The sequence below is a fragment of the Lepidochelys kempii genome, chromosome 1 (assembly GCF_965140285.1).
Source record: "Lepidochelys kempii isolate rLepKem1 chromosome 1, rLepKem1.hap1, whole genome shotgun sequence".
Lineage (NCBI taxonomy): Eukaryota > Metazoa > Chordata > Testudines > Cheloniidae > Lepidochelys > Lepidochelys kempii.
Window position 1 is genome coordinate 213,256,508 of NC_136380.1, and position 288,358 is coordinate 213,544,865.

The 288,358-nt window shown below is 46.1% G+C and overlaps 2 protein-coding genes across 6 annotated transcripts; one reads left to right on the forward strand and one right to left on the reverse strand.

Annotated features, from left to right (window-relative positions):
* The first annotated feature begins 25,598 nt into the window (after positions 1-25,598).
* LOC140898625 (transient receptor potential cation channel subfamily V member 6) lies at positions 25,599-113,493 on the forward strand. Of its 3 annotated transcripts, none has more exons than XM_073312712.2 (15): positions 25,599-25,949; positions 71,959-72,056; positions 72,303-72,425; positions 73,896-74,036; positions 87,367-87,465; positions 88,304-88,479; positions 89,143-89,289; positions 90,721-90,933; positions 91,844-91,930; positions 92,012-92,088; positions 92,254-92,419; positions 93,536-93,602; positions 94,605-94,873; positions 95,299-95,405; positions 101,754-113,493. In XM_073312712.2, exons 1-15 carry the CDS (start codon positions 25,822-25,824, stop codon positions 102,052-102,054), a joined length of 2,199 nt encoding a protein of 732 aa, XP_073168813.2. In that variant the 5' UTR covers positions 25,599-25,821; the 3' UTR covers positions 102,055-113,493. The 3 variants fall into 3 exon arrangements, with proteins under 3 accessions (XP_073168813.2, XP_073168829.2, XP_073168820.1); XM_073312728.2 differs by lacking the exon at positions 101,754-113,493 and adding an exon at positions 99,336-99,958; XM_073312719.2 differs by lacking the exon at positions 73,896-74,036.
* LOC140898617 (ephrin type-B receptor 5) lies at positions 104,357-243,233 on the reverse strand. Of its 3 annotated transcripts, XM_073312682.2 has the most exons (17): positions 241,818-243,224; positions 203,957-204,184; positions 189,639-189,703; positions 188,103-188,799; positions 137,197-137,352; positions 134,268-134,606; positions 117,302-117,426; positions 115,860-116,022; positions 114,816-114,930; positions 111,865-111,920; positions 111,631-111,750; positions 110,065-110,312; positions 108,803-109,018; positions 107,513-107,662; positions 107,174-107,367; positions 105,709-105,864; positions 104,357-104,917 (listed from the first exon to the last, which is right to left on the reverse strand). In XM_073312682.2, the coding sequence occupies exons 2-17, from the start codon at positions 204,051-204,053 to the stop codon at positions 104,809-104,811; spliced, it is 3,006 nt and encodes a 1,001-aa protein (XP_073168783.1). In that variant the 5' UTR covers positions 204,054-204,184; positions 241,818-243,224; the 3' UTR covers positions 104,357-104,808. The 3 variants fall into 3 exon arrangements, with proteins under 3 accessions (XP_073168783.1, XP_073168791.1, XP_073168800.1); XM_073312690.2 differs by lacking the exon at positions 134,268-134,606 and having other exon boundaries at positions 241,818-243,223; XM_073312699.1 differs by lacking the exons at positions 104,357-104,917; positions 105,709-105,864; positions 107,174-107,367; ... (2 more) ...; positions 110,065-110,312; positions 111,631-111,750 and having other exon boundaries at positions 111,830-113,730; positions 241,818-243,233.
* Between the last annotated feature and the right edge of the window lie 45,125 nt (positions 243,234-288,358).

Below are 288,358 nucleotides of genomic sequence, written 5' to 3' on the forward strand. Positions count from 1 at the left end.
AGGCAAGGTTTACACTGAGTCTGCCTTACTGTACCTGGGCATAAGCAGAGATCATCTGTCTGAGGTGCTGTCAAGTCAGCATTTCACCAGCATTTAGTTGAACTTATAAAATGTTAAAGGCAAAGAAAGAAAACAACACAGGAGCAAAGGGGCTGAGTGCAGAGAGTTTATTTGCTCTGCATTTCTCTGCATAAACTCAGTGACTCCAATGGGTGTAGTGTGGAAAATATCCTTGGGTAGCTGGAGGATGCTGAGATGGAAAAGTACTCTCTGATCTGTCCCTAGACACTGGGGAGTGGCCAGAAGGAGGTGGGGGAGGAAGTGGATGGAGAATGTGAATGTGGAAAAATACTTGACTTCGCTACGTTCCAAATGGAAGCAGTGGTCTGTGCCTGGCCCAGATGGCGTAGGGCATTCCCCATGTTTTCCAGAGTGGTCCAGATCAATCCATGTTTAATTACTCAACTAAATATGCCAAGTCCAAACACTAGCATAGTGGACAAACCCTGCCCTTCTCTACCATGACCAGAAAGTGCATTCTTCTAGCCATCCCACTCTGGACAGGCAACTGGTTTTTGGCACACCCGCTCCATGAAGGCTTGCTACTTTCTGCTACACAGTAGGGATTTAGAAGTGAGGCTGGGTGGGTCAATGGATCTAGTGCTGAGCAGATTCATAGATTATAAGGCCAGAACAGACCACTGACATCATCTAGTTTGACCTCCTATATAACATGGGCCATAGGACTTCCCTGAATTAATTCCTGTTTGAACTTGGGGATACCATTTAGGAAAACCCAATCTTGATTTAAAAATCTCCAGTGATGAAGAATCCACCACAACCCTTGGTAAATTGTCCCCATGTTTAATCACCCTCTCTTTTAAAAATGTATGCTTTATTTCGAGTCTGAATTTGTCTAGCTTCAACTTCCAGCCATTGGATTGTGTTATACCTGTCTCTGCTAGTGTGAAGAGCCCTCCATTATTAAATTTCTATTTCCCATGTAGGCACTTATACACTATAATAAAGTCACCCCATAATCTTCTCTTTGATAAACTAAATAGATTTTGATCCTGAAGGCTATCACTAGAAGGCATATTTTCCAATCATTCTCATAGCTCTTCTCTGAACCTTCTCCAATTTTTCAAAATCCTTCTCGAATTGTGGGCATCAGAACTGGACACAGTATTCCAGTGGTGGTCATACCAGTGTCAAATACAGAGGTAAAATAACCTTTCTACTCTTACTCGAGATTCCCTGTTTATGCATCCCAGGATCACATTAGCCCTTTTGGTCACCACATTGCACTAAGAGCTCATGTTCAGCTGATTATCCACCATGACTCCCTAGGCTTTTTCAGGTTCACCAGTCATTCCTAATGCATGGAGGGCCCACAAAGCTAGATGCTATTTCAGCCCTGTAGCTGTTACACTGCCTCTGCTTGCCTTATGGGAGAGATTCTTCCCGCCAGCCCTTAGCAATTCCCCTCATCACTGTTCAGAATCTTTAACTAGAGCTGGATGCATTTTTTCATGCAAATAGGGTTTTTTGCTGAAAAATGCTTATTTTGGGTGACGGAAACTATTCATGAATTTGGGTCGATTTTGGCAAATAGTTTTGGTCAAAAAATGTTCAAAGGGTTCCAACTTTTCATTTTGGAAAGATTTTTTTTTATTTTGAATTTCCTGAAATTTTACCCAAAAAATTAAATTACATTAAAAACCTCAAGACCAGAGAGAAACATTTTGTTTAACCTGAAATGAAATTTTTGTGACTTTTCATTTCACTGAGAAATTCAAAAACTTTTCATTTTAGTTTGATCCGATATGGGGTTTTTTCCAGTTCACCCACCAAACAAAAAAAATCAGTTGTTTTCCCAGCTCTAGTTTCAACATCTTACTATCACTTCTCAAACTAAATCCTTTAGGCAAAATGTTATTAGTTTAGTCTCAGCCCAAAGGGGAATTCCAAAGGGAAGGCTTTTTTATTTATTTATTTTTTAAATTCGAGTTAAACAGGTTAATCCACTGTTGTGTAATACAAGGATGAAAAATATACACTTTGCCCATTTTAAATATGCAGTTGGATTTACCATGCCTCTTTTACTTTAATATACAATGAAGTGTGCAGGTATATTTTATCCTAATCGATGCGTAATTATCGTCTAATTAGCTAGGATATCTATAGGATGGTGTCTACACTCCAGTCACAATCTCATTGAGAACTTCTTTCTTTGTCTCATGGTAACGTCAGTGTTTTGTTATTGTGTGTCTGCATCTAAAGGCAGAAGGACATAATTCCTTGGGAAGCCTGTATCAAGGAGGTGGATTTTGCACTTGGATATGAACACAGTGGAAAAAAAGAGCTAAATGCTTTGCAGAGTGAGAGAGAGAGAAAGAGAGAGGAAAGACAAAGAGATGAGAATTGTATGGACAGATAGATCCATTTAGAATTTTTTAGATTTTAAACTCTCTGAGGCAATGACTGTCTCTTTCTATGTGTTTGCACAGTGCCTCGCACAATGAAGCCCTGAACCTGATCAGGCACTATTGTAATACAAATTATTATTAATAATACTAATAATAATTTTCACAGCCAGGATCCTGCCTTTGTCATTCCCCTAACCCCAGCACTCAAGGATTTAAATATATGTCTCTCTTCAGTGACACAGTTCTTGTGGAGTACAGCCATTTTGGTGAGTTCTCCTAGACAATCAGCCTAACTCTGAGGTAGCTCTGTGTGTCACAGTCAGCACTATTTAATTTTCAAGGATTTAATTATTAATTCATTTCCATTTAATTATTTTTAACATTGAAAATTTAAACAAACCTGTGCATGAAAAAGCTGTTTTCAAATAGTGCTTGCTAATGGTCTCAGCTACAACTGTTGTAATCTGACACAGACACAGTGCTAGGGCTAGACTGTGCCTTTAAGGGAGTGTCTACGCTTGCAGCGGTATGTAGAGTAGACACTGCATGCACAGCTCACATGGGTATAAACAGCAATGTAGACAGTGAGGCTTTTCTTCGGTGAGTGGACTACAGAAGCCTACAGTAAAGAGCATGCCTGGCTGTCTACATGCCCAAGGAATGCCTCCCCTGTCTACACTGCTGTTTTTATCAATGTAGTATCCTGCTGTGAGAGCCTTTCCCCACTGCCAGAGAGGCTTTCACAGCCGTGTGTAACTACTCACAACAGGGTGAATGTAGCCTGCTTTTCACTGCAACGTGTAGCCCCATGTACCCTACACACCGCAGCCAATGCAGACAAGGCCTAAGGCACAGCCTTTAGTGCGCAAACCATGGCTTGCCTCTCCCCATGACCCTGTGCACTCACTATCTGGAGCCCATTCTATAGAAATCCCAGGCATCCAGCATTTGGCAGCAAAGCAGTGTTCTAGGGCACTGCTTTCAGATATTGGCATCATGGCCCAGAGAACAAAGAAAGGAAGCCGTCTCCTAAGCCACTACTGCAACCTCATGGTGGCTGCAGCACACCATGCCTGCTGCATCCTTCTCTATGGGAGACAGTGAGGAGGAATGGCCTTGGTCTCTGCTGAGAAGTGATAACAGGGCAGCAGGGTGGTGCTCCAGCTTCCAAAAAGCAAAATATTACTATTGTAATGAAGGTGGTAGAGAACAAGAGGTGGAGTGAGAGAAAGGAGAAAATCAGCCCAACAGACAGAAAAGCGGAGAGAGAAGGAAGGAAAACAAAAGGGGAGAACAGAGAGCAAGACAACTGGTGGAGGGAAGGAACTGAAGAAAAAGAGGAAAGAAAACAATCATGAGCAGACATGGATTGGGGAGTATTAGTATCTTTTAACCCTATCATTTCTGCAGTGGTTTTCTTGCATTTTCCCTGGCAGGAGTCCTGTACATTTGTCAGTTATGGTGGAATAGCTCAGGTGATGGGACTCCAGTCAAATTAGTCTGTACAATTATCTGTAGGCATGGAACTGGCTTAATGGGGCATTTATTTTAAAAGAGAAATGATAAAACTATGAAAGATGGCCTCTTATTCCCTAAATTTCAAGCTGTGCCTTAGCTGTTTTCCTGGTGTCATCTGTTGTTGGTGGTGAGACACAGAATTTCACATGCAGAGACAGCAGGTGCAATGGTAATACTAATGTCTTGCAATTTTACCAATTTGGTTTGGAGGGGCCATCTTAAGAGTGAGCAGGTAGTTCAGTCTCCCGCCTCCCTACTGAGATTGACAACAAGGAGGCCAGTAATGCGAGCTGTGATGGATTTATTTTCATGTGTACATCTGCCCACTTAGGAATTGGACTGAGAACCGCATAGTCCATTGATATAGTCATCGGATGAGAACAACTCTCAGACAGAACAGATTGAGGGTCAGAGTAGAGCCAGTCCAGTCAGTAATCAACCCTGAGTCGCCCTTGCCCTTCTGAGCTTTCCTAAGAAGTCTGGTGTTCTGAAAGCATCCAGTATAATACCTGAGCTACTTGCAAACTTATTCAAGTGAACATAAAAAGATCACCGTATCAGTCTGTCTCTCTTTCTCTCTTTCACCTATTCATGGTCTTATTTCTGTCACATCATCCCTGATTTCTCCCTCACCTTCCTTTGTTTGTGATCATCACTCAACAAGTTATGTCGTATTTCAGGGCTGGATCCTGCAGACACATGCAGTACCACTGGGCATAGTACTTACCACTATGCCGAGTCGTAAGCACTATACCAGTAGCAAAGTATCTGCAGGATCAGGATTTTCGTATGAGTCACAATTTCCCTGCACTTTGTGTCGTTCTTTACACCAGTAGAAACAGGGGTTAATAAGCTACCAAATCTAAATGGCAGTGTTTTATACTCACTGTGTACTGGTGTAAATAATGGCAAAAAGTGTAGGGCAGAGAATCAGGCCCGCTGTCTTTTCCTGGACTATTAGCTCATGTATGCAATTTCACACATAATATATTAATAATAATATTTTATTGTTATATTAACCTCCTCTCAGATTTTATCCTGGGATTGTACCTTCTCCGGATATTCAGTTTTTAACCCTGGATGAAACTGATGTAATCCTCCACAGACACAGTACAGACACAGTTAATTTCAGATTTGTTCCTATATATTTCCTGACATAGTATTAGAATCATAGGGTTAGAAGGGACCACAAGGGTCATCTAGTCTACCCCCCTGCCAAGATGCATGATTTGTTGTGTTTAAACCATCCAAGACAGATGGCTTTGCAGTCTCCTTTTGAAAACCACCAGTGAAGAAGCTTCCACAATCTCCCTAAGCAGTCTGTTCCATTGTCCTACTGCACTTACAGTTAGGAAGTTTTCCCTGAGATTTAATCTAAATTAGTTTGTTAGGGACTAACTATTGTTATTATTAGCTGGCTTTCAGCCAGATCTAGCTGCTCCATTGTATAACAGCTCCCTGATTTACTTAATAAGTGGCTAAATTACAGCTGATGGTTTCAATAGCTGCCCGTGGGGGATTATGTTGTTCTGTTAGTTTGCAATTAAACTTTATTTTGTAGCACACTTTCATGGTGTACAGAGTTAAACAGTTCACTAACAGCCACAGAACTTCAATAAGGCAGAAAATATGAGTCCTGTAAAAATGATAACGGAGAAGTAGAGTCAAAAATACATACATTAAATAAATAAAACAAATAAACCACTCCAAAGTCAGGAGATCTGCAATTGCCATTGCAATGTCAGTTTTGAAGGGATGTAATGGCTGGAGGGAGAGAGAAAATTTTATTGTAATTTCTGGTTTTACTACTTGGCGAGAGGTTGGAGTCTATGATGAAAATAGACAGATAGACTGACTGTCAGGTTTTTTATAAAACTTCAAAAGAAATGCTCCACTTTATACACGCTCCAGTGGAAATATATATTTCAAACACATGTTTGTCACACTTCATAACACTTTGCTAGTACAAGGGAACCTGATAATGACAAGAAACAATGTGAAATTGCCTAGTCTCCTTCGTCCAGATGTGTGACACACACAAACTCAGCAAGCAGTATAAATAGTGCATCGGATTCAGGCACCACATCTTCATCTATGAACCTTAAATAATCTCTCACCATCTACATTTCTGCTGCCATTTTTTCTCTCAGCTTCACAGTCATGCTGTCCTGCAAACCAGGGATGTCATTTCCCTTTCTTCATCTGAAAATGCCCTCTCTCTCCTCCCACCTCATCTAGTAATCCTTTCTTTGTGTCTGCTTTCATTAATAATCCCCTCACATCTCTTGTCTGGAACTTGTTCTATGTCTTCGATGTGTCGACTGTAAACTCTTCTGGGAGGGCAACACTGCTTTATCTATATTTGTAAAGTGCTGTGCAAATTTACCGTGCCACACACATCATTTCCAATAATAATCAACATAACAGAGAAATTTCAGGTCAAAACTTTTGCTGTAAATTAGGAGGAGGCAAAAATAGGGTATAGGTCACTGAGGTTATGGACTCATAACAGTTCACACTTTGTTCTTATATAGTGCCTTTTATCTTAAGTTCTCCAGCTACCTGAGCTAGTAAAACCTAACAAATGAACAAATAATGCAACACATCATTTATTTGACTTATAGTTGAAACTGTCTCGAGGATTATGAAGTTAGGGAAGAGAAAAAAAGTGAGAGGTTATGGAGGTATGGAAGGAAAAATGATAGTGCTGGGGTCATAAACATAATGAATCTATCTGCTGCAGACACACAGCTGGAGGAGGCCCAGGCTGCCCTGAGCCACCCCAATCATACCAGATGGCCCAAGCCCCGGGCCGGCCCCAGCTCCTGAATGGGAAACAAGCCATGCTGCGCCTGCCCTCCCGAGACGCCTGACGGGAAAAGCAAAAGCTCTTCCAGAAGCATGCTGAACATTTTATATGCACCATGCAGGTTCTGGGTCTGCTGAGGGGGCGGTATCCGCTAATCAGTTTCCTGGGCTCATCAGTAATCTCTCTTGAGCCCAGGGAGATTACCAATGAAGCCAGGAAGCTGAATAGAAGATACCATCTCCTCAGTCACCCCAGAACTTGCATGGCGCATAATAATAAGCAAAATCTTCCTCTGGCAGAAGCCCAGCACTCACAAACTGTCAAAACCTGAGTCCAGCAGCGGCAGCTGCACCAAGGGAGGCTTAGCTTTTCCTGATCTAGTATAGCTGCTGCCTATACACAAGAGTCTGGCTGTTTATACAGTACAGATAAAATTGGATTTTATGCCTCAGTGAGTTTACAGTTACACTGACTTAATCTAAAATAATTTAAAACCGAGTTAAACCAGATTATGTATGTACTGTACGGGTTGCATAGGTTTAACTAAATTCATTTAAATCAATCTTGTTAAAACTGGTGCATCTTTTCTGGTACAGACAAAGCGTCTCTCTATGTCTTTGTTCCCAGCTGGAAGTAATGTAGCCTGCAAATCATTTTCACATCTTCCAGCTAGATATGCTGTATGCTTCTGGCAGGATTCCAGTGATGGTGATACTAGTATTTGGCATGTCTACAGTCTCTGCCAGGTAAAGAGTCCAGAACACTTGAATGAACTGAGCCTCACAATTCATCTATAAGGTAGGTGGCGGTTATTATCCCCATTGTACAGATGAGAAAAGTGAGGCACAGATCATAGAATCATAGAATAACAGAGTTGGAAGGGACCTCTGGAGGCCATCTAGTCCAACCCCCTGCCCAGAGCAGGACCAATCCCAACTAAATCATCCCAGCCAGGGTTTTGTCAAGCCTGACCTTAAAAACTTCTAAGGAAGGGGATTCCACCACCTCCCTAGGTAACACATTCCAGTGTTTCACCACCCTCCTAGTGAAAAAGTTTTTCCTAATATCCAACCTAAACTTCCCCCACTGCAACTTGAGACCATTACTCCTTGTCCTGTCATCTGCTATCACTGAGAATAGTCTAGATCCATCCTCTTTGGATCCACCTTTAAGGTAGTTAAAAGTAGCTATCAAATCCCCCCGCATTCTTCTCTTCCATAGACTAAACAATCCCAGTTCCCTCAGCCTCTCCTCATAAGTCATATGTTCCAGACCCCTAATCATTTTTGTTGCCCTTCGCTGGACTCTCTCCAATTTCTCCACATCCTTCTTGTAGTGTGGGGCCCAAAACTGGACACAGTACTCCAGATGAGGCCTCACCAATGTCAAATAGAGGGGAACGATCATGTCCCTCGATCTGCTGGCAATGCCCCTACTTATACACCCCAAAATGCCATTGGCCTTCTTGGCAACAAGGGCACACTGTTGACTCATATCCAGCTTCTCGTCCACTGTAACCCCTAGGTCCTTTTCCGCAGAACTGCTGCCTAGCCATTCGGTCCCTAGTCTGCAGCGGTGTATGGCATTCTTCTGTCCTAAGTGCAGGACTCTGCACTTGTCCTTGTCGAACCTCATCAGATTTCTTTTGGCCCAATCCTCCAATTTGTCTAGGTCCCTCTGTATCCTATCCCTACCCTCCAGCATATCTACCACTCCCCCCAGTTTAGTGTCATCCGCAAACTTGCTGAGGGTGCAAGCCACACCATCCTCCAGATCATTAATGAAAATATTGAACAAAACCAGCCCCAGGACCGACCCTTGGGGCACTCCGCTAGATACCGGCTGCCAACTAGACAAGGAGCCATTTATCACTACCCGTTGAGCCCAACAATCTAGCCAACTTTCTACCCACCTTATAGTGCATCCATCCAGCCCATACTTCTTCAACTTGCTGACAAGAATACTGTGGGAGACCGTGTCAAAAGCTTTGCTAAAGTCGGAGAATAACATGTCCACTGCTTTCCCTTCATCCACAGAACCAGTTATCTCATCATAGAAGGCAATTGGATTAGTCAGGCATGACTTTCCCTTGGTGAATCCATGCTGACTGTTCCTGATCACTTTCCTCTCGTCTAAGTACTTCAGAATTGATTCCTTGATGACATGCTCCATGATTTTTCTGGGGACTGAGGTGAGGCTGACTGGCCTGTAGTTCCCAGGATCCTCCTTCTTCCCTTTTTTTTAAAGATGGGCACTACATTAGCCTTTTTCCAGTCGTCCGGGACTTCCCCTGATCGCCATGAGTTTTCAAAGATAATGGCCAATGGCTCTGCAATCACATCCACCAATTCCTTTAGCCCTCTCGGATGCAACGCATCCGGCCCCATGGACTTGTGCACGTCCAGTTTTTCTAAATAGTCCCGAACCACTTCTTCCTTCACATAGGGCTGGCCACCTCCTCCCCATGCTGTGCTGCGCAGTGCAGTAGTCTGGGAGCTGACCTTGTTCGTGAAGACAGAGGCAAAAAAAGCATTGAGTACATTAGCTTTTTCTACATCCTCTGTCACTAGGTTGCCTCCCTCATTCAGTAAGGGGCCCACACTTTCCTTGGCTTTCTTCTTATTGCCAACATACCTGAAGAAACCCTTTTTGTTACTCTTAACATCCCTCGCTAGCTGCAACTCCAGGTGTGATTTAGCCTTCCTGATTTCATTCCTACATGCCCGAACAATATTTATATACTCCTCCCTGGTCATTTGTCCAATCTTCCACTTCTTGCAAGCCTCTTTTTTGTGTTTAAGATCAGCAAGGATTTCACTGTTAAGCCAAGCTGGTCGCCTGCCATATTTACTATTCTTTCTACACATCGGTTTGTCCCTGTAACCTCAATAAGGATTCTTTAGAATACAGCCAGCTCTCCTGGACTCCTTTCCCCTTCATGTTATTCTCCCAGGGGATCTTGCCCATCAGTTCCCTGAGGGAGTCAAAGTCTGCTTTTCTGAAGTCCAGGGTCTGTATTCTGCTGCTTTCCTTTCTTCCTTGTGTCAGGATCCTGAACTCGACCATCTCATGGTCACTGCCTCACAGGTTCCCATCCACTTTTGCGTCCCCTACTAATTCTTCCCGGTTTGTGAGCAGCAGGTCAAGAAAAGCTCCGCCCCTAGTTGGTTCCTCCAGTACTTGCACCAGGAAATTGTCCCCTACAGTTTCCAAAAACTTCCTGGATTGTCTGTGCACCGCTGTATTGCTCTCCCAGCAGATATCAGGATGATTGAAGTCGCCCATGAGAACCAGGGCGTGCGATCTAGTAGCTTCTGCGACTTGCCGGAAGAAAGCCTCGTCCACCTCATCTCCCTGTTCCGGTGGTCTATAGCAGACTCCCACCACGACATCACCCTTGTTGCTCACACTTCTAAACTTAATCCAGAGACTCTCAGGTTTTTCTGCAGTTTCATACTTGAGCTCTGAGCAGACATACTGCTCCCTTACATACAGTGCAACTCCCCCACCTTTTCTGGCCTCCCTGTCCTTCCTGAACAGTTTATATTCATCCATGACAGTACTCCAGTCATGCGAGTTATCCCACCAAGTCTCCGTTATTCCAGTCACATCATAATTCCCTGACTTTGCCAGGACCTCCAGTTCTCCCTGCTTGATAATTTAGGGCAAATGTTTTAAAAAGTGCCCACTAGTCTCTGTAAAGTTGGGCACCAAGATTAGTAGACACTTGGAAATTTAAACTTAAGCAACTTGTCCAAAGATGCAGAGCAAGTCAATGTCAGAGCTAAATATAGAAATGAGTTCCCTAGGTCACAGCTACCTGATGTAACTATGAGGCTGCCTTACCTCTCGTGATCCATTGGCTCTAACAGAATGACACGCAGCTCCCCGTGGACAGGACTTGATAGCAGTTTGTATCTTGCTTTTGGGGTGGCATGATTACAATAGACTTTCTTATTCACTCCCTGCTTCTTTACCTGACCTTATGGAGTTATCCTGGTCACATACGCTCCTTACAACTGCCGTGTGTTGCCATGGACACTGAACACAACTCTGAGCAGCTTGTTTGAGAGCTCACCCCTTGCTGCAGTCAATTATACCAGTGAACATCATTCCAAGCAGCATCTTGAAGTCAATTAAAGTACGTGGAATATGGACATCATTCCTCAGTAGGCAGCTCCTGGGCAGAATTCAGCTCCTCCATCCACAGCAGTGTCATGCTCTTGGCAGTTTCTCTAATGCTTGACCCAAGAGTGAGCAAGGTGAAGGTGAGTGATGCTAATTCACACTTCTTCCCAGAGGGAGGGCCAAATCCTGATTGGCGCTGAGAACTTGCAGCTCCGTTGGAAGTCAGCAAGAGAGGAAGGTGCTCAGTGTCTCTCAGGATTTGGCCTGGGGTGTCAGCTATTATAGTAAGTCTGCTGTATGCTCTCCTATCAGCTGGGGGGAGGGATAGCTCAGTGGTTTGAGCATTGGCCTGCTAAACCTAGGGTTGTGAGTTCAATCCTTGGGGCCATTTAGGGATCTGGGCTCAGAATTGGTCCTGCTTTGAGCAGGGGGTTGGACTAGATGACCTCCTGAGGTCCCTTCCAACCCTGATAGTCTGTGATTCTATTCACTCCCAGAGTAAATTGTTCCTGTCTGGTGACCCCAAGCTTATCCAGACTGGCAAATGGCTTTAATTTGGGTCTGTGCAGACAATGAAACTAGTCTACAGTGTCATGGGCTAACATGCCCTCTATGAACTTCAGTATTTTTTGTGCAACAGCATCTTTGACACAGCACAGAGACTTAGCATCAATCCCAGGAGCTGGAGGTGAAGTTACTGTAACAATAATTTGCTCTGACAGCGTATAGCTCCTTTTAACCCATAGCACTTCACAGGAGGGGAAACTGCGGCACTATCAAGGGAAGGACTTGCCCAAGGTCATGCAGCAAGTGGGTGCCAGAATCTGTATTAGAAGTTAGTCCAGGTTTCCCTCGCCCACCAGACCCCAGGGCCCCCATGTTTACTGAGCACTGTTTGTTGTCTGGAGAAGCTTCTGATTCAGCCTCAGGCAGTTCATTATCCATTTGTTGATAAAAGCTATTTACTGTGGTCTCATTTTGGTGCTGCTTCTTTGTGTTTGTTGCTTGGGAACTCATGTCACACAACGTGTGACTAAGTGATGCTTTAGTCATATCACCTCTCTGTGTCTCCATTTCCCCATCTGAAAAATACAGAGAACAATGCTTACTTACCTGTGAGCTATACAAACAGAAGTGCTAGGTATTTAATAATACCAATGCATTATTAAAATCATTAAAATTATTATTAAAAATCATGTGTATAGTGCCAAACAATAATACAGTGCTTTACTAATACAGAGTAAGACATGTTCTGTGCCTCAACAAGTTTACAATCTAAGAGAGACAAGAGCAGAGATTAACAGGTCAGCCTGGACATTCCAATAACATGGGTTGTTTTTTGGTTTGGGTTTGGGGTTTTTTTTCATTTAATGTAATATGCTATAAATAGCACCTTTCATTCCAAAGTATCCCAAACCCCTTATGCTCCTGTCATCTTCAAAGTACAGTGCAAACACTAACTAGTCCACACAAGAGCACTGTGACCTGAAGCTGATCTAGATAACAATTCAATGTCCACACAGAACTTCAAGGTGTCACTTCACTTCACTGCATCCTCTCGCACCAAAAGCCCAGGCCCCAACCATGTGTGATAAAGGAGAATTGCTTGTAGCGGTATAAGGTTTACAATATGCAGCTAAGCAGTTCTGATTCTACCCAATAGAAGGCAGTGGTGAGACACCAGCTAGTTCAATAGTGTAACACTATTCTCATTTTACAGTTGAGGAAAATAGAATATGGAAAAGTTAAGACGCTTGTCTAAGGACACACAATGAGTCCAGTGGCTGAACCAGGCTGGGAATCCAGGATTTCCTGACTCCCCATCCATTTCTCATTTATCATTAACCCAGTTAAGGATTTATTAATGAGTTTAATGTTGACTACATTCCCTTATATAAAAGGTGCTGAGTCCTGCAATTCCCACTGAGTGGCAGGTGGTGAGCACCTCTTAGGATCAGGCCTGAAAAGTTGTTTTCAATCTCCAAGCTAGGCAGATATGTGATGGCTAAGCCTGGTAGTGTGTGTGTATGTATACATATATATGCTAGTGTAGGATAGCAACTGAGTACTGTGAATGCCAAAGAGAGGAGGGGTGACAGAAAAGGGAGATAAATCAATGGTGTGGGTTAGAGGACAGAGGAGATAAGAATAGGAATCAGGGAAGAAGCAATAGGGGTAGATTTTGCTTATGGGTCACAAATGTTTACCATGGCTCTTGTGATTCTGCATGATGGCTAGCTGCTTGTGATCCCTATTCCTTCTGCACTCAGCAGTACTTTTATTAAAGATGCTGTAAGGTAAGTCATATTGGATTCCTTAAATACCTAGGACTTTTCACATCAAAGTGCTTAAGTGGCCTTCTGCCTCTGGTGTGATGCTGGAGCTACTCAGAATTCTGCCTGTAGGTCAGGGCCTGGATTCTGTACCCTCCAATGCACTGCATGTGACTCTCTTCTCTAAAGCCTGATTATTCAGGCTTTTGGGGGATGGAAGTGGGGTTCAATTCCAGCCTAGGGAATTATCCATTTCTGGTGAACACTATAGTGCTCTGCTTCCCATTCCATACATACAGATTACTGCATGGGTGGTTCATATGATTATGTTCAGCAGCTGCTGTTTTCAGTGGATGGGATGGGAGGTTTATTTTTTGTAAGAAAGTGTAACAGGGTACACGACCTGCCCCTCTTCCTGGGGCCCACTTGCTGCCCCCAATAAGGCTCAGAGAGGCTTCAGGGTTGTGCAACACCTGTGTCTTTATTTACCTGCAGTTATCCCACCACCAGTGTTTATCTATTTACAAGCTTTACAGGATTATTCAATCTCTTTTACAGGCAGAGTCAGCCTTCAACTAGGAGGCCTCCAGTTCCCTCCCTGACCCACCAACTTCTCCCTGGCTGCCCCCCTGGCTTCTGGCTCCCTCCCCAGCCTTTATAGCCCTTGGCTTGTCAGGCCAGCAGGTGTAGCCAATCCTCAGGCCAGCATCAGGCTTTTTCGATCAGCCCCAATCTGTTTCCCCTGATTGGAGCTGACTGGGCAGGGGCTAATTAGGTGCTTTTGCACCAGCACCCTGCTACATACCTCCCCCCTTAAGCCGATGCCAGGCCTGATCTTCTCGGCCCCGCTTTCCTCGGCCTGGGGTTTTACTCTGGGGGTGCCCTCCCTGCCCAGTGGGATGGTCCCTGGACTCCACCCAGTGTTTTCCCCAGGAATTGAAATGGGGGGGTGGGGTTCAAATTTACAGGGGCCGATGAGGGGTGAGACCATGAGGGTGAAGGGAGGCTGTATGGCACCATAGTAAAAACTGAAAAATGTTTCATGACCATTTTATTAGATTTTAAAATCATCACACAAATTAAAGTTGGCTACTCAAGCCTTCTATGAAACACTACATCTACATCCTTCTTGGTTTCTTGTTATAATTTTGCACAACTCTGTTAATGAATTTCTTGAATGCAATGCATTCATCTTTGGTGGCTTCTCGTGTGTCCGGTACTTCCATTCCTTCAATTGATATGCTCATTAGTTCATTCACATGATCAGGCAGAAGGCGACTTCTTTCAAAACACAAAATTTTATTCAATGATGAAAAAGAATGTTCAACTGTAGCCGTTGTGACTGGGAGTAGCAAAAGATGAATTTCTACTTCTTTCAGCCCAGGAAACATAGCACAAAGATTGGGTTGAGCCACTAGTGATAAAAAAAGAAGTTGAAGTCAAATCTTCATTCATTTGTCATATGATATTCCACTCTCTGTTCAAATTCTCTATTCTGTCCTGAGCACATGGCAGCCACATTGCTGGTAGAGCCTCACTCCACTCAACTGTCAGTGTTTTATAAGACAGGGATCTGTAAAAGCTACGTAGAGGTTGAGTAGAATCAAGAAGTCGCTATTGTAGATTTTTAAGAATCAAGTCTGTGTACTTTTTCAGTTGTCTTAACAAACACTTCTTGTCCTCTTCACTTAAGGATTCAATATAAATGCCTTCATTAGTCAACTTCTGGACTGAAGTCTTTGCTTCTTCCAGTACTTTTTCAATGAATAGCTCTCTGATTGATCCAAATGTAGCTTCTATTGCTGAACAAAGATCTACTACTGTTGTAGCAGATGCCTGGATGGCATTGTTTAATGACCCAAGTGGTTTCAACAGTAGACTTACAAGAGAGAGAATGGCAATAGTCTTCTCTGAAATTAGTAACAAAAGTAGTCCACCAGCCTCACTACTTAGATCCGTCCTATCTTGGCAGATACTTTTCAAAGCCAGTAATAATGGCTGGAGTAATTTTAAGACAACAGCCAAGGATTGCTCATGAGAAAGCTAGAGGTATTTCCCATGTTGGACTAATTTGAACTTCAGTCCCAGTGTATCTTCTATATTTTCCAAGATATTCAATCTTTTTAGACTCTTGCTGAAAAAAGAAAATAATGAAGACATTAAATGTATAGCTTTTTAAATGTCTTTTGAAGAGTCTGCAGCTCGTACTAGCGCTAGTTGGAGTAGATGTCCTCTGCAGTGTGTATAGGAGAGACTAGGGTTACACTTTTCTCTGAGCAAAGCTTTTGCTCCACCATGTCTTCCAGAGAAGTTTGCAGCTCCATCCAATGCACAAGCAGCCATCTGTTTGGGGTCCAACTGACAAGCATTTAACTCTTGGAAGATATGGGTTGTCACAGATGCAGCCAATCTGTCTTCTATAACTTGAGCATCTAGAAATGCATGTACTAGCCTACCACTGACATCAAGATAATGTACAAAGAGACTTAATACTTGATGACCATTTGCACTGGTGCATTCATCAGCCATGTATGCAAATTTTCTGAATGCGGTGAGAGTTTCTTCACTTTTTCAACTGGTGAGTCTTTCACTGTTGCACCACATGCATCTAGCCAGTCAGTTGAGTTTCTTGCAGAAAGATAGTGGCGGGGGGAGGGTGAAGGGAAATCCCTGTGGGATTTTGGCATGCCCCACCCACAAAAGGTGCATTGGGTAGGGGGTGGGCCTGCCCACAAGTCCACCTCCGCCCAGAGGTCATCACACCAGTCGCAGCCTTAGGCAGGTCACCCCAGACGCTCTCTTTCCTTCTCTGGTGGGGGAGACGGATCAGAGCCAACTGCCCTGAGCCTGCCCCCTGCCTCCGGTTCAGGCCCTCTGCCTCTTGGAGTTTGGGCCTCCCTCTTTTGGGTTTCTACCTTCTGATATTTCTTTAGCTTCTCTACCTCTATCACTGGGATTCCCTCCCCGGGTGGTCCTGTCCTGGGACATTTGTTCCTTCATCGGTCCCTCCAGTAGGGTCCCGATCCTGGCTGTGTTGTCTAGGGTTTGTATCTTTTTCCCCTTGAGGTTGTGGAGACTCCCCTTTCCCAGGGTCCACCCCCATAGGGGACTGGCCCCCTCCCTCTAGGTCCTTCTCTCCCGCTTTCTCTGTTGGTCTCCTCCCTGTGCCCTCTTTCTCTTTTGAGGAAGGGTTCCAATCCAACCCCAGGACCACGGGGTAGGGCAACCCCTCTATTACCCCCACCCGCTTCCAGGCGAATCTTCCCTGCACCTCCAGGGGTATCTGGGCCATGGGACAATACTCCCCATCCCTGTGGATGCACTCCACCAGCATCCTTTCTCCAGGGATAAGCCAATGCGGCTTCACCAAGCAGCGCTGTATGAGGAGCGGGCTGAGGCCGTATCCACTAGACCCCTCTGGGGCTTTCTCCCCACCCGCACGGGGATGGTGGCTATTCCACGCCTCTTCCTCTGGTCCTCCAACCTTGGTCCAACCACAGAATTCAGCAACCCCACAGTTCATCACTGGGCAGTCATGGCTCTCTTGCCCCGCTGTCCAGTGCCAGCACACAAGCTGCCCCGGGCGGCTAGGGGTTCCCTTGTGCTCCTCCCATCGCTTGCCTACCGGCTTCCCAGTAGGGTGCTCATGGGGTTTCTTGCCTCCCTCTGCATCTCGCAGGGTCCAATGCTCCCTCGGGGGGAAGTTTGCCTCTGCATACTCCTCTGTCTTTTTGACGGCGGCTTCTACAATGCCAGGCTGATGTCGCCGCACCCAGACCTGCATGCTATCGGGGAGGCACTGCACAAATTGTTTGAGGATCACCTGATCCATTATCTGCTCCACTGTTTGGGCGGCAGGCCTCAACCACCGCGTCACCCAGTCCGTCAATCTCTGGGTGAAGGCCCAGGGCCACATGCCCCCCGGGCTGCCTGAAACTTTTGCCAGTATTTCTCTGATGAAAGCCCCAGGTGGTCCAAGATCGCTGCCTTCACTGTGTCATAGTCCCTAGCCTGGGCATCTGTCAGGGCCATATACCCTGCCTGTGCCTCTCCAGCAAGATATGGGGCTAGCCACACAGCCCAGGTTGTCCTGTCCCATCCCGTGCCCAGGGCCATCCACTCAAAGGTACCCAAAAAGGCATCGGCTCACCTGCCAGGGCCATCTTACAGATGCTGAGGGCAGGGGCCAGGGGCCATCTCCCCCTGCAGGACTCATCAGTTTCTGCAGGACTGCCGCTGCACTGTTGCCTGTTCCTTGATGAAGTCCTGCAAAGTCCATTGCTGCTCAGCCTGCCAAGCCAGTAAAACTGGCCTCTCCAGCTGGTGGGACTGCTGAAAGGACTGCAGTGTCTTCTGCATCTCCTCATGTTGCTCTGTGAGCCACTGCAGAGTGCCCTCCAAACTGTGTCTCTGGCAAAGGATCCCGGACAAGCCCCCACGTGTAACAGGGTCCACAACCCGCCCCTCTTCCTAAGGCCCACTTGCTGCCCCCAATAAGGCTCAGAGAGGCTTTCAGGGTTGTGCAACACCCATGTCTTTATTTACCTGCAGTTATCCCACCACCAGTGTTTATCTATTTACAAGCTTTACAGGATTATTCAACCTCTTTTACAGGCAGAGTCAGCCTTCAGCTAGGAGGCCTCCAGTTCCTTCCCCCAACTGACTGACTTCACCTTGGCTGCCCACCCAGGCTCCCTCCCAGCCTTTATAGCCCTTGGCTTGTCAGGCCAGCAGGTGTAGCCAACCCTCAGGCCAGCATCAGGCCTTTTCCATCAGCCCCAATCTGTTTCCCCTGATTGGAGCTGACTGGGCAGGGGCTAATTAGGTGCTTTTGCACCAGCACCCTGCAACAGAAGGCTAAAAACTGAAACCATAAAAATTGTGTTGAACAAATCACACAAAACAACTGAGAAGGAAAAATATTGTAAATTTATGTAAGGCAATGAAATCACACCTGATAAACACAATTACAGTGGAAAAATATCATCTGGGTCTGAACAGGACATACCTTACTTATTCCTATAACAAACAACATGGGGACAGAGAGGTCACCGTCACCTGTACTCACATGGCAGATGTGTAGTCATGTTACTTAATACAGTACTGGAAGGAGCAAAGACACCTACAGTGATGAGGGCCATATAAGAGCCTATATAGAAAAGAACCAAAAATATTCAGATTTCCCTCCTCATCCTACCTCACCACAGGGTGTTCAGTTTCTAATGAGTTTCTCTCTGTACTCCTCATGCACTTAGCATAGTGTGGTTGCTGTGGGATATCCAATACCCAATAAGAACATAATTAAGTATTACGATATTGATAGTTACTATAGATATGCTGCCAAGATTTCAAAATTGGGTGGCTAAAGTTGGGTGCTTAAGACCAAATTAAGGCATCTAAATAACTGATTTTAAAAGCTGCTGAGCACCTATAAGCTCACTCATTTTACCCATTTGTGAAAATCTTGGCTTGTAGAAAGATAATATAGGTAGGTAGGGCAGACAGATATCACAGTATCATAGCAGATACACAGATGCTATGGTATGTAGACATGGACAGATGCATATATATATACAAAAAAAAATAGTACTGATAGAGTAGATAGAATACTGCACTGCAGATGAAACTTCAAATAATATCCATTGATTTTATTTTAAATTTCATTAAATGTTGCTATTCATAATTAGACTGATTTTATATCTATATCTATATTTATGTTTATCTATTTATCTATCTATCTAGCTATAGATCTAGATATAGATCTTAATTTGGTCTATAAACTTACTAACAGATGGTTTATGTGCAGAGTGCGCACTTGTTTCCTTTTCAACATTCATATTTAATTTTTACGAGTACAAAACCACAAGGACATCAACTCTATGATCTGACCAAATTCCAGTTTGAGGAATTGACTTCTGCCAACTTGCAATTTCTCAGTCTGCATTGTGGTCAGGAACAAGATTATGTACAATCCGTGTCACAGAATGAAAGTCCTTTCTCTCCTGGCCATGTCTTCATGGGAAAAAGGAAACTCATGTTCTTAACTCAAGTTAGTGAACACACAATAAAATCCCTGAATACAAGGCTGTTTTTGTTTTCACATGAGTTAGTAGGTCGAGTTAAAGACCAGGCTTCCCCCTAAGTCTTTCACTTGACCTGTTAACTCATCTGAAAAGTAAGTACTTGAGTTAAGAACACACAATTTTTCCTGGTGAAAATCCATTTTGAAGCACTTGGAGGAGAGGAAGTTGATCAGGAACAGTCAACATGGATTCACCAAGGGCAAGTCATGCATGACCAACCTGATTGCCTTCTATGATGAGATAACTGACTGTGGATATGGGGAAAGTGGTGGAGGTGATGTACCTTGATTTTAGGAAAGCTTTTGATATGGTCTCCCACAGTATTCTTGCCATCAAGTTAAAAAAATATGAATTGGATGAACAGACTACAAGGTGGATAGAAAGCTGGCTAGATCGTTGGGCTCAGTGGGTAGCGATCAATGGCTCAATGTCTAGTTGGCAGCCGGTATCAAGTGTCCTGCCCCAGGGATCTGTCCTGGGGCTGGTTTTGTTCAACATCTTCATTAATGATCTGGATGATGTGATGGTTTGCACCCTCAGAAAGTTCGCAAATGATACTAAGCTGCGGGGAGAGGTAGATATGCTGGAGGGTAGGGATAGTGTCCGGAGTAACCTAGACAAATTGGAGGATTGGGCTAAAAGAAATCTGATGCGGTTCAATAAGGACAAGTGCATAGTCTTGCATTTAGGACAGAAGAATCCCATGCAATGCCACAGGATGGGGGCCAATGGGCTAAGCCGATTGAGGGAAGTGATTATTCCCCTCTATTCAGCACTGGTGAGGCCACATCTCGAGTATTGCATCCAGTTTTGTGCCCCCCACCACAGAAAGGATGTGGACAAATTGGAGAGAGTCCAGCCAAGGGCAATTAAAATTATTAGGGGGCTGGGGCACATGACTTATGAAGAGAGGTGAGGGAAGTGGGCTTATTTAGTCTGCAGAAGAGAAGAGTGTGTGGGGTGGGGGTGGGGGTGCGGATGTGATAGCAGCCTTCAACTACCTGAAGGGGGTTCCAAAGAGGATGGAGCTAGGCTGTTCTCAGTGGTGGCAGATGACAGAACAAGGAACAATGGTTTCAAGTTATAGTGAGATAGGTCTAGGCTGGATATTAGGAAAAACTATTTCACTAGGAGGGTGGTGAAGTACTGGAATGAGTTACCTAGAGAGGTGGTGGAATCCCCAACCTTAGAGGTTTTTAAGGCCCAGCTTGACAAAGCCCTGGCTGGGTTGATTTAGTTGGTGTTGGTCCTGCTTTGAGCAGGGGGTTAGAGTATATGACCTCCTGAGGCCTCTTCCAACCCTAATCTTCTATGATTCTATGAAAACAAAGCCTCAGTGACTCCAGATCAAAACTGCACTGTTTCCAAATCAAAACCTGATTTTCTAACCATCAGCATTACAAACTCAATCTAGGATATGAAAATCCATGTGTGTTCTTTTTGTGACTTGTATAATAATACCTAACACTTTAAGTACTTCCTGTCTTCAAAGTACTGTTCAAACATTAGTTACAGCATCTACCATTACAAAGGCAACAGTTATAAAACACAGTGATATCTGAGATTATTACCTTTACCCCCGGGAATTAGAATTGGAGATTGGTAATTGGTAGTCAAGACTGGCAAATAAGAACTCCTTAATGGTTTGTACTCTAGTTAATTCTCACCACAATGTTGCAAAATTGTTAAGAATCATTGTCCACATTTTACAGATGGGCAAACCAAGACATGGAGAGGTTAAGCAACTTGCCCAAGGAAAAACAGTCCTTTGTGGCAGAGTCACGATTAATATTATTAATATTTAACACCTGAATATATCAGCTCAGAAAGCCTGGGTCTTTGCATTTCAAGTAAAGAAACAGTCCCTGCCTGAAAGAATTAATAATCCACACCAAGAAGATTATAATCCAGCCTACAGCCTCAGCTCCGTTTTGTAAGTAAACTAAGCACAAATTGGTCTTGGAAGTAGGATTCCCACAGGATTAAAACTCTGGACAAGCAATCCCCATCTCTGATTTGTACCAGAAGGTTATGTCATGTGTCATATATGCTTCTTGGAACTGCAAAACTGAGCCAGAAAACTTGCCTGATTGTTGGTGTGCCATGGTCAGCAGTAGAGCTGGGTGGAGAAAAGTAATTTAAACTATTTTGTGTAGGATTTTAATATTTCAAAATTTTTTAAATTCTCCACGACAGGCAGGGAGCAACCCTCTGAGGGCCATTGGAAACTTCTTGGTCAGTACCTCTGAGATAGGCCAGATAAGAGGTGGAGGAGGGTGACAGTGTCTGTGAGTGTATGTGTGTGTGTGTTGTATGCCCCCTGCTGGCATGGATCAGCCCTGCTCCTCTCTGGACCCCTGGGGCAGTCCACATGGAAGACATCCTTAGAACCATAGATCCAGAAGCCTCGGCTCCCCAGCCGGCAGCTGAGTGGGCGAGCTGATTGGAAAACCGACAGATTTTGAAACCCATCTGGCAGGCAGGGTTGCAGCTTCCATCAGCACTTCAGCAAAATCACCATATCTCCAGGAACTGTTTTGGTTTTCCAAAAGAAACAAAGTTGTATTGGAATTTCCTGGCCAGGTTAGTTTTAGGTGGGATAGGGTAAATCACTTCAGCTGCATATGCTATCAGAGAAGGGCTGAACTGCAAGATCCTGAGTGTCCTCAAGTCCCTCAGGAGTCCATGATTGCAAGGTGCTCCTCATCTCAGAGAACCAGGCCTTAAGTGATGGCACGTCCAAGGGCTTCTCGGTGCTGTTTTGGCTAACTGCTAAGCTGTTAAGTGGGGTCCTGCTGGTGCTACTTTGAATTAACTGCTGTAGATTGTGCAGAACTGTGATGAAGGCAAATTAAATCTGCAGCTATTTGATTTTCGGAGTGGGGTAGGGGCCCAGTTGCTTCAGTGGCAGAAATGCAAGCAGGGCCAGAAATAGGATATTAGTGAATGAATTAGCGCATCCAGTACGTCTTATGGAGGTCTGAATAACTGCCACTTGGCTGCCACTCTCGGGACTGAACCAGAGACCCCCAGACCTATTATAAAAACAACAAACACAGTCTGTTACAGCTTGATCTATGGATCCATAATTAATAGGTAAAGGGGAAGGCACTATAATAACTCATATTCTCATGGATCAGCACAGAGGGTGACCTGTAAAACACACTCACCAATGGGTTACACCAGTGCAAGATTATACCTGTTCCGGGGCTCTGTCTGGTCAGACTTTAAACTTCTCGTGTTGCGTGGTTTCCACCACTCTCCTTGGGAGAGACTAGTCTCAGCTCGGGCCATTAGAACAGCTGACATTTCACTAGTATCTTTTCCCGGGTGCTTCTGGAAAGCATAGAAGCTGTCTTTAAATGCAAAATAATGAGGATCACAATTGTGAGCATATTGTTTTAAACCCACAAAAAGGTTCATGGGTGGTTAATTTCTATTTAACCTTAACTCGCTCACCCACATCACGCACAGCAGGAGTCGGTGGGGCAGCTGTGGACTGAAGTACTTTTCCGATCATAATCCCACTCAGATGTTTGCACAAGTGCAACTCTAACTTCCTGATTGGCCCTGGCACGGGGAGAGAAAGTGGTTTATGACCCCAGCCACCCATGCTCTGATTGTTTCTGTAAAAAGAAAACAGGAGTCGGCTCCTAATTGCCAGCTACAGCGAGATAGATTTTATTCTGGGTTCACAGGGTTTATGCTCACAGAGTTCAGCAGACTGGCTGCACCTTGGGGCCAGGTTCAGGCAGGGGTGCCAAACCTGCAGAGGTAGCAGGGTGCAGCAGTGCTCGTATGATCATTACTGTTCATGCCTCAGTGCCGTGTGCTTCCCTAATAACAATTTTAAAATTAGGCTGTCTCCCCCTTTGTCATGGTGCTGGCTAGGGCACATTGCAGGTTCCCCACTCTCTGTTTAGTAGAAACATCCACTGACCTAATCCCCATACCATAGACCAGGTCCGGACATGTGCCGTTTTCTCTCCCCACACCTGCATGGGCTGAAATCCAGGTCCAGTTGGCAAGGCAGAACAGTCTGGGACAGGTGGGCAAGAGGGATGAAGCAATATAATGATCCTTGGGCTTTGAGGCCAGGGATCCTGATCGGGGTGAGATTTTCCAAGTCATAAAAATGTGCCACCTGTGGGGACAGTTTTGTTGGTGTGAGCATGGAAGGGTCTTGCAATTGATGGGAAGTGAAACTGAAGCCCCTCCTCCCTTCCCCACTCCTCACCATCCCCAGTACCCTACACATTTTACTATACATGCGGGGGGAGGAGTGGTTCCAGGACTCATTGAAAGGGGGTTCATTTGCAGGCCTCCTGGTGGGAAAGGAGAGGATAGCAGCATTGGCAGGCCTGGAGGGAGCTGGTCTTTGGGATGTGCATGTGCTACTCCTGGGGGAATTCTGTGCCAAAAATTAAAAATTCTGAACACAGTATTTTAAAATTTTGCAAAATTCTGCATATTTTGCTTGTCAAAATAGCACAATATAATCACTCCAGTTTGAATTATTTTGGTAATTTATTTCAAAATACCTGTCTACAAGTATGTCAACAATACTGACAACAACAACAAAATTCTCCCAAGAGTAGAGAGTTAAAGAAACCCCTATGACAACCCACTTCCAGTTGGGAGGTGTTGGAGCGGGCTGCGTGGGACCCCCAGAGCCCAGACGCCCACACTCTCCTCCCCTCAGAGCCCAGCCATGGGGCACCCCCCAGCCCAGACACCTGCACCCCCAGAGCCTTTACTCCCCCGAGCTTCTTTACTGTCCAGCTGGGGGATGTGTTGCAGTGTGGCCCTGCCCTTCTTCACCCTTTGCCAGAGCTTGGTCTCCCAGGACCTCTCCTATCTCCAAGAGAATGAGGATTAAGCCAAGCAGCCAAAGCTTTACGAGCCTTCATCCCCAGCGGGCTAGGCACTCTGCTCACTGCAAATCTGGCTTCTGCAGAGTCCAGTGGCCCCTAGTGGCACCCAGCAGCTCTGCAGCCTCAATTCTGTGGGGAAACATGGACTTCTGCACAAATTCTGCATTGTGCAGTTGTGCAGAATTCCCCCAGGAGTAATGTAGTGAGCCAGGCTGTTTTCTGCAAAGCTTGGCAAATAACTAATTTTTCAGTTTACTGGCAGTTCCAAAAAATTGAAAAAAAAATCAGTTCTGGTAGAACCAAACCCTAACATTTTGAAAAAAATTGGCAAATTGAAATGGTTTTATTTGGGGCATTTTTCCAGGCACTAGATTTGCAAATGGCCAGATGAGGCACCCCTGCCATAACTTTTAGTCCAGAGGTTAGGGCATGCATCCGTGGCATGGGTGATTCAAGTTCTATTTGGCAACAAAAATGATTAGGGGTCTAGAACACATGACTTATGAGGAGAGGCTGAGGGAACTGGGATTGTTTAGTCTGCAGAAGAGAAGAATGAGGGGGGATTTAATAGCTGCTTTCAACTACCTGAAAGGGGGTTCCAAAGAGGATGGCTCTAGACTGTTCTCAATGGTAGCAGATGACAGAACGAGGAGTAATGGTCTCAAGTTGCAGTGGGGGAGGTTTAGATTGGATATTAGGAAAAACTTTTTCACTAGGAGGGTGGTGAAACACTGGAATGCGTTACCTAGGGAGGAGGTAGAATCTCCTTCCTTAGAGGTTTTTAAGGTCAGGCTTGACAAAGCCCTGGCTGGGATGATTTAACTGGGAATTGGTCCTGCTTCGAGCAGGGGGTTGGACTAGATGACCTTCTGGGGTCCCTTCCAACCCTGATATTCTATGATTCTATCTCCCCACTTCCTCCAGCAGGTGAGTGCTCTAACCACGGGGCTATGCAATCATTCTCACACACTTTCCCTAGGCCAATAACTACCCATTGTCTTTCATAGTGCTAATTCATAGTCATTCATAATGATAATGACTAGTCATTGGGACAAAAAGAGAGTGTGAGAATGACTGTATAGCCCATGTTAGGACACACACACGGGAGGCCCACATTCAATTCCTTGTGCCAATAAATATTTAATTATTTATACAAAGTGAAACAGCTTCAATAGCAGAAATTGAAAGATGCCTCCCTCCACCCCTAAACACACCTCAGAGTAGCCCATGGCCCAGTGGTCAGAGTGCTCTTTTGAAAATCGGGATTCTCTACAGAAGAATTCTCTACATCCTTTGCTTGTTCTTAAAAAAATTCTTATCAGCTTTAAAATATCCAGTGGAAGTTCTGTGTAGCTTAGAAGTGAGATTGCTCAATAGACATGTGGGAGTGTGAGTGGCTTCCAAACAAAGCTGTGTCTCTTTAAATCAGAAGGTAACTTAGTAGAGAGGGGTGTGTTCTCGCTCTCAGCAACTCCCCGGCAGGTAGTATCTGTTTCTGAGACACAGCCAGGTGCCTGCCTCAACTAAATGTTGTAACCATCCACCTCTCTCCCAAACTGACATTTTCTGAAGGAGCATCCATCTCCCACTCAGATCATCCTGCCCTCCTGGAATGAAGAAGTAGAGAGTCATTCACAAAGAAACATCACAGGAAGAAGGGGATAGAACAGCAGGTCTGAGTTCAGCTGACGAGGAGAACACAGGACAATGGGGATGTTCCTGCCTGGGGATCATGGGCTGCTCCTTGGGCTCTGGAACTCTCTGTTGCACAGATTTCAGACTGAAAAATCCTGGACCAGACGCCTGGATGAAATCAGTTTGCTGCAGCAGAAAAGGTTAGTCCCAGCCTGGCAGCTCCCTCCTACTTCTTCTTCAATCCCTTCTCTCTCATGTCGTTTCTCCTGGGGCTCTTCCTGCAACAGGTAAATGGAGAGTGGGCTCTGAGTAGTTGCTTATGTCCTGGCTACCTCCCCTGCAGACAGGTGATCCTGTCATTTTACATTCCCAAGGCAACTGTGCAAAACACTGTAACTAGATCCCCAAGGGAAAAGCTACTTGTAGTTTTCACCTGCTTTCTGCACCTGGCTGGGATGAAAAACATAATCTCTGTCTCCAGCCAGCAGAGAAGCACTTCTGTCTTTTCTGGAGGAAAGAGGCACTTTTTCCTGTGTTTCTGGCTTTAGGACAACTATGCCTCTTGAGCTGCTACAGACACCAGCCAACAAATTTTAAATAAATCTACCACACCCAGGTGCACCCTGATCTTAGAAGTGGGACTGGTCCAGTCAGGGAGGAAAAGAAGAGTTTGATGGGGATCCTGTGCCAGCTGTGATGTTCTGTGGCAGGGGTGGGCAAACTTTTTGGCCTAAGGGCCGCATCGGGTTTCGGAAATTGTATGGAGGGTCGGCTGGGAAGGCTATGCCTCCCCAAACAGCCAGGCATGGCCTGGCCCCTCCCCCATATCCCTTCCCCTTGCTTCTCACCCCTTGACAGCCCCCTCCCTCAGGAATCCTCCCCCATCCAACCCCCCCCTGTTCCCTGACAGCCCCCCTGGTACCTCTGCCCTATCCACTAATACTGTTATAATAAATCAATGGGATACCATCTGCTGTAATGATGCACTCAGTTTTGGTTATCTTATATAAAAAAGGAGATAGAAAATGAGGGGGCTCTGAGATGGGTGACAAAAATTATTTAAAGGCATAAAGAGACTTGGTAAAGACTGAAAAGATCAAAATTGTTGAGTGTAGAGATGAGAGGTGTAAAAGGAGATGTGAAAGCGGTTTACAACACAATGAATGGGATAGAGCAGGTAAATTTGATAGTCCTGTTTATCCTTTCTCATAATACAAGAACAAAGAGATGTTCAATAAAATTGAAAAGCAATACATTTAAAACTGATTAACGGAAGTAGTTTTTTGAGCAATACATAATAAACTAGTGGAACTTGTTGCCGCTAGGTGTGACTGAGACAAAGAGTGTGGCATGATCCAAAAAAAGAATTAGACACGTCCATGAATAATGAGAACAAGAGGTATAAATAATGTGCAAGAGGTATAAACCCTCATGCTTTACATAATAAGCCAACCACTAAGTCCAGATCCTCTAATGTGTTTAGGCACCTAACTCCATGAAATAGCTTTGAAGATCTGGGCATAGTTGCCTGAGATTCAAAAGATACCTGTCCTAAGGACATGTTCATACTGAATGGGCCTCTTCCACCTTCCTTTGAAGAATGTGGTATTGGCTACAGCCAATGACAGAATACTGGACTGGGTGCACCACTGTTGTGATCCAGTATGGCGATGGCTAGGTTACTGTAGTTTCATACAGTAAGACAACTATAGTGCCATTCAGTGTGGCTTAGAGAAGTGAGTGCAGGCCTAAGAGTCAGGTAATCCTGACTTCTTATCCTGGATTTACCTACCTTAGTTTCCCCATCTGTACACTGGGGATAATAATATTTATCCACCTCCCTGCCAGAGGTATTGGGAGGAAAGGAAAATTAATTAATTAATGTTTGCAAAGAGCTTTGAATAAATAAAGTGCAGTAAAAGGTGCTGAGTATTATCATACAGTAAATCTGAAATATTTATAAATATGAGTTGGATGCCTTTCCAATTGTATTATTTCATTCCATTACAATCTGTACATCATGCACACATTCTTGATACACGAACAGCCACATGCCTGCAGTGGGATGTATGTACCTCATATTGTGTCAGCCCTGAGTGGTGATCTGGAAATCAAAAAGGTGACTCAGTGCCTAGGGGAATTGGAATTTCATGTAGAACTGTCTGGCGCGTTCTTCTGAATGATCATATAGATTGGTAGCTGCGGAATGCAGTATGGTGCACTCAGCCATGTTGCTGGCCTGTTAACATAGCAGTGATGATTGTGAACCACTCAGATGTGATTGATGTTTAAGAGTTGTGTTTTAAGATATCTTTATCTTTATCTCAGGTTTTATTATACAACTCAACCAGCCTAGAGCCATTTTATTTTTACGGGCTAAATTCTAACCTCAGTGACACTATCCAACCTCAAAAAGAAAAGGAGTACTTGTGGCACCTTAGAGACTAAGCTCTGATGAAGTGAGCTGTAGCTCACGAAAGCTTATGCTCAAATAAATTTGTTAGTTTCTAAGGTGCCACAAGTATTCCTGTTCTTTTTGCGAATACAGACTAACATGGCTGCTACTCTGAAACATATCCAACCTCAGTGAGATTATATGGGTGTAAATGAGTCTAAAACTTGGCCCTGTGGCCCAAAGTCACCCCTGGTGTAAAGTCACTTCAGCTGAATAAGAACAGGGATGAATTAGGTGCTGTGGAGCTCCTTTTCAGAGGTATTGACTGCTCCTGGCTCCCATTGACTTTAAGTGGTGTTGACAAAAGTCAGTAATTTGGCAAATCATCAGGCCCTATGGGTTTATCTCTTACCAGAACAGCAATCTGATGGGTCATGCAGGATCATAGAATCATAGAATCATAGAATATCAGGGTTGGAAGGGACCCCAGAAGGTCATCTAGTCCAACCCCCTGCTCAAAGCAGGACCAATTCCCAGTTAAATCATCCCAGCCAGGGCTTTGTCAAGCCTGACCTTAAAAACCTCTAAGGAAGGAGATTCTACCACCTCCCTAGGTAACGCATTCCAGTGTTTCACCACCCTCTTAGTGAAAAAGTTTTTCCTAATATCCAATCTAAACCTCCCCCACTGCAACTTGAGACCATTACTCCTCGTTCTGTCATCTGCTACCATTGAGAACAGTCTAGAGCCATCCTCTTTGGAACCCCCTTTCAGGTAGTTGAAAGCAGCTATCAAATCCCCCCTCATTCTTCTCTTCTGCAGGCTAAACAATCCCAGCTCCCTCAGCCTCTCCTCATAACTCATGTGTTCCAGTCCCCTAATCATTTTTGTTGCCCTTCGCTGGACTCTCTCCAATTTATCCACATCCTTCTTGAAGTGTGGGGCCCAAAACTGGACACAGTACTCCAGATGAGGCCTCACCAATGTCGAATAGAGGGGAACGATCACGTCCCTCGATTTGCTCGCTATGCCCCTACTTATACATCCCAAAATGCCATTGGCCTTCTTGGCAACAAGGGCACACTGCTGACTCATATCCAGCTTCTCGTCCACTGTCACCCCTAGGTCCTTTTCTGCAGAACTGCTGCCTAGCCATTCGGTCCCTAGTCTGTAGCTGTGCATTGGGTTCTTCCGTCCTAAGTGCAGGACCCTGCACTTATCCTTATTGAACCTCATCAGATTCCTTTTGGCCCAATCTTCCAATTGGTCTAGGTCCTTCTGTATCCTATCCCTCCCCTCCAGCGTATCTACCACTCCTCCCAGTTTAGTATCATCCGCAAATTTGCTGAGAGTGCAATCCACACCATCCTCCAGATCATTTATGAAGATATTGAATAAAACCGGCCCCAGGACCGACCCTTGGGGCACTCCACTTGATACCGGCTGCCAACTAGACATGGAGCCATTGATCACTACCCGTTGAGCCCGACAATTTAGCCAGCTTTCCACCCACCTTATAGTGCATTCATCCAGCCCATACTTCCTTAACTTGCTGACAAGAATACTATGGGAGACCGTGTCAAAAGCTTTGCTAAAGTCAAGAAACAATACATCCACTGCTTTCCCTTCATCCACAGAACCAGTAATCTCATCATAAAAGGCGATTAGATTAGTCAGGCATGACCTTCCCTTGGTGAATCCATGCTGGCTGTTCCTGATCACTTTCCTCTCATGCAAGTGCTTCAGGATTGATTCTTTGAGGACCTGCTCCATGATTTTTCCAGGGACTGAGGTGAGGCTGACTGGCCTGTAGTTCCCAGGATCTTCCTTCTTCCCTTTTTTAAAGATTGGCACTACATTAGCCTTTTTCCAGTCATCCGGGACTTCCCCGGTTCGCCACGAGTTTTCAAAGATAATGGCCAGTGGCTCTGCAATCACAGCCGCCAATTCCTTCAGCACTCTCGGATGCAACTCGTCCGGCCCCATGGACTTGTGCACGTCCAGCTTTTCTAAATAGTCCCTAACCACCTCTATCTCCACAGAGGGCTGGCCATCTCTTCCGCATTTTGTGATGCCCAGCGCAGCAGTCTGGGAGCTGACCTTGTTAGTGAAAACAGAGGCAAAAAAAGCATTGAGTACATTAGCTTTTTCCACATCCTCTGTCACTAGGTTGCCTCCCTCATTCAGTAAGGGGCCCACACATTCCTTGGCTTTCTTCTTGTTGCCAACATACCTGAAGAAACCCTTCTTGTTACTCTTGACATCTCTGGCTAGCTGCAGCTCCAGGTGTGATTTGGCCCTCCTGATAACATTCCTACATGCCCGAGCAATATTTTTATACTCTTCCCTGGTCATATGTCCAACCTTCCACTTCTTGTAAGCTTCTTTTTTATGTTTAAGATCCGCTAGGATTTCACCATTAAGCCAAGTTGGTCGCCTGCCATATTTACTATTCTTTCGACTCATCGGGATGGTTTGTCCCTGTAACCTCAACAGGGATTCCTTGAAATACAGCCAGCTCTCCTGGACTCCTTTCCCCTTCAAGTTAGTCCCCCAGGGGATCCTGGCCATCCGTTCCCTGAGGGAGTCGAAGTCTGCTTTCCTGAAGTCCAGGGTCCGTATCCTGCTGCTTACCTTTGTTCCCTGCGTCAGGATCCTGAACTCAACCAACTCATGGTCACTGCCTCCCAGATTCCCATCCACTTTTGCTTCCCCCACTAATTCTACCCGGTTTGTGAGCAGCAGGTCAAGAAAAGCACCCCCCCTAGTTGGCTCCTCTAGCACTTGCGCCAGGAAATTGTCCCCTACGCTTTCCAAAAACTTCCTGGATTGTCTATGCACCGCTGTATTGCTCTCCCAGCAGATATCAGGAAAATTAAAGTCACCCATGAGAATCAGGGCATGCGATCTAGTAGCTTCCGTGAGCTGCCGGAAGAAAGCCTCATCCACCTCATCCCCCTGGTCCGGTGGTCTATAGCAGACTCCCACCACTACATCACTCTTGTTGCACACACTTCTATATAAATCTTTTCACTTAGTGAAATATTTCTGGTAAAACTTTGCAGTAACATCTCACCAGTATTGCTCTGGAAGAGGCCTGTGCCTCATGCTGATGTTAGGCTGGGGCCCTTAAAGAAGAACAAACTCTTCAATGGCCTTAAGCCAACTGCAACACTGTTTTGGGTTGTTGTTTTTTTAAGTCAGCAGTTACCATAAAGACATTTTGTACCTTCAGCTGTTCTTTTTGTTAGTAAGAATAATCTGATTAGATATGTCAAGCTGGATCTCAAACGCATTTACTACACTCTATTAGGGCATCACTATACAGGTGCTTATAAAAGACCCTGTCTGTTGGGGCAAAATTCTATGTTTTAAAGAAATCATAGACACTAGATATGAAAATATCTTTTATCTCATATAGTTAAAGCTAAGATTTTGTCACAGATATTTTTAGTAAAAGTCAGGGACAGGTCACAGGCAATGAAGAAAAATTCACAGAAGCCGTGACCTGTCTGTGACTTTTACAAAAAATATCTGTGACAAAATGGGTGTCTGCAGGTCCCCACACTGGCTGCTCTGGGGCAGCTGCACGTCAGCTAGGAGCTGCAGGGGCCCCCACTGCAGGTTGGGTATCGGAGCTTGAGGGTTCCCTGCCACCTACAGCTGGAAGCTGCAGGCCCAAGCCACCTGCAGCAGCTTACAGCTCAAGGGGTTCCCCCACCGCCCATGATGGCCAGGAGCTGTGGGGTGCTTCTGCCCCCTGTGGCAGCCGGGAGCTCAGGGGTTCCCCTGCCATCTGCGGCATTGGGAGCTCCAGGGTTCCCCATCACCCGCAGCTCCAGGGGCCCCCACCACTCACTGCAGTTGGGAGCTCAGGGGTTCCCCTGCCGCCCACGGCATTTGGGAGCTGCAGGATGCCACCACCACCTGAGGCTGCTTGGAGCTCTGGGGGCCGCCAGAGGTGGTGGGGGTGCCCAGGAGCTCCCTGCCCCTGTGGATGGCAGGGGACCCTGCAGCTCCTGACCACCGCAGGCTGAAGTCATGGCGGTTGCTGGAACTCACCAATTCTGTGACTTCCACGATCTCCGTGACTAAATTGTAGCCTTACATATAGACCATCAACCTGCCAATACGGAAGTGTTCTTAGCAGTACACGTCTCAAAGCATTCAGCATATGGGATGGTTAATACTGAGATCTATTAGGCTGTGGAATGGTCTTCCAAGTGGAGTTGTGGAAGGCCTTTCTCTTAAGTCCTTTTAAATTGGACTGTATAATATACTGCCAGGGCCGGCTACAGGCACCAGCTTTCCAAGCAGGTACTTGAGGCAGCATTCAGAATGGGGAGGCAGTCTGTGTCCCGCGGTGGCAATTCGGCGGCAGCTCCGCCTCTCTTGCGGCGGCGGCAATTCAGCGGCGACTGCTTGGGGCGGCAAAATTGGTAGAGCCGCCCCTGTACACTGCCATCCAGCTGTACTGTATTATAAGGAATAACCCTGAACTGGTCTGGTGAGGAAAGAACAAGATGTACCTTAATGGGAACTTTCCATCTCTGCATAATTTTTATGATGAAGATAATGGGTTGTTAGTGCTATTTTTGTAATGTTCCTTTTTATACTTCCCCCCCATTGAAATTATTTTCAAATAGGATGGATCTGAAGTAATAAACAAAGGTCATGCTGGTTTTAAGCTATATATGCAACTACTCTGAGGATTGTACTGATTTCTACCAGATCCCATGTTGAAGGATCTCTGCTAATGATGAGTAAATACCTAAAAAGTTCTGCTTGCTTAGGAGAACAACCCCAAAGTTTGAATGTTTGGCTTAACCTTCTTGGGGCTGCAAACCAGATGGAGAAATTTCAGGAGAGAACATCCTTGCCCTCAAGAATTCAAGAGAGGCAGCGCTGTCTAGTACTTAGTGTAGGACACTGAGAGCCAGGAAACCGGGGTTCTTTTTTCACTCTGTCACTGACTGTCTGTGAGACCTTCAGCTCATCCTTTCACTTCTCCATGCCTCAGTTTCCCAATTTGTATAATAGCAATAATAGTAGCCCCTTTTTGTAAAGTGCTTTGAGATCCTCAGCTGAAAGGAGCTATAGGAATATGTAATTTGTCACTTCCCACTTCATGTCAAACTAAAACCACCTTGATAACAGTTTGTTTTAGGTTGGCTTTAACATTTAGGCCTGGTCTACACACAGAAATTGCACCAATTTAACTTTGCTGTTTTCTAAATTGATTTAGCTAAATTGGTGCAATTTGAAAAGGAGTACTTGTGGCACCTTAGAGACTAACCAATTTATTTGAGCATAAGCTTTTGTGAGCTACAGTTCACTTCATCGGATGCATACTGTGGAAAGTATAGAAGATCTTTTTATACAGACAAAGCATGAAAAAATGGTGCAATTTCTGTGTGGAGAGAAGCTCTTACAGTACCAGCTAGGATCCAGAAGCATGGAAGCAGCCACAGTGAAAATACAGAACTAATATGGGGGAATGTATCAGCCTTTACAGTCCACTTAAAAATTAAGTAGCACATAATGTCTTCTCCAAGAACATTTGAATAGGACAGGAAAAGTAGTTATGGAAAGTACTTGGGTAGTAGTTACTGTCAAGTCTCCTGCATCTTTGTATGTGCATAGCACCTGTCATCCAAGGATCTCAGAGCACTTTATAAACACTAACAAATTAAACTTCACAACACCTCTATGAGCAGCATATCATTATTTCCATTTTACAGATGAAAAAACTGAGCCACAGCAGGACTAACTTGGGCAGTCTGAGTAGGAATCCTAGGGCCTGGGATTCCCTTTTAATATGTATTCCCTTTTGACAACAACAATGATCCAACCTTCAAAATACAGATTGGGGGAAGTGGAAAGGCCGTGTGAAATGGGGACAATATTGGACATGCAAGGAGGGGCACAGTAGATGATTCATAGATTACAAGGCCAGAAGGGAATCTAGATTGTATAACACAGGCTATAGAACTTCTCCCAAATGATTCCTAGAGCTTAGTTTTTAGAAGAAAACATCCAATGTTGATTTAAAAGTTGTCAGTGATGGAGAATCCCCCAGACCCATGGTAAGTTGTTCTAATGGTTAATTACTCTTGCTTTTAGTAAATTGCACTTTACTTCCAGTCTGAATTTGTCTAGTTTCAACTTCCAGGCATTGGATCACGTTATACCTGTCTATGCTTGATTGAAAAGCCCATTATAAATATTTATTCCCCATATAGATACTTACAGACTGCAATCAAGTCACCCCTTAAACTTCTGTTTGTTAAGCTAAATAGATTGAGCTCTTTGAGTTTTATAAGGCAAGTTTTCTAATCCCTTAATCATTCTTGTGGCTCATCTCTGAACCCTCTCCAATTTATCAACATCCTTCTTGAACTATGGGCACCAGAACTGTACACATTATTCCAGTAGCCGATGTACCAGTGCCAAATACAGAGGTAAAATAACCTTTCTACTCCTACTCAAGATTCCCGTTTATGCAACCCAAGATTGTATTAGCTCTTTTGGCCACAGCGACACACTGTGAGCTCATGTTCAGCTGATTATCCACCCCGCCCCCAAATCTTTTCCAGAGTCGCTGCTTTCTAGGATAGAGTCCCCCATTCCGTAATTATGGCCTACATTCTTTGTTCCTAGATGTATACATTTATTTGTATTAAAACATGTATTGTTTGTTTCAGAGTAGCAGCCGTGTTAGTCTGTAGCCGCAAAAAGAAAAGGAGGACTTGTGGCACCTTAGAGACTAACCAATTTATGTATTTATTGCATTTAGTTTACCAAGTGGTCCAGATTGCTCTGAATCAGTGGCCTGTCCTCTTCATTATTTACCACTCCCCCAATTTTTGTGTCATCTGCAACCTTTATTGGGGATGATCTTATGTTTTCTTCCAGATCATTGATAAAAATGTTAAATAACGTTGGGCCAAGAACAGATCCATGTGGGACTCCGTTGGAAACACACCTGCTTAATGACAATTCCCAGTTTACAGTTACGTTTTGAGACCTATAAGTTAGCTAGCTTTTCGTGTGTTTAACGTGTGCCATGTTAGTTTGATATCATTCTAGTTTTTTAATCAGAAGGTCATGAAGTACCAAGTCAAATGCCTTACAGAAGTCTAAGTATATTACATCAACACTATTACCTTTATCAACCAAACCTGTAATCTTATTTAAAAAATCAAGTTAGTTTGACAGGAACTATTTTCCATAAACCCTTGTTGACTGGCATTACAGTAGAACCTCAGCGTTATGAATATCAGAATTATGACTGACTGGTCAACCACGCACCTCATTTGGAACAAGAAGTATGCAATCAGACAGCAGTGACAGAAAAAAAAAAGAAAAAAAAAGAAAAAAAAAAGAAAAAAAAAAGAAAAGAAAAGCAAATACTGTGTTAAATGTAAACTACTAAAATATAGGGAAAGTTTAAAAAAGATTTGACAAGGTAAGGAAACTGTTTCTGTTCCATTTAAATTAAAATGGTTAAAAGCAGCATTTTTCTTTTGCATAGTAAAGTTTCAAAGCTGTATTAAATCAATGTTCACTTGTAAACTTTTGAAAGAATAACCATAACATTTTATTCAGAGTTATGAATAACCTCCGTTCCCGAGGTGTTTGTAACTCTGAAGTTCAACTGTAATTACATTGTGGCACCTTAGAGACTAACCAATTTATTTGAGCATGAGCTTTAGCTCACGAAAGCTCATGCTCAAATAAATTGGTTAGTCTCTAAGGTGCCACAAGTACTCCTTTTCTTTTTGCGAATACAGACTAACACGGCTGTTACTCTGAAACCTGTAATTACATTGCCCTCCTTTAACTCTTTCTTATTGAGTCCCATGTCAGCAACTGCATTACCTTGCCCAGTATTAATGTCAGGCTGACAGGCCTATAATTAACTAGGTCATCCCTGTTACCCTTTTTAAAAATTGGCACAACATTAGCTTTCTTTCAGTCTGCTGGAACTTACCCAGTGCTCCAAGACTTATTGAAAATGAATGTTAACAGCCAGTGAGTTCCTCATCCAGATTTTTTAAAACTCTTGTATGCAGTTATCTGGACCTGCTGATTTTAAAATGTCTAACACTTTAGGAGGAGATGGTATGATGGGATAATATGATTTTGGCAATTGATTGATCTTTAAATATTCATGGTAAATAGGCCCAATGGCATGTGATGGGATGTTAGATGGGGTGGGATCTGAGTTACTACAGAGAATTCTTTCCTGGGTGTCTGGCTGGTGAATCTTGCCCATATGCTCAGGGTTCAGCTGATCACCATATTTGGGGTCGGGAAGGAATTTTCCTCCAGGGCAGATTGGAAGAGGCCCTGGAGGTTTTTTGCCTTCCTCTGGAGCATGGGGCACGGGTCACTTGCTGGAGGATTCTCTGCTCCTTGAAGTCTTTAAGCCACGATTTGAGGACTTCAATAGCTCAGACATAGGTGAGGTTTTTCACAGGAGTGGGTGGGTGAGATTCTGTGGCCTGCGTTGTGCAGGAGGTCGGACCAGATGACCATAAAGGTCCCTTCTGACCTTACTATCTATGAATCTGTGAACATTAGTAGTTTCTGTGTAACATCCTCCAGAGATACCAGTGGAATGGAAAGAGTGTTATCATCACCATAAAATGAAATTATATCATCTGTTTTTCCCCAAGTACAGAATAGAAATATTTATTGAACATTTCTCTCTCTTCTGCATTATTATTGATAATTCTACCATTTCTATCTAGCAATGGACCAATACCATTGTCAGGATTGTTTTTGTTCCTAATATATTTTAAAAAACTCCTTATTGATATCCTTAGCTCTTGGCCATAGATTTCTCCTTGAGCCACTTTGTTTCCCTCATCAGTTTCCTACAATTCCTAACTTCTGATTTATATTCATTACTATGCGCTTATATAGCTGCCTTAAATCAGCATGGCCTTCTTCACTCAGTTGTGGGATTGTGGCTTTTGGGCATCTAGTAAGGTGTTCTTAAATGATTCCACATTATTACATTTTTCTGATTAAATTCTTCCTCACAACTGATTTAGCTCATAATTATTTTCAGCTTTGTGGAACTGGCCCTATTAAAATACCAAGTATATATATTATTGGTCTGGACTTTATTCTGCTTGTGCATTGCAAATGTATAAACACCTTAGATGGTAACAAAATTTCCTGCAAGGGGATATAGGAGTTCAGAGCAAGGGGCTGACCTGGGAGTGGTGAATCTCCCAGCCTTGCTACTGAATTACTTCATGACCTTGGTCAGGCCACTTAATCTTGCTGATTCAGTTTTCCCATTGGAAACACTGGAATGCGTTATCTAGGGAGGTGGTAGAATCTCCTTCCTTAGAAGTTTTTAAGGTCAGGCTTGACAAAGCTCTGGCTGGGATGATTTAATTGGGGATTGGTCCTGCTATACTTACCTACATGCCTCCAGCTTCCATCCAGGACACACCACACGATCCATTGTCTACAGCCAAGCTCTAAGATACAACCACATTTGCTCCAATCCCTCAGACAGAGACAAACACCTACAAGATCTCTATCAAGCATTCTTAAAACTACAATACCCACCTGCTGAAGTGAAGAAACAGATTGACAGAGCCAGAAGAGTACCCAGAAGTCACCTGCTAAAGGACAAGCCCAACAAAGAAAATAACAGAACGCCACTTGCTGTCACCTTCAGCCCCCAACTAAAACGTCTCCAGCGCATCATCAAAGATTTACAACCTATCCTGAAAAATGATCCCTCACTCTCACAGATCTTGGGAGACAGACCAGTCCTCACTGATAGACTGCTGCCCCACCTGAAGCAAATACTCACCAGTAACCACACACCACACAACAAAAACACTAACCCAAGAACCTATCCTTGCAACAAAGCCCAATGCCAACTCTGTCCACATATTTATTCAAGTGACACCATCATAAGTCCTAATCATAGAATCATAGAATATCAGGGTTGGAAGGGACCTCAGGAGGTCATCTAGTCCAACCCCCTGCTCAAAGCAGGACCAATCCCCAATTAAATCATCCCAGCCAGGGCTTTGTCAAGCCTGACCTTAAAAACTTCTACAGAAGGAGATTCTACCACCTCCCTAGGTAACGCATTCCAGTGTTTCACCACCCTCCTAGTGAAAAAGATTTTCCTAACATCCAACCTAAACCTCCCCCACTGCAACTTGAGACCATTACTCCTTGTCCTGTCCTCTTCTACCACTGAGAATAGTCTAGAACCATCCTCTTTGGAACCACCTCTCAGGTAGTTGAAAGCAGCTATCAAATCCCCCCTCATTCTTCTCTTCTCCAGACTAAACAATCCCAGTTCCCTCAGCCTCTCCTCATAAGTCATGTGTTCCAGTCCCCTAATCATTTTTGTTGCCCTTTGCTGGACTCTCTCCAATTTATCCACATCCTTCTTGAAGTGTGGGGCCCAAAACTGGACACAGTACTCCAGATGAGGCCTCACCAATGTCGAATAGAGGGGAACGATCATGTCCCTCGATCTGCTGGCTATGCCCCTACTTATACATCCCAAAATGCCATTGGCCTTCTTGGCAATGTGGAAGTATAACATTGTATAAGTATAACGTTGTATAAGGAGACATGCTGGATACATTGTATATGAGAGGGCATGCCAAAACATGTTACAAAGTATCTGAGGGAGCACACGTAGGGACAGTTAGCTTTTGAATGGAGAAGCAATCAAGATAGAGCCAGCACGTCTAAGAAGCAGGCATCAGAATGGAAGGTGTGAAGGGCAATTAGTTAAGTTAACAGGAAGCAGTTCAAGGAGATTGTTAAGGGTGGCAGGTAATTGAAGATACATGACTGGTCTCAGGGATCTCGAAGGGTGGTGACTAAAATCTTTTTCTTCTTTTGTCTGTAACTTCTCTGTAACTTGTTCTCCAAAAAACTGTATAAATTAAAAGACACAAGCCCCACTCAGGTGACTCACTTCTAAATGTATTAGCAGAGCAGCTTTGCTAATAAAACAGAGTGGTCTGATAAATTGTGAGTCTGAGTCAAACTTTGACAATTTGGAGGTTCCACCGAGATGGCAAGCGGCTTCACTGAGGCTGTGTGATCCCTGACTGCCTTGCAGGATGATCATGGCAGCTGGCGCCTGGACGCTTAGTCCAAGCGATCCTCCACAAGACAGAAGGTACACAGCAGCAGCGCAGTCTACGCCATTGAACTTGTTGGTTCCCACTCTGTTCGGGTAGGGGTCTTTGGATCCAGCTTCTGGAATCAGACGTCTCAGGTAATTATTATTTTTGTGCTTTTACCGGTTTGAGGACTGTCTTGTCTTTGTGTCTATCTGTCTTCCTCGTGGTGTGTGTGTGAATCTGGGAGCCATCTCTGTCCGGAGACTGGCTGACCAAGGGGTCCCCGTCCCCATGGTCTGAATAAGTGGAATCTGCACAGCTGCAGCCGCACCACGCCTTGGGTGTACCCCTGGTGTGAAAGCAAGGGCAGTTGAGGCAGTAGCCTGTGGGCTCCTTTCTGTGTGTTGCACCGGGTACCGCTCTGCTGAGCCCGAATTTCCTTCTTGTGTGAGTGCTGTGTGAAGTCCTCCTGGATGGGTAATCAGAAGTCTAAGGTAGAACAGTTCCCTAAGGGAACTCCAGCTTATTTTATGTATTTTAGGAGGGGTCCAGACTCTTGTAGGTTTCTTGAAAAATGGTCCAAATTAGCTCTAGAGAACCCCAAATTACAGTGGCCACTGTTAGGTTCTTGGGACAAGGATCAAGTGGACGCTTTAAAAAGCAAACTCGTCCTCCCAAAAACCAAATTGGGGAGAGGAGAAGTAGACTGCTTCATGCAGTGGTGGGAGAAGAGGCAAATAGTAGATGGACTGAGTCAAAACTCACCTCTCTTAAAAATTCTATCAAAAAACTAACAGTTCAATTGGATGCAGTCTCTCCCACCACTAGTCCGAGCGCTCCCCTTTGCCCAGTCCTGTGCAATGATCCGGATCAAACCCGACCCCCACCATACTCCTGCGCAAATAAGAAATCAGAAAAGGAAAAATCTTCAGTGACTACAGATAATGAAAGTGAAGAAGATACCCTCATTGGCCTCGCAGCTCTGCAAAATATTATGAAGAAGAAATCCAAAGCAGACTGCAAATATTCTCTTGACATCTCTTCTTGGAAAGGAGAACCTGATGGGAGGTTAATGAGAGACTCTAATCAAACTGTTGTGGCACCCTTATGAGTCCTTAGGATGAGAGAAAGTGAGTCCATATGGGATTATAAGCCCTAGACTCGTAAGGAACTTTTATCTATAGTTAAAAGTTTTCCCAAACCACAGGAAAACTCTGTCAAATTTGCTGAGGAGTTTCTGTTAATCTGTGAAATCTATGAACCCTCTGAGACAGATCTCCTCCAACTGTGTAAATTGTTAGCTCCTGCCAGTTATTATGAAAAATGGTTGGCTGCCGCAGACTGGCCAGTTGAGGCACGCCACTCAACCATAAAAAGTGCTGGCCCAGATTCGGCATACAGAGACCGGTGTATGGCTCTTTGGAAGCGCCTGCATCAAGCCATTCCCAAAGTGTGGTCTCCTAAAACAAACTGAACAGCAATACGTTGCTGTAAGCAAGGGCAAGGAGAAAGCCCAGGAGACTATAGGTCCCGGCTAACTGATATTTTCCTAAAACATTCAGGAATACAAGAGCCCGATGTAAATGGGCAGGGGGCCTTGGCACATGCATTTGTTGATGGTCTTCTCCCTGGCACAGGCAGCATGTTAAAACGAATAAGTGTGGGATGGGAGACTGAAACCATGGACAAATTGCTGGCAGTAGCAGAGCATTGCCACCGCACTTTAAAAGGAAAGGAGGAATAGTCCTCCCAAAAGTTAATGGCTCTGCAGATACAGCATTATTCAGGACTAAGCAGACCACACCGGGGACAGGGACGGGGTTGCGGAAGGGGGCGGGGGGCTGGATTAACTGGGGTTTGTAACTACTGTAAACAGCCTGGACACTGGAAAAAAGAGTGTCCAAGACGACCTAATAATTGTATGGAAAATTAAGTGAACCTCCCGCTGGTTCCTCCAGCTGATCCCCAACCCTATTTTTCACCCCAACAATGACGGGATGCTGGGGAACCTCACAAAGTTTTAGCTTCCTTATTACCTCTGTCCCCTACTGGAGAATGTGTCCTGACTGTAAATGATCTCTCTCTCCCTTTCCTTGTTGATATTGGAGCTTCTCTTTCTACAATCCGCACCACTGACTTGCCTGAGGTTCCCCAGATCTGGAAAATCTGTGTCTGCTGTTGGCATTACAGGGATCCCTACCTGTTTTCCCCTCTCAAAACCTTTGTCTGTTCAGGTCGGTCCCCTCTCTGAGGAGCATGCATTCCTCCTCTCTGATTCCACCCCTGCAAATCTTCTGGGACAGGATTTGCTATGCAAACTTGGCTGTTTTATTTACTGCTCCCCAGATGGTGTCTATCTGCAAATCCCTCAGTCTTCCTTATGTGATTCTGTAGCCTCCCTGCTGTCTGAAACTTCCCTCTCCACTCCGGTCCCTTGCTGTCCCTTAACTCCGTCCCTAGAGCACCTAATCTCTCAGGTTCCTTCCTCCCTATGGCCATCTCACCCATCTGAAGTGGACCGATTAAATACTGACCCAGTTCGGATTACTGTAGACAATTCCAAACCTCTGCCTCGCCTGTCTCAGTATACTTTGAATCCTGAGGCAGAGGCTGGGATTGCTCCAGTTATATCTGCATTAAAAGAACAAGGAATTACTGTCCCTTGTTCCAGCCCCTGTAACACCCCTATCCTCCCAGTTCAAAAGGCTGATGGCAAATCGTGGCGATTTGTTCAAGACCTTCGAGCTATTAACCGTATTGTCATACCTTCTTTTCCAGTGGTTCCTAACCCTGCTACAATACTAGCGTCTATTCCTCCAAATGCAACCCACTTTACTGTTGTAGATTTGTGCTCCGCTTTCTTCTCTGTCCCAGTTCACTCTGAATCCCAGTATCTCTTTGCCTTCTCCTACAAGGGTCAGCAATATACATGGACTACCCTTCCCCAGGGGTATACAGAGAGTCCATCCTATTTTTCTCAAGCCCTAGCCAGGGATCTCGCTGATCTAGTTTTCCCATCAGGATCCACACTGATCCAATATGTGGACGATTTACTCCTGTGCTCCCCCTCTCTGTCTGCCTCAGAAACTGATTCACTAACACTTCTCACAGCTTTAGCAAACAAGGGTCATAAGGCTTCTCACACAAAATTGCAGCTCTGCCAAACCTCTGTCACATACCTAGGCTTCCTTCTCTCCCAGGGCTCCCGTACACTCTCTCCAGCCCGGGTACAAGCCATCCTTAGCTTTCCCCAGCCTTGCTCTCCACGCCAGGTCAGAAAATTCTTAGGCATGACAGGGTTCTGTAGGCAATGGATTCCCCAATATGCTTCTCTGGCTAAACCACTCCAAGAACTCACTCGATCCTCTGTACCTAACCCCATGCCATGGCCACTTGAAGCAAATGCTGCTTTCATTTGCAGCTTTTCATCTGCTTCAGAAATCGCCCGGTGGCTTATTTTTCTGCAACTTTGGACCCTGTAGCCCAGGGTTTACCCCCTTGCCTACGTGCTGTAGCTGCTGCAGCGTGCCTGGTCGAGATGTCTGAGTCCCTTGTCCTCCGCTCTCCTCTCACTCTCATGGTTCCCCATTCTGTGGAAACTCTCCTTCTGCAACGCAACACTGCTCACCTCTCCTCTGCTCGCCTCACTAGGTATGAACTTTTGCTGCTTTCAGCCTCACATATCACTATTAAGCGCTGCTCCTGGTTAAACCCTGCTACTCACCTTCCTTTACCTAGTGATGGTGAACCCCATGACTGCCTTACAACTGTCTCCGCTATCACTGTCCCACGCCCCGACCTTTCAGACGTACCTCTCCCTAACTCTGACCTGGTATTATTCACTGATGGGTCCTGTTATAGAAATGACCAAGGCCACCTTCTTGCAGGGTACGCTGTGGTCTCTCTCTCTGAGACCATAGAAGCTGCGCCCTTACCCTCTGTGACCTCTGCCCAGGTGGCCGAACTGATTGCTCTAACCCGTGCCTGCTTTCTAGCCGAGGAGCTCTCTGCCACTATTTTTACTGATTCTCGGTATGCCTTTGGGGTTGTGCATGACTTTGGCACCCTCTGGCAGGCTCAAGGTTTTCTTACCTCTACTGGTACCCCTATCAAGAATGGCCCCTACATTGCCGCCCTCCTGTATGCAGTTTTACTACCATCTGCCTTGGCAATTGTTAAGTGTACTGGCCACTCAGCGGCAGACACCGAGGTGGCAAAAGGTAATGCACTTGCTGATGCTGATGCAAAACATGCTACCACTATAAAACCTTCACCAGAAGCGTTTCTTGGTCCCCTCTCTGTCTCTGTAACGCCACCATCCCTGTCTCATCTCGCTCAGCTCCAGGATTCTGCCCCAGAAACAGAGAAAGACTGCTGAAGTGCTTTGGGTTGCTCTTTGCATTCTGATTCCCTTTGGCGATCGCCCACCGGTACCTTTGTAGCCCCCCTCTCACTCTACCTGTCTCTAGCCACCCTGCTACATGGTGTTTCACATGTCAGCAAGGAGGGGATGGTCTCTGCTATGAGTAAGGCGGGGTGGTGGGCTCCCCATTTCAGCTCCTTTGCAACCCGCCACTGTGCCGCTTGTGTTACTTGTCAAAGCCACAATGTAGGCAAATCTGTAAAAGTAACACAAGGGTTCCGGGGTTTGCCTCAAGCACCTTTCCTACACTGGCAACTTGATTTTGTACAAATGCCAAAGTGTCAGAAATATGAATTCATTTTAGTTATAATATGTCTGTTTTCGGGTTGGATTGAAGCCTTTCCCTGTCGCAAAGCTGATTCATTGTCCGTTGCAAAATGTCTGTTAAACCACATTATCCCTACCAAGAGAATTCCTGCCACTTTGTCTAGTGACCAGGGAACACATTTTACTGGAAAAATTGTTCAACATCTAAACCAGGTATTACATGTCACCCACCTGTTGCACTGCCCTTACCATCCACAGAGTGCAGGGGCAGTTGAAAGGCAAAATAAAAATAAAAATAAGCTTAAAAATAAGCTGGCAAAAATCTGTAGTTCCACAGGGTTAAACTGGCCAGCTGCTTTACCACTGGTCCTTACGGAAATTCGGTCATCCCCATACCAGAGACACAAATTGAGTCCATTTGAAATCATCATGGGATGCCCTATGCGAACAATGGCTACTATTACCCCAGCCCCAGACCTAAACCTAACTCACAGCACGCTCCTCCAGTACTGCAAAGGGTTAATGCAAGCTGTGAGCTCCTTCCATTCGCAGGTGCGAGCAGCTTGGCCGATGGAACCCACCTCTGCTGCCTGTCACACTCTGAGCCTGGTGATTGGGTCTACCTGCGGCACCACCTTCGGAAGCACGCCTTGGAACCCCGGTGGAAGGGTCCATACCAGGTACTGCTCACCACCCAGACAGCAGTGAAATTATCCAGCATCACTGCATGGATCCACGCCTCACAGTGTAAGCCAGTGCCACCTCAAGGGGACCAAGCACCTCTGCAAGACCACGCAGAACCAGCTTCAACCCCAGAAGACAAAGAGGAACAGCCTGCAATACCTTACAATCTGCGCTCTCATAAGGGTTGCCAGAAGCAGAGCGTAAGCAAACAGCAGGACCCAACAAACAAGAAGCAGTAGTGAGCCTAGCACCTGCTGCCTGGTGGACGTAAAACTGTGACTGCGGTTCCCTCGAAAGGGGTTGTCGGAACCAGAAAGGGTCCTGCTTCCAACATGTGTCCTTTGAGAAGCTTAATTCTCAGCTACTGAGTCCTGAGGGTCTGGGGAATCCAGAGTGACAGTGACAATTCTTTCATCCAACAACAGGTGCAGATAGTCCAGATCCTGAATATTTCTAATTGCTGGGTCTGCAGCCACATCCCAGCTCACTCACAAGCTAGTATCCCCACCATGGCAATCCCTTTGAATTCCTCAGAGCTTGCTGGAGAACCCTATCCACTTAAAAAGACATGGAAGGAAAATGACACTTGGGGGCTGGGAAAAACATATGTTCCTAAACTTATAAGTGTGGTAAAGGAAAGGGCCACTGGTGCTGGGTGTGTAATGGGACAGGGCTGAATCTAGGGAGGAGCAGCTGTCTCCAATACATCGTGTCCCATGGTGTATGGGACTATTCAAACAAGGTTGGAGAATGGCGAACCGGGTATGGAAAGATAAACTTCCTCTCAACCTGGGATCAAACCAAAGATTCAATCTCTTGCTCCCCCTACAGCCTCCCTGAGAAAAACAGCACCATCTACAAATGTCATGTGAATGCTACCTCTTCTCCCAGTGAAAATCATCCTGTGCCCTTTGGGGGATACTATTCCTCCTTCGTAAATTCTTACATGTCAAAGGGTTGCAGTCAACCCTTCCCAGCTTTAATGGGACATCATTGGGTTTGTGGGGAAAATGCTTACACTGTGTTACCAGCAAATTGGTCAGGTATCTGTTATCCTGCTCAGCTTTTCCCACAATTCTGGGTGCTTCAATCCCTCCCACGAAATCACCTCTGTAATTTCAGGTGAAAAAGGAGGGACTTGCCAGGTGCTAAATGGTATGTGGATAACATAAACCCCCTAACTTGGGAAGAAGCTGTTGGCATTTCTTTAGTCCCAGTAGGGGGGGTAATCCACCATGCAAAAAGGCTTTTAAGGTTACAAGCGGTGGTTGAGATCATGGCCAATGAAACAGAAGAGAGCTTAAAAGCTCTAGCCAAAGAAGCAGGAGCGGTCCGACAAGTGGCCCTCCAAAACCGTCGGGCATTAGATATAATACCGGCAGCCAAAGGAGAGACCTGTGCTCTAATTGGAACAGAATGCTGTGTATACATACCTGATAATACTAATGAGGTAATAAATCATGCTAGCCATCTGGAGCAAATTGCATACCTTCCCCACGAAGAACCAAGTTCCTTGTGGAAATGGATAAGTAACTTATTCAATTTCTCTAGTCTGGGAAACTGGTTGTTTCAAGGAATCCTAACTATCCTATTTGGAATTCTAATAATCTTTGTGTGTTTTCAATTGATTTCTTGTTGTATCCAAAACTGCACAAGACACACCATCCATCAGGTTACCCCAACCAGAGTACTTATCTAATGTTGTTAAATGTCACCAGTGAAAGTAATGAAAAAGAACGATTGATGTATGAAATCCAGTAAATCATTGGTCATGGGCGTAGCCTTGACCAAAAGGGGGATTGTGGAAGTATAACATTGTATAAGTATAACGTTGTATAAGGGGACATGCTGGATACATTGTATACGAGAGGGCATGCCAAAACATGTTACAAAGTATCTGAGGGAGCACATGTAGGGACAGTTAGCTTTTGAATGGAGAAGCAATTAAGATAGAGCCAGCACGTCTAAAAAGCAGGCATCAGAATGGAAGGTGTGAAGGGCAATTAGTTAAGTTAACAGGAAGCTGTTCAAGGAGATTAAGGGTGGCAGGTAATTGAAGATACGTGACTGGTCTCAGGGATCTCGAAGGGTGGTGACTAAAATCTTTTTCTTCTTTTGTCTGTAACTTCTCTGTAACTTGTTCTCCAAAAAACTGTATAAATTAAAAGACACAAGCCCCACTCGGGGGGCTCACTTCTAAATGTATTAGCAGAGCAGCTTTGCTAATAAAACAGAGTGGTCTGATAAATTGTGAGTCTGAGTCAAACTTTGACAGCAATAAGGGCACACTGTTGACTCATATCCAGCTTCTCGTCCACTGTCACCCCTAGATCCTTTTCCGTGAAGAGGCTAGTGGGATGGAATTCGGCACAGTAATCTCTTTGCTTATGCTGTGTTGCCAGCTTTTGTGACTTTATTGTGCATCTTGTAATACTTGGCATTTTTCTTGAAGTTTCAGCTGCTGAAGTCATATAAATGCATTGAGAATCTCAGCTTTCATTTAGAAACAAAAGAAAAGCTTGAAAATATGAACTGAGTGCACCCTAATGGTTTAAAAACCAGAAAGTAAATAAAAATAACCCCACATGTATTGTTTTAAAGCCAATCTCCTGATTTTTCAGAGGCATACTATTGATTTCTGAATGGTTGAGGCTTACAACTGCGGCTCCGTTCCGCAGGTGAGGGGTTCGAGAAAGCAACATTAAGACACCACAAAGTGCATGCTACTTTGTTATTCAGGAGCCAGTAAGGTGAAGTAAGAGCTTGTCTACGTGGGAAATTGACCAGAATAGCTACTGCAGAATAAGCTATTTGAATTTCACAGGAGCTAATCTGGTCCATTGCCCATTAAACAAAACTTATGTTGTGTGGGGGTATTGTACTCTGGTATCCTTGCTGTTGTGCCAACTGAATTACAACAGCTCATTCAGAGCGAACCCCTGAAAGTCAGTTGAGAAGGGTTAGCATCGCAAGAAGTGATGTGTGCTGGCCGGACACAGCCATGCTGAAATGAACGTAGGGCATTCTTAGCTTGTGCAGGATATGCCAGCAACTGTATGCTTGCATCATAGATCGTGGCAGAGAATCCATATGGCCTTTACAGTGCCATTTCACAAAGAACTGTTCCTTATTGTAAATGATGCCCATGCTATGTTGCCTCATGCAGTCCTTCAGATTATGAAATCAGCTAGTGCTGTTGCATCCATACAAGCCATAAGGGAACTCTTTCCCCATTTGGCACTACCATAACAGTTACAGATAGTGATCTGCTCTTCCTGTAGCAGAAATTTGAAAAAATTCTCTAAATTACCTTGGATGCAACATATCTGTTCTGCACCTCATTGTGGGTTATGCCAAAACTTGAGTCATTTTTAACCTATTGCTTTCTGGTGTGTTTGCTGAGCAGCACCTTAGTGACAGGGTAGCACGAGTATGAAACTTGACACAAATGAACCTAGGGCCTGGCACAAGGTGCTGTATTGTGGGGGTGGTGCCAATGGTAAGGAACAAAGCAACAAACACCCACCCATCTGCTGCTATCATGCTGGGATCACATTGTTGTGACTCTGAGTCACTCACAGATATAAAAATGAAAGGAGGGAACTGCTCCAGGGAAAATGTTAAACTGAGCTGTTTCACCCAGGGCTTTTCAAACAGCTGAACCAACCAGAGAGCTCATAAGAAGAACCAGTTCTGATGAAAATCCATGGACCTGTTTCAAAGTAATCTAAGAAGGGCTTACATGCATTTTCCAGTACAATTGCTAATCTCAATTCTGGGAATTCGGCACATGGTCTGAAGGAAAGAGCAATTAGGGTGGTTTCCTAGCAGTGCAGTTTAGTGCAACAAGCACAGAGTGGGGATTCAAGAATTCCTAAATTCGAATCCCAGCTCTTCCACTGACTCACTCACTGTGTGGCCTTGGGTGTGTCATGGCACCATTTATGGTGGAATTATGGTTCTGGCAAACCCAAATTCATCAGTTTCCCCATCTGTAAAAGGGGTATGATATTTACTTTGCGAGGACTAAGCAACTAAAGTTTGTTGAGCACTTTGAACCTGTTAAGCACCATCTATGGTGGTATTATGGTTCTGGCAAACCCAAATGAACATGCCTGAATCCATGTGAACCTGAGTCTTGTCTGGGCTTGCAATGAAATCTGAATGTAGGAAAAACAAGTTCACTCCAACCTGAAGATCCTTGTATATTGGAAGCTGTGCATCAGTTCTGCTGAAAATACTTTAAACCCAGTCGAAGCAGAACCTGGAAGAATTCACACAACCCTAGTATGAACAGCTCTCACTGACCATGACTCATATAGGGCAGGGCAGAATGCTGCCTGTGAACTAGGGTTACACCTGAGATAAACAGAGAAGCAGGTGGAACAGATTTGTTATGAGCACTGGAGCTCGGTGCCACAGTTCTCCTGCCAGAGAACCCTGGACTTCAGGAAACCAGACTGGGACTCCCTCCGGGAACTGATGGGCAGGGTCCCCTGGGAGAACAACATGAGGGGAAAGGAGTCCAGGAGAGCTGGCTGTATTCTAAAGAATCCTTATTGAGGTTACAGGGACAAACCATCCCGATGTGTCGAAAGAATAGTAAATATGGCAGGCAACCAGCTTGGCTTCACAGTGAAATCCCTGCTGATCTTAAACACAAAAAAGAAGCTTGTAAGAAGTGGAAGATTGGACAAATGGCCAAGGAAGAGTATAAAGATTTTGCTCGGGCATGCAGGAGTGAAATCAGGAAGACCAAATCACACCTGGAACTGCAGCTAGCAAGAGATGTTAACAGTAACAAGAAGGGTTTTTTCAGGTATGTTAGCAACAAGAAGAAAGTCAAGGAAAGGGTGGGCCCCTTACTGAATGAGGGAGGCAACCTAGTGACAGAGGATGTGGAAAAAGCTAATGTACTCAATGCTTTTTTTGCCTCTGTCTTCACGAACAAGGTCAGCTCCCAGACTACTGCACTGGGCAGCACAGCATGGGGAGGAGGTGACCAGCCCTCTGTGGAGAAAGAAGTGGGTCGGGACTATTTAGAAAAGCTGGATGAGCACAAGTCCATGGGGCTGGATGCGCTGCATCCGAGAGTGCTAAAGGAGTTGGCGGATGTGATTGCAGAGCCATTGTCCATTATATTTGAAAACTCATGGCAATCGGGGGAAGTCCCGGACGACTGGAAAAAGGCTAATGTAGTGCCCATCTGTAAAAAAGGGAAGAAGGAGGATCCTGGGAATTACAGGCCAGTCAGCCTCACCTCAGTCCTTGGAAAAATCATGGAGCAGGTCCTCAAGTAATCAATTCTGAAGCACTTAGAGGAGAGGAAAGTGATCAGGAACAGTCAGCATGGATTCACCAAGGGCAAGTCATGCCTGACTAATCTAATTGCCTTCTATGCCAAAATAACTGGCTCTGCGGATGAGGGGAAAGCGGTGGACGTGTTGTTCCTTAACTTTAGCAAACTTCTGACACGGTCTCCCACAGTATTCTTAACAGCAAGTTAAAGAAGTATGGGCTGGATGAATGGACTATAAGGTGGATAGAAAGTTGGCTAGATTGTTGGGCTCAACGGGTAGTGAACAACGGCTCCATGTCTAGTTGGCAGCCGGTATCAAGTGGAGTGCCCCAAGGGTCGGTCCTGGGGCTGGTTTTGTTCAATCTCTTCATAAACGATCTGGAGGATGGTGTGGATTGCACCCTCAGTAAGTTTGCAGATGACACTAAACTGGGAAGAGAGGTAGATACGCTGGAGGGTAGGGATAGGATACAGAGGGCCCTATACAAATTAGAGGATTGGTCCAAAAGAAATCTGATGAGGTTAAACAAGGACAAGTCCTGCACTTAGGATGGAAGAATCCTATGCACCGCTACAGACTAGGGACTGAATGGCTCGGCAGCAGTTCTGCAGAAAAGGACGTAGGGGTTACAGTGGAAGAGAAGCTGGATATGAGTCAACAGTGTGCCCTTGTTGCCAAGAAGGCCAATGGCATTTTGGGATGTATAAGTAGGGGCATTGCCAGCAGATCGAGGGACGTGGTCGTTCCCCTCTGTTCGACATTGGTGAGGCCTCATCTGGAGTACTGTGTCCAGTTTTGGGCCCCACACTACAAGAAGGATGTGGAAAAATTGGGAAGAGTCCAGCGGAGGGCAACAAAAATGATTAGGGGACTGGAACACATGACTTATGAGGAGAGGCTGAGGGAACTGGGATTGTTTAGTCTGCGGAAGAGAAGAATGAGGGGGGATTTGATAGCTGCTTTCAACTACCTGAAAGGGGGTTCCAAAGAGGATGGCTCTAGACTGTTCTCAGTGGTAGCTGATGACAGAACAAGGAGTAGTGGTCTCAAGTTGCAGTGGGGGAGGTTTAGGTTGGATATTAGGAAAAACTTTTTCACTAGGAGGGTGGTGAAGCACTGGAATGTGTTACCTAGGGAGGTGGTGGAATCTCCTTCCTTAGATATTTTTAAGGTCAGGCTTGACAAAGCCCTGGCTGGGATGATTTAGTTGGGGATTGGTCCTGCTTTGAGCAGGGGGTTGGACTAGATGACCTCCTGAGGTCCCTTCGAACCCTGATAGTCTATGATTCTATGATTCTATGAATGTAAGCACATGTAGCAAAATTTCTGAGAAAGAGAAGACAAAGGCTTGTAACCTGATTGTTACCATAGATGCTATATCATCGGCACAGTGAGAGTGTTGGCTACAGCTTTTCTTAGGAAGATAAGGTTGCATGATATGTGTTGTGTCTCCCTGGCACTGACATACTACAATGCTCATGGATTACAGTAGGGACTGACAGTGGTTCACGAGAGATGACTGAGCTCTCGAGAGGGACGGTGAATAGGATACCTATCCTTTCAACATTAGGCCCCATTTCCAGCCTGGATCCAGATTGGGGGTAGGGCAGGACTGGATAACTCAGTAAAAAATGAAATTCTAGGACAATATATCCACTGTTGCTGGATGATGGCTAAAGAGGGAGTGGATGGTTTAGGGGAATGGGATATAGAGCCTTTCAGCTTTAAGGAACTGGTTCCATTATGGCCACCAGTTTGGGGGATTAGGTTTCTCAGAAGATTAGGGAATGGGATACAGACTCTTTCCCCTCTAGGGTTCTGTTTCAAATCCACCCACAGGATCCAGCATTCAACAGAAGTGGACCCAGAGGCACTGTTGGGTTTACTATGATGAAGTTCCACATATTCCCTTCCATAACTCCTTAGTTCAGGCCAGGACATAGGGAGACCTTCTGTGGTGATGCTAGGCAATACAGGCTGCATTAATCAACCTGGGAGGTATAGAGCCAGAAAGAATAACAGGTTCTGTCTGGGTTCAGCAGACTCAGTAGAGAATTGCCTTTATGAGCATTACAGTGGAATACTGTCCCTTCCCTACACTGGCACCCTGGCGTGCTCTCCCCTTTCTCACTGGGTATGTGCTAGTAACATTCCTCAGGCTGTAATGCCAGATGGTTTCCTGTTCGGCTGGCTGCTTTGGGGCGTGATAATGTTTATTAATTATATGTTGTAGGTTGTTTTGCTTATACTCCTGCTCCTGTAATTATTGATATGGCTCTCACTGGACTGAAGGTCATACGTTCAACCACTTCCCAATAAGGTGGCACCCAGAGGCCTCCACGTAGTGGGTATCTACACATTAGGGACATAGGACTGGAAGGGACCTCCTGGATCATAGATTCCAGCCTCCTGCTATTGCTGGTAACCCAGTCATGTTATCCCATTCATAAATGTATCAAGCTCTATCTTAAAACTACCTGGGTTGTTTGACTCCACTACACCTTTTAGGCGGCTGTTCCAGAATGTCACTCCTGTGACAGTTAGAAACCTTCTAATTTCCAGCACAAATTTACTCCTGGTCAGTTTATACCCAGTTGTTCCTGTGCCAACATTGCCCTTAAATGACTCTTTACCCTTCCTGATGTTTACCCCGATGAATTTATAGAGAACAATGAGATCCCCTCCCAGCCTTTGTTTTCCTCGGCTAAACTGGCGAAGCTCGTCCTGTCTCCTCTCATGCAGGGGCAGCGAGTTGTATGGGTCTGTGGTGCCCAGGCTCCAGCAATATTCAAGGCCCGGGGGCCCAGCTCCACCAATGTTTAGGGCCAGGTCTCTCCCCTGGCCCTGCCTGCCGCACCCCTGTACCTCCCCCGAGTGCCCCCTGGCTCCCACTTGCTGCCCCCGCGCACCTCCCTGAGGCCCCAGAGCATCCATGCCTCTCCCCCTGCAGCTCCATGCTGCCTGTGCTCTGCTGGCTCCCAGCATCAGCTGCCACCGCAGGGTCCTAGCACCCCACATCCACTGGTGGCAGGGCAGACTGACCCTGAGCCTGCCCTTCCCCCTCAGACCCTTTCATTTTCCACCGGGACCCTCCACCAGCACAGAAGCCCCCCTCCCACCCGCAGTCACCGCTCCTGCCCCACACTAGACAAGGGGCAGCCCCATCCCTCACCCCCCAGTGAGGCTACAGTGAGGGGCAGCAGGAGGGGAGGAGGCGCACATGTGATGGCAGCCCCCCGTCCCCCCGGCACCCACCACAGGAGCGGCAAGGGAGCTTCCTGGGCCTGAGAGGGGCCCTAGGAGCATGTGCAGTGACAATGGTGCGGGGTGAGTGTGCTGCTGGGGGTGGGAGAGGGGGCCCCTCCCCTGGAGCTTGCTGCTGCCTGCAGGGAGAGAGCTGAGGGGAGTCCTCTCTGGCCCCAGCTCCGGGGCAGTCTGCCTGCACCCCAAACTCATTCCCAGCCCTGCCCCACCCCAGAGCCCACACCCCCAGCCAGAGCCCTCACCCCCGCACCCCGATCCTCTTCTCCAGCCCTGAGCCCCTCCCAAACCCCTCATCCCCAGCCAGAGCCCTCATCCCCCACACCCTAACCCTCTGCCCCAGCCCTGAGCCCCCTCCTGCATTATGAACCCGTTGTCCCCAGCTCCACCCCACAGCCCTCACCCCAAACCCCCTCATCCCCAGCCACATCCCAAACCCCTCATCCCCAGCCCCACCCCACAACCCTCACCCCTGCAGCCCCTCCCTCTGCACCCCCTCCCACCCCAAACTCCCTCCCAGTGCCTGCACCCCCCCACCCCCTCCTGCACACACACCCCTGCACCAGCCTGCACCCAAACTTCGTCCCAGAGCCTGCACCCCCACCCCCTTCCCACACACCCTCTCCTGCCCCCAAACTACCTCCCAGAGCCTTAGGCAGGTGTGGGCGGGATCTGGGCACCACCAAAATTTCTATAAACCTGCCACCCCTCCTCTCATGAGATACAACCTCTATTCCCTTGATTATCCTGATCGCTCTTCTCTGCACCTCTTCCAGTTTGAATTAATCTTTCCTGAACATGGGGGACCAGAACTGCACACAGTAGTCCAGATGAGGTCTTATCACTGGCTTGTACAATGACTAAGGCTACAATTTAGTCATGGAGGTCGCAGAAGTCACAGAATCCGTGACTTCCAGTGACCCCTGGGATTTCAGCGTGCAGCAGTCGTGAGCTTCAGGGTCCCCCACTAACCATGGGGGCAGGGATCTTCTAGGCACCCCCACCGCCTCTGGTGGCCCCCAGAGCTCCAAGCTGCCACAGGTGGTGGTGGTACCCCATAGTTTCCAGCTGCCGCAGGCGGTGGGGAATCCCCAAGCTCCTAGCAGCGACGGATGGTGGGGGCCCCCGGAGCTGTGGGAGGCAGGGAAACCCTGCAGCTGCTCCCGACTGCTATGGGTGTCAGGGGTACCTCCAAGCTCCCAACTACAGCAGGTGGTTGGGGCCCCTGGAGCTGCAGGTGGTGGGGAATCTCGCAGCTCCCAACCGCTATGGGGGACAGGGGATCCTGGAGCTCCGACACCCAACCCGTGGCGGGGGCCCCCGGAGCGCCTAGCTGCCAAGCAGCTGCCCCGCCACAGGCAGTGTGGGGACTTGCAGATCCCCATTTTATCACCGATAGTTTTAACAAAAGTCACAGACGGTTCACAGCTTCCATGAATTTTTCTTTATTGCCCATGACCCGTCCCTGACTTTTACTAAAAATATCCATGACAAAATCTTAGCCTTAAAAATTGCATTAATACTGTAAATAAATCAAATAGATGTCAGATTAAGTAAATGGTTCCTCCAAGCTGCTTGACCAATGCCCTCGAAGTGTCCTGCGCATTAGCCATTTGAAACCTCCTCCCTTTGTACAGGCTTTGTATGTGTAGGTGTCAGTGTGTGATACTGCCTTCTGGTGATAGGCTCTCAGAGAAGGTAAGTAACCTCCTAATTAGTCTGAGCTAATGAAGCTCTCTTTTAGGTAAAGGCCTGTGCCTTTGGAACTAAAGACCTGGAGTGTTAGTTCAGCGGTATGTGAGAGGGTGTGATATCTTTGTCTCTGTTGCCTGCAGAGCAGCATGGATTCATTGTAGTGGGTGCTACCTGTTCAAGAAACTGCCAGTCAGTGTAAAGTGGTAACCAGTTCGAAAAATCAGTACTTTTATTGTTGTTTTTATTATGTGTGGGGAGAACATGCTTTGAGGGGTACCTGCTGATGTTTAGATAGTGGCTGGGGAAGACATTAGAGCAGTAACCGCATATGCAGCTCTCTATGTGTTATGTGGACTGCATCCAACTATATATATACTACCTGTATGGCCCTGAGTATGTCACATAGGCCACAGCTGTGTGTTGATTGGGCCACAAGCAGACACACAGGCCGTGGGTTGAGAACCACTGCATTAGAGGAACATTGAGTGTATGAGGTCAACTCAACATGAAGATCTTTTCTTAGGCACTGGAATCTGAAACAATTTTCTCATCTCTCTGTTTCATGTGGACTGAACCTACTGATTAAGTTTGCCTTGTCATATCTGTTTCCCTTGGCTCTGACAATTAGAATCATAGAATATCAGGGTTGGAAGGGACCTCAGGTCATCTAGTCCAACCCCCAGCTCAAAGCAGGGCCAATCCCCAATTTTTGCCCCAGATCCCTAAATGGCCCCCTCAAGGATTGAAGTTACAACCCTGGGTTTAGCAGGCCAATGCTCAAACCACTGAGCTATCCCTCCCTCTACCGCCAAAGTCCTCTCCTTCGAACTGGAATCGAACCAGCGACCTAAGGATGTACTGAAGGAGGATATCACTCATGCCCTAAAGGCAGGGTGAGACCCAGGGACTGGTAAACTGGTTCAATAAAGCTAAATACTCATCCTTTCACCCTCTCTTAATCCCTTGCAGATTTCTAGGCTTGAATGCAGGTTTACCCTTCTTTAAACTTCTAAGATGTTTGGTAACTTTTCTTCCATGGTTTCTTAGATCACTGCCTGTCTAGGCATGTCCTGATTCTTAGGATTGTAAAGCCAGGGAGAGGAAAAAATGTGTTTGTAATATTTTCAGTTTTGCAATCCCAAGCATTCAAAAATCTTGAGCAGACCTGGTTGAAATTTTTCCACTGGAAAATGCCGTTTCCTTGAAATGCAAACTTTCTGTTTTTGGAAATGCATTCATTTCAACATTTATTTTACATTTTACATTTTAAAAATTGAAATAACATGTTAATCAACACATTTTGATTTGTTTGAACCTAAACAATCTGAGTGACCCAAAATGAAACAATTTGGAACAATTGGAAATAGCAAAATTTTCCACAAAACAGAAATTCTGGTTCCTACAGATCTCTAAGCATGAATTGGGACTCCAAAAAACATGCAATTAGCTTAAAAATCATAAGCCTTTTAATATTCAGGATTTTTAGCTTTGCCTCCTAGTGTTCTGGCCTTAAGGTTTCACATTTTCAACTTTTTCTTCACAACCATAAGAGCTAGAAATTACATTTTTTAAATGAAAGCTGAGATTCTGACCTAGTCACATGAATCCAGGAGCTTTAATAACAGTACCAACTATCACGAGAGTTGGTAACACTGTATTTCATCAAGGACTGATAGCTAAAAGTGTTGGCTATATTTTACGAGAGCTTTGTGGGGATACGGTGAGAGAGTGTTGGTTTTTCACACACAGAAGCTCTTGTGTTCCCCTCCAGTTGCAAGCTTGTAAGATTCAACCTTCACAAAATTAGCACCTAGGTCTCCAGAGATGAAAAGCATAACCCCAATGATGATCTCACCTTCCTTCATCCCATTAAGTGGCTGAGTATGTGGTCAGACTGTGCTGGTTTGTGTTTCCTTGTTTGGGGGTAGTTAGCAGTTTGTTTTCCATACACAAAGAGCAAAATGTCCACTTTCGCTTTAGAGCTAGATTAGATCAAGGAAGAAAATGACAAGAATAGACAAAAGCAAAGTCCCATGAGAGAGCACTCTGTAGTCTGTAGGTATGTCTACCTAGACATCTGCAGCTGGCCCATGCCAGCTGACTTAGGCTATGTAGCTGTTTCATTTCTGTGTAGACTTCCAGGCTCATGCTGCAGCCTGAGCTCTGGGACTCTCTCACCTTGCAGAGTCCTAGGGCCCAGGCTCCAGCCCGAGCATGGAAGTCTACATGGCAATGAAACAACCTCTTAGCCGGAGCCTCATGAGCCCGAATTGGCTGGAAGGGGCCAGCCACTGGTGTCTAGTTGCTGTGTAGACATACCCTGGGTGTTCACTGCAGAGTTAGTCCAGGATATTATTTGGGTGTTGCCCCTAACTCCTCTCCCGCCCACACATAAGAACCCTCTCAGCCGAGTATGGTGCAGCTTTGGACTAGCTGGGAAGGCCTGGAGCTATAGGCTAAAATCTGAGTGAGGCTTTTACTTGGCTGGTAACCTCCCCACTTTGCAGTGTGAAGATACAGGCTTAAACCACCTGAGTTCTGATAGTTCTCCAGTGCCTTCCCACAATTCCTCTCATGTGCCCAGAAGGACAGACACATGCTCTCACAGTTCACTGGGAAAGAATTATAGAGCAGCTCAGCTTGCTGCAGCTCTAAGAGCAGTGGGGTGTGTCCCCAAAGGTCTTAGCAACCCACATGAAGAGTGCAGCACTAGTGAGATCACAGTAGGTAGCTGTCTCTGCAGTCATATGGTGTCTGGTTTCAGAGTAACAGCCGTGTTAGTCTGTATTCGCAAAAAGAAAAGGAGTACTTGTGGCACCTTAGAGACTAACCAATTTATTTGAGCATGAGCTTTCGTGAGCTACAGCTCACTTCATCGGATGCATACCGTGGAAACTGCAGCAGACTTTATATACACACAGAGAATATGAAACAATGAGGAGGTATTGTTTCATATTCTCTGTGTGTATATAAAGTCTGCTGCAGTTTCCACGGTATGCATCCGATGAAGTGAGCTGTAGCTCACGAAAGCTCATGCTCAAATAAATTGGTTAGTCTCTAAGGTGCCACAAGTACTCCTTTTCTTATATCAAGGCTGTGGGTCCTCTCAGGATGAAAAGCAGTCTCTGAATCCTCTTCCAGCAGGGGTGCCATGTTGCAGCGCTGCCAGGACTGCAGCAGGGGAATAGCTTTTGAGCTGTTGGCCTCCTGTTCGTGTAACCAGCTTAGTGTGGAGTGCTTCTAACTTCCTCCATGTGTGCTGTGTAAATAAACCACAGATCAGATTTAAAGAGTAGGTGTGTGTCACCAAAACCACAGACTTGCCTGGGGGAAACTACCTGCCCTTTGAAATGCCGTCTGCCTGGAATCTGTCACTCCTGGCTCCAGGAAGGGGAGGAAGGGGTTGTTGCTGTTTTTATTACAAAGATGATGAAAAATAGGATAAATTTTTGAGAAGGTCAATGAAAATGATTAATAGTCTGGAGGGACTGATTTGTGAAGAGAGATTGGAAACCTGACTATGTATTGTTTGACTAAACATTGGCTCCAGGGGGAATGATAGGCATCTACAAGGATCCGATGTGTATAAACACCATAAAGAAGGGGGAGGAACTAAACAAGATCAAACTGAGCAAAGGGAAATCCAGGCTGCATAACAGGGAAACATTTCCCTTAAGTGAAAAGAAAAGGAGTACTTGTGGCACCCCTTAAGTGAGGTCTATTAGCATGTGGAATAGTCTCCCCAAAGGAAAGGATGAAAGACTCCTTGCTGGGATATGTCTGGTGTGACTCTTTCAGCCCTTTTATGGACACTTTTTCAAACAACTGTCTGTTGTCATACAGCAGTCTAATCCAAAGGGCAGGTACTAAGCCCAGTTCTGATTTCAGCTACACCAGAGTGATTCTTAAGTAACTCCACTGAAACCAATGGCAGGTTTCAGAGTAGCAGCCGTGTTAGTCTGTATTCGCAAAAAGAAAAGGAGTACTTGTGGCACTTTAGAGAGGTGCTCAAATAAATTGGTTAGTCTCTAAGGTGCCACAAGTACTCCTTTTTCTTTTTACTGAAACCAATGAAGCTACTCCTGATTTATGCCAACGTAAGTGAGAAAAGACTAGGGCCCATACATTGCAAATTGACTGTAAAAGTAACATTTTGAAGTTCAATTTATTACTCTCAGTGATTCCAGATCAAATCTGGAGCACTTACAAGTAAAAATATAGTGTTTTCTAATTGGTAGCCCTTGCAAACTTGACCTGGGCTCTGCCCTCAGGGTCAAGCTGGGATCTTTCCTGCTTGGCCATCATTAAAGCTTGACTTCAGATCCATTCCCCAGGTGAGTAGTGTACTGGCTGGCAGTCAGAATATTCCTCTTTATACTTCTGAACTGAGCAAGACTTTCAGATCAGAAAAACCTCACATCAGACGGTTCCCAGTTGAGCCCTGTAGTTTTTCAGCCTTTTCTCACACCATTCAGACCTTTGCTGCCACTCTGTGGCCATTACAATCACTGCAGTAGAATGGATTTTTTTATTTCCTTTCTGCATCTGTGTGCCTCTATTGATCCCAAGCTGTTGAGCTGAAATCACAGAATGAAGCAGCAAGTGGGAGCATAGTGCCCATATTTTAAAAAGGGAAGAAAGAGAACTCAGGGAACTACAGTCTCACTTCAGTCCCTGGCAAAATCATGGAGCAGGTCCTCAAGAAATTCATTTTGAAGCACTTGGAGGAGAGGAATCAGAGTAGCAGCTGTGTTAGTCTGTATTCGCAAAAAGAAAAGGAGTACTTGTGGCACCTTAGAGACTAACCAATTTATTTGAGCATAAGCTTTCGTGAGCTACAGCTCACTTCATCAGCTGCATACAGTGGAAAATACAGTGAGGAGATTTATATACACACAGACCATGAAAACGTGGGTGTTTATCATACATATTGTAAGGAGAGTGATCACTTAAGATGAGTATTACCAGCAGGAGAGTGGGGTGGAGGGAGACAAAACCTTTTGAAGTGATAATCAAGGTGGGCCATTTCCAGCACATTTCCAGGAGTTAACAAGAACGTCAACCTCCCCCCCACCCCCCCACCCCCATCCACCCTCCCCTCCCCTCCACAGTTCCTCAGACGTTCTTGTTAACTCCTGGAAATGTGCTGGAAATGGCCCACCTCGATTATCACTTCAAAAGGTTTTGTCTCCCCCCCACCCCACTCTCCTGCTGGTAATAGCTCATCTTAAGTGATCACTCTCCTTACAGTATGTATGATAAACACCCATTTGTTCATGGTCTGTGTGTATATAAATCTCCTCACTGTATTTTCCACTTTATGCATCCGATGAAGTGAGCTGTAGCTCACGAAAGCTTATGCTCAAATAAATTGGTTAGTCTCTAAGGTGCCACAAATACTCCTTTTCTTTTTGGAGGAGAGGAAGGTGATCAGGATTCACCAACATGGATTCACCAAGGGAAGTCATGCCTGACCAACCTGATTGTCTTTTATGATGAGATAACTTGCTCTGTGGATATGGGGAAAGTGGTGGATGTGATATATCTTGACTTTAACAAAGCTTTTGATATAGTCTCCCACAGTATTCTTGCTAGCAAGTTAAAAAAGTATGGATTGGATAAATGGACTATAAGGTGGGTAGAAAGCTGGCTAGATTGTTGAGCTCAATGAGTAGTGATCAATAGCTCAATGTCTAGTTGGCAGCCGGTATCAAGTGGAATTTTTGTTCAACATCTTTATTAATGATCTGGATGATGGGATGAATTGCACCCTCAGCAAGTTCACAGATGGCACTAAGCTGGGGAGAGAGGTAGATATGCTGGAGGGTAGGGATAGGGTCCAGACTGACCTAGACAAATTGGAGGATTGGAACAAAAGAAATCTGATGAGGTTCAACAAGGACAAGTGCAGATTCCTGAACTTAGGAAGGAAGAATCCTATGCACTGCTACAGGCTGGAGACCAACTGGCTAAGCAGCAGTTGTGCCGAAAAGGACCTGGGGACTACAGTGGATGAGAAGCTGGATATGAGTCAGCAATGTGCCCTTGTTGCCAAGAAGGCCAATGACATATTGGGCTGTATTAGTAGGAGCATTGCCAGCAGATCGAGGGAAGTTATTATTCCTCTCTATCCAGCACTGGTGAGGCCATACCTGGAGTATTGTGTCCAGTTTTGGTCCCCCGACTACAGAAGATATGCAGACAAATTGGAGAGAGTTCAGCAGAAAATGATTAGGGTGCTGGGGCATATGAGTTACAAGGAGAGGCTGAGGGAACTGGAGTTATTTAGTCTGCAGAAGAGAAGAGTGAGGGGGGTTTAATAGCAGCCTTCAACTACCTGAAGGGGGGTTCCAAAGAGGATGGAGCTAGGTTGTTCTCAGTGGTGGCAGTTGACAGAACAAGAAGCAATTGTCTCAAGTTGCAGTGTAGGAGGTCTAGGTTGGATAATAGGAAACACTATTTCAATATGAGGGTGGTGAGGAACTGGAATGGGTTACCTAGGGAGGTGGTGGAATCTCCACCCTTAGAGGTTTTTAAGGCCCAGTTTGACAAAGCCCTGGCTGGGATGATTTAGTTGGTGTTGGTCCTGCTTTGAGCAGGGGGTTGGACTAGATGACCTCCTGAGGTCTCTTCCAACCCTAACATTCTATGATTCTGTGGAGGTGCACTGAGTTCCACATTTGAGGAACATCTGTCCCAGTGCCGAGCCATGCTAAGTGTGTCTCAGCTTGGAGCACTAGTCGTTGCAGATTTTGCCTGTGTTAAAAAAAATCTGAACATTTTTCCTGGCCCAGATCAAATTTACCCAGCACTGCCCCTCAAATAAACTTCACCTCCAAACTTGAACCCTGAACCTTTATGTAGAGATTTGGATAAATTTAGGTAGTAATAGAATTTTCGTTCATTTAATTTCTGCAGCTGTCTCTGTGCTTTCCAGTTAGAGACACTAAAATGCCAGCCAGAAAGCAAGATCAGATTCTTGACCTGCTACTCACAAACCGGGTAGAATTAGTGAGGGAAGCAAAAGTGGATGGGAATCTGGGAGGCAGTGACCATGAGTTGGTTGAGTTCAGGATCCTGACGCAGGGAAGAAAGGTAAGCAACAGGATACGGACCCTGGACTTCAGGAAAGCAGACTTCGACTCCCTCAGGGAACGGATGGCCAGGATCCCCTGGGGGACTAACTTGAAGGGGAAAGGAGTCCAGGAGAGCTGGCTGTATTTCAAGGAATCCCTGTTGAGGTTACAGGGACAAACCATCCCGATGAGTCGAAAGAATAGTAAATATGGCAGGCGACCAGCTTGGCTTAATGGTGAAATCCTAGCGGATCTTAAACATAAAAAAGAAGCTTACAAGAAGTGGAAGGTTGGACATATGACCAGGGAAGAGTATAAAAATATTGCTCGGGCATGTAGGAATGATATCAGGAGGGCCAAATCGCACCTGGAGCTGCAGCTAGCCAGAGATGTCAAGAGTAACAAGAAGGGTTTCTTCAGGTATGTTGGCAACAAGAAGAAAGCCAAGGAAAGTGTGGGCCCCTTACTGAATGAGGGAGGCAACCTAGTGACAGAGGATGTGGAAAAAGCTAATGTACTCAATGCTTTTTTTGCCTCTGTTTTCACTAACAAGGTCAGCTCCCAGACTGCTGCGCTGGGCATCACAAAATGGGGAAGAGATGGCCAGCCCTCTGTGGAGATAGAGGTGGTTAGGGACTATTTAGAAAAGCTGGACGTGCACAAGTCCATGGGGCCGGACGAGTTGCATCCGAGAGTGCTGAAGGAATTGGCGGCTGTGATTGCAGAGCCATTAGCCATTATCTTTGAAAACTCGTGGCGAACGGGGGAAGTCCCGGATGACTGGAAAAAGGCTAATGTAGTGCCAATCTTTAAAAAAGGGAAGAAGGAGGATCCTGAGAACTACAGGCCAGTCAGCCTCACTTCAGTCCCTGGAAAAATCATGGAGCAGGTCCTCAAAGAATCAATCCTGAAGCACTTGCATGAGAGGAAAGTGATCAGGAACAGCCAGCATGGATTCACCAAGGGAAGGTCATGCCTGACTAATCTAATCGCCTTTTATGATGAGATTACTGGTTCTGTGGATGAAGGGAAAGCAGTGGATGTATTGTTTCTTGACTTTAGCAAAGCTTTTGACACGGTCTCCCACAGTATTCTTGTCAGCAAGTTAAGGAAGTATGGGCTGGATGAATGCACTATAAGGTGGGTAGAAAGCTGGCTAGATTGTCGGGCTCAACGGGTAGTGATCAATGGCTCCATGTCTAGTTGGCAGCCGGTATCAAGTGGAGTGCCCCAAGGGTCGGTCCTGGGGCCGGTTTTATTCAATATCTTCATAAATGATCTGGAGGATGGTGTGGATTGCACTCTCAGCAAATTTGCGGATGATACTAAACTGGGAGGAGTGGTAGATATGCTGGAGGGGAGGGATAGGATACAGAAGGACCTAGACAAATTGGAGGATTGGGCCAAAAGAAATCTGATGAGGTTCAATAAGGATAAGTGCAGGGTCCTGCACTTAGGATGGAAGAACCCAATGCACAGCTACAGACTAGGGACCGAATGGCTAGGCAGCAGTTCTGCAGAAAAGGACCTAGGGGTGACAGTGGACGAGAAGCTGGATATGAGTCAGCAGTGTGCCCTTGTTGCCAAGAAGGCCAATGGCATTTTGGGATGTATAAGTAGGGGCATAGCGAGCAGATCGAGGGACGTGATCGTTCCCCTCTATTCGACATTGGTGAGGCCTCATCTGGAGTACTGTGTCCAGTTTTGGGCCCCACACTTCAAGAAGGATGTGGATAAATTGGAGAGAGTCCAGCAAAGGGCAACAAAAATGATTAGGGGACTGGAACACATGAGTTATGAGGAGAGGCTGAGGGAGCTGGGATTGTTTAGCCTGCAGAAGAGAAGAATGAGGGGGGATTTGATAGCTGCTTTCAACTACCTGAAAGGGGGTTCCAAAGAGGATGGCTCTAGACTGTTCTCAATGGTAGCAGATGACAGAACGAGGAGTAATGGTCTCAAGTTGCAGTGGAGGAGGTTTAGATTGGATATTAGGAAAAACTTTTTCACTAAGAGGGTGGTGAAACATTGGAATGCGTTACCTAGGGAGGTGGTAGAATCTCCTTCCTTAGAGGTTTTTAAGGTCAGGCTTGACAAAGCCCTGGCTGGGATGATTTAACTGGGAATTGGTCCTGCTTTGAGCAGGGGGTTGGACTAGATGACCTTCTGGGGTCCCTTCGAACCCTGATATTCTATGATTCTATGATTCTATGATTCTATGATCAGTGACTTTGGAGGGAATATCCCATTTGCTTTGTCAGTGTAGCACAGACTTTGTCAACAACCTTTAACCTGGCACCATGCATTGTGATGCCATTGCTGTAAGGTCAGTATTGCCTCATTGCTACAGGCAGGGAACTAAAAGGCACCTCCCCTTTGAACCAAGTCATTAGGAACCATCCCAGAGACACTATGAATCCCAGTGGAAAAGGCAACTAATACAAAAATGAAGACTGACAGAGCCCCAAACCTCAACTTCACAACCCTCAACACCAAAACACTAATTTTGATGCATTGGTCGAGGCCCTGAGCTACCCGCTCCCACAACTGCTTGCTGCAAAACTTGGATCATCTACATCCTTTCAGAAACCACCTTGTTCTTTTCTGACAAAACTGGAAACGTATAACAGACAAGTGGGCACTAGAAATCCTCTCCAATGCTTATTCAATCCACTTTTCTTTCCCTCCCCATACCTCTTCTCAGTGACCCTTCTCCCGAACACCTGTTACATCAGGAGATCAAGCATCTCCTAAAGCTGGGTGCTATAGAAGCAGTTCCCAATCAACACAGAGGGAAGGGTTTCTATTCCAAATACTTCCTGATATTGAAAAAGAACAGCAAATGGAGACCCATTCTGAATCTGAGATCACTCAACAGATACGTAAAGACACAAGGATTCAAGTTGGTTGTTAGCCCCAGTAATTCCATCACTGGACCACGAAGGCTTGTTCTCAGCCCTTGACCTACAAAATGCTTATTTTCCTATCGTGATCCAACCATTCCACAGGAGTTTTCTAAGATTCACCATTTTCAATACAAGGTACTTCCATCTGGCCTATCATCTGCACCCAGAGTGTTCTTGAAGATCCTTTTGTGGTAGCAGCTCATCTTGCAAACTAGGAATTATATTTCCATATCTAGATGACTGTCTACTCAAGTCACTATCCTTTGACGCCCTGTCAGCCATGCAAAAAAACTATGGCTGTATTCATGTGGCTGGGACTGCAACTAAATGAATTGACTACTGCCAGTACATCTAGAATTCATAGGTGCCTATTTAGATGCAGTAAAGGCCAATGTCTTCCTCCCCTTACGCAGGTTCAACACCTTAACTAACTTAATCTACACAATCCAGGCCAGCCCCCAGACCTCAGCCAGAAATTGCCTTCAGCTACTGGGACATATGGCTGCAAGCACCTTTGTAATAAGTCATACAAGACTCAACATGCATTGCCTTCGAGCATGTCTCAATACGGTTTATGCACCAAATACGGACAGATGGAGCAAACTGCTGTTGATGTCCTTGACAGTCAAAAATTCTCTCAAATACTGGAAAGATCTGCAGAATGTCTGAACAGTGGTTCCCTTCACTCAATCACCTCCAACTTTCATACTGACAACAGATGCATCTCTGGTGGGCTGTTAATCAAGACAACCATATGATTGCTTTCTATAAATATATCAGAGGGATAAATACCAGAGAGGGAGAGGAATTATTTAAGCTCAGTACCAATGTGGACACAAGAACAAATGGATATAAACTGGCCACTAGGAAATTTAGACTAGAAATTAGACGAAGGTTTTTAACCATCAGAGGAGTGAACTTTTGGAATAGCCTTCCAAGGGAAGCAGTGGGGGCAAAAGATCTATCTGGCTTTAAGATTAAACTCGATAAGTTTATGGAGGAGATGGTATGATGGGATAACATGGTTTTGGTAATTAAATATTTATGGTAAATAGGCCCAATGGCCTGTGATGGGCTAGTAGATGGGGTAAGATCCGAGTTACCCAGGAAAGAATTTTCTGCAGTATCTGGCTGATGAATCTGGCCCATATGCTCAGGGTTTAGCTGATCGCCGTATTTGGGGTCGGGAAGGAATTTTCCTCCAGGGCAGATTGGAAGAGGCCCTGGATGTTTTTTGCCTTCCTCTGTAGCATGGGGCACGGGTCACTTGCTGGAGGATTCTCTGCTCCTTGAAGTCTTTAAACTATGATTTGAGGATTTCAGTAGCACAGATATAGGTGTGAGGTTTTTTTGTAGGAGTGGTGGGTGAAATTCTGTGGCCTGCGTTGTGCAGGAGGTCAGACTAGATGATCATAATGGTCCCTTCTGACCTAAATATTTATGAATCTATGTTGGGGCATGTCTCAGCTGGGAAATGTCTCCTCTCTGAGCTGAGTCAATAGAAGCAGCACTGGTGTGCTTTGGCTGGGAGATGTCTTCTTCCCTTGAACCACTCATTCAGAGGCATGCTGAGCATGTTGGCTGGGAGCTGATCTTTGCAGATCTCCCCATGTGCTCAGAAAGAAATCTGAACATTTGTTGCTTCTTGAACTGGATAACTAGTCAAGGCCTCTGTTATCATGAATGAGTCCCCTATTGAGCCAGTTGAGTGTAATTTGGCTCTGATTCATTATTAAGCCCCTCTCTACGAAGCAGCAGATTTCTATGCTGGCAATTCTTCAGTTGTCATTGTTTTATTTCGTATAGCTCCTTCTACAGCGCTTATCATCATAGTATCTGAGTTCCGTCCAGTAGTGCATTAAGAAACATGACTAACATTGTCATGTATTTGTTTTCTCATCCACTCCGCTGGAGGGAAGTGTATGCAGTGGAGTGTCTTGTTTTTGAATTCAATTTTTATTGTATATATATATATATATATATATATATATATATATATATATATATATATATATATATATATATATATATATATATACACACACACACACACACGTTGATATTGTTGTTGGTGGAGAAGGCAGGTCAAAGAAACTTGTCTTGCACTTACAATGTAAGATGGTGAGGTTTACGATGGTCCATAGTTCCTGTAGGAACCTCAAAGTTCAAAGCCCTAGACCTCATTGTATGTCTGAGAGGCCCTTAGGGCCAAGAGTGAAGGTATCTCAACTAGTGGGGTCGAGAAAGTCTGTTCTGGAGAAGCTCCATGATTTCTCGGCACTTGTTTAGAAGAAGTTGGATCATTCCAGATATTCTGCTAGCAGGCTGATTTAGATACATACATTGTTATTGTAACATACATATGTTGCTACAGGAAGCATAATGGCTATGAGGGTGCATGAGAATTTTGTACAGGTATTTAATAGGTATACAAGCCAAGAAACAAAAGGAATTTTTTAGGGAGGCCTGCAGAGGTATAAATAGAGAACAGGAAAATAAGAAAAGAGAGAAAATTAAGTCTGGATACCAGGAAATATTTCTTAATATTAATAATAAAATATTTCTTAACAAGGGCTCTATTAGTCTCCCCAAGGGAAGTGGTGGAAGCCTCCAGGCCCCCAAATCTTGCCTGGAAAAACAGAAATTTCACCTTTCAAATGGGGTGTACAAACTATGTACTTGGCACGCTTGGCCATGCAGAAAAGAAGAGGGACCTGGAGTGCACAATACCTGCAAATATCTGAGATGTAAATGCCCAAGAGGTTGTGGAATTATTTAAGATAGTGACTAGGACTAATGGGGTGGCATTGAACAAAGGGGAAATGTTCCGGTTGAATATTGGCAGGCATTCTGGATAGGGTTTTGGGCACCTTTCGCTGGAGCACTGAGCTGGGCTTGTTTGTTAGGATCAGCTGTGTGTAACCCACAGGATCCATTCATTTCTCATAGTGAAGGGCGGAAAATATGATGGACCCTGCCCCAAAAAGGGTGGCAGATGGAACAGGATCCACATGTATGTGTGGAAAGGCTTCATTTCCACCTGTACTGAGCAGCAGGGTCCGGGTTTGTGCAGGAAAACAGACATGGCTCTGGGTGTTTATGGCATCTGCAGGGCAACTTGGTGGGTGTTACAGCCTCACTATCTTATCTGTCTTTTTTACTATGGAAGAGATTGTGTTACTCACAGAACTGAGTGCCTGATGGCACTAGCTAGAGTGGTATATAGAGCAGGCACATACGGAGCAACCTTCCCCCTTCCTCCAGTGCACCTGAATTCTGACCTGCATTCCCCTGCTGCTCCAGGCTCGGGTTTCTCCACACAGCTCTACTGAGGCAGGTCCAGAGAGAGATGCAGCCCCCTTTCCTGCCCCCCACCCCCTTCGTCCCATGACCCCTGTCAAGGTTCCTCCCCCACTCTGAACTCTAGGGTACAGATGTGGGGACCTGCATGAAAACCTCCTAAGCTTACTTTTACCAGCTTCGGTTAAAACTTCCCCAAGGTACGAACTATTTTACCTTTTGCCCTTGGACTTTATCGCTGCCACCACCAAACATCTAACAAGTATATAATTGGGAAAGAGCCCGTTTGGAAACATCTTTCTCCCCAAAATCCTCCCAACCCTTACACCCCCTTTCCTGGGGAAGGCTTGATAAAAATCCTCACTAATTTCCATAGATGAACACAGACCCAAACCCTTGGATCTTAAGAGCAATGAAAAAACAATCAGACTCTTAAAAGAAGAATTTTAACAGAAGAAAAAGTAAAAGAATCACCTCTGTAAAATCAGGATGGTAAATACCTTACAGGGCAATCAGATTCAAAACACAGAGAAAAGGAGTACTTGCGGCACCTTAGAGACTAACCAATTTATTTGAGCATAGAGAATCCCTCTAGGCAAACCCTTAAGTTACAAAAAGACACAAAAACAGGAATCTACATTCCATTCAGCACAGCTTATTTTCTCAGCCATTTAAAGGAATCAGAATCTAACGCATATCTAGCTAGATTACTTACTAAGTTCTAAGACTCCATTCCTTTTCTGTCCCCGGCAAAAGCATCACACAGACACAGAGAGAGGCTTTGTTTCTCCCTCCCCCCAGCTTTTGAAAGTATCTTGTCTCCTCATTGGTCATTTTGGTCAGGTGCCGGCGAGGTTATCCTAGCTTCGTAACCCTTTACAGGTGAGAGGGTTTTTCCTGTGGCCAGGAGGGATTTTAAAGGTGTTTACCCTTCCCTTTATATCTATGACAACCCTCCCCACACCTGTTGAAGCACCTCTGTCCTGAATTGCAGCACCCTCTGTTGTTTCAGTCTTGCTCTGCACTGCAGCTCTGCCGGTGACCTCACTCTTGCCCCACTATTCTAGGCCTGGGCATGTCTTAGTACACCATGCTGCATTATGTGCTGCTAGAGGTGCTTTACATTTACATCATCTTTTTCAGAAACATGGGAGTGCATCTAATCCGTATATTTGCTTGGGCTATCACATTATTTTACTGTAAACTGCTGACTGACTTTGGCAGACTAAACGGGCTGGGTGAGTCCCTGTGCTATGTTATGTATGTGACCCAAGTGCCCCACCTTGGCAATGGATGGGGGTACACAGTTACAAGTCTGTACCCAAGGATTTGCCTAGACATGCCCAGACAGGCATGTTTTGCCTGTGATCAGCCTGATATTTCACTGAAGAGGGCCGTGTGCATAGGTGCTGGCTTCCTTCAGGCCTGGGGGGTGCTCAACCTCCCCGCTCCACCCCAAGCCCCAACCCTGTCCCACATCTTCCCGCCCCCTCCTCCCAGCATGCTCGTCCCCACTCCAGCTGATCGCAGCAGGCGGGAGACGCTGGGAGGGAGTGGGAGGCGCTGATCAGCGGGGCAGGAGGCTTTGGTGGGAGGCGTTGGTGAGAGCTGGTTAAACAGCCACTAATTTTTTTCTGTGGCTGCCTATGCCCATGTGTGGTCTCTGCTGAAAGTTAAGAACTCACTGGTCATCATAGTTATTGCGGGATGGATGGATGGAAAAATTTTAAGAGTTATGTAACATGTAGAACATTGTGCTCCAAAGCTGCTGGAGGTGAAACTGGTCATCTGGGGCAAGGTGGTTCTCATGGCTAACTCACTCAAGAGTGGGAACAGCTGACAATCTATCGACCCAGCCCAGCCAAGTGTTTACACTCTGACAAGATGCAGGCTGGGCCTTTACAGAGCACAAGAAGCCCAAGACAAAGGTCTTCACTGGGGGTTAGTATTAGGGCAAACTGAAGGTAACAAAATGCCCTGATTATGAAAAGAGACAAAAGGTCTGGAACTGTCTAATAGGAGAAAGAAGGGCCCAAGGTAGTATCCATTAGGGAGGCAATACTCTGTCAGCGTCTCATGAAAAATGTATCCCAGCACTTTAGACCTGATACTTGAAGTGCTATATGGACTGACCGTTGGGAGAGAAATACCACGTTAGACAGGAGAGGAACTTGTTAGTAAATATAAGCTGTAGATTATGTTTCACATTTTTCTTTTATCTGTAGCTATATATTTCTAATCCTTATACTTGCTTCTATTTGAATCTTTACCTTAAGCTTTGTTAAATAAACTTTAACTTCTCTTTGATTTTACTATAGACACTAGTAAGTGCTGTGTGCTAAGGAGAGTGTTGTAACTGAGGTCAAACTAGTGAGCTGGTGGGCACTGCTTCCAAGGGGGCAGTGAATCTATGTGCACTGAGGGTATCCAGAGGTGAAGGGACTGAGTGCTTGAGTGTAATGAAGTGAGGTGTACAGACAGGTTAGCAGGATACATGCCCCGGGGCCAAAGCAGAACTCTGGGGGCTAACTACCTCCAGAAATTTAGCAACAGGTTCTCTCTGCTCTGCCTCAAGGACTCACTCAGGAAGCCTAAAGGCTGGGGAGTGCAAATTGCTAGCCTGCAGAGGGAAAGAGTGGGGCGATCAGAGTCCAGGGTAGGGCACTCATGTTGCCAGCAGCCAGTCGTTTTGGGTGAATTTCCCTCGGTGGGCCCAAACAAGTCTCCCTTGACCCATAAGCAGGCAGCAGCAATTCACCTATACCAATGGGTAACCTCAAAAGTGTCACAATGTGCCACATGACCTTGTAGCTTATGGGCACACATCCATTTTTTCTTTGAAAATTATATTAATTTGAAGCTCTGGTGGCAGCTTATAAGGGGTTGGAGAAAATTCAATGTCATGCTGTCTGATTGGCTCACAACTAGGAGCAGGGCAGATGTCAGAAAACAAGGCAGACACCCTAAACTGATGGTGTTGCTATAATTATATCTCACCAAGCCAGTAACAAATATGAAATCCTGGACCACTATCCCAGTCTTTCCATGGAGTCACAGACTGTCCCCTTATACTCCCCAGTCTATCTTGCCACCCAGGCAAGCTGGACTATGTGAAAAATAGTCACACAAGAAATCACACCACATTCAGGTTGCTCCTAGTCCCAAGAAACCAGTCACTTACCCAAGATCTTACACCAATGACAAAAAGATGAGAACGTTAGCTAACTCTCTTCTTTGACAAGAATCACTGATCCAATGTATACTGGTCTAGAATCACAAAATCTGCTGGTGAATCTGAAATGGAAATACAGCATTTTACAATCATTCAAAGAATGTATTGAAATGTTACACTCATGTTCAGATATGACAATGCTGTGGGTTGGCAGTGGGAAATTAGTGGGAATTTGACTTGTTACTTTGCAATTTCTTACTATTTGCAATTTCTACTCAAGATTTATAAATATTGTAGAAATAACTTGGAATCATAAATTACCAATGGAGCCAGAAATTCTGTTCCCTATGTGACATTTTTACTAGGACTACAAAGGCTTTTTAAAAAAGGACTATAGTTCCCTGGGTTATGCAGAAATTGACCTTATAGAAAGTGGATTACTCATGCATGTGCCTGTCTAGCTTTCTTAGACATTTCTAAGCTATCATCTTGATAATAAAATATTGCATCCCCGTTTTTTGAATGCTTTGCTGATATGGAAGAAAGTGTTTACGATGAGCATCTTATTTGTTATAAGGTTCTAATCTGGTGATTTTTCTTGTTGCAGGATCTGGGAGTCCTCCTTGCTCCAGGCTGCCAAGGAAAATGATGTCCAAACCATCCAGAAACTGCTCACCTGCCATACTTGTGATATTCATCAAAGAGGTAGGGTACTCCATATGGTGTCCATGACTAGGATAGCTGCAAGGAGAGGACACCTTGGGACTGAGAGTCTGGAGGATGGCAAAGCTTCTCAAGCAGTAGAAAAGGGTGATCTTGGCAGGTCGGAGTGAAAACACTCTTTGCGTGAGGGTAGGGAGTCCTCAGGATTGAGTGTATTACTCTCTAAGATTCATCTCACCAGGCTGGCAAAGGAACTTATGACACATATACATGACTCTCTCTCTCCAGGTGCCTTGGGGGAGACAGCTCTTCATGTGGCTGCCTTGTATGATAGTGTGGAGGCTGCACAGATGCTGATGGATGCAGCTCCAGAACTTGTCAATGAAGCAATGACATCAGAATTCTATGCAGGTAAGAATGCCAAGATGAATAGACATGGGCTGAGACTGCCGGAATGGCTGGGAGATATGGCATAGTCGCTGAGATTCTGTTAGCTTTGTGTCCAGATCCCAAGGTGCCCTTTATAAAATGGTCTGTTTCAGGGAATCATGTTTTACTGCCACTTACCTTCATTTTCAACTACCCATGGGTGCTGTTGTGTTCCCAACAGATCTCCAGGAAATGAAACCTATACATATTCCTTTAAAAGAGGGTGCATTTAGAGGGTCATTTTATCCTTGGAGGATATCCTATTCCCAACTACCACCCCAAAATCTGAGATCCAATAATTATATCTGGACTCCTAGCTAAGCACAGTCAACTTTTGAGTGGAAAACCTCCAAGGAAAGATCTAAGTGCTGGAAGAAGTAGTATTGATTCAGTAGGTGATGCTTTTCCATCTAAGTTATTCCTGAACCTAGTGTCCCAGTGTGGTGCTAGAGGGAGATATGCTCTAGGGAGTGGTGTGATTGATTCCCTAGAGGTTGGTCACCTCTCTGAGTCAGTACTGTCCCAAATGCCTCACATGTTGTCAGGAGGATGCAGTGCTGCTGGAGCGGCCATCTTCCAGATGAGACATAAAATCTAGGCCCTCCAGGGTAGGGTTATTAATTTCAGGGTTTGTAAATTACATTCTACCTCCATTAATTCCCTCTGCATTTTCACTTGGATATGGATTTTTTCTTTAGGGTCTACCGACTGTATTGTCACTGTGCATTGTTAAAGAGTTGCCTCCTTCTACCCCAGAACCAGCTGCAAGGGAGGAAAGAATATGGTCTAGTGGCTCGAGTAGGGGATGGGAAGTCAGGAGACCTGAATTCTAGCCACCATCCTGTTACTGACCAAGTCACTTAATTTCTCTGCATTTAGTTTCAGGCTAGATATTCCAGGCTCTTGCACACGGGTTAATGTGAGGTTTAATTGATAAACATTTGTGAAGTGCTCTGAGATCCTCAGCTGGAAAGTGTTACAGAAGTGTAAAATATGAGCAGGAGCATAAGTGGAATTAATGAGGCACTAAACCACTTCACTGAAAAGTGGTGAGAGAGAAGTTGCAAGTGTAAGTCATTTAACAGCAATTAATTTCACAGTTGCAAGTCCTACCTTAGGGCTAAGACACAATAAAGGCGGTATTAGTGAAAACACTGGGCAAAATTCTGCTGGGGTTAATCCACTGAAGTCACTGGGATAGCCAGTGTAACAGAGATAAGAGTTTGGGCTGCAATTTTCCAGGGACATTAACCACTCACATGCAACTGGAATTCCATGGGAGCTGGGCAGGTGACTTCCTTAAGGTCCTTTGAACACCCCAGACTTTGCCCATTGGATTTTTCAGTTATTTACTAATAAAGTGGCCTTGGTTACACAGTTGATCTCTGAAGTGCCTCTGCTCCCTGTGGTGCAATGTTGGCATTACAAAAGGGGTGTGATTGTGTGTTGCAGGGGAGACTGCTCTCCATATCGCTGTGGTGAATAAGAACTTCAGACTTGTGAAGGCGATGCTTGAGAAGGGGGCTGATGTCAACAACCCACAGGCCACTGGCTACGTCTTCAGACTCAGCAGCCACAATCTCATTTACTTTGGTAGGGCTCCATCTGCAGGCCTTGACTGCCACCAGACTCTTCTTCTCTGACACACTATGAGTTCTGTGGCCTCTCTGGATCTGGTATGGTCTGCTCCCTTTCTGTCCCTCTCTCTGTCAACAGGGCCCCATGTGCTCTGGGAATTCCTGTCTATGCAACTGCTATGCAATGCAGACCTTGCTACAGAATTGTGCTCTAGAAGTTCAGCTTTCATTTTCTAAAAAATGTTAAATCTCTAGCCTTTATGTAGACCACTTGCCCTAACATGACCTGAATGAAACCAATGGAGTAATGTCTGCCTGAGTCTGTAGCCAGCCTATCGTAATAGCTCTGTGATGAGCCTACTTATCCATTCTTTTCATTTGGGTGATAACTCTGAAGCCTAACGAGAATTATTATGCCATTGTTTCACTCCTAGACCAGGGATAGTTAAAACTGAAGTTTTATAAACTTTAGTATAAAAAAACCAAACAAATACACCTTGCACAAGCCCCATTACTGCTCAGCACACCTATCTATGTCTCTGCAACCAGAAAGAAAAGGAGTACTTGTGGCACCTTAGAGACTAACAAATTTATTTTAGCATAAGCTTTCATGAGCTAAAGCACTAACACGGCTGCTACTCTGAACTCTGCAACCAGAGTATCCCCTTTGACCCCCCTGAGCAGACTTTCAGTCCTTAAAGGGATAGGGCACAGGAGAATATAAGCCTGATATTGCCTTATGAGTGCTACTCTCCCTCCTCATAAATGTAATGTCATCCCAACATTTCTATTTAAAAAATATATCATACAGTCCATCCATTTGACTTATTAGCAGTCATCCAAGTTCCACAAGTTTGTAACAGTCATTCTCAAGTTAGTCTTTGAGTATCTTCCTCTGTAACAAGCTCTGGTACTGACAGTGAAATCTTCTGCAAGTCTCTTTAGTTTATTTTACATTCAGCAGAAAGTTTCTGTGGCAATTTTAGTTCCATTAGCCAACTGAATAGTTAGTTCTGAACACCTCAAATTCCCAAAGATATTCATATCTTATGGAATAACAGTTCCTATACAATCAGTGCTATAACCATGTCATGCCAAGTTACTGGGCATATGGCAAGCTAGTTAGAAACCATATCTCTCACCGTGCCTCAGTGGGTCACAGCTGAGGATGCCAGATTCAGGACAAGCTGCTGAGAAATGGGGCAGACTCTCCCCAAAATGGTGGTTATTCTACCAAGCTAGTAACAAAAGTAAACTTCTGTCTCACCACATTGGTTAACACGAAGTCAAAGATGCAGTCTCCTTAGGCATCCCAGCCCTTATTTCACCCCCAGACACTAGACTTTGTGATGAGTGGCTATTGAAAACCAATTTAATCAAACCAAGGTTTCTTCTGATATCAAGAGACCATCCACTTAGCCAGGTAGATATATAATTCAGATCTTAGCCAATAATCACACTGCTGCCAATCCATTAGTAACTGAAATTTAAAGGTTTATTTATAAGAGAAAATAAATAGAAGAGAGTTAAAGTGGTTATGGAAATCATGTACATATAAGAGATTGAAAAGTTCTTATATCAGATTTGAAGCAGTGATGGAATAAACTGCTAGTTTGCAAATTTCTCTCTGGAACTTACCACAGCAGCTTGGGGGTCATGAGTCCTTGATTAGAGCTTCCTTGTTATTTTAGGCCCAAGATGGAGTCCAGAGTCACACGAGCAAGTCACATGCCCTTACATGCTTTGAAGACTCACAGGAGCAGCCTTTACCCATATTCTGGCTAAAGCATCCACAGGAAGACTCACTGGGTGGGGACAAGCTTCTTCTGTGGCCCATTGTGAGTGTTAGATGTTCTTTAATGGGCCATCAACTTGAATAGTTCATTCACAATGTGCTGGCCAGACTGGATGTAAATTACCTTGGGGATGTTATCCCAGGAGCAAACACATTTGGGATATAGATCTATATAGCCTATATTCTTAACTTCAAATACTGTGATGATACACGGATACAAACAAGCTAATCATACTTAGCAAATCATAACGTTTTCATTAACATTGTACATGATTTACTTTGTACACGATTTGTTGCAATTGTCTAACAATGGCAATATTCATTATATAAATGGTCATGTTTCTATCATACAGCATCACAATACTAAATTAACATAATTATAAACTATCCAGAGCTATCAAATACTTCATTTCCCAATATTACATCAGCCTTGGAGAGAATGTAAGATTAGGTCCAGGAATAGGCGCTTGGTATGGCATGTGACAAACAAGTGGATAAATCCATGATGCATTCACTAGTCCAAAAGTTGGATTTAGACACTTATAAGTAGGTGTTCCTAATCGTTCATATGTCAGTGGGACTCTTCTCTCGCTGGTCAGGTGACTTCACATGTTAGTGGATTGTCTGGTGATCTGTCCTCTTGTGCAGTGCTTGTTTCAGGTTCCATGGTCTCATTTTGGCATTCATGTTTCTCTACAGCAGCTGTGAATGTCATATCACCCCACTCAGCTGCTTTCAAGTTTACAGAATCAACTACATCCTCATTTCCCAGGAATTGAGGGTCTGTACTATGGGCAGTATCTGGAACCATCACGTAATGTGGTTCATCTTCACCCTCACTGCTGTCCTTTTGTTATCTCTTATTGCACTAGCTTGCCTTGTTTTCTGTGTCTTATCATAGAATATCAGGGTTGGAAGGGACCTCAGGAGGTCATCTAGTCCAACCGCCTGCTCAAAGCAGGACCAATTCCAGGCCTAGATCCCTAAATGGCCCCCTCAGGGATTGAACTCATAACCCTGGGTTTAGCAGGCCAATGCTCAAACCACTGAGCTATCCCTCCCCGCCTGCGGTGGGTTAGAGGATGGAATTATATCCCTAAGTAAGAAGTCACAGGAAAGTAAAAGATTGCAGTGAAGAGCTCTAACATATCCTTTTACATCTTCTGCTTTTACTTCATAGACTGAACTATCCCCTTTCCTTTGAAGTACTACATGAATCTTATCTTCCCACTAGGATCTTAATTTGCCTTTTCCTCCTTTCTCTGAAAGGTTCCTGACAAGTACTCTGCCACTTGGTAAGAGAGCAGCACCATGCACTTGTGGAACTCTTGGATTTGACTAATAAGTCAAATGGATGGACTGTATGTTAGACGTTTTAATATAAATGTTGGGACAACATCACATTTACAATGTGTTGTCTTGTGGTTTCGTAAGAAGGAGGCACAGTCTGGATGTAGAAGTAAGGCTTTATTAGAACTAAAACAGAAGTACATAAAACAAAGGGAAGCCATGTGCTCCTAGCTGTGTAGCTGGTGAAGCTGACTCTGGAGTGCCTCCAGCCAGTTCTCACTGGCCCCAATCCAGTTCCCGTTAACATGTGCTCTGCTCTTAAAGGCCCAGTACATGCTCCTAACATTTGAGGGGGGAGTGTAGCACGCACAAACGAATGTCAGAATTAGATTTACCTTTGCCCTTTAAGAAGCTCTTTCGCGGCAGCAAGCACTGGGAGGGAGGGGGGAAAAGCGGGCACATGGCGTGCTCATGGAGGAGGCGGAGTGGAGGCAGAGCTGGAGCGGGGGCAGGAAGCTGTCAGTGGGTGCAGAGCACCTACCAATTTTTCCCCATGGGTGCTCCAGTCCCAGAGCACCCACGGAGTTGGTGCCTATGCACCCACCTATAACGAACCCCCTGGGTCCAAGCCATTTGGCTATTATAGCTAGGTGTTTGTTGTAGCAAAAGAGAGGGAGGGCAGAGCTCCTCCAGCCCCGGGGCCACAGCGTTCGCAATGTCACAGAGCTCCTCACCACCCCAATGTGCCCCCTACCTCCCCTTCACCTGGACCACCTTGGCGAGCCCTCTTCACCCAGAACCTCTCCCCACTGAACCCCAACCAGCTGTACCTGGACCCCCACCCCACTAAGTTCTCCTGGATCCCCCCTGCTGAGTCCCCTACACTCAGACTGCACCAATGAGCCCCACTACTTTTGCCTAGACCCCTTTCAGAATCCCATTGCCCCTGCACCCAGAACCCCCGAACCAGACTCTGTGCATTCAGATCCTGCCCCCACCCAGACACCTCGCTCAGCTGCCCACACCCAGATTGCACCACACAGAACCCTCTCATCCTACACCTGGATCCCCCCACACTTGGATCCTGCTGGGCTGAGCCTGCCTGCCCACACCTGGTGCACCTAGCATGGAGGGGCAGGGCCCCAGGGTGTTTCTGGGGCAGGCCCGGCCCTTGCATTGTGTCAGGGTTGGGTGCAGCCTCACCACAGAGTCCATGTCCTGGGGAGGGCTGCAGGGTGATTTCCCACCTCCATGCAGCCAGTGGCCTGTGCTCCCCACTGCCATGCTGGAGGCTCCACATTTATTTATTGACAAATAAAATTTGCAGAATTTTAAAATATTGTGTGCAGAATTTTTATTTTTTTTGGCTCAGAATTCCCTCAGGAGCAGCAACTGCAGGCTGCTCCTGGTAAATCAGATGCAGTATCAGCTTTATCTCTGCTTTTCCTATACCACATCCTGACTCTGCCAGATTGCCTGCAACAACACATCTTCTTCTCTGGGCTTGCTTCATGTCTGCATGACTGCTCATACCATTATCAGTTCTTTTGTCACAGTCCTGGACAGGTTTCAGAGTAACAGCCGTGTTAGTCTGTGTTTGCAAAAAGAAAAGGAGTACTTGTGGCACCTTAGAGACTGTGCTGGAAATGGCCCAACTTAATGATCACTTTAGATAAGCTATTACCAGCAGGAGAGTGAGTTTGTATGGGGGTGGGGGAGGTGAGAAAACCTGGATTTGTGCTGGAAATGGCCCACCTTGATTATCACGCACATTGTAGGGAGAGTGGTCACTTTGGATAAGCTATTACCAGCAGGAGAGTGAGTTTGTATGTGTGGTTTTTTGGAGGGGGGTGAGGGAGTGAGAGAACCTGGATTTGTGCTAGAAATGACCCACCTTGATTATCATACACATTGTAAAGAGAGTGGTCACTTTGGATGGGCTATTACCAGCAGGAGAGTGAGTTTGTGTGTGTGTGTGGGGGGGGGGGGGCGGAGGGTGAGAAAACCTGGATTTGTGCTGGAAATGGCCCAACTTGATGATCACTTTAGATAAGCTATTACCAGCAGGACAGTGGGGTGGGAGGGGGTATTGTTTCATGGTCTCTGTGTGTATATAATGTCTACTGCAGTTTCCACGGTATGCATCTGATGAAGTGAGCTGTAGCTCACGAAAGCTCATGCTCAAATAAATTGGTTAGTCTCTAAGGTGCCACAAGTCCTGGACAGCCTGCTTTAATATGTTAATTTCAGCTATCACATCTTAGATTGCATCAATACTAGCCTTTAGTTCCCTTACCTCATTGATCAGTATGGGAGACTCCTTTTCCTTTGGGAGGAAGTGTTGCTTTACTCTCTGATCAGTGCTCTGTGTATAGGACGACCGAACAGAATTATATGCAACTGCCGTAGCACATACGCCTCCATTCCCCAGCTTCTGCTCTCTCTCTATCTGATCATTTACAAAAGTGTGCAGCTTCTCAAACAAGGTCTCATCTGCAACCTGATTATCTTTTAAATAAAGTTGAATCACAGTCTGAATATTGTCATTCTGCAGTCCTGTCAGGACTGTATGGAGGAACATGTTTTGTACAAAGACAAGGTCATTTCTTAGGTCAGAGTCAGCTTCTTGTCAGGCTGGCAAACATTATGTCTCAAATCAAGGGCTCAGACTAGGAAATCCAGAGGTGTCTGTTTTGGCTCTTGTGTTGCTCTTGAGAGCTGCAGGTAAAGTTCAATGGCACATTTTCTTGATTATAGGTTTCAGAGTAACAGCCGTGTTAGTCTGTCTTCACAGTTAAGATGCATCCGATGAAGTGAGCTGTAGCTCACGAAAGCTCATGCTCAAATAAATTGGTTAGTCTCAAAGGTGCCACAAGTACTCCTTTTCTTTTTTCTTGATTATAGGATCTTAAGATACCCCTCAGTTTTGGCAGGCTCAGATTAGTTTTTCTCTCCAAGTAGCCCCTGAAGCTCCGTGCTGGGCAAAGAGCCCCGATCACATATTTTCTGCCTCAGTGTACCCCGTTTGAGTCCCACTTTCAATTGATTGGCTTAACCTGTCCTTTTGGTGGAAATTCCCAATCTTCTCTGTAGGTTTAAAGTCTTTCTTTAAAATTGCTTTTGTTTTCTGTGGTAGGCTGACAGATTTGACAACAGGGGGCTGGTTTTAATTTTTTTCATCATTTCATTCTATTTTAATTTTTCACTTTACCGTTTCTGAATGGTCTTTCATCAGTTTTTCCCATTTGCTTCTCCATTGCTGTGAGGTGTAAAATCTTATCTTTTAATGACAGCAGTGCAGACACTTCCTGATCTTCCAACTCATCCTGCTCATGTAAATTGCTTCTTCTATATTTGACTAAAGCAAAATGACATTTAGCTGCAGTTTCACTCTGACTTGACCCAGAAATACCCAGAGAGTCACAAACTTCTCTTAAAACTTCATCCTTTAGCAGGTATTAAAGGGCTCCTATGTCCATGTGAAGGTCCTCTAACTCCCCCCGCCAGAGTACTTACAAACCATTAAATCTCCCCTAGCAGCTATTCCTGGAACAGTCTACAAAAGATTCAGGTTCAGGTTTGTCTCTTAGGGTAGGTTTGCATAGCCAAAAAAAAAAAAAAAAAAGGAAAAGGAAAAGAAAAAAAACTGCAGCAGCAAGTCTCAGAGCCCAGGCCAATTGACTCTGCCTCATGGAGCTTGAGGTGCAGGGCTAAAAATAGTAGTGTAGAAGTTCAGGCTTAGGCTGGAAGGGGGAGGGTCTCAGAGCCCAGGCTCCAGCCCTAGCCCAAACAGCTACACCAAGGGTCCCCAGACTTTTCATGGCAGTGCCCTCCCTTACCCCTGTCCACACCCCCCTTCCCAAGAGCCGGGCCGCGGCTAGGGGTGTGTGTGGACAGGGTAAGGGGGCTGCGGCTGGGGCCGCAACAGCTGGGGGCAGGTTTGGGTCTGGGTCCAGGAGTCCCAAGACTGGCCAATCAACTCCCAGAAAATGGAAGTCACTCCCTGGTTCAAGTACAGCTGCTTGGCACTTAATACTTCCATTTTATTCTGACCGCTGAGTGAACCTTCTGCTGTATTTGTTATGGCCACCAACATGAAGAAGTCCTTGCTAGTTGGTCACAGGTGCACAGCCAGATTTTGGTGAATCTCTGGTGCAGTGGTTCTCAACCTATTTATCTTTGTGGCCCACAAAATATTTCCTGGGCCATAGGTTGAGAACTACAGTGCCCCACACTTAAGCCCACCCGCAAACTATTATGCCTAGTGTCCTCTGCCCAGAGACCCCTCCACAGAGTGGGACCAAGAGCAGAGAGCGGGGTGCGGGGCCCTGGCACAATTTGGAAACCCCATTTTCTCAAAACCAGCAGATACTTTTGGAATATCTTTTATGATCGCCACCTTGGAGTAAACCACACACCTGATTGCCTCTGCCACCACTTTACCCTCAGTTGACTTTGCAATGCTGAACTGGTTAGCAATCGGCCTGTAGCATTGTGGGGTAGCCAGCTTCCAGACAATTACGGCAACCCACTTCTGGATTGGTATTGGCCGCCCCCATATGTGTGTCCTGATGCTGGAGGGTCGGAGCAAGCTGCTCACAAAGCTCCAGAAACATAACTTTCTTCATGCAAAAGTTCTGGACCCACTACTGGTTGTCCCAGATCCACATGACCATGTGGTCCCACCAGTCTCTGCTTGTGGCCCAGTCTGTACTTGTGGATCCAGAAGTGCCAGTCTACACAGGTGGCATCAGTGGCTATCCTGAGAGTTGTAAGCAGCATCAGCTAGTTCAAGTCCTCAATGTCTGTGTCCTCTTCCTCCTCCGACTCCTCCTCCAGATGCCTTTGGTGGGTCAGGAAATGCTGCTCGAATGTCCACCAGCATCTCATTGAAGCTCTGCCCATTTAGTGAAACAGGAGTGAAAACACAAGCAAGAGAAGCTCTTCAAATGGTGACTCCGCCATGATGCTGTCTCTGGTTGCCCAGAACATGCAGACCCAAAATACGGCTCAGCAAGATGTTGGGAACTTGGTGGGCTGTGACAGCTTCTTGTAACATGCAAGATGGACAGTCAAGTTTTCCCACACTGCACTATAATCTAGGGGCTAGAGTGGCCACAGCTGGGAGGGTTGGGGAGAGCACCAGGCAGCCTGGGATAGATGGTTTGACTCGGGTGCTGCAGTGTGGATGCTGGATCTCCAGATTTGGGGCCCAGATCCACAAATTGTAAATCTGTGGTCACCAATGTGTGTGGATGCTCAAGCCCTGGGCTTGCAAACCCAGGGTGTGCGGATTCGAGTCCCACTAACTGTGGGCTTACATGGCAGAGTAGACATACCCTGGGAACACTCACAGCTCTGCTGTTGCCATGCAACCAGAGCTATCCCCTTTAATGCCTTCAGCAGACTTTCAGTCCTTAAAGAGTCAAGGCACAGGTAAATGTAACCCTGATGTGCCCTTATGGGTGCTACACCATCATTTGTAAATGCTTCACATTGGACCATTTTAGCAGAAACATCCAACTAATGTGTTAATCCCAAATTGCCTCCTACTCCTTCCCAGGTGGTCAGATCCCCAGTTGCTTCCTACCCAGCTGTTAAAACCTCCAGCTTCCCCCAGCACCCTCTCCTATATAGTTACACAATACAAAATTCTGCAATACACTGAAAGTAATAAAAAGTAAGGGCACCATGACATGAATGAAGTTTCATGTCAAAGGGGCAGAGTATGTGCACATCCCTCTTATTGAGTAGTATTTTACTTCACAGATGGCCCTATTGATTTCAGTGGAGCTACACGTGGAGCAAGATACTATTCAGTGTGTGTAAGGAATTCACAGACTGGGTCCCCAAAATAATCCAAAGGGCTCGGTGCTCATGGCATTATTTTTTCAATGAACATGTCCATTTAAAAACAACATGATCTGATGCTGCCACAGAATTTCCCTTTTGCTGAACAATAGGCCTGCAAAAACCTGAGGGCCTTGCCACAGAGTACTTGGGTTTGTCTGTCAGCCATCTTTCTGTCTCTCTTATTCATCTCTCTTTCTTCCATCCATTCATATCTCTTTCTCTTTCTGGCTAGCATCTATGCCATCTCATCTTAATGCCATAGATCATCTCATTAATGATCTGGAGGTTGGCGTGGATTGCACCCTCAGCAAGTTTGCAGATGACACTAAACTGGGAGGAGTGGTAGAAATGCTGGAAGGTAGGGATAGGATACCTAGGGACCTAGACAAATTAGAGGATTGGGCCAAAAGAAATCTGATGAGGTTCAACAAGGACAAGTACAGAGTCCTGCACTTAGGACGGAAGAACCCCATGCACCGCTACAGACTAGGGACCAAGAGGCTAGGCAGCAGTTCTGCAGGAAAGGACCTAGGGGTTAAAGTGGACGAGACGCTGGATATGAGTCAACAGTGTGCCCTTGTTGCCAAGAAGGCTAACGGCATTTTGGGCTGTATAAGTAGGAGCATTACCAGCAAGTCAAGGGACGTGATCATTCCCCTCTATTGGGCATTGGTGAGGCCTCGTCTGGAGTACTGTGTCCAGTTTTGGGCCCCACACTACAAGAAGGATGTGGAAAAATTTGACACAGTCCAGCGAAAGGCAACAAAAATGATTAGGGGACTGGAACATATGATTTAGGAGGAGAGGCTGACGGAACTGGGATTATTTAGTCTGCAGAAGAGAAGAATGAGGGGGGATTTGATAGCTGCTTTCAACTACCTGAAAGGACATTCCAAAGAGGATGGATCTAGACTGTTCTCAGTGGTAGCTGATGACAGAACGAGGAGTAATGGTCTCAAGTTGCAGTGGGGGAGGTTTAGGTTGGATATTAGGAAAAACTTTTTCACTAGGAGGGTGGTGAAGCACTGGAATGCGTTACCTAGGGAAGTGGTGGAATCTCCTTCCTTAGAGGTTTTTAAGGTCAGGCTTGAGAAAGTCCTGGCTGGGATGATTTAGTTGAATATTTGTCCTGCTTTGAGCAGGGGGTTGGACTAGATGACCACCTGAGGTCCCTTCCAACCCTGCTATTCTATGATTCTATGATCATATGATCTCATCTCATCCCATCCTCCTTGAAGCATGTGCCCAGTAGACAGAGGAATTGTTAAAGAGACTCCATAGGGGATAACTAAGAATAAAGGGGTGAAATTTAGCAATGAGAAAATGTAGGCTGAATACCAGGAAACATTTCTGAAAAGCAAAAATATTTCCCCTGTGAGATTAGCAGAAGCCTCAAAGCAGGAGTCACTTAAAACTAAAAGGATAACATCTCAGATAATAAGAAAAAAACTGGAGCAGAATAGCATTCCGTATATTTGGTACTAAGTGGGGCTATCTCTTAACAGGAGACTGGTCTGTTTCTTGAGCAGAATGCTGGGAACATTTCTGTTTCTGGCTGGGCTTGGGGACATGGGGTATAGATAAGATGTGACCTAATAGTCCTGGGACCTTACAATTCTGGCTAACCTACAGGAAAGGAGTGGCTCCTTTATTTCAGAAACTTTGTGCTGTTCAATGGAACTTCCCAGGCAGGAAATTCCCTGCAGCATAGATGGAATGTTAAGGCTACAGGATTGTAGCAGGCCTTTTCCATATCCAAATCCTATGATCCACTTCAGGAGTATTCTTGTATTTAAAGATTGATTTTTCCTTTGAGATTTTGCTGGGCCAGAGCCTCAGGTGACATAAATTAGAGTAGCACAACCATTCTATGATACTCATTTCTGACTGTAATTAAACTGTATCTAGCAGAGAAATTTACTTTTTTTTTTTTTTTAAATGAGCTTTCATTAATTTTCACTTAGAGTAGTTTGAAACACTCTGGAGAGGAGTATGTGACTGTGGGTTGAGGAGGTTGGCTCAGGGTTCTGCTTTCCCCATGCAGTTTTACTCCTGATTAAATCAAAATCCACACCCACTGAAACTTGGCGTCTTTGAGCTTTTAGCCCCAAAGGGTTTTTAATATTCTCTTGTATATCTGCCTGGCTATTGTTTAATTACAGAGTGGGGAAAGCAAGAGCACTTCAAAAATAAAGGTAATAATCTCCCCATGCGATTGCTTTTAAAAAAACAGAGATAGATTTAGATAGAAACTTTTCAAACAAAATGTATCAGGTATGATTCTGCTCTCATTCATATGCGTGTAAATTGGAAGAAGCTCCACTTAGGTCAGAGTATTTTAGTTCTTGCTTTAGATAGGGCAACTTTTGCTCTTTCTGGGTGAAATTCAACCTTGTGAATAGGGCCAGTATAAGACTGGTGTACTCCTTACATTCCACTTAGGCCATGTCTACACTAGCACTTCTGTCGGCAAAACTTTTGTCACTTAGGGGTGTGAAAAAACACCCTGTGTGACATAAGTTTTGCTGGTATAAGAACTCGTGTGCACAGCGCTGTGTCAGTGGGGGGATGCTTTCCCACCGACATAACTATTGCCACTTGTTGAGCTGATTTTATTACTCTCTCCTGTTGGCATGCCGTTGCTACATGAGCGCTCTTACAATGGCACAGCTGTATTGGTACAGCTGTGCTTCTGTAAGCTTGTAAGTGTAGGCATGGCCTTACACTCTATTTTGCAGGCTTAACTGAGACTGAAGTAGTGCATGGGCACTGTGCTGTTTCTCTGCACAGAAGTGCATTTCACCTTCTGTTCACATTAAGTTTATACTTCCCCTTTTGACCTATTTTATTCTGTTCACTCATGGACTCATAGAATCATGGAAATGCAGGGCCGGAGGGGATCTTGATCAGGACCAAGTAAATCTCGAGCATCCTTGACAGTTGTTTGTCCAACCTGTTATTAAAAATGTCCAGTGATGGGGATTCCACATACTCCCTTGGAAGCCTGTTCCAAAGCTTAACTACTTTTATAGTTAGAAAGTTTTTCCTAATATTTAACATAAAACTCCCTTGCTGCAAATTAAGCCAATTACTTCTTGTCCTATCTTCAGTGGACCTGGAGATATAACAGCCCTTAACACATTTGGAGACTATTATCAGGTCCCACCTCAGTCTTCTTTTCCCCAAAACTAATCGTGCCAAGTTTTTCTAACTTTTCCTCATAGGTCAGGTTTTCTAAACCTCTGATAATTTTTGTGGCTCTCCTCTGGACTCTCCAATTTGTTCACATCTTTCCTAACACATGGTGCCCAAAAATGGACACAGGACTCCAGCTGAGGCCTTTCCGGTGCTGAGTAGAGTGGGACAATCACCTCCCATATCTTATCCACGACACTTCTGTTAATACACCCCAGAATGATATTAGCCGTTGTCACAACTGCATCACACTGTGGACTCATATTCTGCTGTCATCCTAAGCAATTTCTCTTCCTCCATGGTGTTTTCCACTTCAGACCCTTATAAACAGTTATTATGTCCTCTCTTTGTTTTCCTTTAACTCCACTGTACAGCTCCTATTTAACTATTGTAATCTTTCTTCATAAGCAATCTCTCCATTCCCTTAAAGGTGTGCTGAAAACATTGTCTGTGACCATTTTGTTTCTGTAGTATGCATGAAGCGGGAGGCCTGAGAGAGTTTGTTTTAACTCAGGGTTAGATGCGGCTCGCGCTGACTCACTGCTATACGGCCTCCTCTAAATCCCAGCTCTTCAGCTGCCAGCTCATGCAAGATGTCCCTACGTGTCTTCTCAGGTGTGAGCAAACCAGCCCTCCTCCGCCCACTCCACTGCCTTCCCATTCATTGTGGGATCCAGCTCCAACTGGATCCAGTTCCAAATTGTCCTCCTGAGTTTTAAAACTCTTCGTGGATTTTCCCCACTCAGTGTTGCAGAGCTAGTTTCTCTACCCAACCCCAGACCCTCCCTGCTCCCTCTAGCTGTGTGACATAAGCCTTCCCTTTCCCTCTTCTCATTGTTTTAGTTTCACTTTGTTGGTTCAGGACCCTTCTCCTCTGTGGCTTCCTTCTCCTCTGTGGCTTCTTCCATGTGGAACAGCCTCCCTGGATCTCTTTGCCTCATTCATTATCCCGCTCTTTTAAAAATCCTGTCAGCAAACACGTCTCCTTTGCCTTGCTTAGGCAGTACCTCCTGATTTCTGTGCTCCCCTCCCTGTTGGGTACCTCTGCAAAGCATTTGGAATACAGTTTACATGGGTTTTTTACATAAAGATGTGTGTGTGTGTGTGTGTGTATAAGGGATGTGTTTAGTGGTCTGGGTTTTTTGCCCTCTTTTCGTCTCCTCTCTTTAACTCCATATTATGTATTCCCTTGTCTCCATTCCTTTCTCTTCAGGGGAGCACATCTTATCCTTCGCAGCCTGTGTAGGAAGTGAGGAGATCGTCCGGTTGCTCATCAAACATGGAGCCAACATCAGAGCACAAGACTCCTTGGGTAAGAGCTCTTCAGTGGCTTCTTTCAAGGTGCTGTGCGAATGGTGTGGTACCAAATGATGGTACCTTTGTGGGACTGTGTCTGAAGTTGGTCAACTCACTTTAAGAAAGGTTCTGGTGAGACTGAGAAGGTCCAGTGAAGGGCAACAAAGGGACATAGCAATATGGTATCGTAATGTACTCAGCAGCAAGCAGTCCCTCCCATAAGAGCATAGTCCAGGCTTTAGGGAGACCCTGTGTGGTGACAGTAGGCTGCAAAGGCTGTGTCTGAGAGCCAGAAAGAGAGAGAAAGCCACAGGGTCCATCTGTGTGCATCAGTCTCATTAAAAAATCCCCTTTGTGTTCATTACAGCTGAGACCTGTCTCTCCTCTGCAGTGAGACACACCACGGGCAGGATTTACATAGGAAATGAGATGGCCAGAACTAGTGTTTCAAAATTATGAAAGATGCTAACTTGAATCCCAGGGAAAAACATCCCAGTTGGTGAGGTGGTAATATCAGAGCTGGCTAGCTGGAACAATGGTCTGTTCCAGGATGACTAGTTCTATACTGGAACCTTAAATAGACTTTTGCCTAGATAAAATACGACACCAGCTGTCTTTTATTATTCAGTTTTCTGTGGATTGAAGGACTTTAGATGCGGGCTACTTTTCCTTAATTGTCAAGTGGGGCTGTTCATACTGTGCAGAGCCACACAGAATACTAATGGAAAACCCTCTTGTACAGAGGCTGAGCAAGGTCTGTATATTGACTGTCTGAGAGTCTGTCAAGATTGGGAGGTGATTTGTGTTTCCCATTTTACCAGTTATCTCATCCCTCTGTCTCTCTCTCCACACAGGGAACACTGTTCTCCACATCCTGGTTCTCCAACCCAACAAGATTTTTGCCTGCCAGATGTACAACTTCCTTCTCTCCTATGACAAGAGCGAAAGGGAGCTGGGAGCCCTGGACTTAATCCCTAACAACAAGGGGCTCACTCCATTCAAGCTAGCTGGGGTTGAGGGCAACACTGTGGTGAGTTTGTGTGCAGCACTTGGCTTTCATAGTTGCTGATGTTGCTGAGGCATGTCTCCGTCTGAAGGATCCCAAAGCACTTTCCAGATATCACTCCAAAATGCAGCTGCCTCTGGGGTGGCACACAGCAACTGCTCTGTGTCAGTAACACTACAGGGGAGTGTTGCTGGAGGGGAGCTGTAATATTCTCCACTGACAGTTCAGGGGAAAATGCTGGAAGACCAGCTCAGTGCTGATTGAGAGAGAAGAGCACCACCTCCTGCCTCATCAGCACCATAGTACCAGGCTGAGGTGGAGACTTAGAAAAGGAAACATCACCTACCGAGTCACCTGCACCATGGCATTTAACACTGTGCTGGGGCTTAGGGTCAGTACTAACTTAGAAAGGAGAGCACCCCCTACTGAACCAGTAATACCTATAGCACATAGGTCTTCCATCCGAGTTTTGACCCATCCCACATTTGCTTGGCTTGAGAATTAATAAGATCACAGTCCAACCCCCTCTCTGCAAGGTTTCTGTAGACAAGTGTTTTCGGAGCTGAGTTGGAAGTAGGGGTGCAGGTGATTTCAATGTCCTGGGATACTGGTGCTGGTGGTGATGGGTGGTTTGGGCAAATGTGTACAGCCTTCCATGAGCCCAGCTCTGCCCTTCTTGCCAATCAGATGTTCCAGCACCTTATGCAGAACAGAAAGCACATCCAGTGGACCTTCGGCCCCCTGGTCTCTACCCTGTATGACCTCACAGAGATCGACTCCTGGGGAGATGACCAATCTCTCTTGGAACTCATTGTCACCACCAAGAAAAGAGAGGTATGTTGGTGTGACAAACTGGGGGGTCTGTTTGTATCACTTCTGAGTTGTGGATGACTTTATGAAATTGTATTTTGAAATTACTATGTCCTGGAAAAAAGCCTATATGGATGTGGATCCCCCAAGAGTTAGCAGGGTTGTGGCATTTTTCTCTGCCAGGCCAGATCATGGTGAATGATCAGAACTCAAAATAAAACACCTTGGGACAATAGGTTTGCACACCCTGAGAGAGGTGGCTTCCTCCTTGTGTCTGAAGGGAGGGGGTTTGGGAGTAATGGAGGATTACCAGAAGGCAGAACAAAAGAAGCAGGTGACCCCAGCAGGAGTCTATAAAGGGACACCACAAGAGGAACAGGGAAAGAGACAGCCATTTTGCAGCAAAGAAAGATTAGGGAGGCTGCTGAAAGGGTAGGACACACAAGGGCCTGGAGGACCCTGCCTGCCTACCTGCCAGAACACAGATGATCCCTCAGGGACTCCCAAAGGGAGGGTGAGCTAGGGAGGGGCATTGTGTTTAGGATGTTTTATTGTGTGGTATGATCTGTACTGTCCTGTGCTTCATCTACTAAGTAAAGAGCATCAATTTGGTAGATTGAACAAAGTGTGCATGTGTTGATTGCTTCGTAATTACTGCATGCCCCTGAAGGAGTTAAACTGTAAACCAGATGTTCACACCTGATGGGTAGAGTCCAGGGAGAGGGGTGTGTTTGAGTACTGCGGAGTCAGAAGGATCAGCTCTGGATCCAGAACCGCTAGGAGGAGGGTGCCAGATAGAAGATCTGCACCCTGTGAATGTGCCTAGGGACCCTGAAACTGGAGTAGTGGCTGGACTCCATTCAGGTTCCAGGAGACCCAGAGTGTATAGACCAGGAAGGGGCACCCACTGGGATCTGTTGGCAAGTCAAGTTCTTGATCTGTAACCTCCCTTATAACAAGAAATTATTACAATATTCTAGAGTAATGGTCTGAAGCATTACAGCTTTCTGTAGAGACACTGCAGGGTATGGGACTATGACTGTAGTATATTACAGTATTGCCATGTGGGCATCAACCTGTCATAAGAAGAGCCTGTCATTTCTAACAGGACTGAGGTCTTTGTCTCCTCTCTTCTTCTCCTACCTTGCTCTCTTCTTTGTTATTGGCATGGCAAGGTATCCAGGTGTTTCCAGAGTGAATGCACTCTGGATGGGTATAGTGGCATTAATAGACCAGGTGGGACAAATTCTGACCCGTTCCTGCAGCCTGTCTCTGCCCATGTCCTTTGAGTCATTGCTCTGTGTTTGGCAGACAAAACGGGACAGACAAGTATTCCAGTCAGATTTGATTTAAGATATTGTGATTGTTTTCATGAACTTGGGGTGATTTGCCAGTTTGCTCTTTGGGGACAGAGAGGTGCCCTGCAATGAATGAAGTCTGGTGTTTGTCTCTCAGGCCCGTCGGATCCTGGACCTAACCCCTGTGAACGAGCTGGTGAGCCTGAAGTGGAATAAATATGGGCGTCCCTATTTCTGCATCTTGGCCTTGTTCTATGTGCTGTACATGATTTGCTTCACCATGTGCTGTGTCTACCGACCTCTAAAACGTCGACAGAGCAACAAAACACACGAAAGGGACAATACCATCTACGTCCAGAAACTGCTGCAGGTACATTGTGTACACCATTAATATCCCACAAATCTTCCCAGCTTTTTAGCCCAAAGGTCCCAAAGCACTTTACAGGCTATGTAGGCAAATGAATACCTGCAGCCATCTGCTCCCTGCAGCACAGCACCCCCAAGCAGCACGCTGGGAAGTTGGGCTCAGTACTGACTCAGAGGGGAGAGCACCTCCTATAGCACCCTTCTTATTATAATAATGCATCCTGTTTCTGGTGGTAGTGCCTAAGGGCAGCCAAGAGTGGGGCCCCCATTGTGTTGGGCAATGTACCCAAAGAGCTTACAGCCTGAAGAGACCAGACAGATGCAGGGTGGGGAAAAGGGTAGAACCCACAAGCAGAGTGAACTAGGTGGTGATGTCAAACAGTGTGTTGGTCCACTGTTTGGGGTGGGGGGATGGGTTTACTTAGGAGAGGATTAGCTACATGGAAAGGGAAGGGGAGTAAATGGGACAGAGCAGGGGAGGGGAAGGGAGGTGGACAGATGTGGGCTGGAGCTCAGTTAAAGAGACTCACTTGTTTCCCGGGGCCGATTCTTCAGGAGCGCTGGGCACCCAACTCCAGCAGAACTTAATGGGTACTGCAGGTGCTTAGCAGCTCTCAACATCAGTCCCACAGTGTCTTCAGTTGGGCACCCAAAACCTAAGGGACCCAAAAGAGGAGGCTTTGTTGGTCCAGGTGACTGTGCAGTCATCCAGTGCCAGAGCTGGGGGTAGAAACCCATGTTTCCTGATTCGCGCTGTCATGCTTGATCTTCTAGCCTAACTGCCTCTTCCGGAGACTATGGCATGAGCAATCCTGAAAGGAGAATCCTGTTTTGCTCAAACCTAGATGGGGCCTAAGAGTCCTCTCCTGGCCATGCACAGTTTGACTGAGGGGGGGCTCCTTCTCTCCTTTCAGGAATCTTATGTGACTCCCGAGGACAATCTGAGGCTGGTAGGGGAGCTGATCACGGTGATAGGAGCCATAGTAATATTGATCCTTGAGGTAAGGGAAATCAATAATATTTAATGTTCTGTGCATATGTGAACTTATTGAGCCCCAATTTGAACAGCGTATTCTTTTTAGATTCCAGATATCTTCAGAGTTGGAGTCACCAAGTACTTTGGACAAACTATTCTGGGAGGACCTTTCCACATCATCATGTGAGGTTCCCCCTCTCCTTATTTCATACAGATTTCTTTCTGGTGTGGATGGAGGTTGGAGGAATTACAGAGAGTTAGTCGTTAGGAGAGACTTGAGTGTTCGAGGTGGGAGTGTGGAGTGGAAATGTGATTCTGATCCTCCTGGCTCTGCCTTATCCTCTATAGCATCACCTATGCCTGTATGATCCTGGTGACCATGGTGATGCGTCTCACCAGCACCACTGGAGAGGTGATCCCCATGTCCTTTGCCCTGGTGCTGGGCTGGTGCAATGTCATGTACTTCGCACGAGGCTTTCAGATGCTGGGACCCTTCACCATCATGATACAGAAGGTAAGAACAACACAGCCCACTGCCTGACTGAAAGAGGGAGAGAGACTGTAATAAAGATATCAGCAAAGATGGATCCTGAGCAGCAGTTATCCAGCCATGCCATGCATCAGCATGTGCCTATGGTCATATCTTGGTCCTTCCATCAGAATGGAAACACTTTCCCAGGAGTTTCTGGCGTAGGATTCGAGTTGCTGGAGCCAGACGAGAACCCCTTTGGCCTTTATCTAGCAGGCTGTTTTAAGTGAGGTTCGTCTTTTATGTACTGAGGTAGGCCACAGACAGGACAGTGAAGGGTACAGTGGACATTAGAGACATAGAAGTCACTAAACTGGCTCAGAACATTAGTCAGTTCAGATTGGTTTCTCATCTCTGTCATACTGGTGGAACAGGCTGTAGGGTCCTCTAGTTCAATGGATGACACTGCTGGAAAAAATACTGAGCCAAGCAATTTAGTAATATTAAATATATAGATAGATTTAATTGGACTGATAGCCGTGCCTACAGTAGTATCACTGCAGCTGGGTAATCTTATCCAGACAAATTATATCTCAGTCCTTGTGCTTTAGCTGAGCAGCAGCTGGGTGGCCAAGAAGAAATCCCTGTTTTCAGTGTTTTATGGTGGACCAAGTGTATTATGGTGGTGTTCCGACTTCCCTCTGAAATATCAAGTATGAGCCATTCTGCAGCCCGGCTACTAAACGACTAGTACTACTCAAACATTTCGATAGCACTCCCATCCATAGAGCTCAGAGCACTTTCACAAAGTGAGTGTGTATCATTAGCATACAGTATTACATATCTGGAGAAACTGAGGCAAGAGAGGTTAAGTAAATTTCCCCAGCTCACACAGTAACTCCTTTGGATTAGAAATTAGATCTGCTGACTTCCAGTGTCCTGCTTTGGCTACTGGACCATGCTGTCTCCTGACTAGAAGGACTAGTGGTCTGATCCAATCTGACATGAGATACAAGACTGGATGGACCATTGCTCTGATTTGCTATGGTGGGAGGTGAGAGACCAGGATACATGGACCAGTTAGACAACAAAGCCTCAGTTTCAGGGCTGTCATTGTGAGAGAGTGGGGTCTCATGGCAGCTGCTTTTGTTTCATCTGCAGATGATATTTGGAGATCTCATGCGCTTCTGCTGGCTCATGGCAGTGGTGATACTTGGCTTTGCATCAGGTAGGTATGATGCTATACACAGTGTCTATTAATGTACAGCAAGGTGCCACAAGCCCAGTTACAAGACAGCAGGGTCACAATGGACACCCTGAGGGGCACCAGGTCTTGCAAATCCATCCACAGAATACTGGGTTTTATGGAACAGTTGTCTGGAAAGAGGGCACTCAATCCTCCAGCTCCTTCATAGCTTATATTAGAATACAATTCAAAGCTCCCAGGACTGCCCATGCTGCTGGGCTTTAAGTTGCCTGTTCCATTTTCTCCCTTCCCTTTCCCCCTGCTCCTTGCTATTCACAGTCCATGCCTTCTCCTCTTCCTGCCTTTTCCTCCCCATATCTGAGGTTTCTTCCTACGAAATTGCCCCACCCTTCTGCCAGTCTCTCTTCTCATTCACGAACTGATACATCTGCCTAGGAAGTTATTGATTCAGCCCTGAAGAGGACAGGCTGCTTGGGAGATCTCAGCAACCTGGACATGGGGAAATGTTAGGGGCTGGTGGGACTTGACCCAGTTCTGAAAAAATGTCAATATTCCACAAAGAGGAGGAGCCCACCTCTCTACTCCAGAGGGGATGGGGTGGTACTTAGTTAGTCACTCTCCCTTCAGAATTCACAGTGTTTTGTGATCAATGTAGGGCACGGTTGCCTTTTGACACAAAATAATCTCAGCCTGATGCTGCTATGTTTTTTTTATGCCTACTGGTGTCATGATGAGGGCTCTGGATACCACGTGAAGTGAGGACATAATGTTGTCCTGTTATGATTAAACAAAATGAGTCCCAAATAGCGCTCAGGACTCTTTAAGTGTCCTATGAGCTCTGTGACACAGGAAGGCCTCCCTGGAAACTGGGGCTGTCTGACTGCAGCTGGGATGCATGGCTGCCCTGGGCTAAAATCTAACTCTATACTATTTTTTCAGGCAGATGGTAGGATGGTGCAGGGCAGAGCAGAGAAAACACAGAGGCTTCCTCACTCATTTTCCCTCCTTTCCTCTCTATGCCAGCCTTTTACGTCATCTTCCAGACTGAAAACCCCGATGAGCTGGGCCACTTCTATAACTACCCCATAGCTCTCTTCAGCACCTTTGAGCTCTTCCTCACCATCATCGATGGGCCCGCCAACTATGAAGTGGACCTGCCCTTCATGTACGGCATCACCTACTCTGCCTTCGCTGTCATTGCCACCCTCCTCATGCTCAACTTGCTCATTGCAATGATGGGTGACACCCACTGGCGCGTGGCCCATGAGCGGGACGAGCTTTGGAGAGCGCAGGTGAGGGTGCTGCTCAGCCACATGTGAAGGGGCCTTAATACATAGACTCACTCTGAGCCTAGGACAGGGCAGGGTCAGGAGCTCCTATTAGGGTATGTGTATAACCCAGGAGTGATGACCGCAGAGCCTTGTGGGTTCGTCCAGTGTGGGGAGGGTTGAGTTCTTGGCAGTAGAAGGCATGTGTGTTTTTGGAGGAGGAGATCAATGAATGAAAAAACATGGAAGAGGAATGTATTTCAGCCCAGGGCAGAGGAGGGCTGAAATGGGGCCCATTGTGTAGGCACGTGTGTGGTATATCTCTCATATGTGTCTATGAGAAGTATAGATGCCATCTATGCCCCCATGATTTCCTGCTGCTTGTCCTACCCACTTCCCCGTCTCTGCACCCCTTGTTGTCTTGCCAACACCTTTTTTGTGTTTTGAAGGTTGTTGCCACTACTGTCATGCTGGAGCGGAAACTCCCACAATGCCTCTGGCCTCGCTCTGGGATATGTGGGCTGGAGTATGGCTTGGGGGACCACTGGTACCTCAGGTGAGTTCTGTGGGGCTTGCCCACATGTTGACTAAACAGAGTTGATTCTCTTGTGCAAACCTGTCAGAGAGAAAGAAGGCGTTAATCCAACCTGTTCTGGCAGTGCAGCCCCCTGTGAAAGGGAGCCATTTCAGGTGGCAATAGCCTGGGCTCTGCAACCTGAGGATGGGCAAGATCCATGGGAGAATTATAGGAATCAGAGATGGAAAAGGCTGTGAGCTCACACCTAGTCCAGCTCCCACCCACCCAATGCAGTCTATCTTCCATTGTTGTGCAGTTCAGCTTATAAATGACTCAAGTAATAAAAGCTGGACAGTGAGGCCTCACCAATGTCGAATAGAGGGGAATGAGCTGTTAGGCAGTGCTGTCTCACTGTTGAGCAGTGCTTCCAGATATGCAGCCTTAAATGTCCCCCCCAGATCCCATCCCTTCCACGAGGAAAGGAGCTCATTGTCCTCTGCACGCATGCATGTACCAGTTTGTACTATGAGTGAGGGGGAAGGAGCGTGGACTCAGGGTTCCCTGACAACTTTTGAAGCTTAAAAACTACCAAACCAACTGTCTTCAATGTTAACTTAATGTTTAGATCTCTCTGGGAAGAGAGTTCAGCAGTTCAAATGAGAAACATTTTAAATGTGCAAGTTTCCACGTGTACACAGTTAAGAAGTTGCCTACGGTGCATATCTAAGCTGGCACCTGGTTTTCTAGTGGGTGTGTCTGATTCAATTTTCAAACAGTCTTGACATATTTTTAATTAACAAAAAGTAGTTTTCTAATCAAGTAAATATTGGGCAGGTTTGATACAGTTTCTACTGGGCGTTGGATACTGTTTGGAAACAGTCATAACCTTTTGTTAATTAAAATTAATATTTCTCCAAACAAGTAAAGACACTAGTTCTCAGTGCAGACTTCATCCAGGCCAAGTTTCAAGCCACTGCTATTTTTGCTGCAGCTCTCCAAAGGAAATAATGTGTGGGGCTTTTTTAAAGGGGGGAGGAAGGGAAACAAGTTTTTTTTGTTTGTTTTTTTTCCCCATCCTGGCTGAATTTGAAAACAGCTGAAGGGATTTTGTTTTAACTTTTCAAAACAAAAGCAAAACCAAAACAACAACAAAAACACATCCACACAGAGCCTAAGCTTGGAAAACCTGGATTTGTGCTGGAAATGGCCCACCTTGATTATCATACACATTGTAAGGACAGTGATCATTTTAGATAAGCTATTACCAGCAGGAGAGTGGGGTGGGGGGAGAGCAAACCTTTTGTAGAGATAAACACCCATTTTTTCATGGTTTGTGTGTATAAAAACATCTTCTGTATTTTCCACAGTATGCATCCGATGAAGTGAGCTGTAGCTCATGAAAGCTTATGCTCAGATAAATTGGTTAGTCTCTAAGGTGCCACAAGTCCTCCTTTTCTTTTTAAGCTTGGAAAATTACAGCAGCCCTGAAGGTGAATTGTTTTGGAAAGTTATGAGCATGTGAAAACAGCGGATTATAATGGCAACTGTTTTGCAACTTTCAGTATTACAGAAGCTATTATGCACCCATTATAATTAAGGTTCTTTTGATAAGACAACATTAAGTTGAAGGTTCTGCTCAGAAAATTAACTATGTAAAAACTGCCTTTATCACTCAGCATATCTGACTCTGGTATCTATCAGATTTGCTGACTTATGGCTAAAATAAGTTTTCATTGCTTTTTACTCCTGGTTGTTTGCAGAACCAACACAGTTCAGAGAGAGGGAATTGGAACCTATTCCTTCTGGTGCAGCATTAACAGAATTGTTCATTAAGTGTCAATCTGTTACATCTGTGCAAACGTACTGATTACAATAGGGTTGCACAGATGACACAAGAGATAAAGCATGGAGGCATGTGGGTTGCCCAGGTAGAACTGAGAGCTTAATATGACCTGCAGAGCCTTTATTTCAGGTGATGATGTGTGTGAGATGGAAAGAGCCCATCTTGACTCTCAGGGCCAGACTGAAAAATGTATTTAGGTGCCTAAAGATGCAGGTAGTGGCTTAGTGGGATTTTCAAAAGAGTCTAGGTGCCTTGAAATGATGCACTTGAAAATCTCACTAGGTCATTACCTGCATCTTTAGATACCTTGAAAAATCTGGTCATTAGATTCTAGGCTAAGAGAGACTGTCAGAAACAAATGGCCTTTTACTGGTAAACTGAGTGCATTTGATCAGGAGTCTCTGAGGCCCATGATGCCATAGAGTCACTGTCAGAATAGACCTGCTCTGTGAAGCTGAATAGCAAGGGGGTTCCAGTTGCTGACTTTGGGCTTACTCCAAACTGCACTACACAAGTGCCTGAAACCATAGTGGCTGCCAGTATAGGAGCAGTATCTGTAGTTAGATTAGTTAGGGAATGGTTCACACTGGGCATCCATCTTCATTTCTTCAAGGAATAAGCTAATCAGCAGTTAGGAAAGTCAGGAAGAAATCCCCCCTCATAATATTGTATAGCTCAATCAGGAGCTGTTTGAGATAGGATCCAGCATCAGCAACTGCTAGAAAAGAAATGTGCAATAACTGAGCCACTGGGCTTTTCCAGTACACTTAAGTATAGCACCCTCCTCTCTGCACTTCATGCAGCAGAGCATAAGGGGGAGTAATTTCTCCCTACTGTCCAAGACTTGCAGGGGCATGGCCTGCAGCAATGGGCACAGAGATTTCACATCAGTTCCATACAGCAATTAAAGCAACACTGAAGCGGAACAGCCTCATGCTCAGAGCACTGTGACCCCCTGAGTGCTGGAGCATAGTGTAAAATCTTGGGGGGAGGTGCTGGGCTGGAACATGAAGGATTATGCTGCATGACTGTAGGTGTTACTCTGCCGGGCTATCCATCAATGACAGTCCACCAGTTCCTAGAGTGCTGTATGATCAAGAGAAATTGACCATGCCGGATACCTACTGCACACATCTGTGTGCATGACTCAGTGCTCCCTTCCCTCAAGGTCCCTGTTGGTATTCCCCTACCAGGGAAGGGCCAGTTCCTTCCAGACCCAAAACCTAGCTATAAGTTTAGCTCCATTTGTGTGCACAAGGATAACTTTTTGTGAAGCATTTAATCCCATTGAGATCCCATAACTGTATATACAGTAGATAATGATGGTACCGACAGAGACTAAGGGTGTGTCTTCACATCACAGTTAGCTTGAGTTATAACTCGTTACTAGAGCTGTCGATTAATCGCAGTTAACTCATGTGACTAACTAAAAAAAATCACGATTAATCGCAGTTTTAATTGCACTGTTAAACAATAGAATATCAATTGAAATTTATTAAATATTTTGGATTTTTTCTACATTTTCATGTATATTCTGTGTTGTAATTGAAATCAAAGTGTATATTATTTTTTATTATAAATATCTGCACTGTAAAAATGATAAACAAAAAAATAATATTTTTCAATTCACCTCATACAAGTACTGTAGTGCAATCTCTTTGTCACAAAACTGCAATTTACAAATGTAGATTTTTTTGTTACATACCTGCACTCAAAAACAAAACAATGTAAAACTTCAGAGCCTGCAAGTCCATTCAGCCCTACTTCTTGTTCAGCCAGTTGCTAAGACAAACAAGTTTGTTTACCTTTCCAGGATATAATGCTGCCCGCTTCTTATTTACAATGTCACCAGAAAGTGAGAACAGGAATTTGCATGGCACTTTTGTAGGTATTTACATGCCAGATAAGCAAAACATTTGTATACCCCTTCATGCTTTGGCCACCATTCCAGAGGACATGCTTCCATGCTGATGATGATCATTAAAAAAAGTATGCGTTAATTACATTTGTGACTGAACTCCTTGGAGGAGAATTGTATGTCCCCTGCTCTATTTTACATGCATTCTGCCATATATTTCATGTTATAGCAGTCTCGGATGATGACCCAGCACGTTGTTCATTTTTAGAACACTTTCACTGCAGATCTGAGAAAACGCAAACGTACCAATGTGAGATTTCTAAAGAAAGCTACAGCACTTGACCCAAGGTTTAAGAATCTGAAGAACCTTCCAAAATCTGAGAGGGACGAGGTGTGGAGCATGCTTTCAGAATTCTTAAAAGAGCAACACTCCATTGCGGAAACTACAGAACCCAAACCACCAAAAAAGAAAATCAACCTTCTGCTGGTGGCGTCTGACTCAAATGATGAAAATGAACATGCGTCGGTCTGCACTGCTTTGGATTGTTATCGAGCAGAACCTCTCATTAGCATGGACGCGTGTCCCCTGGAATGATGGTTGAAGTGTGAAGGGACAGATGAATCTTTAGTGCATCTGGCACGTGAATATCTTGCGATGCTGGCTACAACAGTGCCATGAGAATGCCTGTTCTCACTTTCAGGTGGCATTGCAAACAAGAAGCAGGCAGCATTATCTCCTGCAAATGTAAACAAACTTGTATGTCTGAGTGATTGGCTGACCAAGAAGTAGGACTGAGTGGACTTGCAGGCTCTAAAATTTTACATTGTTTTATTTTCAGTGCAGTTTTTTTTGTACGTAATTCTACATTTGTAAGTTAAACTTTAATGATAAAGAGATTTCACTACACTACTTGTATTAGCTGAATTGAAAAATACAATTTTTTTGTTTTTTTACAGAGCAAATACTTGTAGTCAAAAATAAATATAAAGTGAGCAGTGTACGCTTTGTATTCTGTGTTGTTACTGAAATCAATATATTTGAAAATGTAGAAAACATCCAAAAATATTTAAATGGTATTCTGTTATTGTTTAACAGTGTGATTAATCACGATTAATTTTTTAAATCACTTGAGAGCTCTATTGGTTACCCTTAACTTCCCTCCTGTCCACAAACAAAAATCTCTAGCTCAAATTAAGCAGTGCTGGTTGGGTTGGGTTGAAGGTCGAGTGATCTTGAGCTAGTGATGCAGTGAGGATGTAACAGCTTGAGTGACAACTCATCAGCAGCTACTCCAATCACTCCGCTAACCCAGTCACTCCAGGCTGCTGATTAAATCAATAACTCCAGCATAACTAAAAACCGTAACAGTGAGGGTAACTCCATACCCATCCCTCAGTTATTGCTAGACTCCTTGGTACTCCTCTTCATCTCCCTCCATGCCCCAGAGCCTTTTTTGCAGCTCAGTAGGGCTCATGGTGTGGGATTCAAGGAGCTACAGCCGCTCCTTTATTTCCTGAGATTCCTGAACACTGGAGATATCTGTGTGAAGGGACAGACAGGCTCTCTGTGACCCTGCATCAGCCAGAGGGTTAATGGGCTAGGAAGAAGGGATGCTCCTAGCAAAATGTAGGCAGACACTAACTGATCCCTTGCCCTCCAGCCCTAATGCAGAGCTGCCATAGTGCACTAGCGTTGCCCCTAGGCTGCAGGCCATGCCATTTGCCCACTCCCAGCTGGGTTTTTAGGAGAGAGAACGTCTGCACTCTGCACTGCTCAGATTGCCACCACCTTCCTTCCCCTCCAGGAACAGATACAAAAGCCTAGCACCAGTGGCTCCTTGCCTTGGAAAGCTTGTGGGAAAGGCCTTGCCTTTGAGGTAAACAAACTGTTGCTTGGGTGAGACAGTGGATGCACACTGACTCAATATCTATGTCGGCAGAGAGACCAGAGGGGGAGGGCACTTGCTGCCTGCTCTGGTTTTCGGCAGCAGGACCCAGGAATTGCCAGACTGGCGCAGATCCAGCTAATCTAGTATCCTGTCTCTGACAGGACCCAGTAACACGAACCTCGGAGGCAGGCGTAAGGAACCCCAGCATGGGTAATTATGAAATAGTTGGTCCTTAGGGGAAGTTCCTTCCTTGAGCCAGCCTGCTGGAATTTGGCTTGTTCTCCAAAGCAGAAGGGTTTTATAACCCTCATAGTATTTTATCCTTGCTAATGGAACTGTGGCTGTTTTCATTACTCACAGAAATGCAGAATGCTTTCCTGAATCCTTCTCAGGTCTTTGCCCCAATGAGATCTTGTGCAAATGAATTCCACAGGTGACTTATGCATTGTGTACTAAAAGCACCAGATGGAGGGAGGTCAGGCAATAATTTGCTTTCCATTCTGCTCTTGCAGCGGCTGCTATTGCAGGGGAGGTGGAGCATGGAGAGTTACCTCTCTGTGTCAGTTCCCACTGCTAGGTGAGAGATCATCATGTAACACGAAAGTAAGATTTTTCCCCTGACTGCAGTGGCTCAGGCCTGTAGTGTAGTGTAGTTCTTTTGGAGAGAGGGAGACATTGCATTGGTAGGAGAGGCCTAGTTGGTTTGGCTTCTGCTTTGGCTTGGGGCTGAAAAGTGTGAGATGTAGGTATTCCTAGCACACTGGTCTTGACTGACTTTGTTCTCATCCTGCCTACAGGGTGGAAGACCGATGCGAAGGCAGGCAGCACAAGATGCACCGCTACATGGAAGCATTTAAGTCCCAGATCACAGAAGACTTTGACAAGTACTCACAGAAGAAACAGGAGCTGGAGGATGAGAAGGACATGGAGGCTCCGTACAGGAAGAAGACTCCTTGCAGCACTCCAGCTGTGTCGCCAAGCCTGTCCCGGAGGAGCTCCAGTCATGGCTGGGACATCCTGAGGCACAGCACCCTAGGCCAGCTGTACGGCCATGTCAACCTTGCCATGGAGAAGGAAGAGGAGGTCTACCATGTCTGAGTGACAGCTCATCTGCCTCCTTGCAGTGAGTGATCCCTCTCTCCTGCCAGTGGTAAAGGCCACGTTCCGGCATGGACACCTTGCAGTAGTGAATGTCCTATTGCCTGCACTCCCGTGTGGACGGCTCACTCCACAGCAGCTCTCTGTGGGGCTAAATGGAGTGCCTGGAGCGTGTGAGGACATGGGGCTGGTCACCCATTGCAGGAATGTAAACACTCACTAACTTCTTCCCCACCAACCCATTCAAGAGGAAAAATGTCCGATTCCTCACACAGATGGCAGTACTGCTAAAGTATATTCACTAGTGCAAACATGTAGCAGTGCCCTCAGGTGGAGGCATGTGGAAGGTGCGTCTGCTACCATGGCAGTGGTAGCGACTGGAGCGTCTCCTTAGCATCCCATGGTGATGTCTGTGTTTTTGGCACTGAAGGTGCGAGTTTGGTCTCAGACGGTGTAGATTTGGCTGGCAAGCATAGCGGGTGTAAATCTGGATCAGGTTGTGCTCTGAATTCCCCGACACTTTGGCAAGCAACAGAGAGCTTTTCTAGGCATGGGCTTGCTGACGGGTTCCAGCGCTGATGCTTCTTTATCCTCTGACTGTCTTTGTGCTGCTGTGACTCTCTTGTCCCCCAACCCTACCCCCCAGCTCAAAGGGCCCCTGGATTATTTTTGTATTTAGTTTTATTTACATTTGAATCAGGAGTTTTCTCTCTCGCTCCCTCTGTTAAAGATAAATTAATATATTTTACTATTTCAGTGCATTGAAGGGTCTGAACTGTGAATTTTACTTGGAGTAATGTAGACCTCCTCCTTTAAAAGAAATCTCCTCCAGTCCCTTTCTGAGTCCAGCTGTCAGTCTGTTACCTTTAAAGAAATGGATTCCTGCCCTCCTCTCAGCTGCTTAGCTGACCACAGGACTTCAGCCCACGCAGGGTTAATGTCTACAACAGCCCTGCCTTTCAAACTCCACCCCCAGGCCTGGGTGTTGGGAAGTGGTTTGCTATAGAATGGTAGGCTGTACTCCAGGGGGCTAGCAGAGGGGTATGGATGGGTCAGGACATCTCATCCTGCAGAGGCACCAGAGAAGACTTGTTGGTACAAGGCCCCTGAGGTGTTCTGCTCACCCATGCCTCAGTGCTTCTATAAAGCCCTGAAATCTGGGCTCAGCTTCACCCTTTAATATAGATCTGTACAGAGGCACCCACATGTCTTCTCTTGGCTCCCAAAGGCCCTGCCCCTTACCCAGGGTGAAGATGTGTCAGCAGGCAAGTACTAGCCTATCAGAAGGAGACACACAACTTGCCTCCTGTAGACTTCGTCATGCTAGAGTGACTTTGTTTTACTGCCAGATAATGGATTTTATGGTGAGTTCCAGAGTATGCATTCCCTGGGAGCTCTCCCTGCTGTTTAAAGATCAGAGATATGATTGGTTGGGACTGGTTACTTCCTCTGGTTGTAGGCCATGGCTGATTGATCTTGGTTGGTCCCTTCTTGATGGGGGATTATGAAAGGTGCTAAATGTGTATGTCGATCCATGGTGATCAAATGGCCTGCATGGAGTTCAATTTCCTCCCACTAAAATCCTCCACACACTCCCCTTCTCTGGTCTGTGTTTATTTCATTTTCGCCTCTGCTCTGGGGGGCCAACTGGAGTCAGCGAAGAAAGAACCTTCTGCTCCAAGAGGTCACTCTGTCACCTTCCCCAATGTCCATAATGGCGTGGGAAGCGAATCAGAAGCCCCTGCGCCTCTTGGGTGCAAAGTGGTGTGGAATCAGAACCTAGGTCTCTCCTTCCCAACAGGGACTGGAATGGAACCAGAACCATCTATCAGCGGGAGTCTAAAGGCTCTGATCTCCTCCCTTCCTCTGTGATCCCTAGAACCAGAATCCTCTGCTCCCCCTTGAATGGCCAGAGCCCAGCAGCGGGGATCCAGGAATCTCTGCTCAGCCACCCTTCCCAACTCGGGAAATGGAGCAGTGTGGATCCAGGGACCACCTGATTCCCTTCCCCACCCCAGGCACCAGTGAATATGTTCCCCTCCCATCCGCTGGGACCATGGTGCAGACTCAAGGCCCCACTGTTGCCTGCCACGAAGCGGTGTGGAGCTCTGACCTCACTGTTGCCTTCCCAGCCCTTCCCTGGAACAGGAAAGCACAGCAGTAACCAGGTCACTCACCCCATCTTCTGTTACATAATGTATCCCCACTTGGTGCTCCAGCTCCCCATCAAGCCGAGGATGGCAGGTGGCTGGCCTGCCCAATCCCCATAGTACCTGAGAAAGAACCTCACACACCTGGACTATTTTCTTTTAGAAAAAAAATGTAACTTTCCTCTGCCTTTATTTTGCCTGGTTCAGGGTGAAAAATGTCTGTGTGGCTTTGATAGGCTCCCAGCTGCAGACACAGTCCAATGACAGCTTTGTAATGTTTTTGATCCCATCTGCTGGCAGAGAAGAGGCAGCAGGTGTGTCTGATCTGTCCAAATTATCTTCCAGCTCCTCCCCACATTACAGTAGCTCCCTCTTCCCCCAGTCCTTCCCCAATGTACAAGATCACCCACATCTGAATGGCACAAGTTCTGTAGCATTGCAGTCAAATCACTGCAAGGGTTTGGTTTGGTGGCATGGGACATTTAATGCCCACTCTCTCTCTCTGCACAAAGTCTCCAGGGAGCTCCTCGCTTGCTCCCATTGATAGTGAAAATCCCTCTGAATTCCCTTCCTGGAGTTTGGAGGTGGGAGAATGGTCTAAACCTCAGACCTCCACTGGTTCGAGCTGGTTCAAGTGAACTCTCATGAGCTGGATGCTGTTGAGAATCTTCTTCTGGTGACCAACCAGGGTGATCCCAATGCGCTGGATATCTCTGTGAGAGAAAGGGTGCATGGTAAAGATGGGGCTCCTGTTCTGAACTGTCCCAACCCACTTCCTCAGTGTCACTTCCCTTTCTCTGGCTCTGTCTTTGTCTTCACTGTTACCCACTTTTAACCCAATTTGTGGCATGGTTGGCACTAAACATGGTTTATGTCACAGCCAGCATGGTTAGTACCGATGGTGCTGCCACAGGTCTAGCCTGGCAGGTAGTTGTCTCCCAAACAGCACAGTATTTCTGCTTTGTAGATAGACACCCTCTGACTGTGCCGTGTGCCTGGTCTGGCTGGTCCTCCTCCTTCCCAGCTCTCAGTGTGGATGGAGATCCCAGAGTGCACTGTCCCATGAGCTGCTGGTGTCGCTCTGTGTTCCTGCCCTCCTGCTGGGGTACTATGGGACAGCAGCAGCCCAGGTTTTCCCAGAATGCACTGATGCAAATTCAGTTGTGCAGTGGTGTGGCGGCTGATGCACAAACATGTCCCACACATAATCCTGGTGTGGAAAAAGTGGCTGTGTGGGCACAACTCCCTTGTGTGTGTTTTACTCGGGTCAGATGAGTGTCAGAGCTGGTTACAAATACGCAGTTGTACTTCGAGGGTAGAAAGGGCCTAAAAGGATGTTAGATGGCAGTTGCCCTGCTGTGAACTGCCCCTCCATTACCTCTGTGTGTATCCTTTGAAGAGTCCCTACTCCTTATCTCCTAGCTCCTCTTCCACTCTGGAAGTTTCTCCTTAGGCGGAAGCCCTCAGCACCCAGCATCCTCTGCTCCATCCCAACTTTACTTACTCCAGTGTCATACGTGAGATGACATCGAAGGTGGTCAGTCCGGCCTGGTCAAAATTCTCCTTGTAGCGGCCCATCTTGATGGCATCCAGCCATTCATGGGAACTGGTGAGTGAGGGGAAGTCTGGGGGTGAGTTGCTCAGCAGGGGCTGGGATGGTCTGCAAAAGAAGAGGGAACTTAAGTGCTAAAAGTTCACATGACCAATGCTTACCAGCCAATTACAATACTGAGTCCAGAGGAGAGCAGAAAGGAAGGGGGACAACACCAGAGCAGCAAGGAATAAGGATAGACACTGATATCCCTTCACCATGCCCCAGCATCTCCACAAGTTCCTGCCTGGTGCCCAGGCTCTCTCTTACAAGCATCTTCCATTTCCCTTAAAAGCACCCAACCCAACTCACCCTGCTAAACAGGTGACAGTCCCGCCCTAATCGCGCTCCATCATGAATCCCTCTGGACAAGCATCCCCAGTTGTCCCAGACTCTCCGGCACTTGCTGGATCTTGCCTTACTGTTTGGGTGAAGACCCCTTGGAGCTGGGGTGGCTTTCCAAAACTGGGGAGATGGGGCTGGTGAAGTCACTCCCTATGTCTCCCCAGTTGTGGACGAGCTCTCCCTCTCTGAGCTACTCCCCTTAGAACAGCCCTTTAGCAGTTATCTCACACATATAGAGTGGCTCTTTTAGGCTCCAACACTTTCCCTCATCAAAGGGAACAGGAGTAAGCAGCAGCCAAAGGCTAAAGAAACCACGGTATATAAATGAGATTTTCTGCTTTTCCTGCCTTTTGAATCTGTCCCAAGGCTAAAAGTCTCTTTCTATATTGGTGTTTAATAAACTGAGCACAAGCACGCACTCCTCCCCTCCCCCAGCCTTGCACTGTGCTGTGCTGGGCCGAGGTTTAAAACCCACGGGAAAATCCCTCCAGGCCAGCAGGACGTGTTTCCGTCATCCACTCTGGAGCCATCTAATCCTGGCTGCATCTATCCCCAGAGACATCCCCTCTGCTGACCTCCTGCATCTGGTTCCAACAGGCTGGGAAATGCAGATGGGAAAATATCGTATGCGAGACACATTTCTAATTCCAGATTTAAGTAAAGATTTCCTTTTCTCCACAGTCTGGGTCCTCCTTCCTCTGCTCACCCCTAATCCCCGATGTACCCACCACAGGTATTCCCCTCCCTTCATCTGCAAGGTCCCCCATTTCATGCTCACCCCTAACACTGGCTGCCCTGCTGCAGAGATTCCTCTCCCCTTATACTTAGCCCCCACACTCCCATCACCAAGATCACCCCTAATCCCATTTGTAAAGTGCACTAGGCACTGGTTCCATCTTCACACACACACACACATGCCCTTTTTAATTCATAATTGATCCCAGTCTCAGATCTCCCCTGCTTCTTCTGCTCATGGTCCTAGCCTAGCACCCCAGCCACACCTCACCTGCTTTCTGCCCATGGCCCATCTCACCTGCTGCTCCCTGTGCCGGTGGCTTTAAGCACGGATGGCTTGCGGATCATCTTGTCTAGAGCACTGACTATCTGCTCGAATTTGGGCCTCTGAACCCGCTCCTTCTGCCAGCAGTCAAGCATGAGAAGGTGCAAGACAGTGGGGCAGTCTGGGGGTGGTGGCAGGCGATAGTCCTGGTCAATAGCATTAATTACCTGCAGCAAAGGAAGAAACATGCCACGATAAGACCTGGGAAACACTGGCTTCAGCCACTGAGATGTATCTGGGCCTGTTCCACCTTCAGGAGGGACATCAGTGAGAGCAGAGAGACACATACATTCCTGCCCAACCAGAACTTACATCCTGATTAGACATGTCCCAGTAAGGCCTCTCGCCATACGACATCACCTCCCACATGACGATGCCATAGCTCCAGACATCGCTGGAGGATGTGAACTTGCGGTACTGGATGGCTTCAGGAGCAGTCCAGCGGATGGGGATCTTGCCACCCTGAAGAGCAGAGGGAGAGGAGGAGAAAGCAGAGCGCTTGTGAGGCCTGGAGAATCCAAGGAACAGACTTCATTGAATGGCTGAGCCCAGATCCCAGCACCCAGCCCATCCCAGAGAATGTGGCGCCAGGACAGAACAATGATATTTTGTTGGTTGTTTTGGGGTTAAATTAGTCATGCTCAGATCCCCACCTTGTCCCATGGTATGGATGAGAGCAGAATCCAACCTGTGATTGCTGAAAATCCAATTGTCTAATGAAGTTTAACCCTTATGGTTGGATTTTTCACTGGCGTCGAAGGTGCTCAAATCCTATTGAACATCAATAGGAGTCAGGCACTTGAAGTCCTTAGATTCCTTTGAAAATCCCAGCGTCCAACACCAGAGACAAATGTACTTGATCAGCTTTTCATCCCTTTCTCTTCTGGCCTGACTCTCCCCAACTGACAAAATATTCAAAGCCACTCAGCTGCTGGCTCTTGCTCAAAGCACATTAATCTGATCCCCATCTCACCACCCAACTAGTGGATCCTCCTCTGAGCCCTGCACAGAGGATGATGGCTCCAGTCCCTCTCTCTTGCAGGGAGCCCAGGGCGGGTCTGAGCTCTACATATATAATGGCTGGTTTAGGTATTGCTCATAGGTGCTGTACAAGGTTTTTTGGCAAGTGTTTTGGGTATAGCACTTACCCCATGCACCCCAGAGGCAGGAGAGGAGTTCAGTGCTCAGCCTCTCTGCTGAGCTGGCCAGCACACTGCAGCTGATGGGGTTTGGAATGTGCACCCTTACCCCACATGGCAATGTTCTGAGCTCACCAGCTCATTTTGTACAGCTGATTACATGGCTGCAGTTGTCAGTCACTATCTGACTGGGGCTAGGTTAAAACTGATGACCTCAAGGTGAAAGGTTCTACACCCCATTCCCAATCCCTCCAGTCTTTTCAATCTGAGGCTGAGCTGGAAGTGGTGCACTTGGGGTGGAAGATGCTGTACCCCATTCCTGGTATCTTGTCCCCGAGATACTGCCTGTTCTATAGGTAAGAGGAGCACACACAAGATTTGTATAAAGAATTAACAGTGAGTGGAGGACAGGCCTGTGCAGGGCAGTCACAGTATAAGCCCAGTTTCCCCACCAGTAACTCACCAGGGCCCCAGTATAGGTGGGGTTTGAGGCATCATCTTCCAGGAAGCGGGACAAACCAAAGTCAGACACCTTGCACACCAGGTTGCTGTTGACCAGGATGTTACGGGCAGCCAAGTCACGGTGGACATAGTTCATGTCCGAGAGGTAACGCATGCCAGCTGCGATCCCCCGCTGCATCCCCACCAGCTGCAGCATGCTAAACTGTCCTTCTCGTTGCTGCAGACAGAAGAGACACACCCAGAAGATTCAGGCCTCAGTGGACACAGGCATTACAGCCAGCAGAGAAAAGCAACAATGAGGGATTGGAGCAGGAGGGATTATGAAGTTAGTTAAAAGAACTAAATATGTCTATGTTCAGCCAAATTTAGGAAAGACAGAACCACCTACAGGGACCATACAAGTGTAAACACCAAGGAAGGAGAGGGGAGTTTAAGGCAATAGATCGCAAACAGTTTCATACTGGAGACCCACTTCTGAAGATACATCTAATCTTGGGGACATTTTCTCTTCTAGCCTCCAACTCCTGATCCTCCATCATCTCTGTAGCAGCTAGATGACCAGGCTACAGGAAAAAAGAGCGACCTGCAGCCCTCTCTGCTCTGATCTTTCAGGTCTCTAATTCGGTTCTATGTGCTGTATAAGCTTCCAATTGTAGTATCACCTGCAAATCTGTCTGTGGTTAAATTATCATCAAACACCTGGTAAAGAAAGAGGTGAAGCAGCTCACAAGGAGCAGAGAAATCCATCTTCAGTTCTATTTTAATTTAGTTGATCAAAAAACCTCTGAAAACTCTAAGAGGCTATAATTAGCACGAAGCTTTACTTCTTGAAGGCAGAAGAGCCACTATTTGGTCAACAGGAAGCTCCACGGACCACCTAAAAATGCCCTATAATGCACAGCTTGAAAACCACATCCCTAAGGAGGCCTCGGGGGATAGGATTAATAGTAACTGCAGGACAGGAAGCAGAGTGGGGCATTTTAGCCTGGATATCAGGAAATATTTCTCATCAGTGAGTTTGTATTGGACGGTGGAACAGTCTACCCATCTCCCACTGGGTGACCTGGCCAGTGATGGAAGATTCTCGACACATTGGGCCCAGAGAGATCCATTCAGTGTCTCATCATTATCTCCATCACACCTCCAGGGAATTGGCCTTGAGATATGACAGATATAGAGAAGAAGAGGATGGAGAGATTAAATGATGGAGCTGACAGTGACAAAGAGGTGCGGGTGCATGGAGCAGAGTCCAGCTTGGGATACCCTGAGAAAGGAATCCAGTGAGCCGTTCTCCATGAACTCTGTGACGATCATGACGGGTCGGCTCTTGGTGACCACACCCTCCAGGCGGATGACATTGGGATGCTCAAACTGCCCCATGATGCTGGCCTCACTCAGAAATTCCCGCCGCTGCTCATCTGTGTAACCTGACTTCAGAGTCTTGATGGCCACTGTGTACTCCCGCTTCCCCGGGGGTTTCAGGCGCCCAAAACACACCTCTCCAAACTCTCCTGCCAAGGGAGGAAGAAAACACAGCTAGCATGAGATGGGGAAACATGAGATCCTAGTGAGGGATAGACTGGAAAACAGTCTACTGTTAAGATCCCAGGGACCAACAAGGACCAGGGTAGTGGTTAGAATCATAGCATATCAGGGTTGGAAGGGACCTCAGGAGGTCATCTAGTCCAATCCCCTACTCAAAGCAGTACCTAATCCCCAACTAAATCATCCCAGTCAGGGCTTTCTCAAGCCTGACCTTAAAAACCTCTAAGGAAGGAGATTATACCACCTCCCAAGGTAACCTATTCCAGTGCTTCACCACCCTCCTAGTGAAAAAGTTTTTGCCTACTATTCAACCTAAACCTCCCCCACTGCAACTTGAGACCATTACTCCTTGTTCTATTATCTGCTACCACTGAGCACAGTCTAGATCTATCTTCTTTGGAACCCTCTGTCAGGTAGTTGAAAGCAGCTATCAAATCCCACCTTATTCTTCTCTTCTGCAAACTAAATAATCCCAGTTTCCTCAGCCTCTCCTCATAAATCATGTGCTCCAGCCCCCTAATCATTTTTGTCGCCCTCCGCTGGACTCTTTCCAATTTTTCCACATCCTTCTTGTAGTGTGGGGCCCAAAACTGGACACAGTACTCCAGATGAGGCCTCACCAATGCCCAATAGAGGGAAATAATCATGTCCCTCGATCTGATGGCAATGTTCCTACTTATAAAGCCCAAAATGCCATTAGCCTTCTTGGCAACAAGGGCACATTGTTGACCCATATCCAGCTTCTCGTCCACTGTAACCCCTAGGTCCTTTTCTGCAGAACTGCTGCCTAGCCACTCGGTCCCTAGTCTGTAGCAGTGCATGGGATTCTTCCGTCCTAAGTGCAGGACTCTGCACTTGTCCTTGTTGAACTGCATCAGATTTCTTTTGGCTGAACCCTCTAATTTGTCTAGGTCCCTCTGTATCCTATCCCTATCACTCCTCCCAGTTTAGTGTTAGGGTTCAGGTTAGCATAAAATTCATGGTCAAAGCTCCAATTTGAACGAGGATGTGTTTTAAGGTTTGAAACAGAACAGGGGGTCAACCAAGGATTTGGGGGTGGCCTTTTCAATGCTGCTTTAGACGCAGCTTTGGACCAAGCTAGGGATTAAAGTTAAGGTGCATTCTGGTCAGGATGCAGGCTAGCTGCACTGATATTGTTCCAGGAAGTAGGGTAGGGGTTAATTCTCAATGGAGGCTAGCAGTGATGTGGGTCAGGATTGAGTCACACCAGGAGTTGCAAAGCTATCGGCCATAAAGAGGGGTTTGCCATTCTCCCTGCATTACCTGATCCAATGACCTCCTCAATCTTGACAAAAGACACATCAATCTCCTTGGCAAATTCCCGAATAGCCTCATTGGGGTCCTCGTAGGTCGAAGGGTCAATGTAATACTTCACCCCAAGCCCTACGAGGAAGAAGAGATAGCCCAACCATGATCACAGCCAAGCCCCAGGGAGGAACAGACATGAGTGAGCCCTGAAGAGACTCTCCCTGCCACCTATCCCTGGTGAACACTTACCCCGCGTGCTGATGTACTGCTGCAGACGGTCTGTATATGGGGTCTCTCGCCTCTTACTGTGGGACACAAAGAAAAGGGGAAATCAAAGCAGGCAGGAAAGGGTCTCCCAGGCTTCCCAGTGTGAGGTCAGAATCAAAGAAGCACAGAAGTCAAGGATGGAATAGACTTATTAAGGTCCCCACCATCTGCTGGTGGTCAATGCAGGGTTGATCCCTACAGCATATCTACCCTTGCTGTATCCAGTCAAGTTTCAAACATGCAAAAGGTTGGGACCTCCATCAGTCCCTCTGGGAAACTATTCCATAGCCGAATACAATTATCTGGGAAGGTTTTCCCAATATGCTTGGCTAAACTTTTTAAATTTCATTCCATCACTACAGGTTATTCTTCTTAGTACCACCCTAAATAATTCCTTTCCTTCTGTGTTTTTTATACTCATCAACTATGTTGTTCTCCCCTTATGTTGTTCTTACCACAGCCACACAGATTTAGTTCTTTTCAATTCTCCCCATAAGTCAGCCCCTCCGTATCATTTCTGTTGCTCTTGTCTGAACTGTGACCACCTTGACACATCTTTCTGGTAGTGTGATACCCCAAACTGAACACAGAGATCATACAGACAGGGCCTCCCTGTTCCACGATATGATGCCTTTGTGCATACAGCTCAAAATCGCAATAGTCTGTATTTCTGTCATATCATATTGCAAAGACGTATGTAATTTCCAGCCTCCGTTGTCTCTTTGCAAGCTTCTTCCTCCCATTCATTATGTATGTCTCAGGTCATTCTCCAGCCATTCTAGATAAACTTTCCAAGTTGAATCTTGTTTTCTTATTTTTCTGCCCATATTTCTAATCTCTCTTTATTTTTATATGACTTTATAATACTTCTCTGTACTCACAGGTATTCACAGCTCCTTCTAATTTAGTATCATCTGTGTATTTCATTTATATGACCAACTTCTTCTTGATCAGATTAAATAAGACCAGGCCCCAAACCAAGCCCTGTGGCATCTCAACACACAGATACCCAGCAACTCAATGCTTTTCTGCTTATCATCATCCTCTGGTTACAGTTTTTCAGCCAGTTTTCAATCCATATGACTGTTTCTATCCAATCCAACTGGAATTTGAGATACGATTTCACAAAACACAGGGTTTAATTGCTTTATTAGTGTCCAGAGTTCAACATATCTACAACTACCATCCACTAATTCTGTAATTCTAAAAAATAACAACCATCAGGCTCGTGCGGCACCCTGCATTATTCATAAACAATGCTTTTTTCTCAGGACTCTGTTAAACCTTCACAACTTTAGTGAGCGATTTTTCTCTCAAGATCTGCTCAGTTATTTTATCATGGACAGAAACTGGCATTACAGGGTAATGATTGCCAGCATCGTTCCCCAATGTTTATTGTTTTGAAGGTCAGCACTACATTTGCATTCTCCGCCAAGTCCTCTGATACCTCTCCTGGTTCCCATAATTTTCAAAAATAAGTTTATCTGCAGAATTCCCTTTAAACCCTGCATTGCAAATTGACAAGACAATATGTGTTAATGTTTCCAAGTGTAATATATATTTATAATGTATTTAAATTTTCTAAATATAAACCTAATCATTTTAATAGCTATTTTGTAAGGTTTTCCTTATTTACTAAATGTCCAAACTTATTTTTCTTATTGAAAGCAGATTTAAAATAAAAAGGAGTAGGATATCTCAGCCATTTCGGTGTCATCATTAATTTCATCCATTCTCTCATTGGTAAGTGGGCCTTCTTTGTCTATGGTATTTCTTCTCCCACAGACGTATTTACAGAATCCTTTTAGTCCCCTCCTCATCCCCAGCTTTGGCTAGTATTAATTCATTCTGCTTTTTGTAAAAAAAAAATATATGCTTTATTGAGTTGTGCACATATCATCACATATTTCCAACCGTAACAGGAAATTATAGTTTTAACAGTCCAAAGTTACAACAGGAGACTGTAACAGAAATATAACAACATTTGTATTTTTTCATTCTTTCCTCCCCAGAAAAAAATAACAAAAGAAAAAAATGTACATGAAAAAGGAAAACAAATATTAAAAAGGGAAAGAGGAGAACAAAAAACAAACCCTAGATTTTGCTCCATATACATGAGAGGAAAGGCTAAAAGGTTCCTTTTTGCAGAATGCAGGGGGGTAGGGTGGAGCAGAGACACAGAGAACACATATAGACGGTCTAAGGCTTCAGAGATGGGGTGAGTTTGAGGATGGGGATGTTGATTGGTTCTTGTTTTTATCTTTCAAAAGGACCCCATCATTCATTGTCAGACCCCAGGGGGGGTTCTTGTTTTTCTGTTGTGCTTTGGTTTATGCTACTCTTCTCTTTTCCCTGCAAATTGTTTATTTGACTTCTCTTTTTCTACAGTGCTTTCTTTAAACCTACCTTATTATCTTTGAATCAGTCCTTCCTGGAGCCACGTGGGCTGCACTCCTTGTATTCTTGTTTTTCAGACGAGCTATAATTCCTAGGATCTTAATTAGAGGGTATTTTCAGACTCCCCAGGCACCTTCTACATCAGCAGATTTTAATACTTCCTCCCATCAGTTTTTATTCACTAGATTTCTTCATTCCCTAGAGTTTGTTGGCCTAAAATTTTAATCTACAAGTCCATTCTTTACTGTGCTGCAGGCAAACACCTTGTGGTCACTAGTTTTAAGCTTCCCTTTTGTTTTCACTTGAGGCCCATCCAATTCCCAGTGACATCAATGGGAATATTTCCAATGGATTTGGTCCTCAATTAGGAGCAGTGGGGTAGGATCCCCCTTAGGGAGATGCAGAGCAAGATGGGAGCTCATGGGGGTTTGGATGAATGTACAGTGGAACTGGGTTTCCAGAGGGATGGGTTTAGGTAGGGGGGGCTCCACTGGCTGGGATGCAGGTGCTGGGCATGAGGAGGGGAAGGAATTCACCTCTTGAAGATGATGGCAAGGATGGCAATGGCAGCAATTACCAAGAAGGCCAGACCACCGAGTGCTGAGCCCACGATAAGTGGCAGCCGGTCCTGAACCACTTCCGAGCGTTCGCCTGGCAAGGGAGAGACACACACATACAGAGGACAAGGGCTGTCATAGTCTCCTACCAGTTCAGCCAGACTCCACCCAGAGAACTATTCCAGCCTCCCCTAGATCCCGCAGTCAAACCCTGATACCACAACACCCTCCAATTAACTCTTCCATTACCCCCTTCAATCTCTCTGTCTCCAATGCCTCCCTTCCTCCCCCTGGAAATCCCACAGCCCTTCCTATCCCCTTCTGCCTCCCCTGCTCCCCGCTTGCCTGGATCCACTGACTCCTGAGCAGCCACCTGAGTGTAATCCATCTGGCACCTTGGTTCCCGGGGCCAACCTCTCCCCTTCCTTCAGCTCACAGGAGAGATGTATGAAAAGGTCGCCCTGACCCAGCCCCTTTGATCCACGCCCAGAGCTGTCACAGGTGATACACAGCTCCCTCCATGAATGGAGGCTGAACCTGCCAAAAAGCAGGTTTTGTCTGGATGCTCTGGGGCCTGATTTCCACCAGACCATTGCAGAGCACTGAACTGTGACCGGTCTGAACTGCGATCCCCTGTGCAATGCGGTACTGGGCTCCCCTACAGCTGCTAACACACTCCAGTCCTGATGGGCATTTGCACAAGAGTGCAAGGGACTGAGGATGTAGATGTCCCAAAAGCCTGAGTAACAGGTATGCTCGAGATTGCACACAGGTGCATTAAGTTTGTGTGAGTGATCATATGGGTTTGTGATCTTTTGCAAACATGCACCTGTGAAGGCCTGTGTGGGTCTTCAAGCATGAAAAAGAGTTGGATACAAGTGTATTATGTGAATAGGAGTGCAAGGGCGAGGGGGTTTGGGAGCATGAGCTAGTGGGCATGTATACAGGCATGTGTGAGCATGAGAGGTGTGGGTGTGTGCGTGCAGGTACCAGTTCGAGAGTGCATGCAAGTGCATCACTCACCTCCCACCAGGGTCTGGAAATACATCTTGCCACTATATGGCCCGTAACCCACAGCTGTCCTGGCTCGCACCTGGAAGGCATAGATCTTGCCTGGGCTCAGGTTTGAGATGGTGGCCATGTTGGTCTCACTGGTTATGGTGAATGAGTTATCCTCATCTTCTGCCTGCAAGCCAATGCCAATCAGAGGAGATGACAAATGTGAGACCCCAGCTACAGATGAAACTCTTCAGCAAATAATCCTAGGTTCCCTGTACAATGCCCCTCGATCCTGCCCTGCAGGCCCTCCCCCCCAGTAGTCCAGTCCTAGGCTCCCCACCCAGCTCTGCCAATGCCCCTCATTCCTGACCTTAAAGGAAGTGAGTAGTAAGGGAAAAGGAAAAGTGTGATTTGGTCAAGAGTGAGGAAGATGAGTGTAAGGAGCTAGGACATGGACGGGTGGTGTATCTTCCGATGGGGCCCTGGTGCGATGCTATTCATCTCAATAATCTCCCAACTTGTCCTGGAACATTACCTCCTATGCTCACCAAACTCAGCCACTCCCTTTCCAGAATCCACTGCAACAGCAGATATAGTGCTCCATAGGACAACCTGCTGGAATTGGCACTACCATTTACAAGACACCCTTACAACCAGAGGAAGGACCTGTACTGAACAACTGTGCAATGTGTTCCAGTGGAAGAGCAGAGATGAGGCTTGAACTCTCCTCCAGACATCTTGCCCTGCAACCATCAACCTCCAGTTAGGAGTCATGACTGATGTGGGTGGAAAACAACTATTGTGTCCCATCTGCCAGCCTATAATGGATCGACATGCTGCCTAATGAATGGCAGGTGTGAGTTCGCACCATCCCATATTCCAAACTCCTGTAGCACACACCCAAGCAGAACAGGACCCAGTGCCAACCGAGTCTGAGTGGCAATGGACAGTTCCTAGCATTAATCCGCAAAGGGTTTTTTACAGGTACAGAGAGATTTCTATCCACCCTTGGCTGGAGATGCCAGTATGTCCCATGGGATTTCCCTCTGTGAGGGCATAATGGGAGTGTTCCTGCTGAAAATGAGCCCATCCCCTCAAAGATGTATCATTTCTGGAACTCCAGTTCCTTTTATCATCTTTGCATCTGGCATCCCTAAACTCTTTCGAAAGATCTAATCTAATCCCAGGGATGAACTCAGCTAGAGTTCTCCCCTCTACTGGTCCACACCATTTGGTTCTATCAGTCTGGGAAATACAAAAGAGAAAATATTGGATGAAAAATACATTTGCAATCCCAGTTTTTGCCACAGATTCCCCTTTCTTCGCACTGGAAGTACCCTTCTTCCCCTTGCTCACCTCAGTTCTCAGCTGTATTCCCAATCTAGAGAGATTTCCCTTTCCCTTCTCCATGTTCCCCCACTAATGCACACAGTAGGGCAGTTTCTTTTCCATTGCCCTCCACTCACCTTGTCGAAATAGCGTAACAGGTAGTCCAGGATGACTCCATTGGGCTGGTCTGGCTGTGGCCAGGACAATGTGATGCTGTTGGCGGTGCGACTCACCTGATGCATCATAGGAACTGCAGAGGGGACTAGAAACAAGATAGAAAGGAGGAGGAAGAGATTGTAAGGGGAAAAGCTTGTTCAGAAGATATAATTTAATTTGAGGTGACAGTGTGGGCTTCAGCCTCTCCTTACTTTTCTCTGGAGTCTCATTACGAAGGATCCCACAGTTCTTTACAAATATACCGAAAGACATCCAGGGGCAATTTAATTTCACTGAAATTAGTCACCTCTCGGGTAGTGTAGTGAGGCAGAGTGGTCTCCCATGGACCCAGAGGAGGAGGGACCACTCACTGAGCCCTGGTGGATGGAGCCAGGAAGTATAAAAGGAGGGTCTGGGAGCTCAGTTGGGCTGCAACCGCCGAAGGAACCAGACGCCTCCAGCCTGCTCCCGAGCAGGGAGACTGCCGTGGGCCCCTGCAGAGCTGAGGAGTGGCCAGAGCTGACTCTTGTTGTCCTGCCATGACTAAGGGCTTGGGCTATCCTAACTGTGTTTGCGACTCTGCCCTGACGGCAGGCCAGAGCCCCAGGCTGTATGTGGCCCTGCTAATTCCCCAACAGTGGGCGACACACAGGGACGTCATGAGGCGAAGTGGCTTCCCACAGACCCAGAGGGGGGACCACCACCAACCTACTACAGAAATATGGCAGTCTGTTAAAAGCGCACAGCAACCATGTGCAACACATTAAGACAAGAAGTGAAGAAGAATCCCTTATCCCAGGGAATTTAGGTCAGCAGAACGAAATGCCCCAAAATGGACTTTGGCCAGGACACTGGCGTTAAAACCCCAACTTTTATATAAGAGGATATAGGCTCTTCAATGATCAAAGTGTTCAGTGCCACTGATGCTACCTTCTCCACAGCTCTGAGCCCCACCACAATGCCAGAGTAGTAATTTAGACTCCTACAATACCTTTCATCAGTAGATTGCAAAGGAGTTTTCAAAAAAATTAATTAAGCCTCCTCCTACTCTCCTATGGTGTAGGTCAGTTTTATTTGCTGTACTGCACTGATGGGGCAACTGAGGCAAGGGATTGAATGACTTGCCCAAGGCAAAGAGTGAGAGTAACTAAGCCAGAAGCAGAAGTGCCTCTAGATTACACTCCCTTAACAACAGTCATATCAGATGAATCACTGGAGATGAAGGATGTGACCCAAAGAACACCTGGTCCAGCTCTTTTCTAACCTTCTCTAGAAAGCAGCAGGCTGTATGTGTCAGGATGGAGGTGAGGAAAGTCACATCCCCTGCCACTAGAGCCAGTGAATGAAGCCAGGAAATCTCAGTCAGTCATGAGGGAGTGATAAAGTGCAACATGGATTATTCAGTGAGCAGGGGGAAGGAAGAGTAGTGCAGTGAATAAGAAACAAGACTTGGAGTCAGGAGACCTTTGCTCTGCTGTTGGTGCAGTATGTTGCCTTGGGCAAGTCAATTAGCATCTCTGTGCCTCTGCCACCACAATTATAAAGTGGGGATGATGCTAGGCCTATTGCTCTCCCTAGGAGCACGGCTTCCCTGGGGCCTGTGTGACATCACAAGCTCCTTGGAGGTAAATTTGAAAGATTTCTGCAACTGCATATGCACATAAATCAGAGCTAGGTGGTATGGAGAACAGGCTTGGATAGTTGGAGCAACTGGGAAGAAGATATGGGGCCTTTCACCTCTAGGTCACCAGTTGCAAGCCAGGAGCTGAGGGAGTTTGATGAGTCTGGGGGCTTGGGGACAGGGTTGGAGCCTTTCCTAGGTCACTGGTTCCAATGCCGCCCTAGGTCAGTAAAGAATGAAAGTTGCTCTCATTTGGGTCTCAGGCCAGTGTCTTCTGGGACAGGTGCCCAAATGGCAAAACCTCTGCTATCCCTGAAACTAATCAGCCCCTTTGTTGGCAATCCTGGCGCAGAGGCCCAGGACTGAATGGACCTTTCAACATGAACTCTGCTTTGGCCCCTCCAGCTCAGGGCAGGAGGCATGCTGTCAGGGGTGATCCCAGCACTGCACTCACTCTGGGGATAAATACAGAGCCTCTGTCTCTTTGGGGTGGGACAGTCTGGTACATTACTAACTCTGTGTCACCAACTCTTGTTATCTGATCGTGAGTCTTCTCTTAAATCCTCAGCTCTGGGAGGTGATGTGATGATGTGAGAATCTCAGCATTCATTTATTTTAAACAGCAAGTGATTACTTCTCAGGGTTGGAGAGACATGCTTGAAAACATGACCCCTAAAAGCTCACAAGCCAGAAGGCAAATAAGAGAAACCCCATTTTCATTATTTTTAAAAAATCTCATGATTTATTAAGATTTATTAAGGCCCTGGTTCTCATGGGAGACTTTAATCACCCTGATATCTGCTGGGAGAGCAATACAGCGGTGCACAGACAATCCAAGAAGTTTTTGGAAAGTGTAGGGGACAATTTCCTGGTGCAAGTGCTGGAGGAACCAAATAGGGGCAGAGCTCTTCTTGACCCGCTGCTCACAAACCGGGAAGAATTAGTAGGGGAAGCAAAAGTGGATGGGAACCTGGGAGGCAGTGACCATGAGATGGTCAAGTTCAGGATCCTGACACTAGGAAGAAAGGAGAGCAGCAGAATATGGACCCTGGACTTCAGAAAAGCAGACTTTGACTCCCTCAGGGAACTGATGGGCAGGATCCCCTGGGAGAATAACATGAGGGGGAAAGGAGTCCAGGAGAGCTGGCTGTATTTTAAAGAATCCTTACTGTGGTTACAGGGACAAACCATCCTGATGTGTTGAAAGAATAGTAAATATGGCAGACGACCAGCTTGGCTTAACAGTGAAATCCTTGGTGATCTTAAACACAAAAAAGCAGCTTACAAGAAGTGGAAGATTGGACAAATAACCAGGGAGGAGTATAAAAAATATTGCTCAGGCATGCAGGAGTGAAATTAGGAAGGCCAAATCACACTTGGAGTTGCAGCTAGCAAGGGATGTTAAGAGGAACAAGAAGGGTTTCTTCAGGTATGTTAGCAACAAGAAGGTGGTCAAGGAAAGTGTGGGCCCCTTACTGAATGAGGGAGGCAACCTAGTGACAGAGGATGTGGAAAAAGCTATTTCAAAAATAATACACCAAAAAAATGAGACTGATTTGTCTGACCATCATATTCCCTTGCTTTTAACTGCATCACCGAGATATAGGCCCCGTTCAAATACACCAAGTGAACATGTGTACTGACGTGCTGAACACCAGGCACACACTTAAGCATGCTGCTGAACTGAGGACGTACTAAATAGCTCCTCTAGAAATTACCTCTTTAAGCAGAGAAGCAAGAGCATGGAGGTGAGTAGGCACTGATTCGTAGAGCTGGCTTGAAATGAAAATTTATTCCCATAAAAATTATGCTTTTTTTAACCTTTTTTCATCCTGAACTAGATGAACAGTAATAATAATAATAATTAATAAACAGCTTTTTTATGAGAAGGAATTTCCAGGAAACATCCATTTCAGGAGAACCAAAATGGGATGTGTTGAGGTGCCAGCTGCCTGCCTGGAAGGCTCCTGTCAATTTTACTTTCTCCCTGGGGTTGGAAAGTGAAATTGACAAGAGTTCCCCGGGCAGGCAAGGCAACATCATTTTGAATTTCTCAACAGAAAATTCAAATTTTCTGGCAAAACTGAAATTTCCTCATGGAAAATTTTGTTTTTGCAAAAATGCCATTTTCTGTTGGCAGGTGATTCTGACAGAAAATTCCCAACAAACACTTCTGATCAGCCAGCCCCCGAATGTGTGAACACCTGGGATGGGTGGAGAGAAAAGCAGGGAGATCTGGCAAAGAAGCAAAGCCACAGAATGGCTCTTCTTCCTTCCCACCTGCAAGAAAGATAAAAGAATTGTTTTTCATATCCAACGAGATAAAATTAGTCAGGAAGAAGCAAATCAAAGGAGTTTAACCAGCTCAGGCAAGTAGGAACCAGTTCAAATAATGTAAGTGAAAGCAGAATGTGAGCCAAGCGTTACAATAAAATATTTTACATCTCTCCTGTTCCTTTCATTCTCAGAATGATAGCACTTTCCTTTTAAACACAGGTTTGTACACAAAGGAGTTGCTTCATCTGCAGTGAAATGCGGGTATCTGGGAAAGAACTAAACAACTGTTTAACAGTGCACACCACCACCATGCAAGACTTCAGGACACAACTGAAGAACATTGTACCCAGACATGGCTGCAAGGAGAATTTTAGGGAGGTAGAACGTAATTGCTTTGGTTGGAATTTGACCAAGAACACCCCACTGCTGCAAAAAGTGCGATAGGACTTTTAAAACTATTTGTAATGTTTCTGTTAATGCTTGTGAAAAGCAGCAGGGTTGATAACTGGCCCTATGATGGCACATACTGCATGGGCAGCCAAAAGTGCACTCTCCACCCCCCCACCCCCCACTGCCTCTAAGGGCCAGGTTTCAGGCCCATTCCCTTGTTTTTTATTACTAATTTTGTATAAGTGTCCTGAAATAATCATGGTACTAGATATGGATCTTCACCTTTCCATCCTGGACCTCCATATGCTTTCCATTCCTAACCCCCAATCACCATCAGACTATAATCCCCCGATATACCCAGCTCACCTCAAAGAGGACACCATAGGCCTCCCAAAATAAACAATATTTACCAGCATTTTAGATTGAATGTACATACATTTTAACATTTACATACACCAGTGTATTTTATATGCCCATTTCCATTATGTTTCATAATGAAGCTGAGCAGCTACATTTTAAGGCAAAGAAGTATGAAAGAGTAAAATAGTTTTAATGAAAATAACAATAAAGTAACTCAAATTAGCATGACTTTCACCAGTGAATTCCAAATTTAATAAACAAAATTTCAGGGACAAAGCTTGTAAAATACCTGCAAAGGAGACATAAAAGAATCATAGGTATACAGGACTGGAAGGGACCTCAACAGGTCATCTAGTCCAGCCCCCTGGGCTGAGGCAAACCCTAGGCCATCCTTGACAGGTGTTTGTCCAACTTGTTCTTAAAACCTTCCAGTGATGGGGACTCCACAACACAACCTCTCTTAGAAACCTATTTCAGATCTTAGCTACCCTTATAGTTAGAAAGTTTTTCCTAATTTTTATCTTAAATCTCTTTTGTTGCAGATTAAGCCCATTACTTCTTGTCCTACCTTCCAAGGACATGGAGAACAATTGATCGCTGTCCTCTTTATAACAGCCCTTAACATATATGAAGATTGTCATCAGGTCCCCCCTCAGTCTTCTTTTCTCAGGATGCCCAGTTTTTTTAACCTTTCCTCAAGGGTCAGGTTTTCTAAACCTTTTATCATTTTTGTTGCTCTTCTCTGGACTTTCACCTATTTGTGCAAATCTTTCTTAAAGTATGGTGTTCAGAACTAGACATAGTACTCCAGCTGAGGCCTGGCCAGTGCTAAATAGAGCAGGAAAATTACCTCCCATGTCTCACAAAGTACACTTCTGTTAATAGACTCCAGAATTATATTTGCCTTTTTTGCAGCCGCATCACATTGTTGACTCATATTCAGTTGTAATCCACTATAAACCCTAGACCCTTGACAGCAGTACTACCACCTAGCCAATTATTCCCTATTTTGTAGCTGTGCATTTGATTTTTCTTTCTAAATGTGGTATTTTCCATGTCTTTATTGAATTTCATCTTGTTGGCTTCAGACTAATTTTCTAATTTGTCAAAGTCATTTTGAATTCTCATCCTGCCCTCCAAAGTGATAGCAACCGTTCCCAGCTTGGTTTCATCTGCAGATTCTATAAGCATACTCTCCATTCCATTATCCAAACCATTAATGAAAATATTGAAAAGTACTGGACCCAGATCATACCCCTGCGGAACCCCACTAGATACGCCCTCCCAGTTTGAGAGCGAACAATTGATAACTACACTTTGAGTACGGTCTTTCAAATAGTTGCTCTCCCACCTTATAGTATTTTCATCTAGACCACATTTGCTTATGAGAATGCTTATGAGAATGTCATGAGGGACAAAAAGAAAAGGAGTACTTGTGGCACCTTAGAGACTAACAAATTTATTTGAGCATAAGCTTTTGTGAGCTATAGCTCCACTTCATCGGATGTCCAATGAAGTGAGCTGTAGCTCACGAAAGCTTATGCTCAAATACATTTGTAAGTCTCTAAGGTGCCACAAGTACTCCTTTTCTTTTTGCAAATACAGACTAACACAGCTGCTACTCTGAAACCTGTCATGAGGGACAGTGTCAAAAGCCTTAATAAAATCACGATATATCACATTTACTGCTTCCCCTTTGCCACTAGACCAGTAACCCTGTCAAAGATGGAAATTCAAGTAAAAGTATTTAGCTTTCTGTTCTCTCCACTTCTTAAGGTGAAGTTAAGGTCACAGGTATGTATCAGTAGAATGAGTGCAGAGCTCCCATCAGGAATTATTTAGTTAAATAACCCCCCCCCCCAATGTTAGAAAACCAGGGACTGCAGAGTTTAAGGCTGTACTTTTTAAATAAGGACCCTACTCCACACCACACTAATTCTGCCTCCACAGGAAAGCCAGTCTACAATCTTCCCTTTTTTGTTTGTGGACTATCAAAAATGTGCACCCCAGAACATTGGTTTTATAATTTATTTCATGCATACATGTCTCCAAAACTAAGTGTGATGGTTTGTCACTGATCTAACTTTTGCTCTTTTCACATGAGGTTTATATATGGAGACATGATATCTCTGTGTCTAATAACACTTGCTTAATTGGCTGCCACCTGAAATCACAGGTGCCTATAACATATCATGAGATCAGGCCCTTTATGAAGAGTGGGAAATGATTGCCTTCAGTATGCTACTTGTCTAATCAGGTATATGGAAAATTCTTGTACATGTACCATATCTGGCAGTAAAGGAAGCCATGAGACAGCACAACCACTACATATGAAAGACTGAGGCATTCTGTTTTTTGTGGTCATTGGTAAGTGAAGCTCTTTGTTATGGATGGAGAAGATAATAAGTTTTTTTTAATGTTTTTATGGCATCACAATGGATCAGAGTTAAGGTAGCTTGGATGCCTTGTCTGAGAAAAACAACATTCACTGGCTTTCCTATAATGGACAGATTTTTGTTTTGTTTTATTTTTAACTCTACTATTCCTGAACAGTAATACCCACTCAAACCACTGACATGTGCCTCCAACCTTACCTTGTTTTTGCTATGTTTTTTGTGGATGAGAATGTCCTTAGTTTTAAAGATAGTTAAAGCAAGGAATTGGGGAATGAAAGAAGCTGGGGACAAAGATGGTGCTTCCTCCTTTGCTCCTGACTCCCTGAGGTCTGCAGCAGTGGAGAATCACTAATGCTCCCAAGAGCCTTAGGAAGAGAACCTACAGACCTTAGGAAGTGCACTGTAATACACTCCACCTGGATCAACACGTGACTTTCCAGGTGATACTCATGAGACTAGTCAGGAGTCACACCATCCCTACAGACTTTATGACCCTTGTCGGGGTCCCTCTACCTCACCACACCTCACTGCACACATGGGCCTTATGCTTGTGGCTTGGGAATGGTATGTGAGGAAGCAGGGCTGCAGGGGCATAAAAAGAGAGTGGACTTTTGGTGGGAGATACACAAGAAGTACGGGGTGCGGGGGAGGTCATTTGTAAATGGACTTTCAAGGCATTCATATAAATGAACTACTGACACTGATGGGATCTCATGCAGCATTAAATTTTACCAAGTTAAACTGAAGATATGAAAAAAAGTTTTAAGAAAAGAGATTTCTCAATTACCAGTATTGTTTGTGAACCAATGTTGCCCACCAACAAGCTTGATAAAGACACCTCCACCACAATGGAAAGGCAGTTAGTCATGGTCAAAATCTTGTCCACTTTATTTTGCATACGAGACACTCCAGGAAAGTGTGGAACCACTAACCTGACACATTGCTCAAATAACTCTACCCAAAAGAGGCCTGGCCTAGAGTTTTCATAGCAACCAGGAAAGACGGAAGCAACAAAGACTCGTGCCTATGTACAATGAACTTCAACTAACATCAACAAAAAATCTCCAAGAAGCAAAGAAGACTCTTCAATTAACAAGCTCTTCCTGATAGGCCATCTGCAAAGGATGAACAACAGTGTTTTCCTGAAGAAACAGCGCACAACAGCTGGAACAGCCAAGACACTGAGATGTGTTTGTGGGGGCCAGATCAACATGCAAACAGCATCATTTAGGGATAGCACGTCTTTATCCTTACATTAGTATCTGTATTTGGAGCCAGTATTCTAATTTGGTGGAGACAATTAATAATATGAACTATAATTAATAATTGCTCTAGACATAAATCAATTCCCCAGGGAAGTTTGTTGGGCCTGAAAAAAAGCTGCCATAGGAGAGAGGCCAAGATTTTCCAGTTCTATTAGTGACTCTGGGTACTTTGACTTTTTGGTGCCCAACTTGAGACACCTTAAATGGTGTCCTGATTTTCAGGAAGCGCTGCACATCCATCCTCTGGAAAATCAGGACCTTTGAAAGTGTCTCAAGGTGGGCACACAAAAATTGAGGCATCCAAGTTTTGTAGTCACTTTTGAAGATTGTGGACTAGCTCTATGGATTTGACTGATAAGTAATTCCTTTGCTGTTCATCAGTATTTTGTTAACACCAATCCACAAAAAAGGGGATTCCCTTATAACAAGCATAAGGACTCACATAAATTAAGAGTAAAATAGCCACATTTTCCAAGAGATGCCTCTGATTTTGTGTGCCCAACTTTTGCCAACTTAGCCCTGATTTTTAGATTTTTTTGCTGACCCCTCTCGGTTCTCAGAGTTGTCAGTGGTTAGCATGCCAGAAGGCCAAGCCCAAAGTGCCTCAAATTGGGCAACCAAAAATGGAGGTGTCTAAAACCTAACACTTTTGAAAATGTTGGCTTTCGTCTGTTTACTGTCCACCCATGAATGTAGTTTCCCAAGACCCACAGATAAGATTTACTAAAACTGAGTATGGTAGTGTTAGGAAAACTGCATTCTGAGTAACACAGATGTTGAAAATTGATACACTAAGCTGAAATATTCTGTACTAGTAATCACATTTATTGACAGTTAATAAATCTAGTTACCATTAGAGTTTCTCTTGTTGTGACTGGGAAATGACATGAAGGTCAAAGTATTCACATAAATTGGTAAGTGATGAGATGAACAGACATTATTAAATCAATTAAGACGCTGTTTAATTGGTTAGTAATGTTAACTATTTGTTAGGTTCTCAGGATACTAAACTCTCTCACAGGTGAGCGGTAAATCTAGCATGTATTGATGATTTGCCTATAAGTTAAGTTTTGAATTTCATGAAAATGAAAGAACCAGACAAGGCTATGAACATGTAGAACTAGGACACCTTCCTGGACTTCTTTCTGCTCCTCCCACTCCCACCCAGTCCACCCCTCTCACTTCCCTCTTCGGTCAGACTCAGCCCTCCAATGAGGAGCTGTTATTGCTGTCACACCAAAACTCAGGTGGATTCAAATTCATTCTCTCCTTCAAACTCTTCTCTTTCTTCAGCCCTCTGAAATTCTCTGTGGTCTATCACATCTGATAACTCCCTCCCCTCCCAGATCTATGACTTTCCCACACTCAGCAGTTTCTTCTCCTCTGATATAATGTCACTGGAGATATGACATGCATGTTGAAGCCACCTTTGAACTTCTTTCCTTTGAAGTCCTCTCCATCTCTGACTCCTTCAGTTATAGGGACTATGCACCCTGTGCAGGCCTCTACATTGATGCTCTCCTTCTTCTCTCCACAGCAGCTTCCAGCAGCACCAACTGCCTTGAGAAAACCACTTCTTTCTTGACTCTCTTCCCTCTTCTATATTTTGGTCCTATCTCCCCAAATGAATTCCTTATATTATTGCCATTGTCAACAAGTCTTTTTCCTCTAGTACTTTCTACAAATCTATCACTGTCAAACTCTCTTTTGTCCTTGACTTACATTCCCAGCAATCCCATCACTAAATTTCCCTCTCCCAGCAAAATGCATGAGGAACCTGTTTTTTCTCCAAGTACCTTTCACACATCCTTATCCTGAACAGATTTCAGCCTGGACACAGCACAGAAATGACTTTCCTCTGTGCATTTAACCAGTTCCTCTGTTTGTTGGCCTGCAGGCCTTCACTGCAGGCTTCAACATTGTTCTGTCCATCTCCCTGAGTCACTTCCCTAGCTATTCAGGGGTCTCAGATCCTGTCAGGATGTTGCACTTTAAGTTCTTTGGATGGACAGCAATTTAGAAAGGCAAAATATTTATTTATTATTACTACTCTACTGTTCTGTGTCTGCCTATCAAATAACACCCCTTTTTGTCCCTAGCTGTCATTCCACTTTTGTGCAGAAACTTCTCCTTGGGTACCACTAGGTTCCATTCTCTGCTATTTTCCATCTACTTCTACCCTCCTGAGCAGTGTATCTTTGCCCTTATCCAAAGTGCTCTGTAATCTGAAATGTGAAATATGGCACATTCTTTTTCTGTTCAGCCTGCAGAGACAACACAGCTCAGAGAGAGGGAACTGGAGCATATTCCATCTTGTGCATCATCCACAGAATCTTTTACTAACTTCCAGTCAGTTATACCTCTTTAAACCCTCTGAAGACAACTGAGACCTGGTCTATACCAAAAATTTAGGTCTATCTAGCAATATTCTCAGGGCTGTGAAAAATTTTGCACCTGTGCAATGTAGTGAGGTTGAGCTAATCCCCATTGTAGACACAGTTAAGTCCAAGGGAGAAATCTTCTATTGGCCTAGCTACCGCCTCTCAAGGCAGTAGCTTGTTACTACACCAACAGAAAAATGCCTTCCGTTGATGTAGGAAGCGTACACTACAGTGCTGCAGTAGCACTGTAGCTGTGCTGTTCGTGCTGTAGTGTAGATGTACCCTAAGCTGAGACAACTCTCACTGAGGGAAAAATTTGCCTTGCAGAATCTTTATTACTGGTGATGATGTGTGAGAAGAAAACAACCCAGCTTGATTCTCAGAGCCCAGGCTGAACTTTCAGAGTTAACAATTAGGAAACAAAATTTACTTCCAAAATGAGCTCTTTTGATCTGCAATCAATGAGAGACAATGAATATGGAGCCCTGCGATTCATGTGTCCAGTCAATTTTCATAGCAGAACTGCACTTCATCTGTCAGCTATATGCTGATTATACTAATCTGTAAATGTAGTCTTCTGACAGCCTGTAATACACTCTCTGTCTCCATGTTCCCTTTCTGTTTTGACTAAGAAAATTTGTAGTTTTTGTCTCACCTTCTACCAGCTAAGTCAGATGTGCTTCTCCTGGGCAAGAAGAACATCCTCTAGTACATTTCCCGGCTAAACCCAGAACTTCCATTTGATTTCACAGTCAGTAACTTTGGCATCATTCTTTACTCTAAAGTCTTCTCCTCCTCCTCATACAGCCCATCAGCCTGAAAATCTGCTGAATGACCCCCTGCAGCATTGCCCTTGAATCTCACTGCCTCTGCTCAGCCTCTGCTGAAACCCTCACCCAGCCCTTCAGATTCTCTTGCTATGATTACTGCAGCTCCCTTGTCTCTGGCTGGCATCCCCAAGTCCCATTGCTCTGACTCTAGCATGGGCAGAATGATGCTGCTGCCTATTTTCTCACAGCTACGAGGAAGCCTGACCACATCACCTCTGTCTTCAGACTGCTTCATTAGCTCTCTTTTGTTTCAGGATTCAGTTTAAAAATACCCCAAAACACTCTCCTTGCTTTTAAAACACTCCATGGACTTGCTCCAGCCAATCTCTTTATCCCTTTCCCCACTTTCTAGCAACACAGGAAATGCCAGTCTAGATCAGCGCAGTGGTCCATCTAGTCCAGAATCCTGTCTCTGACAATGACCAGTAGCAGAGGCTTCAGAGGAAGGGGCAGGAAACCCCCTAATGGACAATTTTGGAATAACCATAGGGAAGTTTCTTTCTGACCGCTTTCAGATGGAGATAGTTATGCCCTGAAGCATAAGGATAGACATTGTAACTTCAAATGGTATAATCTATATAAATAAATAATCCTTTTTTAAATCCTATGAAGCTCTTGGCCTCAATAACATATTGTGGCAGTAGGTTCCACAGGTTTTTTGCTTGCCATGTGGCAGCCTCCCATCCTTCCCACTATACAACCGCACCACTATTCATAGAAGATCCTTCTCCTCTGCAGCTTCTGTTTTCTGGAATGGCCTCCACCTCTTTATCTATCCATCTTAAAACCTCAAACCTCAGCTGAACATGACTTTTCTATCTTGCCTTACCTTTGAATATTTTCCTCCCTCTCCTAGTTATCCCAGCAAGCATGCCATTTTACTCTCCAAACTGTTTTGGGATAGCAGCTTGCTGGAAAAGATCAAGTCAAATTATACTGCAAGGATGTAAGTGTGAAGAGTTTTCCTGTGTCAGTCCCTTGTGCCCTACCTTAAATGAAACCCCTTCCAGAGATGGGACATCATCACTGGATGCCATGGAAATGACTGATGTAGCGATCATCGGATCCCTTCTCTAACTGTGGAGCAGGAGACAGTGAGCCACTAGGTGTAGCCAAACTCTTAAAGCGGCAGTCATCTTGGAAACAGAGAACAAGGGAATGGGAAATACGGCTAAATGGGGTCGGTCGGTCCTGGGGCCGGTTTTATTCAATATCTTCATAAATGATCTGGAGGATGGTGTGGATTGCACTCTCAGCAAATTTGCGGATGATACTAAACTGGGAGGAGTGGTAGATACGCTGGAGGGGAGGGATAGGATACAGAAGGACCTAGACCAATTGGAAGATTGGGCCAAAAGGAATCTGATGAGGTTCAATAAGGATAAGTGCAGGGTCCTGCACTTAGGACGGAAGAACCCAATGCACAGCTACAGACTAGGGACCGAATGGCTAGGCGGAAAAGGACCTAGGGGTGACAGTGGACGAGAAGCTGGATATGAGTCAGCAGTGTGCCCTTGTTGCCAAGAAGGCCAATGGCATTTTGGGATGTATAAGTAGGGGCACAGCGAGCAGATCGAGGGACGTGATCGTTCCCCTCTATTCGACATTGGTGAGGCCTCATCTGGAGTACTGTGTCCAGTTTTGGGCCCCACACTTCAAGAAGGATGTGGATAAATTGGAGAGAGTCCAGCGAAGGGCAACAAAAATGATTAGGGGACTGGAACACATGAGTTATGAGGAGAGGCTGAGGGAGCTGGGATTGTTTAGCCTGCAGAAGAGAAGAATGAGGGGGGATTTGATAGCTGCTTTCAACTACCTGAAAGGGGGTTCCAAAGAGGATGGCTCTAGACTGTTCTCAATGGTAGCAGATGACAGAACGAGGAGTAATGGTCTCAAGTTGCAGTGGGGGAGGTTTAGATTGGATATTAGGAAAAACTTTTTCACTAAGAGGGTGGTGAAACACTGGAATGCGTTACCTAGGGAGGTGGTAGAATCTCCTTCCTTAGAGGTTTTTAAGGTCAGGCTTGACAAAGCCCTGGCTGGGATGATTTAACTGGGAATTGGTCCTGCTTTGAGCAGGGGGTTGGACTAGATGACCTTCTGGGGTCCCTTCCAACCCTGATATTCTATGATTCTATGATTCTATGAAATGGAGGAGAATAAAGGAGAGAAATTGTTCCAAGAACAGAATATTGTCCTCAGGTTTTCTTGGGCATGTGGAAGAGGGAAGAGTGGATGTGAAGAATATATGCACCCAGCCATAGAGGGGAGTGAGAGAACCTGTGGTTAGTGCAGGGCCAAAGGGGAGATATAAAGGTTGCTGGGGCTGAAGATTCTTTGTCTGGCTACCCTTAATTCAATGGAGAGGAGATAAGTGTTACACCCTTTCATTCAGAAATTCTGTCCCCCAACTTCTCGCTCCTCATCTCTCCATGTCCTCTCATCCATTCCATCCAACCCGCTTCCCTGTCTCTCTTGGAGTGGAAGAGCTGAGAGTCCATCTGTGTGTGTAACAATAAAAAAAGAAAATCTAAGCTAAAGTGAAAAGCTGCCAAGGGGGCTGAAGGGAGGGGTCAGGAGTGAGACAGGCCACGTGACAGAGGAACAGAGGCCTCGTTAGCTTGAGCTGTCACTATGAATTGAGGGCAGCTCATCTCAAGCTCATTGCTAATGATCTTGGGGAAGAGTAGAGGTAAAAAAGGACCCAACCACAATAACCATCCAGTGCACACTGCAGCTCTGGAGAGGAGCCTGTCTGGACAGCTGCTCCCCTGAGACCATTCTGGAGCATGAGAGACCAGCCCCCACAAGCCAAGAGGAAAAGGGGGGCTGCAGAACAGGACAAACAAGTCAGGCATGAGCAAAGGAAAAGAGGAGACTTGGTGATTCAAAGACAGAGCCAGAAGGAAGATATTACACTAGATTCCACCACTGCTGACTCACACAAATGAGGCAGGGGTGGGAAATGGCGGAGAGCAGGGGAAATCATTTGGGAGGTTAATGTGCCACCTGCCCTCCCCCGGCAGAGTTCAGAGACACCACCTGGAACCACCCTTCCCACAGGAGTCATCTCTCCCTGTGTCTGGGGCCAGAGGCACAAAATACCCAAGCAGCCACTTGTGGCACCACTCTTTGAGGGGCCAGGTATCCCACATAACCTCTGCTAATCGCTGCTTCCCTGGTAACGGGAGCGATGGGGCAGAAAATCCCCCACCAGATGCCTAACACCCTCCAGCACCTCAGAAAGCAATTTGTGCCCTAGATTTTTTCCTTTCAAACACCTGGAATCCCCCCAAGTCATATAAGTGACCCGGCCACATGTTCATGATCCAGCCACAGCTCACCTGCAGCCTCCTCTCTGCTCGCGGGGAGCATTATCCACCTCTCCCTGTCCTCACAGCAAGACACTCTGCAGAACCCATACATTAAAGCAGGAATAGACCTATTAGCACAGTTCACGTCTGGTCCCCAGCCAGGGCAGAATAGTTCCCTATAGTATGTTCTCTTGGGCTTTGTCCAGGCCTAATTTTACATGATTTAGGCAATAGGGCTTCCACCACTTCTCTGGGGAGTCTAATTAGTAGAGTCTAATTAGGAGTTTAATAGAGCTCAATGGTAGCAAACAGCTCCTGATATTCAATTTAAATTGTTCCTCCTTTTGCTCCATTTCATCCCATTACTCCTGATTATACCCCACCCCGAGCCCACCCGAGAACAATTCCTCTCTCTCTAGCTATGTACACCCTTGTAGAGAGTTGCCATGTCCCCACCCAATTCTAGCTGTCACTTAGCAGAGCCAAATATGTGCATTCAGTTCTCTCAGGCTACCTTTGTTAGTCAGGTTTCAGAGTCCCTCCACTCTCAGCCAAGTACAGCCCTTCTGCAACAATCCAGGATTCTCCTGATTTTATTGCCATCTCCCCTCCATATACTAGCTTCCTCTATTCTGTCCATCACTCTGATAGGCTTTGCAACCCTTCACTCACCACCTCCAGGGCTGCCCAGACAACCAACTGGTCTCTCAGGGTACTTCTAAACTGCATTGTAAACCTGAGTCGGTGGGACCCAGTTTGTGAACTTGGTGTTTCCCAAGCCCATGCTTGAGAGTCTGAATTACAGTGTAAACCTGGGTTTTCAACTGCTGGAGCTGGGTTGCACAGCCATACTAATATGTCCATACTGCACTACACAGATCTTCTCACTCATGTCTAAGGCTTGACTGCATCCACATTGCAATATGACATTCTTTGGATCCAAGTCTCAGCAGGACTTGGGCAATTAGTTCTAGTCATGATGCTTCCAAGATCACACCCCTTTCATTATTATTATAACAGACATTTAGATGGCAGTCATCAGTGTAATATCTGGGCAAATACCATTTCCCATCCACAGGGAAATAACATCCCAGGATCATTCTTTAGCACCATGGCACTGAAGGTTAGAAAAAAGGAAACTTTGGCCAGGAGAAGAATCCATGACAGTTTTTGTAAAATGGGGTGTTAACCTCTTTTTCTGAGTCTTGACTAAATTTCAGCTCGGGTCATTGCATTCTTTCACCCTGGCATTCCCACAGCAGTTGGCATTGATGTGTTTTTCTTTTTTGTCTACTGACCTGAACAGTTGTGCATCCTAGAGGTAGATGCACTTCAGTGGTGGATACAGCCATTCATATATACTATATTTTATCATGCTGTGCCCAGCTGTCATCTTTTTCTCTTTCGAGACAGACACTAAGACACAGACGGGCACAGTTGGTGAATTCCCAGTGATGTTTGTTAAGGAGTCATGAAATATGAACTGAAATGGAATCCAGAGAGAGGGAAGGGGACAGGAGAGGAGCTGAAGAGATGCAGGAGGAGAAGTAAAGACAAACAGGAGATTCACTCTTTTTTGAAAGAGGGCAAAGGTAAAGAAGGAAACTGAAGAGTGACTTAAGGGAAGAAAGATGAACTAGAGAGAGGAAGGGGGGGTCGAAGGGAAAACGAAGAAGAGCAGGAGATAGAGGGGATGATGAAAAGGCGAAGAAATGCTAAATCTTCTGCAGCAGCTTAAAACTCGCAGGGCCCCTGACAAACGATGACAGTGGCTCCTGCATCACACAATGAAGCAGCTGCTCCTCTGAACAATGGAGATACTTCGCTCACTGCTGTTCCCTCTGGGCCATCTCCTGCCTCTGACACTTCCTTGTTTCTTCTTGCCCATTCACACTGGCAGCTAAACTCAGCTTCTCCACCAAGAGGGGAAGGGAAAAAAGGGAGCAGCAGAGAGAGGGGCACACAGGAACCATTCAGAAGTGGCAGATCAAGAGGAAGTACAGCACACAGCCAAACAAGTCAAAGCCATGCCTGCTACAAGGCATGGAATGTAAAGGAAGGAATGAGAGAAAGCAGTAGGAGGGATGAGAGTCAGATGAACAGGCCTCCTCACCTGACTGACTGGTGCTGACGTTGATGGCTGCATATTGGGGTGCCTCTGGGCTCAGCTCGGTCACCAGGTTGACAGCCTGGATCTCGAATGTGTACTGCACACGGGCCAGCAGGTTGGAGACCTGCACACGACTCTCTGTTAGCCCCACCTGGCGTGGCTCAAACTGAATGCTGTCCCCACAGCGCACGCAGGGCCCTGGAGACCCCGTCGGGCACACCTTGCAGATGATATTAAAGAAGACATCCTTGCGGCCACCCAGGTCCTTGGGTAAGCGCCAGGTCAGGAGCACATTGGAGCCAATGATCTCGTAGCTAACATCCCGGGGGGCGGAGGGAGTGCCTACAAGAGAGGAAAATGAGATATTAAAAACCTACAAAAGAATGACAGAGAGAAAGAAAGAAAAGGAAAGAGAAAAAGAGGACAAGTTCCTTATTTCTCATTCCTCTGCAAAAAATGTTTCAGCTGTTTCCTAGAAGGAGGCTAGGGACAAATACATTGTTTTGTCCCTATTCAAATGTTCTTTTTCTTATAAGAGCTCTAGCACCCCCATGCTTTGGAGCAAGGACTTGAAATTTAGCAAGGTGGTGGCTTTTTGTCAGGGATGAGCCTTGTGTTGTTCTCATAAAAAGCCATCCAATTTATGAGCCTTTTTAAAATCTCAGTACGCACATGTTCAGTAGAGACTTGTTACAGTCTGGTAGCTAAATTCTCTGAACATTCTGTCTGCATTAAGCATGCTATAGCAAAGTGCTGCAAGGGCTCCATGTGTCCCCTTTTGTTTTTCTGTTTTCCCCAATTATCAATAGGGTTCTGGACACTGATGCCTAGAACATTCCCTGAAATTTTGAAATTGCTCCTACTTGGCATTCACAAGTTATCACTTTACAGATGAACAGACAAACAGAGAACTGCCTGCAAGATGAGTGTAGGCCTTCATAAACTGGCCAATGTTCATATACTATTTTTTCCAAAGGACCCCTGTCTCATTCAGTGCACAGGATGGACATCCACTGGATATGAATCCGGGTGGTGAATTGAAGGAATCTGTTGTCTGTAGGACTGTTGCCTCATTTGTTGCAAAAGCTGGAAGGTGTGCAATGAATGATGCAAGGGACTGCAAGAAGAGAAAGGATCATCTCATGTTTAAAACAGGTGAATGCTTCCCTGGAAAACTGAATTCTAACCCTGCCTCTGCCACAGAGTTCCTGTGTGATGCTGGGCAAGTCACTTAAGCCAAATTTTTCACAGGTGGTCACTAATTGTGTGTTCCTAATTTTTTGGGTGCCCAACTTGAGACCCAGGGATCTGATTTGGAGAAGTGCTGAGCGCTCACAGCTGCCCTAAGTACAAAGAAAATAGGTTATACTTACAGGATGGGGGACTCTCTCCTGGGAAGTAGTAATTCTGAGATTTGGGGGTCATGGTGGATAATCAGCTGAACACGAGCTCTCAGTGTAATGCTGTTGCCAAGAGGGCTAATGCAAACTTGGCATGCATAAACAGGCCAATCTCAAGTAGGAGCAGAGAGGTTATATTACCTCTGTATTTGGCACTTGTGTGACCACTACTGGAATACTGAGTCCAGTTCTGGTGTCCACAATTCACGAAGGATGTTGATAAATTGGAGAGGGTTCAAAGAAAAGCCACGAGAACGATTAAAGGATTAGAAAACATTTATTATAGTGATAGACTCAAGGAGCTCAATCTATTTAGATTAACACAGAGAAGGTTAAGGGGTGACTTGATTTCAGGCTATAAGTACCCATATGGGGAACAAATATTTAATAATGAGATGTTCAGTCTAGCAGAGAAAGGTATAACACATCCAATAGCTGGAAGTTGAAGCTAGACAAATTCAGAATGCAAAGGAAGGAATGGAATGCATAAATACTGGAAAGAATGCATGAGTTTTTAACAGCAAGAGTAATTAATCATTGGACCAATTTACCAAAGATCATGGTGGATTCTTCATCACTGACCATTTAAAAATCAATGTTGGATGTTTTTCTAAATGATATGTCCTAGGAATTATTTTTGGGGGAAGTTCTATGTCCTGAGTTATACAGGAAGTCAGACTAGATGATCACAATGGACCCCACTGGCCTTGGAATCTATGAACTGAAGACAATGGGAGTTGTGCTTCAACACATAAAGTGCTATATCATACTAAGTACTCTGAAAAATCAGGTCCTAGATATCTCAAATTGGGAAACCAAATTTAATGGACACTTTTGACCTTAATCTCTCTGTGCCTCCGCCCCTTATCTGTAAAATGGGGATAATACTCCCTCTCCTCACAGGGGTGTTATGAAGACAAATTCATGAATGTTTGTGAAGCACTTGGACTATAGAGATAAGCACCATAGAAAGCCCATGAGGAAATTAATATTTCTTTCTTCCAAGGAGGGTTTCAGTAGTGTGTAGTCTGGTGCTACTCATTGTACAACGAGGATAAAACAACATATGAAGTAACTGCTCATTCAGTGAGCACTGTCATCCTGTGCAATTAATGAGGCAGGGGTCCTTACAGAAAAATACTATGTGATCATGTAATTAAAGACTGTATCATAATGCATACACACAAGGAGGCCGAATTAAGGTTGCCTGGGCAAACTGAATTCTGACATTTCCTAATTTCTGAGAGCCTGATTTTGCAACATAAATGTTCTTTTAATGCAGGTTTTTGTATCTACTATATTGAGAATTGTATATAATATATGGGATTAATGAAATGTCTTCAATACATTTGGTGGGTAGACATACCCTGTAGTGGATTAGAAGTGGTGCCCCCCAGATTCCTGCAGGGGAAAAGAGTGAAGAGAAATTATTCTCTCTTTCTCAGGGGCTCTTAGAGGCGATGACTCAGAGACTCCCCAGAATCATTGGCCATCCCTCTTCCTCCCCTCACATACTCTACCCAAACACTTACCAGTGCAGGGGGTGTCAGACGTGTCCGAAGCAGAGCGGTAGTATCGGCTTTGGCAGGCACATTCACTGGAGCCTGGCACTGGAGCGTGGCTGTGGGTGGGGCAGAGTCTGCAGGGGGCATCTCCCACATATGCTTTAAAGGAACCAGTGGGACAGGCTAGGGGAAAGAAAACAGTGACAGATGAGAAAGGGGAACCAATTACTTCAGATCCCAGAAGGAACACATTCTCCTTCAGGCTGAGACCACACTGTTGCTGGGAGAATCCTGTATTGACTGGCTGTGCAGTTTCAGTCACCACACCGCTGGACAGACATTGCCTCCTTTGAGCTGGGATATGTGCCATTTCTCATCCCCATTAGTGACTGAGACTGCCATTAAAGTTGAAGTGGAGGTAGCAGGCCTCCCATCTCAATGTGATTTCTTAACCCTCTCTTGAAATCTCCAATCTGGAAAGGACTAGGAGCTTCAAGGTGGATTCATTTGTGGATGGTTCAGAGAAAGGGTTTTATTATCTAAATAGATTTGACTTCGGAGCATTAGCAATGGAGATGGCTAAGAGAGTAACACTGAAACTAGCATGGAAGTCTACCACATAGGAACACAAGCTGAGTGAAGAGTGCAATACAGCAAAACCAACTCCCTAATATGACAGCAGGCTCTGGGATACCACCTGGCAATGCAGGTCTCATGTGGCGAGTCACCCACATGTCAGATGCTACAGCCCTATTTCTGCTGACTCATGCTAGCAGGTGGGTCTTTCTAGGTCCAGTTCAGAATAAAACGGGTTCGAGTTTCCCTCTGAGGCAAAGGAACATCCAATGAACAGCTGAGCTCAGGAGAAAGCTTAGTCTGAGGTTTCTGTTTGGTTGTTGTTATTTAAGTTCACAATCAAGTAAATTCCCAGGAAGGAGGTAAGCTTGGACCAGACATAACGCATGTACCTTATGTTAGGAGCAGAGTGAGAATGCTGTCTTATTCCACTATAATAAAGAATATCCCCGATGGGTTGCATGAGCAAAATAACTCAAAGGGGGAGGAAAGCAGGACCAGGAGAAATAAAATGTGATAGATGGAGGGGGAGTTGGGCGGGGGGGAGGAGGAGAGTAGACACACAGCTGTACCTATCAAAAAGTGTAAAACATGCACTGGAAGGAAGATCAGGAACAGTCAGCATGGATTCACCAAGGGCAAGTATTTGTTACAGACTCTTGATTCAGCAGCCGCATCGTCAGCCACAGTTAGAGACATGGGGGCCAGGAATGGGCAGAAAGGATGGGCTGGAGGCAGACTAGGAAAAGAGTACATTGTGATACTCTCCCAGAGCTAGGGTGACCAGGTGTCCAGTTTTCGACCAGAACACGTGGTCGAAAGGGGATCCTGGCGGGCCATTCACTGTCCAGTTGGCAGCGCCGCACAGCAGGGCTGGAGGCTCCCTGCTAGCCTCCGTGCCGCGCGGCTCCCGGGGAGCAGCTGGCATGTCCCCTCTCCAGCTCCTATGCGTAGGGGCAGCCAGGGAGGCTCCACTAGCTGCCCCTGCCCTGCAGCTCCCATTGGCCAGGAGCTGCTTGAGGTAAGCACCACCCGGGGCCTGCACCCCTGGACCTCTTCCCCCCCACGCCCCACCCCCCTGCCCTAGCCCTGATCGCCCTCCGAACTTCTCGATCCCAGCTCAGAGCATCCTCCTGCACCCCAAACCCCTCATCCTCAGCCCCGCACCCCCAGACAGAGCCCTCAACCCCTCCTGTACCCCAGCCCCCTGAGCCAGGCAGGTGAAAATGAGTGAGTGAGTGAGGTTGGGGAGAGCGAGCGACAGAGGGATTGGGGGATGGAGTGGGGAGGGGGGGCACTAGGAGAAGGGCCAGGGCATGGGTGGGGCCTTGGAAGAGGGGCAGGGCAGGGGGTGTTCAGTTTTGTGCAAATAGAAAGTTGGCAACCCTACCCAAAGCTCCACTTACTCATGATACAAAATCAGATGCCACTCACAATACATTGTGCAGATCTTCAGACTATGATTGTCACTCTCCTTTGTGTGCACTTTGAGCAGCAGTCCACTAGTTAACAAGGCTGCATTTAAATGTGTGTGTGTGCAGGCTGCAGACATTAATATCCCTTTATAATGAAAAAGGGCAGTCCATACCTCTCAGAACCATTTCTTCAGGATGCCAGCAGGCTCTGATTGACATCACTGCATTGGTTACGCATGATTTATGCTTGCAACGTTATCTTCACAACCGTAAAGGCTAGACTTTTTTTTTAAATGAAAGCTTACAGATTCTGGCACACAATATGGCAGCCACTCCAGAGAAAAGGACCCTCTTACTAAACCACCTCAATTTGCCACTTGGAAAAGAGGCCCCTGATTTGTGTGTAATCAGTAACTACTGTTTGCTCTCAGGTGTGTTTGGAAAGGGCCAGAGAAGGTCCAGAAGCAGCAGCAATCCTCTCTCCAGACCATGTTTGTACAGCAACAAACAGAGTTTAAAAGAGGCTGAAGGGGAATGCTATGAGGAGCAGCAGGTGAAGTGAAATGGAAAGAGCCCCTTTTTTAGCCTAGGTGGAAAGCTCTGTTTGGTCTCCTGGAATTCCTGGGGGCGAGATCATCTAACTGTAGGATTTACTATAGCACTCGTGGCCACAGAATATAAGCGCTTCCCAGCAATGACCGAACTTAGCAATTTTTACCCTTGGAGCTCAAAACTCTTTAGAAAGGTGAGCTAACTACAATCATTCCTGCTTTACAAATGTGGGAAGTGAAGCACCAAAGGTAAGTGACTTGACTAATGTCACACAGCAGATTAGTGTCTGAGCTCCTGACTCCTAGGCCGGTGCTCTACCCACTGAACTAAGCTGTGTCCTATCGACAAGCAATATAGGTTCTTGCCTTGCAAACACAGACTCTGGGGAGTGTGTTTGTGTGTCATTTTGAAGATTTTGTACCTACTTTGTAGATAATAAATTCAAGGGTACACTACTCAGAGATCCTGACAATATTGGTTACTTGTGCCCTTCACTATTAAGCCAAATCCCAGGGAAAAGGGAACATTTTCACATGAAACAGGTTTGTTACATCCTTCTTTTGTATTGTCTTGCTTAACATATGAGCAGGGTGATGGCTGATGCAATCTGCCGTGGCCTTGGTCACTGAATACATTACACACATGCAGGCCCCCTCCCCACCTGCAATCTCTTCTCAAACCAGGGGCAAACTAAAATGTCAAGTCACAGGCAAACTCCCCTTGGCAGTGACAACCACTCTGTCTGCCAGGTGCAGGAGAGAAACTAGAAGGGAGGGGTCTTTGCCTCTAGGCAGCGTCTGATTTCAGAACTGATCAGTGAAGCGGAGGTGAAATGATGAGGGACACTGTCCCCTCTGGGTGAGGCACCTGGGAAACAGGTTTGAAGCAGAAATAGTGAAGGCCACAAAAAAAAAAAAAAAAAAGAACCTGTGTGGACAGAGACCCAACCATTCATTTCAGCCCCAAGGACAGAGGCAGCAATTCAAGAGCTATGGAGCTGACAGAGAAAGGAATCCTGAGCACCACCGGGAGAGGGCTCTAGCTTATTTTTTAATTATTCAGTGGGACAAAATAATCATTACATTGTCCTGCATGAAACTAGGGGCTCATGCTGGGATTTCCAGGAGGTATGGGGGCAGAGCCAGCTGGAAGGGGATCACACTGGCTGGATACCTCCATTTCTATCCCTCTGGGATTCCTACTCTCCTATTGCCAGTCAAGAGGAAAAATAGCAACATGAAATCATACTGCAGGCAAAGCCGATTTGTGGAGATTAAATGTGATTCACAGATGTTCAAACCTCCCCCACCTTCCTAATGAAAAGATAATTGGAGAAAAATCACCATGACCTAAAATTTCTAGGTACTTACATTTTTCATTTTCAACCTTAGTCAAAGGGGCTGGATTGAGAGCACTAGAGACAAATGGCCTCTTTGTATCCAAAGAGCAGGTTCACCGTGGGCAGGGGGAGCAGCAGGCCAATCCCTGCCTCCCCGCCCACACTGCCCACAACCCCTGCCCACCTGCTCTTGGAGAGTCTCCCTTCAGGAGGGAAGGGAGGGAGTCCATGCTCCAGTAAAGCTGGTCATGGAGATGGTTATTTGTGATATGGACATCTATCTCTCTATGACACTGACTGAGAACTACCAACTCATTTCACACAGAAGCCCTCAGATGGGAACAATGTTTGATCACTGCCCACCTAAATGGGTTTTCACAAGCATTTCCCCTCCCCCATCTCTCTGTAAAGAGGATGGCAAGGGTTAACTCTGAGAGAGCTAGAAGACAAATTCGACTGGCATCTGAATATTTAAAAGCCATCTTCTTCTGCTCCAGCAATCACAGTGAGCCCAGGGGCTGCCATTCCACACACACAGCCCAGCCCTGCCTGTTTCAATGGCCCACTGCAGGATCCCACATCTCCCCCCTTCACAGCTTGATCAGATCTTACATGTCTCATGCTACCCTAAGAATAAGATTAATTCTCTTTTCCCCGTGGAGGAATAACCAAGGGTCCATGCTCTCTTCCCCTGCGTTGTGACCCTGAGCAGTTTCTGTTAGTGAACACTACTCACCTGGGACAGTCATGGAGGAAATCCCAGTCTGATTCCGCCCCCCTGCCCCGCCCATACCTGCACACGTGCATTTAGTCTGACTCCAGTGCAAGTTCAACCAGCCATAGAAAATACCTACCTGTACCAGCCTGATCAGCTGCATGGTCCCAACACCCTGGAAGAAAGCATGCGTGGGGCCCTTGTCAATTCCTGGTACTCAATGCCAGCACAGAGGGCTGGAGCCGCAGTGCCTCGGGGAGGCACAGAGTGCTGCCTCTTCCCATTAAGTCAAGGGCAGCACTAGAGAAGAAGGCACAGTCAGGAAAGGCACAACTGATTCCCTTTCTGTCGGCCTCGGTCTGCTCATGTCTCTTGGCATGGTGTCAGAATGCCAGTACGGCTCAGCTGGGCACTGCTCAGGCTTGGAGACACTGACCCATTTTCCCGGGTCCTCCTCCCTTCCCCCCTTGTGCCTGCTTATCTTTCGGAACGAGTTCCGATGGGGAGGCTGGAGCACCCCGCCACTGACTTGTATCAGTGACAAGTTTGGAGAATGGCGAGTCCGGTGGGAGAGGGTCTGCAGAAAGCAGGGAAGGGACAGAACCAGAACAAAAGGAGACAGGCTCAGGGGAGGGAAGGAGAGAGAAAAAAACGAAACACAGGAAGACAGGAACAGAGAGAAAGCCAATGATACAAAGCAAGACAAACAGAGCAAGGGGGAGAGAGTGCAGGGAGAGACAGACCAACAAAGGCAGAGCCAGGCTTTGGGCACCAGCAGTGGTGATTCTCAGACAAGAGGATACATATAGCACTCTTTGCTCAGATGCAGCTTGGATGTCGGCTGCCCTGGGAGTTGGGTGGTGTGTGTGCTGCAAGAACAGGGAACGTTTCCCCAGGCTTTCCCAGGGAAGGGGAACTCTGCATCTGCTTGGGGAAAATCCACATGCTTCTTCCCCTTTGAAAGCAGGTGTCTTGGGCTGGTACCCAGGTCCAATGCAACAGACGGGCCTAGGTGAGACGGTAAGCATCCACTACAGGCTGGGATGGAGTGTGGACAAGGTGCCAAGCCTCCAGTGGTACTTGGGGTGTGAATTAGATGGGATGCCAGTGGAGAAAACAGGGAGAAAGGAATGAGAGTAGCACATCTGGGAAATCGCTGCCACTCCAGGATGCCAGATGGATGGGGAGGGTGGCTCAAGTCCCTCGCGCACATGCACACACTTCCCCCGCCATCCTTTCAACATCACAAATAGCACAGGAGGTTTGGACGACAGAGCATGGAACGGGGAAGGGAGGGGAGATTACTGGATGGGATTTAATGGTTTTAATCAGAACTTTCTCTCCATCCTCCAATCCGCTTCCTGCCCACTATGATATTATAGAGGAAGAGCACGGCGGGATTGGAGGGAGACCCCCAAGATTGCATGTGGGTGAGGGGAGCCCAGAGAGCACGGAAGAGGGAATCAGATTGTACAATATTCACGGGACAAAAAAAACAAACACAAGGTCCTCTGTGAATGAGAATATACAGCAGGGTAGCAAAGATATAGACCAGCCCCAGCCCTCACTCAATCCTCCTAATATCTCAGGTGCACAGACACAGTTTAGTGGAACTTCAAAGAGACACTCGGAGGAACGATAAATACATACAATTATCAACAATAGCAATACATATAATTAGTTTTAAAAAATACATCTTAGGGTTGTATTAAGCCAGAAGATAGATAATACCCACAACTTCAGTGCTCAGTACCCATCAGGAAAAATGATACTTATTAATAATAAACAGTAATAAAAGAACTATAACTATTATTAATACTTAGAAGCTGCCCAAAAACTGGTAATAAAATGAGATAAAGATATGATCACTTTATTAAATGTTTCTATTTGTTGATAGTTCAAAATCTTACCAGTATTTTCAAAAATCAAAAAACTTTGACCAGCTAGTGCTAGTCAAAAATGTGAAAAAACAAACAAAACAAAAACTGCCAACAATTGTGAACGTTTCATTACATTTTTGAAAGGTTTGGGGTTTTTTTCCTCTCAAAAATAAAAAAGGCAGAAAAAGTTCAGCTGGTTCTAATAAGAACCTACTATGTCAACAGCACTTCCCTTCTGAAGGACTGAAAGCAATATATGACATTAAGTACACATTAGAATCTTATTAATTAGCATTATTAATATAGCACCAAAAATGCCCCAGCCCCTTTACAACACAAACAAAAGAGAAGATACAGTGCTGTGTCAAAGAACTTATAAATCAGCTTAGACACAGTGAGAGTAACAGACTATAACAGGAAGGGGATGGAGTGGGCAAGAGCTAAGGTTACAGTAATAGGTTATGGTACATCCTGATGTAGGGTGACCATACATCCTGTTTTGGCCAGGACAGTCCCCTTTTTAAGCCCTGTCCCTGATGTCCTGACTTTTTTTGGCAAAACTGGGCATTTGTCCTGTTTTGCCAAAAAAGTGGGGTGCACCCTCCCTGGGGGGGGGCGCAGATGAACATTTGGGAGGGGATGAGCAGTGATTTTTGGACAGGGGGGATAGGAGCCTGGATGATGTGTCTCCGCTATGCCCTGCCCCTCTAATCAGGAAGCAATGTGGTGTCATGTGCTCACTCTGCAGCCCAATCAGTGGGCAGCGCAGTCAGGACCCTAATTCAAACTCTTCTCCAGTTGGGCCATGGAGCCGTGTGACTTGTGGGCCCTGGGCCCTACTGGACAACCCAACTGGTAAGTGACCAGCCAGGTCCCGCAGCATTTGCTTGTGCCAGGGCACCAAGCATAGCACTGCCTCCCCACAGGCCCCCCCCTCCCCCGAGCGGTCCCTGCAGCCCCCACCCCGACCTCGTGTCCTCCCCATCCACTGTCCTTCAGAGCCGGTCCCCAAAACCCTCTACAGCCCCGCCCCAACAGGCTTCTTTCCTTCTCCAGTCTGCCTCCAGTAGCTTGCTTCTGCCACATCCCAGCAGGGACACCATTTAGGGAGGGCATCTCCCCCCTCAAGTTTTGTACCACTGTCTGGGACCAACTCCCCCGCTCCCAGGTCCTCCATCACTTCCTGCTTTCCCCCCTCCCCGAATCTGAAATGGCAGTCCTGAATCACGGCCTTACCCCACTTCCCTAGGGCTGCTCTCTGGAGTCTCCTTGGTCCCTCCCACTACCTGGAACTTCCTTCCTGCACCTCTGCTATCCCAGTCCCCAAAGGGACTTCACGCTGCCAGAATGGATCATAGTCCAATAACTTTACCTCCTGGCTACAAGTCCAAAAGTACTCACACCCACACACTCACACCCTGCTTTGCTGCCCAGATCCTAGCTCATACCCATTCCTCCTCCCTCTTTCCCCCATTTCTGTTACTTGGCTCTACTGGGGGCATGGAGGAGTGTTTGCGGGGGCATAAGGGATGAGCGGTGTCACCAGGCAGCTTGGGTCAGCCCTACACATCCCATTTTCAGTTTAGGGAAATATGGTCACCCTATCCTGATGGCTCCTTTCAGTTTAAACATACACAGTTAACAAGGTTACTCTGTTCTTGGGGGGTGTTGTGGAAGAAGTGGACTTTAGAAAGGATTTATTTGCATGACAAGAGAGAGGGTGGTGGCTTGGCAAAAAGTTTTTGGGAGGGTGTTCCCAACACTGGGACACAGGTGGGGCCGAAGGATGTCTAGTGTCAAGGTTCGCATTGGTGGTGTAGTGGAAGGACTGGGATGAGCAGTGTAGAAGGCAAGGTCTGGGAAGCACTAGCTGCACACTACTGAGCACGACCTTCAATGAGAGAACAGGACATTTAAACTAGATACTCTGGGAATGGTGGGTTGATTCAATGAGGGGGATAATATGGTCTGAACCACCAGCCCCACTGCTATAGAGATGTGGTAGGAGGCACTACACACCCCTAAATGCCTTCTGTGCAGAGATATGGTGAGGTCATAATTAAACTGATTAACGGGGGAAATATAAAGGGGTCGGTATGTAGATAAGATGGTGGGAAGGGCCTGATAATTGATGAACAGGGGGAAGGAAAAATAAGGGGACAGTCAATGAAACTGAAAGGCAATGAATGTGAAGCTTACAAGAAGTGGAAGATTGGACAAATGAGCAGGGAGGAGTATAAAAATATTGCTCAGGCATGCAGGAGCTAAATCAGGAAGGTCAAATCGCACTTGGAGACGCAGCGAGCAAGGGATGAAAGAGTAACAAGAAGGGTTTCTTCAGGTATGTTAGCAACAAGAAGGTGGTCAAGGAAAGTGTGGGCCCTTATTGAATGAGGAGGCAACCTAGTGAAGGGGGTTGTGGAAAAAGCTAATGTACTCAATGATCTTTTTGCCTTTTTGTCTTCACAAACAAGGTCAGCTCCCAGACTACTGCACTGGGCAACACTGTATGGGGAGGAAGTGACCAGCCCTCTGTGGAGAAAGAAGTGAATGAGTGGTCTGTGGATGAGGGGAAAGCAGTGGACGTGTTATTCCTGGACTTTAGCAAACCTTTTGACATGGTCTCCCACAGTATTCTTGCCAACAAGTTGAAGTATGGGCTGGATGAATGGACTATAAGGTGGATAGAAAGCTGGCTAGATCATCAGGCTCAACGGGGAGTGATCAATGGCTCCATGTCTAGTTGGTAGCAGGTGTCAAGCGGAGGGCTCCAAGGATCGGTCCTGGGGCTGGTTTTGTTCTATATCTTCATTAATGATCTGGAGGATGGCGTGGATTGCACCCTCAGCAAGTCTGCAGATGACACTAAACTGGGAGGAATGGTAGATACGCTGGAAGATAGGGATAGGATACAGAGGGACCTAGACAAATTAGAGGATTGGGCCAAAAGAAATCTGATGAGGTTCAACAAGGACAACTGCAGAGTCCTGAACTTAGGACAAAAGAATCCCATGCATCGCTACAGACTAGGGACTGAGTGGCTAGGCAGCAGTTCTGCAGAAAAGGACCTAGGGGTTACAGTGGACGAGAAGCTGGATAGAGTCAACAGTGTGCCCTTTTTGCCAATAAGGCTAATGGCATTTTGGGATGTATAAGGGGCATTACCAGCAGAACGACGGATGTGATCGTTCCCCTCTATTCGACATTGGTGAGGCCTCATCTGGAGTACTGTGTCCAGTTTTGGGCCCCACCCTACAAGAAGGATGTGGAAAAATTGGAAACAGTCCAGCGAAAGGCAACAAAAATGATTAGGGGGCTGGAGCACATGATTTATGGGGAGAGGCTGAGGGAACTGGGATTTTTAATCTGCAGAAGAGAAGAATGAGGGGGGATTTGATAGCTGCTTTCAACTACCTGAAAGGGAATTCCAAAGAGGATGGATCTAGACTGTTCTCAGTGGTAGCAGATGACAGAACAAGGAGTAATGGTCTCAAGTTGCAATGGGGGAGGTTTAGGTTGGATATTAAGAAAAACTTTTTCACAAGGAGGGTGGTGAAGCACTGGAATGCATTACCTAGGGAGCTGGTGGAATCTCCTTCCTTAGAAGTTTTTAAGATCAGGCTTGACAAAGCCCTGGCTGGGATAATTTAGTTGGGGATTGGTCCTGCTTTGAGTGGGAGATTGGACTAGATGACCTCCTGAGGTCCCTTCCAACCCTGATATTCTATGATTCTATGATTAGCAGCAGCATTTTGAACAAAATGTAGCAGAAAGGGATTTGAGTATAGGGAAGATGTCAGAAAAGGAAGTTGCAATAATCAAGTGTGAGATCAAACTGACGGTCAACACTTCTGTGATATACTGGGATGACTTTGGCCACTGCTGAAAAGCAGCAACTTTTGGGGTGAAAGGCACCAGCTGTTTAATAGCACACAGAAATGTTCCACAATAGTTTTGCTACCTTAGCTAATCCCATGGTGGGACACCAATTCTGTATTATTTATTAAATATTAACTGTGTGCATGGTACTGTACAGTCAGAAGATACAGGCCCAGATCCACAAAGGGACTTAGGTGTTGCAGCACCCAACTTTTAGGCATTTAGAACATGAGTGGCCATACTGGGTCAGACCAAAGGTCCATCTATCCCAGTACCCTGTCTTCCGACAGTGGCCAATGTCAGGTGCCCCAGAGGAAATGAACAGAACAGGCAATCATCAAGTGATCCATCCCCTGTCAACCATTCCCAGCTTCTGGCAAACAGATGCTAGGGACACCATCCCTGCCCATCCTGGCTAATAGGAACAGCACTGGAAAGCCACAGGAACAACACTGGGATCTGCAAAGCCTGAGTTAGGCACCTCAGTACCTATACAATGAATGGGGAGAGGCAAGTGCCTTAGAATGCTATCCACAAGAGCCAGCACACTGGGCAGGAGCTGCCTACATTAGTCAATGGGGGATGCTGACTAGTGGGGGGTATCCTAAGCCCTGCCCCTCTCAGGGAGATAGGTACCTAAGTCACAGGCTGCAGGGAGGTGTCTAGCTCTGCTAGCAAGCCACAAATCAAGGGAAGATAGGTGCTCCTCTGCCTAGCTTATGTGCAGGACACAATCCAGTAGGTATGCTCAGGTATTGCCTAACAGCCTTGGGAGGAGAATCATAGAATATCAGGGTTGGAAGGGACCTCAGGAAGTCATCTAGTTCAACCCCTGCTCAAAGCAGGACCAATCCCCAACTAAATCATCCCAGCCAGGGCTTTGTCAAGCCTGATCTTAAAAACTTCTAAGGAAGGAGATTCCACCAGCTCCCTAGGTAACGCATTCCAGTGTGTCACCATCCTCCTACTGAAAAAGTTTTTCCTAATATCCAACCAAAACCTCCCCCACTGCAACTTGAAACCATTACTCCTCGTTCTGTCATTTGCTACCAGTAAGAACATCTAGATCCATCCTCTTTGGAACCCCCTTTCAGGTAGTTGAAAGCAGCTATCAAATCCCACCTCATTCTTCTCTTCTGCAGACTAAACAATCCCAGTTCCCTCAGCCTCTCCTCATAAGTCATGTGTTCCAGTCCCCTAATCATTTTTGTTGTCCTCCGCTGGACTCTTTCCAATGTTTTCACATCCTTCTTGTAGTGTGGGGCCCAAAACTGGACACAGTACTCCAGATGAGGCCTCACCAATGTCAAATAGAGGGGAATGATCACGTTCCTCCACCTGCTGGCAATGCCCCTACCTATACATCCCAAAATGCCATTGGCCTTCTTGGCAACAAGGACACACTGCTGACTCATATCCAGCTTCTCGTCCACTGTCACCCCTAGGTCCTTCTCTGCAGAACTGCTGCTTAGTCATTCGGTCCCTAGTCTGTAGCGGTGCATTGGATTCTTCCATCCTAAGTTCAGGACTCTGCACTTGTCCTTGTTGAACCTCATCAGATTTCTTTTGGCCCAATCCTCCAATTTGTCCAAGGCCCTCTGTATCCTATCCCTACCTTCCAGCGTATCTACCTCTCCTCCCAGTTTAGTATCATCTGCGAACTTGCTGAGGGTGCAATCCACGCCATCCTCCAGATCATTAATGAAGATATTGAACAAAACCAGCCCGAGCACCGCCCCTTGGGGCACTCCGCTTGATACCGGCTACCAGCTAGACATGGAGCCGTTGATCACTCCCCGTTGAGCCTGATGATTTAGCCAGCTTTCTATCCACCTTATAGTCCATTCCTCCAACCCATATTTCTTTAACTTGCTGGCAAGAATACTGTGGGAGACAGTATCAAAAGCTTTGCTAAAGTCCAGGAATAACACGTCCACTGCTTTCCCCTCATCCACAGAGCCAGTTATCTCATCATAGAAGGCTATTAGATTAGTCAGGCATGACTTGTCTTTGGTCCATGCTGACTGTTCCTGATCACTTTCCTCTCCTCTAAGTGCTTCAGAATTGATTTCTTGAGGACCTGCTCTATGATTTTTCCAGGGACTGAGGTGAGGCTGTCTGGCTTGTAATTCCCCGGATCCTCCTTCTTCCCTTTTTAAAAGATGGGCACTACATTAGCCTTTTTCCAGTCATCCAGGACCTTCCCCAGTCGCCATGAGTTTTCAAAGATAATGGCCAATGGCTCTGCAATCACATCCGCCAAGCCCTTTAGCACTCTCGGATGCAGCGCATCCGGCCCCATGGACTTGTGCTGGTCCAGCTTTTCTAAATAATCCCGAACCACTTCTTTCTCCACAGAGGGCTGGTCACCTTCTCCCCATGCTGTGTTGCCCAGTGCAGTAGTCTGGGAGCTGACCTTGTTTGTGAAGACAGAGGCAAAAAAAGCAATGAGTACATTAGCTTTCTCCACAACCCCCTTCACTAGGATGCCTCCCTCATTAAGTAAGGGGCCCACACCTTCCTTGATTTTCTTCTTGTTGCTAACATACCTGAAGAAACCCTTCTTGTTACTCTTAACATCCCTTGCTAGCTGCAGCTCCAACTGTGATTTGGCCTTCCTGATTTTGCTCCTGCATGCCTGAGCCATATTTTTATACCCCCCCCCCCCCGCTCATTTGTCCAATCTTTCACTTCTTGTAAGCTTCTTTTTTGTGTTTAAGATCAGCAAAGATTTCACCGTTAAGCCAAGCTGGTCTCCTGCCATATTTACTATTCTTTCTACAAATCGGGATGGTTTGTCCCTCTAACCTCAATAAGGATTCTTTAAAATACAGCCAGCTCTCCGGGACTCCTTTCCCCTTCATAAAAAGAAAAGGAGTACTTGTGGCACCTTAGAGACTAACCAATTTATTTGAGCATAAGCTTTCGTGAGCTACAGCTCACTTCCTCAGATGCATATCGTGGAAACTGCAGCAGGCTTTATATATACACAGAGAATATGAAACAATACCTCCTCCCACCCCACTCTCCTGCTGGTAATAGCTTATCTAAAGTGATCATCAGGTGGGCCATTTCCAGCACAAATCCAGGTTTTCTCACCCTCCACCCCCCCACACAAATTCACTCTCCTGCTGGTGATAGCCCATCCAAAGTGACAACTCTTTACACAATGTGCATGACAATCAAGTTGGGCTATTTCCTGCACAAATCCAGGTTTTCTCACATCCCCCCCACCCCCATACACACACAAACTCACTCTCCTGCTGGTAATAGCTCATCCAAACTGACCACTCTTCAAGTTTAAATCCAAGTTAAACCAGAACATCTGGGGGGGGGGGTAGGAAAAAACAAGAGGAAACAGGCTACCTTGCATAATGACTTAGCCACTCCCAGTCTCTATTTAAGCCTAAATTAATAGTATCCAATTTGCAAATGAATTCCAATTCAGCAGTTTCTCGCTGGAGTCTGGATTTGAAGTTTTTTGTTTTAAGATAGCGACCTTCATGTCTGTGATTGCGTGACCAGAGAGATTGAAGTGTTCTCCGACTGGTTTATGAATGTTATAATTCTTGACATCTGATTTGTGTCCATTTATTCTTTTACGTAGAGACTGTCCAGTTTGACCAATGTACATGGCAGAGGGGCATTGCTGGCACATGATGGCATATATCACATTGGTGGATGTGCAGGTGAACGAGCCTCTGATAGTGTGGCTGATGTTATTAGGCCCTGTGATGGTGTCCCCTGAATAGATATGTGGGCACAATTGGCAACGGGCTTTGTTGCAAGGATAAGTTCCTGGGTTAGTGGTTCTGTTGTGTGGTATGTGGTTGTTGGTGAGTATTTGCTTCAGGTTGCGGGGCTGTCTGTAGGCAAGGACTGGCCTGTCTCCCAAGATTTGTGAGAGTGTTGGGTCATCCTTTAGGATAGGCTGTAGATCCTTAATAATGCGTTGGAGGGGTTTTAATTGGGGGCTGAAGGTGACGGCTAGTGGCGTTCTGTTATTTTCTTTGTTAGGCCTGTCCTGTAGTAGGTAACTTCTGGGAACTCTTCTGGCTCTATCAATCTGTTTCTTTACTTCTGCAGGTGGGTATTGTAGTTGTAAGAAAGCTTGACAGAGATCTTGTAGGTGTTTGTCTCTGTCTGAGGGGTTGGAGCAAATGCGGTTGTATCGCAGAGCTTGGCTGTAGACGATGGATCGTGTGGCGTGGTCAGGGTGAAAGCTGGAGGCATGCAGGTAGGAATAGCGGTCAGTAGGTTTCCGGTATAGGGTGGTGTTTATGTGACCATTGTTTATTAGCACTGTAGTGTCCAGGAAGTGGATCTCTTCTGTGGACTGGACCAGGCTAAGGTTGGTGGTGGGATGGAAATTGTTGAAATCATGGTGGAATTCCTCAAGGGCTTCTTTTCCATGGGTCCAGATGATGAAGATGTCATCAATATAGCGCAAGTAGAGTAGGGGCTTTAGGGGACGAGAGCTGAGGAAGCGTTGTTCTAAATCAGCCATAAAAATGTTGGCATACTGTGGGGCCATGCGGGTACCCATAGCAGTGCCGCTGATCTGAAGGTATACATTGTCCCCAAATGTGAAGTAGTTATGGGTAAGGACAAAGTCACAAAGTTCAGCTACCAGGTTAGCCGTGACAGTATCGGGGATAGTGTTCTTGACGGCTTGTAGTCCATCTTTGTGTGGAATGTTGGTGTAGAGGGCTTCTACATCCATAGTGGCCAGGATGGTGTGATCAGGAAGATCACCGATGGATTGAAGTTTCCTCAGGAAGTCAGTGGTGTCTCGAAGGTAGCTGGGAGTGCTGGTAGCGTAGGGCCTGAGGAGGGAGTCTACATAGCCAGACAATCCTGCTGTCAGGGTGCCAATGCCTGAGATGATGGGGCGCCCAGGATTTCCAGGTTTATGGATCTTGGGTAGTAGATAGAATATCCCAGGTCGGGGTTCCAGGGGTGTGTCTGTGCGGATTTGATCTTGTGCTTCTTCAGGAAGTTTCTTGAGCAAATGCTGTAGTTGCTTTTGGTAACTCTCAGTGGGATCAGAGGGTAATGGCTTGTAGAAACTCGTGTTGGAGAGCTGCCGAGCAGCCTCTTGTTCATATTCTGACCTATTCATGATGACAACAGCACCTCCTTTATCAGCCTTTTTGATTATGATGTCAGAGTTGTTTCTGATGCTGTGGATGGCATTGTGTTCCGCATGGCTGAGGTTATGGGGCAAGTGATGCTGCTTTTCCACAATTTCAGCCCGTGCACGTCGGCGGAAGCACTCTATGTAGAAGTCCAGTCTGCTGTTTCGACCTTCAGGAGGAGTCCACCTAGAATCACTCTTTCTGTAGTGTTGGTAGGGAGAACTCTGTGGATTAGTATGCTGTTCAGAGGTATTTTGGAAATATTCCTTGAGTCGGAGACGTCGAAAATAGGATTCTAGGTCACCACAGAACTGTATCATGTTCGTGGGGGTGGAGGGGCAGAAGGAGAGGCCCCGAGATAGAACAGCTGCTTCTGCTGGGCTGAAAGTATAGTTGGATAGGTTAACAATATTGCTGGGTGGGTTGAGGGAACCATTGCTGTGGCCCCTTGTAGCATGTAGTAGTTTAGAAAGTTTAGTGTCCTTTTTCTTTTGTAGAGAAGCAAAGTGTGTGTTGTAAATGGCTTGTCTAGTTTTAATAAAATCCAGCCATGAGGAAACCTGCATGCCTCCAGCTTTCACCCTGACCACACCACACGATCCATCGTCTACAGCCAAGCTCTGCGATACAACCGCATTTGCTCCAACCCCTCAGACAGAGACAAACACCTACAAGATCTCTGTCAAGCTTTCTTATAACTACAATACCCACCTGCAGAAGTAAAGAAACAGATTGATAGAGCCAGAAGAGTTCCCAGAAGTTACCTACTACAGGACAGGCCTAACAAAGAAAATAACAGAACGCCACTAGCCGTCACCTTCAGCCCCCAATTAAAACCCCTCCAACGCATTATTAAGGATCTACAGCCTATCCTAAAGGATGACCCAACACTCTCACAAATCTTGGGAGACAGGCCAGTCCTTGCCTACAGACAGCCCCGCAACCTGAAGCAAATACTCACCAACAACCACATACCACACAACAGAACCACTAACCCAGGAACTTATCCTTGCAACAAAGCCCGTTGCCAATTGTGCCCACATATCTATTCAGGGGACACCATCACAGGGCCTAATAACATCAGCCACACTATCAGAGGCTCGTTCACCTGCACATCCACCAATGTGATATATGCCATCATGTGCCAGCAATGCCCCTCTGCCATGTACATTGGTCAAACTGGACAGTCTCTACGTAAAAGAATAAATGGACACAAATCAGATGTCAAGAATTATAACATTCATAAACCAGTCGGAGAACACTTCAATCTCTCTGGTCACGCAATCACAGACATGAAGGTCGCTATCTTAAAACAAAAAAACTTCAAATCCAGACTCCAGTGAGAAACTGCTGAATTGGAATTCATTTGCAAATTGGATACTATTAATTTAGGCTTAAATAGAGACTGGGAGTGGCTAAGTCATTATGCAAGGTAGCCTGTTTCCTCTTGTTTTTTCCTACCCCCCCCCCCCCAGATGTTCTGGTTTAACTTGGATTTAAACTTGAAGAGTGGTCAGTTTGGATGAGCTATTACCAGCAGGAGAGTGAGTTTGTGTGTGTATGGGGGTGGGGGGGATGTGAGAAAACCTGGATTTGTGCAGGAAATAGCCCAACTTGATTGTCATGCACATTGTGTAAAGAGTTGTCACTTTGGATGGGCTATCACCAGCAGGAGAGTGAATTTGTGTGGGGGGGTGGAGGGTGAGAAAACCTGGATTTGTGCTGGAAATGGCCCACCTGATGATCACTTTAGATAAGCTATTACCAGCAGGACAGTGGGGTGGGAGGAGGTATTGTTTCATATTCTCTGTGTATATATAAAGCCTGCTGCAGTTTCCACGATATGCATCTGAGGAAGTGAGCTGTAGCTCACGAAAGCTTATGCTCAAATAAATTGGTTAGTCTCTAAGGTGCCACAAGTACTCCTTTTCTTTTTGCGAATACAGACTAACACGGCTGCTACTCTGAAACCTTTCCCCTTCATGTTATTCTCCCAGGGGATCCTGCCCATCAGTTCCCTGAGGGAGTCAAAGTCTGCTTTTCTGAAGTCCAGGGTCCGTATTCTGCTGCTCTCCTTTCTTCCTTGTGTCAGGATCCTGAACTCGACCATCTCATGGTCACTGCCTCCCAGGTTCCCCTCCACTTTTGCTTCCCCTACTAATTCTTCCCGGTTTGTGAGCAGCAGGTCAAGAAGAGCTCTGCTCCTAGTTGGTTCCTCCAGCACTTGCACCAGGAAATTGTCCCCTACACTTTCCAAAAACTTCCTGGATTGTCTGTGCACTGCTGTATTGCTCTCCCTGCAGATATCCGGGTGATTGAAGTCTCCCATGAGAACCACGGCCCGTGATCTAGTAATTTCCTTTAGTTGCCAGAAGAAAGCCTCGTCCACCTCATCCCCCTGGTCCGGTGGTTTATAGCAGACTCCCACCACGATATCACCCTTGTTGCTCACACTTCTAAACTTAATCCAAAAAGAAAAGGAGTACTTGTGGCACCTTAGAGACTAACCAATTTATTTGAGCATAAGCTTTCATGAGCTACAGATCACTTCATCGGATGTCTTAGTCTTAGTCTCTAAGGTGCCACAAGTACTCCTTTTCTTTTTGCGAATACAGACTAACATGGCTGTTACTCTGAAACTTAATTCAGAGACTCTCAGGTTTTTCTGCAGTTTCATACCGGAGCTCTGAGCAGTCATACTGCTCTCTTACATACAGTGCAACTCCCCCACTTTTTCTGCCCTGCCTGTCCTTCCTGAACAGTTTATATCCATCTGTGACAGCACTCCAGTCATGTGAGTTATCCCACCAAGACTCTGTTATTCCAATCACATCATAATTCCTTGACTGTGACAGGACTTCCAGTTCTCCCTGCTTGTTTCCCAGGCTTCTTGCATTTGTGTATAGGCACTTGAGATAACTCACGGATCGTCCCTCTTTCTCAGTATGGGGCAGAAGCCCTCCCCTCTCACACTCTCCTGCTCGTGCTTCCTCCCGGTATCCCACTTTCCCACTTACCTAAGGGCTCTGGTCTCCTTCCCCCGGTAAACCTAGTTTAAAGGCCTCCTCACTAGGTTAGCCAGTCTGCTTGCGAAGATGCTCTTCCTTCTCTTTGTTAGGTGGAGCCCATCTCCACCTAATACTCCTCATTCTTGGAACACCATCCCACAGTCAAAGAATCCAAAGCCTTCTCTCCGACACCACCTGCGTAACCATTCGTTGACTTCCACGATTTGACGTTCTCTACCCGGGCCTTTTCCTTCCACCCCTCCCTCATGTATAAAGACTAGTCAAGGGATTAGAGCATTCACCAGTTCAAGTCCCCACCTGACTGATAAAAAGGGGTTTGAACAGGGATCTACCATCTCTAGGGTGACCAGACAGCAAATGTGAAAAATCGGGACAGGGGGTTGGTGGTAATAGGAGCCTATATAAGAAAAAGACCCCAAAATTGGGACTGTCCCTCTAAAATCGGGACATCTGGTCACTCTAACCATCTCTCAGGTGAGTGCTCTAACCACTGGATTATAGAGTCACTCTTACTTTTTCTCTAGCCCAATTAATATTTAATTAAAGTGGAACAACTTCAACAGGAGAGATTGAGGTAGCCCATAGGAGAATATCCAAGAGTCCAATGGTTAGAGCATTCCTTCAAAACCCTTCTCATCAAGTAGGAGGGGACCTGAACCAGGGATTTCCCACATCCTGGGTGAGTACCCTAATTACAGGCCTAAAGGTTATAAGTGGGGGCGGCTCTTTCTCCCCCTGGGACCAGTGTATGGAATTAGGAGGCCTATAAACACACCTACCAGATTGGGCCCTGTGTGTGAGTTAGGTGAAGAAATACCTCTCTCTCCCCTCTTCATGGATCGCTCTGAGGATTAGGTGGAGAGAGGCAGCTGGAGACTTATAGAAAGGCAGGTGTATGCATTCTCAGAGGCAGAGACATAGGCTTCTAGGGAACATTTACAATGAAAACTAAGGTGCTGAGTGAGTTTAGGCATTTACAGGGTTAGAGGCAGCCAAGCAGAAGTTTTATGGATTGCAGTGGTCCGTAAAAACAGGATTTAGGTCCCTAAATCTGGAGATTAGGAGTCTAAATACTTTTGTGGATCCAGGCTATAGTCCCTGCCACAAGGTGGTTACAAATTAAAGTGAAGCACAGGAGAACAAGGAGAACAATGGATAAGACAGAGTCTGTTTGACAATATCCTTTGGGGAAGGAAGCTACCAGAGGTTCCATTGGGATAGTGATTGGGGTGTGCTAAAGACCCCCAGGATCCAATTTGGATTAATGTTTTTAATGAAATAAATACTACTGGGAACTGTGTGACTATGGAAGATTTTGACTTCCCAAATATAGATTAGAGGATAAGTGCTACTAATAATAGTAGGGCCCAGATTTTCCTGGATGTGATAGCTCATAGATAAGGCTATAGAATCCGTGACTTCCAAAGCCCCCTGGCAGCTTGAAACTTCAGGGTCCCACAGCCTCCCACAGTAGCAGGGAGCTGTGAGGTACCCCGCCGCCTGAGGCAGCAGTGCCCCCAAGCTCCCAACCACCATGGACAGGGGGGCACCCTGCAGGTCCCCGGCTGCCATGTACAGCATGGGGGACCCCAGCAGCTCCCCACAGCTGCCGGTGGCAGGGGGATCCCCACAGCAACACAGCCGCTGGTGGGAGCATGGGAGAACCCTTAGCTAGCTGGCCGCTGCCATGGTCACAGGGGGATTTCCGTAGTGGCAGGCAGGGGGACCCTGCAGCTCCCAGCCACAGGTGGTGGGGGGGGGGAGCGGGGGTTGGAGATCCCAGCCACCAGGCATCTGCCCAGCTCCTTCCCATTTTATCATGGATATTTTTAGTAAAAGTCAGGGACAGATCACAGGCTTCTATGAATTTTTCTTTATTGCCCGTGACCTGTCCCTGACTTTTACTAAAAATATCCATGACAAAATCTTAGCCTTACTCATAGACTTCTTCACCAAATAGTTGCTGAACCTACAAGAGGGGATGCCATTTTAGACTTGGTATTGGTGAGTACTGAGGACCTCATAGAAGAACTGGTTGTAGGGGAAAACCTTGGTTTGAGTGATCATGAGCTAATTCTGTTTAAACTAACTGGAAGGGCAAACAAAAATACAGGGAGTCCTCAGATTTACGACGCCCAACTTACGTTGGATGCCACTTACGACGCTTTTCAATTGACTGCCCGTTTTGCCCCTACAATGCTTGTTTCACACTTACAACTCTCGATTTGCATAAAGGTCACTTGAAATCACTTCCTGGTTGTGTTATACTGGTATGTAGCTGGAAGGGTTCTCTTCTGATTGGCTTTGAGGCAGTAGGGTAGCTTGTTGCTGGGTAGGGTTGCTGCTTGTTTTTGATTGGCTCCCGGCCCCGGGCTCATACGATCACAAAGCTTGAACAGTGATTGGCTGAGGCTTAGCATGTGTGCTGTTCTTCCTGGCTTTCTGAGCCTGTGTTGCCGACATTCTGAGAAGCATATGAGTTTATATGTCTATTTGAATGCTTTTTACAAAATACAGTGTACAGTAAATACACTGGTGTCGCAACATTAGTCATCTATAATTCATTTAGTACAAAATCTGGGTTATTGTGGTGAAAATAGTGTATCAAGCCTTGGTTCAGGAACCAATCCCTCCTTCATACCATTGATTCCTATGGGAAAAGCGGTTTCGACTTACAACATTTCGACTTACAATGCAATTCTAAGGAATGAACTGTGTCATAAATCTGAGGACTCCCTGTAGGTCTGCAACTACGGTCCCTGATTTCATAAGGGCAAACTTTAAAAATTAAAGGAGTTAATTAGGGAAGTCGACTGGACTTAAGAACTCAAGGATCTGGATGTGAAGAAACCTTGGACTTATTTTAAGTGAAAGTTGCAGAAAGTATCTGAAGCCTGAATCCCAAGCAAGGAAAATATTTATAGGGAAGAGTTGCAGACCAAGCTGGATGAGCAAGCATCTCAAACAGTTTATTGAGAGACAGAAAGCCTACAAGGAGTGGAAGATGGAATGGATCAGCAAGGAAAGCTACCTCTTGGAGGTCAGAAAGTATAGGGAAAAAATGAAAACTGTCCAAAGCCAAGCAGAGTTGGACCTGCAAAGGGAATTAAAACCAACAGTAAAAAGTTCTATAGCAATATTAGAAAAAAGAAAACAAGGAAAGAAGAAGTGGGACCACTAAACACTAAAGATGGGGTGGAGATTAAAGTTAATCTAGGCATGGCCCAACATCTAAACAAATACTTTGCCTCAGTTTTTAATAAGGGTAATGAGGAGTTTAAGGGTAGTGGCAGCATGGCTCATATAAATGAGGATATGGAAATAGAAATTACCACATGCAAGGTAGAAGTCAATCTCAAACAGCTTAATGGGACCAAATTGGGGGGGTCAGATAATCTCCATCCAAGAATATTAAAGGAATTGGCACATAAAATTGCACGCCCAATAGCAAGGATTTTTAATGAATCATAAACTTGGGGGTCACACCCATGACAGAATTGCCTAAATAATACCTATTTTTAAGAAAGGGAGGGAAAATCATCTGGGAAACTATGGGCCTGGTAGTTTGACCTCAATTGTATGCAAGGTCTTTGAACAAATTTTGAAAGAGAAAGTAACTAAGGACACAGAGGTATATGAAAATTGGGATAAAATACAACAGGTTTTACTAAAGGTAGATCCTGCCAGAGCAACCTGATCTCTTTGTTTGAGAAGATAACTGATTTTTTAGACAAAGGAAATGCAGTAGAACTAATCTACCTGCATTTCAGGAAGGCATTTGATACAGTTCCACATGGGAAATTATTAGTTAAATTGAAGGTGGGGATTAATATGAGAATTGAAAGGTGGATAAGGAACTGGTCAAAGTGGAGACTACAATGGGTCATACTGAAAGGTGAACTGTCAGGCTGGAGAAAGGTTACTAGTGGAGTTCCTCAGGAATTAGTCTTTGGATCAATCTTATTTACCATTTTTATTACTGACCTTGGCACAAAAAGTGAGTATGCGCTAATAAAATCTGTGGATAACACAAAGTTGGGAGGTATCACCAATATGGAGGAGGAATATCATACAAGAAGATCCGGACAACCTTGCAAACCGGAACAATAGAAATGGGACTAAATGTAATAGTGCAAAATACTTTGTATTTAGGGACTAACAAGAAGAATTTTTGCTGTAAACTGGGGAGGTATCAGTTAGAATTGACAGAGGTGGAGAAAGATCTGGGTATATTGGTTGATCACAAGATGACTATGTGTCACCAATGTGACACAGCTGTGAAAAAGGCTAATGCAATCTGAGGATGCATCAGGCAACGTATTTCCAGCAGAGACAGGCAAGTGTTAGTACAAGACACTGGGGAGACCTCATCTGGAATATTGTGTGCAATTCTGGATTCCCATGTTTAAGAAAGATGAACTCAAACTGGAAGAGGTGCAGAGAAGGGCTACTAGGATGATCCCAGAAACGGAAAATTTTATTTGCAAGAGGAGACTAAAGGAGCTTGACTTATTTATCCTAACAAAATGAAGGCTGAGGGGAGATATGATTGCTCTTTATAAATACATCAGAGGGATAAATACCAGGGAGCGAGAGGAGTTATTTAAGATACGCACCAGCGTTGACACAAGAACAAATGGATATAAACTAGCCATCAACAAGTTTAGGCTTGAAATTAGATGAAGGTTTCTAACCATCAGAGGACTGAAGTTCTGGAACAGTCTTCCAAGGGGAGAAGTGGGGGCAAAAAACCTAACTAGCTTCAAGACTGAGCTTGATAAGTTTATGGAGGGGAGGGTATGACAGCACTCCCTACAGTGGCATATAGCCAATCTGTGATTGCTAGTAGCAGATATCCCCAATGACAGGTGATGGGACACTAGACGGGGAGGGCTCTGGGCTCCGAAAGAGAATTCTTTCTCAGGTGTCTGGCTGTTGGGTCTTGCCAAAATGCTCAGGGTCCAACTGATCACCATATTTAGGATCAGAAAGGATTTTTCCTTTGGGGCAGATTAGGAGAGACCCTGTGGGGGCGGGGGGGTGTCACCATCTTCTGTAGCATGGGGCATGGGGTAACTTGCAGCTTTACATTAATGTAAATGGTGGATTCTCTGTAACTTTAATCCACAATTTGAGGACTTCAGTAACTCAGCCAGAGGTTAGGAGTCTATTACAGGAGTGGGTGGGTGAGGTTCTGTGGTCTGTGATGTGCAGGAGGTCAGACTAGATCAAGCGTTCTCAAACTTCATTGTACCACAACCCCCTTCTGACAACAAAAATTACTACACAATCCCAGAAGGGGGGATTGAAGTCTGAGCCTGCCCGAGCCTCTCCACCCAGGGCAGAGGGGCCAAAGCCCAAGGGCTTCAACCCCAGGCAGGGGGCCTGTAACCTGAGCCCCGCTGCCCAGGGCTGAAGCCCTGAGGCTTCTACTTTGGCCCCAGGCGGTGGGGCTCAGGCTTTGGCCCTGGGTCCTAGCAAGTCTAAGTCAGCCCCAGTAACCCCATTAAAACGGGGTTGCGACCCACTTTGGAGTCCCAACCCACAGTTTGAGAACCGCTGGACTAGGTGATCATTATGGTCCCTTCTTGCCTTAAAGTCTATGAGTCTGATAATATACACTAATATGGTTGCTTTGATGTTCTTCTTGTTTTGGGGAGGAGGCTGTTGTTTGCAGTGTCTCACAAAGTAAGAACACCACACACTGAATCCTCAACACCATTTCCTACTTGTTGCTCAGTGGCCTCCCATTCAAGTACTGACTCAACCCAAACCAGGCTTGTGTGAACTGATGAGACCACAGCACAATGTGCTATGGCTCCAGGCTATGTGAAACAGGCAGAAACAAAGGAAAGAAAAATAAAGGAAAGAGTGCATTGGCAAGAATCACTAGATCTGCAGTGAATGTTTTACATGTTTTATTAAAATGTTCTGGACACAGATTCCCTGTCTTCACTCCATATTTATATCTGTTTCTTCTGTCATGAAATGAGGCATGCAGCCGCTTTGATAAATGATTGAAAGGTCATCCAGTGAAACTGCAGCTTCCGTTAGATCCTCTGCAAATGTTTGTATAACTTTGTATTTGTGATACTTCCACCCACCTCCCAGAATAATCGTCCTGGTGAGTCACTACAGATCTCACTCTGCCTTCACGGTAGAAAGAAAAAAATGTTTTAAATGCTAACTATCAGATTTCTAAACAAATCCCTTCAATCATATCAAAAAGCCCCCAAAAATGCATTAAAAAAGTTTGTTAAGGCATGGTATTATTGCTTTCTTACAGTCTGGCATTTCCCCACAATGGGCAGATGGAGTTCTATGTATGTCCCACAAAAGCAATTCACCTTTGGGAAGAGAGAAAGCAGGAGACATTTTAGCCTCTCAAATAATTATTAGGGAGTGGAAGATAAAAGAGCCACAGAACTAGAACAAAAGGCCTTTTCAACCAGTGCTATGGCTTTACTAGATTCCATGTAGTCCCAGATGTACCTTGATCCAGACTACTCTAAACAACCCCCCCTCCCTCCTTAGTATTTACTCCCATTAAAGAATTTGCAGATAGTTATCAGATTCCCCCTTAATCATCCCTTTGCCGAGCGACTCATTTAAATTCTGGTGTATCCCTGCACTACTACTCTGCTCAGCCCCTGGGAAGATGCCAATGGTTCATAAGCAGATTTCCTCAGTTCATAGAAATTGGTATATTTTGGATGACTTCTCCTTTCTGATAACATGCTCAGACCAACTGCTGGAGCCATAGTCCAGAAGTGTGGGAAATGGAGTCTTTTTAATATCACTTCAAGCCAGAGGCCAAAATTGGGGAAAGAGCAGCACTTGGACTGATTTACCTGTAGCAAATGAGACCACATAAAGGGATGAATGTGCCAGATTTCCAGCCCTGGAGAAGGCAGCTTGTTTAGAACAGGCACCCTGGGCACCAGAATAGTGGTGCACATTTCCACCTCTTGTGTTTACTCCAATATATGCTTCATATCAGTGCTAGAGGAACTGCCTCTAGAGACAGTCTCATGGCCCATTCGATCCTTTCTGCTAATGCTGCCTAAAGAATGACCTATGAGAAAATAACAAGACTGCAGCAAATCAAACCAACCCACCAATCCAAACACACTCTACCCCTAGTGTCTCTCTATCCTCCTGGATGGAACACCCTACTGCTGATGTGCTGAGATCATAGTCTCCCATGCTGACCATCTTGTCTCTTTGGGAATGTCAACACTGGAGCTGGAGGTATAATTTCCAGCTCATGTAGACATACCTGTGCTAGCTCTAATCGAGCTAGTACACTAAAAATAGAAATACAGCATGGGCTGGCTGCTCCCAGAACACAACTAAAGTCTAGGATGGGATCATACTCAGATCAGCTACCTGCTTGCACTGCCCTAGCTACACTTCTATTTTTAGCCCACTAGCTCAATCAGAGCTAGTACAGGTATGTGTAGCCGCTGGAAATTACACCTCTAGCTCCAGTGTAGACATACTCCTGGTTTCCAATTACTCCCAGTCTGCCTGTACCCATCTGTTGTTTTTTGTATTGCACTCTGTAAGCTTCTTGGGGCAGAAAAAGTATTTTTGGTTCTGTGTTTGTACAGTACCTAGCACAATGGGATCCTGGTCCATGATTGGGGCTTCTAGGTGCTACAGTACTACTATGCATAATAATACTCAAGGCTTGAGAAGGGAGCTGAGTTCTCACGCTCCATTCAGTGGATGGGCCCTCTGCTGATACTGCCAACAAAAGGGCCAACTAGTGCTAGTTGGCAACAGCGTGGCTTGATATAAATAACTGATTTTAATCATGATTTAAATCAGCAAGCAGAAAACCTTGATTCACATAATCAATTGTAATCTTATTTTGTATTTATATTGTTAGTTATTTTCCCAAAGAACTTCTGATTCTCATTGGCTGGTCACCATTAAAACATGTTGATTAGCAACTAAATATAGCATTCACGCTAAAATTGGTACTTCTTTTTGCTAACTAGGAGGATAAACTATCAGTGCACGTTTATTTATGCAATTATTTAGCTTAACATACATTTATTCAGATTCTTATTGTTTGCATTTTTGTATTGTTAGAAAATGGTGAATGATTAATTTCTTATTTACTAAATGATGATTAACTTTTTTGTCTTGATTTGTGCCAAATGGCATTTGAATGGAAATTAGAGTTCAACTAAAAATGCAGAAAAACAGCATTTTAACTTTTTTTTTAATTAATGACATAAAACTGCCTCAAAGGTGTTGGATACATAGGGGGAAAAATAAGTTTATCAAAACATGTTTTGCATCTAAAACTAACTGATTTATTAAACAAAGAAAATATTAATTTTTGTAAGTGAATTGAAAGATTGTCTCTGGTCACCATGGGCCAGATTTTCAAAGGTATTTAGATGCCTAAAGATTCAAAGAGAACCTGGTGGGATTTTTGAAGGACCTAAGCAGGTTAGGATGGGTGCCTAACTACCTTTACCTCACCCACTTTCTCTTGATTAAAATCAATGGATGTTGAAAACAAGGAGAGTTTGGTGCCTACATTGCTGAGGTGCATTTGAAAAATCCCACTAAGTACCTATCTGAATCATAGAATATCAGGGTTGGAAGGGACCTCAGGAGGTCATCTAGTCCAACCCCCTGCTCAAAGCAGGACCAGTCCCCAAATGGTCTCCTCAAGGATTGAACTCATACGCCTGGGTTTAGCAGACCAATACTCAAACCACTGAGCTATCCTTCCCCTGCATCTTTAGATACCTAAATACCTTTGAAAATCTGGTCCCATGTTCTTCAAGTTTTCATAATAAATAGATCTTATTCTCACCTTGCTTTTTATTCATAGACTGGAAGAAGAAAATAAGGTTTCCTACTTTTATTCAACTCCCAAGCGGTTTCTCAGCTATGAATGAACTAGTCCAAATGAAGAAAACATTTTTTCTGCACCTGCCAGCTAAACTTAAACCAAAACTAATTAAGGCAAAAGCTTTTCTGCACAACAGAAACTGAAAGTACTTACATTTCAAAAAAATGTCAATACCAGCATTCGCTTCATTTTAAAGACTGAAAATAATACCGACACTTACACAATGGAGTACATGATATTATAACATTGACAAAGCTTGCAGATGTTAAAGATCTTTCCCCGATTCTGAATTCAATTAAAAAAGAAGCCCCTTTTAATGCATTAAAACTTGAGGAAGGCTCCTTGAACCTGCATACTAATTTTATTTATTTATTTAAATTATTTTTATAGATTGCAGTGAGTTTTGGCCATATCACAGGTTGCAAGTGTCACATTTAATGTTAAATAAGTTTATTTTTAGAAAGAGAAAGGTATTTAATTTAAATTAAAACAATCTGATTTTTGTTTTCTTTTGAAATCTTCATGTTTTATCCACCATGGGGGGCAAAGACATGTTTTGTGATATGAGCACCTACCCCACTTGGAACTGGACTGAAATCATCCAACTCATTCTGCACACAGACTCAGTGAACAGTCATAAGCCGTGTTGCCAACCTCAGTGGCCTCTGCTACAGGCAGCCCCACAATCAGTATTGGGTTGACAGTGGTGCCAGCAGTGCCATGGAGCCAGGCCCATGCTCAGAAGGGGCCCTGGCCTGCTCCACTTGCAGTGTACCCCGAGACCCCGTCAGCCCGCTGGCTCCTCCCACCCACCACTTGCTCCTCTTGGCCGTCCATCCATCCGAGAGCTCCTCTTTGCCCCCTGGCCCCACCCACTGGCTCCTCTCTGCTCCCTGGCCGGACCCCAGTGCACCTCTGGCTCCAGGCAGTCTCTGCTTCCCACCACCTATGGGGCCCCACCTGTCTCTCCGGAGCTGAGTCACCTGGGACTGATGCAGAATCTTGGCCAGTCTCGTCCATTTGGAGCAGCAGGGACAGCGGAAGGGGGTAGGGGTGGCTTGGCTGGGCCCCTCCAGGCTGATTGCGCCACTCCCGAGGGCCTGGAGCGATTTCCCGCCCCAGGACCAGCCCTGGCTGCACTGCTGGCTCAGCCCGGCAGACACAGTCACCTCACAGTAGGGCCAATGAATGCGGCCGGGAGGCAGGGCAGGGGGAGCAGGTCTCTGGGAGGTCAGGGGTGCGTGTGCTGGGCTATGAGGGGATGTGGAAGATCTCTGTGTGTTAGGGCACTAGGGAGTGGGGGTTCTGTGTGGGGTGCTGAGCAGTTGTGGTGGGGCTGTGGGCAGGGGGGTGCTGGGCAGGAGTGGTGTTGTGTAGGATGCTGTGCATTTGGGAGGTTGGGCCTAGGTGGAGAGGGGGGGCTTGTGCATAGTGGGTCCGGGTGGGGGTGGCCTCTGGCCATAGGCAGTTGTGGGGGCGGGGTGTTGCAAAGGTGCCGACTTTCTGATTTCCCCAGGGGCCCCAGGCCCTGCCTCCACTCCACCCTTTCCCCCAAAGCCCCACCTCAGCCCCGCCTCTTTCCACCCCCTCTCCACCCCTGCCCTGTCTCTTCCTGCCCCTGCTCCTCCCTCCCAGCGCCTATTGCCCATCGCTGAACAGCTGTTCAGCAGCAGGCGGGAGGCGCTGGGGGCGAGGGGGAGGAGCTGATTGGCAGGGCTACCAGTGGGTGCTCAGCACAGACTATTTTTTTTCCAGCCCCGGAGCACTCACTGAGTCCGTAGCTATGGGGTGTTGGATGTTGGGGGGGGGAGGGCTTTGTGGGGTGGCATGGGCCTGCCTCTGAGGGAAAGGGGCATACTGGCAGCAGAAGACCGGGTGGGCCACTGTGCACCTGGCAACTGCCGGTTTGTAAATAGTGCCCTTGCACTGGGCTGGGGGGATTGGGGCCACCCCTGCCATGCACCATTGCCCTTGGCTGGCCCCTCGCTCTAGGGACTGACCTCCCCACACCATGTTCCATTGCCTCCTTGGGGAACCACAAATATGTTTGGCGCCAGGCCCACAAAAAGTTAATCAGGGGAGAAGGGTCAGCCTTCACCTGATTTTGAGACCTAAGAAGGTCAAATCCCCTCTGACTGTCTGCCTTCTCCAATCCCAGGGCCAGCCTTAGGGGAAATGTATTTTGGCAACCCTGGCCTCCATGGGCATGGTGCCCCCCATTGTCCCTGGCCTCCGTGGGTGCCCCTGATTGCCCCTGTCCCAGGTGGCCCACTCCTAACGGCCCTGTCCACTCCCCTGCCTCCTGAGGAAAAACAGCCAATCACAACAGCTACAGGAGGCAGGCTGCACTTTCTCTTCCTCCCCAGGAGCCACAGAAGTTTTTGAATAGGGGAGAGGAAGCCACCAACACCATCCTCACAGGAGGGGAGGGAGGAGGAGGCAGCTAAAAAGCCAAGCAGCTCACGGTGGCTCTTCTCCCACAGCTTATCTTCTGAGCAATGGATTGGTGCTCTCTGCTCCTCCCTCTCCCTTCCCATCTCTCTGTCCCTGCAACACCAGTCCTGGGAAAGGAGAGAAGAGCCCTAAAGCTGCAGGAGAAGCAGATGTGTGGCTGTGGGTGTAGAGCTAATGTGGGGCTGGGGCAGATGTGGGAGCTAGGGGCACAAAATTCATTGATGTAGGGCCAAGGGGGTGCAGCATAAGCAACATGGGGCTGAGGGACAAGTAGATGTGGGACCCATAATTAATTAATTTGCAGGGGGCAGGGAGAAACTGGAAGCTCCATCAACTTTATACAGATGTTTGTACTTTGGTCTCAGGTTTTCTAGCAAGAGTTCCTTCATCAGGGGCCAAAATACCCTAACTTACTTTCTTTGTGAGAGCTGGCAACACTATTTTAAAAACCAGAAAACAGCCCCCAAATATGAGTTAGGGTACAATTTTCAAAAGTGCCTAAGTGACTTTGGAGTCTAAATTCCATTTTCAAAAATGACATTGGTACTTCAGAGCCTAGCTCCTTTTGCTTTTCAATGAGAATAAGGCTCTTAAACTACTTAAGTGCTTTCAAAACCTTTACCCTTAATCTTTTTTTTTTAAATCTCATAATTTTTGTGGATCTGACTCAACTATCTACGTGAGATTGTGGTCTGGTTGACTCCTGACTAAGGATGGCTGGAGACCATCAGCGGGGTTCCCCCAGGATCTGTACTAGGAACTGTGCTGTTCCACATATTCATTAATAATCTGGAAAAGGGGGGAACAGTGAAGTAGAAAAGTTTGCAGATGATACAAAATTATTCAAGATAGTTAAGTCCAAAGCTGACTTCAAAGAGTTACAAAGGGATCTCACTAAAATGAGTGACTGGCCAACATAATAGGAGATGAAACGCAACATTGATAAGTGCAAAGTAATACACATTGGAAAAAATAATCCCACCTACACATGTATATAAGGATCGGTTCTAAATTATCTGTTACCACTCATGAAAGAGATCTTGGAGTCACTGTGGACAGTTCTCTGAAAACTTCAGTTCAATGTGCAACAGAGGTCAAAAAGGTAACAGAATGTTAGGAACTATTAGAAAATGGATAGAAAATAAGACAGAAAAATATCATAATGCTCCTATATAAATCCATAGTCAGTTGGTCCAGTTTTGGTCGCTCCATCTCAAAAAGGATATAGAGGAGCTAGAAAAGGTTCAGAGAAAGGCAACAAAAATGATCCAGAGTATGGAATAGCTTCCATACGAGGAGACACTAAAAAGTTTAGAGCTGTTCAGCTTAGAAAAGAGACAATTAAGGGGGGATATGACAGAGGTGTATAAAATCATGAATGGTGTGGAGAAAGTGAATAGAGGAGTGTTATTTACTCTTTCCCACAATTCAAAAACCAGGTGTCATCCAACAAAATTAATACATAGGAGGTTTAATACAAACAAGAGGAAATACTTTTTCACACAATGCACAATTAACCTGTGGAACTTGTTGCCAGGGGATGCTGTGATGGACAAAAGTATAACTGGGTTTAAAATGGAACTAGATAACTTCATGAGGATAGGTCCATCAATTGCTGTTAGTCAACATGATCAGGGACATAACCCCATGCTCGGGGTGACCTCTGTAAACCTCTGGCAGAAGCTGGGAAGGGTAGACGGGATGGATCTCTCCAACTTCCTTGTTCTGTACACTCCCCCTGAAGCTCTGGTACTGGCCACTATTAGAGACAGGATACTGGGCTAGATGTATCATTGGTCTGACCCAGTATGGCTAGCCTCATGTTCTTATGTTGGTAAGATGGGGAGGGTGGGGGATGACTGGGGAGGGGATCAAGCAGAAGAAGGGATTTGGGAAGGTCTTCTGTTTGGCATCCAGATTCACTATTTGGATTTCTTTGTAGATCCTAGCTGCTCATAGATGCTTGGGTTGAAGCTATGGGAAAGAGCATTTCACACTGGTAAACTCTCCCTATTTTATCAAAAGCCTTCTGACATTTGGTGTTTTTCTTAATGCCCCAGCCACACGAGAGTCTCAGCTTTCATGTATATTTTTAGCCATCATAGTTGTAGATAAAAGTTTGAAAAATGTGACTCAAGATGCACCTCAAGAGTTAAGACTCAGAAACCAGAAGACAGATAAAATAGACCCCAAATACATTTTTTTAAAAAACTCATGTTTTTTGAGACCTGACTCGTGATTTCTGAATGCATGGGGGTGGCAATACTGGTTTCCTCCCCAACGAGAATAACAGAAATGTGAGACTGGAAGGAACCTCAAGAGGTCATCTAGTCCATCCCCCCAGACTGAGACAAGATTAAGGATACCTAGACCAGCCCTGACAGGAGTTTGTCTAACCTGCCCTTAAAAACCTCCAATGAAAGGGATTCTACTATCTCCCCAAACAATCTGTTCCAGTGCCGTAACTCTCATTATTGTTAGACGTTTTTTTCCTAATATCTAACCTGAATCTCCCTTGCTGCAAACTACCTTGGGTACATACAGAGAACACTTGCTCACCTATCTATATATAGCAACCTTTTACATATTTGAAAAATATTCTGGCCTTCTTCAGCCTTCTCTTCTCTAAACTAAATTATGCCCGATTTTTTCTGCATTTCCTCACAAATCAGGTTTTCTAAACCTTGTATCATTTTTTGGTTCTCCTGTGGACCCTCTCCAATTTACCTACACCTTTCCTATAATGTGATGCCCAAAACTGAACACAATACCCCACTTGAGGTCTCACCAGTGCCAAGTAGAGCGGAATAATTATCTCCCATGTCTTACATACGACAGTCCTGTTAATACACCCCGGAACTACATTTGCCCTTTTTGCAGCAGCATCACACTGTTGACTCATATTTAGGCTTGGCAGAATTCAAATTTTTATTTTTGTATAATTTCTATGGATAATATCAATGTTCATTTTAAGCATTTTTTCTATTTTTATCAATTTAAATTTTCACAGCTGCAGGAAATTATGCGTGAGTGTGCCAGACAATAACTATTCAATGACATTAGACACTGACATTCAAAAAATTAAGGTTTTTTAACCATTAAAATACAAATCCCCCACTGAAATGATATCCCTGCATTACAATATGTTTTATACACATTAAAGTGGAACTCTAACAAGTTCTCAAGCATCATTTTTCTTACTTCGCCTGTCTATAAATTTTTATTATTATCCATGTAGTATTGTATTCATTGGTTTGTGTATGCACAATGAAATCGATGTTTATCAACACTTACCAATAAAAATTTAATCCTTCTATGCCTACTCATATTCATCTGATTTTTCCCTCCCAAGGGTAGTACTTTGCACTTGTCTTTATTGAAATTCATCTTGTTGAGTTCAGACCAATTATCCAATTTGTCAGTCATTTTGAATTCTAATCCTCTCCTCCAAAGTACCTGCAACCCTTCATAGCTTTGTGTCATCTATAAATTTAATAAGTGTACTCTCTACTCCTTAATGAAAAATTGGAATAGTACCGGAACCAGGACAGACCCCAGTGGAAACCCACTAGATACATCATTCCATTTTGACATCAAACCATTGATTTTTGAGTATGATTTTTCCACCAGTTGTGCACCTATTTTGTAGTGGTTTAATCTAGACCAGATTTATCTCGTTTGCTCATGAGAATGTCACATGGAACTGTAAAAAGAAAAGGAGGACTTGTGGCACCTTAGAGACTAACCAATTTATTTGAGCATGAGCTTTCGTGAGCTACAGCTCACTTCAACTGTGTCAACTGTGTCAACGCCTTCCTAAAATCTTCTGGGATCTATTTGTCCCACCTAGTTTAAAACCCTTCTTGTTAGGTTGGCAAATTAGTATCCTAAGATGCTCTTTCTCATCTTCCTCAGGCAGACCCCATCCATGTCCGGCAATCCACCTTTACAGAACACCATTCTACTGTACTCATCTCACCATCCCACTACATACCATCCCACTGTGCTCCTGTGCTTGGCTACTCCTTCAGTTTCCCTATTCTGGTCTCCTTTGCCCCTACCTTTATTTGCCTCAACCCTCAGAGAGAAACTTATACACTTTTTTCCTCCTGGCTTGGAGCTAAAAGGACCCATCTATTCTGCCTGGCAGGGTGAGTCAGCAGAATAGTTCTGTATTTGTGTCCCAGAACCTGAAAGGTTATCACACTTTCTCTCTCTCCATAGGATGTACCTATAGTCACAAAAGGCACTTCACTGAGAACTCCCCCTCTTCTACAGCTCTGAAACAGTCTTCCCTTTGGTCTACAAGGGCCCAGGTGTGTTAACGGATCTAGAGCATTGTGCAAAATTTTCTCTATTTTTCAGTCATTCAGGTAGTGATTTGAGAAATAGAAAGAAGAGGGTAGTAAGAAGTGGTATAGTGATTGGGTAGATGTTGTTTTTGTTGGCAAGTACAGTAGTATGGTGCTTTATCTGAGTAGTCTAACATAAAAGAATATTTACATATTTGTGTTTGATTAATTCTAAAATCATTTTTGTGTATTTAACTTGTGTATACATTCCAGGAATAAGAATTATTGATTATACCAAAAATAACTAATAAAAAATTAAGTTAATATGATGGTGGTGTTGTCTAATGGTCAGATTAGGGAACTGTAAATGAAATCTCCAACATTCTCTTTAAGGATATGACATCGATATGTGATAGATACACAGACAGAGTTTTTAAAAGGAATGTGAATATTTATCCAGAAAATAAATATTTTAAATAATCATGCAATGAATGACATAATATTTAGATGATTCCTGACTTAGGGCAATGATGCTATATTAATAACATGTTCTGTGATGTTAGTCCTAGCATAGTGGCTGGAGGGTCAGAGTACAAATAAGACAGCCATTTAGTGTTCCATGAATTACAGACGTTAGAAACAGAAAATGCCTATTAGATCATCCAATCCATTTCCCTGTGAAAAATGGATTTTCCCAGGACAAAATTGTTCTCTACAACTCTTTGTCTAGGTTTTGTCCAGTCTAGTTTTAAAAGCCTCTAGCAAAGGGCTTCCACCCCTTTCCTTGGAAGACAGTTCCACAGCTGCCTACATCTCACTGTCAGGAATCTTTTCCTGATATTCAGGTTGTTTTTCCCTTTCTTTATTTTATCCCATTATTGGTAGTTACCGCCCATGCACCATACTAAATATTCCTCTTCCTGCTTTGTGTTTAGACCCTTTAAATATTTGCATGCTGTTAGTTAGTGGTGAGGGGGCAGGGTGTTTCCCCCAATTGCTTAGCACACACACAGAGATCGCAAACACACAGGTAGATGCTGCCATTTCCGTTACTTTTCTAAAAATGCTCAAGAAATGGTAGTTTGCCAATGATAATAGCCATGTTGTCCCCTATGATAATGTTTGAAACATTAGAAAAGCTTTCAATGATTGCAGTGTGTATGGTTTGGGCTGGTTTTGCACACCCCCTCAAGCTGTGCATTAATGATGCTTTGTTAAAGCAACCAGCCATAGGCAAAAAGATCCCCAGATGCTGGAGGCTGGCTGACCATTTTAAGCATTATTTCACTACTGCCTCCAACTTTCACAGCAGCCACAAGAAAATGGCCCAGCCTATAATTCAACTAGTTTGAGATAGTGCCACAAGACTAAACAAGTCACACTGTATCTAAAATGGTAATGGGGGGAGTTTGCGTCTTCTTTATAAATCAATCATAATATCTGGAACTGAATGAAACGAGAGGGCTGAGTGTATTAACCCAGAATATGATTATTCCTGGCTCACCAAGAACACAGCACCCGCAGACTATACTGAGCATTTTAAATAGTCAAATTTTAAACAAAAGAAGAAAAACTACAAAACACCACCAATAAGGCTGTCATACTGCTCAAAGGGAAAGAAGAAAAACACTTTTGGCCCTTTATAAATCAATGTCTTGCTCTCATCTGGAATAAATACTGTGTACCATTCTGGTCATCCCATCCCCCAAAAGATATCGTAACTGCAAAAGGGTCCAGACACAGTTGGCAAAAATTATTAGATGCCTATTAGATAGATTTCTGTATGGGGAAATTGAAAATATTAGATCCATGTAGTATTGAGAATAGGCATATAAGATGGGACCTGACAAAGGAATACAAAATAATGAATGGGACAGCAAAGGTGAACTGGGCAATTCTATTTACTGTCTCCTAATATAAGAACAAGGGGAAGTTCAATGAAATTGAAAAGTAACACATTTAAAACTGAAAACAAGAAAAGAAATACTTTTACAGGATGCATAATTAACCTGTGAAACTCCTTGCTACAAGATCTCACTGAAAGAAAGAACTTAGATTCAAAAAAGGAGTAGACAGTTCATGGAAAATATTAATATCCACAGTTACACTGGATAAAATAAAAAATATGTAAGAGACAGAAAGCGAAGTCCTGGCTCCATTAAAGCCAGTGGGAATTTTGCAATAGATTTCAATAGAGCCCTCATGATTCACAGTGTAAGTTAATCATTAACTAATATTGTCAGAAAGAAACTACAGGCCAGGTATTCGGTGGTGATGAGTCTTGCACATTCATTGGAAGCATCTTGGGCTGGCCACTGGCCCACCATACCTTCCATCTCTTCTATATTGGCTCCTTTCTGAAACCCACCTTTTCCCCCCCTGTCTGCAGGCCAGTAAAGCTCATGTCCCCAGAACATCTCCAATACATCGTTTACATTGTGTTTCAAAACTGAAATGACAGGGAGGAGCTGGAATTCTCCTGGTGTCAACTAGCAGTGAATATATGCTAGTTAGTTTAGGCACAAGAGCCTTACTGACCTATAGGAAAGAGGCAGGAGGGAGAAGGGAAAAGGGACATTTTAAAAATAATTTTCCTTTCTGCAGCTTCAGCCTCATTTTCATTACTTTTTGTGCAGTGAGTTTCTTGTAGGTTTTAGTGTTTTACTGCTTCAGCTGAAGGGAGCAAGAAGCGGAGATGGCATCATCGTTTCTGTGAAACAGCTTGAAGATTCTGAGCGAAGGAGAGAGTGTCTCAGCAGATGGATTATAGTAGCCAATCCGGAGTAGAGGGATTTGCATAGTCACTCTACAGTTAAGAAATAGCTGCACAGCCATCATGCAAATCAGACTCCCACAACCCGAGTGCAGGGAATTCCTTAACTGGGGGAAAGTGTACAGTTCTGCTTCAGTAAGTACACAGCATCCCAGCACTTTTGACTGGTGGAGACAATCCTATTTCCACATAACATATGGTAAAATGCTTCACTGTAAATGAGCAGGCTCAGTGCCTGTTTTGATAGTTGATTTCAAACTCATTCTCCTCCTCCCAATGGAACGTAGCTGAGACGACAGCAACAATACTTTTTGTGCCAGGGGGTTCCCTACATATCAGTATTGATCAAGCCTATATTTCCATTCTTCTGCTGGCTGTATTATAAAGAAGCCTTATTGAGGGCGCAGGAACAAACCATCCCAAAGTGCAGAAAGAATAGCAAATATGGCAGGCGACCAACTTGGCTTAACATCTTCGGTGAGCTTAAACCTAAAAATGGAAGCTTACACGAAGTGGAAATTTGGACAGATGACTGGGGAGGAGTATAAAAATATTGCTTGAGCATGCAGGGGTGTAATCAGGAAGGCCAAGGCACAACTGGAGTTGCAGCTAGCAAGGGATGTGAAGGCTTTCTACAGGTATGTCAGCAACAAGAAGATGATCAGGGAAAGTGTGAGACCCTAATTGAAAGAGGGAGGCAACATAGTGACAGATGATGTGGAAAAAGCTGATGTACTCAATGCTTTTTTTGCCTCCATCTTAGAATCAAAGAATATCAGGGTTGGAAGGGACCTCAGGAGGCATCTAGTCCAACCCCCTGCTCAAAGCAGGACCAATCCCCAACTAAATCATCCTCAGACAATAAATCATCCTCAGACAAGGTTAGCTCCCAGACTGCTGCACTGGACAACACAGTATGGGGAGGAGCTGACCAGCCCTCTGTGGAGAAAGAAGTGGTTCGGGACTATTTAGAAAAGCTCGATGAGCACAAGTCCATGGGGCCGGATGTGCTGCATCTGAGAGTGCTAAAGGAGTTGGCGGATGTGATTGCAGAGCCATTGGCTATTATCTTTGAAAATTTGTCATGATCCGGGGAGGTCCCAGACAATTGGAAAAAGGCAAATATAGTGCTCATCTTTAAAAAAGGGAAGAAAGAGAACCGGGGGAACTACAGATCAGTCAGCCTCACTTCAGTCCCTGGCAAAATCATGGAGCAGGTCCTCAAGGAATCCATTTTGAAGCCCTTGGAGGAGAGGAAGGTGATCAGGAACAGTCCACACGGATTCATCAAGGGCAAGTCATGCCTGACCAATCTGATTGCCTTCTATGATGAGATAACTGGCTCTGTGGAAATGGGGAAAGCAGTGGACGTCATATATCTTGACTTTAGCAAAGCTTTTGATACAGTCTCCCACAGTATTCTTGCCAGCAAGTTAAAAAGGTATGGATTGGATGAATGGACTATAAATTGGATAGAAAGCTGGCTAGATTGTCAGGCTAAACGGGTAGGGATCAACAGCTCGATGTCTAGTTGGCAGCCGGTATCAAGCAGAGTGCCCCAGGGGTCGGTCCTGGGGCCGCTGTTGTTCAACATCTTTATCAATGAACTGGATGATGGGATTAATTGCACCCTCAGCAAGTTCACAGATGACACTAAACTGGGGGGAGGTAGATATGCTGGATGGTAGAGATCGGGTCCAGAGTGACCTGGACAAATTGGAGGATTGGGCCACAGGAAATCTGATGAGATTCAAGAAGGACAAGTGCAGAGTCCTGCACTTAGGACAGAAGAATCCCATGCACCGCTGCAGGCTGGGGACCGAATGGCTAAGCAGCAGTTCTGCAGAAAAGGACCTGGGGATTACAGTGGACAAGAATCTGGATATGAGCCACCAGTATGCCCTCGTTGACAAGAAGGCCAATGGCATATTGGGCTGTATTAGTAGGAGCATTACCAGCAGATTGAGGGAAGTGATTATTCCCCTCTATTTGGCATTGGTGAGGCCTCATCTGGAGTACTGTGTCCAGTTTTGGGTCCCCCACTACAGAAGGGATGTGGACAAATTGCAGAGAGTCCAGTGGAGGGCAATGAAAATGATTAGGGGGCTGGGGCACATGACTTATGAGGAGAGGCTGAGGGAACTTGGGTTATTTAGTCTGCAGAAGAGAAGAGTGAGGGGGGATTTGATAGCTGCTTTCAACTACCTGAAAGGGGGTTCCAAAGAGGATGGCTCTAGACTGTTCTCAATGGTAGCAGATGACAGAACGAGGAGTAATGGTCTCAAGTTGCAGTGGGGGAGGTTTAGATTGGATATTAGGAAAAACTTTTTCACTAAGAGGGTGGTGAAACACTGGAATGCGTTACCTAGGGAGGTGGTAGAATCTCCTTCCTTAGAGGTTTTTAAGGTCAGGCTTGACAAAGCCCTGGCTGGGATGATTTAACTGGGAATTGGTCCTGCTTTGAGCAGGGGGTTGGACTAGATGACCTTCTGGGGTCCCTTCCAACCCTGATATTCTATGATTCTATGATTCTATGATTTGATAGCAACCTTCAACTACCTGAAGGGGGGTTCCAAAAAGGATGGAGCTAGGCTGTTCTCAGTGGTGGCAGATGACAGAAAAAGGAGCAGTGAAGAGAATATCCCACTTCTATCATGCGAAGAACCCAGTGGTCTGATGTTATATGGGATCATGCACGGTAGAAGTGGGATAGATGGTTCAAAAAATGGGGGGAAGGATCCATGATCATGGCTGGTACGCCGTCCTTGGGCGTCTCTTCAAAAATCCTTGTTTGGGTCCCAACGATGGCTTGGTCAGGCCCTGCCCTTGGCCTGACGGAGGGTTGGAAGGCCTATGCCTGGAATTCCTGCCCCTACAGTATTCGTATTGCCTCTGCTGCTGTACCGGATGAGGCTTGAAAGGTGTGTAGCAGGTGTGTGAATCCCCAGAGATTTCATCATTGCCCTGGAATTCTTAAGGCCGCGAAGCCTTGAATCTATCTGATCTGAAAACAGCCCCGCACCCTCAAAGGAAAGGGTCTGATGAACTTCGGGGGAAGGGATAGCTCAGTGGTTTGAGCATTGGCCTGCTAAACCCAGGGTTGTGAGTTCAATCCTTGAGGGGGCTATTTAGGGATCTGAGGCAAAAATTGGGGATTGGTCCTGCTTTGAGCAGTGGGTTGGACTAGACTCCCCTAAAGATCCAATGACTGCTGGTGATTGCTGCTCTTTTTAAAAAAAAAAAACAGTTGTTAGCCCCTCTATAGGTGGGAGGGATAGCTCAGTGGTTTGAGTATTGGCCTGCTAAACCCAGTGTTGTGAGTTCAATCCTCGAGTGGGCCATTTAGGGATCAGGGTAAAAATTGGGGATTGGTCCTGCTTTGAGCAGTGGGTTGGACTAGATGACCTCCTGAGGGCCCTTCCAACCCTGATATTCTATGATTCCGGGGGAAACCCGGATGCTTAGAGCCAAGCTGTTCTCCTCATGACCACCCCTGAGGCAATGGTACATGCTGTGGAGTCGGCCGAGTGGAGTGAGGGATGTCCTGGCAACTGCCTTACCCTCCTCAAACAGAGTGGAGAACTCAGCCTTTGACTCAGTGGTGAGTAACTCCTTATATTTTGACATGGAGTTCCACGAGCTAAAACTGGTTAGCTATCCTCAGCTGTAGATCCCCTGCAGCATAAATTTTCCTGCCGAAGGGGCCCATCTGTTTGGCCTCTTTGGCCTTGGGAGCCAGTGCCTGTTGTCCCTGAGGCTCCTTCTCATTCACCGCAGAGACTACCAGGGAGCAAGAGTGTGGGTGGGAGAACAAGAATTCATAACCGTTAGAGGGGATACAATATTTTCTTTCCACACCTCTGGCGGTGGGTGGAATGGAGCCTGGAGTCTGCCATAGAGCATTATAATTGTTGCTAATAGTCTTAATCACTAGCAACGCCACCCTGGAAGGACCCTCCAGAGTAAGAATGTCCACTACCGGGTCTTTTGACTCAATGACTTCCTCCACCTGTAGGCCCATATTACGGGCGATGCAGCGGAGTAGGTTCTGGTGAACCCTGTGGTTGATGGGTGGAGGACCTGAAGCGGACACTCCTATCATTGCCTCTTCAGGCAAAGACAAAGAGGAGGCCAGTGGTGGCACAGGGTTGTCATGGCCCACCATGTGCTCAGGTTGGTCCTGGGTAGCATTGGTGTCAAGTGGTGCAACGTGGTCCAATGGGACCTGGGATGTGGGTGGACCTGGGCCCTCTGTAGTATGTGGGGGTGGTCTGGATAGAGCCGCCTCTGTCTTACGAGGGGCAGTTCTGTCTGTAGGTGACCCTGCCTGGTGATGCCCTGACATAACGAACCTAGAAACCCTGGAGGAGTACCCTGGGCCTGATGGTAAGCCTAGGGGGTCCAGAAGGGCCATTGTGCAGCGGGTGGCCACTGTGGTTGCCAGGACGAAGGAGCGTGCCTCCCGCACTTGTCCGGCCTGTGCCTACTGCGCCGTGAATAGTAGGAGCCGGTCCCAGAGTCCGAGGATCCTGAGGGCGATGACCACAGCGGTGCCAAGGATCCCTGCGCCGGTGGTCGGTGCCAAGAAAAGGAAGTCCGGGATTGGTACCGCGACAACCGTGTAGATGATCAGTGTCGGTTTTCCCATGACTTAGATCGGTGCTGCAAGTCCAGTGCCGGGGAACAGCTCCTGTGGTCCGGTACCGTATCCCGGTGCCTGGTGATAGAGGGTGATCGAGACCATTGCTGACTCCTCAGTGCCGGAGACCCCAAGCATGTGAAGTAGACTGGGAACAGTGCAGTGAATGGTGCTGGTCGGATGAGAAAGAGGATCTCATCACTGCCAGTTTGCCTCTAGATGGCACCCGTCTAAGCGGTGCCAGAGGCTTCTCTCTAACAGTAAGGGGGTGAGGCGCAGTACTTTCTATCAGCTACCTTGAAGCCTTGAAAGTATCTGAAGCGGAGGGGGGTTCCAACTCCTCCACCAAGCAGTGCCCCGCCGGAGAGGCGCTGGGTTCTGGACTCAATGGTGCTGACTGGGTCGCCAGAGTTGATGACATGCCTTGGAGCCCAAGGAGGGGTGAGGGGAGAACAACCCACTCACCAAAGCTATAGTACTAAACAATAAACCAAAAATAAAACAAAAGAAAAGCTGTGAAGAAGAACTAAAAATGGCTAAGGGAAGACTTGCAGGCAATCAAGCTAACGCAGTTCCAACACCGCCACGGCCGGTAAGAAGGAACTGAAGGAGGGTCAGGTTGGTATGGTCATATATTGGGCGCCACTCCAGGGGCTCCCTGGCCGACCCAACGGGTGCTGCTAAGGGAAAAAGTTTCTGACAACCGGGCACACTGCATGCGCACACCTGATTGGAATCGACATGAACAATCACTCGAAGAAGAACAGAGCTTTCCTTTCCTTTCCTTTCCTTTCCCCAAAACCCAGTCAAGAACAGCCCAACACTATCATGTTCCAGGGTAAATGTTGTAATTAGGGCTGTCAAGCGACTAAAAAAAATAATAATAATAATTGCGATAAACAATAGAATACCATTTATTTTAAATATTTTTTGATGTTTACTACATTTTCAAATATATTAATTTCAATTACAACACAGAATACAAAGTGTACAGTGCTCATTTTATATTTTTATTACAAATATTTGCACTGTAAAAAACAAAACAATTGTATTTTTCCATTTCCCTCATACAAGTACTGTAGTGCAATCTCTTTACCATGAAAGTTGAACTTACAAATGTAGAATTATGTACAAAAAAACCTGATTCAAAAATAAAACAATGTAAAACTTTAGAGCCTACAAGTCCACTCAGTTCTACTTCTTGGTCAGCCAATCACTCAGACAAACAAGGTTGGTTACAATTTGCAGGAGATAATACTGCCTTCTTCTTGTTTACAATGTCACCTGAAAGTGAGAACAGGTGTTTGGATGGCACTGTTGTAGTTGGCATTGCAAGATAGTAGCATGCCAGATGTACTAAAGATTCATATGTCCCTTCATGCTTCAACCGCCATTCCAGAGGATATGCTTCCATGCTGATGATGGGTTCTGTTTGATAACGATCCAAAGCAGAGTGGACTGATGCATATTCATTTTCATCATTGAGTCAGATGCCACCAGCAGAAGGTTGATTTTCTTTTTTGGTGGTTTGGGTTCTGTAGTTTCCGCATCAGAGCGTTGCTCTTTTAAGACTTCTAAAAGCATGCTCCACACCTCGTCCCTCTCAGATTTTGGACGGCACATCAGATTCTTAAACCTTGGGTCGAGTGCTGTAGCTATTTTTAAATTCTCCTTCTTTGCGTTTTGTCAAATCTGTTGTGAAAGTGTTCTTAAAATGAACATGTGCTGAGTCATCATCCAAGACTGCTATAACATGAAATATATGCAAAATGCGGGTAAAACAGAGCAGGAGACATACAATTCTCCCCACAAGGAGTACAGTCACAAATTTAATTGATGCATTAGTTTTTTAACAAGCATCATCAGCATGGATGCATGTCCTCTGGAATGGTGGCTGAAGCATGAAGGGGCATACAAATGTTTAGCATATCTGGCATGTAAATACCTTGCAACGCCGGCTACAAACGTGCCATGAGAACGCCTATTCTCATTTTCAGGTGACATTGTAAAGAAGTAAGCAGCAGTATCTCCCGTCATTGTAAACAAACTGGTTTGTCTTAGCGATTGGCAGAAAAAGAAGTAGGACTGCACAAACTTGTAGGCTCTGAAGTTTTTACACTGTTTTGTTTTTGAGTGCAGTTATGTAACCAAAAAAATCTGCATTTGTAAGTTACACTTTTACGATAAAGAGATTGCACTACAGTACTTGTATGAGGTGAACTGAAAAATACTATTTCTTTTATCACTTTTACAGTGTATATTTTTTATTTCAAATATATGAAGTGAGTTCTGTGCACTTTGTGTTGTGTTGTAATTGAAATCAATATTGAAAATGTAGAAAAACATCCAAAATATTTAATAAATTTCAATTGGTATTCTATTGTTATAAGTGCAATTAATCATGATTAATTTTTTGAGTTAATCACGTGCATTAACTGTGATTAATTGACAGCCCTAGTTGTAACGAAATTTCAGTCCACAATTTCTACAGTGGCATTGAAAGGCCAGCTCTGCACCATCTGTCAGAGCCAGGCATTTCTAGATCTGTCATGAAATGTTGGAAGCAGATTATCAGGATGTCAGTTATGAACTACAATCAATGAGATTACTCATGGAGTAAGGTACTACTCCATGTAAATTCAGCAGAATTGGGCTCTTTATTACCACTGTTATTATGCAAGGGGTGATAGCCTCCCTGTGGTTGACATTGGAACCAACTGTCCATTATTAGCTCAATTTTTGGACCTCCGTAAAATCCTCAAAAAAGTTCTTTTCCACTGCAGGTATTGGACAGGTGATGTTTGGCCAGAGAAAAAATTGGAGACCAAATTTGGGGTAAACTACACAAACTCTTTCAGAGATGCTTAACATCAGGTTGAGTAAATTCTTAGAATGCTTTTTTGCCACATCATCTTTCCAAAGCTGGTTGGCCTAGAAACTTCAAGTATGGTTTATGCAAAAGTTCTTGATCATAACTGTCACATAAGTCTATTTTCGAAGAACTGGGGCACATATTCTCGAAATTAAACAACTTGAAATAAAGAGATTTAGGAATGCCCGATCCCAATGAACTTCCCAGAGTCCCCCTACCACCACCCTTATGAAGCATGCCAAGGGTCTGACAGACTTTATGTATATGTCTACACTGCAAAGGAAAACCTGTGGCACCAAGTCTCAGAGCCCAGGACAACTGACTTGGGCCTACTGGATTCAGGCTGCAGGGCTAAAAATAGTAGTGTAGATGTTCCCACTAGACTGGGGCTTAGGATCTGAAACCTGGAGTGGGGAGTGGGTCTCAGAGCCTGGGCTCCAACTTGAGGAGGGCCATCTACACTTATTTTCAGCCCCACAAGCCCAAGTCAATTAACCTAGGTTCTGAGACTCAGCACTGTGGGTTTTTCTTTGCAGTCCAGACATACCTAAAAAGTACATTAGACCTTGCTGGACCAGCAATACAATAATAGACCTACATACAGTGCAGCCTAGTGTACTGAGCACCATGCACACCCGAGTTATATTCTTGCATAGTTGGATGGGCTCAAGCCATAAAATTCAGGTCCAGATTCTGAACCTACATTCAGGCTCTTCAGATCTAGGGTTTTCATTCAGCCTATTTGAAAGAAAGGGGCCATTTCTGACATCCAGATATGGGTTCAGATTTTTAACACTCAAAGTTCAGATCCTGACCCTTTCTAATTCCCAGTTTTTGTCACACCATGTGACCGTAATAATACATTTCCCTTATAGCTCCTCCATAACATCCTTTCCTGTGAGATAGTTATCCTCATTGTACAAGTAGGAAACCTTTGAATGGGGGACGGAGAGAGAGAGACCCTGTGAAAACAATGTCTGCACACCATGCATCTTTACCACTAACATTGTCATGTATTTTAATAATTGGAGTGGCAGGTTCTAAGACCCTGCATATTAATGCAGAGATATTTTGCTGACTCATCACAGCCAGACCAGTGGGTCTGATTGATCTCTAACCCAGGATGTAAAAGGGGTTGATGGTCTCACTGGGAAGGGAACTAAGAGCAGGGATAAAAGGATCTCACGGGGAAAGCCTTAAGACCAATTAAATTGAGAAAGAAGCTTAGATTGTGATTTGTATTTTGTTTTGCTATTTAAGTGAACAATAAAGGCAAACTCCAGGAAGGGGGCAGGTTTGGACCATATTCAAACTGAGTACCTCCTGCCTGGAACAGGATGGGGAATCTACCTGTTCACACTATGACTGTATGCACCTGCCCACTCACAACATCTGAGCAACCTATTCAAAGAGTATCACCAGCACACGGCCTCTTACGCTCCATAATGATAGAAATCCCCACCCCCATTTCATGTAAAGTCTCTATCACGTCACGTTAGCCGAGATACTCTTTACACATATGTTAGCTTTACATGGAGTGACCACATAGCCATGTGGCGGCAATAACTATTCTGGTTCATTTGTTGTTTTGGAGTGTGGGGGGAGCAGGTTAAGTGTAACCTGGCTTTCAGAAATGCTACCTTAACTAAGTTTTTTGTCTGATAAATAACAAACAAATCTCAATACTCATTGCATGCATCATTATATCCCTTGCAGTTATAAATCATTTTTAATCAAAGAGAATGCAATATATAAAGCTAATGCATCTTTATTAAAAGATTATTAGATTGATAACAAATTGTTGCTAATACTAGGAGATACTTTATTCATTTTTTAAATCTAGTCCATCCCAATGAAGCATTACACCTGATTCAGCAGAATTGAATACAAATTACACATATATTTGTAAAAATATTCTTCTAGCTTCTTTTTTACAATATTAATGTTACCACATGCAGTTGTAAACAAGTGACCAGTCACTTTAAAGCCACTTTTTTCCTGACCTGTGTGGACCCAGGTTCAGAGTACAGTGATGGACTTGAGCCAAGTATTTGTTCCAGCAAGGGCTAACTGGTTAATGTATAACTGCAAAAGTGGATAGGACAAGGTTTGGGAGGAAAACTATTTCCATTTAGGAAGACACAAATACAAAGACACAGAACTAGGTCAGGCCACACCAATAATAGAGTAAAAACAGTCTCAGCCTAGAGCCCACAAGTTTTTGTGGTACAAAGTTCTTCCATTATCCTTGATCTTTGAGAAATACTATAGATGTATAAATACTATAAATAATACAACTGAAGACTTCCCCTCAGGAAACTCATTCTCTCCATCTCTGAAACATCCACTCAGGGCGGCTCTATTTTTTCCCTCTATATTTGCCAGACCCTGCACCCACTGAAGTCAATGGCAAAGCTTCTGTTGCTTTCAATGGGGCAGGTTCAATCTCTGAAGGAATAAAAGGAAGTAAAAGTCAGTTGGTCTTTTCTAGGGCAGCCATCAAGTAGACAAGTTTATCTTTTCTATTTAAGAGGAGAAATAGGACTCACTTTGGTGCAAAGTGCATACCAAAAGTGCAGGAAAACTTGAAGAAAACAATACAGCATCAAGAAAACTATATGAAATTCAAAACTCCAATCAGAAATATGACAAAGGATGACAGTGATAGAAACCTCCACCAGTGTAGAAAAGTATGGCCAAAATGCAGACACTATGTCTTAGACAACTTTCCCAAATGAGATTATGGAAGTAGTCTGGTTGTCTTCAAAGGAAAGCAAGGGAAGAGAAAATGCGTAACCATAAACTAGGGAAAAGGGCAAAAGTGCAGACAAAATAAGCAAGTCTTCTGCTTTCAATATGCTTCAAGGAGATTAAAAACAGAAAATATTTTAACTCTACCTTATCTTTAAAGAAAGCACATACTTGCTTATTAGAAACTCTGTTAATTTTGAAATGAGTTCAAACTGTGAAGCTATCATTAACACTATTACTGTCACTATTAGCCTTCAGAAATGTGTATGAGCATGTTTTAAGAGTATTGTACAAGGTACCTATTTGTCTTGATGCTATCGCCCAGGGAAATGTTTAATTGAAAGCTAAATGAAGGTATGCGTGTTTTATTTAATGTACTCCTTCAGGACTGGTTTGGTACATCATTAGTGTACACATTCAAATTGAACTGCAATAGACAGGGCAGCGGAGCTTTCACAGGACCTGTCACTTCAGGTGTTTAAGCAACGAGAAGTAAAAGCCAGATTTACTTGAACTTAAATGGAAGTGATTGTTAACAAAGACCTGTGGAGGGGAATAATTTGGGAAATCTTAGGAGACTTCATAATTGCTTAAGATAAAGCATGTAGGAATGGAGGAGGAAAGCTCTTAAAAAAGGAAGCTGGAAGTAAAACCTAAAGGGGTTGTGCATAATTTAGGAAACCCTTAATCCTTTGCATGTAGTTTTTTTAGATAAATACAAATAATTTGTTTGATAAACTACATCAGCCAAATCATTCCATTTCAAGAAAATCACATGCTTTTCCAGCAAAGCCGGTAGCATTTGAACTCCCTATTAAGTCCAAGCACTCTGGCTTAAGAAATGCATGTCTCATTTGAATATATGGGTCAAGATATTCAAAAGTGGGTGCCTAAAATTGGGCTTCTAAGTCCATAGTCTACCTAAATAAGTGGTTTGATGTTCAAAAAGGGAGAGCACCCAACAGTTTCAATGAGACTGTTGGGTGCTGACTACTTTTGAAAATCAGGACCCTTGCTAGTTACCTAAATATGGTTTTAGGAGTCAAACTTTGGTCACCCGTTTTTGAAAACCATCGTATAGCCTTTACATAAAATGTCTATCTAAAGCATGTTTTCACATTTTTTTTAAAAAGGTAAAAAAATTCCCAGGATGGGGGGCTGACCTTTAAGATACATTTAATGTTGTAAATAAATTCCAGTTTAATTAGTGAACTTAGAACACTGATGCATCTGAAGAAGTGGTTTTTTTACCCACGAAAGCTTATGTCCAAATAAATCTGTTAGTCTTTAAGGTGCCACCAAACTCCTTGTTGTTTTTATCAGAACATTGTAATTACTTGAAAACCACAAAATACTTGGAAGCCTAGAAATTCAAAGTGAGGGCTCCACAAAATCTTAGCTCTGACTATGTAATAGGTCTCATCTTTTAGCTAATCCCTAATAATTGCCTTACACTTAACAAGCATACCTCATACACACTTCCAGTATTGCCTTTTCAGCTACCATGATGTAAAAACAGAAAAGATATTGAAGAAGAGCTAGTGGGATACCCTCAGTACTGGAGTAACTTGATTTTAATTCTGATTCATATTGGAAGTACCATATCACCTAGAAATGTATCACCCATTATGGTATATATACAGTACAGATCTAGAAGCCAGCTTCACATCACTGCTTATGTCTTCACTGCAGAGTTAACCCAGGCTCTCACATGGATTTTAGTCCAACTCACAAAACCATCCACACACAAAAACCTCTGAGCCGGGTTTGGAGGTGCTTTGAATCAGAGTTAGCTGGCCTGGCTGTGGGTATAGATTAGAGCCCGAGTTCTGCTTTAACTCAAGCTAACCCACCCACTTTGCAGTGTAGATGGAGGCTACCTAACTCAGATCCTGACAGTCCTCCAATGCTTCCCCCCCCCCCCATACCCTATTCTGGGAGCGAGACACTGTAGAAACTCAGAACAAAAAAAGATAGTCCCTGTCTCCAGAAGCTTGCTAAGAACCTACTCCTTTCTCCTGCACCAGAAGTCACCTACCAGTTTATATACACAGAGATGTTTAAACCCCATAATCCAGGCAGCCTGCTCCATTTCTACACAGCATTTGAACATCAATGCCATCTGGGAGTTCCTTCTCTCAGCCTGTTGCCAGCTGGCCAGAGGCTGACACTAAGGTTCTGGTGGATATCTGGTGTGAGGTCACTAAACAGCATGATTTGAGGAGATGTACCCAAAATCAACATATCTACAAGAACATCTCCAAGAACCTGGCAGAGGAGAGGATTTACTGGATGGGAATTCAGTACAGGTGAAGAATCAAAAACCTGAAAGGTGCATGCCACAAGGCAAAAGATGCCAATGATAGCAACACACTGGAGTGCACTGTCAGGTAGATGGACTTTTGAGATTGGACAGTTATTCTTACTGCTCAACTGGGGACAGAGGGACTGGAGGAACCAGGCCAGACCTTCCTGCACTTCAGTTATTGCTGATGGTGAAAAAGACAGACATTTTAACACTTTAGCTTGAAGTTAGCAGGTCTAATCAAGCTGAATGTGTTAAACTTTGTCTACATTGGTGTTAAGTGGAGATTTCAATAGAGTTTAGCTAGCTTGACTGAGTTAACTGCGTTGCAAAAAGCACCAGTTTTCCAAGTCGAGACAAGCCCTGAGTCAGCCAGAAAGCCTTCCAGCAAAAACAGGAAAGATGGGACTTGGCACTTGTTTCTAAGGTGAAAAACAAGTAGGAGAAATAGGCCTCCACTTTTCCATCCATTTTAAAACAACATGAAACAAATAAAAAGTCACAGAGCAATTTTTTTTCCTTTGCAGATCACCTGCACTATGAATTTCCCAACTGTCAAACTTTGTTTTTGATTTTTCAATTTAACTTTATTACATTTATGACAATATTTTGATAAGGTTGTGACTTAATTGATATGCATCTAAAATCTTAACTGCACCCTCGATCAATTCACATAATGCATGTACAAGGTGATATAAATAAGGTTCTTTAAAAACCTCATGCCGTTTTTCACTGGGCATTGACCACAGGAATCTTAATCCCAATGTCCTGGCCAATTTCTTATTTGGGTAGATTACATTCTGACTGTGTACAATTGCCCCTGCAGTTGAAACTAAATAATACATTACTCTTATTTCTCGCATTGACCTAAACTGCTGTGTTGTGTTGCTATGTGCTGAGGTGGCTGCCTGTCAGTGCTGGATGGAGCATAGTAGGAATCTACATTGTATATAAACCACTTAAGAAGCAGTTTAGTCTAAGGGACTGAGCACAGGGTTAAGAGTCAGGAAATCTTAAACTCAGTGTGGAATGTGGATGCTCAGGACTGCCCAGGTTTAGGCCCAATCTGAGTCTTGTGTGAACTGAGGATGAAGTAGGGGTTGAGTCCAATTCCTAGTGGGCGGCTGATCTTTTCACACCAATCATCATCATTGCTGGCACTATATGCTGGCAGCCTCAACAGAAGACAGAGCATCCCTGAATGGGCCATGGAGGCTCAACCCCCCCCCCCCCTCTTTGGCCCTAGAAGCGCCAGGTCAGGTCAGCCTAAGTCAGGGCTGAGACTCACTGATTGTGAAGAGGTTGCTGTTATGCCTGCTCTGGGGTGGGGAGAGGATTTGCTCTCCAGGGGTCTCATTCTGGCACCTTTCAACAACTGCTCTCTGTGGCTTATAAACCCAACAGGAAAAGGTATAGGTAGTGTGGGGGAAGGAGGTAGTCTCTCACCTTTGCAGGCTCCTTCGTCGTTAGCAGGTTGGTAGCCAGGCCTGCAGGTGCAACTCCCAATGGCCACCATCCACTCGCCTTCCCCATTGCAGTGCAGCCTGACACCAGAGGACCCTGCCGTACTTGCCTCCTCTGCGTCTGCCACACAGGTCCCCACTGCCTCCACCAGCGAGGTCCTCTCCCCACCGGCAAAGGTCTCAGGGAAGGAGGCAAACCCCCTCACCACAGCTGGGCACTTGTAGAAGAAGACTTGTACAGCCACCAGTGACATGCAGGCCCCTGAGTCCTGGAAAGCCAGGTAGAAGCCACGCTGGGTGAGTGGCCCAAAGCTGCGCACCTTGACATTCATCTTCACCACCTTCCCAGTGCTGTCCACCTGTGAGAAGCTTTCGTCAGCTGCAATGGTATCCACCTTGGTCCAGGGCCCCTCGCGCCATTCAGGCAGATCCTGCGTAGCCATGTCAGTTTCTGCCTGGTAGTAATAGAGGGTGAAGGTCTCCTTGCAGGAAGAAGCCACGGTCCGCATGCTGGCACAGTCACGCACAGAGAAGCGGAGACGGACGTGGACTCGGTGGGCCCCACACCGCTCTATGAAGTGAGTGCGCAGCCAGTTATTTTGGCCTGGCTCAGCCACATTGCAGACCTCAAAGGTTCGGATCAGGAGCTTCTTGTCGTCTAGGACACTCACCTCGTCCCACTGTAACGAATGTGCAGCAGAGAGAGAGGTGGAGAAGTTGTTAGAGGGGTTTCAAACATGCGGCAAATCTGGGATATAATGATCACTGGTCTCTGGATCACAGGGACCAGGACTCAATACCTCTACAAGAGGCTCCTTCTATCTGAGCTTTCTACTTGCCTCTTGGGCAAACAGTGCTGGGGCCCCACACTGGGACTTGGGCTGATGCCTGATGCTAAAAGCACTCAGAGCAAGGACTGCTGCACTGTTAGAGGGGCTTCCCTGCAGTGGAGGTGTTAAACAAAGTTCAGTTCAACCCTCTGTTGGGCAGGGAGTACCTCAGGCCGGCACTGCTGGAGAATACTAGGGGGAAATGGGATACTGCTGTGCAATGTTAGCATTCTAAATGCCATGGCGACAACTCTGTTTGCCCTCGCCTTTCCCATCTTAAGACAGAGAAGACACACACAAAAGAGAGACAGAGTCAGCGCAAAACAGACAGAGCATCCGTTGGAGAAGGAGTTAAACACAGCCCCCTTGCACCCAGCTCTGACTCAGCTGGGCTGTCCCTGTGGAAGCTGAAGATTTCATAAGTACTTCTGAACAGGGAAAAACACCAAGAGAGCTGGAAATGAACCTAAGATTGTAGCTCTAGTATCCCACTCTCTCAGTTACATGCTTCTAATGCCTTTGCCTGTGTGGTCCAGTATCTGAGTCAGCACAATGTAAAGCACTTTGGATACTCCATATGCAAGAAAACCGGAAAAGAAACCTATTCTGCTCCAACCCCACCTTCCCCGATGGCTGTGTAAGCCCTCCCACAGTTGGTGGAGGAAGAAAGAGGGTCAGGGAGCACTTACCCCATCAGGAGGGTGGGTGGTCCAGCCGATTTCCGAGGTCTCTCCTGTTGTATCCAGAAGTATTTCTGTTTTTTAAAAAAAAAATTATATATATAGTCTTTTGTGCTTTTCCAAGCATCAGCTGCTCAAACTCGATATGTTCCCTACAAGACTCCTTCCTGCATCTCATCCCCTGGAGGGAATATACTGTGTTCCCAGCCCCACATACCCCACTCGCAGAGAGATCTGTGTTCTGAGATAATGCCTGGCCTCATCCAGGAGTCAGAATTCGGTTCCCAGCTTTCCCCTACGATCTAGGGAAAGGTCTACAATTCAGTGACTCAGTGGATGATCTCTGGGATTCAGCTTGATCCAGTGGTTAAGGCACCAGATGCAAAGGCTGTGTTTTAATCCCAGCTCCACCAATTGCCACTGTTAAATGATTTTGGCCAAGTCTCTTACAACCTATTGACTTTCCCAGGAGTCCAGTATACTTGGCACCTCCAAGGATCAAGCCCTATCCAAGCAACCATTCTACATTTCTTTCCTAAGAAATTTTAGCCCTGGTGGAAGATGCCAAACTTCATTACCCTTGGAGATTAAAGTCCTCTATTTAGGTCCAAAGCAGTACAGCACTGGCTACAGTAGCATAAGCTACACACACAAATATCCCACATCAATGCACCTCGTTTCTGAGACCAGTAAGAAAGGAGAAGGGTGGAAGGTCATTGTATGGTATTTACACATGCTGGTATTTTTTGCGAGTCAACAGCACTCTGAAGGCCTGGAATTTAAAATTCCGTTTGCTTGTTTGTTACTGTTTCTCTTTAAACCTCTGGGGGAGGTTTAAATTGGATATTAGGAAAAACTTTTTCACTAAGAGGGTGGTGAAACACTGGAATGCGTTACCTAGGGAGGTGGTAGAATCTCCTTCCTTAGAGGTTTTTAAGGTCAGGCTTGACAAAGCCCTGGCTGGGATGATTTAACTGGGAATTGGTCCTGCTTTGAGCAGGGGGTTGGACTAGATGACCTTCTGGGGTCCCTTCCAACCCTGATATTCTATGATTCTATGATTCTATGATTCTTTCATTTTGTTTTCTATAAAAATTAGGAAATACCATTTAAAACAACTTTGTGAAAAGAATATTAAAGGTGAGCATGTCCCAAGGCTTTATAGAGGGGGGGAGCCCAAGGAGGACACAACAACAGTATCAAGTGAGTGCAGGGATTTCTCCCTTTGTATGCTTTTAGGGATGCACATCACACCAAAGGAGGCAGGGTGGAAGCAGGGCCACATCTCTCCTCCATGAGGCACAATCCTTCCCTAAGCCACCTCTGAGGTGCTGCAACTCTGCACCACACCATAGTCATCAGTGCCTGAATGGCACAATCTGGCACTGGGGTGGCACTTTGACATCTCTTTGCTTCACCAGCATGTTCCCGGGGCATGGCTTCATTCTGATGGAACAGCCAATGGGTTTATTTTTTGATGAACAAAGAACATTTTCTAAATCAGGTTTGAGTCATTCCCTCTGCTTAAGTGTACCCAAACGCAGAGCATGAAAATCTGAGAAGAAAGAAAGCCTGGGCCCCGGGCTGCTGGCAGGCAGTATATTCCCCAGATGGCTTCTCTCCAGCGACCCAGGTAATCTTTATCGAGCGCATGGATATTTCACGGACTAACGGATACATGCAGCCTGGAGCTGACAGGGCTCTCCCTCCAATGGTGAATATTTAAAAAAGACAAGATGCATCAGAAACAGACAAGACTGTGCATGCACGGCACATGTGGGGAACATGGCCCTCCAATGACATAACTCCAATGCAAAGGTATGCAACAAGAGTGCAGGACATTTACAAGCACAGCACTGTTTCCCCTCCTCTTCCCCACTCTCAATGGCTGCATGTCCTGGATCAGATCAATGGTCCCATCTAATCCTGCGTCCCTGCCACATTTAGTCAGACTAGTGGCCTACCTCATCCAGGATCCTGCCTTCCACCAACACAGATCACACCACTGCTCTGTTTAGTCCAGTACCCCATCATGGAGGGAAAGTAGATCCTGCTAGGAATCCAGCCTCCCGCCATGTTAGATCAGGCCAACAATCTATCTAGTGCAATATCCTACCTAATGTAGTATCCATACCAGATCACATCACTTGATCCTTTTAGTCCTGTACCCCATCTCTGGCAGGGGACACCACCGAATATTTTAGCAGAAGACAAAAGTTCCTCATACAACATTCCAGTCAACTGAGCAACATTCTATACTGCGTTAACATCCCTCCTTGATCCATGAAGCAATCTTAAGTCTTATAAGATTTGACAATCTTGTTATCCTTACTGTTATTTTAGTGCTCACACACAAAAAATTATTGATCATAAAACTGTCCACTCTCCCTTCCTCCTCCCCCCAAATCCAGCTACAGTATCGATCTCCATGACTTTCCATAGCAGTGAATTCCACTGGTTAATGATATTCTGCCTAAAATGCATTCCCTTGACTATTCGTTCATTCTAACTTGACTACTCATTCATTTCATAGTCACCCCTTGTTCTCAAATTATGGGGCAAGATAAAAAGGAAAGGGGATAAAGAGGAATTTCCATTCTCTCCTTCTCTATTCTGAATATATTGACTCAAACTAAGAACTGTTCAGATTGGGAAGATTTTTAAAGGATTACTTCAAATTTACCAAAGATTTTGGCCAGGAATTTCCTTACATTTTTACAAAACATTTAAGAATTGCTTAGTGACAGGATTCCCTGCGGAGCTCACAGGAACGGTCCATGTTGCTCATCAATCTGTTTCACCCCCTCTCCATATGGCTTCCTATGTCTCCCAGATAGGAGCTTCCATCGCCTCCCCCCTTTCATTAAGGTCCCTGATTCTCCCATCATCATGTAGGGAGGGGCATGTAAAGTGGATTTAGTAGATTTATTTGGGAAACGGTAAAAATGCTGCTAGGTGGACCTTATTTCCTCTCAATACCTCATGTTGCTCATTCCCTCCTATACTCTCCTCTTGTCTCTGCTCTTTGCACACTCCCTCCAGCAATGCCCCTCTGCCATATACATGGGACAAATGAGACAGTCTCTACGCAATCTCCCTGGACACTTAATAACAGCCTTAAAACTGGCAATTCTTCAACAAAAAAAATTTCAAAAACACAGACTTCAGTGAGAAACTGCAGAACTGGAATTAATTTGCAAACTTGACACCATCAAATTAGGCCTGGGAATGGCTGGGTCACTACAAAAAAATAATTTTCCTCTGTTGATATTCACCCCTTCTTGTCTACTGTTGGAAATGGGCCACATCCACCCTAATTGAACTGGTCTCGTTAGCACTGACCCCCCTCCCCCCCCACTCGGTAAGGCAACTCCCACCTTTTCATGTGCTGTGTATTTATACCTTCCTACTGTATTTTCCACTCCATGCATCTGATGAAGTGGGTTATAGGCCACGAAAGCTTATGCCCAAATAAATCTGTTAGTCTCTAAGGTGCCACAAGGACTCCTCATTGGTTTTTACTCCCTCCTACACAGTTCCCTGCCCCCCCACCTCGATCTTTCCCCCTCTCACTCTCCCAAAACTAGCCCCATCCCTTGCCCATCATGGCTTCCTGTAGACCCCTCCCACAAAACCCCAAATTAGAAAATAATTATACCCACAAACCCCAAAATTCTGGTCAAAGGCTCCAATCCTTGCCAAGCCAACATATTAAAACAAATGGGGAGTTCCTAGACCTAGTCACTTTGGAGTCATGACAAGCCAAATAAGGAAACTAAAATGTAAGAAACTACATTCACACCACATTATGGTCACCCAGCAAATGGATCAGAATTCAGGATATAACAGTGTGAAACATGTGCCACCTTAAAACTGCCTCTCTCAAAACATTCTCAAGTAATCTACATATCATAGAGTTGTTTCAGCAGCCTTTGATACACCTGTGTTGCATCTTTTAATATTATTTTCATTATGAAATGCTACATTTAATTTCATTTTCTTCATTATCCAGCATATCTTTTGAGAGCTGCTGAGTAGCTAAAACTCCCATTGCCTTCTGGAAACCCACAGCCCTCAGGATTCAACACTTACACATTTTACATGTTGAGCTCTCTTCTCTTCAGGATAGCAATTTTAATAATTCTCTCAGCAGGAATATACTACACATTCAACAGGATTTTTTAGTTCCCCTCATACAGACAGATACACCTCTGAGCAGTAATTTATTACTGTAGGATCTTGTAATCTGTTGCCTCACAGAAATAAGTTTATAGAACAGCATTAACACTGTGCAATTTTATGATTTCTTGTTTGCAACGTCTCATAACAGGGGAACTAATTTGTATTTTTCAGGTGACCTATATTCAAACTGTCATAATAAAGTTAAAATATTGATTTTTCTGGCTATTGGCTGTCTCTTTTTTTTACATATTTTTTTTTATTTAGGTGGCAATAAGAAATATTATGGTAAAAAATACACAGATACCACAGTCCAGCTTTAACCAGTTTAGAAATACGTCCAGTTCTGGAAAATAGTGTGGCGCAGTGAAATAAGACAGATTGGAGTGTTGTCCTAATAGTAGTAGCTATTTTTTAAAAGAATGACTAAATAAAACAAGCAAAACAAATAAGAAAAGCCAAACAATGGTTATTAGCCAAGATGGTCAGGGATGCAACCCCATGCTCGGAGCGGCCCTAAACCGCTGACTGCCACACTGGGCATGGAAGATGGGATGAATCACTCCATAATTGCCCTGTTTTATACACTACCCCTGAGGCTCTGGTACCGGCCACTGTCAGAGACAGGATTATGGGCAAGATGGACCATGGTCTGACCCAGTATGGCAGCTCTTATGAACACAGTTCAAAAACGTACCCACCAATAGCAATTTTCATATAAGTTCAGTATCAAATACAGCAGCAGACTTTACTCTTAATAAAAATTACTTCTTTACAGTCTGCAGTCCCAAAATAACAAAGTACAGGGCAATGTTATAGAAGAGACCATATCATATAAGAGAGGGGGTTCTAAATTCATCCAAATGAGACTTGGGAGGTTGGATTTCTTGTTGGACATGCCTTCCTTAAAATGCTGCAAATTTTTTCTTTAATGAGTGAGAATCTCTGTACCCATATTCTACTTATGTTACTGATATGAAAGTTACTGGGACAGATTTAACATATATTTAGCTAATTCCAAGCAGTTAAGGTAATTAAGCAGAGGTTATACCGATGTGAAATTCTAAATGCTGATCTTTTAATACAGAAATTGCTAATTTTAAGGAGTATTCTTTTCTCAGAACATGAGGCCTCCATTCAAGGGTTCTGCTAGCTTCTGTCAAGGATGTCAGGATCGCCAAATGGCCTGAGATTAAGAAATTTGCACAAACTGTAAATCAGCAGAGACCTGGAGCTTTGGACAGTGATAATCCTTTTTTCTAGGGTGGATAAAAATAGATAATTTAAAAACACACAAAATATATATTTTTTAATTTAAATACTATTTTGTTATTTAAATTAAATACATTTTTATTTTTTTAAAATAAATCCAATTAAAATTAAATTTGAAATTATCACAACCTATATTAAGGTCTAATTTTACTGTAATCTATTCAAATCATTTACATTCAATAAAAATAACATTCAAGCACTACATGTTTGTTGCTGAAATTTTAAAGAAAGCCATACCACTGAACAAGTGGAAGTCACTGGCTAAGCACCAGGAACCAAAGTTTGTTGAATTGATAAACCAGCTTTTGATAGTAGTTGTCTCTTTTGCAGGTGCAGAGAGAATATTTTCCTCATTTCATTTCCAACTAGTTCAGTTCAAATGACTATTTCATTCAAAGTTGAGAAACCAATTGGGAGTTGAAAAAGCAGGACAGCCTATTTTCCCCTTCGATGCTATGAATTGAAGCAATGTGTGACAGGATGAGATCTACTAGTTCTAAAATCTTGTTGGACATGGTGACCAATAACAATCAGTTCAATTCACTAACGACAGATAAAACTTTTTTTTTTTAAATACCCTTCCCTTTTTCTTATGGATCCACCACATTTAAGATTTTTTTCTATTAGTTATGTAAAACTAAAATTCTTTTTTTGTTCATTTTTAATTAAATTCCAGTTCCATCCAAATACAGCTTAACATTAAACATTAGTAAAAAAAAAATCAGTCAACTAGAAAACCATACATCATTAACCATTTTCTAATATAATACAAAAATGTAAATATTAAAAATCTGAATATGTTAAACTATGTAACTGCTTCAATGAATGTATACTGAATAGTGAACCCTCGGATTAGCAAGAAAAAAGTACCAAATTTAGCAAGTGTAAAGGGTACGTTTAGTTGCAAATCAACATCCTTTAATAGTTGACAAATGAGAATCAACCTTTTTTAGGAAAATAGCTAAAAAGTACAAATGCAAACAAGATTAAAATAGATTATGCAAACCAAGATTTCCTGCTTGCTGATTTAAATCATGTTTAAAGTGAGTAATTTAAATCACTTGGATTTAAAATCAATCCACCCTGCTTTTTTCTTTTCTTTGTTGTTGCGGTTGTTTTGGTTTTTTAAAAGCTTTCAAATTGGGGAATTTCAGTGTAAAAAAAAAAATCCCTATGTTAGTGTCAGGTTGTACACAGTTAATGAGTCAGAAAAGGAAAGTCAAGAAAGTTAAGACTAAATGCCCAACTTTACTCCGCATATGCATTGTGATAATCTAATCGTATGATCACCTATTATTCCTCTAGTAATACAGTATTAAATATTTTCTTCTACAACTGAAAGGCTGATCCTGGCAACATTTGCTACTGAGTCAAGCACCTCCTCTTCTGCATAGTCCTACTACAGTCAGGCTGCCCTTTAGGGCATATAAAAGTGGCCTGACATTTTTTTCCTGCCTGTTTTTTGCCTTCGAAATATCAGGAGTATCTGGTTTTCCTTGGTTTTGCTGGAGCATCTGTTAGGGAGTGTAAACAGTGCATAATGTAAGCACTCACTCTTCATTTGATCGGTCAGGGGTGTTGAACTTTTAATACAAGCTTCTCTTCTCCAAAATGTTCATTAGTCAATGAAGTTAAATAGATGTTTACAAAAACAAAAAGGCTCCTAAAGTTTTAAACAGCCCCACTAAAATCTGTTCCCCTTTCAACTGTTCAGCCTCCACACTCTTGCCTCTTGTGATGTCATCATTTTACTAGTTCTTTATTGAGTCTTCCAGCTTAGACAGGACCCAAATTTCTAATATGAAACACAAGCAGGAGAATGAAACAGCGAAAATGTTCTTTAAAAATAAAACCTTTCAGGCCTTCTTGATACAAAATAAAGAATGAGCCCTCTTTTTTTTTTTGACTTTGCAGATGCCATTTAAAAGACTGCTTCAAAGATAATTTCTTCTCAAGGTTATTACAAGACCTCCTCCAGCAAGCAATTGATTACTGTTGGGCACTTAAGATGATTTTCACTATATTAAGCTCAGTCAGTGTAAGAGTTAGGGGTAGAATGTAGGACTGCCTGGGCTCACAGCCCGATATATATTCTCTTATGCCAGTGAGGCATTTTGGTAGGAAGATATGCTACTGAAGCAGCAGAATTATCCTTTTTACCATATCTTGAATTTGCCCAAAACATTTGGAAAGGTTATCCAGTGTGGTATGGAGCCATTCTGTAGTCTTGACAGTTCGCTGTAAAGCAAAATTAGCCACTCACCCATACAGAACACATTTTTCCTTAGGTGTGCACTTACCAAGTTTAACCAAAAAAACCAAACACACAACTGCACGAACAGTACATGATTTTCAAACATTTATAACTCAGTCAAATCAAAACCAATTTTCTATATGACAAGACTGCACACTGTTCCTTGGGGAGGGCTATTGCACTGACAAAACAACTCTAATCTCAATCATTTGGCCTCTATTATATAAAGCTGCAAGTTTTTCTTACGCATGGTTCATAAAACCCCCCATGGAGTTGGTTGTTCCTGGAATATTACAGTGAGCCTTTAGTGCAGTAGTTTTCAACCTGTGGTCAACAGACACCTGGGGGTCCCAGACTATGTCTAAGATTTCCAAAGGATTCCCACCTCTGTTCAAAATTTTTTAGGGGTCCACAAATGAAAAAAGACTGAAAACCACTGATCTAGAGGACTTACCCCTGCACTACATCAGCAATGGCTACAACGGTTCAGGAGTTTGTTTTCCAGATTGTCTAGAGTCCAGGATGGAGTTAGAACAAGCTGGAAGTTACATCAAGAACTAATCATAAACAAGAACTCAAAGACAAAGGGTTTGGTTTTACTTTTGGTGTTGTCTGTTGGGGCGGAGAAAGAAGCATCTCAGCCTGGCAGGTCCCCATTCAACTTCCCATTCCTACCCAAAGGGAAATTTGAACTCAGTGGGAGGTTACTGGGTCATTAAACAGCATCAGTCCAGCAGAGACTAGCAAGCCAGGAGGTTCAGGAGTGATTCTAAGGCCTTGTCTACATTGCCACTTTACAGCGCTGAACCTGTCTTGCTCAGGGGTGTGAAAAAACACCCCCCTGAGCGATGCAAGTTTCAGCGCTGTAAGGTGGCAGTGTAGACAGTGCCCCAGCGCTGGGAGCTACTCTCCTCGTGGGGGTGGTTTTTTTACAGCGCTTAGGAGAGTAAAACTCTCCCAGCGCTGATGCCACAACTACACAGCAACGTGAAAGCACTACCATGGCAGCGCTGCCGCAGCAGCGCATTCACGTTGGTAGTGAAGAGATACCCTGAGTTAGGCTGCCGAGAGCCAGCTTCACCTTCCAATGGACTCCAGACCAGGGACCCTCAGCACAATCCTACCCTTCTGGGGGTGGAGATCATGTAAGAAATCCATGTTATTTATTTTGCTTGTGAGTTTTAAGTTGATCAATGATTACGGTGCTGTATCACCCAGTAAAGAACTGACTCCCTATCCACCATCTGCCTAGGCAGGTGCTAGGAGGGAGCTGGGCCCATCTAAATCTGGGGTGGGGGAGGGTTTAAGATATTGTTGATATTTTATTATTCTAGTTACTCCCATTCATTCATAATCCCCTATCCTTTGTGGGATATCATTTACCTAATAAAGTCCCCCCTGTTGCTGTATTGTTACTTTTGGGATTGTGATAATTATTTTATTCCCTGTGTACTGGACTACACTCCTACTATATTATTTGACAGAAAACATTTTCCCAAGGGACAGAGTTCTTGTGTTCCAGGCACTAGCGGGGTCCCCCGTGGGTGGAGGCACCAGATGCCAAGATAAAGAACCCAGAAGCAATACCACTGAGGGTGAGAGGGAGGAAAAAGGTGGGGCTTGAGCCACACCTTAGGGGAAAGGCTGCAAATAGAGACATTTCCCTCCCATTTCCCTTTCACTGAAAAAAAAAAATTTCTCCCCTTGAAACGTTTCAAGGAAACAAAATGTTCACCTTGAAACCAAATCAGGAAATCTCAGCCCACAAATGTAATAGCTTCTCAAAGCTGTAAATGTCTGGAAACGGAATCATCATGGAAATTTATGCAACCTTAATTCTGGTGGGTTGTCTCCAGAGCCCTGTTATAATGTTCAAGCAGTGAAGAGGCTACAAAAAATATCCATCTCCAAAACACCTTGCCCACATTTTCTACAGATGTTCTATCTATTCTAGTCTACCTAGTCTATTTAAGACTACACCTGTGAAATTTCAAGGGGTTTGGGTTCCATTGCAGTGAAGCTGACGTGTCAGGGTGTCAAATCTGTGTCAAGTGTCTTCAGTCTAGTGTCCCCCTCTTATGCTGAAGGAACCCAGGATTCATTCTGAATTGCCGGGGGGGGAGGGGGGCTGCTCACCCCGTTCTTGGCAAGTCCCTGGCCAGTTGTACCCAGAGAAGTGCACTCTCAAAGGAAAATATATATTGGGTTTTTATTCTTTGCTCTTTTTTACTTCTTTATGATGTATAAAGGAAAGGCCTGAACATTTTATTATTTTTTCCTCCCTCCAAAAGCCATAACACTTATTTTCCTATTTTTTTCCTTTATTTTTTATTCAGTATACATTAAGGTCTTGTCTGCCCTGTTTTTACCATGATTGTAGAATACTAGGATTATGACCATTCAAGCAAAACCTGGTTTGAGAAGGAAAGTGATTCATATTCCTGCTGCAGCTCCTCCATCTTGTCTTCAATCCTGCTTCATACCTCTGGAGGAACTTTGCTATGCTGAAGCATTGAACAAAGGACTGAATGACCCATCCCAGCTGTGGATGTTCTCCAGAGACTTGATTTGAACCTGCTGTTTATTCTTTCACTGCTGCAAGCCTGAACCAAGAACTTTGCCATTACTGTATGTAACTGATTCCATTTAACCAATTCTAGCTCTCATCTATATCTTTTTTCCTTTTATGAATAAACCTTTAGATTTTAGATTCTAAAGGATTGGCAACAGCGTGATTTGTGGGTAAGATCGGATTTGTATATTGACCTGGGTCTGGGGCTTGGTCCTTTGGGATTGAGAGAACCTTTTTTCTTTTACTGGGGTACTGGTTATCATAACCATTTGTCCCCATAACGTGTGGCACTGCTGGGGATACTGGGAAACTGGAGTGTCTAAGGGAATTGCTTGTGTGACTTGTGGTTAGCCAGTGGGGTAAAACCAAAGTCTTCTCTGTTTGGCTGGTTTGGTTTGCCTTGGTGTGCCTAGAAACCCCAGCCTTGGGCTGTAACTGCCCTGCTTTAAGCAATTTATCCTGAATTGGCACTCTCAGTTGGGCCCCGCCAGAACCAGCCACGTTACACTGCGCAATGCAGAATTTTGCAGAAATTAATGTGTGCGCAGAATTTCCTCCCCCCCAGAAATGGGCTGAAGTGCTGCTGGCCGCCACTAGGGGCCGCTGGACCCAGCAGAGCCCAGCTCGCTCATAGAAGACACTGCTGGGAGGAGGGGGAGGAAGGTAGAGAGTTCCCAACAGCTGCAGTTTCCAGCACGCCCTGAGGGAAAGAGACGGTGGCATGCAGGAAACTCCACACAAGCTGGGGACTCAGCATGAGACTGTTTCTTCCTCTTGATCCCTGGGCTCTGAGGGGTAGGGGGCAGGTGTCTGGGCTGGGGGGGAGGGCGTGACTGGGTTCTGGGGACCTGGGAGGGGCAGTCTGGGCGGGGGTGCCCTGTGGTTGAGCTTGGGGGGTAGGAGGTTTGGGTGTATCGGTGGGGGAGCACGGCTGGGCTCTGCAGGGGAGGGGTTGTGGGTGTCTGGCCCCACGACTGGGCTCGGGGGGGGCAGGAGGCAGAGAAACAGAAATTGAGTTGTCATAGGGGTTTCTTTAACTTTCTACTCCTGGGGAATTTTGTATGTGTGTCTGTATTGATACAGACATACTTGCTGGCAGGTATTTTAAAATAAATTACCAAAATAATTAAAACTGGGGTGATTATGTAGTGTTATTTTGACAAATAAAATCTGCAGAATTTTAAAATATTGTGTGCAGAATTTTTAATTTTTTGCGCAGAAGTCCCCCAGGTATACAACATGTGGTATACCTCATTCAGTTCACTAAATGCTCCAACAACAACTATGTGAGTGAAGCTAGACAATCGCTGTGCTCTCAAATGAACACATACAGGAAAATGATAAAAGGCATGAACACCAGGTCCCCTGTGGGTGAACACTTTTCACAAAGCAATCAATATATCTGACCTATCAGTCCTCATCCTCAAAGGAAACCTACATAACACTTTCAAAAGATGAGCCTGGGAGCTTAAATTCATAACTTTGCTAGATACTAAAAAATCATGGTCTTAATAAAAACACTGGATTTATGGCTTATTATAGCAAACCCTGCCCCCCCCCCTTTTTTTTTTTTTGGTCCTATGACTACAGGGGTGTTAAGTGTCCATTTCCAGCAGGTTCCCAAGTTCTGGTGAAATCTAAAGGGCTAGTACTGTATGTAGGAAACCCCGTCCACCCCCTCAGTCAGGGTGTGGAGGGTCTGGTGGCTCAGACACATGGACAGCCTATGAGCTCAGTGCAGAGGCAGACCTTCCTCTCCGGGCTTGGGGCTTCCATTATTATATCAGAGGAAATCATGTCAGCACACCAAATCAGTTTATATTATAAATCTCGGCCCATCTCTCCTCTCCCCATCCCTTTCATATAAAGACATGTCTCTTCCTGCCCTTGATCTTAGTGACAATGCTTTAAATATGGGTTTCATTTTCCCTTTCATTTGTCCCCCAGTCTCTGTCCTCCTTTCCCCTTCCCTATCTCCCCACCCTCCATTCCCCCCTCCTCCTCTCCCTCTACATCTTTCTTTCACCATCTCCCTCCTGCTTTCCAACTCCCTTTTTTTTTCCCCAGAGGCTTTCATGTGTGAGTGAGAGATGAGCATTCATCACAAACCAGTTCGGGTCAGCGAACATATGTGGCCACAGGGATTTTCCTTGGCACAAACAAGGGGGTTGTTTACAACATCTCTACCCCTCTTCTCTAATTCTGTCTCTCTCTCCCTCCCCCCTTTCACCTACACTCTCTTCTGCCCTTCCTTCTGCCAGCACTCTTCTCCTCCCTGCTTTTTCCTGTTCTCCCTCTTCCATCCTCCCCCTCTCCTTCAGTGGCTCAGCATAAACTGCCCCCTGGTGACAGTGTAGAACATTCCCCTCATGTCTGCAATTTTGGGGATGGTGGTTAAAAAACGTATGGGCAAGAGCTGCTGACTGCAGCCCGATGGACACAGTCTCATAGAAGAGTATCAGCTCTTTGGAGACTGAATTCCACAAAACAGGCATGACATGGGTGTGACGGGTTCAGTCACAGAGATCCCCTTGGGACGGTCACCTGACGTGCTGAAGTTACCTCTGAGCCTATTTTCCCTGATAGCTTGGAACTTCCAGAACCCTGCCTTGTTGAGCCAGACACAGTAGCCTGCTGCAACACAGACCCAGGTCTGGTTCATGCCCCCAAAGCTGCAGACTTTAACCAAAAACTGCTCAGCAGGTCACCTATCTCCAGCACCCAGACCCCAATGGCATCCAAACCCCAAATAAATCCATTTTACTTTGTATAAAGCTTATATAGGGTAAATTCATAAATTATCCACTCTCTAGAACACTGATAGAGAGATATGCACAGCTGTTTGCTCCCCCAGGTATTAATCACTTATGCTGGGTTTATCAATAAACAAAAGTGATCTTATTAAGTACAAAAAGTAGGATTTAAGTGGTTTCAAGTTATAACAGACAGAATAAAGTAAGTCACCAAGCAAAATAAAGCAAAAACATGCTAGTCTAAGCCGAATACATTAAGAAACTGATAACAGATAAAATCTCACCCTCAGAGATGTTCTAATAAGCTTCTTTCACAGACTGGACTCCTTCCTAGTCTGGGCCCAATCCTTTCTCCTGGTACAGTTCCTGTTAGCTCCAGCTCAGGTGGTAACTAGGGGATTTCTCATGACTGGAACCACCTTTGTTCTGTTCCACCCCCTTATATAGCTTTGGCACAAGGCGGGAATCTTTTGTCTCTCTGGGTCCCCACCCCTCCTTCTAAATGGAAAAAGCACCAGGTTTAAGATGGAATCCAGTACCAGGTGACATGGTCACATGTCCTGTGAGACCCCAAGCCTTTATTCTTCCTGGCCTGACTCACAGGAAGACTTGCACGTAAACAGAGCCATTTACAACCAATTGTCCTAGTTGATGGGAGCCATCAAGATTCCAAACCACCATTAATGGCCCACACTTTGCATAATCACAATAGGACCTCAGAGTTATACTTCATATTTCTAGCTTCAGATACAAGAATGATACATGCATACAAATAGGATGAACACACTCAGTAGATTATAAGTTTTGTAATGATACCTTACAAGAGACCTTTTGCCTAAAGCATATTCCAATTATGTCAGATACATACTCATAAGCATGTTTCAATAAAACATATGGAGTGCAACATCACAATGGGCAATAGCAATACAAGCATCCCACACATTCTAACCAATCCCCCCCTCAACTGCCTTACCCCTGGGAACAAAAGGGGAGTTTTGTCTCAATGCAGACCTTGGCCTCTCTGCCAAGACAGCCAATAGGGATGCTGAATAATGCTATTGGTGCTTATTGCAATGTGGATGCCTGTCCCACTAAGAACTGGACTAAGACCCTCCACGACTCATAAAACACTGAACACCCATCAGAGAGGGACGCATTTTGGTCATTACTGATCTGGAGCAGAAGCAGAACAGATTAGCATGCTGGAAGCTCCATAGCCTGCTCCCCAGCACCCCCTGAGCCATTCAGTCTCCTCAGGCTTTAGAAAGAGGTTACCTTAACTAAAACCTGCTCTTACCTTCCAGTGAGGCGGCTAGGTGAAACAGACAGACCAGCCACAGCCAACCCATTCCCACTGCTCTTCTCCTTGCCCTTAAGGCAGCGTTAAGATCCATGTAGCTTCTCCAGGGACTCCACCATCTCCAAACAACACCCCCCACTCCCTTCAAGAGTTCCAAGGTGGTGTTAGGTGGGTCAGGGCCTCTCCAAGCCAAAGCACAAGTGTCTCCACACAACAGGGGTGACTCTGGAGAGACAGAAGGTGAAGAAAGGAAATCAGGTAGCCACGATTTCAAGCTATAACATGGCAGCTTCATAAGTACCAAACACAACCCTACCCCAGCACATGCTGTGCCTGACCCATAGTTGCAGAGTTATATCAGACTGAATGCATGCAATGACAGCACTGCCCCTCCTCCTCATCCCCCATGCCTCAGCAGTGGTTTAGGAGGCCTCCAGACTCCTGCAGATGCTGCTGTCTCAGCAGGGAGTGCTTCACTGAGTCAGTATTGACCCAGGCCCACAGCATGGTGCTAGGGGGCACTGTTGCTGCATGGCCAAGGCCCTGTCCATTTGCAATCACTGGAAACATCCCATGGCACTTTTTCAAAAAGAGTGGAGCGGTTAAACCTTGCGCCCTTTCCAAATACCAGCCCACGTAATTGCATTTTGCCTCCTTAGAATTTCCAGGGGCAGTTTCAACGAGAAAGATTATTTTTCAGATCCTGTAACACTGTTGTGTAAGACTGCTGACACATTTCATTCCAGAGATAGATGCATTTCAGCTTCAGGACAGTTATCCCTGCAAACATTCATGGTTTTAGCCCCACAACACCTCTGGCACCTAAGGAAGCATTATCCCCATTTCCGAGATGGGGAAATAGGCAAAGAAAGTGACTGACTCTCGGTCAAACAGGAACTGTGGAACAGCCAAGGAAAGAACCCAAGTCCCAGTCTCATGCCTTTAACCAAAACTTTGTGCTGCCTCTCTGTATAAAGATAGTCTGTAAAGCCCATCCTTCGTCAGGCACCATACACACCTGCAGCAGCCATACTGAGAAAGTGGCATCACAAAGAGGATTCACTCAGCCTACCACAGTGCAACAGCTTTGTAACACCAGGTCCTTCTGGGCCCAACCATCAGCAAACACTGCTCAGTCCCCATCCCTCCACATAAATGTCATGGACACATGTAGGTTACTCATAGGAAACAATACATTTTGTTTCTTTAGGGCACCATTCATGTAGCATTCCAAAAGGCACTTCAGGGAGACAGTCAAGCATAAGCTAAGTAGAAAGACAAGGTTCTCAGGGAACACAGAAAGAGGGGAAATGGCTGGGCTAGAGGGGGGAGGGCAGAGTTGCAATTAGAAGAGCCAGGCATGCAGGGATCATCTCCAGATCCAGCAGTGAGGAAAGAAAAGCAGGGGGGAAAGTCTGGGGGAGCAGAGGGTGGAAAATTTGGGGTCGGGTAGTAGAGTGGAATTTGAGTTGCTTTATTTGTGTGAGAGAAAGAGGCATCACCAGACAAAGAGGAGAGTGTCCCTTCCCGTACAGCCCTAGTGAAACTGCACTAGAATGCTGCATCCAGAGGGATTAGAGCAGGGGTGGGCAAATTTTTTGGCCCAAGGGCCACATCGGGGAATAGAAATTGTATGGTGGGCCATAACTGCTCTCAAAATTGGGGTTGGAGTGCAGGATGGAGTGCGGGCTTTAGGCTGGGACCGAGGGTTTTGGAGGGCGGGAGGGGGATCAGGGCTGGGGCAGGGGTTCAGGAAGGGTGCAGGTTCCAGCTGGAACTCTGGGGTGGGGCTGGGAATGAGAGGTTTGGGGTGCAGGAGGGTGCTCCAGGCTGGGATCGAGGGCTGGGGCAGGGGAGAGGCTCAGGGGATGCAGACTCCAAGTGGCTCCCAGAAGCAGTGGCATGTCCCTTCTCCGGCTCCTATGCAGAGGCGCAGCCAGGCAGCTCTGCACACTGCCCCATCTGCAGGCACCGCCCCTGCGCGTAGTCGCCAGAGCAGGGCCATGCCGTAGCTTCCAGGAGCCACGTGGTGCAGCCCCCGACCCTGCACCCCAGCCAGAGTGGGGCCGAAACACATGTTCTGGCCCTGACCCAGCACCCCGGCCAGAGCACCGGAGCGGGGCCGAGCCGCGTGGTCCGGCCCCCAACCCAGCACCCCAGCCAGAGCGCTGGAGCAGGACTGAGCCATGTGGTGTGGCTCGCGGACCGGATCCAGCCTGTGGACCATAGTTTGCCCACCCCTGGATTAGAGCCACCCCAAACATCAGGAAGATATAGGAAAACTGAAGGGAGCTCAGAGAAAAGCAAGAAGCATGATTCAGGGGGACTGATTTGTGAGGAGAGATAAACAGAACTAATTAAATATAACTGGGACAAATGACTAAAATGCGTGTGTTGGGAAGTGGGGGTGAGGAGAATACAGTAATTGGCTCCAAGTCTTATAAAGGTGTAAACACTGAGAAAGGAGAGAAGCTTATTGCAGGGGTCCCAGAGAGCAAGGGGATGAAACAGAGCAAAGGGGAATATTTCAGGCTGGCTAATCAGGAAATATTTCATAACAGTGAGAACTATTAGACTGTGGTGAAATAGTCTCCCCAAGGGAAGTGGTAGAAGATCAATTGCTTGAGCCATTTAAAACTTGACTGGCAATGCCTGGGAGAATACGCTGTAGAGAGCTGTAAATAATAACCTTCAGTTCTCCTATGCAGTCTTTAATACCAAGATCTAAAAGCACTTTACTATGTTAGCAGACCCCTGAAAGGAAGATATTGTAAGTATTGTGACCACTGTTTTACAAGGAGGTAAACAGAGGAACAAAGACAAATTCAACCCAGGCGTTAAGTGCAGAACTATCCACTGAAACCAATGGAATTTTATCCACTTCTATCAGGCCTGACTTTGGCCCATGGGTGAAGTGAATTGCCCAGTGTCATGCAGTAAGTCAGTGGCAGAGCTGGGAACATAACCCAGGAATCCTGACCTTGTTCCAACCACCAGATCTCAGTCTCAGTGTTGAGTCAGACAGGCAATAGTGGGAAAATTGACAAAATGTGACTGAAGATTCTTATCAGGAATAAGGCAGAATTTGAAACAAACTGATAGAAGTAGACCCACTGTTGGCCTGGGGAAATGGCCACTCTCCTTCCCCACCCATCTGTGGGGTACATTATCTGCCTAGTTTATACTGCTTTCCTCAGTATTCCTAGCCCCAGTGAGTTTGCGTTGCTCTTTACTTGGCAGCACACATCCCTTTGTCAGTCTGGATTAGGTTGGAAAATTCTTTTCCCCCCTTAAATAAATTGTGGCTAATCCCAAAAGCTGGTTTTGATTTAGACAGCAGCAAAAACGTAAATACCTGCACATTTCAGATGCTATCTCTTCCCCCAGCCAACATGCTGGCCCAAAAATAAGGACAATGGAAGATGTTATGGCTGGGGGCCATGTATATATATGGGATGGCAGGAGGAAGCATTTCCTTCAGAAATTGAGGAGTACTGAGGCCCTAATCCCAAATTTAGTCTCCTGCCCTTTCCTCCCACTCCTGCTGGAAACCCAGACCTGACCATCTCCTGGTTCTTCCATCCTAAGTGTCCTGCACACACCTCTTCCAGTACTGAACCCTCCTGTTACTAGGGTGACCAGACAGCAAGTGTGAAAAATAAGGACAGGAGGTGGGGGATAATAGGTACCTAAATAAGACAAAGCCCCAAATATCAGAACTGTCCCCATAAAATTGGGACATCTGGTCACCCTACCCGTTACTTCTCAGCAACCTCAATCTAGCCCAGCTTCTCACCCACCCCTTCACTACTACAGACAGACACCCGTCCTGGTCACCCATGCAGCTCCTTCTTACCACTCCCACAAGGATATTCAGTTCAGATCTAATTCTCTAATTCACCTATCCTTCCCACTCTGCCAGCCCAAATGAGAACCTCCCAATGTGGAATCCCTCAGTGCCTCCCTGCTCCGCTTCCCTCTCTCCCAACCACTCATAATGGGCTGTTCCCACTGTCAATCACTCTTGCATTAACTCCTCCATAACAAGCTTCTTGTATTGCCCCAATGCTCATAGCTCCCTAACTCCTGAATGACCTCTAATTCCCAGATGGTGCTGGGAATTAGACAGTGTCCAAAAAGAGAAATGGCTCTTCAGTCTCCTCAAACTTCTGGAGGGAAGAGTTGCTTTAATGATTCTGTCCAGTAGAGCAACCAGAAAGGAGTCCAGTGCAAACCCATAAAGACAGGTTTCAGAGTAACAGCCGTGCTAGTCTGTATTCGCACAAAGAAAAGGAGTACTTGTGGCACCTTAGAGACTAACCAATTTATTTGAGCATGAGCTTTCGTGAGCTACAGCTCACTTCATCGGATGCATACTGTGGAAACTGCAGAAGACATTATATACACAGAGACCATGAAACAATACCTCCTCCCACCCCACTCTCCTGCTGGTAATAGCTTATCTAAAGTGATCACTCTCCTTACACTGTGTATGATAACCTGGATTTGTGCTGGAAATGGCCCAACTTGATTATCATACACATTGTAAGGAGAGTGATCACTTTAGATAAGCTATTACCAGCAGGAGAGTGGCGTGGGAGGAGGTATTGTTTCATGGTCTCTGTGCATATAATGTCTTCTGCAGTTTCCACAGTATGCATCCGATGAAGTGAGCTGTAGCTCACGAAAGCTTATGCTCAAATAAATTGGTTAGTCTCTAAGATGCCACAAGTACTCCTTTATGGGTTTCGCAAAAAGAAAAGGAGTACTTGTGGCACCTTAGAGACTAACCAATTTATTTAACCTTTTGTGAGCTACAGCTCACTTCATCGGATGCATACACAAGGTGCCACAAGAACTCCTTTTCTTCTTGCGAATACAGACTAACACAGCTGTTACTCTGAATTCTGTCACAAAGCACCTTGGTGTGTGAATATTGTACATTAGGGGTGGGCAAACTATAGCCCGTGGGCCGAATCTGGCCCGTCATGGCTTTGGATCCAGCCCGCGGGATTGCCACCCCCGTGGCACCGCAGGTGCCGCATTGCTCCCGGGAGCAGCTGGCACCACATCCCTGCAGCCTCGTTGGTGGGGGGGGCGGGGGAGAGGAAGAGGCCTCCGTGCACTGCCCCCGCCTATGGGTACCTGCCCCGAAGCTCCCATTGGCCGGGAACGTGGAGCCTTGGCCAATGGGAGCTTCAGGGGAGATACCCAGAGGTGAGGGCTGCACGCGGAGCCCTCTGCCCCCACTCCCCCAGGGCCACAGAAACTGCTGCACCACTCCTGCACCCCAACCCCCTGCCCTGAGCCCCCTGCTGCACCCTGCACCCCAACCCCCTGCCCTGAGCCTCCTCCTGCACCCTGCACTCCTACTGCACCCAAACGTCTGCCCTGAGACCCCTGCCACACTCCTCCTGCACCCCAACCCCCTGCCCTGAGCCCCCCCCACACCTCTGCCCTGAGCCCCCTCTCGCACTCTGCACCCCAACCCCCTGCTGAGCCCCCTCATACACCACACACCCCTCCTCTGCCCCAACCCCTTGCCCTGAGCCCCTTCCTGCACACTGCAGCCCTTCCCATACCCCGCACTCCCTCCTGCACCCCAACCCTCTGCCCCAGCCCTATATTCATGGCCCTGCATGCAATTTCCCCACCCAGATGTGGCCCTTGGGCCCAAAAGTTTGCCCACCCTTGTTCTACATCATCTCAGTGGCAAGCAGTGCAACACACCACTTCATGCAGTCAATGTCATTGCAGCAGCTTCTCCACTCAGTGCACAGACAAGTTCAAGCATTCCCAACAACAACACATGCTCGTAGGTGGGGAGCACAAGCAGTGCTGAGCAAGCTCACATTGATTCCAGAGCCCCTCCACCCCCCGCCCCACTATCAGTGGCACTAGTGTTTCTACCGGAGCTGGAATAAGCGCTCAGGTGTGTGCCAGTTATTCATCTGAATTCTGCCCACCTGCATCGCACTCATTGTTGCATGGCTTATTTGAGGCCATGTATATGTAGCTATGCACATGCCAAATCTGTGTGGGACTTCTCCAGACCAGGTGTGGTCTGTTGTGTGTGCTTGTGGCTAAGAGGTGGATTGACAAGGATAGTGACAGGGAAATGTACACTAGCACTTCTCTGCCAGCCTCATCAGTTTCCCCTGAATCTAAGCTTTTATTAAAATAAACCCTTTTGATTTAAAAGATAAATTTCCAGATGCATCCTTGCTGCAGTGTAGTCTGTAGACAGCCTGAAGCCATAATTCACAGAAAAATGCAAACTGCTCCATTCACCTCAGTGGGACATTAACTCAGAAGCCTCATGATGTCAATTTAAAATATATGTGTTAACTCTTTCAGTGCTGACCAGAAACATTAAGCTATTTGGGGAGTGTGGCCAAAACTGGGGATTGGAGGAGGAATTTGGGCACAGTACTACCATTCGACCCCAATGTGACCTGGGCTTGAGCAGCTCATCCGCAATGTGAGGAGGGAAAGGAAAACTCAAAAATTTCCATTCAAAAACCAAAGCCACATAATACCTACCCTGCATTTGGGTCACTCTGTATATCCCTTCTGTGCACAGGGACTCCGTAAGGGGAGCAGGAAGGGACTAGGGGGGCATAAGGAGGGGAGAAGGTACACAGCCTGTTCAGCTACCGTAAAAGCATCTTGGAGAGGAGCTGGGGGTCAGACAGGATTACCTTTACCAGGTGTCTATGTGGCCATTCCTTTAAGTTCTGGGTTTTCTGAGGATTTAACTGAGCAGGGTAGAGAGGAGGAGGGATTACCAGTCCCTGGTGCCCCTTGCATTGTGGCAGCTGAGCCTGGTGCCCCCACTGAGTAGTGTCCTCCAGGAGACTTGAGTTTGATTCCCCAGTCCCACTCTCTCACTCCCCCTAGCCTGACAGGGGCTGGGTCACAGAAGGTGGCACCACAGCCCTGGATTTCAAAGTAGAAGGCCCGATATCAAGTACCAGTCTGGGTCTCTCCAGTCACTCCCTGGGGGGCAGAGGAGGTGGGAAGGGCTGAGGGTCTGGGGAGCACTGTTGGGGAAAACTCCACCTGTCAGTCATAGATCATAGAACATAGAATATCAGGGTTGGAAGGGACCTCAAGAGGTCATCTAGTCCAAACCCCTGCTCAAAGCAGGACCAATCCCCAATTTTTGCCCCAGATCCCTAAATGGCCCCCTCAAGGATTGAACTCACAACTGTGGGTTTAGCAGGCCAATGCTCAAACCACTGAGCTATCCCTCCCCGCACACCCCCCGGAGGAACAGTCAACAAGGAACAGCATTGACTAGGTTCTGGGACAGCTAGTACCTGAGGAATCTGACCTCAAGTGCTAAGGGGCTGTAAAGGTAACAATCCCCACAGCTCCAAGAAGGGACTCTAGAGCAGACTACATTGCAGAGGGATCTCAGACCCTGACAGTAGGAAGGGCCTGGACCAAATCCTCTACTCTCCCCAGTCTCCTTGTTACCCCCAAGGGATCTTCCCCAAGTCACCTCAGTCCTTCACAGAGCTACCCTACTCTCCCCCAGCCAGCTTTACCTGCCCACTCTGCTCCTGGCCTGCAGTGGAAACAATGCTGTTCCCAGCTTCCCTATGCAGCACTCAATCCATCAGTAGAAGGCCAAGCTTGTGTTACATTTTCTCCTCCCCTACCACCAATCATTAAAACCCAGTTGACTTGGCTGCCTTGTTTCCTCAAACACTCTTCAGGGTAGAAGGAGCCCTTTAAAAATTTCTTTTGGAATTCTCCTTCCTCTTCTTCCCCATTCTGTACTGTGAGCATTAATAACCTAATATTATTTATCAGTAAGGTGCATCCAAAGAGGTAGGTGGGAGCCTGACTGCAGGAGATTCAACACGCTGTTGTACCAGTACCTCTGTTCTGTTCATTGATACATCAGGTTTAAGTCACAGAGGAGTGAACATGGGAGTGAGTATCTCACCCCTCTGATGCTAAACTGGGACTCATGCTGATGTCATAAGTCAGATGAAGGACAGTGCTTTTCCAACTTCCTGTATTGTAGTACCTGTCGCTGCCACTGACATACTGTATGGCCTTTGGCCAGTCACTATACCTCTGTGTCTCAGTAAGATAATACCCATTTGCCTCCCAGAGATCTTATGAGGATTAATTAACCAATGTCTGTACAGTTCTCTGAACACATACATAATAAAACCTAATGCTACCTACTCTGCCTATCAATACGAATAACAAATTCTACCTACCGTACTAATACGGTTATATAGTGCTTTTCATGCACAGATCATAAAGATCCATATGAGGACTAATTTTATCACTGTGTACCTAGAGCAGGTGGTGAATGGCAGGAGAATTACAGGTTTCAGAGTAACAGCCGTGTTAGTCTGTATTCGCAAAAAGAAAAGGAGTACTTGTGGCACCTTAGAGACTAACCAATTTATTTGAGCATGAGCTTTCGTGAGCTACAGCTCACTTCATCGGATGCATGTGCTGGAAATGGCCCAACTTGATGATCACTTTAGATAAGCTATTACCAGCAGGACAGTGGGGTGGGAGGAGGGATTTTTTCATATTCTCTGTGTGTATATAAAGTCTGCTGCAGTTTCCACGGTATGCATCCGATGAAGTGAGCTGTAGCTCACGAAAGCTCATGCTCAAACAAATTGGTTAGTCTCTAAGGTGCCACAAGTACTCCTTTTCTTTTTAGGAGAATTACAGTCCATTGAATTGGGCATGGTCTTAATATTACTTAATGTGATTTTCCCTGATACATCATTCAGGTGTCTATAGCAATGTATGGGAGGGAGCACTTAATTCAATGAAATAACTTTGTTGTGTTGATGGTATTTTACCCTCTATTACTACTTAGAGCTATTTTGAATGACTCCAAGGAAGGTAATACCCACACACTCTCAAAGAAACTGAGGAACCACATAATTAGCATCCTGTACAGCATACAGGAGAAGATCAACAATGAGCTCTCAAAACTGGAGACTCTCATACAAACCAAGCTTCCACACAAACTTCCACGTGGCTGGACTTTAAAAAAACGAGACAAGCCATTTACACCACACACTTCACTTTTCTACAGAGGAAAAAGGACAGTAAACTATCTAAACTCCTACATGCCACAGGGGGCTACAACCGTGGTACCCTCAACTCACTTAACGATATTGTTAATCTATCCAACCACACACTTAGCCTGGAGGAAGAGTCTGTCCTATCTCGGGGACTCTTTCTGCCGCCCCACAACCCCCACGAACATGATACAATTCTGTGTTGATCTGGAAGCCTACTTTCGTCACCTCCAACTTAAGGAATATTTTCAACACACCACTGAACAGTGCACTGACCCACAGGAACCCTCCTACGAACATTACAAGAAGAAGAATTCAACGTGGACTCCTCCTGACAGTCGAAATGACAGACTAGACCTCTACATAGAGTGCTTCCGCAGGTGTGCACAGGCTGAAATTGTGAACAAACAGCATCACTTGCCCCAGAACCTCAGCCGTACAGAACACAATGCCATCCACAGCCTCAGAAACAACTCTGACATTATAATCAAAGGGGCTGACAAAGGAGGTGCTGTAGTTGAAATTAACAGGTTGGATTATGAACAGGAGGCTGCCAGGCAACTCTCCAACACCACATTCTACAGGCCACTCTCCTCTGACCCCACTGAGGAGTACCGTAAGAAACTATACCATCTGCTCAAGAAACTCCCTGCTACAGCACAGGAACAAATCTATACAGACACACCCCCAGAGCCCCGAACAGGGATATTCTATCTGCTACCCAAGATCCATAAACCTGGAAACCCTGGACGCCCCATCACCTCAGGCATCGGCACTCTTACAGCAGGATTATATGGCTATTTGGACTCTCTCCTCAGACCCTACACTACCAGCACTCCTAGCTATCTTCAAGACACCACCGACTTTCTGAGGAAACTACAGTGCATTTGGTGATCTTCCCAAAAACACCATCCTGGACACCATGGATGTAGAAGCTCTTTATACTACTATTCCACATGAGGATGGACTACAAGCTGTCAAGAACAGTATCCCTGATGAGGCCACAGCACACCTAGTGGCTGAGCTTTGTGACTTTGTCCTAACCCACAACCATTTCAGATTTGGGGAAAACTTATACCTTCAAGTCAGTAGTACTGCTATGGGTACCCGCACGGCCCCCCAGTATGCCAAAATCTTTATGGTTGAATTAGAGCAACGTTTCCTCAGTTCTCGTCCTCTAGCACCCCTCCCTCTACTTGCGCTACATTGATGACATCTTCACCAGATGGACCCACAGGCTGGAGGCTCTTGAAGAATTCCACCTGGATTTAAACAATTTCCACCCCACCATCAACCTCAGCCTGGACCTGTCCACACGAGAGATCCACTTCCTGGACACTAGAGTGCAAATAAGTGATGGTCTCATAAACACCACCCTATACCAGAAACCTACTGACCGCTTATACTTACTTACATACCTCCAGCTTCCATCCAGGACACATCACACGATCCATTGTCTACAGCCAACCCCTAAGATGCAACCGAATTTGCTCCAATCCCTCAGACAGAGACAAAAACCTACAAGATCTTTATCAAGCATTCTTACAACTACAATACCCACCTGGGGAAGTGAGGAAACAGATGGACAGAGCGAGATGGGTACCCAGAAATCACCTACTACAGGACAGGCCCAACAAGGAAAATAACAGAACACCACTGGCCATCACGTACAGCCCCCAGCTAAAACCTCTCCAACACATAATCAACAATCTACAACCTATCCTGGAAAACGATCCCTCATTCTCACACACCTTGGGAGACAGGCCAGTCCTCGCCTACAGTCAGCCCCCCAATCTGAAGCAAATACTCACCAGCAACTACACACCACACCACAGAAACACTAACCCAGGAACCAATCCCTGTAGCAAACCTCGTTGCCTACTACGTGCCCATATCTACTCCAGTGACACCATCAGAGGACCCAATCACATCAGCCACACCATCAGAGGCTCATTCACCAGCACGTCTACTAATGTTATATATGCCATCATGTGCCAGCAATGCCCCTCTGCCATGTACATCGGCCAAACTGGACAGTCCCTACATAAAAGAATAAATGAACACAAGTCAGACATCAGGAATGGTAACACACCAAAGCCAGTGGGAGAACACTTCAATCTCCCTGGACATTCTATGACAGATTTGAAAGTAACTGTACTTGAGCAAAAAAAAAAAAAGCTTCAGAAACAGACTTCAAAGAGAAACAACAGAACTAAAATTCATTTGCAAATTTAACACCATTAATTTGGGCTTGAACAGGGCCTGGGAGCGGCTGGCTCATTACAGAAGCAGCTTTGCCTCTCCTGGAATTGACACCTCCTCATCTATTATTGGGAGTGGACCACATCCACCCTGATCGAAATGGCCCTGTCAGCTCTGGTTCTCCACTTGTGAGGTAACTCCCTTCTCTTCATGTGTCAGTATATTTATGTCTGCATCTGTAACGGTCACTCCATGCATCTGAAGAAGTGAGGTTTTTACCCACAAAAGCTTATGCTCAAATATATCTGTTAGTCTTTAAGTTGCCACTCGACTCCTTGTTGTTTCTGTGGATACAGACTAACACGGCTCCCCCCGATACTTGACTCCAAGGAAGGTGTGGAGCTAGTACTGGGACTATGCAAGCGCTGGGCTGGTGGATGTTTTAATGATTCATGAATTGTTTAACGATTTGATCTCGAGAGATTATATCTTTGCTAAATATTTCTAAGGTGCCTAATGTGGGATTTAATTACACTGAACTTAAAGGGAGTTCTATTTTCACACTGTAATTTATAGTAGGCTTCCTGCAGTCTTTAATTGTTTATCTTTCTTAACGGAAAATAAAGGAAAGGAAAACAGTTGGACTTGTGCCCTTATGGGCTTCTTTATGACATCCAACGGCAGCATGAAAGGTTGGTTTGAATTCTTTCCTTTATATGAAAAAAATAAGAGGTTTATTTCCTGCTTATTTTTTACCTCAGAAATGTTAGGAGTGTTGACCTTGTCTTCCCTCCTTTGGCTGAACCCAGGGATGCCCTTTTTTAAAAAAAAAGTCCATCAACCAACCCCCTTCTGTGCTTTCTCCCATGCTGCCCCTCATGCATGAGAGGATATTCCTGTAACTATCCATAAGGACACCTCACTGTCCTCAAACTCTTCTCTGTTGTGATACCTCAACTCAACAAGATAAACTCAAGCTGTAAAGGGCTTTGACCCCCATTTATCATGCTGACCAGTATGATCTCATTCTTTCCTTGTGCTCCCCCTGTTTGTTTCATCCATCTGTTGTCTACAGACTTACACTTAGGCCCGGTCTACACTTAAAAATTAGACTGGCCTAGTTACCTTGCTCAGGACTGTGAAAAATGTCACACCCTGAACACTGTAGTTTGGTCAATCTAACCGCTGGTGTGGATGTGGCTAGGTCAAGGAAAGAATTCTTCCATTGACCTAGCTACCACCTCTTTGACAGATAGATTAACTACATCAATGGGAAAACCCCTTCCATAGATGTAGAAAACATCTACACTACAGTGCTACAGCGGCACAGCTACAGCACCATAGCAGTGTCTCTGTAGCAGCTGTAGTGTAAATGTCCTTAGACTGGAAGCTTTTCAGGGAAGGGACTGTCTTTTTGCTTGTACAATGGGGCCCTGGCCTCTAAGTGCTACAGTAATATAAATAATAAATAAGAAGGGGTATGGTTGCTAATCTTTTAACAGACATTTTCTTCCAAGAGCTCATTAGGCATTTGAGTTAAATATGTATAGAGTGCACGGGCAAACACACACAATCTTCTAAACAGTCTGAATAAAAATCTCTTCCTCTCGCAACTGGGTTTCACTTGCTTGACAGTTTTTGAAGCAATAATCCTGTCAATTCATGAGTACTCCATAGAGTATTCCAAGGAAAACAAGACATACATTTCCAATATTAAAACAGGCCAAAAATAAACACTCCTAAAAAAAAATTTTAGGCCTTTTTTATACATCATACAAAATCAAAAACCAGAACAAACCCATTTTTTGTCATCGCGTGTCCCTTCAGATGTCTTGTAAAAGCTGCCCTAAAAATAGAAAGGCTGGAGAAATTATATCTTTCGAATTCTCACATGAGAAATAAAATGGAGAGTGCCCAAAGGAAAAATTTTGTGGCTACCCCATCACATTCATCTTCTTTGCTAGCAAGAGTGGATAATAGCTCTAGCTACTGATTCTCCTGATCAATTTCAATCTATTATGTCTAGGGAAACTTCCCTTGATACAACCATGTAAAGGCCCTTGAAATGCAATTTTATCCACTTGGAAATGAACTTGATGCTTTCAACCTTTGAGTGTGTGATTAGGAAAGGATATATCTGCAGAGAAGGGTGTTTAACATTTTGGAGGAAAAAGTGGTGAATTTACTGCCTCAGGGACAGAACACTAAAGCTTTCCTGAAGTGGCTCACTGAGTGTACAAAACAACCTTAAGAGCATTTGTGTGTTAAATATTCCTGACAGTCATAATCCATAGAACATTATCTCCTTTTGGGTGAAAAAAAACCAATTCACCTTTGTGGTGTTTAGAATTCTTTGCAAATTGGTTCCCTTTCCTGCACCAGGAGCAAGAACAACATTTAGATTAACAATGTCATTTTCAGTCACTTCTGTGGCAGTCAGTGCCCCAAAACCATCACATAAACAAGTTTGAAAATACCAAGGAGATGTTTTTTTAATCAAGGAAAGAAAATACATAACCTTCTTGCATAAAAGATAGAAGAAAGATAAATCATTTCCCCATACAATGTTCAGGCAATGGAGGTCAGAAGTAAAAAGCTCATGTCCCATGTAATGGGGCGGGACACACCCCTCCGGCGCCTCTTGCTGGTCGTCCAGGGAATTAGCTTTTCCAGCCTCTGGAGTGCCCTCTGCAGGCCGGTGTCCCGCTTGCTGCTGGGCCCGAGTCCCTCCTGGACCCCAGTGCCCCTTTGAGGCCGGGGTGCTGCCCCCTGGCAGTACCCCCATAGATCTGAGTCTCCCCTACCCAGGGAACCCCCACTCTCTATCCCCACCTCACCTCAGTCTATGGCCACTGCCAGTCATCAACTAGCCCCCATTCCCTGGGGCAGACTGCAGTGTAAGTGCCACTCATCATCAGCAAGGGAGGTTTGGACCTGTTGCCTTTGCAACCCCAGTACCTTTCTTTGGCCTTTAACAAGGCCTGCAATCTGGGGGGTTTCCAGGCTGAAGCTCCCCAGCTCCTCTGGCCTTCCCCCAGCCCTGCTCCAGTCTTGGTACCCTGCTTAGCTCCTAGCAGCCAAGCCCATCCCTCTCCACATTGAGCGAGCGAGTGAGCATTTGCTCCTGGCCCACTGCCCTCTTATAAGGGCCAGCTGTGCCCTGATTGGGGCATGGCCGCATCTGTGGCTGGTTCCCCAATCAGCCAAGGCTTGCTGCTTTTCCTAGCAGCAGCCCTCTCACCGCCTCAGCCCTCTCCCAGGGCTGATTTCAAGCCCTTCAGGGCAATAGTGGGTAGCCACCCCGCTACATCCCAGAAAACAGGAACCAACCTTCAGAGGCTACGTCTATGCTACACACTCCTGGTGGCAGTGTGTAATGCATGTGTAGCTCCAGCAGTGGGGGTGCTGGTAGAGCCTCTCCTCACTGTCAGAGTCTTTCCCTGTGGCGGGAAAAGGCTCCAGTTGCAGGGAAAGGCTCCAGTTTTTGGGAGCTGCCAGAACCTTTCCCCACTGCTAGTCTTTTCTTATGCCAGGGGAAGGCTCCAGCAGTGGGGCACTACACTGCTAAAAATAGCTGTGTAGGGAGGGAGGCACGGCATGGGTGAATAGAGAGCTGCACAGACTATGAACATGGGTATATACCCACGTCCTTCAGGTATGTCTTTATTTGCCTCAGTCATGCCTCACGGTCTATACCCAGGTTAGGGGCCAACACGTCTAACTATAGTTTGTGCTGCCACAAGAAAGGTGAAACTGCTAAGCACCAGGACCTAAGAGGGGCAACTGCTAAGCACCAGCAACTAACTTCACTGGGAGAAGGTCCAGAACTGGTTTCTTCTGTGACTGAAGCTAAGATTTTATTCCGTGCCAAACTTTGATTGCAGATGGAAGGGCTTTGTCTGGACTTTAATGATTTGGCTCTGCAGCTCTAGCCCTGGATTTTCAGGAAAGTGGGAAGTGCAACTGGTTCAGCAGTTTAGGAGTTAAAGGGAGTTAAAATGACTTTTTGACCTTTAGACTTTTCTTCGACTCCCTCTGCTAACAAATGGCTCTAACACTTCAAATTTTCAGCCCATGTAGCGCTGAACACTCTCCTCCCACATAGGCTACTTTTATTTTAAAAATAATTATTACCATTATTTATCATCACTGTTTTTATGTATGCCAAGGGGCCCGAAAGTAGAATGCTTCCTTTTAAAACGACCAGTCCACAGCACAAGTGGAGATTACCTCAAGCACAGTCCCTTTGCTGCCTCTGCTGCTACCTTAGACTTGCTCCCCCCAGCTCCACTTTGTACCCCTCACTCCCAGCCAGCTCCTCACCCCAGCCTGCTCTCCTTGTACCCACTAACCTACCACTGCAAATACTGAGGTTTGTCTGGGCTGTAACATTGCCTTAACTGGTGCTCTTTGAATAAGGAACTGAGAACAAGGAACCAACATCACCTTTGCTGATTTCCCTCTATGCTGTGGATCCCATTGACAGGCAATGCACTGAGCAGCCGTTAATTGTAAGTTGAAGTATTTGGTGTGGGAATATATACACAAAAATATGAACCAGTGAGAGAGGAGCAGGGAGGGAGAGGAACCTTTTGTCCAGAATGCAGCTCTACTGTGCAGCAAGCACCCTGCTATGATTGATGCCTATTAGCAGGGGCTCCAGCTGGTGGGGAATTTTGGTCCTATCTCTTCTCTACAATCAGCAGCAGCTTAAGAACATGAGAACAAACATAGGGATCAGACCAATGGTCCATCTAGCCCAATATACTGTCTCCCAACAGTGGCCAATGCCAGATGCTTCAAAGGGAAAGGACAGAACAGGGCAATTAACATGGGGGACTAACATGAAGGGGAAAGGAGTCCAGGAGAGCTGGCTGTATTTCAAGGAATCCCTGTTGAGGTTACAGGGACAAACCATCCCAATGAGTCGAAAGAATAGTAAATATGGCAGGCGACCAGCTTGGCTTAATGGTGAAATCCTAGCGGATCTTAAACATAAAAAAGAAGCTTACAAGAAGTGGAAGGTTGGACATATGACCAGGGAAGAGTATAAAAATATTGCTTGGGCATGTAGGAATGATATCAGGAGGGCCAAATCGCACCTGGAGCTACAGCTAGCCAGAGATGTCAAGAGTAACAAGAAGGGTTTCTTCAGGTATGTTGGTAACAAGAAGAAAGCCAAGGAATGCGTGGGCCCCTTACTGAATGAGGGAGGCAACCTAGTGACAGAGGATGTGGAAAAAGCTAATGTACTCAATGCTTTTTTTGCCTCTGTTTTCACTAACAAGGTCAGCTCCCAGACTGCTGCGCTGGGCATCACAAAATGGGGAAGAGATGGCCAGCCCTCTGTGGAGATAGAGGTGGTTAGGGACTATTTAGAAAAGCTGGACGTGCACAAGTCCATGGGGCCGGACGAGTTGCATCCGAGAGTGCTGAAGGAATTGGCGGCTGTGATTGCAGAGCCATTGGCCATTATCTTTGAAAACTCGTGGCGAACCGGGGAAGTCCCGGATGACTGGAAAAAGGCTAATGTAGTGCCAATCTTTAAAAAAGGGAAGAAGGAGGATCCTGGGAACTACAGGCCAGTCAGCCTCACCTCAGTCCCTGGAAAAATCATGGAGCAGGTCCTCAAAGAATCAATCCTGAAGCACTTGCATGAGAGGAAAGTGATCAGGAACAGTTAGCATGGATTCACCAAGGGAAGGTCATGCCTGACTAATCTAATCGCCTTTTATGATGAGATTACTGGTTCTGTGGATGAAGGGAAAGCAGTGGATGTATTGTTTCTTCACTTTAGCAAAGCTTTTGACACGGTCTCCCACAGTATTCTTGTCAGCAAGTTAAGGAAGTATGGGCTGGATGAATGCACTATAAGGTGGGTAGAAAGCTGGCTAGATTGTCGGGCTCAACGGGTAGTGATCAATGGCTCCATGTCTAGTTGGCAGCCGGTGTCAAGTGGAGTGCCCCAGGGGTCAGTCCTGGGGCCGGTTTTGTTCAATATCTTCATAAATGATCTGGAGGATGGTGTGGATTGCACTCTCAGCAAATTTGCGGATGATACTAAACTGGGAGGAGTGGTAGACACACTGGAGGGGAGGGATAGGATACAGAAAGACCTAGACAAATTGGAGGATTGGGCCAAAAGAAATCTGATGAGGATTATCAATAAGGATAAGTGCAGGGTCCTGCACTTAGGACGGAAGAACCCAATGCACAGCTACAGACTAGGGACCGAATGGCTAGGCAGCAGTTCTGCGGAAAAGGACCTAGGGGTGACAGTGGACGAGAAGCTGGATATGAGTCAGCAGTGTGCCCTTGTTGCCAAGAAGGCCAATGGCATTTTGGGATGTATAAGTAGGGGCATAGCGAGCAGATCGAGGGACGTGATCATTCCCCTCTATTCGACATTGGTGAGGCCTCATCTGGAGTACTGTGTCCAATTTTGGGCCCCACACTTCAAGAAGGATGTGGATAAATTGGAGAGAGTCCAGCGAAGGACAACAAAAATGATTAGGGGACTGGAACACATGAGTTATGAGGAGAGGCTGAGGGAGCTGGGATTGTTTAGCCTGCAGAAGAGAAGAATGAGGGGGGATTTGATAGCTGCTTTCAACTACCTGAAAGGGGGTTCCAAAGAGGATGGCTCTAGGTTGTTCTCAATGGTAGCAGATGACAGAACGAGGATTAATGGTCTCAAGTTGCAGTGGGGGAGGTTTAGATTGGATATTAGGAAAAACTTTTTCACTAAGAGGGTGGTGAAACACTGGAATGCGTTACCTAGGGAGGTGGTAGAATCTCCTTCCTTAGAGGTTTTTAAGGTCAGGCTTGACAAAGCCCTGGCTGGGATGATTTAACTGGGAATTGGTCCTGCTTTGAGCAGGGGGTTGGACTAGATGACCTTCTGGGGTCCCTTCCAACCCTGATATTCTATGATTCTATGAGAGCATGGGGTTGTATTCCTCACTATCCCGGCTAATAGCCATGGATGGACTTGTCCTCCATGAACTTACCTAATTCTTTTTTTAACACAGTTATAGTTTTGGCCTTTACAACATCCCCTGGCAATGAGTTCCACGGGTTGACTGTGCATTGTGTGAAGGTTTTAATTTTAAACCTGCTGCCTATTAATTTCATTGGGTGACCCCTGAATTTTGTGTTATGTGAAGCATAGGCACCGACTTTCCAAAGTGCCGGGGGGTGCTCAACTCCCACCTCTGCCCCAGACCCCGCCCCCACTCCACCCCTTCCCCCAAGGCCCTACCCCACCTCTTCCCACCCAGTTCCGCCCCCACTCCCAAGCGCGCCGCATCCTCGCTCCTCCCCACTTCCCCCTCCCCCTAGAGCCTCTTGAATGCCGCAAAACAGTTGATTGCGGCGGGCGGGATGGGAAGGTGTTGATCTGCAGGATCCGCCAGCAGGCAGGGGGGGAAACTGATAGAGGGGGCTTCCGGTAGATGCTCAGCACCCACCATTTTTTCCCCAGGGTGCTCCAGCCCCAGAGTACACACTGAGTTGGTGCCTATGATGTGAAGGGATAAATAACACTTCCTTATTAACTTTCTTCACACCATTCATGATTTTATAGACCTCTATCATATCCCCCCTTAGCTGTCTCTTTTCCAACCTGAAAAGTCCCAGTCTTTTAAATCTCTCCTCATATGGAGGCTGTTCCATATCCTTTAACATTTTTGTTGCTCTTCTCTGTACCTTTTCCATTTCTAATATATCTATTTTGAGACTGCATGCAATATTCAAGGTATGGATGTGCCATGGATTTATGTAGTGGCATTATGATATTATTATCTATCCCTTCCTCAATGGTTCCTAACATTCTGTTTGTTTTTTTAACTGCCACTACACTTCGAGTGGACAGAAAACTATCCACAATGACTCCAAGATCTCTTTCTTGAATGGCAGCAGCTAATTTAGACCCCCATCATGTTGTATGTACAGCTGGGATTATATTTTCCAGTATGCATTACTTTGCATTTATCAACATCGAATTTCATCTGCCATTTTGTTGCCCACTCACCCAGTTCTGTGAAATCCCTTTATAAATCTTCGCAGTCTGATTTGGACTTGACTGTCTGGAGTAATTTTGTATCATCTGTAAACTTTGCCACCTTACTGCTTACCGCTTTTTCCAGCCCTTACTTTAAAACTCCTCTACAACCATTTTAATTGCTGCTTCCATATGAGGAGAGATTAAAAATTGGGACTTTTCAGCTTGAAAACGAGTCAACTAAGAGGGGATGTGATACAGGTCTACAAAATTCATGACTGATGTGGAGAAAATTCCTGGAGGATAGGTCCATCAATGGCTATTAGCCAAGATGGTAAGCGATGCAACCCCATGCTCTGAGTGTCCCTAGCCCAGGGTGGTTAACCTGAGCCTGAAAAGGAGCCACTGTTTGGAGACAAGATATTGGGCTAGATGGACTATTGATCTGACCCAGTATTGCCATCTTATATTCTTCTGTAATTTGACATACCAGCAGTCTGGTTCTGTTTTGATTTAGGTGGAGCCTATTCTTCATGAATAAGCTCGTCCTGCTCAAAAAGGTTTCCTAATTCCTAATAAACCTAAAGCCCTTTTCACTACACCATCATCTCATCCACGCAGTGAGACCCTGAAGTTCTGCCTGTCTAACTGGCCCTGCACATAGAACTGGAAGGATTTCAGAGAATGCTACCATGCCGGTCCTGGGCTTTAATGTCTTACCTACAAACCTAAATCTGACCTCTAGAACCTCTCACTTGTACCTTTCCCTATGTTGTTGGTACCTACATGTACCAGAACCACCAGCTCCTCCCCAGCACTGCCCATAAATCTGTCTTGATGACTCAAGAGAACTGCAACCTTTGCACCTGGCAGGCAATTCACCAGGTTGTTCTCTGGGTCATCACAAACACAACTATCTATGATTCTAATGATCAACTCCCCCATTACTATTACCTGTCTCTTCCTAATAATTGACATTCCCTCCCAGGGAGAGGTATTCTCAGTACAAGAGAATACCAGGTCATCATCTGGAAGGAGGGTCTCAATCAGAGGTAGTCAATTATTTTTTATCAAGGTCCAAATTTCTTGGTCAAGGTATAGTCAAGTTCCAGACTCCAGAGAAAATAATAATTAAAAAATAACAATAATAATAAGTAAATAAAACAATTTTGGGGTTGATTCAAAAGCATCTGGCGATCCAGATTTGGCCCACGGTCTACCTATTGACTACCCTTCGTCTCAACTATAGGACCAATGGTAGCAGATGACAGAACGAGGAGTAATGGTCTCAAGTTGCAGTGGGGGAGGTTTAGATTGGATATTAGGAAAAACTTTTTCACTAAGAGGGTGGTGAAACACTGGAATGCGTTACCTAGGGAGGTGGTAGAATCTCCTTCCTTAGAGGTTTTTAAGGTCAGGCTTGACAAAGCCCTGGCTGGGATGATTTAACTGGGAATTGGTCCTGCTTCGGGCAGGGGGTTGGACTAGATGACCTTCTGGGGTCCCTTCCAACCCTGATATTCTATGATTCTATGACCGTTTCCCTTCACTGCAGTTTGATATTCTCCTTCCCTGAGACTTTCATCCTCCTCAACAGCACAGAGGCTGTCAGACTGGAGATGGGACCACTCTACTGTGCCCCCAAAAGTCTCATCTATGTCTCTCTCTATCTCCTTACCTCCTCTAGTTCAGCCACTCTGGTCTCCAGAGCCTGTACTCAGTCTCTGAGGACCATGTGCTCCTTGCACCAAATCCACACATACACCCCGTGGCTACAGGGTAGATAATCATACATGCTGCATTCAGTGCAATAAAACTGGATAGACCCCCAATCTGCTGCTGGACTTCTGCCTGCATTCTTTTATCTCCTGGAGCCTTTGGAGGGGTTGTTATTCTTTTTTTTTGGGGGGGGGGGTGTTTTTGGTATTTGGAGCGGTTTGTGAAGAGGGGTGTTTATTGGCCTAAGTTTAGAGAATGTTAGGTGTATCAGGATCTCACAATCCCTCTCTAAATTCCCTCTCAAAACGTCTGTTTGCTGCTCCTGTTTGCTAGCTCCTCACACTCCCACTCACTCAGATGCTAGATAGAGCATGATCAGTAAATCTCTCCCTAGCACTGGTGGGGCCCGGGGGAGCTGCAGGTTGGTAATATTTCCTGGACTGTCTGTGAACACTAAAGATCTCATAGCAATCAAGTGGGGGTACGGCACAGTGCATAACCTGATTATCCATGCAGCTCTCCCATTGGGCAGAGTAAAATTGCAGGGCTGGGGACTGTAAGGCCAAGCCATCATTCTGGAAAAACATAAAACCTTTGCAAAAAGAAAAGGAGAACTTGTGGCACCTTAGAGACTAACCAATTTATTTGAGCATGAGCTTTCGTGAGCTACAGCTCACTTCATGAAGTGAGCTGTAGCTCACGAAAGCTCATGCTCAAATAAATTGGTTAGTCTCTAAGGTGCCACAAGTTCTCCTTTTCTTTTTGCGAATACAGACTAACACGGCTGTTACTCTGAAATAAAACCTCTGGTGGTCAGAGGTTGGAGGAGTCCTTGTAGAAGCAGCTCCTGCCATTGGAGGAGCAGGCTATGGCCAAAGCAGAGACTTTGCTTTGCTTTGTGTGTTATATTCTCTGCCTGCTGAGGTGCAAGAAGAAAGCCTGGGAGAACACCACACTGGGGCTTTTCTTCTGTTGCTGGAACAGCTGGACCACTGTACATGAGGCTTTGCCCAGTGTCCTTGGCCAAAATCTCCCTGTTATTTTGCAGCATCTGAAGGAGTGGCTGCTCTCCTGCACTGCAGAGCTAATTTTGGTACCTGTAGATATGCTCTGTGAAGTACCTTAATGCGAGCTTACTCTGCAAAAGCCACTGTGGCACCATGCATAGCAACTTGGCTTATAAACCAGGGTTCTAGCTCCATCTCTACTATTAATTCTACCTACCTCCATTTCTGTAAAATGTAAATTATTACACTGCTCATCCAGCTTTATGTTGTGTGTTAGGATCTGCAGAAGAAAATAGCAAGCGCAAACTGCTATGACCTGGAAACTGGCTACTTCTAAAGATCCTCATTACACTTAAAATCAACTGTGCATGGCTGTAACATGGGTCAGGATTTTTTTAAAAATATGGTTCAACCTAATCTGTGCAGCAAGAGTGAGCCCCATTTTAACCATACTGGGGACTGCTGGGTTGTAAGTAGTCTCTTTCCCCAACCCTCCCAACCAAAACACATGGTAGGAATTACATTGGAGACAGAACCTAAGGAGGCAGAGCATGCAGGGGAGGGGAACTAGGAAGGGCTTAGGCAGATTTGTGTGGTGGCAAATATCAGGTAGAGACCGGGCAAAGATCAAGGGGTGCATTAGGCTGGGGTATTATCATAACAACTGTAGCTCAGGGAGTTGGTTGTGTCACATCAGGGAAGAGATAGGGGAAGGATCAGGACTGGAAAGGGAGCTAAGACACCACTGGATGGGGAGAATCAGCAGCAGGAGAGTATTCAGTGAGGATGCTTTCAGTGATCAGGGTTTGTGAAAGGCACCTTGAGATTAGGAAAGGAGAGAAAAAGAGGATCACCAAGGGACACAGGACATCTGTATGGAGCTGCAGTGGTAGGAGAGGGAGGGAAGAGGACCTCAGGACCAATATTCTCTTCCTTGGTGTGTCAAATGGTTAAACTGAGCAACAAGTACCAGGGGTTTCTTGGGCCCCTGCTCTGCTCCAGAAGAATATTCAAATCAGTAACATTAATTTGCCTTCATCCCAGTACCATGAGATGAGGCTGGAAGGGCAGCATCAGGGGGAGGGTGGAGTGGGGTGTGGAGCAAGGAGGCAGAGAGGACGGATGGATAGAATAGGGAAGGAGTGATTGGGTATGAGGATGACCTAGATTTGCCAGTGGAACATTGGCAGAGACCTTGTGGAAGCGGTCTCCTTCCTCGAGAAGCACTGAGCAGGGATTCAAGGGACATATTACACACAACAGCTTATGGAGTCAAGTAGGGCACTGACAGGTTTTGATCCTTTCCTCCTCCTCCTCCTCTTCCTCCTCCCTGTCCTGCACTTCTAGCTCGTTATGTCCAACATCAGGACAATGTTATGTACCATTAATATTTAGGGAGAGGATAGCTAGCCTCAGAGGGTGGCATGTATGTGTGTTGAATAAATATTTCAGGATTGTAACATCTCTTTCTGACATGTTTTTGGATTATTTGTAGTGCCAGAGATTAAAGTAATAATGTATAAATCTCAAAGCCCATCCTTCCTCCTGCATGTCTCATAGGCTCATCTATATTTCACAATGGATGTTGGGGACCCGTTCATCTTGTCACAGCCACATTTGGCAACAAGAGATTACACCTAAAATGAAAGCAGGGCACAGAGCTCACCCACCACCTCCCCGCTATGTACCACTCTCTGCTATTACTCAGTGGATCCTGAACCTGTCAGTGTTGGATCATATTAAAGAAGTTCTGTATTAAAATCACAAATGAGTTTGATTCCCCATAGTTTAAATTCCAGGGTATTACTAATTAAGAGGTCTCTTGGTTTTTAGTACTGTTTCTCTCCCTCTATGTGTGAAACTTGCAAGCTGCTAATTGTGTTAATACATTCTAAGACAGAGTCTGTTCTCAAAGCATTTCTTTGTAACAACAGCTACTCACACAGAGAAAGACTCAAAGCAATACTCTGTAACAACAGAAACAGCACCCAGAGACTCCCTGCCCTTTTGTTGTATTCATCTCGTTTTGTTAATAACTGTGATTAAAATAGAGATAGAGGATGTATGTGGATGGATGCTTGGTGTGGATAATAACTGAATGATCAGGGAGGTGCCAGCCTAAGAATCCAGTGTCCATCGGCTGAAGAAGGCGTCAAGTGGAAATAACCAGAGGACCCCTGGAGGGCAGACTGGAATCCACCCAACAGCCTCAAGAATGGGAGAACCAAAGAACAAGATAACATCTGGCAGCACGGAGCTGTCAGGAATGTGCTATCTGCTGATTGATTCAGCAACAGCATGATGAAGTAATTCCCATAGACTGGCATAGGAAAAAATTCCTATAAAAATGGACTCTAGAAAGTGAGAACTTTGGGGTCTGATTCTGCAAACCAACTTCCAGGAGCATCAGATGAGCATCTGACAAGCTCTGCTCCCTCCTCATGTCCAGGCCACCTGGCCAGTGGCATGGCATGAGCAACTCTAAGGCTGGTAACTATGATAACAACTTTGCAGAACCTGTGTGTGTGTGTGTGTGTGTGTGTGTATGAATGAATGTGTGAATAAATATGAAATTGAATGGAATGTTATAGCTATAACTAACTGCTTACTATGATTCTTTCTGTATTCACAATAAATGTGGCATTTTGCCTTTTCCCCTTTAATAAGATCCTGCTGGTTTTTATTTTAGTGGTATAACATTAGGATGGGTTTTCTACAAGGATGGGAGCCCCTCACCCCAGATGCTGCTGAGATTCTTATTAGAATGAATGGAACTGGAAGAGGGGAAAAGACCTCTTTAGTTCGTTGACATCTTGCTTATCTTCCCTTCCCAGCCAAATGCAGGATTGTTCCCTGCATATTTTTCAGGGGTTTATCTAGTCCTACTTTCAAATGGCCCAAGCAATGGGGCTTCCATCCCTTCCCTTGGGAGACCATTCCACATTCTCACAGGCCCTCACGGGTATGAAAGATGCTCAATATCCCAGCTGAAATTCTCCACCTTTGACAATTTCATCCTGTTTCTATTTATTTTGGCTACACCCCTTTGGGTCCTCTAAACAATTCCTCTCCCTCTCCAGCATTTACAACCTTCAACTCCAGAGCAGCTCCTCTTTACTCATCATTTCACCAGTACCTGTAGTTCTTTGAATAGCGCCTTATGAATTCCCTAGAGCCCTTAATCACTTCTGTTACCCTTCTCTGAACTCCCAATTCATCAATGTCTCCCAGGCACAGAGGCGCACACAATTATTCTAGGTGCAGTCTTGCTAGTGCCATACAGAGACAGATTATCTGACCCCATCAGGGTGGCTCAGAAGCAGGGAGGGAAGGAAGACAGTAGAAGAGACTGATAAATTTACCCTAATCCCAGGAGCTGGGTATCCAAGGAAAAAGTTTAAAAAGGGTAACAGAAATCATCTGATATTCCTAAATCTCCCAGCACTCCCCCACTGCCTCCCTCCCAAAAGCTGCCTGTATCACTTTTAGGCACAACGTTTTTAAGGACTAGTTTATATCCTCAGTTGGCAAAGCAGGTCAGGGACAAGAGCAGCTCTCCATTTTTTTAACCCTTTCAGCAGCTAATTACATATGTTAGGGTTGCCCAATGGTGAACACTTTAATAAAGGACAAGAAGCCCATTTTTGATAATTTTCCATTCTTGGCCTCTTTCCAAAAGTTGGTTTGCCTTTTTCACTCTCTCCAACATTTTATTGTTATTATGATTATTTATTAAAAGAGGATAAATTAACAAAATCCTGTTAGGATAAAACATCCAAAAGAGTAGCCACCATCTTTGGGTGCTGAAGATACACAGAGGCCTGGTTTTCTGAGTTCTGAATACCTGTAGCTCTCATTGATTTCAAGTGGACTTGTGGGTGCTCAGCACCTCTCAAAAGCCAGATCCTCAGTCTCAATGGGGGATACCCACAAAGAGAGATAACCCCAAACCAGTTGCCACCTTTGAAAGTTTGGGCCTAGCCAGCTTCAGCCTGGCAAGTGGGGCAACACACTACCCTTGCCCCAAACTGATATTTTTTTCCCAAAACTGAGGCCACTTGCTTTTGTGTAAAGCTCCAAACCCAGCAGAGAGGTTGTTCTCACTAAGGAATGAGCACTTTGCCAAGCTGATTTTTAAAATAAAAATTAGGAAGGCTTGAAACGGAGTCACTAAACCTGAGCCATCCCTCAGTCTTGTCACAGCACAGAATGGGCCCTTCCACACTGAGAGTCTGTCTGGAAGTGCAGCTCTTAGCCCTGAGCATCCAGGGAGCACCTCACCCACAGGCGCCATCCATCTTTAGTACTTCACTGAACATGCATCTTTAGCATCTGCCTTACTCTCCCACCCCCAGATGCAAATCAAGCCAACACACACACACACACAGAGACCACTGAAACCACCTGCATCAAGGGGGGAGAGAGAGCCACAACCTCTTGACCCACTAGATGCTCCTACCAGCCTGTTGATTTGCAATGCAGCCCGTGCAGCGTCTTCCTCATCCTGACCCCCAACACAGCCTGCCTCACCTGTGCTGATTTCTGATCTAAAGCAGTAGTTAAGAGCTAGCAGTTGGGGAAAGAAGATCACTGAGGCCTTGTCCGTGCTAGAATTCATCTGCCCATTTTCCCACTGGTGCACTCATACTAGCAATGGCACAGATAGGGATGGCACAGATCAACTGCTGGTGTTGTGACCACTCTACCATCTAGAGCTGCTTGGAGGGTGGATAGTTGACATGACAATTAAAATGCTAGTGCATGTTCTACGCTCACATTCCCCATCAAGGCTAATGTAGTGCCAATCTTTAAAAAAGGGAAGAAGGAAGATCCTGGGAACTACAGGCCAGTCAGCCTCACCTCAGTCCCTGGAAAAATCATGGAGCAGGTCCTCAAAGAATCAATCCTGAAGCACTTGCATGAGAGGAAAGTGATCAGGAACAGTTAGCATGGATTCACCAAGGGAAGGTCATGCCTGACTAATCTAATCGCCTTTTATGATGAGATTACTGGTTCTGTGGATGAAGGGAAAGCAGTGGATGTATTGTTTCTTCACTTTAGCAAAGCTTTTGACACGGTCTCCCACAGTATTCTTGTCAGCAAGTTAAGGAAGTATGGGCTGGATGAATGCACTATAAGGTGGGTAGAAAGCTGGCTAGATTGTCGGGCTCAACGGGTAGTGATCAATGGCTCCATGTCTAGTTGGCAGCCGGTATCAAGTGGAGTGCCCCAAGGGTCGGTCCTGGGGCCGGTTTTATTCAATATCTTCATAAATGATCTGGAGGATGGTGTGGATTGCACTCTCAGCAAATTTGCGGATGATACTAAACTGGGAGGAGTGGTAGATACGCTGGAGGGGAGGGATAGGATACAGAAGGACCTAGACCAATTGGAAGATTGGGCCAAAAGGAATCTGATGAGGTTCAATAAGGATAAGTGCAGGGTCCTGCACTTAGGACGGAAGAACCCAATGCACAGCTACAGACTAGGGACCGAATGGCTAGGCAGCAGTTCTGCAGTACCTAGGGTGACCTAGGGGTGACAGTGGACGAGAAGCTGGATATGAGTCAGCAGTGTGCCCTTGTTGCCAAGAAGGCCAATGGCATTTTGGGATGTATAAGTAGGGGCATAGCGAGCAGACCTGCCTTGTCACAGCCAGAAACCCGCCCTTCTCTGTGCCACTGCACCAGAGAGGAATAATTTCTTCCTAACTGTTTTTCCCTGAAAGAGGTAAGAAGGGGTCTTACTCTACAGCTCCCAGGATCAGCCTTAGCATGAGTAGCAAGTGAACCTAACCATTCGGAAGTTGGTTCTGACACCCATTCGAAAGTTTGGAGGCTCTCCTGAACATCGAGTCTGCAAAACATATCCAGGAATCTCATGAAAACAGGTCTTCTTCAGCAAGCCTTTCCTCCACCACCCCAAAAGAAATACTGTGAGAAAGGCCTTTCTTGTGGGGAACTTTGCTTCCAGTTCTAGACAGTCTTGGGTTTGTCAAACCCTGCAGACAGCCAGATATGTAGGGCCCTAGGCAGCCTTCTGTATCCTGCATGGTGCAGCTGAGGTGGGCAGCTAGGTAGATCATGCTTGGCATGATGGAGGGTGATATCTGGGAGAGAGGATCAGGTCACTATTGGGACTTTGAAAAGGTTACAATAACTGGGAGGAGGGTCAGCGTCCCACAACTCATCTTCAAAGTCAAGGCGTTAGGAGGAAAGATTTAAAGATTTTTCCCATCTCTAGCACACATGATTTAATTATGCAATTTACCCACTTTGACTACTTTTCAGGGTGTCAGTGCAGAAAATGGCTAAAACTGGAAACTGCAGACACAGCAAAGGACACATATACATGCCAAATTTGGAAAAAAGACAAGCTGCAAAATCATAGAACCATAGAAATGTTGGGCTGGAAGTGACCTCAAGAAATCATCAAGTCCAGCCCCCTGAACTTAGACCATCCCTGACAGCTGTGGACAGGGATTCCACAGCCTCCCTTGGAAGCCTGTTCCAGATCTTAACTGCCTTTATAGTTAGGAAGTTTTTCCTAATATCTAACCTAAATCTCCCTTGCTGCAGATTAAGCCCAGTACTTCTTGTCCTGCCTTTAGTGGACTTGGAGAACAACTGATCACCCTTGTCTTTTTAACAGTCATTAACATATTTGACAACTGTTATCAGGTCCCCCCTCAGTCTTCCTTTCAGAAGACTAAACATACCCAATTTTTTTAACCTTTCCTCATAGGTCAGGTTTTCTAAACCTTTTATCGTTTTTGTAGCTCTCCTCTGGACTCCCCAATTTATCCACATCTTTCCTAAAGAGTGACACCTAGAAATGGTCACAGTGCTCTAGCTGAGGCCTCACCAACCTCGAGTACAGTGGGACAATTACCTCCTGTGTCATACATACAACATTCCTGTTAATACAGCCCAGAATTATAATAGCAATTTTCACAACTACATCACATTGGTGATTCATATTTAAGACTATGTTTTAGTCACGAGTATTTTTAGTAAAAGTCATGGACAGGTCACGGGCAGTAACCAAAAATTCACGGCCCGTGACTTGTCCCTGACTTTCACTATATACCCGTGACTAAAACTTGGGGGCGGGGGCTGAGGGAGGGCAGCCCGGGTGTTGGGAGTGGGGCTGCCTGGGACCCCTGCTGGTGCATTTAAATTCTAATCCTGTCCTCCAAAGTGCTTGCAACGCACCCACCCACCCCTATTTTGGTGACATCCACAAATTTTATAAGCATACTCTCCACTTCATTATCCAAGTCATTAATGAAAATATTGACTAGTATCAAATCTAGGACTGACCCCTGTGGAACCCCACTAGATCACTGTCAAACTGGAAAGGTATATCTAGCGATAACTACTTTTTGAGTATATCTTTCAACCAGTTGTGCACCCACCTTACAGTAATTTCATCTGGGCCACATTTCCCTAGTTTGCTTATGAGACTGTCAAGTGCAGGGGTCTCAAACACGCGGCCCGCTATTTCCTGCGGCCCGCCAGCTCCCTGTGGTCTCCTCACCCCCTGCGTTTACCTAGAGTGGCTCCGGCCTGGCACACACCAGAGGTAGGGCAGGCTCCCTGCCTGCCTACCTTGCCCACGCAAGGGAGCCTGCCTGCCCCGGTGCGCGCCGGGCGAGAGCCCGACCCCCAACCCCCTCCTGCAGCCAAACCCCCTGCCGCACCCCAAACCCCTCCTGCACCCCATCTCCCTGCCCTGAGCCCCCTGCCACACCTGCATCCCAACCCTCACCACACCCCAAACCCCTCCTGCACCCCAAACTCCTGCCCTGAGCCACCTGCCGCACCCCAAACCCCTCCTGGGAATGGGAGCAGGGAAGGGGTGGGAAGAGGCGGGGCCTCATGGAAGGGGTGGAGTGGGGCGGGGCCGAGGCGGGGGGGGGGCAGGGTGCCAGTGATGCAGCCCTCGGGCCAATGTACTAATCCTCATATGGCCCTCGTGGTCATTTGAGTTTGAGACCCCTGGTCAAGTGGGACTGTGCCAAAAGCCTTACTAAAATCAAGACATTTCACATCTATTTCTCCCCCACCATACACTAGGCCAGTGGTTCTCAAACTTTTTTTTTCGCAAACCACTTGAAAATTTCTGAGGGTCTCAGCAGACCACTTAATGATCTTTCCAAATGTTAATTGTACAGGTAGCTAACTATTGTAAAGTGCTTTGGATAAAAGCACTATATAAAAAAACCTTAACAATAATTAATGTTTTTTTGTTCTAGAAATAAAAGCACACAACTCATATTTTAATATCATTAGTCTTACCTTTCTAATGCGATGGATGTACCCTCTCTGCCCCGCCGCAGCAGCCCCCAAGCTGGGGCTGAGAAGGGGGGGCGGGGTCTCTCCCTCTCTCCCCCACCGCAGCAGCCCTCCGAGCTGAGCTGGGAAGTGGGGGGGGGGGTCTCTCCCCCACCATAGTAGCTACAGAGCAGAGGCTGGGAAGAAGGGGCATCTCCCCCTGGCAGCCGCAGCCCTGGAGCTGGGGAAAGTCACCTCTTTCTCTGGCCATCGCAGCCCTAGACGTCCCAAATTCCCCCCACCCCCTCTTCTCACCCCACTGCCCCTCCCACCTATTCCCCCCAAGGCCACTACCTCACCTTACAGGTGCATCTTCTCCAGGGTCCAGGCACTTAATTGAAGCCAAGCCTGCGCGGCTCCACTAATTAAGTAGGGGGCCCTTCATTCTCTCGTGTTTGACCGCCCAGGCGCGCACCTTAGAGAGAACTATCTGCGGACCACCTGAATGGAGTTCGTGGACTACTAGCAGTCCACGGACCACAGTGTGAGAACCTCTGCACTAGGCCAATAACCCTGTCAGAGAAGGAAAATAGGCTGGTTTGGCATGATTTGTTCTTGACAAATCCACCCTGGCTATTCCTTATAACCCTATTATCATCTAGGTCAGGGGTGGACAAACTTTTTGGCCCAAGGGCCACATCGGGGTTGCGGAACGGTATGGAGGGCGGGGTAGGAAAGTCTGTGCCTCCCCAAACAGCCTGGCCCCCGCCCCCTCACACTTCCTTCCCCCTGATTGCCCCCCTCAGACCCCCGACCCATCCAACCCCCCCTGCTCCTTGTCCCCTGACCGCCCCAACCTGGGACCCCCAGCCCCTAACCATCCGCCCGAGACCCCACCCCCTATCCAATCCCTCTGCTCCCTGTCCCATGACTGCCCCGCCCCCTATCCCACACCCCCGCCCCCTGACAGGGCTCCCGGGACCCCCGACCCATCCAAACACGCCCCACTTCTTGTCCCCTGACCACCCCCCTTCCAGGACCCCCGTCCCTAACTGCCCCACCAGGAACCCCCCCATCCAACCCCCCGCTCCCAGGACCCCCCATCCCCCTGGGACCCCACCCCCTATCTAACCCTCCCTGTATCCTGACCATCCCCCTCCCCAAACCTCTGCCCCATCCAACAGCCCCCTGTCCCCTGACTGCCCCCCAGGACCTCCTGCCCCTTATCCAACCCCACCCCCCCGCCCCCTTACTAGGCCACTCAGAGCAGCAGGACAGGTTTTTTGGAAAGCCTGGGAGGTGGGTGGGTGCAAGCTGTGCTGCCCACATGGCAGCACCTCTACAGAGGAGGGGGGGTAGCAGGGGAGGGGCCAGGGGCTAGACTCCCCAGCCGGGAGCTCAGGGGCCAGGCAGGATGGTCCCATGGGCCGGATGTGGACCGCAGGCCGTAGTTTGCCCACCTCTGATCTAGGTGTTTACAAATTAATTGTTTAATAATTTCTTCCATTTCTTGTCAGGTATTCAAGTTAGGCTGACTGGTCTCTAATTCTCCAAGTCCTCTTTGTTCACCTTTTTGAAAATAGGTACTATGTTTGTCCTTCCCCAGTTCTCTGGGACCTCACCCTTCCACCATGAATTCTCCAAGATAATTGCTAATGATTGAGATTGCTTCGGCTAATTCTATAAATGCCCTAGGATGAATTTCATCAGGCCCTGCCATCTAACTTATCTAAATATTCTTTAACCTGTTCTTTCCCTATTTTAGTTTGCACTACTTCTTCCTTGTTGTTAAAATTAATTGTGTTGAGTATCTGGTCACTATTAACTTTTTTATTGAAGACTGAAGCAAAATAAGCATTAAACACTTCAGCCTTCTTGATGTCATCAGTTATTAGCTCTCCTTGCCTGCTAAGAAGACATACACTTTCTTTTGCTCCTAATGTCTTTAAAGAACCTCTTCTTCTTGCCTTTTATGTCCTCTGCTAGGTGTAACTCATATTTTGCCTTAGCCTTTCTGATTTTGTCTCTACACGCTTGTGCTATTCTTTTGTACTCCTCCTTAGCAATTAGTCCATGTTTCCACAGGTTATGTCTGTTTGAACACACAGGTCTGGGCAAGTTGGAATTTTCAGCCCATTGTAAACCCACCACTTAACCGTCAGTGTTCCATGTACAAGCACATGGCTTTCAGAGAGTGCACTGTTTCCAAAATATCAGGCATCTTCCCCTTCTCCCTGGCCAACCCTCTTATTCTCCCCCCTGAGCTGTGCGTGTCTGAATGAGTAATCATTAGATCACAGTCACATCCAATCCCAATTTCCTTTGCAGTCGAGCTTTGAGCTCAGAATGCACCGAAGCCTAGAGCCCTGGAAGTTTGAAACTGGAGATTCTAAGAGGTTGGATACCAAACTGCTATTTGTTTCAGGAGCTGGTCTCCAAGCATAAGCGCCAATTCCATGGGTGCTCTGGGGCTGGAGCTCCCACAGGAAAAAATGTTGAGTGCTGAGCACCCACCAGCAACCCCCACATCAGCTCCTCCCCCTCCCCCAGCGCCACCCACATTCCAGCATCCCCGCTGATCAGCCCCTCCCCCCTGCCTACTGTGGATCAGCTGTTCCACAGCATGTAGGAGGTGCTGAGGGAGAGGAGTAAGGGTGGGCCACACTCAGGGAGTGGGAGGAATGGGGCAGAAAGAGGCGGGGGGACAGGAATGAAGTGGGAGTGGGACCTGGGACAAAGCTGGGGGTCGAGCAACCCCCGGTACGTTAGAAAGTCGGCGCCTCTGTCTTCAAGCACCTCTCAGGTGGTGTATATCTGGGAAAGAGGAGTCTTTTCCCCAGGTCTCCAAGTGGCTCCCAGCTGACTTCGTAGAGGCATAGGTGCATTTCCTGCAAACACAGCACCAATGCCTCCATTAAGTGCATGCTTCTTTAAGAGCAGATGTAGTAAGAGTGTATTTAAAAGAGTACACAATTTGTGAAGGCACAGGAACATTGGTTGTAAGCACTGTATGTGTGCAGCTGGGAAGACAGCACTGGTGCATTTTTTTAAAAAAAGTTATAAACATATAGTGCATTTCAACTCTGAAAAGTGATATTGTGCAAATGGCCTCTGACTCAGCAGACCTGTTCCTTATGCATATTCAGAGCCAGAGAGGCTGATTTTAGTGATTAAAATGAGATTTTCCTGTTTTTTACTTCTGTTCACCCTAGAGAGAGAGGGTGCTGGACTTCTGTGGATAAGGCACAAGAAAAGATGATGTACTTACTAAGCTCTAAAAAGTTACACCTGTGCACAGTCACTGAAGGTCACGAGATTGCACAGGTGTTAATGAGAGCAAATATGAAGGCATTGGGGTGACACAGATGTAACTATGCAAAAGTTGTGTTAGTAGTAATGAGGTGAGAGTTGGAAAAAGCCCGGCTTGACTTTCAGACATGAGCTGAGTTTGTGGGACTGACAGTTAGCAAACCAATCTTTAAAATACGTGATTGCTGTAAGATGATACAAAGCTTTCTGACAAAACAGAGCAAGAGGATTTTCTTTTTTATAATGGTAAGATACAATAGTACTATGACATTTAAGCAGGAGGAGAAGGAAAAAAGAGAGAGAGATGGGGTGAGTGGCAAGGAAAAGATAAATAAGAACAAAGTACAGAGGTTAAATTCATCAACTCCCTCCTAGGTTTTCTTTTAGGTGAGCTTTCCACTTTGCATATTTTTTTGTTTGTTTTTCTGTAAAATCTGTTTACACGTAAGCTGAGCCCATTTGTTCTGGAATTGCTGATGGATGATAAACATGGAGCCCCATGATGCCATTTCTACACAAGCTTTGCAAAGCAGAATTGCACTGTAAGGCAGCAGCTAAAAATCACAAAAAGACAAGCAATGAAACAAGTTAAGGTTCCCTCAAGCAACATTAACTTTGCAACACTGATTATATGTAATATATTTTATTTCTGTTTCTTCTGCATGTGTTTGTTATTGTTTGTTAATGTTAATGTTAAATATACATTATAAAATATGCACATAGCCAAGCTATTTGTGCTGGGGGAACTTTAAAATCAGTCAGGAGAAGCAAAAGTTAACTCCACCACCATAACTGTCATTAATAGTGTTTTTGTTTTGAAACAATAAAAGGGCAGGGAGGGATGTTATGGGTGCATTCCCCTGCTCTCCCAAGGGGTTGGAGAGGGAAAATGGTGGAGTGCGCATATAGAGGGGATGCATGTCTCAACAGGAGCAGATGGAAGCATGCATGATGAAGATGAGCATCTCAGGGGAGAAGACATGTAGAGGGGCAGGAGATGCACCTGCAAGAGTCAGTCACATTGCTCAGAGAAGGGGAAGATGTGTGTGTCTTGTGGGGAGGGGAACATACATGATGGGCATAAGGAAGATGAGCATTCATGGGTTGAGGGAGCAGCAGTGTCAGGTTTACAGTGAATCCATGGAGCTGGGCCCATGCTGAGGGGCCCTGGCCTACTCAACTTGCACTGCGCCCCAAGACCCTGCTGGCTCCCCCCGCCCACCACTTGCTCCTCCTGACCTGCCCGCCAGCTGGCCGAGGGCTCCTCTCCACCCCCTGGCCCCACCCCCTGCTCCTCTCAGCCCCCTGGCCCAATCCCAGTGCACCTCAGCTCTGGGCAGTCTCTGCTTCCCATTACCTGTGGGGCCCCACCTGTCTCCCTGAAGCTGAGCGCCTGGGACTGGTGCAGAAGCCTGGTCAGCCTCAGCCAGGTAGGGGAAGACAGTGTGGAGAGCTTGGCTGGGCAAGTGCATCTTGAGGGACCCTGGCCAGAACAGGCCCCTGGCTGATCGCACCACTCCCGAGGGGCCGGAGCGATTCCTCTCTCTGGGACCAGCCCTGGCTGTGCTGCCGGCTCAGCCACAGTTGCCTCCCAGCAGGGCCACTGAGTGCAGCCAGGAGGCAGGGCTTAGGGGAGTGGGTCTGTGGGAAGTATGGGGAGTATGGGGGGGGTGCTGGGCTGTGAAGGGGCGGGGATGATCGCTGTGTGTTGGGGCACTAGGGAGGGTTCTGTAGGGGGTGCTGGGCAGTTGTGGTGGGGCTGTGGGCAGGGGTGGTGTTGCGCAGGACACTGTGCATTTGTGGAAGGGTCTGCGGGGAGAGCTGGGCATAGTGGGTCCAGGGGGCCTCTGGCCAAAGGGAGTTGTGGGGGTGTTGGGCAGGGGAGGCTGTGTGGTGTGGCATGGGCCTGCCCCCAAGGGCTAGGGGCATGCTGGCAGCACACAGCCGGGCAGGCCACTGTGCGTCTGGCAACTAAATAGTGCCCTCACATTGGGCGGAGCAGGGCCGCCCCTGCCATGCCATGCCCCATTGCCTCTGGCTGGCCCCTCGCTCTGGGGACTGACCTCCCCATCACCATGCTCCATTGCTTCCATGGGGGCCCACAAATATGTTTGGCGCCAGGCCCACAAAAGGTTAATCCGGCCCTGGGGAGCAGCTATCTTTGTTATGGGCATATACAGCAGCTTGCGGGACAGTGACACACACTGGGGGTGAGCATGTGTCTCTTTGAGGTCACCAACTGCCTTTCCCCCAAAATATTTACACCTTATCATCAGCATGTGTTCAAGTAAAAGGCAGGGAGGTGAAGACTGTAGCAGGCTTGGGAGAAAGGAGAGAAATGATCCCTCCTTGCCAAATACAGCCTCCACCAGCTCAAGCTGTTCTCGCTAAAATAACAGTTTGGAAGAGCTGAGGAGCTCAGCATACAGCAGGGAAACTACTGTCCCTTTCTCCAGGCTTCTCTACACTACAGCAGCACAGCTGAGGTGCTGCAGCTATGCCACTGTAGGGCCACAGGATAGACACTTGCTACAGCAACAGAAGGAGTTTTTCCATTACTGTAGTTAATCCACCCCCTCGGGAGGTGGTAGCTAGGTTGAGGGAAAAATTCTTCCATCAACTTAGCAGGTCTATACTGGGGCTTAAATTGGCTTAACTACGTCTCTCAGTGAACAACTAGTTCAACCTATCTTTTAGGTGCAGACCAGGCCTACATTGCTCCAGCACTCAGAGCAAAGAGGCAACAGCCCCTCTTGATAAGGCTCCACTGCTCAGAGTGAGGAGACGATATTTTACTCAGTATTAAGGCACCTCACACACATACAGTCCTGGGCACCCCATTGCCAGAAAGATGGTGACAAACTGGAAGGAATTCAGAGAACAGTAAGCAAAATGATTACGGGGCTGGAGAGAGGGATTGATTTGTGAGGAGAGATTAACAAACCTAACCCGGCTAAAGGAGTATGGGTGGTGGGGGAACGGGGACAGGGATATAACTGCCTGCAGGTATCTGAGGGCTGCCAACACACAGAGGAATTGTTTAGGGAGATGCAAGGGGTTGAAACTATGGGATGAATTTTAAGCCAGGGTGATATTTTCAGGCGGGAGCTCAGGAAACATGTAAGAGCAAAGATTGAGTAGACTGTGGAATAGTTTCCCCAAGGGAAGCCTCAGCAGGAGAATAGATAGGAGGGTACGATCCTGCAGTGGCAGTGGGGGAGGGGGAGGAGAGGGAGATGGATTAGCTATGTTCTAACAGAGCTTTCCAGATCTAGATTCTAGGATTCTGATAAGGACCCCACTACAGTAGGAGGGAGGGAGCGCCCCCTTTCTTCCCAGCTGAGGTGGCAACCCTGCTTGGATACGGGGAGAAGAGGCAGTGCCAGGCTAAGGAGCAGCAGGAGACATGGCTGGAGGCAACTCCCCCTTCAGCACTGCCTTCTGCTTTAGTAATCCAGTTTGCTATTTGCATTTGGTTTCTCCCTCCCCACCCCCAGCAGAATAATTAAGGAGTAATAGGGCTATTGAGGGAGTCCCCTCTTGGGGCACTCTTTCCCTCACTATCTTTCATCTTCTGTCCACGTAGCTGGGGGAGAGGGCAAGAGAGCTCCTCCTCAACCAAGGGACAGGGGTATAGGAGGTGAGACTTTGAATGAAGTTAGATCATCTCACTGGGACCATAGAGTAAATGTTAGGTTAACTGTCACAACCCACACATTCACACAGATTTTGTCAGTTGAGTATATTAATTTCCACCATCCCCAGGAAGTAGGTTAATTTTAACCCCTACCCTGCCCCTCCTTCCCCCACAAACACATATATACCCTGCATGCCCCACTGCAGGCACATTAAACAACCTACACGCAAGGGCCAAAGGCATTCCTTTGTAATTCCATCAACCTCAGCAGAGTTACACCAAGGGTAAACCTACTCCACACATTTCTCCGTTTCAGGAAAAGAAAAGGCATCATTTAGCAGATGCTCTTGAAAGAGCTACAGAGAGGAAAAATAGCCAGAAACAAGCAAACTGAAAGCCATGCATGTGGGAGAAATATCTGCTTGTGCTTGTAATATCCATGAGCCCAGCTGTGCAGTAGCAAAACCATGACCTGATTTCATACAGCTCATCTCTCCCCTCTCTGCTTCCATATAGCATCTGACAGAAGAAGGAAGCCTGGACACCCACTTCCAGCCCCACTAACACAGGTTTTTAAACAGCACAAACCCCCTTTCCCATAAAAAAGGAGTTGGAATGTCACTCAGAAAAAGTACCTGGTTTGTTTCTGTTTCTCCCCTAGGATCTCACAACAGAGAACTGAGGATGTCCTGGATGATGGCTCCCTCTCAGATCTCTTCTGATGGGATCACAAAGTCTTTACTCTGTGATCTCGCTCTCTCCTGTGTTCTCCCTTCTCCTGCTGGTATACGATGATATCTCTTTCTCCCTCTCTCTTTCTCTGCAGTCGATTCTGCAGGGATCCTAATAATATTTCTCTTTACTTTGATCTTTCTAGGGTCATTCAGGAAGCTTTCTCAGGGATCTTTTCTGCTAGAATTATGCCAATCTCATAGCATCAGAAAAGTTAAAACACAAAGAATGTAGGTTTCATCTAGTCCATCTCCTTGGGGCCAGTGCAGGACTGTTACTTACTGTACATTGACTAGTGCTTTGTCTTCTCAGGCTTGTTGATCGCTTTCTGCCTGCCTCTCTCTGTTACTGGGATTGATTTTTTCATAGGATCTCTTGCTTGGGAGACTCCTCTCATGGGGGTCTCTTTCTTGCTAGGCTCTCACTCCCTCTTGCTGGGACCTTTCTCCCGATCTCTTTCTTCTTCTAATCTCTTCTTGGAATTTCCCTCGTGCTGGGATCTCTCTCGCTCTACCACTTACTACGATCTCTCGCTCTCCCTTGATTTGGGATCTCTTTCTCTCCCTTGTTCTCGCTCTTCCCCAGGGTGGGATCTCTAGGTCTCCCTTGCTCGGATTTCTCCCAGTATCGCTCTCCCTTGAGCTGCCTGTCTCCCTCGAGGGGATCTCTCTCCCTTCAGCCCCCTGCTCCTCCTCTCCCCCTGCAGAGGCCCGGCTCAGCTCCCGAGGTTCAGTGCAATGCGCAGGGAGCTCTGTATGGCTGCAGGACCCCCCCGCCCCGGAGCAGCAGCTCCCGCTACTGCTGCAGCCGCTGCTTCCCCCACCAGATCCCCAATCCCAGCCGCCGCGGCTCCTTCCCTCTCCACTCCACCGGCAGCATTTCTCGAGCTGCCGGAGGCGGGGCTCCGCGCGGGGGCCAGTCCCCCACTCAGACTCCCTTGTCCCTGCGGCTCCCCTCTGCCCGTGGGGTGGGGCGGGGGCGGAGCTCTACGCTGGGGCCGTCTCCTTTCTACTCACGCTCCGCCCAGCGCCTCCAGGGCAGGCTGGGGTCCCCTCGTCCTTCCAGTGCCCGGGACTCAGCGCTCCGGGCTGGGGCTCCCCTCTGCCTGGGGGGTGGAGTCAGAGCTGCTGCAGGCTGGGTCCTGCCGCACAGCTCTGCCCTGGGCATCTCTCTCGCGTGTCACCGAGGCCTAGGTGCTCCCGTGAGCTGGGCGCCGAGAAGTGCTGCAGCTCACTGCAAAACCTCCACCCAGTTCGGTGCCCCAGCCCTGCCCAGAAACGCCCAGAGGGAGCCCAGCTCCCAGCGCAAGCGAGGTCCCCCACGGGACACTGTCCCCTCCCCTGACAGGGGCTAGTCCGCAGAGGTGTGGGATCAAGAGGGGGGCGGAGCTCAAGAGCTGCACATGCTGCTCCGGCAAAGCAAAGTAGGTTGTTCAGAAAAGTGACAGCAGTGACCCACAGCTCCCAGCAGAATTTGCCCTGGGGGGGAGAGAGATAAGAAATTTCCAGCCCCTTGGGCTCTATACCATGGCCACACCAAACTTTGTGGTGCCTGTTGTGGGTACCAGGAAAATGGAAGACACAGCGCAAGGCACTCCCCTTAGCCAGGGGCTGTGCCAGCAAACCCAGGGCACAACTGAGTACTTGGGACAACAAATGGAAAAACAGGGACAGTGAAGGTCTTTGGCAAAAATCAAGTAGCCAAAAGGGGACAGCACCCACTGCTCCTCAAAGGTTTCTAAGGAGCCAGTGAACACTGCAGGGAACGAAAATGGGCCCCACACCTATTGAGTTCCTGGGGAAAAGGGAGGGCCCAAGCCAGGCTACATCTAAAGATCCCTCCCCCAGCCAAAGAGGAGGAGCAACTGAACCCACTGCTCAAGTATAGTAAATTTGGGGGACAACAAATGAAAAAAACAGGGATGGTAGTGAGCATCATTGGTTCAAAAGCAGGGAGCCCCAGACAGCACCCACTGCTCCTCGAAGGCACCCAGGGAGCCAAAGGAGATGACCTAGATGAACTCTGCCTGGAGATGTGACTTCAAGAAGGAGCAGAAATAGGCCTCACATTTGCAGAGCAACCCCTTCAACCCCATCCAACTTCCTCCTTCTGACATGATGGATGGCCATCATGGCCAGTGCCAGGAAGAGGCTGTTGAGGAGATCCTGTAACTTTGTGAGGCCACAGATGGAGTGTGAGGATCAGGAAGTGCAAGAAAAGTGCAGCCAGAACTTCTATAAGAGCTTCTGTAGGAGCTGGAATCGGGCCTGCAACCTGATGCAACCTATATAGATGTGTGCCAGGATCTCTCTCTTGCTGCAGAAAGGACAGGTGTCTGGGGAGTTTGTAAACTGTGCCAGGTAGACACCTGTGCTTATGGCTTCATGAAGGAGCCACCAGCTAATATCACCTGTGAACCATGGGACCAGAGTGTAATACAGACTGGCCCAGTGGGGCTCTTCACCCTCATTAAGTGGCAACAGGTCCAACCACGTGGTGTTGGGGTGTGGCACAAGGGTGAGGAACTGGATGGTATGAAGCATGAGCACATACATATGGTTCCTGGGTGCTGTTCAGAGGCAGACAAGCTGGATGGCATTCAGCTGACTTAATTTGCACATCGGGGCAGCCAGGGAGGCTCGCGGGGCAGAGACCAGATGACGAGTTCCAGAGGCACCCACTGGCAGCCCCCCTATCAGAATCTTCCCCTTCCCCCAGTGCCTCCTGCCCGCCAGCGGGCCCTGCAAATCAGCACTTCCCCCACCCTCCCAGCGTCTCCCGCCTGCCACAAACAGCTGTTTTGTGGCATCAGGAGGCATAGGGGAGGTGAAGGGGGAGAAGTGAGGGCGCAGCGTGCCAGGGGAAGGGGGCAGAACTGGGCATGGAAGAGGCAGGGCAGAGCGGGAGTGGGAAGGAGCAGGGCAGGGGTGGGGCACTGGGGAAAGGGGTGGAGTGGGGGCAGGGCCAGGGCGGAGCAGATTAGAAACTGGGCTTATGTTAGTGGAAAGGGGTAGAACTTGGAGGTGCCTCCTCCTAAAGCCCAGGTGACAGCTATTGAAGGGGAATCTTCCTTTGCTGCTAGCAGTGTAAGGCCTATGACACACAGTTAAGCAGTTATGATTCCCTCCAGAACGAGGCACTGCTATAAACATACACACACACACACACACTCAGCCAGCCCACCACAATACATATGATTCAGTGGCTATTTAAAAAAGGGTCCATCTGCAGACATGGCCACAGGTCTGACTGTAAGGTACTCTAAAAAGTTTTCTGCACTTTTCCACACACAGTGGCCCTTCCTGCAGATTATGCTTTAAGTGTAGCAGTGCACAGTTGTCTACACCTTTCCCAAAAGCATAGCCGGTTTCTTAATCCCCTCAGTGGGATCCCCTTAATCCCCACAGCCCCTGATTACTACAAGCCTTTTCCCCCCTCCTTATGACTAGATGGATACATATTAATTAGGGTCCTAATCCTGAGAGATGCAGAGCACCTGCTGAGCTCTTGCAGCTGCTATTAACTTCAGTGGAAATTTTAGGTACTCAGCCCTTCTTAGCACCAGGCCCTTACTCAGCTCAGTTCTGTAGTAAATTTTTTCACGTCTTTCCCTTTTCTGCCCCTTTTAACTACAAAGGGGAGCATCTGGCCCATAGAGAGGAGCAGCAAGACTCTACCACTCCATTGTGGGTGGAGAAGAGAAGAAGTAGCTGCTTTGTTGGATGGGTATGGGAATACTTTCTCCCTGCTGAGCTAATGGAACAGTCCCCCTCCCCGCTCTGTCCTCCTCCTCCAGTGAAAGCCAAGGCTGAAAGAGGGGCTGCTCTGAATGAAGAAGTTTGGGCAAAGTTCCTGTGTCACAGACACATACACGCATATGCAACATCCAGACCTGCTGTTTCAAATCTCTCTTGCTGGTGGGCTGGGGGTGGAGACTCCCTTAGTTGGGATTTATTTCAAGGTGGTGTTTAAATTCTCTCCCTCCACTGGATTCTGCTGTGAGTGCAGTTCAAGGGGGCTTTTAAAATATTTTCCACCTTCTGAAATCTCCCCTCTTCCCCAAGTCAGACTGTCACATCTCAAGGCACAGCCCTGACATGCACATGGAGTGTTGCACCCATTCACAGCCATGACACAGAAACAAACGTATCTGACAGAAACATATACACAAATACACTCAGTCTCAGACCAGTGTGTATAGGCCTAATCCTGCTTACAATGAGGTCAGTGGCAAAGGTCTTACATGTAACAGAAGGATCGGACCCTATGTATTTGTGTGTAACATGCACAATGAAACAGATACACCAATTTACATATACACATTCATACTATAGACACACAGACTCACACGTAGTAGAGAGACACACAAATATGTACAGAGACACACAGACATCCTAATACATAAAACAAAAGAAAAAGGTGTGTTCTGAAAACAAAAGACTGAATAGCAAAGCATAATCCATTTTATAAATCCCCTCTCTGTGTGGAACATGTTGTGTCCTGAAGAGAAAAGAGCTGGAATGTGCAGGGCAGACCACACAAACCAGAGAGACAAAACCACCCATGAGAGAGACGCAAAGGAGGCCAGGAAGGGAGGGGTGAGTCAGACAAGGGGAATGGAGCTTCATAAGAGAAAGGGGAGGTGTGTTGGGAGAGGGAGACAGAGAGAACAAGACACACACAGAGAAAGAGAGAGAGAAAGAATGAGAGAGAGAGAGAACAAGTCTGAAAAAAAGAATGTGGGTGTAGAGGTAGAAGAGGGGGGTAGGTAGGAAGCCAATGAATGGGGTGGGAGGTAGGGGAAAGAATAGGAAGGGAACTATTTGTTACACACTGGGGGCCATATTTAGCCATCAGTTTCAAAGCAGAATTCCTAATTGATTTCAGTGGGGAGTTCTGCTTCAAAATCGTAGACTCATAGAAGATTAGGGTTGGAAGAGACCACAGGAGGTCATTTAGTCCAACCCCTGCTCAAAGCAGGACCAACCCCAACTAAATCATCCCAGCCAGGGCTTTGTTAAGCTGGGCCTTAAAAATCTCTAAGGATGGAGATTCCACCACCTCCCTAGGTAACGCATTCCAGTGCTTCACCACCTTTCAGAACATGGCTCCAGAAATCTAAATTAGCACATTTTCCTGATCCAGTTCTGAGAAAAATCCCACAAAAGCAGGTAAATAGCTGTGAGTCAGCAACACTGGTTATCACATATTTCTAGTGCATTTCAAATATTTTGGCCTTGATTTTTGCCACTGATTATACCCATGGGATTAGTTAGGCTATATCTACACTACAGACCTTATAGCAGCACAGCTGTACCGCTGCATCTACACCACCGTAAGGTCTCCTGTGTAGCCGCTCTATGCCAAAGGGAGAGAGCTCTCCCACCAGCATAATGAAACCATCCCCAACAAGCGGCAGTAGCTACATCAGCAGGAGAGCATCTTTCGCTGACACAGCTCTGTCCACACCGGCACTTTCGTCAGTGAAACTTATGTCGGTCAGGGTGTGTGTTTTTTTCACACCCTGACTGGCAAAAGTTTTGCTGACAAAAGTGCTAAAGTAGACAAAGCCTTCTTTTTCTCTCTGATACATAAGGGAGACCCCTGGCACAGAGAGTGGAGTCCTGGGGAGGATGAAAACCATTGAAGATCACAGATGAGATCTTGGGAAGGCGGTAGGTAGCCAGAAGAAGTGAGAGGATGAAAAGGTGAATACAAAGCCAGTGATGGTACTGGAGGATGAAATGTTCCTGCTTTCCAGAGAGGCACTGTGCAGTTTGCCTGCAGCATTCCACGCTGGCCAGTCGGCATCTATAGCTGGTGGCACTCAATACTGTCCAGTTATGTGCTTTGCTTTTCTAATCGCACCCTGAGTTGCAAGATTTTCCACCAGCAATGAGGCTTCTTCTGGGCTTTAGCCAAACCCTGTAGGGAGGGGGATGTTCCTGCTTCAGCACTGCTGTGGACTGACTCACCTCCTTGTTCTCTCTCAGCCCTCATTAACTTCTTCTCGGAGTGCCAGGGTTGCTGTTGTGTCTTTTGCAACATGGGTCTCCATCCTGCAGGGAACAAACACAAACCAGACAGGGAAAAATCAGCACCCAGCAAAGAGGCATGTGTCTATCTTTATTATTGCTATTTATAATGTGTACCATGCCCAAAGGTGTGTGGGGACAGCCCTAGGGTTAGCTAGACAGGTCCCTGCCCATAGGAGCTTGAAGTCCATCTATCTTATATAGCTATCCACTTTCCATCAGTCTGCCTATCTGTTTTATTCAGTCCTATTGTTCCATCTATCTATTGGTCAAACTATATAGTCAAGGCATTTATAATACACTCAGCATCACAGTATTCCAGCCCCACTTCCCATATAAGTAATGCCCAGGAGGAATACCAGTCATTTAAGCTCTGGACCAGGATTTGAGGAAGACCCAAGCAGAGAGGCTGCCGCCTGTAGAATCCGTGCCGGGTTTTACAGCAGGCCTGGTTCCATGCTGGGACGGGGCATTTTTGGAAGTATTCAGTCAATTCCGTGCAGACCTTCAGCCCGTCTGGGCGTGTTCAATAACAGCTGCTGGCTCTTTACCTGAATGCCCAGACGTAGTGGATTAATTCAAAGCTCCCAGGAACATGAGACACCACAGGGATGCTGCAGCTGCAGAGGGAAAAGAGGGAATAACTTCTGTGAGTCCTACAGATCTGGCTCCCTAGCTCAGCTCAGGAACAGAAGAAACATGCAGCCCTGAGAAGTGGAGAGATGAATGTGTGTCCTGTACAGAGTACGATACATACATTTATCCACGTGGTCCCCTCCCCCAAGTGCCTAAGCCCCCTCCTTGTTACTTAACCCTCCTAAATTCCTCAAGATCCCCAAATTCCCTCTCAGTAGCTCAACCATCTGCAAGCCCCCTTTGCCCCCAACTCCTCCCTGTTGATGAACACATCTACATCCCCAAAATTTCCCCAACCCAACCTCCCCCTCCCAGCTATCAAACTGTCCAGTCCTCCCTCCAAATGAACTTACCCTCCTAGTGTCTATGAAATATGGAGTCCCCTCTAACAAACAGCCATCTCCCCGCATCATTTGCTGAACCTCCCCCTTAAAATGCCCTGCCTCCAAACACTCCTCATGGCAAATTAAATATGGCGATCCAATCCCACCTACCAAACCCCTTCAAGTGCCCAGAACGCCCTCCATCTGTCAGTCAGTCAGCCCTGTTATCCCTGACAAATACTCAGATCCCCATTCTAATCTCACTCACCTCCTGAGTGTTCTCTCCATGAAATTATGTTGCACTCCTAAGGATTACATATCTGGCACCTCTTGGTCCTGCTGGATCTTTGAACACCTGGAGCCACTAAAGCCAGGTCTATACTATGGACTTTTGCCAGCATAACTGTGTCGGTCAGGGGAGTGAGGAGGGGTGATACCCGATCGAGAGCTGTTTTAGGAAAGCTGAGTCTTTGCCGATATATCTTATTTTGCTTGGGGGGCTGGAATAAACTATGCTGGCAAAACAATCTAAGCTGTGTCCACACAAGGAATCCTTTGCTGGTATAGTATACTGGTGTAGTTATACCAGCAAACAGCTACTAGGATAAAGCTGGCCTTAGACTCATGTAACCATTGCCAGCTACCCTGGTGCAGTCACTCACCTGAAGGGTGATTCCGGGCCACTGCTTCGTATTTCAAAGCGCTTCATTTTCTTTCACACACTAGTATATGAGCAAACAAGTCAGCAGTTGCCTGGAGGTGAGGAGAAGCCGCTTTCCCCCAGCCCCTGTGGATTTCCTCTGCCACTTGTGAATAATTCTAGAAAGGCCTGGAAACCACAGCTCCCCCTTGGAAGCTCTATAGGGAACAAGCACAATGTTTTTGGGGAGTTGAGGTGCATACATCTGAAGGGAATCACATGTGATGTCCCTCACTGCAGACAAGAGCTGGGACACTGTGGCAATGAATATGAAGGGATTCTTTATTAAGGCTACTGGACACACACAAATTCTATGGTTCTCTTTGGCTCTTAGGCTGACTAATGCAGCTTGTGCTGCCTAATCTCACAGCACAGGGTCTCTCTAACTAAGGATACATCTGCACTGCAATCAGAGCTCAATCGATTTAGTTTAACAAAGAGAAGGTTAAAGGGTGATTTGATCACAGTCTGTAAGTGCCTACATGGGAATAAATATTAGTAATGGGCTCCTCAAGCAAATAGAGAAGGTATAACATGATCCAATGGCTGGAAGTTGAAGCTAGACAAATTCAGACTGGAAACAAGGCATACATTTTTAATGGTGAGACTAAGTAATCATTGGAACAATTTACCACGGGTCATGGATGGATTCTCCATCACTGACAATTTTTAAATCAAGATTGGATGTTTTTCTAAAAGATCTGCTCTAGTAATTATTTCGGGGACAGGTTAGCCGTGTTAGTCTGTATCAGCAAAAACAACAAGGAGTCTTTATGGCACCTTAGAGACTAACAAATTTATTTGGGCATAAGCTTTCGTGGGCTACAACCCACTTCATCAGATGCATGGAGTGAAAAAGACAGTAAACAGAATATATATTCTAGCACAGAGGTCGGCAACCTATGGCACGTGTGCCAAAGATGGCACACAAGCCAATTTTTAATGGCATGCTGCTGCCTGCCGGGTCCCAGCTGCCAGCCCTGCTCAGCCTGCTGCCGAACCCAGGCCGGGACCCTGGCAGGTAGCAGCGTGCCATTAAAAATCCTGCCCGCCCTGGCCCTCTCTTCCCCTCCCCCCCGATGGGGGCAGGGTGAAGAAGCTTGGTCCTGCTGGCTGCTGCTGCAGGGCGGACAAGGTTCCCCGTCCCCCGCCTCTTCCCTCACCGTGCTGGGTTCCTGCCCCTCCTCCTCTCCCTCCCTGCCGCCCATCAGCTGATGGCCCTTGCGAGGGAGGGGGAGAATCGGAGCTGCAGCGCGCTCACTGCTCTGGGGAGGAGGCGGAGATGGAGCCTTGCTGACGGGGGAGTGGAATCAGGGCATATCCCCTCCAGCCCCCTGCCGTGAGCTGCTCTGGGCAGGGGGCTGGGGGTGTGGGCTAGGGTCGCGGGGGTGCTCCCAGCCCCCTGCCCTGACCCCTGCACCCCCCCCCACAGCCCTCTGCCCTGACCCCTGCATCCCCCATGACCCCAGCCTGACTCCAGCCCCCCCACATCCCATGCCCTGACTCCTGCACCCCCTCACATTCCCCCAGCCCCCTGCCCTGACTCCTGCATCCCCCCACGACCCCAGCCCTGACTCCAGCCCCCCACACAAACCCAGCCCCCCCACATCCCATGCCCTGACTCCTGCACCCCCTCACATTCCCCCAGCCCCCTTCCCTGACTCCTGCACCCCCCACACCCCATGCCCTGACTTCTGCACCCTCCTCACGTGCCCCCAGCCCTCTGCCCTGACTCCTGCACCCTCACACATACCCAGCCCCCCCCACACCCCATGCCCTGACTCTTGCACCCCCCACATTCCCACCCCCACCCTGAGCACCAAACGGGAGCTCCTGCATCCCCCACACATTCCCACTTGCACCCCTCGCACCAAATGGGAGCTGCCCAGGTAAGCACTCCACACCCAAACCTCCTGCCCCAACCCTGAGCCCCCTCCCTCATTCTAGCTCCTGGCCAGACCCGATACCCCAACCCCTAGCCTGCTCCTTCACCCCCAGCCCTATGTCAGTGCACTCCCACCCTCAGCTCAGTGCAGAGAGAGAGAAAAAGAATGGGCTAGAACCAGGGAGAAGGTAGGTACCCACTCTATGTGGGCAGGGCCGGGATCCCAGACTGGCGTACCGGCCGCCGGCCCCGCTCAGCTCACTGCTGGTCTGGCGTCCCGGCCGCCGGCCCCGCTCAGCCTGCTGCCGGTCTGGGGTTCTGGCTGCCTGCCCCATGCCAGCCGGGGTCCCGGCCGCAGGCCTTGCTCAGCCTACTGCCAGCCTAGGTGAATGGAACCCCAGGCTGGCAGCGGGCTAAGCGGGCTGGCGGCGTAAGGTCAGCATTTTAATTTAATTTTAAATGAAGCTTCTTAAACATTTTGAAAACCTTGTTTACTTTACATACGACAATAGTTTAGTTATATAATATATAGACTTATAGAGAGAGACCCTCTAGAAAACATTAAAATGTATTACTGACACACAAAACCTTAAATTAAAGTGAATAAATGAAGACTTGGCACACCATTTCTGAAAGGTTGCCGACCCCTGTCCTAGCACATGAAAAGATGAGCGTTGCCTTACCAAGTGGGGGGTCAGTGCTAACGAGCCAATTCAATTAAGGTGGAAGTGGCCTATTCGCATCAGTTGACAAGAAGGAGTGAATACCAAGGGAAGTAAAATTACTTTTGTAGTGCTAATGAGGCCAATGCAATCCAGGTGGCCCATTTCTAACAGTTGACAAGAAGGTATGAGTATCAGCAGAGGGAAAATTACTTTTTGTAGTGACCCATCCACCCCCAGTCTTTATTCAGGCCTAATTTGATGGTGTCAAGTTTGCAAATTAATTCCACATCAGCCACACCATCAGGGGCTTGTTCACCTGCATATCTACCAATGAGATATATGCCATCATGTGCCAGCAATGCCCCTCTACCATGTGCATTGGCCAAACCGGACAGTCTTTGCGCAAAAGAATAAATGGACACAAATCAGACATCAAGAATTGTAACATTCAAAAACCAGTAGGAGAACACTTCAGTCTCCCTGGACACTCAATAACAGACTTAAAAGTGGCAGTTCTTCAACAAAAAATTTTCAAAAACAGACTCCAATGAGAAACTGCAGAACTGAAATTAATTTGCATACTGGACACCATCAAATTAGGCCTGAGTAAAGACTGGGAGTGGATGGGTCACTACAAAAAGTAATTTTCCCTCTGCTGATACTCACACCTTCTTGTCAGCTATTGGAAATGGGCCACCTTGATTGCATTGGCCTCATTAGCACTACAAAAGTAATTTCCCCTCCCTTGGTATTCACCCCTTCTTGTCAACTGTTGCGAATAGGCCACTTCCACCTTAATTAAATTGGCTCCTTAGCACTGACCCCCCACTTGGTAAGGCAACTCCCATCTTTTCATGTGCTAGAATATATATTCTGCTTACTGTCTTTTTCACTCCATGCATCTGATGAAGTGGGTTTTAGCCCATGAAATCTTATGAAATAAACCAAATAAATTAGTTAGTCTCTAGGGGGCCACAAGGACTCCTTGTTATTTTGGGGAAGTTCTCTGACCTGTGTTATACAGGACATCAGACTAGATGATCACAAGGGTCCCTTTTGGCCTTGGAATCTATAAAAAATAGTGAGCTTTGATCTAGCTGGCTTGAATAAAAATATCAGTGAAGCCAGGGAAGCACGGGTCTGGGTGTGCAATTCAGCAGGCAGCCCATGCTGCTGCCCATACCATCCAGGCTTCACTGCTATTGTTATTTGATCTATCTAGATCAAAGTTAGCTCATGTCTACAAGTGCTGCAGTTACACCTCCGATTGCAGGGTAGACATACCCTAAGCCGTCATGGAAGGCCTGCTGATTACACACCAGGGGTCACAATATGCGAAGATTGAAAACTCCCATGGAATAGGCAGGGCTCCCACGAAACCATCCTCCTCCAAAGTGGATGTGGTGGTTTAATCCCTTTCTCACTTTGTTGTGATTTGAACATGGGTCTCCAGAGGTGGGGAGTGCCAAGGTACTCCTCTGTGCATGTGCATGTGTTAGCATGCACACACATATGCACGCCCCCCTCTTCCTGAACATTTTATTCCGTAGAACAGTTTTTACGCACGCTGTATTCAAAAACTCTTTACGGAGTTAGATAATAGTGGAGAGGAGGAGAGACAGTCAGAGACAAGGAATAGAAAGATACATTTTCAGCGAAGATATGAACCGAGACCGAGGGATAAGAAAGTTGCGAGAGATAGTTCAAAAGCTGTAGAGGAGAAGGATTTATTACCAACAAAGATAGGGAGAGACAGCTAGGAGGCCAGTAGCAGAAGAGCAGAGAAGACAGCTGAGTGAATAAAGAAAGAGAGAATCTGTGAAATAGCTTGGAACAAGTCAAGTAGGGGGTTGGGAGAAGGACAGCAATTTTGAACTGGATCCTTAAATGACAGGGAGCCAGTGCAGGTATTTGGCAATGGGCTGAGCCTGCCTTTTTTGAACATATGAAGAGTCAGGCAGCAGCTTTCTGCATCTGTCTGAGTCTGGAGAGCCGAGACTCAGGGACACAAGAGAGAAAGGAGCTGCGATGGCCTAGGTGAGAGGAGATGATGGAGGAAAAGTTTGATTTAATGGGGATTCTAGTGCTTCTCCAGGTATTTCATGGGGATTGTGACATTCTTCTCATTTGAGGTGTATGTGTATGTGTGTGAGTATAGCACAAAATATGGAATTACATCTTTTCGTTCAAGAACCACGTGTTCCGCCCAGAAAACACCTTGCATTTCTGTAGCACAGCAGTGACACTCAGTGGACAGATTTGTTATTAGAGAGACAAGGTGGGTGAGGTAATATCTTTTACTGGCTACACAAAGCTCATCTCCAGGTCTTTTCAGCTCTGTGTAGCTCAAAAGCTTGTCTCTTTCACCAACAGCAGTTGGTCCAATAAAAGATATTATCTCACCCCCACTTGTCTCTCTAATATCCTGGGACTGTCATGGCTACATCAACACTACAAACAACAGTGGAAGATTTGTTATTGGTAGTTGATGAAGGCTATTTCAAGTATTATAGCCTTTGCATTCAAAGATGCAAAAGCACTTAAAAATCTATATATACAGGAATTGTTATTCCCACCACTGAAATGCAGCCACCTCTAGATGGAGTATGCCAACTGTTTAACAGAAGAATAGGCAGAAAAATGCCACACACACACAAAAATTGCAAAAATTCCACTGAAAAATCAAATTTTGGACAATTTGAATGATCTCTATCTAACAGTGCATAATACCTCACAACAGTTGAAGGCAAGAAATAAATATCTTATCCAATTGGACTTGTGGAGAAAAGAACTGGAAATTGGCCATCATGTCTCTAATGTTGCAAAGGATGCTCTGGTGTTTTATTTGATTGCAAATGGTCTTTAACTAGTGCCCCAGTGTCATGTCCAGGTTCACTGTGCTACATTGAATGTGGGGATGATTCAGTAGAGGGTGTTGTCTGTTGAAAGTCAGTACTGAGCCCAGTGCTCCAGTGTGGTGATGAGGATGCTGTGCTGTAGGCAGTGATGTGGGTGACTACAAAGAACACTCTTTCCTCTGAGTCACTCCATGGTCCAGTGTCATGCAGAATGGGATGGTTCTGCTGCTTCAAATTCCTTTGTTTCAAATGAGATCCAAAGCTAAGGTCCTGACCACTTGTGGCTTTTAAAGATCCACTGACATTATTCTCAAGTGTAGAGATGTTATTCTTGGGTGCTGGCCAAATTCCAATGTGGTAATTACAACCTGTCTCTAATTACATTTCCCTTCCTATAGCACCTTTGTTTAATGGCACTGGTGTAGAATGGCTGCTATCTTCCACCCCAGAGGTGGTCACATATCAGTGGTGGATAAATTATCTCTATATGTAAAGTGCTATGGGATCCTTCAGGATGAAAGACACTGGAGGAATGGTTGGGAATACTTTTAGTACTGTTTTAACATAGAGCACCCCCTGCTGCTTCTCCCCATGGTCTGACACAGCATCAGTCATAGCCCTGTTACAGACCAGTTGAGCTTCTATCATTGCCAGAGGTTATTTTCTGAAAAGATGAAGAAGGTGAATAAACCAAGGAGGAGTCATGTGATGTTTGTGGACAGTGGCAAATGTTGGTGGCTTGTGAAAGCTTGTTGTTCATGGAGCACAACCTACCGCTGGGAGTCAGGTTATTAAAAATGCACTAGCCTATTTCTCCTGGGAGAGTGGAGTAGCTGCAGAGAACTCTACCTTACTGGCCAGTTTCATTCACTGCTGCCTGTGGTGTTCTGAGCAGCCATATACTGACCAGAGTCTGATAAGTTACAGAGCTATGCAGGATGGCCCAGGTGCTTAGAGCCCCTGCTGCCCACTCACCACATACACGGATTTCCCTACACCCTCCCTATGGGGGTGTTTACCCCCCTAAATTTCCCCAACAACCCCCACCCAGTTTTGTGAATTAGTTACATGCAGTGTTGCCAATTTAGTGATTGTTTGGAAATTTGAATTGAAATTGAAACATTAATACACACTTTAAAAGCATATACAGTGTATCATAAAACACGTGTATCTGAAAAAGTATAATAGATTTGAAAAGTGTGAACACGGACTAGCTTCCTTATACAGCTGTTGTTTTTATGATAATATCAGTGCATTCATTTCGGTGATGTTGGCCAACCTAATAATTTCAAATGATGATTTGTAAGCAAAGTCTGAATGAGCTCTCCCTGACAGCTAGTGATGAGCTGGGGGCTGGGGGGAAAGGCTTCAGGACCAGATTGTATTTACATTCACACCTAATCTACCTAGGTATCCAGCAAATAGAGCTGTGTTGCCCAAGTGATAGATTTTGTCTGGGGCTGGGTTACAAATCACTTGAATGCGGGGCGGGGGGGGGCAGTAATAAATTTTGTTATTCTTATTGTACGAGTAAAGGGCAGTAGAACTGTACTTAACCTGTGCTGATTGAGGGCATCAAGAGAGAGGGTGGGAACAGGTGTTTTGCTTGATGGTCTGCCTGAGTCACAAGTACTATTTGACCTGCCCCTCTCCACTGTTTAAAGACAGAGCTGATTAGGCTCCATAGATAGTCTTTTGTTCTGTTAAGTAACCACTACAGCTGAAATCAGGTCTAAGTGCTTAGACCTGCTGTGGGACAGTGTTTCTGTGGAAGAGATGGCCCAGCCTGCACTAGCAGTGAGGTTCCCCCACTGAGAGCTCAGCCGAAATCACTGAGAGCTGGGTGGAACTTCAAGAGACCAACTTGCAGGGTCACAGTGGCAGCAGAAGGTGATGGCACAGGGCCATTGGCAACAGAGCGATGGAGTGAACGGTGGCACAATGAACAACAGTGGCCAGAGCGAACAGTGAGCAGCTGGAGGAACAAGCAAGGTGCCTTCTTGCCCCCCAACTGGGAGGTGAACTCATGTGAAAACATCTCTGAACTCTGAGTCTCCACTGACCAAGGACAACACCGGTGAGTGTTAATGAGGCTGTTATTCAACACAGTTCATGTGAACAAACATGGCTGTGGCATCATACTTTCTATTTAGGCAAGAGATACCACACACTACAAACTGGAGGCCAATGTTAATTGCATTGTCACTTGTTCATCCTGAAGTTGAACACTGGTTCCGAACAAGACCAGCAAATGCTCACTATCTTTCTGCAAGAAACTCAACTGACTGGCTAGATGCATGTGGTGCAACAGTGAAAGACTCAACAGTTGAAAAAGTGAAGAACTCTCACCGCATTCAGAAAATTTGCATACATGGCTGATGAATGCACCAGTGCAAATGGTCATCAAGTATTAAGTCATTGTGTACGTTATCTTGATGTCAGTGGTAGGCTAGTACATGCATTTCTAGAAGTTCAAGTTATAGAAGACAGATTGGCTGCATCTGTGACAACCCATATCTTAGAAGAGTTAAATGCTTGTCAACTGGACCCCAAACAGATGGCTGCTTGTGCATTGGATGGAGCTGCAAACTTCTCTGGAAGACATGGTGGAGCAAAAGCTTTGCTCAGAGAAAAGTGTAACCCTAGTCTCTCCTATACACACTGCAGAGGACATCTACTCCAACTAGCGCTAGTACAAGCTGCAGACTCTTCAAAAGACATTTAAAAAGCTATACATTTAATGTCTTCATTATTTTCTTTTTTCAGCAAGAGTCCAAAAAGACTGACTATCTTGGAAAATATAGAAGATACACTGGGACCAAAGTTCAAATTAGTCCAACCTGGGAAAACCCTCTGGCTTTCTCATGAGCAATCCTTGGCTGTTGTCTTAAAATTACTCCAGCCATTATTACTGGCTTTGGAAAGTATCTACCAAGATGGGATGGATCTAAGTAGTGAGGCTAGTGGATTACTTTTGCTACACATTCAGAGAAGACTATTGCCATTCTCTCTCTTATAAGTCTACTGTTGAAACCACTTGGGTCATTAAATCCAGGCATCCGCTACAACAGTAGTAGATCTTTGTTCAGCAATAGAAGCTACATTTGGATCAATCAGAGAGCTATCCATTGAAAAAGTACTGGAAGAAGCAAAGATTTCAGTCCAGAAGTTGACTGACGAAGGCATTTGTATTGAATCCTTAAGTGAAGAGGACAAGAAGTGTTTGCTAAGACAACTGAAAAAGTACACAGACTTGATTCTTAAAAAACTACAATAGTGATTTCTAGATTCTACTCAACCTCTATGTAGCTTTTACAGATCCCTGTCTTAAAAAACACTGACAGTTGACTGGAGTGAGGCACTACCAGCAATGGGACTGCCATGTGATCAGGACAGAATAGAGAATTTGAGAATAGAGTGGAATATCATGCGACGAATGAATGAAGATTTGACTTCAACTAGTGGCTCGACCTGATCTTTGTGTTCCGTGTCCTGGGATGAAAGAAGTAGGAGTTCATCTCTTGCTACTCCCAGTCACAACAGCTACAGCTGAGTGTTCTTTTTCATCATTGAATAGAATTTTGTGTTTTGAAAAAAGTCACCTTCTGCCTGATCATGTGAATGAACTAATGAGCATATCAACTGAAGGAATGGAAGTACTGGACACACGAGAAGCCACTAAAGATGAATGCATTGCATTCAAGAAGTTCATTAACAGAGTTGTGCAAAATTATAACAAGAAGCCAAGAAGGATGTAGATGTAGTGTTTCATAGAAGGCTTAAATAGCCAACTTTAATTTGTGTGATGATTTTAAAATCTAATAAAATGGTCATGAAACATTTTTCAGTTTTTACAATGGTGCCATACAGCCCACCTTCACCCTCACAGTCTCACCCCTCATCGGCCCTGTCATAAATATAAAGGGAAGGGTAAACACCTTTAAAATCCCTCCCGGCCAGAGGAAAAACCCTTTCACCTGTAAAGGGTTAAGAAGCTAGGATAACCTCGCTGGCACCTGACCAAAATGACCAATGAGGAGACAAGATACTTTCAAAGCTGGAGGGGTGGAGAAATGAAGGTTCTCTCTGTCTGTATGATGCTTTTGCCGGGAACAGAAAAGGAATGGAGTCTTAGAATTTAGTAAGTAATCTAGCTAGATATGCGTTAGATTCTGTTTTGTTTAAATGGCTGAGAAAATAAGCTGTGCTGAATGGAATGTAGATTCCTGTTTTTGTGTCTTTTTGCAACTTAAGGTTTTGCCTAGAGGGATTCTCTATGTTTTGAATCTGATTACCCTGTAAGGTATTTACCATCCTGATTTTACAGAGGTGGTTCTTTTACTTTTTCTTCTATTAAAATTATTCTTTTAAGAACCTGATTGCTTTTTCATTGTTCTTAAGATCCAAGGGTTTGGGTCCGTGTTCGCCTTTGCAAATTGGTAAGAATTTTTATCAAGCCTTCCCCAGGAAAGGGGGTGTAGGGTTTGGGGAGGATTTTGGGGGGAAAGACGTTTCCAAGTGGGCTCTTTCCCTGTTATATATTTGTTAGACGCTTGGTGGTGGCAGCAATAAAGTCCAAGGGCAAAAGGTAAAATAGTTTTTGTACCTTGGGGAAGTTTTAACCTAAGCTGGTAGAAATAAGCTTAGTAATAATAAGCGTATAAGAAAAATAAGTTTTCATGCAGGTCCCCACATCTGTACCCTAGAGTTCAGAGTGGGGAAGGAATCTTGACAGGCCCTGACACCCCCCTGTAAATTTGAACACCCCCCCCCAATTTCAATTCCACGTAGCACAACTCCAGCTGCTGCTGCTACATCTTCTGGCAAATGCTTGGGCGTGCACATAGGAGAAGGTCAGCCCTGGGTCCTAAGAGAGGTGTGAGTTACTCCATTCATCTCTATAAGAAGCTAATTCTGAAGCCTGATGTTGGCAATTTAAATGTTCAGTATTGTTAATTATTTAATTACTGGTCTTTTACCAGAAACATCCTGCTGCTCTGGGACTGTGGCTGGAGCTTGGGAATTGCAGGCAGCGCTTGGGTACAGTACCAGAAAGTCTTTGTCCCATCCCACCATCTGACCCCCCGGAATAGCCTACTCAAATGTGCTCCTAATTGGGCTTCCCTGGAAACTGATCCAGAGACTGAAACATTAGAAGACCGCAGCTGCTTGCTATTTCCAAGGTGACTTCTGCAAGGTGTGGAGGTCTTTCTGCTCCTATTGAAGTCAATAGCTCTCCATCATTTGTGCTCTCTGTGAACTGCATAGGCTACAGGCTGCTCTGCTAAAAGACACTGTGACAAAGTCAGACTGATAGCTGTAAGAGAGTGGCCATATTGAGTGCCAGGAAGTAGACGGACACAAGCCTGCCCACTGCTAAAGGCCCCTCCCCCAGCCTAGGGAGGAGCTACTGAGCCCAATACTCAACTGAATATTTAGGACAGGGAAGAAAAAAAACAGGAACAGGTGTGGGGTCAGAGGGCCAAAACTACGGAACTGGAAGGGGACACCAAGCAGAGAACCCTGGAGAGCACCCACTGCTCCTCAAAAATATCCAAGGAGCCAGCGGACACCACCCAGAGGAACTCCGCCTGGATGCATGAATGGATGAAAGAACGAAAACAGGCCCCACAGTTGCAGGTCCCCCCTCAGCCAACCTCCTCTCCCTGGTATTATAAATGGCCACTTTGGCCATGGCTAAGAGGAGGTTGACGAGGAGGTCCCGTGACTTTGCGGGGCCACAGATGGGGTACACATAAATAAACAGGTGAGGGGAAAAGTGCAGCCAGAACCTCAACAAGAGGTTCTGGAGGAGCCAGAAGAGGGGCTGCAACCTGGAGCACTGCAGATACACATAAGCCAGGGTCCCCTGCACACTGCAAAAAGGGCAGGCGTTAGGAAGAGGAGTGAACCACGTCAGGTACACGCCCGTGCTCACAGCTCCATGAAGGAACCGCCAACTAATGTCCCCAGCAGGCCTAGAACCAAAGTGGAATACAGGCTGCCCCCCGCAGAGACCCAGTGAAGCCCTGGCCAAAAGAACTCCAGAACCAGCTTCTGGAGCTGGACAAGGAACCCCAGGGCTGGGCACAGGGTGTTGAGCTGGTGCCTGAGCATGGACAGGACTGGCTGATTGAACACCAGTGCTCTCCCCCAAAGGGAGAGGCACTGGAGCAGTCCTGTCCATCTCTGCAACCGCTCAACCACCCTGCCCTCCAAATAGTGCCAGTTCTCTGGCAGAGAAGGATGTGTGGCAGAAAGATAAATGCTGAGATAGAGCAGTGGATCCGCGCTCCACCGAATGGTCTGAAGCGCGGGTGGGAGGGAGCTTTCCTTTTGAGCACTGGGATGCGGGTGAGCACTAGCTCGCCCCCCACTGCTAAAAGCTCCTCCCCCAGCCTAGGGAGGAGCTACTGAACCCAGAACCCCACCAAGTTTGGGGGACAACAAAGGCAATAATGGGAACAGGCGTGAGAGTCAAAGGGCCAAAACTAGGGAACCAGAAGGGGACACTGAGCAGAGAACCCTGGACAGCGCCCATTGCTCCTCAAAGGTGTTGAGAGAGCCAGCGGACGCTGCCCAGAGGAACTCTGCCCGGATACGTGAATGGATAAAAGAACAAAAGACAGCCCCACAGTCGCAGGGCCTCCCTCTGCCAACCTCCTCTCCCTGGTGTTATGAATGGCCACCTTGGCCATGGCTAGGAGGAGGTTGATGAGGTGGTCCCACGACTTCATGTGGCCTCGGATCAGGTGTGCGTAAATAAATAAGTGGGGGGGAAAAATGCAGCCAGAACCTCAATAAGAGGCTCTGGGGGAGCCAGAAGATGGGCTGCAGCCTGGTGCACTGAAGGTACGCATGCGCCAAGGTCTCCCTCATGCCACAAAAGGGACAGATTTCAGGGACAGAGGTGCACTGTGCCAAGTACACGCCCATGCTCATGGCTCCATGAAGAGCCGCCACCTAATATCCCCAGTGGGCCGCGGGACTAAGAAGGAAGATAAACTGGCCCACCAGGGTTCTCCACCCTCCACTGCTGGTAAAAGGTCCTGCCACTTGGTATCTGAGCAGGACACGAGGGTGGGGTAATGAAGCATGTGCAGCATGAGCATGTGTATGGTCTCTTGGCGTGGTTTAGAAATGAACCGGCTGCATAGCATGCAGCCGGCTCGGGGTAAGAGGAGGGGGAGGCCAGGAAGGCTCACGGGGTAGGGGGCTGATTCGGAGGAGTGAGGAATCCGGGAGTGAGGGGGGACCCACCCTCTCGTAGGACCCGCTCGAGGAAAAACTGAACCACAGGGGGCAGGGCTGCCTCCACCTCCTGGAATACATGCCAGGGGGTCGTAAGGGTGGAGAGCCCCATGCGCCAACCGAGCGCCTGGGGTTACACCCAATTCCCCAGGTCATAGTCCAGGAGGTCTCCGATCTTGGTAAATCTCACCAGGACCAACCTCCGGCACACCAAGGGGGACTCTACCACCTGCACACGAAGATGGGAATTGTGTAGCAGGGGCTCTGCGAGGAGATCTACCCCCTCAGTGGCCGCCATGGATCTGGTTGCTGAAACTAGCCTCCAGGTCCGGAGGAGATCCTGGTAGAAGACCGGCAGCTCAGAGAGGTCTCACGGAAGACCTCTCAAATGGAGAAAAAAGAGCTGCTGGTCATATCAGAGGCCTCGCTGAAGGCGGAGGAAGGTGTGTGCCAATATGCTCCACGCCAAGTCACCTGCATCATAAAGGAGTCTCTGCAGGGCCTGGAGGCGGAAGACATGGACCTGCGTGCGCATGCACGTCAGTCCCTGTCCTCCTTCCTCCAGGGGAAGATGAAGAACCCCTGCAGAGACCCAGTGCAGTCCTGACCAAAAAAACCTCCAGAACCAACCTCTGGAGATTGGCCAGGAACACTGTGGGCGGGCACAGTGTGTCGAGCCGGTGCCAGAGCATGGACAGGACCAGTTGGTTAAGCACCAGCACCCTCCCCCAAAGGGAGAGGCACTGGAGCATTCCTGCCCACCTCCGCAACCGCTCAACCACCCTGCCCTCCAAATTGTTCCAGTTCTCCGGCGGAGAAGGAAGCATGACAGAAAGATAAATGCCAAGATAAAGCAGTGGACCTGCGCCTCACCGAATGGTCTGAAGCGCAGGTGGGAGGGAGCTGTGGAAAACAGGTATATTAGCCCTAGAATGATAAGGACCCTTTTCCCTATAAGCTGAAAAGAGTTTTCCTCTGGTCAACTAGGGACACCTGAGTCCAATTAAGGGCTGCCTGGGACCTTTAACTCCTCCCCTCCCCTTTTTGGTGAGATAGGAGGAGGAGGCTTCTTCGGGGGAGAGGGAATCAGCCTAACTGACTGCCTCTGTGTAGGGGAAGGACTTGTGCACGCACGCACACACACACATACACACGTTTGGAAAAGGTATCCTCCTTTTGTTTTGTGAATTTGTTTCTTTTGTTTGTGGACTTCTTGGGCCTGCCCCAAGGCCTATCATGAAAATATTGTTCTATAAACCCAGAGTGGGAAAACAAACACTGCCTAGAGTGGGGCTGATTTACTCCAGTTGCCCCTCCCCACACATCACCAGAGGGGGAAGTTCTAAGTCCAGTCAGACAGAGGAGGTGCCATGCCACAATACATTTTAAGGTCTTAGTCCTCCTGCATAAAGCCTAACTACCTGAGCCATCTCTTCTGACTGTGTCCCCTGCCTAGCAGCTATGATGGGTCAGGGCAGATCTGCAGCTGGGTTTGGTTAGGATCAGGCTAGGGGCAGGACTTTGCTGGGGGAGTGTCCTCAGCTCTTGAACACCCTCAAGGATGATTCACAAGGGTCCATTCCTGACTGTCTGTCTTTAGGGTACATTGCAAGGTCATACTTGTTTATTTCAACAGGACTGTCCTTGACTGATTTGTGGCTCCCTCTGGTGACTAAAATCTGATATTCAGAAACTGAAACACCAAAAATGAGTAGCTACTTTTGAAAACTGGCCCACAATTATTGGAAATATTTGTACTGGGGCAGCTTCCAGATGTACTTGTCAGATGGGGCATTTTGTGTGTGTGCAAATATGTATGAAGACTTGATAAACCTGAGGAGCCAGGGACTAGAATCCTTGTTAGGACTGATCGGAAACTGGAATTCCTGTTCTGCATCCTTCACAATTTCAAAAAAAAGTAGTTGTGCATTGGAATGAAAACTTGCAATTTCAAAATTACCCACAGAATTGGGGGTGGGGAGAAGAGTCCAAAACTTCTTGTTTTGAAAAATTGAAATAGCATTTAGTTTCAACTTTTTTGAAACAAAAAGGCTGGTGGGCTACCAAGAAACCAGGATCCTAAAAGCCCTGAGAGCTCTGGCTTGAGGAGGACAAGCTGGCAGGAAAGATTAGATGTCAGAAGTGACAAAATTGACACATTTACACAATGTTTTACTTTTAACAAATCATCATTTTCCAACAGAAAAATGTTCCATTGGAAAATTTCCAACCAGCTCTAATCCTGATCCTTGAGGGCCTAAAAATCACAGACCTCTACCATACACACTGAAAGAAATTCCCCTTAGTGTCTAGTAACAGGTCTCTTCCCTTCTCTGTGTAGCCATTAGGGAGCAGCATGATCCTACCCACATGCTAGCAGAAATCCAACACTTTACAACAAGAGATGTGGGCACTTTGTGAATTATGTGGGAGGATGGAGAAGGTGAATTTTGAATCAAAGCCAGCAAGAAACTCAGCTCAGTCTGGCCAGGAGTGAGTGGGGCACTGGTACACAGGAAGTGAGCAGTGGTCTGCAGCGCCACATAAACAGTGTAGGGGTTTCTCTTGTACAAAGGAGGGCCTCAGGACTGATGGGAAAAAAAGCAGACAGCCCATACAGTCCTTTCTGTTATGAAGCTGGTGCTGCGTGACTCTTGATGGTGACAAATACAGTTCCAGATAAACACTCTCTCTTGCTGTCTCAATCTCCCCTTCTCTTTCTGGGTTTATTCTGAATTCTAGACACCAGCTCCACACAGATCTTCCAGACAGCAGTCCAGGTCCTCATAAAAACTATTGGTGATTTAACATCCCTGGACTGGAGTGTGGAGGGGATTTCCATGTCCTATATGTTCTGGTACTGGCAGCCTCTCACCTGTGTGTCACTAACCCTGTTCTGCTACTCATTGATGACAGGATTCATGCACAGAAACTCCCTAGAGCACTTTCAAGGCAGGAAACTGGTGACAAAAAAAACAGACTGGCAAGGATCTGTTTTGGCTCCAGGAGGAAATGACACAGCTGTATTGCTGAGCCTGGAGTCAGCATAGAGCCTGTTCCAAACCCCTCCTAGGGTCCGGTAAGCATCACTGATTCAATAACCCAGCCCTCAGAAGGACTGGGAAGGGCTGTTATTCTGGAAATACCTGGGCCTTGTGGAAAGCCACATGGAGAGTGTGCTGCTCTCAGTCTGTCAGCCCTGTTCAGCATAGGTCACGTTACTGAGAATAAAGCACAGGCAGTTAGACCACACCCCTGGTTGTTGAGTGGGGCCGCAGGGATTCAGCTCTGCTGTGTAAGCCCTTGCTGATGGGATGTGGAGAGGTGTTGTCATGGGGACAGACACCACGCTGCCCTCCTGAGCATCTCCCCAAATTAAATGCTCCAGACTGTTACCCTTCCTGGATTTATGGAACGACAGGCCCAGCAGCTTCCAGAGAGCAGAGAATCCAATTGTGCAACTGACTGTGAGAAGCAAAACATAACCCCCCCAAGATACCAGGCTGCTCTGCAAATGAACACTGAGACTCTGGCTCTTGTTAAGGGCTTGGGAGGACAGTGAGGTAGGCAACACTAACTTGGAGGAACAGAAAAGCTTTCCAGGAGGTGGGAAGGCAGGTCTCCTCTCTTTGAAGAAGCCTTAAACTTTCCTGCTACCTGAAACCTTCCTCCATCCCTTGGAAGGAAACAGGAGGAAATTGTTTAACTGCTTTGTATGCAGTGGCATGACACAGCCATGCAGGGGCAGCAGAAGTAAAGAGATGTGAAATTCACCCCTGTGCTAGTGCAGAGAGCAGATGGAGACATTTTTGCCTTTCCTATTCAGAACTGCTGAGGTTGAGTCCCCAGCCCTGAAAGCTGACCTAGCTTGTGTACCCAGCTCAGAGCCTTCTGGGGCATGGCAGCAATGCAGAATCAATAGAGCTACTCTCTGGCCAAATCACCTCCCACCCCAGCACTAAAGTCTCCTGTGTGGGGTGGGAAGGGGGATTAACAGCCAGTGGGAGCCATTTACACCAGGGGTAATCCTCAGGTGGCAATGAGGCTGTTTTGTAGCTCCTTTGTGCTGCCATAACAGACCATGGTCCCAGAGACACTTCTTAAACAGCAGGTTAAGTAAGCTGCGTTTGAGTTGGTCCCTGTCCAAGAATGCACAATGGCCCCAAGAGTGAGTGTTACCCAGGCCAGAAACCCCTATCTGATAGGATTACCATGCCCTTGCAGCAGACATGCCAAACCCACAGAAAAAATGCAGAAAGTGGGCTTGTTTTTGGCTTAATTGGCTTGTGAGTTGCTTGTTGGCTAGTTTTTGGCTTGTAGCTTGTTGCTTGATTGGCTTGTAGCTTGTTGCTAGTTGTAGCTTGTTGCTTCTTTTTTTTGATAGGCTCCCGGCAAGCAGGAGCAAGGGGGGGCAAGCAGGAGCAAGGGGGGGAGAGAATCAGGGGTGCACAGAAGGCCCACCACAGTCCCAGACCGCACGCTGCAGGGATCTAGTCACATTGAGTGTTGGGGTTCTTAGGATTTGGCTTGTTTTGGCCTTGTTTTGAAATGGGATTAGCTTGATTTTTGGCTTATTGTAAAAGTCAGGGTGCTTATTTACTGCATGAAACTGTGCCTGGCAGTTAGATTTTGAAATAACTGGTGAGGAAGGTGTAGCGTAGCAGACAGCTCACACCACTGTCTCTATCTTGAAGGTGCTCAAGAAAATAGACATCCCCAGCTATTTCTCTCTCCCTCCCCATGGGAGCTTGGTGGTTAAGGTAATTGTGACGGGTTCGGTCACAGAGACTCCCTTGGGACTGTCACCTAGTGTGCTGAAACTACCTCTGAGCCCATTTTCCCTGCCAGCTTGGGACTTCAGAACCCTGTCTTGTTGAGCCAGACACACAAACCTGCTGCAAAACAGACCCAGGGTCTGGACCATGCCCCCAAAGCTGCAGACTTAACTGAAAATGGCTCGGCAAATACTCCTGTTTCCAGAACCCAGCACCCAATGGGATCCAAACCCCAAATAAATCTGTTTTACTCTGTATAAAGCTTATACAGGGTAAACTCATAAATTGTCCACCCTCTATAACACCAATAGAGAGGTATGAACAGCTATTTGCTCCCCCAGGTATTAATCACTTACTCTGGGCTTATCAATAAACAAAAGTGATTTTATTAAGTACAAAAATTAGGATTTAAGTGGTTCCAAGTAATAACAGACAGAACAAAGTAAGTTACCAAGCAAAATAAAACAAAACATGGAAGTCTAAGCTTAATACATTAAGAAAGTGAATACAGGTAAATCTCACCCTTAGAGATGGTCCAATAAGCTTCTTTCACAGACTAGACTCCTTCCTAGTCTGGGCCCAATCCTTTCCCCTGGTATAATCTTTGTTAGTTCCAGCTCAGATGGTAACTAGGGGATTCCTCATGATTGACCCCCTTTGTTCTGTTTCACCCCCTTATATATCTTTAGCACAAGGCAGGAAACCTTTATCTCTCTCTGGGTTCCCACCTCTCCTTCTAAATGGAAAAGCACCAGGTTAAAGATGGATTCCAGTTCAGGTGCCATGATCACATGTCACTGTAAGACTTCATTACCCACTTGTTGGCACACACATATACAGGAAGGCTTACAAGTAAACATAGCCATTTACAACCATTGTCCTGGTTAATGGGAGCCATCAAGATTCCAAACCACCATTAATGGCCCACACTTTGCATAATTACAGTAGGTTCTCAGAGTTATATTTCATATTCCTAGTTTCAGATACAAATAGGATGACCACACTCAGTAGATTATAAGCTTTGTAATGATACTTTACAAGAGACCTTTTGCATAAAGCATATTCCAGTTACATCATATCCACACTTATAAACATATTTTTATAAAACACATGGAGAGCAACGTCACAGTAATCATGGTCAGAGAGAAGACTGGCTGCAAAGAGCTCTGTACCCTAGAGTCCTGAACTGCAATGCTGGGATTCATGTGGTTGGAAGATTTGCCAGCCTTCATATCCTGGACTATCAGGCCTTCATGGCTGAAGGGCAGGTTGAGCTCTGGCATTAGTCAAGTCCCTTCCTCAGGAAATATAACAGTTTAAAAAACTAGTGTTTAAGGGTGAGGTTGAGGCCTGGCATTAGTAGCTTTGATATGGGTCATACTGTACCCAGTGCCTCAGCCTCTGCTTGGCATAAACCAGCAGTTCCAGAAAATACTAAATCCTCTGTGGGGAATGGGCAGAGCCCTCTCTAGACAAAGATTACCCTGGATTCTCTTGAGCCTATGTCCTGTGCAGACTTCCCATGGTGAGGGAAGGGAAAGAATGCTGGCAGTCGTATTGATGGCTAGCTTTATAGGTTTATGACTGTGTGGGGGCATTTAACCTCTGGGGCAGCAGGGCCTTCCTCTCAGGATCCCCAGGCTCACAGACCCCTCAGCACTGGAGGTTGGCTCCTGAGCTCCTATTCCTTGGCTCAGTCTCACCCTGTTTCCCTTTGTTCTCCTAAACAGTCCCCCTCCCGCAGGGGTTTGTGCATCTCAGACTCATGCAGATGATTCTCATTTCCTTGTTCCAGTTGTAGCTTTGCTTGGCTGGATGGATTTAGCTCTTTGAATCTCTCCCAAGAACCCAACCCTTCTGGCCTCCTGAACTGTTGTGGCTCTTCTCTGAGCTCCTCCAGACCTGAGCACAATAACCCAGATGGGGGTCTCCCTAGGGCTAGACAGAGGGATGGACTATCTCCTCCCTGCTCCATGGTGAGGTTGCAAAATTGATGTTGAGACTATTGCTCCCCACACTTCCGTATGTTCTCCTCTGAATTCAGGTTTTCATCATTTGAACCAGGAGACGCTCTACAAAGCTGTTAATTCCACCGTGTCCTTCTCCTACTCTCTGAGCACTGACCTGCAGCAGATAAGAGAGCTGGAGTACATCACGGGCTTGGAGTGGAAACCAATGGCAGACAACGAGTACCTGGAGAAGTTTAACTTCAGCGTCACCTCTAAAGAGCTGCCCTTGTTTAAGCAAATAGCCAACATGCAGGTTACATGGAAACCCAGCAATCACCTGGAAGTGAAACTGCCCAAAGTCCAGTTCAAGGATGCTGGATGGTATCAGTGCCAGATCACAGTCAGCCGTGGCCGTGTAGAGAAGGCCATCCACCTAGTGGTGATGACAGGTGAGAGGAAGTTGTGGCCCCTATGGACACTGCAGAGGAAATGGGGCAGGAGTATGGGAGGTGCCCCCCAAAAAGGTGCCTACCATCTGGAGACCCCGAGACTCTCTCAGACCCTATGGAAAGGTTGTTCCCATCCCCACACAATTATAGAATAAGCTGCCCGTGGGAGAAGTTTCCTCTTAACTCCTGTCAGTTTGAGGTTCTCTTGTGCAGGTGAATGAGTCCCTGATTGTGTGGCTGATGTGGCTGGGTCCTCTGATGGTGTTGCTAGAGTAGATATGGGGACAAAGTAGGGGACAATGTTACAGGGTTTGGTTCCTGGGTTAGTGTTTCTGTGGAGTGGTGTGTAGTTGCTGGTGAGTATTTGCTTCAGGTCGGGGGTTTGTCTGTAAGCGAGGACTGACCTGCCTCCCAAGGTCTGTGAGAGTGAGGGATCATTTTCCAGGATAGGTTTCAGAGTAACAGCCGTGTTAGTCTGTATTCGCAAAAAGAAAAGGAGTACTTGTGGCACCTTAGAGACTAACCAGTTTATTTGAGCATGAGCTTTTGTGAGCTACAGGTTGTAGATCATTGATGATGTGCTGGAGAGGTGTTAGCTGAGGGCTGTATGTGATGGCCAGGGGTGTTCTGTTATTTTCCTTGTTGGGCCTGTCCTATAGTAGGTGACTTCTGGGTACCCGTCTCACTCTGTCAAACTGTTTCCTCACTTCCCCAGGTGTGTACTGTAGTTTTAAGAATGCTTGATAAAGATCTTGTAGGTGTTTGTCTCTGTCTGAGGGATTGGAACAAATTTGGCTGTCTTTTAGGGCTTGGCTGTAGACAATGGATCGTGTGATGTGTCCTGGATGGAAGCTGGAGGCATGTAAGTAAGTGTAGCGGTCAGTAGGTTTCCGGTATAGGGTGGTGTCACGGAGTGTGGGGGAGTCCAGGCGCTGCAGCCCTCTTCCTGGGATTCACTGAGACTCTCAGCCAGCCAGTAAAACAGAAGGTTTATTGGACAACAGGAACACAGTCCAAAACAGAGGTTGTGGGTACAACCAGGACCCCTCAGTCAAGTCAGGGAGCTTAGACCCTAGCCCTGGGGTTCCCTGCGTTCCTCCACCCAGCACCAAACTGAAACTAAACCCCCCCCAGCAGGCTCCCTCCTGCAGCCTCTGTCCACATTCCGGGGCAGAGGTGTTACCTCCCCCTCCCCCTCCTGGCTCAGGTTACAGGCTCTCAGGTCTCCCACCCCCAGGGCACATTCCCAGGTCAACACTCCCCTCTCTCTGCTGTGTCACATCTCTCCCCCCTTCGAGACTGAACTGAATGGGGTCACTGTGACCAGTGATCTGGGGAAGTTCGGGGCCCCCTCTCCGGAACAGCGCATCCGCTATCATGTTGGCACTTTCCTTCACATGGACCACGTCCATGCCGTAATCCTGCAGGAGCAGGCTCCATCTCAGGAGCTTGGCGTTGGCTCCTTTCATCTGGTGCAGCCAGGTCAGGGGAGAGTGGTCGGTGTACACGGTGAAGTGTCGCCTGAAGAGATATGGCTCTAGTTTCTTGAGGGCCCACACCATGGCCAGGCATTCCTTCTCGATGGCCGCGTAGTGTTGCTCCCGGGGTAGCAACTTCTTGCTCAGGTACACGATGGGGTGTCTCTCCCTCTTTTCATCCTCCTGCATTAACACCGCCCCCAGTCCCGTGTCTGAGGCATCGGTGAACACCACAAAGGGCTTGCCAAAGTCTGGGTTTGCCAGAACTGGGCCACTGACCAGAGCCTCCTTCAGCGCCCGGAAAGCCTCCTGGCACTGCTCGGTCCAGACCACCTTGTCTGGCTTCCCCTTCTTGCATAGCTCAGTGATGTGGGTGGCTATGGCGCTAAAGTGGGGCACAAATCTTCAGTAGTATCCTGCCATCCCAATAAAGGCTTGGACCTGCTTTTTGGTGTGGGGAGTGGGCCAGTCTCTGATCACCTCCACCTTGGCTGGTTCCGGCTTTAGGTGGCCGCTCCCCAGACCCGATGGCCCAGGTAAGATACTTCAGCCATCCCCACCTTGCACTTCTCCGCTTTTACAGTCAGCCCAGCCCCCTGGAGTCGGTCCAGCACTTGTCTAACCTGGGACACATGGTCCTCCCAGGTCTGGCTAAAGACACAGATGTCATCAATATACGCCACTAAAACTCTCCATCCCCCTCAGTAGCTGGTCCACTAGGCGCTGGAAGGTGGCTGGCGCTCCCTTGAGGCCGAAAGGCAGGGTGAGGAACTCATAGTGCCCCAGAGGGGTGATGAAGGCCGATTTCAGCCGGGCATCTGCATCCAGCGGCACTTGCCAGTAGCCCTTTGTAAGGTCCATGGTGGTAAGGTATCGAGCTCCTCCCAGCTTGTCGAGGAGCTTGTCAGGCCTGGACATGGGATAGGCATCAGATACAGTGATGGCATTGAGCTTCTGATAGTCCACACAGAACCGGACCGACCCGTCCTTTTTGGGGACCAGCACCACCGGTGAGGCCCAAGGGCTGGCAGACGGTTGGATCACCCCCAAAGCCAGCATATCCCAGACCTCTCTTTCCAGGTCCAGAGCAGTTGTCCCTGTGACTCAGAAGGGGGAGCATCTAATCAGCGGGTGTGACCCTGTCTGCACCCGGTGGACAGTCAGATTAGTGCGTCCAGGCTGGTTGGAAAACAGCTGTTGGTACGGATGCAGCACCCCCTGACCTCAGCTTGCTGGGCAGGGGTTAGCTGATCCGAGAGGGGAATTGTTTCCAAGGGGGAACCAGCTCTGGTCCCAGGGAATAGATCTACTAAAGGGTCATCTCCCTGCTCCTCCCACTGTCCACACACGGCCAACACCACATTCCCCCTGGCATAATATGACATCATCATATTCACATGGTACACGCGGCGGTGGTGCGCCTGGTTCGACAGCTCCACCACATAGTTTACCTCATTTAGCTGCTTGACAACCTTGAAAGGGCCTTCCCAGGCGGCCTGTAGTTTGTTCTTTCTCACGGGGATGAGAACCATCACCTGATCCCCGGTGGCATAGGCACAGGCCCATGCCGTGCGGTCATACCAGACCTTCTGCTTCTTCTGGGCTCCGGCCAGATTCTCCCTGGCCAGGTCCATGAGTTCAGCCAGTCTCTCTCGGAAGATCAGGACATACTCCACCACTGACTCTCCATTGGGAGGGCCTTCCCCTCCCACTCGTCTCTCATCAGGTCCAGGGGGCCCCTTACCCTCCTTCCATATAACAGTTCGAAAGGCGAAAATCTGGTAGACTCCTGGGGTACCTCCCTGTACGCGAACAACAGGTGAGGTAAGTACTTGTCCCAATCCTGTGGGTGCTGGTGCATAAAGGTTTTCAGCATCATCTTTAGCGTCCCATTGAACCTCTCCACCAGCCCATTGGACTGGGGTGATAAGCTGAGGCCCAGTTGTCCCGTACCCCACATTTCTCCCACAAGCACCGGAGCAGGGCTGACATGAAGTTGGACCCTTGGTCTGTCAAGACTTCCTTGGGGAACCCCACTTGGCTGAAAATGGTCAGGAGTGCATCTGCCACGGTGTCTGCTTCAATGGAAGCTAAGGGCACTGCCTCGGGGTAGCGGGTGGCAAAATCTACCACCACCAGACTGTATTTCTTCCCCGACCGGGTCATCTTGCTGAGAGGCCCCACGATGTCCATGGCCACCTTCTGGAAAGGCTCCTCTATGATGGGCAAAGGTCTCAAAGCCGCTTTTCCCTTGTCCCGGGCCTTCCCCACCTTCTAACAGGGGTCACAGGATCGGCAATACTGCCGGACAGTGGTAAAGACCCTGGGCCAGTAAAAGTTCTGTAGCAACCTCTGCCAGGTGCGCCGGATTTTTGATGCCCTGAGAGGGGGATGTCATGGGCCAGATACAGTAGTTTGCGGTGATACTTCTGGGGTACCACCAGCTGCCTCCTGATCCCACAGGACTCTACTTCCCTTGTGGGAGCCCATTCTCGGTACAGGAACCCCTTCTCCCACAGGAACCTCTCCTGGCAACCTCTCCTCATGGTCCGTACCACACTGAGGTCGGCCAGGTCCCTGAGCTTCCGCAAGGAGAGATCTTTCCTCAACTTGGCCTGGAACTCAGCAGCTAGGGAAGGGATGGGGACCGGCTCCCTCTCATTGGCCGGGTCTGAGGCCACAGCCTCTCTGAGACGTGCCCCTCGGTGCTCCCTCCCCACCAGTGTAGGGTCCTGTGCCTCTGGTATGTACCCTCCCCAAGGTCAGGGTGCAGTGCCCCTCACCAGCTCTGGCTACGGGTCACAACCAGGGCGGTCTGGAGGTTGCTTGGCCAGTCCTCTAGGTCTCCTTGGCCCCCCATTTCAGGTGTACCCTTGCCACGGGCACCTTAAATGGGGTCCTGCCCACCCCCGTCAGGGTCAGGCAGGTGTTGGGCACCACCCGATCTGGGGCCACCGCCTCGGGCCGGGCCAGCGTCACCTCTGCGCCCGTATCCCAGTATCCATTGACCTTCCTCCCATCCACCTCCAGGGGAACAAGGCACTCTCTCCGGAGGGACAACCCCGCGCCCACCCTGTAAACCGAGCACACTGAGTCCAGAGCATCCAGCCCTCTGGTGGAGCTGGCCGGGGATACTCTTCCCTCCGGAGCAGCCCTCCTTGCCTGGGTAAGCTGGCAGCCCCCCTTGTCTGGGCCATCTTCCCCTCGTCCAGCTGGGTCCCTACCCAGTTAACCCTTGGTAGGTTGGGTCTGCTCAGTCTGTCCCTGAGCCTGGGGCACTGGGTCCATACGTGGCCTCTCTGGCCACAGTGTTAGCAGCTCAGGTCACGTTGGTCCCCTCGAATGGGTCGGAGGGGCCCGACGCCAGGCGTTCCCCTTTGGAGGGGGTTCTCCCTATTTCCCCGCTGGGAGGTCCCATGGTGACTCTCTCTCTGCATCGGGGGGGGGAGGGGGCTGTTCTTTTGGGACTCCTCCCTGCTATCCCCTGACCGACTGTTCACAAACTCGTCGGCCAGCTGCCCTGCGTGCTGTGGGTTCTCTAGCTTTTTGTTCACCAACCACAGCCTCAGGTCGGATGGGCACTGTTCATACAGTTGCTCCAGTACAATTAGGTCAAGCAGGTCCTCTTTAGCTTGGGCAATTCTGTTCTGCCACAACTTTTGAGCTTTCAGAATTTATTTTCATTTTGCATTGGAATGAAAACAAAATGGTCAAATGTTTCTGCAAAACAGAATTGTGTGAAAATGCCCATTTTCACATTGAAAAGGTGCAGTTTTCAATGTGGATCTCTCTCTCTCTCTCTCTAGGTATATCTAGACTGAAGTAATGGAGTGTGACTGTAGCTTGAGTTGACATACCTGAGCTAGCTTTAATCTAGTTGTGACATTCCCCTCTGGTGTTATCCCGACCTGTGATCTGCTAGGTCACTCCAATCCTTGGCTCTGGGAGCCAGCCTTACTCTCCTCTGCTGTGAGAAGCCCCACTCCTGGGCTACTCAAACACAGCCTCTGGCATGTAAGCTACTCCCAGCTACTTGCAACTGAATGACACTAGCCAATATCTCCGGTCCCAGACACAACCCTAGGAACCTCCATCTTGCAGTGTCCAGTTATGCCCGCTGGACGCTGCAAGCTTATATGAATTCGTCAATTTAACAAAGAAATTGATATGTACCAGGCTTGTTATCCCAAGGAAAGTCTCTGACATGCTTCAAACCAAGCACACTGCTTCAGGTAGAATAAACAAACAGATTAATTAACTATAAAGATAGATTTTAAGTGATTATAAGTCAAAGAATAACAAGTCAGGTCTGGTCAAATGAAATAAAAGCAAAATGCATTCTAAGCTGATCTTAACACTTTCAATGCCCTCATAAACTTAAAAAAAACAACGAGGAATCCTTGTGGCACCTTAGAGACTAAAAAATTTATTTGGGCATAAGCTTTCATGGGCTAAAACCCACTTCATCAGATGCATGGAGTGAAAAATACAGTAAGCAGAATATATATTATAGTACATGAAAAGAAAACACTCTGAAACGTATCAACTTAGATGCTTAGAAGCTGGCTGGCTGCTCTTCAGCCAGGCTCTCCCCTTTGATCAGTGTTTCAGTCGCTTGGTGTGGTGTCTGTAGCTGTAGGTGGGAGAGAGAGAGAGAGAGAGCAATGGCAAATGTCTCCCCCTTTTATCATGTCCTTTCTTCCCTCTTGGTTACCTCCCCTCCTTCAGAGTCAGGTGAGCTGTGATAATGAAGGGGGGGGGGGAGGAGCTCCCTATTATGGACCCAGACAGCCATTTAGTTATCAAATCCCTCTTAGTAGCTGTTCTCTACTTGCTTTACCTGTAAAGGGTTAAAAAATCTGACTGCATGCATAGGTAAAAGGAATTGAGTGGACACCTGGCCAAAAGAGCCAATGAGAAGGCTAGAACTTTTTAAAATTGAAACAAGACTCCCCTTTGGTCTGTCTGTGTTGTTCCCCCGGGGGGAAGGGTCAGAGCAGCTATGCTGTCAGAGCTGGGGCCAGGTATGAAAAATCATCTAAATCCTATCTAGAAACTACTCACTTGAAACCCCCAGATATGTAAGTTGATCAGGAAATGTCTAGGAAGATGCAATTAAGTTTATTTATTTTTATTTCTTTATGGCTTGTGGACTTCTCTGTGCTAACCCCAAATGCTTTTGTTTTGCTTGTAACCTTTAAGTTGTATCATAAGAAGGTTATTCTTGATGCTTAATTTTTGTAAGTGGGTTTTTTAAATCTAGCAATAGCCTGAGTTTTCAAATGTATTTCTTTTTGTTTTTAATAAAATTTACCTTTTTAAAGAGGAGGATTGCGGGCCCCCACCTTCTGCACTCAAAGTGCCATAGTGGGGAATCAGCCTTGACACGAGCATTACCTCATTGCAGTTCCAAACTGACCAAAGGAAAGGGAGTGACTCCATCGAGAGTCTAATAGATTCTTTTGTTGCTACCTAGGCCAGTGCCCTTCCTGTGAGGGAAGCCGTTCCTGTGAGGCTAGGCTGGGTTTGTCCCATACCTGCCCTGATAAGGTGTGAACTGCCTCTCTGCTCTTGGAGAGTTTTTGCCTGGTCTTATTTTAAGCCATGAGGACACGTTTTCGGCCTCATAACTATATACATGAAATTATAACCTATAACAGTACTGTAACAATTACAATAACATCACTATAACAACCAGGCTCTGTCCATCATGAGCCTTCCGAAGACACCCAACATGACAAACTTTGCATTGGATACCACACAATCATTTTACAAGGATGAACGTGGGGATGCTGGGTGTTCCTCCAGGGTACAGAGCATCACACTAGTTAACTCTGGTCCCTGAATAGTGAAGCCACAGCAGCATGCACTTCAGCATAGACTGTACAAACCTGCCCGGAACCCTGGGTAATAATTTTCAGGGCTAGCCTGTGCTGAAGTTTTTGCTACAGTAGCTTCATTCTTCAGTACACGAGCTATCAAGATTAAAGCTAGCTTGGGTATGTCTACATGAGCTCTAAGAAAAGGAGTACTTGTGGCACCTTAGAGACTAACAAATTTATCTGAGCATAAGCTTTCGTGAGCTACAGCTCACTTCATCGGATGCATGCAGTGGAAAATACAGTGGGGAGATTTATATACACAGAGAATATGAAACTATGGGTGTTACCATACGCACTGTAACGAGAGTGATCAGGTAAGGTGAACTATTACCAGCTGGGGCGCGGGGGAAAGACGTTTTGTAGTGATAATCAAGGTGGGCCATTTCCAGCAGTCGACAAGAGTGTGTGAGGAAAAGAACTGTTCCTCACACATTCTTGTCAACTGCTGGAAATGGCCCACCTTGATTATCACTACAAAACATCTCTTCCCCCTGCCCAGCTCTCCTGCTGGGAATAGCTCACCTTACCTGATCACTCTCGTTACAGTGTGTATGTAACACCCATTGTTTCATGTTCTCTGTGTATAGAAATCTCCCCACTGTATTTTCCACTACATGCATCTGATGAAGTGAGCTGTAGCTCACGAAAGCTTATGCTCAAATAAATTGGTTAGTCTCTAAGGTGCCACAAGTACTCCTTTTCTTTTTGCAGATACAGACTAACACGGCTGCTACTCTGATACATGAGCTCTGTCTCTCCCTGGGAGCAACTGGACAGTCCACCCTGGACCTCAGAAACCTTCCCATCAAAACATTTGGAAATCATAAATTTGTAGCTGAAAAAATAATCTCTGTATTTTCAGGGGTGTAGCTGGTGGATGTTTGCTAGGCCCTTTTTTGCAAGGCCCCAGTTTCATCTATCTGCAGCATCCCATAGTTTGCATATGCCATTAGTGAGGGTAAGCTCACCACTGTAAGCACTGAGTTTTACCTATTTACCTTTTGCTACCTGTGGCTTTTCTTTTAGTATTGCTAACACTGTCTGGCAACACATTGGGTTGTTCACCAATGTCCGACTTTAAAAGTAATAAATGCCCTATGTACTTCCAGATTTACAGCCTAATCATCTGCTCCTGCAATCCTGTCCATTGCTCCAATGAGGAATTCATCTGAACTTGTGATGGTGTCACTGTCCTCTTTGCCCATGCTGTGCTCATTCTGTTGGTGCTGGAAACTCTTTCAAAGTGATGTAACCCATTGCAGCTCTTGCGTCTTTCCCCACGTGCTGGGCATTGTCCTGGCTTGCTCTGATTGCCACACTGCTTTTAGTTCTGTCAAGCTGCCTTGACAGTGACTCAAGTGTGTGAATGCCAACCTCAGTGCAGACTGTTACCATTTGGGGCACAATCCATCAAGCTGGTTGTGGGAGTTCTATACTTAGATCTCACCAGCCAAGTATCAAGTGTAAACTCCTCAAGCACTATAGCAGCCTAACCATGGCAGTGCCCTTGGGCATTCTGGACTGTATCTTGCCACCCAGGCAAGCGTGCCTTTGAGATAGATGGTCCTTTACAACAAAAAGAATGACAATATTCAGATTATTCCCAGTCCCAAAGGACCAGTCACTTACCTCAGATCAACTGCACTTTAGATCTTACATCAAAGACAACACTTGCAGTCAACCCTATAATACATTAACTAAAGATTTATTAACTAAGAAAAAGAAATAACAGAGTTATTTACAAGGTTAAAGCAAGTAAACATATGCATGCCAATGAGTAACAGTCTTAGGTTCCAAAACATGGTAGAAGCTTCCATAATAAACAAGCTATATATGTCCTTTAGGACTAACCTAGGCTAAGCAGCTGGGAATCCCTAGCTTATGCTTACAAATCATACCCTCTCAAAGTCCAAGCAGCATAGATACCCAGGGCATGTCTACACTATAAAATTAAGTTGACTTAAGTTAGCTCTACCTACAGCCATCGCAGTAATTAAATTGGCTCTTTATATCCCCACTATGATCCTTCTGTCGGCGGTGTGTGTCCTCACCATGAGCCATTGCACTGACATAAATGGGGCATTATGGGGCACTGACAGCTGGAACTCTGCCACCCCGGGGCTGACAACTGGAGCCCTGCCACCCTGGGCTGTCAGCCGCAGGTGGTGGGGTTCCAGCTATCAGCCTGGGGCTGCTGACAGCTCGAGTTGTCAGTCTCAGGGTGGCCGGGCTCTGGTTTGAGCCCCAGGTGGCAGGGCTCCAGCTTTCAGTGCAGGGTGGCAGGGCTCTGGCTGTCAGCCCCACACAGTGCGGCTCAGGCTGTCAAAAGCAGCAACAGGTGATATAAGCAATGCAGTGTCTACACGGACACTGTGTCAACCTAACTACATCGATCTAAGCGCTACACCTCTCACAGAGGTGGAGTTATTAGGTTGGCATAGCAGGCAAGTTAAACTGGTGGGAGGAACATTATAGTATAGACATTTACACAGTTAGATCAACATAAACTGCCTTATGTTGAACTAAATCTGTAGTATACACCAGGCCCCAGTTTCTTTCTGTCAGAGATTTTTATTCCCTTCCCCCAGAGTTCAAGCAAGTGGGACAAGTACTCGGTGCATGTCTCCTCTTCATGAGTTTGTGGGGAGCAATCAACAAAGTCTTTGTCCTCTGATGTTCCATAATGGTTTGTCTGATGTCTATGGACCTTCTTTTGTTGGTTAGGAGATAACACTAGTAAACTAGCAGTTCACACTTGGTAATGCTTCTTTCCTGACTGTACAGATTCACAGTTTCAGAGCAAACACTTGTACAATTACAGAGCAAAAACTTAAATATTACCTTATAACATGGGATACAGGTATGATAAGTGAGATTAATGCGTGCAGCAACTAACAAGCATTTCATAAAGTCTAAACACTAAACACATTTTTATAAATCTAATACCTATTTTAACAAGTGAGCAAGACTGGTTTCCAGCTATGAATCTGTAAATGTTCAATTGAGGCCTAGGGGCCTTGGCATGAGCTGGCACCTAGTCTTGCCGGCATCATAAGCTCCGTGTACTGTTCTTGCTTGACTCTGACTTTGATCTGCACATGCCTTTCTGCCTCAGGTCTCTTTTCTTGTGGTATTTTGGATTCCCTGTCATATCCATAGTGTGAGAGCTTCATTCTGGACTGGGTGACTTCTGTGGCTTGGCAAAATTCTAACTGCCTTATCAAGGCTTAATTCTGGGTCTCCCAGTAGTTTCTCTCTGAGTTTTTTGTTCTGGATTCCAGTCACATTCTGGTCTCTTATCAGGGACTCCGCTAGGCCCCAGAAATTGCAAGATTGGCTCTTCAGCCTTAGATCAGTCACAGATTCTTTACCTTCTTGTTGTACTGTTAGGTTAACAACATAACTCTTATATGTCTCATTTTTAATTAGAATGCAGTACTATTCAAATTTCTGTTTTACAGTGCCGTAGTTAGCTTTCTCTGCCTGAGTTAATCAAAAACTATTAAACACATCAAAGGCATCCAAATCAACTGTCAACAAATAAGACCACCTTCTGATTGTCTTCTTTTTTATTGGCACTCATTGCTTGAAGATACAGAGCACAGCCTGTTTAAATTACTTGCACACTCCACTGTCTTTCATATTTCTAGAGAGTTTCAGCTCTGGTTGAGCTTTTACTTGTTCCATTCTTCTATTCAGGTTACTTTAATTTCTGTTTGCTTCTGGTACCATGTAGTGTTCAGTGATCATTCTGGGCCCAAGGTGCTTGAGAGAGACTCTCTTTATTCAATGATGTAGTTCCTCAACTACCTCTGAACTTTTGGAGCACCCCTCCACCAGACTGCCTGTTTGAGAAGCTAACTCAATTAAAGGTACAGTTCCCAGTGCCACACACTTTTCACAGGGTTATGGCAGGATATAACCAGCCGTCCACAGAAGGGGCCGTCTGTGGGTGTGACCAGAGTCCCAGGTTACCACAATGAAGTTACTCAATTAGGATAAACTGCAAAGAATGGGGCAGACAATCCCCAAGATGGTGGATATTCCAATACTTAGATTTACCAAGCCAGCACAAAACAGCTTCTCCAATACCTTACTGGTTACCCAGAAGCCAACAACACAGTTCCCTTAAAGCAACCCAGCCTTGGGCCTCCACCCAGACACCCAAGTCAAATATGATGAGGATTACTGAAAATCTTATTCATCATATAAGAAAGTTCTACCAATCCCAACAGATTGGACACATTACCTCCCAGGTTAACGAATATTTCAGATCTTACCCAAATACATGCTTTACAGCCAATTCTTATTAACTAAACTAAATTTTGTTAAAAAAGAAAAGACAGAGTGTATTGGTTAAAAGATCAGTATACATACAGACATGAGTAAAGTTCTAAGATCAGATTCATAGTAGAGATGGTGAGCTTTGTAGTTGCAAAGAGTTCTTTCAGAATTAGTCCGTAGGTTATAGTCCATGTTCATATTCAGGGTGATCCAGATGGGTCTGGAGATCTCAGTCTTACGACTCAAGCTTCCCCTGCATAAAGCATCAAGCAGATCTGAGATAAAAAGGATCAGGACCTAAGGGTTTTTATATAGCTTCTTTTGACAGCTCGGAGTCCTTAGGTGAACAATAGGCAATCATGGAGACTTTGAAGTAGACCTATTTCCTAAGCATCACTGGTAATTAGCTACAGGGATTAACATAAGGCAATTGCCTGTTCTCCACCGTTCACAGGTGATTTGCTATACATTTCAAAGAGAGATGAATACAGTGATATCACTATGTTTACAGTTCATTTAAATATTAAGATTTCCTTTTAATCTCCGAATTAACAGAATACAGCATACACAGGGATTATTTGATTACATTGTTAACCTCTAACAGTATACATGTAAACACACAAAAACACAAACATTATCTACCAATATGTCCCTAAAGGTGAATCAGGATCAATTAGCCTGCAGGATGCTTAGCCCTTTCTGGCCGTGTGTCACAGTGGGAAACACAAACAGACCCTGCACACCAGTACCAGGAAGCAACCAAATCTATGTAAAACCCCATGCTGGGGTACTGCCCCCTGCTCAGAGACACAGAGATGGGGATGCACATAGTCTGGTGTGCAGCCATGTATCTCTTGGGAGCAAGTAAGTCATTGGCTGGGACGTGGAATCCCCATCCTAGCATTTACAGTATTCAGCTGTAAATCTTTCACTCTGAGACAACTGTTTTATTCTGTCTGTCCTGTGTGCTTGGTCTCTTTTCCTCACAGAACTAGCAGATGCTAAAATAACCCAAATACCGAGTCTAGTACTGGAGAGAGGACAAACTGCATATCTCAGATGTGAACAAACCTATGGTCACAACAATATGTTTTGGTACCGGCAGGATCTGGGTCAGGGTCTGCAGCTGCTCTTTTACTTCAGCTATAAAGAAGAAAGAGAGAAAGGCACAAGTTCTAGTAACTTCCAGGCTGACCAGCCGCAGAATGAGCTCTTTCGCTTGAACATCTCGTCTGTGCAGCCAGAGGACTCGGCTGTGTATTTCTGCGCCAGCAGCTTAGACACAGTGCTTCAGAGTCCCCTCCTCCCTTTACAAAAACCTCACCTGTTCCTTGTCTCTCTGCAGCCCCAGCACAGGAAGTGGCAGGCTGGCTGCCACCACAAGGACAGTGACCAGGCTAATTCTCTGTGAGCACCCGCAGAAAGCCAAAGGGAGAGAGAAGAATGGGGAATACAGTAACACCTTTCAGTGCGGGGAGCCATCCATGAACACAGAGAGTCAAGAGATAAAAACGTTTGTCCCTTCTACAGCACCTTATACCTGAGGGTCTCAAAGCAATTTATTGACATTTATGAAAATAATATATAAAAATAAGTAATTTGTAGAGGAAGAAATAAGCCCCATGTATTGTGACATCTAGTCCTGTGTTTTAACCACCTTGTTCCTTTCACTGGAACAATACATGGCCCTCAATTCACCATACCATTTGAGTAGACACTTAAAGTCACAACCTTCTCCAGACACAGCTTTCTTCCTCACTGTGTTAAGCAGCAGCTCTACCTCTATGGGTAGGGATGGAAATTCACTTATATGTAAATGACACATCTGTCATTACCAATCCAGTAAGGGACAGCAGTGCTGCCTCCCCTACCGCCACCCCCCATCTGCCACATGCATATGTAAGCTTGCCCATAAAACTGCATCATTTAAATACGAAATGTTGCTTGACATCAAACCACCAGGATCTCCAAAGGGAGCTATGAGCCTGGATTCAATCCATATTCAGCAGAAGGGCATTTATCTATCACTATTTCAGTCAATCCTTTCTACTGGAGCATGTGTGTGTGGAAATCTTGGAGTTGCTAGTGAATTCCTATGTGGCAATAGAAATGGGGCTTCTACACAGGACATGTCTGGTCCCAGTGACCAGTGCTGCCCCTTGTATAGTGATTTACTCCATTGAGAATGAATACCAACAAGTACCAAAATCACCATGGAAGCATTTTCCACCCACTTTCAACTAGTGGAGGTCATCACTAGAGGAGCAGAGCACTGGTGAATCAGGCCCCCCTGCTGTAACTCCACTGCACAGTTTATCTGAGTGGTAGAGATTGGAACCATCACCGCTCCACTCAGTGTGAATTTTGGAAGTGCATTTTATGGGGTAGTGTTCTTGTTCTTGCCTCAGGGACAGGAAATTGTGAATTCAAATCCCCGTCCCAGCCTGGGCTCACACCTACTGTTAGCAGTGCAGGGTGGCACTGGGGAGAAGAGATGCTGCGCTGTTAGCAGTGCCAACCTGTGTAAAAGGGACCACAACAAGTCCACTTCTGTCTTTCTCTGCTGAGTACTCAGTGCTAAGGCTGTGTGGGCGCACGAGAGATGGAGCACCATTCAGTGAGGGGCTGTCCCTGACAGGAGATATAATACTGTGCTATTCATATTGATTTTGTCATGGTAGAGACTGAGGAGCTTAATCAGGGAGCAGGGTGCCATTCTACTAGGCATAAATAAGTGGCACTAAATATAAGTCCCTAGACAGAGGTCACAGACTAGGACAGCAAGCTTAAAGTGAATAAAGACAAACATGTGCAAAGAGGACAAGACAACAGTAAAGACAGGTTCATTTGCATAAGTTAGTAGCCACAAAGACTCAGATGACAACATACCTTCCTGGACCTAGAAGAATGTTTCTGTGGATATCACAGAATCATAGAATATCAGGGTTGGAAGGGACCTCAGGAGGTCATCTAGTCCAACCCCCTGCTCAAAGCAGGACCAATCCCCCACTAAATCATCCCAGCCAGGGCTTTGTCAAGCCTGACCTTAAAAACTTCTGAGGAAGGAGATTCCACCACCTCCCTAGGTAAAGCATTCCAGTGTTTCACCACCCTCCTAGTGAAAAAGTTTTTCCTAATATCCAACCTAAACCTCCCCCACTGCAACTTGAGACCATTACTCCTTGTTCTGTCATCTGCTACCACTGAGAACAGTCTAGATCCATCCTCTTTGGAACCGCCTTTCAAATAGTTGAAAGCAGCTATCAAATCACCCCTCATTCTTCTCTTCCGCAGACTAAACAAGCCCAGTTCCCTCAGCGTCTCCTCATAAGTCATGTGTTCCAGTCCCCTAATCATTTTTGTTGCCTTCTGCTGGATGCTTTCCAATTTTTCCACATCCTTCTTGTAGTGTGGGTCCCAAAACTGGACACAGTACTCCAGATGAGGCCTCACCAGTGTCGAATAGAGGGGAACAATCACATTCCTCGATCTGCTGGCAATGCCCCTACCTATACATCCCAAAATGCCATTGGCCTTCTTGGCAACAAGGGCACACTGTTGACTCATATCCAGCTTCTCGTCCACTGTAACCCCTAGGTCCTTTTCTGCAGAATTGCTGCCGAGCCATTTGGTCCCTAGTCTGTAGCGGTGCATGGGATTCTTCTATCCTAAGTGCAGGACTCTGCACTTGTCCTTGTTGAACCTCATCAGATTTCTTTTGGCCCAATCCTCTAATTTGTCTAGGTCCCTCTGTATCCTATCCCTAAGCTCCAGAGTATCTACCTCTCCTCCCAGTTTAGTGTCATCTGCAAACTTGCTGAGGGTGAAATCCACACCATCCTCCAGATCATTAATGAAGATATTGAACAAAACCGGCCCCAGGACCGACCCTTGGGGCACTCCACTTGATACCGGCTGCCAACTAGACATGGAGACATTGATCGCTACCCATTGAGCCCGACAATCTAGCCAGCTTTCTATCCACCTTATAGTCCATTCAGCCAGCCCATACTTCTTTAACTTGCTGGCAAGAATACTGTGGGAGACTGTGTCAAGAGCTTTGCTAAAGTCAAGGAACAACACGTCCACTGCTTTCCCCTCATTCACAGAGCCAGTTATCTCGTCATAGAAAGCAATTTAGATTAGTCAGGCATGACTTGCCCTTGGTGAATCCATGCTGACTGTTCCTGATCACTTTCCTCTCCTCTAAGTGCTTCAGAATTGATTCCTTTAACCTCTAAATGAACCTGTAGCATCCAAGGCTGCATGTGAGCTACTGCTGAAGGTAGACCGGCTGTTGTGTTGGGCTTTGTAGTCTCTGCACTCAGAAATGCTTCACTGTAATGATATCCCACATGTCCATCCCAGTCCCAACAGTCCAGCTCCCAGTCAAGGCCCCAGATCCCCTCATAAAGTCCCTGTGCAATGAGCCTGGAGGAATCCAGGTCTGTGGCTGCAGAAAAAAGGGATAATATATTTGACCAGTAATAAGAGACTCATCTCTTGCTCCTGAGGGCAGAACCAGGCCTACAGAGGAGCTGTATAAAATTGTGCTCAGGGAAACTCCCCTGCTCAGTTAGACAGAGGTGGGGATGGGGACAGTCTGGTGCCTCTTGGGAGCAAATACATCATCGGCCGAGGCATGAAATCTGCACCCAATTGTTTGCAGGACATGGCTGCAAATGTTTCCCTCTGAGCCATTTGTTTTATGGTCTCTTCCTCGTGTGCTTTGTCTCTTTCCCCTGCAGGATGCTCAGATCAACCAAACCCAGAGTCTGGTCCTAGAGAAGGGGCACCCAGCCCACCTGATATGCAAACTAACTTACAATCACACTTGGATGACCTGGTACCGACCGGTTCAGGAGCAGGGGCTGCAGCTGCCCTTTTAGTCACTTGATATAAAAGATGTGCAGAGCGGTGACACTAGAGAGAGAATCACAACCTCCTTGCTGCAGGCTCAGCTCTTCTACTTCAACATCTCATCTGTGTGATACTGAATCTGTGTATTTCTGTTCCAGCAGTTCAGACACAGGGGTTCAGTCATCTGCTCTCCTGCTACAAAAATCTCCTCTCCCGTCCCCTTTCCTGCAGCCCCCAGCACCAGAAGCAAGAGGCTGGCTGCCAGTGCAGGCAACAAGCTAGTTGCCTCTCTTAGCACTGGAGAGTTGCAAGGTGGGAGAAGGGACTGGGGTGGGGGGAATCCATCTCTCTGGGGTGTACTCACCTGGTATGAATATCCCCAGTTATCATGTGAGAACAACACTTTCACAAGGCCTTCCATCTGAGGATCTCAGAGTGTATTGCAGACATTAGTGAAAATAGCCTCACAACACCAGTCTGGGAGGAAGGGAAGGATTATTGCCCTCACGTTTCAGGTGGCAAAACTGGGGAGCTCAAAGGTGCAGATTCACAAGCATTGACACCTGGTTTGAGAGATGCACTGTCAGTGGGATTACTCTAGTTGCCTTCAACCTAGGCAATGCTGTCAATGGAGTTCCTCACATGGAGGATTGTGGGAATTACCACACTTAAGTATCAATGTAAAAATCCATCCATACCCACTAGGTGGTGCCCTTTCCCTTTTGAAATAGAGTTTCAACAGAGCAGACTCCAGCTGGCTCTGATTTTGGCAGTAGGGTAGGGGACTGGAGGGTAGGGATACGGTCCAGAGTAACCTAGACAAATTGGAGGATTGGGCCAAAAGAAATCTGATGAGGTTCAACAAGGACAAGTGCAGAGTCCTGCACTTAGGACGGAAGAATCCCATGGACTGCTACAGGCTGGGGACTGACTGGCTAAGCAGCAGTTCTGCAGAAAAGGACCTGGGGATTACAGTGTATGAGAAGCGGGATATGAGATAGCAGTGTGCCCTTGTTGCCAAGAAGGCCAACGGCATATTGAGCTGTATTAATAGGAGCACTGCCAGCAGATCGAGGGAAGTGATTATTCCCCTCTATTCAGCACTGGTGAGGCCACACCTGCACTACTGTGTCCAGTTTTGGTCCCCCCATTACAGAAGGGATGTGGACAAATTGGAGAGAGTCCAGCAGAAGGCAACGAAAATGATTAGGGGCTGGGGCACTTGATTTACGAGGAGAGGCTGAGGGACCTCGGCTTATTTAATCTGCAGAAGAGAAGAGTGATGGGGGATTTGATAACAGCCTTCAACTACCTGAGGGGGGGTTCCAAAGAGGATGGAGCTCGGCTGTTCTCAATGGTGGCAGATGACAGAACCAGGAACAATGGTCTCAAGTTGCAGGGGGGAGTTTTAGGTTGGATATGAGGAAACACTATTTCACTAGGAGGGTGGTGAAGCACTGGAATGGGTTACTGCTGCTTTGCCTCCCTTCCCCCAGTCACCTCTCAGGAAGCTGTGGCTGCACAAAAAGCCCCTGATGGCCTCATGCGGCCATGCTGGCCATATTTGAGAAACACTGCTAACTCTGCAATTGGTTGAGGACACATATTAATGCCTTCCAGCATAACAATACTCCATCTCATCTCTGTCCAACCTCTCAATAGAGTTTAATATGTTGACACCCTGAATGACTTACCATCAAGACACAAAGCAGAAGAATGGTGGGGGGAAGAGGTTAGGGGAGAAAGAGAGGTGCACACAGCCACTGGCAGGAATTGTAGGGAGGGGGAGAAAGAGGAGTCCTAGTACTGGGGGAAGGAGGAATTGAGTATGCAGAACTCCTGGTGGGGCAGAGATTGAGTCAACTCGGTATAAAGGAGGGTGGCACACAGCTCCCTTAGCATGGAGGGAAACAGGGGAATGAGGGTTAACAAAGAACCCTTGCCACGGGAGAAGAATGGAGGACCCTGCTATAGGGGGAGGAGGGAATGCAGGGTACACAGAACCCCTGCCATGGGATGGGCAGTATGGGGTACCTTTGAATAGGTGGAGGGGAAAATGGGGGGACACACAGAACCCCTGGTATGGGGGATGGGAATAGGGGGAAAAGAGGGTGTAAAGTACATATGGAATCCCTAGCATGGGAGAAAGAATGGGGAGACATGGAATGAGGGAAGAGGGGCCACACAGAGCCCCTGGCATGAAGGGTAGGTGGGAACAGTGGGAGGTGGAATGGGCCACACAGAAGTGCTGATGGAGGGCAGAGTTTGGCACAGCCTGGTATAGGGAAAAGGGGAATGAGAGAGACTGAGGAAAGAGGGGTATGGGTGCACAAAGAGAGTCCTTCCCGCGGGTGGAAAATGGGGGACCCTGGATCGTGAGGATGGGGGGCACACAGCATAGGAGCCGACTTCTT

Coding starts and splice junctions, on each gene's coding strand:
- LOC140898625 (XM_073312712.2), top strand. CDS start 25,822: ATGGGGATGTTCCTGCCTGGGGATCATGGGCTGCTCCTTGGGCTCTGG. Junction 72,057..72,302: donor TTGTGATATTCATCAAAGAG/GTAGGGTACTCC, acceptor CTCTCTCTCCAG/GTGCCTTGGGGGAGACAGCT. Junction 95,406..101,753: donor GGGGACCACTGGTACCTCAG/GTGAGTTCTGTG, acceptor TCCTGCCTACAG/GGTGGAAGACCGATGCGAAG.
- LOC140898617 (XM_073312682.2), bottom strand. CDS start 204,053: ATGGATCTTAACGCTGCCTTAAGGGCAAGGAGAAGAGCAGTGGGAATG. Junction 116,023..117,301: donor TGTTACGCTATTTCGACAAG/GTGAGTGGAGGG, acceptor ATTGGCTTGCAG/GCAGAAGATGAGGATAACTC. Junction 110,313..111,630: donor TGAGGAGGTCATTGGATCAG/GTAATGCAGGGA, acceptor CTCCCTTGGCAG/GAGAGTTTGGAGAGGTGTGT.